The following is a 288,358-nucleotide window of genomic DNA, read 5'->3' on the forward strand; positions in this document are numbered from 1 at the left end:
CGTTGAGTTCTATCAATGCCCGCAATCTCTTTCTTCCTTTCTTCTTCTGTTCTTTAAGAAAAAAACCAAAACTACAGAATTTTGTAGTAATCACTTATACATTCTGGCAATTTGAATAAGAAGGCTTAGTATTAGAATGTCAAAATACATGCCTGACTTAACCAGGCTTAACTCTGGCCTGGACTTAACTGAGCTTCTAAGCAGTTGCTGTCTGAGGCATTGGCAGGCTTTGGCTTGTCAGACTCTTGGAGTTCTTCAGTGAAAAATCTCACAGATAAGGTAATTCTCTCCATTTAACTGCAAATGGGGGCAAGGCCATGTAACGGTCTTTCCAGACTCTCTGAATAAAAGATTTTTTAAAATAGGGGCGTCAAACCTTTGGTTGGGTTGGATGAACTTTAAACTCTTAATTTGGGCTCAGCTCAGTATCCCAGGATCATGGAATTGAGCCCCACATTGGGCTCTGCACTGAGCGTGGAGGCTGCTTAAGATTCTCTCTCTATCTCTCTCCCTCTGCCCCTCTCCACCACCCCCCTCTTAAAAAAAAAGATTTTTTTAAACACACTAGCTATTTTTTACATTGGATTTGCAAAGCTTATTATTTTTAAGAGTTCCGGAAAGCAACATGTCACAGGAAAAACAAGATAGACTATAAACATGGCTGTGTCACATTCTCTGGTCTGCTTTAAGGTGTTGGTAAAAAATCATCAAAATGAATCCAGGGGTGCAACATTGCCTTCTTTATGTTGCCTTCATTTTGTTCATTCTCTAGGCCAAGTGGGTGCAAACTGGAAAGCCAAACAGTAAATAGGCATTTTTCTCCTCAGTTTCAACCAGCAGCTTGTGCCTCCCTTTGGAAAGGAAAAACAAAATGATATTTTAACACATCTGAATAAAGAGACCAGGTTTTCTGCATGCAGGGCGCACTCAGCAAGAACCCGGCAAAGAAGAGGGTTCTAGAGGCTATACCTTTCATGTCTGGTGCAATTATTTTAACTGCTTCCAGGATTGCCCTAGCTAATGGTTTCATGGCCTCTGAACAGCTAAGAATGTTTGGGAGACAGATACACACACAAAAAAAGAAGACAGGAAAGTTTCACAAAAGGCCACGGAGTGTGACGGAAGCAAAACAGATTTCAGAATCAAAACGCTGTGTTCAAATCCATAACCCAACACTTCCTGGCTATATGGCCTGGACACATGTCACATGCTCTTTGAATGTCCAGTTCCGATGTAAAAAACAAAATGTAGATAACAGTACCTAGAAGGTAGGACAGAATTTTTCAAAATGCAAGTTGTTATACATTAGCAGGTCATAACATCATTTTGAGGTACACTTAACATTTTAACAAAATGAAAGAGTATAGAACAGAAAATATCAAGGGTCCATTACAAGATTCATAAGATAAGCATTGTTTCATGAATTTTTCTTCCATTTTATATATGCGTATAATTATGTTATCTATGTATATTACATACAAGTATATACACAGACATAATTAAAATGTATTTCTTGTTAAAGATCACAGGCAAGGCTTAAAAAATTATTGTATGGATTTCATATAGATTAGAAGGTATGTATATGAAAATACGTAGCATGTAGTAGATGTTCTGTTATTGGTGGTTTCCTTTCCAAGGAGAAATGACTATATCTGGACAAGTTTGTTACGAAATCACCACTTGTTATGGACTGAATGTTTGTGTTTTCCGCCCCCTGCCAAATTCACATGTTGAAATCCTAACCCCCAATGTGATGGTACCAGGAGGTAGAACCTTTGGGAAGTAACGTGGCCACGATGGCAGAACCTTCATGAATAGGATTAGTGCGTATAAAAGGTGCCCCAGAGAGTTCTTCTGCTCTCTTTCCGCCATGTAAAGATAGAAGTAGAAAATGAAAGTCTGCAACTGGGAAAAGGGGTCTCACAGTGACCCAACAATGTTGGCACACTGATTGCAGATTCCTAGCTTCCAAAACTGTGAGAATAAATTTCTACCATTTATAAGCCACCCAGTCTATGGTATCTTGTTATAGCAGCCTGAACTAAGACACCATGTTTATGTATAGGCCAGTGCTTCTCATTGCCTTCCTTTTTAAAAAAAAAAATTAATGTTTATTCATTTTTTGAGAGAGAAAGAGACCGAGCACATGCGGGGAAGGGGCAGAGACAGACAGACAGAATCTGAAGCAGGCTCCTGGCTCTGGCCGTCAGCACAGAGCCTGATGTGGGGCTCAAACCCACGAACTGCAAGATCATGACCTGAACCAAAGTCCGAAGCTTAACCGACTGGGCCACCCAGATGCCCCGCATTTTCTTCCTTTTTAATACAAGCTGTAACTTTTGGCATTTTGCTAAAACTAGCTTCTATGAGATATGAAGTGTCCCACCAAATGTTTGGACAGACCACTTTAAGATTATTTAGAAGGGGAGTTCATAAAACAAACTTCCTTACTTTGCGAAAATAGTCACCTGCCATTTGCTGTGGGTGATTAGTAAGAGAAAAATCAGCTCTTGTGAGTTTGTCTTTACTAATTTCCTGGATGTAAAAGCAACATCTACAGGAGAAAGGGAGCTCACTGAACGCCTTATACGTACTAGGCTCTGTAACTACCCCCCCCCCTTTATTTTACAACTCTGCGAGGTACGTATTATTTTTGCCTTTGTGCTCATGAAGAAACTGAAGCTCGGAGGAGGTGAGTTATTTGCCCCAAATCATGCAGCTAGCATGGAACGGAGCCTGGATTGAGATCCAGGTCTGACCACAAAGACTACGCCTTTTTCCTCTGACAAGAAATAGCCATGACCCCACATTTTTCAAAGCAATTCATCATTCCCTTTTCCTCCCAGAGAAAGATGGCTTTTACCCACTGGTAAGACAAGGGCTTTTTCCACCAGTAGTGGTGTTCTCAATCAGAAAAAAACAACCCACCGCTAAGTGCACGAAGAGCTGCCAGAACTTCATTTGTTCCCACGCACACGAAGACTGCTTTTCCAGCCTCCTCGCCCTTCCTACGGATGACCAGGTAAGTCCCACACTCATTCCCCAACCACAGTATTACTATGAGATTTAAAGAATGCAGAAACCAAAGGCCTCACATGTGTGACCACGTGTATGTGGGCACGCACACACACACACACACACACACACACACACACACACACACACCCCATGCCTCCCCCAGGAGTTCTTCTCAAAGTGCAAGCCCCCAGGAGCATAAAGAAGGTCATCCATCGTTATCTTACATTTGGCAAGGGCTGGAGTGGACTGTCTTTTCTTGACAAAAGCCAGACCAGGCGATGCACAGCATGGAAATGCCTGTGAAAACCAGTATCAGGAAAACAAAATGTTCTTATCAATGACATGTTAGGAGATGAATAAAATCTCCTGACTTAGCTCCAAATACCAGGATGGAGCACAGTCATAAGTCAATAAATGAAGAAGGTTGGTCCCACATTGTGTCTGAATCTCAAGGTGAAAAGAATAAGTTTACCAGTCAATCAGGCCCATTCAGTATCTTCATGGGAAGTGGGTGATGTTTATCTCCCTACCGTTTTGCTTGTACCTTTCTTGGTCAGAGATACTTTTTGACTTCAACGACCCACAAAAAAAGGAATTTTTTGTTCATTTGCTCCTGCTAAGGTGAAAATTAATGATGTGACTTGATATGCTACCTATTGTAGGGGCTTCTGCCTCATAAGCAGGGACAAATATAGCAAATACTTTTAATTGTCTAATTTTGTTCCTTAATGGAGAAGCTAGTTTTTCTTCCTGATCGCTTTTTATCATAAAAGGTAAATAAACCATGAGGCTGGGAAGGAGGAGAAAATGACAGAGACAAAGTCCCAACCAGTCGGGGGGGGGGGGTAGGAGCATAGAAATATCTGTCCTTCCTAGATGAAGGGCTAGAACAGAAGGGAAAACTCAGGTAAAGCGAGAAGGTTAAGCTCCAGATACCTTTTCCTCTTCCACTAGCTACCTCGAAGATGAGGTGACTTTGGAAACATCCAAAACATTGGACCTGGTGACCCATCTTAGTTTAGCATTGTATTGGTGAAGTCGTGGTCCAGAGATGAGCCTTAACCTTCAGCTATACATAATCTTGACCGCAGTGTAGGAAAAAAGGGGCATGGGGTAGGGTGTCAGTGAGAGGTTATAAATAGACCCAGGCATAAAGAGACTGTTGAATTATACCTGGATGAATTTACCACTGCTTTGGCAGTATAAGCAGGAAATAGATTGATTTCTTTCAGTAGATGCCTCCAATTCTGTTGAGCCCCCTTGACACTGAGTGGTACATCCCTTAGTGACATCCAGGACAGATTCCATACCTTCCCAGTCACTTTCAGGGATTAGAACAACCCCTTTTCAGTATTAAAGGCTGAATTCTATTCCCTATACTCCTGCTACTGATCTCAAACTTACACCAGTTTCGACTGAATTTAAAAAATGTTATACGTGGTTCCCACTTGTGACAAATGCAAGGACCAAGAGATGGCTAAGTCATGAATATTACCCTCATGATAACTCAGGATAACTCAAAAGCAGCAGACAAGGAAAGAGTACAAAATTCAGCTGCGGAAGCTAGGTTCGAGACGCAGAGCTTGGGCAGGGGAGACAGAATGGTTAGCTCCTTAGAAGGGGGACAGGAATGAAGGGGGCCAGGAAGTAGCGACATCTGAACTCAATGCACAGAGGGTCAACGGGGCATTCCCAGAGAGAAAGACATTCCAGGCAGAGTTGGTCAGGAGAACAAAACCACTCAAACATTAGGTGTAAATAACTCTCAGAACAGCTTAGGAGAGTAGGAACAGTGATGCTAAAGCCATGTGGAGAGGATGCAGAAATAATCCTCACATGATTGGTTCTTTCATCGACTCCCTCAAAAGCCTCCAGAGGTGAATCCCAAAGGAGGTACTTCTACGGGGAACTAAGTGAAGGAAATTTAAGTGCATTGTTTTCAAGCATTATTTTCAAGTAACCTCACTGGATTTGAGGGAAGACATGGGGGTTCTAGAAACTTCGGTCTCTCTCTTTTTTCACACTAGTCACTCATTTTAATTCTGCTCCCAGGAGGGGCCAGAACCACCATCGAAGTAAAATAAATAAATAAATGCGCTCTCTGGTGAATGTCAGAAAGACATTTGTTTCAAAATATACTGAGCAGTAGGCCTGTGTAGCCCCATCACCTAAGCCAAGAGTGGAGACAATGACTTCTGTTCTCTTCCGAATCCATTGTATGTATCTGGAGGCTGAGATGCTCAGGGTGATAGGTGAAGAATGTTTGCTTAATGTGTCTCATGGTTAAGTGCTTAAAAAGCTTCAAAATTCTTTCCCATCTGACCCGTTGTTCACAGCCAAGACTATTTATGAGATAGAATTGAATTTCCAGAGGACGTATTTCCTTGTTACAATCCTTAGTAATTAATATTTTATGGACAATTCTCACATTCTGCTAGATAGAACTGAGGACGTTGTTAGCCCTTAAGACTAATAATGTCTGAATTTCATTTTATGTAACAATAAAGATTGTAAGAATGTCATTTTTCTGGTTTAGAATCTTCATTTATTGCATTTGCTTTAATATGGGTACTGCTGTTTGAGCTGTTATTGTCTACATTTTCCCTTTCAGATGTGATCTGGGGAAATATTTTTCATCCCCTTTCACTCAGAACAGTGTCTGCCCTATAGTAGAAGCTCAACAAACACCTGTAATTCAGCAAAAGAACAACCATGGGAGAAAGGTTAGAGGTTGGGTTACGGAGTCAGAAACCTGATCCAAATCCTAGTTTCACCATTAACCAGTTGTATAAACTTGGGTGGTCAAGTCACTTAATATCTGGGAATCTCAATTCCTTCATCTTTACTCATGGGATAAAATACTCACCTCACCACACAACTTACGACTGTCATGTGAAAGGATGTACATGAAGAAGCCTGGCACAAATATAAGGAATCAATAAATCCTAGTGGAACCGAAACTTTAAGCCAGTGCTAAAATTATTATCACCTAAATATAGCTCCAAGATGTCGTCGCCTAACAATTCAACATGGCTAAACCTTTAGTTAATGCTGAGTGGTCACAAAGACTTCAAACTTCACTGCGCTTACAAATTTTGCCAAAGTGCAGATCCCTCAGCTGTACCCATGAAGATATGGATTCATAAAGGCTCTGTATTTCTAATAAGCACCTTGGGTCATGCCTGTGCAGGTGGTCTATGGCCCAAACTTGGACAAAAATGAAACTAAGGGCAGTGGCATAATTTAATTGGCAAAAAAAAAAAAAAAAAAAAAAAATTTAGATTAAGAGGGTGATAGCCCATAGCTAACTTGCATCCCAAACTATGGAGGGCCGGAGAGTGGGAAGGAGATGGAAAGCAAACAGGAAAGTTTTCACCAGCCTCTCGCCGCCTCCCCCACCAACTCACAAGAGTTACAGGATTCCAGATGAATGGCAGGATTGTTCAAAGAAGGAGGATATCTGTACTGCTGGGGGCGGGGGTGGGGGGGGGGTGGGGGGGGGTGAGGTTGGGTAGGAGTGTGTGACTAACCCAGAAATATTTCTAAGTGTTTGGATATTAGAGAAGGCCAAAATGCCTTTTTCTCTCCCTCTCCCTATGCTACCACTACCGCAGACAAGCCTTAAAGCCATGTTTATTTCAGAACAAATCTAATCCATACATTTGTCTTGTTTAGACTTGTGTCAAAAATGTTTTTAGTGTTAATATAGAAGCAAGAAAAACCTTTTTTACTGTAAAAACAGCAAAGAGAAACAAATCTACCTTTGGTAAATATATTTTAACAATAGATATTCAGAATTGAAGACAGGGGGCTAAACAGAAAAACAATGTTGCAATTCAAAAGCAGTCAAGACAGATCTTTCTATAGCTGCAGAATGTTTAATTCCATCCAAAGCAAACATTCTCAACCGCTTTGAACTCTTAATTTACTGCTCTTGTGCACACATCCTTTCACTATGGCAGGTAAAAAGGACACATTGTAATTAAGAGTAAATTAGTTTTGATACTTCATCATGATACTTAGATTACTTCAAGCCACTTTTTAAGAGATAAATTTTTTCATGCAAGAGACTTGCCTTTAATCACAAAGCAGCCACAATGCTATTTATGTTTATTTCCTGAGGGTGAGCCAAGCACATTAGGGAAGTAGGACAGCTGTACTGTCTTGTAGTTCTGAATTTAGTGAATGCTTGTATATGGTTCTTTTCACAATCAAAGCTGACATCATAAGAGCTTTATACACCAAAGACAACCAAAGTATTTTGTCATCAGGGACACTGCCCAAAGTGGTACACTACCCTCCATGAGGGGAGAAGCTGAAATGAGAGCAGAGGTAATCCGCCAAATCCTAGAACAGAAAAAAACTTGCATCCTGATGTATTTTCCAGGCTGCCTTGAGGAGACAGGACAATGTAGTGGGGACAGCACAGGTTTGCATGCCTAATATGCTGAAATACTGACTCTCTGCTCTTGTCCATCAATGTCTTTGAGTGAGCCTTGAGTGTCCTTCAAGGCTCATCTATAATATGTGGGTGATAACACCTTGTAGGATCCTTCTAAGTGGTGAAACAGATAATATATAAGGGCACCTGGGTAGTTCAGTCAGTTGAGCACCCAACTCTTGATTTCTGTTCAGGTCATGATCACAGAGTCATGGGAATGAGCCCTGGGTCGGGCTCTGTGCTGAATGTGGAGCCTGCTTGGGAATCATTCTCTCTCTCTCTCTCTCCCCACCCCCCCCCCCCCCGCCTCTGCCAGTCTCCGCAACTTGTGCCCTCTCTCTGTGTCTAAAATAAAAAAAAGAAAATAATAAAAAAAAGAAGTAGGGGCGCCTGGGTGGCTCAGTCGGTTGAGCATCTGACTTCAGCTCAGGTCATAATCTCACAGTTTGTGAGTTCAAGCCCCACATCAGATTCACTGCTGTCAGCACAGAGCTCACTTTGGATCTTCTGTCCTCCTCTCTCTCTGCTTCTCCCCTGCTCAAGCGCACTCTCTCTCTCTCTCTCTCAAAAAATAAAATAAACATTTTTTTAAAAAAAGAAGTAAAATAGATAATATATGAAAAGTTCAAAGCAGTGGCATACCAGGGTGGGTACTGAAAGGAGATGTTCACCCAGGTATAGGTAAAAAGTTGATACACTACCGGAGAGATTTAGAAACAATAATAAAACTGACTAAAAGTCAACTTGTCTTTTGTTAGTATAATCCACAGACGATTCTAAATGAACCCACTTACCCAATACTTCTCCCACCAGGGTAGGGAACTCCCACTGAGCCACTCCCCCACCACGGTATGTACTTGGCTTAGTGACTGGAGCACAGTAGGTCCTTAGGAAATGCTAGTCCTCCCTTAATGGAAATAAACTAAATATATGTGAAAATAGATCTAACATAAGAAAAGAGCCTTCGGGCATGAATCTTTTTCAGCTCCAACTGAGCTCCAGTTAAGGACAGTAAAAAATAACATTTATAAGATTTTGCAAAACTGATTTCTATCATCCAAGTGTTGACTGTCTTTACATGCTGTCTCCCTGTTCACCCTATACTTCACCTCCTCCATGAAGAAGAGATTATCTACCCCATAGACATCAGGAAGCAATATGGATTTTGTGATGTCTTGGGGGAGATGGAGATGGTTTCTATCACACACAAAGTATTTCTCTCCAAAAATCCCCATTACACATCTCCATTTCTCCAAAATTCATCCTGAGCTCCCATCCAAAGGTCACCTCTCTATCCTTCCTGACATAGACTTCCAGTCTCAGACTGCAGTACCTGGCCGTGGATCTTTCCTTTGGGCCTCCCTGTATCATTTAACCAGACCCATTTAGATCCATCCAGATCCTTCCTGCTGTCTTCCAGTCTGGGAAAGACCAGCAAATATCAGATCCTTCTGCCACCGTGTGTGAACTGAGTCAATAGTATATAACAACAAAACAGCAACAAAATCTTCCTTTTTTTTTTGTTCACATATGGAAATTTTTACATTCCGCCTTTGTGCTCATTAACACCCAGAACTAACTGACCCACAGGAAGGGACAGAAAGAAAGGCACTCCAGTAGCTTTATCATAAATCACCCAGTTGAGTTTTAGTTCATACAATTAATTCAAAACACCCATAAAATAGCCCCATGGCCGTTAAGCATCAAATCCTAGAACAGTATCATACTGATACTTAATGGTTCTCTGCCTTTACACTCATCTTTCCAAAAGACAACCCCAAGAAAAACGAAAAATTTAAGCTGAATATCACATTGCTTTTATTTATTAAGAAGAATAAAAACTTCACAACAGTACACACATTGATGAAACAGAAGTGACGTAATAATAGAGTGGAAAAGAAGGCAATCATGTAGAGGTCATTTTTAGCACAACTCTCTCATTTCACAAAGTTAGAGTTCATGGTTGCAAACAGTAGAAACTATTTAAGCAGAAAAGTTGTTTTCTGGAAAGCTATTGGATAGCTCACAGAATTAAGATGAAGAGTAAAAAGCAAAACTGAAAATACGGGCAGGAACCAAGGGAGTAACCAGTTGAGAGACGATCAAAATCATTCCGTGGGAACGGTTTTGGACTCTGCCACTGGGGGCACCAACACTGGACACTCATCGTTAACACCACTGGACCCTTACATCCACCATCACATAAACAATCACTGGCTGTCCTGGCATCTCTCTACCATGCCTTCAAGAGTCAAAGTCCTACGGTCAATTAATCTCTGACAAAGGAGACAAGAATATGCAACAGGAAAAAGATAGTTTCTTCAATAAATGCTGCCGGGAAAACTGGGCAGCTACATGCAACAAAGAGTGAAACTGTACCCCCCTCTTTCGTCATACACAATAATAAACTCAAAACAGATTAAAGACCTAAAGGTAAGACACAAAACCATAAAACTCCTAGAAGAAAACATAGGATATGGAGAGAAAGAAACCCTAATGGTGTAACCACTATGAAAAACAGTATGAGAGTTCCTCAAGAAACTAAAAATAGAAATATTATATGATCCAGTAATTTAACTACTGGGCATTTACCCGAAAAAGATGAAAACACTAATTTGAAAAGATATATAACCCCTACATTTATTGCAGCATTATTTACAATAGCCAATCTATAGAAGTAACACAAGTATACATTCATAAAGGATTGGATGAAGAAAATATGAGATATAGATATAGATGATATAGATATAAATAGATAGTGATAGATTGATCGATACATAGATAGATAATGGAATATTACTCAGCCATAAAAAAGAATGAGATCTTGCCATATGCTATAATGTGGATGGACCTAGAGTGTATAATGCTAAGTGAAATAAGCCAAAGAAAGACAAATACCAAATGATTTCAGTTATATGAGGAATCAAAAAAATAAATAAATAAACAAAAGCTGAAACAGACCTATAAATACAGAGAACAAACTAATGATTATCAGAGGGGAGGGGGGTGAGACGGATTGGCAAAACGAGTGAAGGAGAGTGGGAGACACAGTGTTGCAGTTGTGTAATGAGTAAGTCATGATGATAAAAGGTACAGCAGACGACATACGGTCAATGCAATGGTAATATCACTGTGTGGTAACAGAGGGTAGTACACTTGTGATGAGCACAGCATAACGTAGAGACTTGTTGAATCATTATGCTGTATATGTGAAAATAATGTAATATTGTAGGTCAACTATACCTCAATAAAATAAATTAAATAAATAATGAGATCTACTTACTTGGGGAAAAAGAAAGAGTCAAAGTCCTAGGCTGCCATGCCCAACTGGATCAACCTTGGGTCACATTTCTAGGGGTAACAGCTCCCTCACCCAGATACCATACATATACATGAATGCCCAGCGGGCTTCTGCTAGGTGTTTCAGCCTGCAGTCTCAGAGAATCTCTGGGGTAGGGAGTGAGAGGCATGTGGCACAGGGCCCGGGTGAGGTGCAGTCAGACTGTACCTGCAGGAAGCTGGTCAAAGTCCACACACATCTGGTCATCTGATTCTATGGTCATGGCCATGGAGGCCAAGAAGATTTAAAGTATAAACAAGAATGTGGTTTTTTCACATACTCCAATATTAACATCAGTGACACTGGGTTTTTTCAAAATATGGCAAGATCACAGGAAGCCTTATCGGATTGTATTGACCCTTTCAACAATTAAAAACTGTAACTCTAGGGACACCTGGGTGGCTCCGTTGGTTAAGCATCAGACTTTGGCTCAGGTCATGATCTGACAGTTCATGGGTTTGAGTCCGCATCGGGCTCTGTGCTGACAGCTCAGAGCCTGGAATCTGCTTCAGATTCTGTGTCTCTCTCTCTGCCTCCCCCCAACTCATGCTCTGTCTCTGTCTCTCTCTTTCTTGAAAATGAATAAACATTAAAATTTTTTTTTAAAAAACCCATAACTCTAAGCAATAGATTCCACATCAGTTTCATAGGCATTAACAATAAAACAATTAGAAAATGAATATGAGCCAGAGGAAGAAAATGAAAATCATCACTGGTAAATATCTTTTCATAGAAATAAAAGCCATTCTACAACATCATTTTTCTGACTCCATTTAAGCTATTAAAGTTCGGCTAAATATGATTTGCAGGCAAAATACAATGCTTTAATGGTCAGTAGATTGCTAGCTATAACTCTTAAAACTGTTGATTACAGTAACAGCCAAAGTAACGTTTCTAAGAGCAGAAATAAAATTCATAGAAAAAAAAAAAAAAACTTCCCGACTAAGTAGCTAATTGAGCAGAGTTTTAATGATCTTCTCTCAAGATAGTCTCAAAGGCCATGCTTGCATAATTATTCATGTTAACTCCACACTAACCCAAGAAATCCTATACCACAGAAAGGTCACTAAGGAATGAAAGGGAAAAAATAAAGAATTGATGGCAAACAGCGACACGATCAGTTACCATACTCAGTCAGATGATTAAATCTCAGCTGCCTGCGCAAGCTAAGTCTCAAATAAACATTTGTTGACTGATGAGTGAATGACTGAGAAAGTCAAAAGGAAAACCATGACCTGTTTTTGGCTGCACAGCTTGAAAAATTCAAGGGAAAAGGAGAGAAAAGAATTTGGTTTCAGTATTTCTCTATCAGACTATGGTGGAAAGTTAATACATGGGACCCTATACATATGTGCTCCGTTTTGAACTTTATTTTTTAATATATTTTTAAATGTTTGTTTGTTTATTTATTTAGAGAATTCACATGAGCAGGGTAGGGGGAGAGAAACAGAGAGAGAGAGAGAGAGAGAGAGAGAGAGAGAGAGAGAATCCCAAGCAGGCTCCACGCTGACAGTGCGTGGGGCTCGATGTAGGGCTCGATCTCATGAAGCATGAGATCATCATGACCTGAGCCAAAACCGAGAGTGGGACGCTTAACTGACTAAGCCACACAGGAGCTCCTTTTTGACCTTTAAAATAAAAACTGATTTTTCTTAACTGCAACAATATCAATCGTAATGAGTTTACCAGAAACTGAAGCACAAGACAAGGCATATCTATAAGGGAAGCTTGTAGAAATGGCGGGGTCTCCTGTTCAAGTGCATCTTTGGAAGCACTTTGTCTTTTAGACAAACCATGGCAAATTAGTCATGCCAATTGGTCATGGCAAATTGGTCATAGAGGATGATGATACTCTACAGAAGTGTACACGCACTGGGGATATAGGATCCCCAAATAATATAAATTCAAAAACCTTACGTTGGAAGTAGTCTTAGAACTTAATCATCTCAATGACCCCACTGAAGAATCAGCTTAATATACAACCCCTAGAAAATGGTACTCACAGAAGTCTCTGGCAGAACGAAAATGTATGTAAGGGTTAAGCAAGATCAAAAGATCTTGAGCACATACAAGTAAAGCTCTTTTCCCATTTTCCCTGAGGAACCCAGCAGAAAATAGTTACAGGAATGAGATTCACAGTGAAAGATTTTTAAAGAAAATTGGAACACCATTCAGCCTTGAGAAAAGACAATGACAGTGAACTTCAAGATTTTTTTTTCTCTCTCAGGGTATGATCCGTTTCTAAATACCCACAGAAGGCCACAAAAGGAAAATTTTTAAATGATAAGCCATTTCATTCTTTTTATTCTATTTAAATTATAAAGCAGAAAAATGTCCTAAGAGGGAAAAAATCCTGAAGGTATGTGGCTAAACTCACTCATTCTGTGGAGATATTGGAAAAACAGCCAGATTTCAGTATAGCCTAAAGGCAAGAATAGCTGGACCACCTCCAAGACCCCATCAGTCTAGTATCAAAAACATCAGTGCTCTCATCAAGTCTTTCATGTGCCTCAGAAGAATTCAGGAAGTTCAGTGACTTTGGAGGTCAAAGTTAAGGAGTCCAAGAATTCTATCTATAGCATTGCCAAGAACCTCAGAGTTTATGAATGTTTTTTAAAGATGGTTGAACAACTTCATGAGGGACAGAGAAAAAGAGAATACATTAGTGAAGACTCAAGTTCTTTCAAAACTTTTCTGGAGGGGCACCTGGGTGGCTCAGTTGGTTAAGCATCCAACTTCGGCTCAGATCATGTTCTCACAGGCCGTGAGTTCGAGCCCCATATTGGGCTCTGTGCTGACAGCTCAGAGCCTGGAGCCTCCTTTGGATTCTGTGTCTCCCTCTCTCTCTGACCCTCTCCTATTCACACTCTGCTTCTCTCTCTCTCATATAAATAAACATTAAAAAGAATTAAAAAACCTTTCTGTAAACATTTGTATTCCTTTCCATTAGGTCTGAGGCTTGATTTCAACATATCTACAAAATAATAAATAAGCTCATTACTGTTTCTAGGATGCTGGAAGAAGACACGAGATCTCTGGGTTAGAAACAAAGGACTTTACTCATGGCAAAGCAGGCAGTATGAGCATTAGTATTTGGCACGTCACTTGTCTTTCAAATCCTACAGAGGGACAGAGGGACAGAGGGCCCAGAGGGACTTCTGCACACATTGGTGGCACTAAAGGCAAGGAACACAGAACTTGTGGAACTCATCATTCCATTGGAAGCAAGCCTCCACTCTGTCCCAGAGACAGACGTTACTTATCTCTCAAGGCTGCTGAGTGAAAACACAGTCCTGAGAAATGGCCTGGGTATAAAGTGATGTTGGCCTTGCGTTCTTGGGCTACTCAGCAAGATGTTTAGGAGTACAGGATAACTACGGACACTATGTCTCCCATTATTTCCTCTCACTATCCCATTCTCTTACCTAACCCTCCTTTCTCTCCTAAAACTGTGAGGCAAAGGAAATACCAGTGAATGGACTCAGACCCTTCCTCCAGCCTAGCTCATCACATCTTTAAGGTCTATGGCCTGAAGACAGCCCCTCAAACTCAGTTTCTTATACCATTTCGGATTCTGAGGACCAGTATCATCCTCTCTTGGTTTCCTTAAAGACTAGCTTTCTACGGCTTTAATATGCCCCCCTTTGGTGTCTAACTTCTATCTCCTTGTTGTCTTGACAGCACTAGAATGATCTTGTACTACACCATATACAGATCCCTCAAAAGATCCATTTTCTCACTCTGTCACTCATCGAGACCCTACATCCATAAGCATTTCTGAGAAAGATGAATTTCAGCAAACAGAACATCGATTTATGAAAGCATTATGGCTCTACTTTGGAATCAACAGTGGCCCAATGCATTCCATTTTCTGCAGTTTTATCTTCGTAGAAACTGTTCACGATAGCTGCGACCAATAACGTTCACATCTTGGGTCAGGGGAAATTCCCAGCCACCAGTCATAATACAACTCTCCTTCCTTTACCCAGGAAAGCATAATAAAAGCAAGTAAAAGTGATGTCATTATAGAGAAATTTTTGAATTCATTCCCGTTTATTTGGTTAGAAAGTAAATCGCTTTCGGGGCCCCTGGGTGGCTCAGTTGATTAAGCGCTTGACTTTGCCTCAGGTCATGTTCTCACAGTTCATGGGTTCCAGTACCGCACCGGGCTCTCTGTTGTCAGTAAAGAGCCTGCTTTGGATCCTATGTCTCCCCCTCCCTCCACCTCTCCCCCTGTTTGCACGCACACGCACTCTCTCTCTCAAAAATAAATATTAAAAAAAAAAAAAAAAAAGACCTACTGAAACCTTCAGAGTTTAGCCAACATAAATTTCCATAAAAACATTTCCTGACTGCATTGGTTTTGGTCTATTTTAAGGTTAATTTAATGAAAGTACCAAGAAATTGTAATTGAGATTTTTTAACTCTTAGAAGCATTTCAAGTATTGCTAAGAGAAGAATTTGATTCTATGAGCTTTATGACACACACCCACGTGCACACCACACAAACACACAGAACATTGTCTTGTGTAACTCTTACACTTGAAAGAGAGTCGGGTTTTTTTTCTTTTCTTCTTTCTGTTATTTTTTAAATGTTAATTCATTTTTTTTCCATTTTTTTAACATTTACTCATTTTTGAGAGACAGATCGTGAGTGGGGGAGGGGCAGAGAGAGAGGGAGACACAGAATCTGAAGCAGGCTCCAGGCTCTGAGCTGTCAGCACAGAGTCCGACGCGGGGCTCGAACTCACAAACCGTGAGATCACGACCTGAGCTGAAGTCGGATGCTTAATCAACTGAGCCACCCAGGCACCCCTAACATTTATTCATTTTTGAGAGAGAGAGAGAGAGAGAGAGAGAGAGAGAGAGAGAGAGACAGCACGGGCAGGCAGAGAGAGAGGGAGACACAGAATCCAAAGCAGGCTCTAGACTCTGAGCTGTCAGCACAGAATCTGACACAGGCCGAAACCACAAACTGCAAGAGTCAGTTTATCCATTTGCTGGGCTTCTTCACCAACCAGATACTTGTGCCATGCCTCGGGGCAGGGCAGAGGAGGGGCAACCCCAGGGGCAGGCCTTCTTCCATAGCCCTTTTGAAAAAAGTTAATTCGGCAAATGACAGGTCCACCATTTCTCCTACATCCATATTGGGAAGCTCCCAAGTGTAGTCACACATCTACCAAAGAGGGGGTTGGTCCCTATGCACAGAGGCACGAGGTATGGAGGCCAATTGGCTATCTCTGCTTCTCCCTTCCTCTCAATATCTAATGCTCTTTGATCTCTCTGATTTTAATATTCTCAGATCACACTCACTGTTTATGGGTCATGTAGAGGTAGGAGGGACAATCAGGAGCATTCCCATGGGAAGAGCCTCCTACTGTGGGGGTTCCAGAGGTGTCTGCCCCCATTTCTCAGTATCTCACCACATGTGGGCGCCATGCTAAGTGTTCCGACAGTTTACATACCTTTCGTTATCACAACAGTCCCCTGAATGTTCTCTAATAGTTGAGGAATCGGATGCAGAGAGGGTGTAAATGCCTCGCCCAGGGACCCAAGTGTCAGGCTCCAGAGCCCATGCTCTGTCCATGGACTGTGCTATAAAAGATCCAAAGGTGATCTTGAAGCCATTTTCTAGAACTTGAACTGTTACCTCTGGGAGGTCATTGTCCCTTTGCTCTTTCTGCTAAGGCTCAAACAAAAGAACGTGAGCGCAAACTACACGGCAAGAAAATTCGGGTAGACATGATAATAACGACACACTGAAACAGGGAGCTGGGAAACCAGCGACACTCCATCTTTAAGAGCACCTATAGAGGCAACAGCAACTGCCCATCTTTAGTTGTTTAGAGAAGACACAGGAGATCTTTCTTCTTTCAAGGTCAACTGATCCAAAGGGGAAAACTGAATCAAGGGAATACTAATTGCTAAGATTTAAGGTACTGGTTCTTCAGTGCCAGATTTTATTCCAGTGCTTTTCATTAGGGAATAAAACGAAGATCAGAAAAAAGCGAAGCACAATTTTTTCCTTGGAAAAGTAAACACTCTCCTCAAACTATTTTTTTAAGTTACAAACCATAAACCTCTATTTCACTAATTCTTTAGCTCTATGGGCAGTTAAAAAACTGTGTGGAGGGGTGGGTGAAGAAAGTGAAAATAATAAAAGCAATGCAAGGGTACAGCAGTGGAGAGGAGGGAGTAAGGAGAATATAGGAATAAAGGAGAAACACATTTAAAGGGGAGAAAGGAAGACAGAAAGACTCAGAAGGAGAGAACGGGAGAAAAAATGGAGACGCAAACTAATGAAGAGAGAAGACGAAGGAAAGGAAACCATGGTAAGATGATTTTTTTTTAAGTTTATTTTTTTATTGTAGGAGAGAGAGAGAGTGAGCAGGTGAGGGGCAGAGAGAGAAGGAGACAGAAAGAATCGCAAGCATGTTCCGCGCCATCAGCACACAGCCAGACGCGGGGCTCCAACTCACGAACCATGAGATCATAACCTGAGCCGAAACCAAGAGTCGGACACATAACTGATTGAGCCACCCAAGTGCACCAGAACACCATAGTAAGATTTTTACTTCACACTCTGCTGTTCAGTTAGGTTGTGAGTGCAACTTTAGGCCAAAATGTCAATGGCTTATTTCCTTCTACAATGCCTCGTTAACTGCTTAACCATTGTTCACAGGTCTCTAATGTCTCTTATTCAGTTTTCAGAGTCTTGGCACCAACTGATCTAACTACAGCAGCTATTTGGAAAAAAATATTGTTCGGACCACTCGCAGGGAGCCAGGGACTATCATTTTCATACTGAACAAAATCAAAATGAAAGACAAACTGACCAAGTCTGAAGCAACTTCAATACTACGTGAGGAAGCGAACTGGATTACACGGTTTACGCTTCTGTTCAATGCCAAAAAATAAAATTAAGTTAAAGCCATCAAGAAGCATAATATACTTGTGACGCATTCTCACATAAAAGCATACTCTTGGCTGGATTCTAGACTTCCTCCCTTTGCTACGTCTGTTCCTCAAGCTAGTCAGAGTCTATTTATCGTCCTTCTCTGCTCGATAAGTTCTTTTGGCCAGTCTCATCGCCTCCTTAACATCTCCAAGGTGTTAACTACATCATAACTACAGCATAACAGCGACGTGGCTCTCCTAGCCTCATTGATCTTGGCTTCCCATTCATTACTATATTCCACCCTAAGTCAAGGTACTGAGGAATAGTAGCACACTTTTTTTTTTTAACTTTTTTTAACGTTTATTTATTTTTGAGACAGAGAGAGACAGAGCATGAATAGGGGAGGGGCAGAGAGAGAGGGAGACACAGAATCTGAAACAGGCTCCAGGCTCTGAGCTGTCAGCACAGAGCCCGACGCGGGGCTCGAACCCACGGACCGTGAGATCATGACCTGAGCCGAAGTCGGACGCTTAACCGACTGAGCCACCCAGGTGCCCCAGTAGCACACTTTTTAAGTTCAGTGGAAAATTCAGTCCAAGTACATCTCTGCAGGCAAGTTTACAGATTTGTATGACACAAAATGGAATTTTGGAAGCGGAGTCGAGATGTTGTGGAACAGTCAGGAAGTCACCAGATGTTACTGTTACAGAGACTATAAAATGCTTTCTTCTAAATGTGCATGTGATTAGATCTTGGGGGAGCTACTCTATCATTATAGTAATGGGTTTGTTTTTTTTTTTCTTACAAAGTTGCATTTTTCCTACTCAAAGTCTCTTTTGACTAAATGAATTTCATATGTGTAATCAAAGCATTATGCATGTCATTGTACTTGGAGCTAATTTGAGCAATTTTTGTTAAAATTTGCCCACATGGTAAAGCACTCTTTGAAAACAATCTCATGAAAGAGACTTTTTAAAGTTATTATTTTAAACATAACCATGCATCTTTACTTCAGCTTCAGTATTTTTGCTCTTCAACCAAATGGGCATCCTTAGACACAGCATGTTTTTACATCACTGTGGGAATGACATTTTGGTTCTTAAGCAGTAACCAGAAGGTTGTATATTACACTACAAGAAAATGTTAAAACTTCAAAACCTCCTAGAAGTAAATAAATTTTTAAAATATTATTAATAGGGAAAAATTGAAAATAACTTCAAGAGTATTCATTCATTCACTCAGTGAGTGCCTACCTTGTGCTAGCTCTGTTCTAGGCACAGGAAAACCACAGGACAGGGCTTAGAACAGTCCCCATCTCATGAAGCTCTCATCCTAGAGGAATAGGAAATTGGTTACATAAATTTTGGTGTATTCAAAGAGTAGAATACTGTATGATCCTATTAATGATGTGGTACAAATATATTTATTGATTAAAGCGACATTCATAGCGTAGTAAATACATAGATAACAGATGATTACGATGTGATGACTTTTATTTCATATATATAGTAACATACGAGGTAACAATTATTTGTGAGAATTCTTGGTATCAAAGTTGTGGTTACAGAAAAATTATTCGAATTTTACTATAGGTTCTAAATACTTCACATAAATGATTTTCTCTTATCCTCAGTCCAACTTTGTGCGGAGCTTGGGGTTAATACCATATTAAGTCCATTTTTAAAACAAGAGAATGAGGATTGAGGCACAGAGAGATTAATTAGCTTGCCTAAAACCACACAGCTCGTTGGGATTTAAACCCAGGAAGTTTGGCTCTGGAGATGTGCGGTTTGAACAACGTGCTATCTTGACTCACGTGTGCTTAGGCTCATACTGTGTGAGTTCAAGTCCAGGCTAAGCTATTTGTCAGTCATAGGATCTTGAGCATGTTATTTAACCTCCTTAAGCCTTCACATCTTCCATTCTGAAATGCAGAAAACAGTAGCCACCCTATCACATACTGTTAACATGTGGATTCGGTGAGAAAATCTGTGTAATCCCCGGCACACAGGAAGTACTCAAAAAAATTACCTTCATCATCTTCATGATCATCATCTTCAAATTCTGGGGGAATAGATGCCCAAATATTAACAGCGGTACTCTCTAGAAGGTATAATCACAGAAGAGCTTCCTTTTCTTCTTTTCATTTAACAGCACTTCCTACTTTCTCCATAATATATATGTATTGTGTGGTTCACAAACTATGGGATATAAAGTAAAATTCACATTTCTCAATTGCTGCACGCAACAAACATAATCATTTCTATAGAGATAGACACAATGCTAACAATGCTAAACTTTCACGGAACACATTCCATTTATCAGGCAGCACTTGGGTTGAGGAAAACATAAACATGAATAAGACATACAGCAAGCTCTGACAGATCTTACATTTTAATAGGCAGGGAAAATAGTATAAAGGGAGAAGTGTCAAGACATCAAGGGAGTATTTTAAGAGAGACACGCATACAATGTTATACGAGGCCACCAGAGACTGGAACCTGCCCAGGAAGCAAGAGAAGAATTCACACTGAAGTGGATGGAAGTGTGAGGCACAGGGATCAGGAAACATGTCCCCCCACTTCTCACAGGAAAAAACAGATTATAACTATAATATGAGAGAAGTGTCAAAAGTAACAAAAATCAGCTGCATAAACTATGGGCTGTATGTAAGTCACAGTTCTATTTATAAGGGACTTAAAATCTACCAGTGCCATATCTAAGCACTCTGTGCACCCCCCTGGCAATCACATCACCTCTCAGCATGACTACAGTTGAGCCTTTAGCCTAAGTCCTAAAAATGAGTAGGAACTTTCTAAGTGGATAAGTTGGGCTGGGAGCATGGGAGACTTTTCTGGACAAATTAACTGAAGGTGGCGGGGGTTGGGGGGGGGGTGGAAATGACACAGAGTTCTTAGAGAAAAGATGCAGGGACAAAAAGGAGCCTGACCCCTGGGAGGTGTCCATATATGAGGAGGACTGATAGGAAGAAAGATGATAGGTCTTATTTGAATTCCCAGAAAGCCATGGGTGAGAGAAAAGGGGGGCTGGCAAGACAGAAGAGTCCTCATGGGGACATGAGCAGGTAGATCATAGATGGGCATGTTTCATTCTCATGCCCTACCACTCCCTGAGAGAGCAGTATTGACCAGAAACTCTCCCTCTGATCAAAAAAAGTGAAAATCTAAAGATAAAGCGTGATTACCAGTGGAGCAAACTGATTTTGGATGTTACTTGGATCCTGTGGCTCATATATTGTTATTCTTTCAATTCCTGAAGAGATGTTTATTTTTTTTTTAAAGACAAATAAAACTCTCACACTATCTTAACAAATTAAACATAAAATCTCCAAGGTAGTCAACTGGGAGAGTTTCTCAACATAAGGGCAAACGTTGGAACTACATCAATGACTTAATACAAATCACTACGATAAATGGGAACACTTCCAGAAGTAAAACATGTAGAAGTCCTGAACAGGTAATTTACACACACACACACACACACACACACACACACACACACACACACACACAAAGTATAATGTGTAATAAACATAAAAAGATTAGGATTTTCCTCAGTAATAGAAGAAATGTAAATTAAAACAATAATAGAGGTGTCTGGGTGGCCATCAGTTAAGTGTTTAGCTCTTTGATTTTGGTTCAGGTCATGATCTCACAGTTTGTAAGTTCAAGTCCTGCACCAGGCTCTATGCTGACAGGATGGAGCCTGCTTGGGATTCTCTCTCTCTCTCTCTCTCTCTCTCTCCCTCTCCCTCTCCCTCTCTCCCTCTCTCTCCAAATAAATAAATAAACAAACAAAAACAGTGAAGTACCACTGTTTTTTCTATGAAATTGAAAAATACTTTAAAAATTATAAGAGCCAATGGTAGTATTAAGGGAAATTTACAGAATAGTTTGATAATAGGTGTAAAAAATGCATACACTTTGACCCAACAATTTCACTTCTAGGAATGTATTATAAGGAAATTAATAAGGATATACATAAAAATTTATGGCAAAGGTATTCACTACAAAATTATTTTTTTCAAAAAAGAAAATTTATAGGGCTCCCAGGTGGCTCAGTTGGTTAAGCATCCAACTCTTGATTTCGGCTCAAGTCATGATCTCACAGTTCATGAGATCAAGCCCCACATCATGCTTGGTACTGACAGCACGACGCCTGCTTGGGATTCTCTCTCCCTCTCTCTCTGCCCCTCCCCTGCTTATTCTCTCTCTCCCTCAAAGTAAATAAATTTTAAAAGAAAATAATATTTAGAAACAATTTAAATGTCCAATAATCAGTGACGAATGAACTGAATAAATTATATTATCTTTAACTTTTTCCTTTCAAATAATTTTAGACTTACCAAAAAATTGTTTAACAGAACAAAGAGGTCTTTATAATAACTTTGAAACAAATTCTGGGGGTGTCTGGGTGGTTCATTCGGTTAAGCACTCAACTCTTGATTTTGGCTCAGGTCACACAATCTTATGGTTCTGGTTCACGAGTTTGTGCTCTGTGCTAACAATACAGAGCACACTTGGGATTCTCAGTCTCCTCCCTCTCTGCCCTTCTCTCTCTCTCTCTCTCTCTTTCTCTTTCTCAAAAATAAACTTAAAAAAAAAAAGCAAATTCAGACTAAATTTCTAGTGCCTAGAAAGGCGTTTTGGTTAGAGATTTCTAAATGGCCAAGGGGAATCTACCTACCAATTCTGGGTCATTTTTGTGGGAAGAGTGTGGATGAAGTGCACTTCTGACATGCTCAGAAACCCAATGGTCATATTGACTTTGTCCACGCTAGTGTAAGGCCGTGAACTCCCGTACTGCTGATGGCTTCGTTATAAAATAGTCATACTGTAGGTGTTGCTGCCTGTAGAGGAAAGTTGGGGAAACATAAATGATCAAACAATGTTCAGATAAAGATTTGGAAAAGTACAAACCAGTGAAATTGACAACCGATGCCCAGGAAAATTCTAGAATTGACTATCACTGAGAATTTGGACAATTTTATTTAAAAAGATAGCACCACTGTAAGTCAACATGGACTAACAAAAATGAATCAGTCCAGATAAACCTCTTTGACTTTTGACAGAGGGCCTCAAGAGTCATAGAACAAGAAACTATCAGTTACACTAAATCTAGATCTCATCGAAGAATTTTGTCTTTCTTTATATCTGTGACCAGCAGCAAATATGCTCATTGACTTATTAAAGCATTTATAATTTATTAAATGTATTTGTGTCAACATAGCCCACTCTCATCTTTTTATTCCTTACACAATGTGCAGATACAGTAGGTACTCCATAAATGCTTGCTAAGTTAATGAGTAAATGATGCTACATATTAATTTTTGTTGGCAATTTTAGTGAATGCTTCAATGGAAGGTTAGTTTTAGAGAAAAGGTCCTAAAAGATAATTGTGAACAAAGGGCTCTGATTTCCTTTAGTAGTGGAAGGGGAAATTGAGTTTTCCTCTCTAGTCCCTAGATGAGAAAAAAATATATTTCAGACTGGGTCAGATGAGGGGAGGGATCTGTTAGTGCTTATAAAACAAACACTTGGGGTTCCAGTATAGTCAATCAGTCCACAATTACTTGCACCCCTTTTCCAAATCCCAAACCCTGGGAGGTGTTAACCCAGCTCACTGTCCCTAACGTCCTTGGAAGTCAATTTTTCAGGATAATAAGATTTAGTATGATCTGAACTATAACAAGATAGTAAGGGACATGAATAAGGGAGAAGAGAGGCACGTGATGTGATCAGCTTGGGTCTCAGAAACCTAAAAAAATGTCCTCCTCTCATTTAGATAGCCAGTATGGTTAGCTTTGCCTCATTTGCTTATACTTTTCTAGATTGAAACTAAGTACTAAGTATATGTTTACCTTCTGAAATGCTGCCATTTTAATAATTCCAACTCTGTGCCAGAGAACCAAAGTCCTGATTTTCTAACCACCTTGCTGGTGGTTAAATATTTGTAGGAGTGTTGAGCTTAAAAAAGAAAGGGAAGGGAAGGGAAGGGAAGGGAAGGGAAGGGAAGGGAAGGGAAGGGAAGGGAAGGGAAGAACAGATTTCAGGTCTTTAAATGAAAGGAAACAGCTAATCTTCTTAAATGTTTCAGTTAGAACATAAATTACAGGTAACTCCCACCATAAACACAGCTGCACTATCTCGTCTTGTGACATTAAAGACAAACACTCTTCTGTCAGGATCTCAGGAAAAGCAGAAGTCTGCCTTTGTGGGGAGCAAATTAAAACAGTTCTGTTGGCATCCCCAAAATGCAGTGTGTTTGAAGATGTGGGCAAACAACTCCTCCCTCCCATCCACTCTCTCTCTGGCTTTGAGATAAGTAGAAACATTTCCTTTAAACAGCTTCTACATGAAAGGCAAGGCTTTCCAGCTGGAATGAGAGCCTATGTGTCAATGACAAACACATGCACTGAATGTCAACAACACAACAGTTTGAAACATTACAGGAAGCGCCTTGAATGACTCTGTTCACTGTAGGCCTGACTGGCCATGCTGTTGAGATGTAATTATAAAGGGCCCATAGGCACAGCTCCAGAGCTGGGCCCCATACGAGCAGAGGCTGGGCTGAGCTAGTATAAAGGGGCAGCTGACAAAGTAACTCATTCTTGAATACCTCAGATAATCTCAGTGTCACTGAGACAGTTTCAAAGCACCTAAGGTAAATTAAAATTAAAATGAGGCCATTTTGTATTGATTTTTTAAAATAGAACTATGGCTTTGACCTCTCTAAATGCAATGGCCAGAAATAGAAAGAGGAAGGGAGAAAAGAAGAAAGCAGAAGAGCTAATCCTACCAAATATTGGGCTAGAATCACAGAACGTTAGATCTAAATAGAACATTAATGGTATAATTCAGTGGTTCTCAAGCCTCGTTGCATCTCAAAATTACCTGAAGAGATTAGGAAGAGTGAGATAGATACATAGACACATAGACACACAGACAGAAAGACATTCCTCCCATTCCCCACCCCCATGAATCTGATGGACTTGAACTAGGGTAGGGTTAGGGCATAGGTATAGTTTAAGCTCTTGGGCAGAGAATTTGCTAGTAAATTCAAGGCGGATAAACAGTGATTACACAAAAAAAGTGTGTTCAGGGCTAGGATACCGAGGTTTCGGATGCTACAGAATCACAGACAAGGTATCACAGGCTAGAAGGAAGTTGTGATAGGCTGCTTAAATTGACCTTTAGGAAAGATGTCAAGGAAAAGAGAGGCAGAAATAAAACCGTACAGGTAGACAAGGCTATATGGCATGCTAAGGAGTTTGGTGATTATCCAAAGACATTTGGAAGCCGGTGCGAGACTTTAAACACGGAATGTCATGGACATCTGTTGTGTTTGCCTGCCAAGGCTCCCTTTTCCTCTCTGGCTAACAAGGGAACCCATTCACGGGGTTTGGGTGGGGCTGACTCCATCCTCCACATCACAGGGATGGATGGGTAATCCAGGTCAGCCCAACGAAAGGCCCCATCAGTGATTGAGTCATCAATAGGCGTGTGGTCTTCCTTGGGACCATTTTGCCAAAACCGTGTGAGAAGATGTTCTGTTTCTGCCTGGTCATGCCGCTGGTAGAATCTGAGTCCTGGCCTGCCAGTGACCAACACACCCAGCAGTGGGTGTATCTGAAACTCTAGGTCCAGCCTGGGCTCCCATCAAACTCCTATCTTTGGATTTCCCAGTGAGATGCGCCAACAAATTTCCTGATTTGCTTAATGTAGTTTAAGTTTCACTCGCCCGCAAACAAACAAAAAACCTGACTAACGTAGGAGCATTATTGGGAGTTAGAAAAACCAAGCCAACTGCCGGGTGGAGAATGACATACCATTTCAGAGGCCATCTCAGTAATGCAGGTGAGAGATAATGAAGGCCGGACCTAGGCCATGAAGATGGTGAGGAGGTGATGAAAGACAGAGAGACAGAAGGAGAGAAGGGCCTCACCATGATGTTTGGGAGGTGACTGATGGCAAAAGAAAAAAAGAATCACCAGATTTATGCAAATATTCATGGAATGGTTACTGTGCATAAAATGGGACAAATACCTCAGGAGGAAGTTGTGAGAATCCAACGAGTTGATACATATAAAGAACAGGCCTCCATTGCTTCCAGTAACCAGGGTCAGTGTAAGAGCTAACTTGAGTTATGATAGCTACATTTTGATGTCTTTGGTTCTGCAGGCAGTTTCCCAGTCACTTTCTATTCCAGTATTGCTTGATGCATTTTGAGGTATCCTGCAAAAAAAAGTTACAAAAATAGGAATTGATCTAATGAATATTTCAGGAAGAAACTCTTTTCCAAATCTGTCAGCAAGCCCATCTCCTTATATATGATGATGTGATATTCATAATGACTTCATAATTTAGAAGAAACACATTCTATTGAGAACTACTTGCTTTTAAAGACAATTTCAGGGTGCCTGGGTGGCTCAGTCGGTTAAGCATTCAACTTCGGCTCAGGTCGTGGGCTCACGGTTCGTGGGTTCAAGTCCCGCGTCAGGTCCTGTGCTGACAGCTCAGGGCCTGGAACCTGCTTCAGATTCTGTGTCTCTCCCCTCTCTCTGTTCCTCCCCTGCTCATGCTCTGTCTCTCTCTCTCTCTCAAAAATAAATAAACATTAAAAAAAAATTTAAAGACAGTTTCATTAACTTAAGCTACTATAAAGTAATACCCAGGGCTAAAAGAATCAGGTTCAGTAAAAATAAATGATGTGCTTCTAGAGATTCTTGTAGACCTCATTTCAAAAATATGAAAAGGGGGGTGCCTGGATGGCTCAGTCGGCTGGGCATCTAACTCTTGATCTTGGCTCAGGTCATGATCTCATGATTTGTAAATTCAACCCCCACTGACAGCATGGAGCCTGCTTGGGATTCAGTCTCTCTCCCTCTCTCTGCCCCTTCCCCCCTTGCGCACTCTCTTTCTCTCTCTCTGAAAATAAATAAATAAACTTTAAAAAAAGAAAAGGAAAACCATTCGTGCCTGCTCTTAGATGAATTTGCTAACAGAAGATTAATGGACAGAAGTATTGGAAATTCATAAAAAATAAAGACAGTTTAATTTCAGTGAAATACCAGCAATTAGGTATAATTGACACAAGTAGAAAGCCTAATACAATGCCTCAGAGAGACCCCAAGAGATCTAAGACCATGTACCAAGGGAATCAATGTACCAAGGTATCAATACTGGGCCCCTAAAATCAAACGACCAGTTTTATTTTTTTAAATATCTTTCTATGTTTATTTATTTTTTAGAGAGAGACAGAGTATGAGTGAGGGAGGGACAGAGAGAAAGGGAGATGCAGAATCTGAAGCAGCCTCAGGCTCTGGGCTGTCAGCACAGAGCCTGATGCAGGGCTCGAACCCACGAACCACGAGATCATAACCTGTGCCAAAGTCGGACGCTTAACCAACTGGGCCACCCAGGCACCCCACACCTCCAGTTGGAGAAACGAGTTCCTACAAGCTCAGTAGGCTCACTGTATTGTTCAAGGTAAGTGAAGAAGTCACTGGGAGACTGGCAGAGATCACGAACACTGCAACATGGTACACATTGGCAAGAAATGTTTCTTTAACATAAAGCAAGACAGCTTCATCTCCGTGCTTGCTCATCGGCGTAGAGCGCTCAGTGTTATCTATGCAGGAAAATCCAAAAAAAAAAAAGTTATTCTCCTATCTATTTTGCCCCATGCCTCCTGTTATTCAGTAAGATATGTCAGCCACCTCTGGGTGTGCACCAAAACATTTCTTCACAAGGTATCGATGTATACCAAAAACAACAACAACAAAACACAAATGAACAGAAAAACTCTATTTCAGCTGGATCCGTCAGGTTTGTGTCATACAGACACAGACAGATGTTTCCACATGGGGGCATTGGATATTATTTCTTGACTAGTTTCATTATCTCTTTTTCATCGTTGCATGGCATTTAAATGTTGTCGCCCTTCTATTGATTTTAGCTTCCGCATGCAACGATCATGGACCAGAATCCTTCACCAGGTTCAGAAAAACCCAGACCCAGACAACCGTAAGATAGCCTAGTCCCACCATGGGTTAGGGCAGGAATCCCTCCCACATCCTCGTCGAGTGATTCCTCTGCCTCTGGTTACCACTTCCAAGGGTGGGAAACAATCCTAACCCATGCTACATTCTGAGGCATCCTTTCACATTTTCCCTTTTGTAGAAGTCCTATCCCTTTCAATACTACTTTCTGAGGAATATTTCTTCTCTCTATAAGCTACCAAGTAAAGAGGTACTCTTCAAATCCCCTAGGCTGGAGGCCAGCTTGCTGTCGTTACAGGTATGATTTTTGAGATGCAGGCAGATAACGCTCAGATTGCTAAAGCAGAGCTTCGCAATCCCCCCCTCCCGAGAATCAAATGAAAGAGTTCTCTGAAGCTTTCTCTACAAATGCCCTCCGTGAAGTACAAAAATACTGCCTATTTCTGTAGCTGCTCCCACTCTCCCTACCCTGAAATTTCTTGTCTACATCTACTTAGTCCTGCTATCTCAGAGCCAAAGTCAGTAAAGGTTCCTCTTCACTACAGATTCTACAGAGAAACACTGATGCTGAATAATTTTCATCTTGACTCACATACTATGCATAGAGGCATCAGTTTTTAGCTAGAGTCAGGGATGATTCAATAATCACCTAAGGCTTTTGTTCTTAAATGTCTGTGGAGCCCTTTGAGAAATGCACGAAAGCTATGGCTCCTCTCGCCAGAAAAAAAAAAAAAAGTATAGATCTTACATGTAAAATTTCAGAGTCAAAGGACACCCACTGGGGGAAGTCCTATGGGTAAGAATGTTAATCCAGGCCAAGCTTTACCCCTGAGAGGTAAGAAAAATAAGAAACATAAAGACAAATTACTGGGGTGCCTGGGTGGCTTAGTTGGTTAAGTGTCCGGCTTTTGATTTCAGCTTAGGTCATGATCTCACACTTCATGAGATCAAGCCCCCCACTGGGTTCTATGCTGACAACACAGAGCCTGCTTGAGATTCTCTCTCTCCCTCCCTCTCTCTCTGCCCCTGCCCTGCACACTCTCTCTCTTTCTCACTCTGTCTCAAAATAAATAAACATTTAAAAAAAGACAAATTACTTGTCCAAGATCTTAACACTTAATAGTGGCAAGGCTTGCATTACACTCAGGGTCTCCTGATTGATTCCTGGTCTGGTGCCCTTTCTACCACCTCATGTTCTTGCTTATGTTGGAGGATAAAATGTTATTAAAAATTGGGCAGAAAGTGGAACTGTGATTCAGTTGCAACAAAGGCCTCGGCCAAACCCTGCAAGGAACTCTGGAACCAGGGTCACCATTCATAGTTGTCCTCACTTGAGGCAGGGGTGGAGGGTGAGATAGGTAGCCTAGACCCCTATCTTCCATATCAATAGATATGAGCTGCCTAGAAGACACGTGACCTTGGACTAGGAAGAACTCTTCAGGGCCTCGGTTGAGAATTGCCAGCCATCAATACTCCCAGCAGGACAGTGGAATGAGAACCTCTGTTCTAGGGAGGGGGGATTCTGGGCAGGACACCATCACTTCTGCTGCAGTGGGCTTGGAAACATTTGCAACTAGCCTCCTATTTCTTTTCAAACAACCCTCAAAATTTTAGGGTAACATTTCCTCTCTCCCTTTTCTTCTCATAGAACTATAATCAGCCCATGGACCATCAAGATCAGGAAAAAAAAAAAAAAAAGCAACTACAATATCCCAAATATATCTGAACTATGGTTAGGACTCCTCTAAACACTATAATGACAATTGACCTTGACAAAATCAGGGAAGTCCATTTCCAAAAATAGTCTCTGGAGGATCCCAAAAGTAATGGAATGAAATTCATTGAGCAATGCACTGTTTCGCTTTATAGCCTTTCCATTTGTCATACAAATTATAATGAATACTTATTTCTTGATTTACATTTCGGCCTCCACACAATTTGCAGCTCCTGCCATGTTTACATGCACCATCTGGAAGAACTAATGAGCCCAGGAGCACCAGAAATTATAACTTGCTTTGACTAAACCTAGAAGATTTTTACTGGCAATAAAATGATTTTGCTTTTTTTTTCTTTCTGGATTTGAAAGGAGATTAAAACAGGAGTTTCACTGAGTATAGGGCAGAAATATGCAAAGCTAATTTTAATAGAATGAACCTGAAGGCATCTGGCATTACTAATCAATTCAGAATAATTTAGTCATAATAGCAATAGTCTCATGATAGAAAGTCTCTTCTGACACTGAAATTCTTAAAAACGATTACCTAGCCTATATGCAAATGTTGCCGTGGGTCTCAGTGGGCATAAGAGGGCCCACACACAGGAATGCTAAACAGCAGGGTCCAAGAACTTGGACTCTAGCCTCCCTTGGGCCTGGGCCTCGCTCTGGAACCTGCTGTTCATAGGACTCTGGATAAGTTACTTAGTTTCTTTAGATATTAGATGCCTTGTATATGAAACAGGGATAGTAGTAGGAACTATGTAATGGGGTGCCGTGAGAATTAAATGAAGTAATACAAGTGAATTTAGTTGAACTATTAGGGTATTGACCTTTAAGAAGTGCTTAATCACTGTTAGAAGTTGTCATTTTCTGTCTTTAGAGAGTTTGCCAAAAATATATAACATATATTACATATGTCCTATATCTAGATAGATAGACAGATATCATGTATATATTGTATATATGTAATCTTCTTTCAAAGGCAATTTAGTCTTTCTTGGGTCAAAGTTGCCCTGGGTGGAGAGTAATTAAATAATCTATACACGTGCTTGGTCCCAGTGCTTGTTTTTGTCCCATGACATGTGAAGGTCTCCTGGTTAGTCCTGGTCTAGCCATCCAAGTCCAATGGATTCCAAGAAATGTAAGTAGGTATACAGATGGGGCCAACTGCTTAGCAGACATTTCACATTCTATTCTTCTTAAAAGCTAAATTTAGAAAAGGAAACAAGTGACTGTCCTAACCATTTCTCTTGCCATGGCAAACATCTCCCCCAATGGCAAAGTGAAGGAAGGAGGCGAATATTAGGACTACCCACGAAATCCAAAAAGATGTATTGTAGTCCTTGGAAGGCTCTTCTAAAATTAATATACTTGACTTAGCATGTTAGCATTGATGTAATTTTGTAGTTTTTTGTAAAATACTATTTATTTATGATTATAAAATGAAAAATTGTATACTGCATAAAATGTCTTAAACTTTGAAGGAAGATAACAGAAATCACCCAAACCCTACAATTTGTGGAGGCTGAACACCTAACACATTGATGGGCTTTCTGGTGTTTTTCCTGTGCACAAATAGAGTTGTTTTTTATTTGGTTTTCAGAATTGTGATCATACTGCCTGTTTAGTATTTGACCCTACTTTTGCCATTTATATTACATGTAAACACCAGTATCTTTACACACTTTTTGAAAATATGACTTTAGCAATACATAGTATCTCTTAACTTAAATTCCCTTTATGAATCATTGGTTGTTTTTAATTTTTTTACTGTAAAAAACAGCTTCAATAAATATATTTACATATTAATTTTTATCCAAATATCTGATTTTTTTTAACAGAAAACTAGAAATGGAATTACTACAAGGACTGTATTTTTAAGCCAATTACTGTCCATTAATTGCTCTCCAAAAGGACAATACCAGCTTATATCCCATCAGCAATGCATAAGTACCTACTGTACCAAACCTCTGCCCATGCCAAATTTCAAACCTTTTCAAATTGAAAGAGTATCTGATAAAAATAATTGATATCTTGGCAATAAGAATATTTTAATTACCTAAATTAAAATTTTAATTGAATTGAATTTTTAATTCTAAACTAAAATGTGAAAGTGAAGTCATGACAATTAGATCAACGTTTAATTATATTTTCTACTTGGGTGAGTCTTGTGGTTGAATTCTTTGTTGCCACCATCACTAGTTTCTGAGTCTCTGGAGGGAAGCAAAGGGTTTTAGGCACCTCCCTTATCACCAAGCACCGTGTCTGCATGCAATTCATCCTCAACAATTATTTGTGGCATGCAGCTGGTTGTGTTACCCAGCCTTTATGGTGACATCAGCCCATCTTGTGAAAAGAGGCAGCTATAGATGACAAAACTCAGAAATGCCTACCTCCCCATCATCAGAGTCTTATATGGATCAGAGAAAAATTAAACCACAGAAAAATGGCTCTGCAGTGATAACATGGTACATCGTAGGCTGGAGTGAGAGCTTTCCTACTTCTTTTGACCATGACCCATGATAAGAAAAACATTTCCCTTGTGACTCAGCACACACAAACATATAGAGATATATAATAAAAATAAATACCACACATTTCTCTTACTATCTATGATGCACTCTGGTGTTTTCTATTCTATTTCCATTTTTAAGGAATGTTCATTACAAGTCACCAAATTATTTCACCATATAAGATGCGGGAAACAACTCAGCCGGGCAGGATCAGAACTGGTTCCAAGCTGCATGGCAGCCTCAGAGGCCGTCAGTTCCCATACCTTTCAGGGGTTAGAGAGACCTTCCTTGACCCTCCGCTGCCCCTCCCCATGTGGGCACGTCTGTGGAGGATGCTTTCATTCTGTGTGGTCTCACTGCTGTGCCCGTGTTTCCTTAGGCCACAGATCCAGGCAGTAGTTGGCACCCTGGACCAGTGTTGCAGTCTGGCTTGTGGTTCTAGGCCATGCAATGACAATAAACCTTTAATTATTAAAGACGAAACTTACACAGTGAGAATGGATGGCAACTGTAATCAACCAGAATAATGAAAACCGTCAGGAAAGAGGCATAGATTTCACATCAAGGTCTCAGATGCAACAAAATTAGTTTGTTCTAAAAATCAGAGCAACTCAGAAGTAGAAGACTTCTAGCTTTATCACATACCAAACGTCAGTGTCCCTCACTGATTGCTGAAGGCCACAACACCCTCAAAGGATGCCGGGAGCCCCTTTCTTCTTAGACGTTCTAGCATCCACCTCCTGACTCTGCGATTCACAACCACTCAACCCTCCCTACTGTCTGGGACGCAGATTTGGCAGTGGGAGCTGGAGCAACGTCTTGGACCAGAAAATAGAAGCTGATAGAACAACAAGAAAGGAGATGCCATAAAGTTGTCTCATCAACCCTGAAGCACGTCCTCTGTTATGCAGAAGGGACACAAGCTTCTATCCTGTTGAAGCCACCTTACTGTGTCCTTTGCTACAACAGCTGAATCTGTATCACAACTAATTCGTGATCCGGTCACATCATGAAATAACAGAGTCCATTACGTGAACCCCAATCTGTATGGATCTAAAGCCCAGGTTCTTATGGACTACACAGTGCCACCCGCAAAAACCAAAAGGAGAAGGTGTATCAGAAGGAGGTCAGGCTGGTGTCCAGAGAGTGCTAAACGCAAACGAATGTTCACTCTTCAATGCCTAGAACAAACCTGTGCCACGTCATGCTGAAAGCTCAGGCCTCCTGGTCTTGAATTAAAAGCCAATAAACAGCTAGAAGGACAGAGAGGCATTCCACAAACCCCCATTATGCAAGCACAATTCTGACAGTTGCAGATCAGAGCTGGACTCAGGTTTGCCGTGGGAAGCAACCACTCACTGTCAACGGCCCATGGAGATAACACTGTGTCTCTGACACTTCCCAGCTGAAGTCCCAAGAGGCGGCACCGGGACTGTGGGTACCTCCCATCCCACTCACCAAAGGCATTGCTTCCACCCGGTTCCCAGTAGCACCCTGGAGCCTGACCTTGGAAGGAAGCCTGTCTAAAATCTACACTTTGAAAGAACCAAATCTGGCTTGCTTCAAGGACCTGAGTCCTTGCAAGCAGCACTCGTCAGCAGGAAAGCCTCACTTTCCATCATGAGTGGAATTGGGGGGCGTTAGTTTGCTTTAGCGGAAACAAACAAACAAATGCCGGAAGTCCTGCTTTTCGCCCTGAAAGATTTTCAAATCCAGCCAAGTAAGCACTCTTCCCCTGTTTTAACTGATGCCCTGCCTGCACCCTCACCCCCTTCCCTGCCACCTTGCCACCCTGGAACACTGTGCAGAAACATAAACAGGGGGATCTGGAAGAAATTACAGAAATTTCTCTTGTTCCTGTGGACCTGAAGGAATCACTGAAATCAAGTCTGACCCCAATGTCAGAACTAAGGACCACATGTCACAGCCAAGCAGCAAGGCTTCCCAACGCCATCAGCCCAGCTGTTTGTCCCTGTGGAAGAATGTAAGGCCGAGAACAGTTTCCAGCCAGCCCGTGGGCAGAAACAGAAACCCAACACCCCAGAGAAAGTCCCGATTCCCTGTAAACAAAGAAGGGAAGAACTGTTCATTACAGCCACTGAAGTCTTTTAATATCAGGCTCCAAGTATGTCAGGCACACCACACAAATTTAGCTTCACCACCTGTTCCGGAAAAGAAACACCCTTGCCAAAATCCCCCTAAAAGCGCATAGATATTCTCAGTGTGGATTAGCTGGGAGCCTTTTCAAATATGTTCTATATTAGAGTTTGTAAACTGGGCACTGGATGTACACCACATGGCTGCCGTGTAAGACATGTGAAGTTTTTGTTCTATGTCTTAAAAAAAAAATCACACTCCTTTGCTTTACAGTTTTTAGACAAAATTTGACAAAGTGGTAAGAAGTCCTAAAAAAAAAAAAATACCTACTTTGGATGTGACTCTAATTGGGGTCACAAAGGAAGGAAGCTATGGTCTTACTGCAGGGAAGAGACATATACACTTGACAAATTCCACCATCCAAGAGAGGTGCCAAGAGAGAGTGTGGTTAATTGCCAACGGAGTGGGCTAGACAGTAATGGATAAAACACAGATGTGTAAGTATGTTGGTAAGAAAACGAATAAAATGCAATGCTACAGGCAGGTAACAGAAAAAGTAACGGCTTGGTTAAGCCATTTAAAGGGTTCAAAAGCAAAGTTAGAGGGGCACCTGGATGGCTCAGTCAGTCAAGTGTCTGACTTCGGGTCACGTCATGATCTCGCGGTTCACGAGTTCTACCCCAGTGTCGGGCTCTGTGCTGACAGTTCAGAGCCTGGAGCTTGTTTTGGATTCTGTGTCTCCCTCTCTCTCTGCCCCTCTCGCACTCGCACTCTGTCTCTCTCTTTCTCTCTCAAAAATAAATAAAACATTTTTTAAAAAGTTAGAGAAAATATCTATCATCTCAGTCAACATTTACTTGCAAAGTACCTTCCAGTCTATGAATTCTGATAGAGTAAATGAAATAATGTCTGTACAGGGTCTAGGAAAATGCCAGGCACCTACTAAATTTTCAATGCATGCTTGTTACTATGGTTGCTATGGAGATGAACCTGTGCTCCTGGGTACAATGTACCGCACCCATTAACTTGTTGAGCTCCTATCCTTCCTTTAAGAGCTAACTCAAAACTCCCCTAAAATCCTTTAGCCATTATTTCCTGCCCCAGGCAGTGTTTGGAGCTACTCTGCCAACAATTTCCAAGCACAGACTTACATTCCCAGATCCCTGCCCGTGAATTCAAGAATAATTTAAAAGCAAGACATACAGACTATTCATCTGTGCATCTAACATGTAATTTGAAGCATGTTCAATGAATGAATGAGCCCCAAGTGCTAGAAGGAAAGAAGTCAAGAAAGCAGGCCAGTAGAAATGGGCCCGGAGTGTGCCCCCAACCTCCCCAGCCAATGGCTACAGATGAGATCTCACCAACATTAACACCTCAGTGTCAAGAGGTGATAGGCTTGTTAGCCTATCCATACCACTTGGGCAGGAATCCAATCCCTCACAAAGTTCCTCTGAATTCTTTCTGCACTTCTCCAGAGGGGCTCTCACATGCTCTCAAGTCCGTTCTGACCACCGCCTCTCCTCCTCCTTGCTAAATCTAAGCCCACTCCTTCCCCTGTGATACTTTTGCCTCGGCAGCCACATCATGGCACTGGGAACAGCCCCTCCGCCCGGGCCCAGATCCCTGAGGATTTGCCCAGCACAGACTCTCGATTCTGGCTGCAGGAATACAGGAATACAGAAGTGAGGAGGGAGAAGCAAGCTCTGTGTCCACCATGTGCAACTCTAGGAAGTGGGTTGGGGCTGAGGGTGGGGGGGCGGGCTGAAGGGTCAGGGAGCTGAAACGGGTTTCTCAGGGAACACACACAGAAGCCACTTCTCCTCTTTCTCCCTGGGTGCCCATGGGAACTCAGGGAGGTGGTGCTGGGAGGGGAGGGGTACAAGTGCCAGCCCCAGGGTCCTCATGCCCACTATTAGCGTCTGCGTTGGGATGGCAGCCGTCTCCTCCTCCTCCACAGAAAACTCTCTCAAAGGGCCCTCCCTGCAGGGTTTTTTAGCCACTGGGCATTAGAGACACGGTGCCCATGGCCTTCCAGCTATCTGGCCAATAGCCTCTGCAAATATTGAGACCTAGCACAGACAAAAAAAAAAGTATTTGTTCTGGGGGTGCCTGGGTGGCTCAGTCGGTTAAGCGGCCAGCCTACTTCGGCTCACATCATGATCTCGCGGCTTTACAAGTTCAAGCCCCGTGTCGGGCTGTGTCTTGACAGCTCAGGGCCTGGAGCCTGATTCACATTCTGTGTTTCCGTCCCTCTCTGCCCCTCCCCTGCTCACGCTCTCTCTCTCTCTCTCCCCCCAAAATAAATGAAAAACAAAAAAAATTTTTTAAGGTATTTGTTCCAAAATTTTTTCAAACCTGCAAAATTAAAATCTATAAACTGAAATAAAATGTTTACCAAATGTAACATTACATCAGCTCAAATAGTATTTCCACATTAAGGAAATGTATCGTAGGACACGGGTGCATTTTCACGTGTCAGAATGACTTGGGATGGGTTCTTAAAAAGTAAGAGCTCTGAGAGCCTCTGAAGGTCAAAACTGGCCTTTCATCCCTGCAGCCAGGTTCCTCAGACCATCTCCAGCCTCCTCAGTCTGCCAGACTTTTCTGAAAAGACTGAAATGCAATTGTGAGTACACTTCAGTCCTTCAAAAAAACAAAACAAGATAAGCCTTTTGTTAAAGAACTATTAGAATATACACAAAGAATAGAGCGAACAGGAGAAACTTCCTCACTCTGAGTGACTAATTGCTGCTGGTCTCCGATGGCATGAGCACCTCCCTGGAGACTTCATCAGCATCGCAGAATAAGCCTCACGAGCCCGCTCCTCTTGAAGAGAAAATAAGTTTTTAAATGGATTTCATTGCAAGGTGGACTGACAACTCAACAGACACAGGCAGGCACAGTTGGCACACAGTCAACAGCAATTTTTTATTTTAATCCACATCATTATGCAAAACAAATTAAGTTCTTAAAAAAATGTTTTCCTTTCACATCCTTCTTGCTGAGAAAGGAAAAGTTCCTTCTCCCTCCTTCTGCTGAGGAAGACCTGTAAGCATTGTGGAATCAAACAGAGTTGCGCAACACTGGGAAATGTATCTATAGAGTTAATTTCATCATTGCTTGTTCTTCCTGTATAGTCCGATCCTGGCGGCTTCTTCCTCTCTGTGTGACAATGCCGTCTCTTTGCCCTAAAACCCGGTCAATGCTCCCCTGACCTAGCTGACCTCAACCATTAGTGTTCCCCAAGAAATACTCCTCCACCACAGATCTCATCTTCTTAACTGTTCCTCACCCTCTTTCAACCATCCCCCAAACCTAGCTCTGTACAAACCCTGTCCTCTCCTGATACGCCCATCACCTCTCACTGGGGCACAGCTGAAGCCCCACTTCCCTCCCACAGGCTTTCAGTTTGAGGAAACCATAACAACCCTTCTCCAAAGTCCCATAACATAGAGCTTTACCCCCACGATTTCACCGTGAAGTTTATGCTCTTGCATATTATCTAAAATTAGTTCTGCTTATGTCTTACTCCACTAGTAAGATTCTGAAATTCCCTGAAGGAGAGAACTGGGACTCATACATCTTTTCTATCCAGCACAGTGCTAAGCACCTAGTAAACATTCATTGCCTGTTATATTAATTGGCTTTGGAATTTGAGATCTAATGTGGGAACTGTTACTTCAGCTACTTGCAGGCTTACCCAGGGGGATTTTAGAACTCCATAAATACATATGCAGAGGTTTACATGTGTGGTATAGTGAGAGTCAAGTATTGCAGCATCTTTTCATTATATTTCCATTAAAAACAAAAACAAAAAACTACCATTGTTATTTTGACCAGTTCACTGATTGGAACCACAGAGGACTGTACCAATACAGGCTGACAGACAAGTATATCTACCTTAGTGTTCTCCAAAGAGCACACGTTGACCTTTCTTTTTTGTTCTCCATGTCAATATTGACTAATACACTCCTGGCATTCTGTTCAATGAACTCCAGAAAGAAAGAAGGGAGAGTAATTTATCACTAGTTAACTTTAATGTAACAGGGTAGGAAAAAAGTATCATTGTAGCAGCTTTTATCATACCCTCCTAGAAATGGAATAGTCTCTGAGAAACACTTTGATGAGCACTCAGACTATAAATTCAAACAGTAAGGATATGGCTGTCCAAGAAGAGCTTGAAATTGCTGTAAGAGAAACAAGGAAAGGAGTTTCTTTGTTGTTTTAGAATGAGTGGAGGAGGGGCACCTGGGTGGCTCAGTTGGTTAAGCATCCAACTTTGGCTCAGGTCACGACCTCATGGTTCATCTCAAGGTTCAGGGGTTCAAGCCCCAAATCGGGCTCTCTGCTGTCAGCTCAGAACCAGCTTTGGATCCTCTGTTCCCTCTCTCTGTGTCCCTCCCCCCTCCATCTCTCTCTGAAAAAGAAAAAGAAAAAGAAAAAGAAAAAGAAAAAGAAAAAGAAAAAGAAAAAGAAAAAGGAAAAGGAAAAGGAAAAAGAAAAAGAAAAAGAAAAAAGAATGAGTGGAGGGGGCAGAGGAGAAAAAGAAAGGGAAAAGAAAGAGAGCAAGGAGAATACTTGTGATAAAGCCCTTCCCCCCTTTTCCCTTTAGAAAGACACAGAAAGCCCCCTGCCAGCCAAAAAAGGAGGGGTCCAAAAGGATTCTGGAGAATTTATTGTGGACTTTTGTTTGTTTACTCTACTATGTGAAATATGACCCTTAATCCAACCATATGTTACTCAAATCCACTACTATGTTATTCAATTAGTTCTCTGCAGAACTCAATCTTAATGAAACTTAATCTCTGTACAATTCAAACTTTTCTCCACTCAACCTCTCCCCAAATCAAATTATTCTCAAGTCACTCTCTACTCAGTGAAAACCCTTTTCAATTCAATACTTACAGATGCTTTGAGTGAGGGTGGTGCTTTGGAATTTGGAGAGGTCTCAATTCACATCTAGGCTGTAGCAACGTAGCCAGAAGAAAAACACAGATGCAGTTGTCAGAGACCTTCCAAATGCGAGCTCCTTGTGAATTTTCAGAAATCTTGCTGGTGATAGATTTCTACAGACCATGGTTTCAAGGCACTCAAGTAAACTTACTAGATATGAAAGGAACAAGGGCTCTAGTTGATGTGAGTTACACACATTGTTTAAAACAGGGAATATGCATACGCAGACTCCGTGAAAGTAGGAAAAATCCTGCAGACCTGCTCAAGTCTAAGGTGATGTTTAATGTTGTCTATGCTTCTGGGAAAATCATTTCTAGCTAAGAAGTTATTCTTTATACCAAAAGGCATAGAAATCACCCAAGCGACATCTGTCACCACCATGCAATACCACTGGTGCAACATCAGAAGAACAAAGAACTCAGAACCCAGAAGCAGGGCCCAAAGGTACCCAGCCCAGAATTTGCAGGTTGGAGAGCAGGACAATGACAATGAGCAAGTAGAAAAATAAGTCATTATCAGGTAGTCAGCGACAGGCATTTTACAAAGCATCCTTTAAAGGATAACAAACCAGGGCGCCTGGGTTTGTCAGTCAGTTAAGCATCTTGATTTCGGCTCAGGTCATGATCTCACAGTTCGTTTGAGCCCTGCGACAGGCTCTGTGCTGACAGTGTGGAGCCTGCCTGGGATTCTCTCTCTCCCTCTCTCTCTGTCCCTCCTCAGCTTGCACACACATGTGCATATGCATGCACTCTCTCGCTCTCACTCTCTCTCTCTCTGTCAAAATAAATAAACTGTAAAAACAATTCAATTCAATTAAAAAAATAAAGAGCTTTACCTTAAAGGTACATCTGACATAGCAGGGTGAAATGAAGAATGGCCATTATCTACCACCTTTTGAAGTGCCACTAAAATAAATTACAGGAACTAAAAATGCACAAAGACAAAGAAAAAAATGGGGAAGAGATGACTGCCAGTAAGTGAGAAAATCCAGTATCTAAGAGAAAAATTATTTTAAAAACAGAGCCAAATCACCCACAGTACCTCGGAAAGGCTAAGGAGTGGACGCACCAGGAACCAGGAAGTGGAATGAAACCTAAGAAGGAAAATCTGTACACAAAGAAACGAGTGATCAGACACTAAGGGCCCTTCTCGTTTCCTTACTTCTCTGCAAACAGGCCCTGGCTGTCCTCCCATTGCTTAGGAGACTGGAAGTTTAGTCTCTGAAGAAAATAGAGCAGAGAGACTTACAAGTAGCAGCTAGTGGAGGACTGGGCTGAAACACGGAGCTTCAGGGATGAAGGAAGGCCTTCCTAGTAAACGTTGGGTGTACATCCCCTTACCCTGCTGCTGGGAGACATATACTCTGTAGGAAAGATGGTAACATGTACCTATCTAAAGAAACTGAACAGCATGAAAGGGGAGAGAACTCAACCGATATTGATATAGTCATTCTCTCGATGAAAACGTTAGATCATAGCCCTAAGCCCATGTACTCTATCTCCGCTTCTAATGTGCTTTTAAGTGATTATCATTTTAATGAGAAGATAGACAAGGGTCCTCAGACACTTGAGTAAAGTTCGTAGCCTTACACTACCCAATTTCAAGACCTAGGATAAGCTGAATTAATGTTCACATAGGATAAACATATAGAACAATGAAACAGCAATAGACCCCTAGACATATGGTCAGTTGATTTTTGACAAACATGATAAGGCTATTCTCTGAGAAAAGAATCACAGAAGGATATCTATATAAACAAAAATTAACCTCATTGTATGCACAGAATTTACTCATAATAGCAAAAACCATAAAAGTTCAAGCGAAAACATACAAAAACATTTTTACCACCATAGATAGGCAAAGATTTTTCATACACAAAACATAAAAGACAAAAACAAAAGAACCTTAAAAAAATAAGTTGATAATATGTTTTAAGTTAAAATTAAAAAAAATTTTTTTTGAAAGACACATTAAAAAATGCAAAGGTCAACCACAATTTGGGTGAAAATATACAAAGGATTTGTACCCAGAAAAGAACTCTTACTTCTCAATAAGAAGACAAACAACCAGGGGTGCCTGAGTGGCTCAGTTGGTTGAATGTCTGGCTCTTGATTTTGGCTCAGGTCATGATCCCAGGGTTGTGGGATCGAGCCCCACAACAGGCTGAGCATGGAGCCTGCTTCAGATTCTCTCTCCCTCTAAACGATGCAGCCACTCTGGAAAACAGTATGGAGGTTCCTCAAAAAACTAAAAATAGAACCACCCTACTACCCAGCTATTGCACTACTAGGTATTTATCCAAGGGATACAGGTGTGCTGTTTAGAAAGGGCACATACACCCCAATATTTATAGCAGCACTATCAACAATAGCCAAAGTTTGGAAAGAGCCCAAATGTCCAATGATGGATGAATGGATAAAGAAGATGTGGTGTATGTGTGTGTGTGTGTGTGTGTGTGTGTGTGTGTGTGGGTGTATACCTCAGAGAAAGACAAAAATCATATGACTTCACTCATATGAGGACTTCTAACACACAAAACAGATTAACATAAGGGAAAGGAAACAAAAATAATATAAAAACAGGGAGGGGGACAAAAACATAAGAGACTCTTAAATATGGAGAACAAACAGAGGGTTACTGGAGGGCTCATGGGAGGGGGGATGGGCTAAACAGGTAAGGGGCATTAAGGAATCTACTCCTGAAATCATTGTTGCACCATGTGCTAATTAATTTGGATGTAAATTTAAAAATAAATTAAATTAAAATTAAAAAAAAAATATTCTCTCTCCCTCTGCCCCTCCCCTGCTTGTGCTATTTCTAAAATATAAAAATGAAAATTAAAAAAAAAAGAAGACACATAACCCATTTTTTTTAACCAGCAAAATACTTCAATAGGTAATTCACAAAGGAAGATAAACAAATAACAAATAGACACATGAAAATATTTTGAACATCATTAATCATTAGGGAATTTCAAATTAAATCTCAATGAGGGGTGCTTGGGTGGCTCAGTCTGTTAAGCATCCGACTCTTGATTTCGGCTCAGGTCATGATCTCACAGTTTATAGGATCGAGCCCCCAGTTGGGCTCCATGCTGACAGGGCAGAGCCTGCTTGGGATTCTCTTTCTCTCTCTCTCTCTCAGCACCCCCCTGCTCGCTCATTCTCTCTCTCTCTCTCTCTCTCTCTCGAAGTAAATAATAAGTAAACTATAAATAAATAAATAAATAAATAAATAAATAAATAAATATCAATTATATACCACTATACACTCACTAGAATGGCTACGATTTTAAAAAGTAACAATATCAGTGTTGACAAAGATGTAGAACTCTCATCCATTGCTAGTGGGATTGTAAAATGGTACAACCTCTTGCCAATTGACCATATACTTTTTAAAATCAACATAAAATACCATAGAACCCAGTAACTGCTCTCCTAAATATTTCCTCCAGATAAACGACAACCTACCTCTATACAAACACTTGTGTATGAGTTTTATTACAGTTCCGTTCATAATAGCTCCAAGACAGAATGTCCCAATAACTCAAATGTCCATGGATAAATGGATGATCAAAGGTGATATATCTGTATACCTCTCAGCAATAAAAAGCAGTAGAGGTAGACACAAGAGGATGGGTCTCAAAAACATTATGATGAACAAAAGAAACTGACTACATAGTGCATGAGTCCACTTATACGAAACTCTAGAACAGGCAAAACTTATCCACTATGACAAAGAAAATCAGCGGTTACCTGGCATGGGGGCAGACTGACTGCAAAAGAGTATACAGAAGTTTTGGAGATGATGGAAATGTTATAAATCTGGATTGCAGTGGTGGTTACCCAGGTGTAAAAAACTCATCAAACTGTAAATTTATAATAGGTACATTTTATTACATGGAAATTATACCTTAATAAAGTTGATTTAAAAAAAAAATCTCGACACCGACTTTTCCTCCTGCTACTCTGCTCTGTGCCTCATGCTCCCTTACACCACACTCTCAGAAGGGCTATCTATTATTGCTATATTATTTTCTCTGCTCCCATTCTTAACAGCCCATTTCAAATCAGGCAATGACCAGACCACCAAAACTGCAATTAGATCACTAAGGACATCAAGTTTCCTGATTCTATTATCAATTTCATACAGTTTCTCACTTACTTTCTTCTTGATATTCTCAGAATCACCCTTCTTTCTTTTTTGGTTCTCCTCTTACCTCACTAGCTTTTACTCACTAGTCTACTTTATTAGTTTCTCCTCGCTTTCCAACATCTATGTGGAATTACCCATGCTTAATAATCCTCAATTCCTTCTCTGTATTTATTTGCTAAGTGATCTCATTCAGCCTGTGGCTTTAAAATTTTTTTAAAAAAATGTTTTTATTTATTTTTGAGACATAGAGAGACAGAGCATGAGCAGGGGAGGGGCAGAGAGAGAGGAGACACAGAATCTGAAGCAGGCTCTAGGCTCCGAGCTATCAGCCCAGAGCCCGATGCGGGGCTCGAACTCACGGACTGTGAGATCATGACCTGAGCTGAAGTCAGATGCTTAACTGACTGAGCCACCCAGGTGCCCCAACCTGTAACTTTGAATATTACCTATAAACTGATTATTATCCCTGACCTTTTCCTTCATTCCAAATTAACATACCAGCTGCCACTTGACATTCTACTTGAATGTCTAAGAAGTGTCTCAAATTCAAAGTGCCTATAGAGGCTAAATGATGGACTGTATAGATTTTGAAGTCCTAATTTCCGGCACCAGTAAATGTTACCTTGTATGTTAAGGATCTTGAGATGGGGAGATTATCCTGGATTATCCTAAATGGCCCTAAATGTAATCACAAATGTCCTTATAAGAGAAGAAGGCATTGACATATGGACTAATGATGCCTAAAGTAAAACTCAAGGCTGTTGGTTTTGAAGATGGTGGAAAGGGCCAGCCAAAGGATGGAAGGAGTGAAATTCTAGAATCTGGAAAAGTTAAGGCAAAAAGACTCCCCATTAGAACCTCCCTAGGGAGCACATGTAGCCTTGCCTATTCCTTGATGCAGGCTTGGTAAAACAAATTTTGGACTTGTGACCTCCAGAACCATTAGAGAACAAATTTCTGTTGTTTTAAGCCACTGAGTTAATGGTAATGTGTTACAGCAGCAACAGCAAACTAATACATTTCCTAAAGTTAACTCTTCATCTCTCTCCTCTAAGTACCCACGCCATCTCATTCTCAATAAATGTCTCAGGCTAAAAAAATTCTTGGATAAACATTCCATGAAAGCAGGGACCATGTTGCATGCAGTACTGTATCTCTAAGCATGAAATAATGTCAGACACATAGCAGGTATTCAAGAAGAATTTGCTGAACAAATGGTTGAGTGAATACAGAACACAGAAGATCAATATCAAACCACACTTAATATGCTAAAGGTTAAAGACAGATACTGCATCCATGAAAACAAGAAAGAAAAAATATAATATTAGAAACCAGGGCACCTGGCTGTCTCAGTCAGTGGAGCATGGGTTGTGAATTCAAGCCCCACAATGGGTATAGAAATTACTTAAAAATTAAATCTTTTTTAAAAAATCTAAAATCAAAATAAAGAACTCTTGAAATTGAAAAACAGTGCAGCTAAATTTTTAAAATCTCATTATGAGGGTTGGAAAGGTACAATGAAAAAGCCAAGAATAGTATAGAAGATTAGAAAATTAGGATGCTGGCAGGCCAGAAAGGAGTGGTAGGATATATTCAATGTGCTGAATCAGAAAAAATATGCAGCCAAGAATTAAGGCTGTCATTCAGAATAGAAAAAGAGATAAAGAGTTTCCCAGACAAAACTAAAAGAGTTTGCGACCACTAAACCAGCCCTGCAAGAAAATTAGGGGGGACTCTCTGAAGGGAGAAAAGGCAAAACAAAACAAAAATACCAAAAGCAACAGAGACTAGAAAGGACTAGAGAACACTACCAGAAACCCCAACACTACAAGCAACGTAATGGCAATAAATTCATATCTTTCAGTACTCACTCTAAATGTCAATGGACTCAATGCCTCAAAAAAAAAGATATAGGATAACAGAAAGGATAAAAAAACAAGATCCGCCATCTATATGCTGTTTACAAGAGATCCATTTTAGGCCTAAAAGCACCTTCATATTGAAAGTAAGGGGATGGAGAACCATCTATGATCTAACGGCCACCAAAAGAAAGCCAGAGTAGCCATACTTACATCAGACAATCTAGATTTTAAAATAAGGATGTAACAAGAGATGAAGAAGGGCATTATATCATAATTAAGAGTTCTATCCACCAAGAAGATCTAACAATTGTAAACATTTATGCCCCCAACATGAACACTCAAATATATAAATCAATTAATCACAAACATAAAGAAACACATTGATAATAATACCATAATAGTAGGAGAATTCAACACCCCACTTATAGCAATGGACAGATCATCTAAGCAGAAAATCAACAAGGAAACAATGGCTTTGAATGACACACTGGACCAGATGGACTTAACAGATATATGCCCAACATTTCACCCTAAAGCAGCAGAACACACATTCTTCTCAAGCGCACATGGAACGTTCTCCAGAATAGATCACATACTGGGATACAAATCAGCCCTCAGCAAGTACAAAAAGATCAAGATCATACCGTGCACATTTTCAGACCACAATGCTATGAAACTCAAAATCAACCACAGGAAAAAATTTAGAAAGACAACAAATACTTGGAGATTAAAAAAACAATCTACCAAAGAACGAATGCGTTAACCAAGAAGTTAAAGAAGAAATTAAAAAGTACATAGAAGCAAATGAAAATGATAGCACCACAGCCCAAAACTTTTGGGATGCAGTAAAGGTGGTCATAACAGGGAAGTATATAACAATCCAGGCTTTTCTAGAGAAGGAAGAAAGGTCTCAGATGCACAACCTAACCTTTCACCTTAAAGAGCTGGAAAAAGAACAGCAAATAAAACCCCAAACCAGCTGAAGATGGGAAATAAAAAGATTAGAGCAGAAATCAATGCTATCAAAATAAAAAAAGAAAAACAGTAGAACAGTAGAACAGAACAATGAAACCAGGAACTGGTTCTTTGAAAGAATTAACAAAATTGATAAGCCCTTAGCCAGTTTGATCAAGAAGAAAAAGGAAAGGACCCAAGTAAATAAAATCAAGAATGAAAGAGGAGAGATCACAACCAACACTGTAGAAATACAACCAATAATAAGAGAATGCTATGAGCAATTACATGCCAATAAAATGGGCAATCCAGAAGAAATGGACAAATCCCTAGAAACATATAAACTACCAAGACTGAAACATGAAGAAACAGAAAATTTGAACAAACCCATAACCAGGAAAGAAATCAAATTAGTAATCAAAACTCTCCCCAAAAATCAAGAGTCCAAGGCCAGATAGCTTTCCAGGGAAATTCTACCAACATTTAAAGAAGAGTTAATACCTATTCTTTTGAAGCTGTTCCAAAAAATAGAAATAGAAGGAAAACTACCAAACTCATTCTATGAGGCCAGCATTACCTTGATTCCAAAACCAGACAAAGAACCCACTATAAAGAAGAACTATAGACCAATTTCTCTGATGAACATGGATGCAAAAATTCTAAACAAGATACTAGCCAACCAGATCCAACAATATATTAAAAGAATTATTAACCTATCTATTAAAAGATCAAGTGGGATTTATACCTGGGATGCAGGGCTGGTTCAATATCCACAAATCAATCAATGTGATACATCACATCAATAAAAGAAAGGAAAAGAACCACATGACCCTCTCAATAGATGCAGAGAAAGCATTTGATAAAATATAGCATCCTTTCTTGATAAAAACCCTCAAGAAAGTAGGGATAGCAGGATCATACCTCAAGATCATAAAAGCCATATACAAAAGACTCACTGCTAATATCATCCTCAATGGGGAAAAACTGAGAGCTTTCCCCCTAAGGTCAGGAACAAGACAGGGAAGTCCACTCTTGCCACTGTTATTCAACGTAGTTTTGGAAGTCTTAGCCTGAGCAATCAGACAACACAAACATGTAAAAGGCATCCAAATTGGCAAGGAGAAGGTCAAACTTTCATTCTTCGCAGACAACATGATATTCTATATGGAAAACCGAAAAGACTCCACCAAAAAACTGCTAGAACTGATCCATAAATTCAGTAAAATCGCAGGATACTAAAATCAATGCACAGAAATCAGTTGCATTTCTATACACCAATAATGAAGCAGCAGAAAGAGAAATCAAGAAATCAACCCCACTTACAATTGCACCAAAACCCAGAAAATACCTAGGAATAAATCTAAGAAGTGAGAGAAGTGAAAAATCTATACACTGCAAACTATAGAAAGCTTATGAAAGAAACTGAAGAAGACAGCAAAAAATGGAAAAATATTCCATGTTCCTGGATTGGAAGAACAAATCTTGTCAAAATGTCAATAGTACCCAAAGCAATCTACATATGCAATACAATCTCTATCAAAATAACACTAGCATTCTTCACAGAAATAGAACAAACAATCGTAAAATTTGTATGGAACTAGAAAAGACCCAAATAGCCAAAGCAATCCTGAAAAAGAAAACCAAAGCTGGAGGCATCACAATCCTGGACTTCAAGATATATTGCAAAGCTTTAATCATCAAGACAGTATGTTTCTGGCACAAAAAATAGACATAGATCAATGGAACGGAATAGAGAACCCAGAAATGCACCCCACAAACATATGACCAACTAATATTTGACAAAGCAGGAAAGAGTATCCAATGGAATAAAGATAGTCTCTTTGGCAAATGGTACTAGGAAAACCAGACAGTGACATGCGAAAGAAAGAACCTGGGTCACTTTCTTACACTATACACAAAAATACACTCAAAATGGATGAAAGACCTAAACGTAAGATAGGAATCCATCAAAATCATCGAGGAGAAAGCAGGCAAAAACCTCTTTGACCTTGCCAACAGGAACTTCTTACTCAACATATCTCTGGAAACAAAGGAAGCAAAAGGAAAAATGAACTATTGGGACCTCATGAAAATAAAAAGCTTATGCACAGTGAAGGAAACAATCAGTAAAACTAAAAGGCAACCGACGGAATGGGAGAAGATATTTGCAAACAACATATCAGATAAAGGGCTAGTATCTACAGTCTATAAAGAACTTCTCAAACTCAACACCCAAAAAACAATAATCCAGGGAAGAAATGGACAAAAGACATGAATAGACACTTCTCCAAAGAAGACATCCAGATGGCTAACATGAAAAAATGCTCAACATCACTCATCATCAGGCAAATACAAATCAAAAAGACAATGAGATACCATCTCGCACCAGTCAGAATGGCTAACATTAACAACTCAGGTAATGACAGATGTTGATGAGGATGCAGAGAAAGAGGATTCCTTTAGCATTGCTGGTGGGAATGCAAACTGGTGCAGCCACTCTGGAAAAGAATATGGAGGTTCCTCAAAAAATTAAAAATAGAACTATCCTACGACCCAGCAATTTTACTGCTAAGTATTCATCCAAAGGATACAGGTATGCTGTTTTGAAGGGGCACATGCCCCCCCATGTTTATAGCAGCACTATCAACAATAGCCAAAGTATGGAAAGAGCCCAAATGTCCATCGATGGATGAATGGATAAAGAAGATGTGGTGTATATATACAATGGAATATTGGCTGGCAATCAAAAAGAATGAAATCTTGCCATTTGCAACAACATGGATGGAACTGGAGGGTATTATGCTAAGTAAAATTAGTCAGAGAAAGACAAATATCATATGACTTCACTCATATGTGGAATTTAAGGTACAAAATATGAACATAAGGGAAGGGAAGCAAAATAATATAAAAATAGGGAGGGAGATAAAATATAGGGGACTGTTAAATATAGGGAACAAACTGAGGGTTGCTTGAGGGTTTGTGGGTGGGAATGTGGGCTAAATGGGCAGGGGAATTAAGGAGGACACTTGCTGGGATGAGCACTGGGTGTTATATGTAGGGGATCATCACTGGATCCTACTCCTAAAATCATTATTGCACTATATAACACTATATATATGTATATGTATATACATATATATGTATACGCATATACATGTATATACATACGTATACACACACACACACACACACACACACACACACACACACATATATATATACACACACACTATATAACTTGGATGTAAATTTAAAAATAAATAATTTTTTTAAAAAGAAAAAAGAAAGAAAATTAGGATGCCTAATTCTAATTTAAAATTAGAATGGCTATCCATGATCCAATTAACAGAAGATCCAGACAGAGAAAACAGAAAAGAAGAACAGGAAAGGAAATTGCTAAGGAAACAAAACAATTTTCCAAAACTGAAGGATGTGGATCTTTTTTTTTAGGTTTATTTTTATTTATTTCGAGAGAGAGAGATAGAGCAAGTAGGGGAAGGGCAGAGAGAGAGGGAGACAGAATCCCAAGAAGCTCCCCACTGCCAGCGCAGCGCCTAATGTGGGGCTCAAACGGGCAAACCGTGAGATCATGACCCAAGCTGAAGTCAAGAATCAGACATTTAACCGACTGAGCCACCCAAGCACGCCAGGACAAGGGTCTTCTTGATGAAAAACCTATCGCTTTAAGTATCTTGCAATTTTGTCAATTATACCTCAATAAAGCTGGAGGGAAAAAAAAGCTACATTATAAAAGACAGTAAACAAGGACTCGAAATCCTGACAGATGTGAACAGAATGCTATACCCTGCAACACTATTAATTAATCAAGGTGGCATACAATAAAGACATTTTCAGACTGCCCAAGAATTCAAAAACATGCTTCTCATGCAAGGCTGTGCTTCAGAAAACCAAGATATAGACAGGAAAGACAAGGAATCTGCAAAATAATTGGCCCAAGACCTGAGAAGTCCCACACTGATTCCTGTGCTACAGGCCCAGAGGGCAAAGTCTCCAGGGTGGGCGAGGGGCCAGAGGAAGATGAAGGAAGATGGGGGTGAAGGAATGGAACCCACAGATTTTTTTCAACTGTTTTACATGCTTAAAAAATTATTGAAAGATGTTTGACAAATCTATTGAAGCATCTGGAAAACAAATCGTTAATGCACATATAGTAAACGAAGCAAACGAAAAGATAAGGCAATTGCCAACATCAAGATTAAAAAGTTACACAAGAGAGGAAATGCAATCGTCGCACATTACTTGCATCTGCAGTGAACAACTTATATGGTCATGATGCTGCAAATGCTAAGCAATGATTTCACCAAAACTGTGGGCACAACTAGAGTATGAGGGTGGAGACAGGAGCAGAATAAGCAGTGAGGGCAGAGACGGGGTGAGGAAGAAAGACAGCGAAAGCCTCATCCACAATGAATGAAAAATGTCTACAATTGGGAACAAGTACAGACAATCAGCATAAGCATATTAGTTAGAAATACTATAATACACCAAAAACTATAAAATACCTAGAATAAACCTAACCAAAGAGGTGAAAAATCTATACACTGAAAACTAAAGAAAGCTGATGAAAGAAATTGAAGAAGACACAAAGAAATGGAAAAAAAATTCCATGCTCCTGGATAGGAAGAACAAATACAGTTAAAATGTCGATACTACCCAAAGCAATCTACATATTCAATGTGATCCCTATCAAAGTAACACCAGCATTCTCCACAGAGCTAGAACAAATAATCCTAAAATTTGTATGGAACCAGAAAAGACCACGAATAGTCAAAGCAATCTTGAAAAAGAAAACCAAAGCAGGAGGCATCACAATCCCAGACTTCAAGCTGTACTCATCAAGACAAATCATCAAGACAAAGCTGTAATCATCAAGACAGTATGGTACTGGCACAAGAACAGACACTCAGATCAATGGTACAGAATAGAGAATCCAAAAATGGACCCACAAACGTATGGGGAACTAATCTTTGACAAAGCAGGAAACAACATCCAATGGAATAGACAGTCTCTTCAGCAAGTGGTACTGGGAAAACTGGACAGCGACATGCAAAAGAATGAACCTGGACCACTTTCTTACACCATACACAAAAACAAACTCAAAGTGGATGAAAGACCTCAATGTAAGACAGGAAGCCATCAAAATCCTCAAGGAGAAAGCAGGCAAAAACCTCTTTGATCTTGGCCACAGCAATTTCTTACTCAGCACGTCTCCGGAGGCAAAGGAAACAAAAGCAAAGATGAACTACTGGGACCTCATCAAAATAAAAAGCTCTGCACAGTGAAGGAAACAATCAGCAAAACTAATAGGCAACCAATGGAATGGGACAAGATATTTGCAAATGATATATCAGATAAAGGGTTAGCGTCCAAAATCTATAGATAGCTTATAAAACTCAACACCCAAAAAACAAATAATCCAGTGAAGAAATGGGCAAAAGACATGAATAGACCCTTCTCCAAAGAAGACATCCAGATGGCCAACCGACACATGAAAAATGCTCCACATCACTCATCATCAGGGAAATACAAATTGAAACCACAATGAGATACCACCTCACACCTGTCAGAATGGCTAACATTAACAACTCAGGCAACAACAGATGTTGGTGAGGATGCGGAGAAAGAGGATCTCTTTTGCATTGTCGGTGGGAATGCAAGCTGGTGCAGCCACTCTGGAAAACAGTATGGAGGTTCCTCAAAAAACTAAAAATAGAACTACCCTACAACCCAGCAATTGCACTACTAGGCATTTATCCACGGGATACAGGTGTGCTGTTTCGAAGGGACACATGCACCCCCGTGTTTATAGCAGCACTATCAACAATAGCCAAAGTATGGAAAGAGCTCAAATGTCCATCAATGGATGAATGGATAAAGAAAATGTGGTATATATATACAATGGAGTTTTACTCAGCAATCAAAAAGAATGAAATCTTGCTATATGCAACTACGTGGATGGAACTGGATGGCATTATGCTAAGTGAAATTAGTCAGAGAAAGACAAAAATCATATGACTTCACTCATATGAGGACTTTAAGAGACAAAACACATGAACATAAGGGAAGGGAAGCAAAAATAACATAAAAACAGGGAGGGGGACAAAACAAAAGAGACTCATAAATATGGAGAACAAACTGAGGGTTGCTGGAGGGGTTGTGGGAGGAAGGAAGGGCTAAATGGGTAAGGGGCATTAAGGAATCTACTGAAATCATTGCTCACTATATACTAACTAATTTGGATGTAAATTTTAAAAAATAAAAAATAAAGTTAAATAAAAAAAAAAGAAATGCTATAATAAATAATGGGGCACCTGGGTGTTAGTGATTTGAGCTCAGGTTGTGATCTCACGGTTTAGGAGTTTTGAACCCCGCGTCTGGCTCTGTGCTGACAGCATGGATCCTACTTGGGATTCTCTCTCTCTTTCTCTCAAAATAAATAAATAAATAAACTTAAAAAAAAAGAAACACTATAATAAATAGTACAAGCAGCAACTAAAAGAGCTTAACAGGATCACTTTCAGGGAGGGCTGGAACAAAGGGTGGGAGGAACGAGAAGTGACTTTTCCTTATTACTTCCTAGTCCTATTGTATTACGTTTACATGTGTATAAGTATTATAGTACTTTGATACAAGACTTAATGATAAAGTCAAAACTAATAAAACTAAACAAAGGGCTCAGAGCCAGTATAGACGTAAAGAAAGAGAATTTCCCAACAAATAGCAATATGGCCTGTGACACAAGAAAGTGACGTCCCTCAATCACCTGGAGCCAAGCAGGACCAGCAGAGTAAGAACAACCAGAAAAAAGGGAACACAGGCGTGACAGAACAAAGCGCTTTCTAGACACGGCTGGCTCAGAGTTTTTACCAACCCCTTTGTGAGAAGGAAACTGGAGAGCACTACAACAATATATTGTTTTTGTTTTCCGCACACCATTTCTTCCCACGGAGAGACGAGTCTTTGGTTCTCTTCCCCAGCGTAGACGCAACCACTCTCAACAAATGTGCTCCTCGCCCTCAGCAAGTCCTGGGGTCAAGAGCCCTTCAGGCATGTCACAGAGAGACATCTGCACTGGCCCGAACCAAGGGACAAGTTCGAGGAAAGTTCCTCTGACAGAAGGCTAATGTATGAACTGTTTTAACCACGCAAACACACGTACAAACACATGCATGTACACACACGCGCGCGCACACACACACAGTGTCTTATTGGGAGGGATCTCTTCTTTTTAACTGTTGTCCTCTGGCTTTTTAACTCAGTAGTTGCACAACATTTTAATTGAACGTCCACTTTCATCTTAACTAGGACGGGGAAGTGTAAATTGCATCGTGCGAGCTAAGCAAAAGGCCCAGAAGGTTCTCGTCCATGGCATGACTTCGAGCAACAGATTATGTTCCTGCCAAAACTGACTCCAAAAGCAATTTACCTATACTACAAGACTGCTCAGATATAAAAGGATCTTGCTGTATGAGAGACTTCTTACAGCTAAGGCTGTCTATGCCATGGCTGTCCAGCTACATCTTCATAAACATATATTCATTGTTGAAATAGCCCCCCCAGGCTTGAAGGTCTGCCATTTGTAGTCCATAAAATAAGCTGTGATATTTTTTTTTTTAAAAAAGTCTGTTTAAAAATAATGCAGTTACTTTAAAAAAAAATCAAATTACGTTCAAAGAGTCGCGTGTGTAACCCAAAGGCAGTGGGGATTAAAGAATCAACTGGCAAGCCCAGCATGTGGGCCCATGCCGAGTCTCCAGCAAACCCGAGCTAGAAGGAAAATAGGTGGGAAGCTGGTACACACAGATGGAGGTACTTCTAAATAAACTGGGAGACGCCGAAGCATTTTTGTAACCCAAAGCCAAGCAGGCTTCTAAAATCCTTCCTTCCATATTTACAAAAAAGACCACGTTGCCATAGGCATTATCAAGGCAAGTTCACTGTAAAGAAGAGACCTGGTGACTCTGATATTGCCGTGCCCCTGAGAAGCCATGTCAGTCACTTGTTGCCGGTGGCCGGTGCGAGGTCCAAGTGGAAAGCTCCAGGGCGACCCTGCCAAAGCCCGTACCTCATGTGCAGCAGCTCCAGGAGGACCCACGTGCACGTGGACACAGGGACAGGAACCGCTCAGCCGTATCCGGTCAAGTGTTGTGGGATGAGGGAGCTATGCCGCCGGTTACATAGTGGGGGTTCAACTGGTCAGTGACAGCATGGTGTTGTCATCCACGCCACAGACCCTGACACTCGGTCTGGGCTCAAATCCCAACTCAGCCACCTTCTTGCTGTCTCTGCTTCTGTTTCCTAATCTATAAAATAAGGATGATACCTCTTTCATAGGATTTTCTGAAGGTTTCTCTTTTCTCTTTCTTTTTTTCTTTTTTTTTTTTTTTAGAGAGAGAGAGAGCGAGTGTGAATGGGGAGAGGGACACAGGGGGAGAGAGAGTCTTAGGCAAGCTCTGTGCTCAGGACAGAGCCTGATGTGAGGTTCGATCCCACAACCCTGGGATTATGAACTGTGCCAAAATCAAGAGTTGGACACTGAACCAACCGAGCCACCCAGGCGCCCCGATTTTGTGAAGGTTAAATGAGTGTGTGTGTGAGTGTGTGTGTGTGTGTGTGTGTGTGTGTGTGTATATATATATATATATATATATATATATATATATATATATAAAATCACTTAGAAGAGTGGCACAGAGTAAATACTACGTGAGGACTGGCTATTAATATTATTCTCAGTTTCTATCTTTTTAATAATTTTTTAAAGTTTATTTTATTTATTTTGAGAGAGTGAGCACATGTGTATAAGAGTGGGAGAGAGGCAGAGAGAGAGAGAGAGAGAGAGAGAGAGAGAGAGAGGATCCCAAGCAGGCTCTGTATGCTGTTAGCACAGAGCCCCATGTGAGACTCAATCTCACCAACCAAGAAATCAAGAGTCAGCTACTCAACCGACCGAGCAACCCAGGCGCCCCCTCAGTTTCTATTTTTGTTACCGTAAAGTCTGAGCTGAAATATGGCAGGATGATTAACAAAAGGGAACTGAATACGATGGAGGCAGCCAATCTTTGAAGCCAAGATAGTCATGTCCACATTGGTGTGGCCCGATCAGCTGAACCTCTGGGTTCAAATCCCACCTCCCCCCATGTTTGCCACTGGAATAAAATAGAAATTACTCTAATTACGCCCAACCTGAAAAAGCAGTGTGAGGATTAAATGAAATTCCATCAGTGAAAGTAGCTGAAAGTGAAAGTAACACAGCAGGAACTTCCTGAACCGTATTTTACTTTCCATTCCCTTACAAAGTGGCAACATACCAGGCAGCAAGCTCCCTGGGGACTGAATTAGATCTAGTGTCTTCCTGCTGTTGTCACCAGTGCAGTAATAAATGGCTGCAGTGAATATGTGCTCAGTCAATGGCAGTTGAGTGAATGAAGAAATGAATGAAGGAACCTGTTAACCAATTATCAATTAATAAGCGAGCGAATACATTTGCAAAGGATGTGTTTCTACGATCATCCCAAAGCAATAGATACAGACGAAATTAATATAAGAGGTGTTGAGAGCGACTACAATAACAAATAGTTTTGGGGGTGCCTAGGTGGCTCAGTTGGTTAAGTGTCTGTCTCTTGGTTTCAGCTCAGGTCATGATCTCACAGGTTCATGGTCTTGAGCCCCATGTTGGGCTCCATGCTGACAGTGTGGAGCCTTCTTGGGATTCTCTTTCTCCTCTCTCTCTCTGCCCCTCCCCGCTTGCATGCATGCACTTTCTCTCTTCCTCTCTAAATAAATAAATAAACACTTAAAAATAAATAAATGAAATACAATAGTTTGCGGATGTAGGAAATTATGAAAAGATTGGGAATAACCTAAATTCTCTATGATAATTGACACTTAGTCCAAACACTCTGTAATAAAACATGGCAAGCCTTCATAAAGAATGAAAAAATTGAAAATGGAGGGAGATTACAGAGATGACAAGACACTATATTTTTATGTAAATTAGAGAATACGTTTCTAGTCCTGAACATGTTTGACGTCAGAGATGAGGGACTCCAACAGAAATGGAAGAGGCCACCACTGAACACACTGGCAGTGTAGAGACCACTGAAGTTACTTATCTTTCAGGTCAGACACTGACCTGAAGACACTCTATGGAGTAGAGTCTTCTATACAGAACTTGCAAGTGAGAGAATATTAGAAACCTGTCCTGAGAGAGGAGAGGAGATATTAGTGCGTTTGTTTCCCCTAGGGTGATACAAAGCTCATGGGATAAATACCATCTGGACAGCACAGGAATGCAAAGGTGCACAAAGAATTAAGAACTCAGGATCCATGGAATGACCTCAGGACGGAGCTGATCTTGGGGCGCCGGGGTGTCTCAATTGATTAAGCGTCCACCTCTTGATTTCAGCTCAAGTCATGCTCTCACGGTTCATGAGTTCAAGCCCCACGTTGGGCTCTGCACTAACAGTGGGGGAGCCTGCTTCGGATTCTCTGTCTCCCTCTCTCTCTGCCCCTCCCCCACTCTCTCTCTCTCTCAAAATAAATAAATAAATATTTAAAAAAAAGAACAGCGCTTATCCCATTACAAAAGGCTCTGAAATAAAACCCAAAGAGAAGTGTTAAAATGTTTTCAGACACTGAATCATCACTAAAATAAATAGACCCTTCCACAGTTTCTCTGAAGAGCACAATGTATATTCAGAGGTACACATTTCAATGTGCTTGCTACATTTTAATCTCAACTCCTTATACTGTACTTGGTTTGTACAAATAAAGGGAGATAGTTGGAGGGCAAAGTGATCTTAGGGGTTGGATGATCCAAGGAAAATCCCATGGGAAATAAAATTTATAGTGGTGATTCAAAGTTCTGGAAGGTTACTACAAGAAAAGGCAGTGCATCTATTTTCCAAGTGAGATACCTTAGTGAGTAGCAACAAATGTCAAGGCGCGACCTCAGAGAGAGTGGTCTTAAGTAAGTGCAATGCTTGCATCATGTTTCCAGAAAAGTCCAGGTACCAAATGTGCCTGTGTATGTTCCAAATTTCCCCATTTCATAAAGCAACCAATTTTCAAATATTTTTGTTAAAGAGAACAAATTCTAAATGATAATGCTCAGTTTTTGATGTTTTTCTTTCCAATTAGCAGTCTATCGTTGTGTTTTCAAAAACATTCTCCCCTTCTAATTGTTTTTCATGATAAAGATCCCCCTACAAAATTTTAATATTGTCATCATCTTATGAGAAGAAAAATTCCATACGAAAATTGGAAGAAGAATCATGATTTCTCCCTTATTCTCTGAAAGCAAAAAATAATCAAGAAGGGCTTTGTTTTGGTATCTTCTGGTCTTCTAAGCACAGGAGGGCTGGAAAATGGAATCGCTTAAATAACAACCCACATTGTTTCCCCTCACAAAACAGAATAATAGTGGGAACATTTTTGTGACTCCAAGGAAGCAAATGTTTCTAATTAGTGAACAAGATCAGCTGAGGTAGCTGCTCCGGGGCATCTGTGCCTCTCATTAGGGACACTCTCCTGTAGAGCAAAACAACAAAACCGCCGGAATTCTGTTTGTGAAGGGTGCCACCTACCGAAGAACAAGCAGTACTACAGCCAGCGTCAAGGGGGTGGGGGTGGGGAACGATGGGGGAGTCAGGAAAAAGCAGACAGTCCCGCCGTCTGGCGAGATTTCTTTGCCAAAAGGAGGCAAGAAGAGGGCATGGCACCGACTTAGCAGATACAGATACGGGTACGGGAGGGTCGGACTGGAAAGGCTTTGTGTGGAGAAGGTAGTTACAGGGCCTTGCGGGGTCACTAGGGTTTAGCAAAGGGAGCGAGCACGGGAAGTGGAACTGGTTTGGAGGCAGGCAGGGGGGGTAAGGAAAGCTCTGAGGAGGACAGCGTCCCGTGAGGAGATGAGACCGGCTGTAGAAGAGTGTTTGCACTGGGAACTTGCAGGAATGAGACTTAATACCGAGGGCAATACCCCTGGAGGTATTATCAAGGCCTTGGCAAATGACTCTCAATTAAGAACACGGGGTGGGGGGAGGGGGAGAGTTGGCACCTGGGTGGTTTAGGCTTAGGTCATGACCTCAAGGTTTATGAGTTCAAGTTCAAGCCCACACGGGGCTCACTGCTGTCAGCACGGAGCCAACTTCAGATCCTCTGTCCCTTCTCTCTCTGCCCCTCCCCACTTCCCTTCTCTCTCTCTCTCTCAAAAATAAATCAAACGTTAAAAAAAAAAAAAAAACACTGAGGTAATCATTTCACAGTATATACATGTATCAAATCAACATGCTGTATAACTTAAATTCACATATTGGTATTTGTCAATTACACCTCAATAAGGCTGGACAAATGCAAAATAAATAAATAAATAAAAAGTAAAGAACCAATGGATTATGGAAACAGAACTCTGTGAGAAACTACCGTACAGATGGCAAACCTCTTGACTCTTTGGAAATTCTCTCAAAGGCAATTATTGAGACTGAAGGTTGACATAATGTTCTGACAGGTAAAATAGTGATCCTAATAACATCCTGGGCCCCCCAGCATTAAGAGCTACAGCACCTGTGGCTACCCCCCTAGATCATCAATATTAGAGGCCCAACCCTGCCCCCAAGACACTGAAGCCTGGATTCTGCCCACACATGCACCTCCTTCTCTGCTCCCATAAAAGTAATGTTCTCACTTCTACTTCATTTTTTTGTTCTGAATATATTAATAGAGACCCGGCCATGTTCCGGGCGTGGGAACAAAGGTGAAGACAGATATGGTCCCTTTCCTCATGGCACTCACCATCTAGTGGAGCATGGAGACATTAATTACATAACTACACAAATGCTAGCATAAAAGTCACGAGTACTCTAAATTCAAGGCTGTGAGAGCCTAAACAGGGATAACTGAGCTAGTCCAAGGGTGGAGGAAGGTATGTAAGGGGATTCTTACCAAGGAAACAACATTTGGCCAATATGGCTGCAGAGGGTGTCCTTCCTGGGGGTAGGCAGGAGACGGTTTGGAGTCCTCAGGCCAGGTTCCACCTTTTAACAGCTCTTTTTCTCTGGACAAGTCACTTGAATTTCTTAGTCCCAGGCATGAAATGGGGAAACTAGTGGGAGTTAAATAATAAAATACACAGAATGTGCTCAGTGCAATGACTAGAACATAGTATGCCTACAATAAATGCTAGCTGATATTATTTTTGATATTATTAATCCTCTCTGCTTTTATGCTGGAGTGTGGACAGTGAGGCAGAAGAGGAAAAGGAAAGATTTGCATTTAAAGACTAGAATTGGCATATGCTATTTATATGTGATGTGTCACTGAACTTTTGGATTCCAGGTAGAACACAGGATTCATCATAACACAGAAGCAAATAAAAACTCATAATACTATTAGAACTCTTTCTTAGTCATCTGGCTGGAAATTGAACCATTATGTTTAACATCATTTACATGGGAAAATGTGTTCCAATCCAAACTGTATTAACCAAAAAATATTTTTGAATACAATGCATTTGTTATTGGCGACTGTCAGTTCTTCCACACAGAATTCTATAGGTGAGAGCAGTATTTTACATAGGATGGAAAGCCCCTGAAACATGGAGTAATGCCTTTCCATGGCTGTTGGCTATTCCACTTAGAGATGACAATAGTGATACCATAGCCACAACCTCATCACACCTGGGAAATTGTCATGGAAATTACATGACTTACCAAGGGACAGGGAAATGCACCTGAGAGATAACGTCTCTTAATCAGGTTCCTTTTGTACATTTCATTAAAGTGTTACCCCTAACTAAAGGGAATGCTGTCTCTCTTCTAAGCCCTCTATTATGTTCACAGAACCAGTGTATATCAGGCGGAAACAAAACAAGCAATTTGGTGAGTTTCTGATGACTCTGTCCATTTGAATAATTGGGCGATTCATAGAGATATCTGGCTTAAATTTTTCAAGTTTTATTTGTGCTTATTATGGGGGGGGGGAGGTGCAAGGGGGTAGGGGTGGAAAAAGAGAAGGACAGAGAATCCCAAGCAGGCTCCACACTGCCAGCACAGAGCCTGATGTGGGGCTCAGTCCCACAAACTGTGAGATCATGACTTGAGCCAAGATCAAGAGTCAGACACTTAACCAGCTGAGGCACCCAGGTGCCCCTATCAGGCTTAATTTTTTTAAATAAACTTAAGTGAGCATTTGACCTAAATGGAATAGTAAAATGTTTTTAACTATGTTCAGAATGATTTACAAACATGTGAGAAAAACCTATGCACATATAGAAAAGATGGAGAAAATGTATTAAAAGGTATTAAAACTGGTTGGTTTTCTGTGAAGATGACACAGGGAAATGGAAAAACAGTCCAGGCTCATGGATCTCAAGAACAAATATTGTTAAAATGTCTACACTATCAAAAGCAATCTACACATTCAGTGCAATCCCTATCAAAACACCATCAGCCTTTTTCACAGAACTAGAACAATCCTAAAATTTGTATGGATCCACAAAAGACCCCCCGAATAGCCCAAGTAATCTTGAAAAAGAAAAGTGAAGCTGAAAGCATCACAATTCCAGACTTCAAAATGTATTACAAAGCTGTAGTCATCAAAACAGTAAGGTACTGGCACAAAAAGAAACAGATCAATGGAACAGAATTAAAAAACCCAGAAATCAACCCATATTTGTATGGTCAATCTTCAACAAAGGAGGAATGAATATCCAATGGGAAAGGACAGTCTCTTTAACAAATGGTGTAGGAACAACTGGACAGGTACATGCAAAAGAATGAAACTGGACCACTTTCTTACAGCACACACAAAAATAAATTCAAAATGTATTAAAGACCTAACTGTGAGACCTGAAACCATAAAAATCCTAGAAGACAACACAGGCAATAATTTCTCTGACACTGGCTGGAGCAACTTTCTAGATATGTCTCCTTAGGCAAGGGCACTGAAACCAGAAATAAACTGCTGGGACTTCATCAAAATAAAAAGATCCTACACAGCAAAGGAAATAATCAACAAAACTAAAAGGCAACCTACTGAATGGAAGAAGAGATTTGCAAATGACTATCTGATAAAGGGTTAGTATCCAAAATACAGAAAAAAACTGATACAATTCAACACCCAAAAAACAAGTACTGCAATTAAAAATGGGCAGAAGACATGAACAGACATATCTCCAAAGAAGACATCCAGAGGGCCAACAGACACATGAGAAGATGCTCAACATCACTCATCATCAGAGAAATACAAACCAAAACTACGATGTGGACCCTGCCCCTGCCTCAGTCGTGGAACTGTCTTCAACAGTCTCTGCAAATGGTTTCTGTGGCCTAGCGTCCCCTCCCCCATTCATGATTGTGCACTGAGGGCTGTGAGGGGTCACTGCCAGGGTTTCCACCAGCCCAAAAACAGCCATCCCCTCCAGCGGCTTGTTCATGGCCACCCATGACTGTTACCAGTACTGCCTGAGTTCCATGTCCAGTAACGGTTCTTGGGGAGTACAGAGTGTACTGCCCCTCACCACCCCAGTCTCCTCATGGGTCACTGGTGGGCAAGCTTCTTTTTTGGGAAGTCTACTCTCCTATTCATGGCTACAGTGTTTGAGTCCCTAGAACCCTTGGAATCTCCTCAGGCCTTCAGCAACACAATCACCTGTGACTTGGTCCTAGAAGCCATGAAGAAGCAGCCTCGTGGCCAGCCTGGCAAAGCCAACACCGGGCCCAATCCTGAATGGCCACCACCAGGATTCAAGAGGTGCTAAGCTCATCAGAGCCCCTCCTATAAACTCAGTAGGCTGCCACAAACAGAGACAATATCAAAACAGCAAAACACCAAAAAGGAAGTTGAGAGAATCGCACTCTACCATCCAAGTGGCACACAAGCCTTCCTGACACCCTGTAACTGTGTGCCTTGCACCCAGTAGAAAATAAACTCCAAGCAGCCAGTAAAAAAAAGAGGGAGGGCACCTGGGTGGGTCAGTCAGTTAAGCACCTGACTCTTGGGCTCAGATCGTGATCTCACGGTTTGTGAATTCGAGCCCCACATTGGGCTCTGGGCTAATAGTGCAGAGCCTGCTTGGGATTCTCTCTTTCCTCTTCTTGCCCCACTCTCTCAATGTCAAAATAAATAAACAAAAGCCACCACCAACAACAACAACAACAAAAACTACATGCAATATCACCTCACAGTCAGAATGGCTAAAATCAACAACACAAGAAACCCATGTTGGTGAGGATGTGGAGAAAAACCCTCTGGCACTGTTGGTGGGAATGCAAACTGGTGCAGTCACTGTGGAAAACAGGATGGAGGTTCCTCACAAAATTAAAAATAGAACTACCCCACGACCCAGCAATGGCACTACTAGGTATTTACCTAAAGAATACAAAAACACTAATTCAAAGTGATAGCAGCATTATTTACAATAGCCAAGATATGGAAGCAGCCCAAGTGTCCACTGACTGATGAATGAATAAAGAAGGGGTGGTGTGTGTATACGTGTGTGTGTATTTATATTTATATTTTTATATACGTTTACATATATATTTATATATATATGTTTATATATATATTCTCACACACACACACACACACACACACACACACACACACACAATGGAATATTACTGAGCCACAAAAAAAGAATGAAATCTTGCCATTGGCAACAACGTAGATGGAGCTAGAGAGTATTATGCTAAGCGAAATAAGTCAGTCAGAGAAAGACAAATACCATATGATTTCACTCATAAGTGGAATTTAAGAAAGAAAACAAATGAGCATGGGGGGAAAAAGAGAGAGAGGCAAGCCCCAAAACAGACTCTCTTGATTATACAGAACAAACCAATGGTTACTAGAAGGGAGGTGGGTGGGGGGATGGGTTAAACAGGTGATGGGGATTAAGAAGTGCACCTGTCGAGATGGACACCTACCAAGTGATGTGTGGAAGGGTTGAATCACTACATCGTACTCCGGAAACCAATATTACACCGTGTTAACTAACTGGAATTACAATTAAAACTTTAAATATATGTTTTCTCGAGGCACCTGGGTGGCTCAGTCAGTTGAGCATTAGACTTCAGTTCTGGTCATGATCTCATGGCTTGAGAGTTCAAGCCCTGCATCAGCACAGAACCCACTTTGGATCCTGTGTCCCTCCCTCTCTGCCTCTCCCTCATTCACGCTCTCTCTCAAAAATGAGATAGATATAGATAGATAGATAGATAGATAGATAGATATAGATAGATAGATATCCACACACATCTATCTATCTATCTATCTATCTATCTATCTATATGTTTTCTCTATTTTTTCATATTTTCTCCAATGGGTGTATAAGTTTAACACATAAAGTAAAATCTTTCATTATGTGGGGTCAAAAAAAAAAGGCACATAACAGATCAAAAACATGAAATTTCTCATAATTGGGGAAAAGGGTATTCACTTCCCACAACTCTCAATAATTTCTCTTTATACTCAGGCACCATGGAAATGCCAGAGGAACGGGCATAAATATTTTTATTTTTTAATCATATCGCCTGGAAGCCGTCCAATTCACTAAAAATCAATTCCCAGAAAACTATTTCAGTGAACTGCCAAATTAGAGCAAACTGGTTTTCGGGGTGGGGGGGGGGGGGTAAGGACCTGAAGCTGCATTGCCCAATTGTTTGATAAAATACACCTAATTTATGTTATAAATAGCAGTGCTGGTGGTGAGTGGACACTCCCTGATTCTTCTGAATTTAACTGATTATTTACCTGGAAAGAGTTCAGTGATTTCTAAGACCATTTCAGTAAAGGGTTGAAACTCACAAGGGATCCTAAGAAAGACGCTGTTTTTCTTATTTTGCCTCTGAAATAACACAAAGGATTGGATACTCAGATCAGACTCACCAGAATCAGAGACGTTACCCTTTCTGAGGCTTTACGGAACATCAAGGAGGGATTCGGGACCTGTGATTCAGCTTGCTAAGTCCTCTCTTGTGTCATTTGCCAATATTTAACATATGCAATCATTGCTTTCACACACAGAAAGCTATCTCTATAATAAAACGTCTTCTTTATTCCTATAGTTACATAGCTGTGGCTCTCAAGCTGGCCCTAGTATATGGAGGGTGAGGAGAGACTGAAGAAAGAGGCTGACCACCCTAGATGGATAGAAGGCAGGTTTAATAAGCAAGGGGAACTTAACTTACAAGGCTTGTCTTGAGTGATGACAAGAAGAGTAAGTCTCCACACTCGGCTGCCAGTCTTTAAAGTTTTTACAGAGGTCTTCATTGGGTTCAGTCACATATTCAGGCCAGATGATCTCTCTTGAGGCTGTGTCCTTAAAATGGCTCCAGCTCTGGGAACGGTGAGCAGAACCAACACTCCAAGGACAGGGGAGGGAGCAATGAGCCTCTGATTGCCCCGGGGCCAGCTGGAGGGTCAACCAGCAGTCATGCCTTCTCCATGACCTCCCCCAACAAGAGCTTATGTGACTTCTTCCAGGAAGCCATACCCCATAAAACCAGATTCCTGGTCTGTTTGCCATGATCAATTTTTGGCCAGGTATATTCTGCAATGCTAAAAATATTCCACAATTAAGGACTCTCCCATCAGAGAATGCCATTAGTGTGTCTGCCAAGAAATCTGTCATTAACGTGTTTATAAAGAGATTTGACCAAGTCTTCTTTCCGTACAGAGAGTCTCTCAGTAAAAGGGAGAACCGGCTGCATGCCTGTGGTACCTCTTTCCTTCCCAGCCATCAAGAGAAAAATAATTTGTATTTACTTGCTTCTTTCATTAAAAGCTTTTCTTTCTTATTTCAAAAAAAATGTTTGAGGCAAAATATATACATGAGCAAAATAATTTTAAAATATTTGGAGGACTTAAATCAACATAATTCCTCATCCAGAGATGACCATTAATAGATGGATTATATATTTTACCATCCTTTTAATAAATGCATACTATTAGTGAAATGACATAGGGCTAATGGTCCTTGAGACACATGTAAATTATAAACAAGAAGGGGGAATAGATTTCTTTTTTTTTTTCAATATATGAAATTTATTGCCAAATTGGTTTCCATACAACACCCAGTGCTCATCCCAAAAGGTGCCTTCCTCAATACCCATCACCCACCCTCCCCTCCCTCCCACCCCCCATCAACCCACAGTTTGTTCTCAGTTTTTAAGAGTCTCTTATGCTTTGGCTCTCTCCCACTCTAACCTCTTTTTTTTTCTTCCCCAAGGGGGAATAGATTTCTAGGAGAACAGTGTGAGGAGCTTTGCAAACCTTCTACCCAGCAAAACAACCATAACTAGTAAAGATTTACTTTTATTTTAAGTCTCTAGAAATTCTCCTAAAAGCATACAGCACTTAGTGAGTTACTCAAGGGGTACCTGGGTGGCTCAGTCAGTTAAGTATCCAACGCTTGATGTCGGCTCAGGTCATGATCTCATGGTTCATGAGTTTGAGCCCCATGTCGGGCTCTGAGCTCTGTCAGCACAGAGACTGCTTGGGAGTCTCTCTCCCTCTCTCTCTGTCCCTACCCTGCATGTGCTCTCTCCTTCTCAAAATAAATAAATGAACTTAAACAATTTTTTAAAAGAAATATTTACTCAACGAAAATCTACTAAATCTCAGTAAGAATAACAAGAATTGGTGGCATCTCCCCTTAGCCCAGATCAGCACGATGGAAGCAGTAATCCAGCTGGTGCAGCCTAGGACACAGGGTTTCCATTTCCCCCAGCTCTTAACTCGGGGCCACAGCATCTCTCCAGGAGAACCAGACCATCAGCATGTCTCATACCCGCACAACGTTCATGTTGCAGAGGTTCTACCCCAGGCAAGAATAGCTAAGAGCTTCCAGGCTACCTTCTATCACCCTCAAATCATGGGGCAGAAGCCCTATCCCAGGCATGACAGGCTGACAACACTAGGACCCAAATCCCCTTGATCTCAGCTCATTCATGGTCAGATTCCATGTCAGGAGAGGCAAGCTGAGAAGACCACAGGCTACTTGCCCATGCAACACACTGCTCATCCATCAGGGATGTCATTCTGAGAGAAGTGGACCATGTCCCTGCCCCAAGACATCAACAGTTGAACATAGATTTTGCCCACTGTGAGAGACAACCATAAACACAGACAGCTTTGAATCTCTCCTTAAAGGAATGATTTTATTTGGAACAGGGTACAGGGAAGTTTAAGCCAAAGGGCACTATTGAAACAGTGGAGATTTTGGAGATAAGCAATTAAGATGAGACTGGTGACTTCAGAAGAATAATAAGCTAAATTGTAGACCGGTGGAAGTTTAACAGAGAACTAAGGAAAAAGACAGCTAAAAATAAGCCTCCTGGGATCAAAACAAAGCTCAAAGACTGGCCTCGAAGAGTTTTCCTCCTGAAAAAGGACCCAAATTTAATTAGATAAAATTGTCAAGCAATTTATGTCCCAGGGCATAGTTCAAAGCAATAGAGCCACCCAGCTAGAAATCAGAGAAGCCTAATAGCTGGGTGGGATACCAACAGAGGTGGCCAGACTTTTAGAGAGATGAGGGAAAGAGACAGTCAAAGTAAGCCCTGCTAATGCTACTGTCATCCCACCATATCTTTGGTTATCCCCACAGCTGTACCCTGTGAGATGCAACATCAGAGGCTTTACCCCGGAGCACAGAAACTTCCAGCCAAGTCACTGAACAAATAAAAGACAAAGACACATGAAAGTAACTGCAATCCAAAGGGACAAAAGACCCAGAAAGTAAATGAAAAGGGTTAATATAACAAATACTATAGGCAAAGGGTTAATAGTCCTTATCTATGAAAATTGGCCCTTCAGTTAACATTCTAGCTCTACCTTCTGGAGACCTGATAAAGGTAAGGAGTCTCCCTCCATGAGGGAGGTACAACACTGGGAGGCAGGTGCCTCTTTTGGTGTCTTGCTTGCACTGAGTAAATAAAGGTTGAGGTTGGACTGTCACCCTCAGTTTGGCTCACTGTCTTAAACTGACCACCTAAACACCTGAATCCTCAACAGGTGGAAGGTTAACTGTGACACTAAGTGTCAGTCCATTCAGGCTTCTATAACAAAGATAGCCTGGACTGAGTTGCTTATAAACAATAGAAACTCGTTTCTGACAGTTCTGGAGGCTGGAAAGTCCAAGATCAAGGTACTAGCAGAGTCTGATGAGGGCTCACTTCCTAAACCACCTTGCTGTAACCTCACGTCGGGGAGGGAACAAGGGAGCTTTCTCAGTCTTCTTTTACAAGGGAATTACTTCCATGCATGAGGGCTCTGCCTGCATAACCTAATCTCCTCTCCCCAAGGCATCATCTCGGGGACAGGATTTCAATATATGATTTGGGGGGAGGGGATGACACAGATATTTAGTCTATAGCATTAAGCCATGTTGCTTAATGATTAAGATGACCCTTGGCTGGTAAAATTCATCTGGATCAGGGAAGACTGGAAATGAGCTTTAAATACTTGATCAGAAAAGGGAGCTGTAGGTACCCCTGAGTGTGGTGATTCTTGTAACTGGAACATCCCTTAGAGGCCATAGAAGCCTATCAAGCTGTTATTAAAAAAAAAAAAAAAAAAAAAAATTGGCAGGGCACCTGGTTGGCTCAGTGGGTTAAGTGTCCAACTCTTGATTTCGGCTCAGGTCATTATCTCAGTGCCCATGAGATCTAGCCCTGCGTTGGGCGCTGCTTGGGATTCTCTCTTTCCTTCTCTCTCAGCCCCCACTTCCCCGCCCCCCCCCCCCAACTTGCTCACACTCTTGCATGTGCTCTCTCTCTCTCAAAATAAACTTTAAAAAAAATTAACTGCTGTGAGACATGAGGCTTCCAAGAAGCAAATGGGAGCCCTTGCCTTGCCTGTTGCGTCTCTCCTGCTCTCGCACCGGAGCCGAACCGCTTGACCACAAAGACTGCTTTGGCCCATGGTTCCCACTTAAAATATGATGGCCATCTTTCTGGTATGAAATATTCTAAATCATTTGCAATAACTGCATAGTATCCATTGAATGAAGGTCCCATAATTTCCTAAGCCTGGTGTTGGGCATAAAGGTCTTTTATGGCTTTTCTGCTATTTCAAACTATGCCTTAAGAAGTAAGTATGATATTAGTTTAATAGAGACATGATTATTCTAAGGATATATTCCTAAAAATGAGAAAGTCATATTTATTCTGCCTGAAATTTCTACAAAAAACCTTCTATGACCATTTCTCTGAAATGAGTGCTTTTATTCAGCTCATCAATTCACTAGGTAAAGGCCTTATCCATACCTATTTTTCAATTATCTGGTACTGTATTTGTAATATTAACTAAATAGTAAACATTATTTTCCAGAAAACTTCCATAGAATAAATCCACTTGATCCAGGCAAATGTACTGCTTAATAGCTTTATAAATCTAACAGTCATAGCTTTTTACTTAGAGTTAAGGAATAAAATTAAGTTTATAGCCCGTGCATTTCTTTTTTCTTGCCAGCAAAACTAAAACAAGGAGAAGTTTCTTTGGTTCCTGGAGCATGTTTATAAACCTCTTCTAAAACTGGAAGTAATTTATGACTGAATGTTCTGTACAATACAGCTGTGTATCCATCTGGCCCTGGTGCTTTATTACCTGATATGTCTTATAGGGCACTTTTAAAAAATATCTTTTCATCCACAGAGCTTATTTAATTTCCCTTTGCGTCTGGCCTCAATAATTCCAAAACTCTATTTCATCCTCATGGCAAACACACAAAATAAATCCCCAAATCCTACGTGCTATCTTCCCACAGTCATATTTATAAGGTCCATAAATCAAGGAGAAGGTTTGAAAAGAATTTTTCTTAAATTATATTTAGAATTTGTTCAACCTGTGCATAAGCTAAACTTCAACTGATACTGGAAGTTGGCTTTTGTCCCAAGTGGGAATATGCCTTTTTGGAATCATACATCTATCTACAAAGAAGTTGCCAACGTCTTACAAATGTTTCTTCTCAAAGAAGAGACCATTTCTAAGAAGTTACATTATTTCAAGGGGCAACATAAAGAGGGCAATTATCCAATAAGCATTCATCGGCTTTCTCTGACTTTCAACCAAAAAGCAGCAAGAAAACAATGATCGCCTTTGGTTCCAACAAGACTGATATGGAGGGCTATCTCCTGGAAAGACCAGGAATCCTGAGCCATAGCTTCCAGGTGTATGCTGTGGTTAAATATCAGAGTGCACCAGGGTGGGAGGCTTGGTACGGGCCCGTAAGCACAGTCTTCGAGGACCCTCACTTACTCTTATCCTGCTTCTAGACTTGAGGGCACAACGATGAGAAAGGCAAGGGGATGAAGTCATTGTTTATGTCTTGTATAAGCCCAGATGAGGGGAACCCCATATCCACCGTCAATGCAAAAGGACAGTATACTTGTGAAATGGCATAACCTGGATCTTGAACTCAAGCAAAACCTGAGAAAACAGCACTGATTACCTTGGAGAGGTGGTGAGCCCAAGTGACAGAGTGAGGGAAAGTCTGATCTGCTTGGGTCACTCCACTGACCCATCCCCAACAATAAAACCAAACTTCCACTTGGTTTCGATGCCAATGGAACTATGGCAAATGAGGTGATTGTAGAGATCCCCCCCACCCCCCCCCGCAAAAGCAGGCGCATTGTCTGAGTTTAGGGAAGACGGAGGTAGGGGTGTGAAGGGGTGCTTTGTACAGTTCTAGGGCACAATGTTACACATTCTAAAGAGAACCTGGACCACAAGATCAAAAGCCACCTATCTGTGTTTTGTGTTTAGTGTTCCTAAGCAACAAGGAGAAGAAATTTGAAATTAGAAATTATCCGTAACGTTCTCTTCAACTCAAAGCATTTAACTAAACAGCTAATAACGCCTACCATAATTTACTTAAAGCTTACCCTATTCTAGGCACCACGGTAAGCACACCATGAGTGACATCTCATTGAAGAAGTGTCAAAAACAGCAGAGTATAAGAGTTAAGTAATAGAAGATTACCATAAGATCCTCCCTAGGTTTCCTTTGGAGCAAGAACTGCACCTTGTCTTTGCATCCGTCAGACAGCACTGGGCATTCATTCAGTGAGCACTCGATAAATATTAAACTAAATGATCTAAAGCTGTAATGAATTCAAGCAGTGAAAATTCCTCCAAAGAGAAGAAAGTCTTACAATTTTGGCAGTGATTCAGTGTTTATTTTTAGGAATGCAAATGACATCATAGAAAAGTTATATCGCCTATAGTATATTATTCTATTTGCTTTAAATATGCCATCTCGGAATACGAAAATCAAATCAAAGCCGGAGCCTATTCCAGGAGCAGCATTCAATTTTAACTTCCTTGCTAAGAGAGGACTTGCAGAACTTTCCCACAGCGGGAATAGTCCCCGAAGTACACCCCGCAGGGGACCACGTGCAGGTGGTGCGCACGATCAGCGACACCAGCAAATGGGTTCTGGGTCAAATTAGAGAGGGCTGAGAACAGTTAAACTAGCTTCCTTGCTGGAATGCATATTGGCATCTTTATACTGCCCCATGGATGTTGTAAACCTCCCCAAAAGAGGATTGGGGCTGCGGCATTGCTCAGATTCCTGGTGGGAGGAACTGCTTTTTCGGGGCCACAGCTTGAGGAGCGGTGTTCCACGGAACCCACTTTGAGAAGCACTGGCCTGGGTCAGCCATGCCTCTTTGCCTATGTGTCCATCCAATGGTACTCTTAGATTCTACTTTCCTCATCGGCCAACCGTTTTCACTAGCTGGGACTTCTCTGCCTGTGGTCTAGCATATTAGAAGAGACAAGAAACAGCTCCAGAACTACCCCTTCTGGAGTACCAATCTCTTTTCTTTTCTTTTTTCTTTTTTTTTTTTGAGAGAGAGAGAGAGGATACAAGTGAGCAGGGGGCAGAAAGAAAGGGGGGGGGTGGGGAGAGGGAGAGAGAGAAAGAGAGAGAGTGAGAAGTGGGGCTCGAACCCATGGATCGTGAGATCATGACCTGAGCCAAAGTCAGATGCTTAACGACCCCGAGCACCAGTTTCTCCGGAAGCTGCTAAGACATGCCTTCAGAGGCACCGAGAAAGATGGGCAAAGATGAAAGAACAATTGAGTGGGGCAAGGGAAACTGAGGAGAACACAGGACAAGAAAGAAGAAAAGAGAAAAAGACAACGTACGAAGGAGTACCTGGTGAGAAGGGATGTGACCCCACAAACACTTAATGCCCACCTTCCACACTAACGTGACCATCCCAGAGTTGAGTTAAACTGAAGCCGGCAGAGAGGTGGCCGCGCTGAGCAGCTGAAGCCCTCAGCCCCTTAGCCTCAGCCCCCTGAGCCAAGCAAGGGAAGTCATCTGCATACACAGCAAACCTTTACCATCCCTTGAGGGTTTCTTAACATTTCTATTCGGGATTCTGCTATTTTGAAGGATAATACACCATTCACGAAAACGATTCGATCTTGACAAAAGCAAAAGCACACAAAGGGTGAGTGGCAGGCAGAGACCACGGCCATTTGGCTTCAGAATCTCAGATTCATAGATGTTCCACGGGTAAGGACCTCAGAGGCAAGCTCGTTTTGGTGACTGTCTTTGCAAGTGGCCATCAGAAATGGGTGTTCTAGAAACGTTCTTTCTCTGAAAATAATTAAAGGTAAACTGCCAACTCACCCGTTCACTGCGGCTTCCTGGCAGGAGGGACAGTCTATGGGATTCCTCGGAGCATGTCCCCTGTTACTAAAATATTTGCACCGGCAGGATCAGATGCAACCTGGGGAATTTGAAATGTTACCTGCAACACTGACACCTGGTGGCTTCTACGTCCTACTGCACCTAAGTCAGGCAGGAAATAAGGCCTGGATTGTAAGCAATAAATATTTGGTGACAACATAAAAGTATTACATGAGTTCTGGAAAAGGAATCCAGAAATGTTAAGAATGAACAACCTCCACTCAGAGCTTATTCTGCTCACTATATAAAAAATTATGACAAAAGCACTATTGTGATATAAGTCCTTCTTTCTACAGGGGAAGTAGCTAGGGAAATATCCAATTATTGGGATTGCAAGGATCACAGCATGTCTCCAGGTGATGTTTTAAGTGAGATTTGTTTTCTGCACTATGCCTCACCCGCACACCTGCCAGTGACCCTGCCCACGCACTGCGACTTTAAAAAATGAAACAGACAATGGCATTCTCTCCTAAGAAGTGTGGGACCGGGAGGGGCACCTGGGTGGCTCAGTCGGTTAAGCGCCCAACTTCGCTCGCGTCATGATCTCACAGTCTGTGGGTTCGAGCCCCGGGTCGGGCTCTGTGCTGATAGCTCAGAGCCTGGAGCCTCCTTCAGATTCTGTGTCTCCCTCTCTCTGCCCCTCACCAGCTCACGTTCTCTCTCTCATTCTCTCTCTCTCTCAAATAAATAAACATTAAAAAAGAAAAGAATTGTGGGACCGGGAGAACAAAAAATAACACTGTTTATCCAGAGAGATGAAGGCTGAGTATCCCATGAGGTAGAAAGAAAGCCAAAGAGGGCCCTGTACATGACGAAGTTTTGAGGAGTCAGGGTCTAAGAAGATACAGACACCGCTGGCCAAGAGAGAGAGGAACGTAGAGTATGCAAAGAGAGGCCATAAAGCATGAAGAAAGGGAAAACAATGGAGAGAGAAGTGGACAGAGGTGAAAACCCTTGGTTTCCTGGCCCTCTTGTGAACCTAATTTTTCTTTAATTAAGAAAAAAAAAATCAAAGATTAGTTGGCCATACGTTTGTGGATCCCTTTCTGGGTTCTCTATTCTGTTCCATTGATCTGAGTGTCTGTTCTTGAGCCAGTACCATACTGTCTTGATGATTACAGCTTTGGAGTATAGCTTGAAGTCCGGGATTGTGATGCCTCCTGCTTTGGTTTTCTTTTTCAAGATTGCTTTGGCTATTCGGGGTCTTTTCTGGCTCCGTACAAATTTTAGGATTGTTTGTTCTAGCTCTGTGAAAAACGCTGGTGTTATTTTGATAGCGATTGCATTTAATATGTAGATTGCTTTGGCTAGTACTGATAGTTTAACAATATTTGTTCTTCCTACCCAGGAGCATGGAATATTTTTCCATTTTTTGGTGTCTTCTTCAATTTCTTTCATAAGCTTTCTGTAGTTTTCAGCATATAGGTTTTTCACCTCTTTGGTTAGAATTATTCCTAGGTATTTTATGGGTTTTGGTGCAATTGTAAACGGGATCGATTCCTCGATTTCTCTTTCTGTTGCTCCATTGTTGGTGTATAGGAACGCAACTGATTTGTGTGCAATTGATTTTATATCCTGCAACTTTGCTGAATTCATGGATCAGTTCTAGCAGTTTTTTGGTGGAGTCTTTTGGGTTTTCCATATAGAATATCATGTCATCTGCGAAGAGTGAAAGTTTGACCTCCTCCTGGCCAATTTGGATACCCTTTACATGTTTGTGTCGTCTGATTGCTGAGGGTAAGACTTCAAATACTACATTGAATAACGGTGGCAAGAGTGGACATCCCTGTCTTTCCTAAACTTAGGGGGAAAGCTCTCAGTTTCCCCATTGAGGATGATATTAGCATTGGGTCTTTCATATGCGGCTTTTATGATCTCAAGGTATGATCCTTCTACCCCTACTTTCTTGAGGGTTTTTATCAAGAAAGGATGCTGTATTTTGTCAAATGCTTTCTCTGCATCTATTGGGAGGATCATATGGTTCTTGTCCTTTCTTTTATTGATGTGATGAGTCACATTGATTGTTTTGAGGATATTGAACCAGCCCTTCATCCCAGGTATAACTCCCACTTGGTCGTGGTGAATAATTTTTTTAATGTTTGTTGGATCTGGCTGGCAGGAAAGAATAGCCAATGGAATAAATACAGTCTCTTCAGCAAGTGGTGCTGGGAAAACTGGCCAGCAACATGCAGAAAAATGAACCTGGATCACTTTCTTACACCATACACAAAAATACACTCAAAATGGACGAAAGACCTAAACGTAAGAGGGGAAGCCATCAAAATCCTAGAGGAGAAAGCAGGCAAAAACCTCTTTGACCTAGGCTGCAGCAACTTCTTTCTTATTCAACACATCTCTTGAGCCAAGGGAAACAAAAGCAAAAATGAACTATTGGGACCTCATCAAAATAAAAAGCTTCTGCACAGTGAAGGAAACAATCAGCAAAACTAAAAGGCAACCGACAGAATGGGAGAAGATATTTGCAAATGACATATCAGATAAAGGGTTAGTATCCAAAATCTATAAAGAAATTATCAAACTCAACACCCAAAAAATAAATAATCCAGTGAAGAAGTGGGCAAACGACATGAATAGACACTTCTCCAAAGAAGACATCCAGATGGCCAACCGACACATAAGAAAATACTCAACATCACTCATCATCAGAGAAATACAAATCAAAACCACAATGAGATACCACCTCACACCTGTCAGAATGGCTATTACCAATAGATGTTGGCAAGGATGCAGAGAGAGAGAATCTCTTTTGCACTGTTGGTGGGAATGCAAACTGGTGCAGCCACTCTGGAAAACAGTGTGGAGGTTCCTCAAAAATTAAAACTACCTGATGACCCAGCAATTACACTACTAGGCATTTATCCATGGGACACAGGTGTGCTGTTTCAAAGGGAAACATGCACCCCAATGTTTATAGCAGCACTATCAGCAATAGCCAAAGTATGGAAAGAGCCCAAATGTCCATCGATGGATGAATGGATAAAGAAGATGTGGTATATATATACAATGGAGTATTACTTGCAATTGAAAAGAATGAAATATTGCCATTTGCAACTACGTGGATGGAACTAGAAGGTATTGTACTAAGCGAAATTAGTTAGGCAGAGAAAGACAAATATCATATGACTTCATTCATATGAGGACTTTAAGACACAGAACAGATGAACATAAGGGAAGGGAAGCAAAAATAATATAAAAACAGGAGGGGGACAAAACCTAAGAAACTCTTAAATATGGAGAACAGAGTGTTACTGGAGGGGTTGTGGGAGAGGGGATGGGCTGAATGGGCAAGGGGTAGTAAGGAATTTACTCCTGAAATCATTATTGCACTATATGCTAACTAACTTGGATGTAAATTAAAAAATAAATAAAATAAATAAAATAAAATAAAATAAAATAAAATAAAATAAAATAAAATAAAATAAAATAAAATAATTTACCTAAGCTACTGGAAAAAAAAAGTCACAGAGGTAACTTGGGTGATTTCCAAGGCGCAAAAGGAGTCCTGGTTTCTCATAATTAACGTATCAAATCTTTCTTACAAATCTGAATTGCTTTTCAAACTGCACTAATTCCTTAGTACTCTTGTTGCCTATTTTCCTTATTTATCTCTGATGCTCAATAGTGCTGATAGAGCTGGCTTTTCAGCTGGAACGAGATTGGACACTTTGCTTCCATGTAGTTGCATTAAAGACTCAGCCATCTGAGACAAATATAACTTAAGGGTTTCTTTGTAACTCGGAAAGGCCCAATTCAGTTCTGTACCGATGTTTGTTTGGAGTCAGACTGAATGCATTCAAGTTTGCTCACCCATCTTCCCTGTCTCACCCTACAGACTGTTCTCTCCAGTATTGCCAACTTCCTCCCCAACACCTAAGCTGGAAAGTTAGGCTCATTCTAGACCCTCTTTCCTGCTTTACATCCATGCTGGTGTCACCAAGTCTGTTTAACTTAGAATTGCAGAAGCATAAATCTTACCCACTGCTATAGACTGAACATGTCCCCCTAAAATTCTTATGTTGAAATCTAATCCCCAGTGTGATGGTATTTGGAGATAGTACCATTGAGGGGTTCTTAGGTCATGAGAGTGGAACCCTCATGAATGGGATCAGTGCCCTTATAAAAGAGACCCCAAAGGGCTCCCTTGTCTCTCCCTCCTGGTGAGGACACAACAAAAAGATGGCTGTCTATGAATCAGGAAGCAGGCACTCACTAAGTCCGCTGCCATCTTGATCTTGAACTTCCCAACCTCCAGAACTATGAGAAATGAATTTCTGTTGTTTATAAGCCACCCTGCCTATAATATTCTGTTACAGCAGTCCAAATAGACTATGATAAACACCAACGTGTTTTGTGCTGTTTTCTTACACAACGCTTCACTCCTCTGACCAAAATCAGAAATGTGGGGTGCCTGGGTGGCTCAGTCAGGTACACATCTGCTCTTGATTTCAGCGCAGGTCATGATCTTACTGTTAGTGAGACTGAGCCTTGCATTTGGCTCTGTGAGGACAGCATGGAGTCTGCTTGGGATTCTCTCTCCCTCGCTCTCTGCTCCTCCCCCCACCTCAAAATAAATAAATAAACTTAAAAAAAACACACAAATGTTTCTAAGACAGGTAACACAAAAATCAGATCCGTTCTACCACCATTGTTGACAATCAAGACCAATGGGCATTTTTTTCCTATTGTAAACTGATATGGCTATAAATCAAAACTGTTTTGACCTTAAGTCAACATTTATTTAACATATGATGGGACTAAATGATATGTGTCAGCCACTCTGCTGGGCATACAGATAAGGAATGTGATCCAAATAACTTGTTTGAAAGAGACATACTTTCAAATGAACTATAATTAAATGGTATGCATGTTATAATGGCTCCATGAAAAATACCAGGTAACACAGGAAGAAACAACGAATTCTACCTAAAGAACAGAGATAAGAAGATTAACATTTAGAATCAAGAAGGTCGCACAAAAAAGCATTGGGAATATAATTTGTATCTGTTGTTATGAAATAAGAAGGGAAAAATTATCCTTATATATGATTTATGTGCAATAAATCCTAATACATGATTGATCTGATATATGACCACATGTGCAATGTATATAAACATTATTTCCCAGCTATTCAGTACCACCTCCATAAAAACAGTAGCAAACTATAGAGAAAAATGAGATTTGGCTTTCCCAAGAGAAAGATGGTAAGGCCAATAATTATTATTTTTTTTTTTTTAATGTTTATTCATTTCCTGAGAGACAGAGACAGAGGGCGAGCAGGGGAGGGGCAGAGAGAGAGGGAGACACAGAATCCACAGCAGTCTCCAAACTCTGACCTGTCAGCCCAGAGCCCACGGTGGGGCTCAAACTCATGAACCGTGAGATCGTGACCTCAGCCAAAGTGGGACACTTAACTGCCTGAGCCACCCAGGTGCCCCAGTGAGGCCAATAATTCTTAAAATTCTCCCATTGAGAGGACCTGGGAGCAGAGTGGGTGGTCCACGTGCTGACCTGTCCTCAGATGCTGTCCCCCCACTCACCTGGGCCCCCCACACAGCCAAAACGTCCTTGATGCTCATGTGCTCATAATAATAATGGGTGGAGAATGTGGAAAGCTTGCACAGAGATGAAGGTGTGCAGGAAGAATCTTGCCCGCTGATCAAGGTAGAACAGAACAAATCAGTTGAGAATTACTCTGTGGATCAGAGCTGCAGGAAACAAATAACCACTGTCACACTGCTTTTACCTTGTTGGTCAGAGTTGTCAAATGGACGACACGGCAAAAGGACACAAACCACAGCTTTTTGCAGCAGGACCATTTTCTGAGGGGAACGGACAATATACTTACTATGCTCCATATTCTCTCGCCAGTTCAAGGCCATCCTAGGAGGATGCTGGCCATACTGTTACCTAAACCATCCTCGACTCTTTCTGGAAGGTTCCAGCAGGCCACATTCTTTACTCTTTCAAACATCACAGTTCCCAGTCCACCACAAACAGTGACTTAGAATCTTAAGACAAGATCCCAGGAGAAGAGACGGTGTGGGAGAGGCAAAGTGTCAAAAGCCTTCTTTATTTGGGATGCTACATTGTGCCTGAGGTGCACTAAACCAAGTGGCTTTCAACCTCACCTGTGGGGACACCACGTGCCCCACGTAGGAGAGCCATCTTCTTCCTCTGGGTGGGAATATGACAATTAACCAAGTGATATGGAATCTGAATAGAAAATAAGTTGTGCTGAATCTCACATATGGTGTCCTAAAAATGTCCAAAATGATGTCATCCAAAGTGGGGGGCGGGAGGGGGTGCTGCAATTAGATGGATGAGGAAGAGGCAGTTGAGAAAACAGATTAATGATGCCTTTGACACAATCAGCCTGAGAGGAATACTGGTTTCCATGACAACCAAACCACTTAACCTAAATTAACAAAGCTGTTAAAAAAGAAAAACTTAAAAGATGGGGAGGGGAAAACCCAGTGCATCCTCTTTGGGGAAATTAAGCAGCCTGTCCCCTCAGCGCCTGTGAGAGGTGTGTGTGTTAACTACATATCCGCGGGGTGTATATTCTCTTACACTCCCTGGTTCCCAGTAATTAGTGTTCAGAAGCAGTCCAAAGATGTTGAGAAATTGCAGCTAATTAGTGCAGTTTTCTGATAGAATGGCCTTATTATCCCGTTGCAGCCTTAGCTAGACAGCAAGAATAAGGAACAGACAAAAGACTGCTCCTTGCTTTGCCCAAACTTGGTGCTGAGGTTCACAGCATCTTCCCAGAACCGCTTTCTCAGAATCGGGCAGGTCAGGACGAACTCTGGAATTTCGGCCGTGGCACCGAAGAGCTGCTTTTACGGTGACACACACAGGCCGTTCAGGATGAGACAGTGTTCAAATCAGATAATACAATCTTTCTGCATAACTTAATGTCTCCCACGTAAAGGAAAAGCATTTTCTGAATTGCTGTTAAGACAGTGTAGAACTATCCCCAAATTTTTCTGGGTCTGAGGTGAACTTGAGTCTCAGCGGGCATGACTGGGGGTGAATCTCACAGAGGGAGGAGAGCAGAGAGAAAGCAGTGTGGTACATCTCAATTAGCTTGAAATTCTGCATTAGTAAATCCAACACTACTCCTCCATGCCCACTGAGCCTGAAGATGGCTGGAAAATGGGGACTTTGCCTCTTTGTTGTCTCTGTTAAAAATATGTCATGTATGGGATACCTGGGTGGCTCAGTTGGTTAAGCGTCCGACTCTTGGTTTCTGCTCAGGTCATGATCTCACGGTTCGTGGGTCTGAGCCCCGCATTGAGCTCTGTGCTGACAGCACGGAGCCTATTTGGGACTCTGTCTCCCTCTCTCTCTGCCCCTCCCCTGCTTATTCTCTCCCTCTCTCTCTGTCTCTCAAAATAAATAAAAATAAACTTTAGAAAAAAAAAATTTTTAAACGTCTCATATGGATACTTGACTGCCAACATAAGAAAGAAAAAAAATAAGAACCCTAAAAATATTGAGAGTACTGTCAAGCTTTAGCATTTCTTCTAGGTAATAGTCTCTGATTTTATGAGAAAAAAATATATAAGTATTATAATCAATCCAGTTACGTTATACCCTTGCTAACATATACGATAGTCCTCCCGGTGGATGACTGAAACCATGAAGAGTACCACACCCTATATACATGATGTTTTTTCCTATATGTGCATGCTGATAAAATTTTATTCACAAAATGAGGCACAGTAAGAGACTAACAACAATAACTAATAGAAGAATCATAACAATATACCGTAATAAAAGCTATGGGAATGTGGTCTCTCTCTCAAAATATCGTATCGCAGGGGCACGTGGGTGGCTCAGTTGGTTAAGTCCGACTTCAGCTCAAGTCATGATCTTACAGCTCATGGGTTTGAGCCCCGCGTTGGGCTCTGTGCTGACGGCTCAGAGCCAGGAGCCTGCTCTGGATTCTGTGTCTCCCTCTCTCTCTGCTCCTCTCCCACTCGTGTGCTCTCTTTCTCTCAAAAATAAATAAATGTTAAAAAAAAATGTTTTTAAACATCATATAGCCGAGTACTCAGGCTTCTTGTGGTGATCTGAGATGCTGAGTGCCCACGTCATGAGATGAAGTGAGGTGAGTGACAGGCACTATGACACAGCATCGGGCTACCAATGACCTTCTCCTGACATGTCAGAAGGAGGATCATGTACATCCGGATGGTGGTTGGGGGTGAGTAACTGAAAAGGTGAGAAAGTGTGGGAGACAGAGAGAGGACGACTGCATTAAATTTGATGAGAAGCGAATACTCTGTCAGGATTTTTAAAAAGAAAATTCTAGTTTCTGTCCAGTTAATTTTTAATAATTAAATCTAAGAGGTAGAAAAAATGCACATTGGGCTTTTTTTTCTTTTTAAACAAATAGCATATGGTGCACACCCACACAGCATCCACACAGGTGTATCTCCTGTTTCACAACTTGGTTGTAAATTTGACTCACGTTTTGTTTCCGATGCTGGGGATAAGAAAAACATCACTTTATCTGAGAAACGGAGGCACTGTTAATGTGGCAGAGGAAAAGAGTACCTCACCATTTAAATGTTGCCTTGCACTTGTCACATGTTATTGGTGAAACCAAAAGAAGTTATTTCTTCTTTTGTGTATTGCCTGTGTCCATTTATTCTTCTGCTGGCGTCTTAGAATTTTTCTTGTAACCATTATTGAGATTTTAAAACCTTAAGGCTATTAATCTTATGTTTGCCACATTTATGAAAAACATTTCAGATTATTACTTTTTGATTTTAGGATGTGTGCTGGCATACAAAAGCTTTTCATTTTTACGTGGTGAAACCTAGTGATGTTTGCCTTCCAGTTTCCGCCTTTTATGTGTACGAGTTGGGTAATACTTCAAGCAGTTTGGTATTCGTGTACATTCGGTGTATCTATTTAGTTTATTTATGATTTATTTTGATGTATGGCTCTAACTTGGTGTATGGATCTGCATAATCAATTTCCCCAATACTTTTTGAGATATAATTCACATAACACAAAATTTACCTTTTTAAAGTGTACAATTCAGTGGTTTTTTAGTATATCCCCAAAGTTATGCAACTATAACCACTATAATTTCAAAACATTTTCATCCCCCAAAAGACACCCTGTATGTACCCTTTTGGAGACACCGCCCACCCGCCCCCATCCACCCTTTCTCTAGCCTCTAGCAACTAAGCTACTTTCTGTCTGGACATTTCATAATAGAATCATGCCCTATGTGGTTTGTGTCAGGCTTCTTGCACTTACTAGAATATTTTCGAAATTTGTCTATGTATTAGTACTTCATTCCTTTTTTGAGTAATAAATCACTGTATCCACATTTTATCCAATCATCACTTGATGGACATTTGAATTGTTCCTACTTTTTGACTAAGTAATGCTTTTTGACTAGATAATGTTTATAATTCATGCACAGGTTTCTGCATGGGCATATGCTTTTAATTCTCTTGGACATATACTTAGGAGTGAAACTGCAATATTTTTGTTTCATAACGTCTTTCCCACTGATTTTTTTTAATTAAAAAAAATTTATGTTTATTCTTGAGAGAGAGAGAGAGAGAGAGAGAGAGCATGAGCAGGAGGGGTGGGGCAGAAACAGAGGGAGACACAGATTCTGAAGCAGGCTCCAGGCTCTGAGCTGTCAGCACAGAGCCCGACATGGGGCTTGAACTCACAAACCATGAGATCATGACCTGAGCCATTGTTGGATGCCTGAGTGACTCAGCCACCCAGGCGCCCCAATTTTTTTTAATGTTTATTTATATTTGAGGGCAGGAAGGGGTAGAGAGAGAGGGAGATACAGAATCTGAAGCAGGCTCTAGGCTCTAAGCTGTCAACACAGAGCCCAGTGTGGGGCTCGAACTCACAAACCAAGATCACGACCTGAGCCAAAGTCGGACGCCCAACCCACTGAGCCACCCAGGCACCCTGCACTTTTTGACTTTTGCTCTTACGTTTAAATTTCTATATATACAAAGATTGGTTTTAGCACTAGTGTTCTCTACTGTCCTGTCACTTGTTTTGCAAATACCAACCATTCTCCATTTTAGTAGCCTTACATCTGTCTTATCAGTTCATAGAGCAAGTCACTTTTAATTCTTCCTTTCTTAATTTCTCAACTATTATTGTCTGCTTACTCTTCCCTATCAACGTTACAATCACTTTGCCTCGCTGCCGGTATTTTGATTGGAAGTGGGAAATTAACTCGGGAAAACTGACTGATGTCCTTTGCAATATCTCATCTCTCAACCCACAAACATGATATCTCTCTTATTTAAATCTTCTGCCACATATGTCCCCCACTAAGATGTTGTGACTTCCCTCACATAGGACTCATCCATTTCTTGTGAAGGGAGTAACTATAGAACTCTAACCTCTGAGAAGGTGAAGAGGACTCAGTTGAAGAGGAAGTTAACCAAGCAAACACCTAAAGGAGGACCACTCCAAGCACAGCAAATGGTGAAGGCAAAAGCTCTCGGATAAACATAAGTTAGCACATGGAAGGAACAAGAAGGCGAGTACAGCTGGGACAAAGTGAGCAAGGGAGAATGGAAGAAGATGAAATCGAACTTAGAAGAGTCCAGATCAAATAAGGCCTTGATAATCACAGAAGGAACCTGGACTTGTGTCTCACACAAATAGGAAGACCCAGGAGATTTTAAAGCAGGCAGGCATTGCCATGATCTTGAATAAAGGTGGCTGCCCCTAGTCCAGCCAGGAAGGGACCCTCTTGATGAGACCAGGGCAGAGACTTAACTGCCACAGGGAATATCGGGGTGCTGGGAGAAGCCGATCCATAAACACTCACCTTCTCTGAGTGGGCTCTTCAGGACCACTAAGCCCCCTCACCACCCACAGGCCACCCACCACTGCTCATACATTTATTTTGCTGGAGGCTGGTCCTGAAGCCACCAGTATCGCCAGAGGGAAATGCAGGTCCCAGGAGTACCCATTCCCCAGCTCCCTACTCTAGCACCTATGACAAAGCCCACACAATGACAGTAGCCACCAACACTTCTGGAAAAGAAGTTAGTCAGCAAATACCCTCCGCCTCAACTATGTGTCCATGCTTCTCCCTCAAAGCGGCTACCAGAAAGAGCACTGGAGGATGGGGCCCTCCAACGTAGAGAAATAAGCCGGAAGTCACTGAAATCACCCACAAGCCCTAAGGGGTTTCTCATGGCCTCTTAGCCAGCCATCTTCATAGCAGCTATTGCCTTGACCTCCATCCCTCCCGTCTCCCCAGCTGTAAACCACAGCAGGCACACGCACGCAGAACATTCCACTGAGCTCACATCGTTTCACCTGGAAAGGAAGCTGAAGCTGCTGCCAGGTTGAGCAGGCCTATCCACAGTTCGATATGTTTCAAGTTCTAGAGAACTGTTAGTCAGATCCATCCTGACCTCCTTCTAGTGGGCCTTCCGGAGCTAGGACACCTGACAGCCAAAACTACATTTCCCAGATACCCTTGCTGCTACCGGCATAAATTCAGTTCGATGTCCCAACAGGAGGCTTGAAGGCAGAAGTGAGGGAGACCCGCCTGCCCGCAATTTGGGTTGTAGAGGTTGTAGAGACAAGGGATTTTTCTGTGGCAGCATTCTGTATACCAAAGCTAAAGAGCAGGTGACCTCCTGGTACCAGGATTAAGCTACACAGCATGATTTTTAACTCAAGGTAGCCTTTTAATGCTCCACCTTGCTGATTCTGCCCCCCGGTGAGTCACTTCTTTTCATGTTCTGGAGTCATTCCTGGATGCCCAGCCTCAAACCTGCTTGTCCAACCATTCTAATGATTTTGTAAGCACCTGGTTTCCTGTAGTCTGTATCTTTTTTTTTTTCTTAAAGCACCAAGAATACTGGAAAAAGGGAGAGAGGAAGAGATGGGGAGAGAGAGAGGCAAACCAAGAAACAGACTCTTAACTATAGAAAACAAACTTATAGGTATGGGGGGGGGGGGCGGAATGGATGAAATAGGTGATGGGGATTAAGGAGCTCCAGGTGTGGTATGGTATTGTTGAATCACTGTATTGTATACCTGCAACTGATAAACACCATATGTTAACTCACAGGAATTGAAAAAATTTTTACATAATAAGTAAATAAAATAAAAACACGTATACGTTTAAAAAAATACCTAGAATGCTATTAACCCCAACTGATATTCAATTAGCAACAAACAGCCATGAGCGAACCAGTAAGGGGTTTGTCTCCTCAGCAATTCCCATAACAGCCCACACAGCCTCTTCACTGCACCTGAGAAACCTATTGTGCGAGGACTACTGTCCTAGAGAGGAGACTGCCTTCCCACGCCACCCCTCCTTCTCTACTCGGACTCAGTCATCTATCAAGCTTGAAGGAGCCTTCTAAGCATCTCTTTCTGGCCATTCTACGTATTCTACACACTGGATGTCCCTGCTTTACCCAGGCTGCTTGCAGAAGAGTACAGAAGTCCTCAAAGTCCCCAAAGCCAATTCTTGGTAGAATAGTAATCATGCCAGGGACCAGGAGGTAGCCATCAAATCTATGTCAGATCAAATCTATGTCAATGTTGAAGTAGGAAATGAGTGCTTAAGTGTTTTGCTCCAACTGGAGCACAGCAGAAACGGACTGAGGTGCCTGCCTGAGCCTGCTGCCTCTGCAGGAGATTTTCAGGCTCCTCCCAAGAGATGAGCTTCATGAAGCCTTAAGACAGGCAGAAAAGTGAGAAGTGGGAAAGCCACAGGGCAGCCCACTCAATCGCCATGAAATAATTGCCATATTTCTGCATAAGGCAGACCCCACGTCAGTGTGTGTGTGTGTATACAGGCAGACACAAGAACACATGCATGTATACATATTGTCGATTGTAGGGAGCTTAACGGGGGGGAAAAAGTCTCCTGTGGAGCCTTGGAACTCCAAGAAAATGCTACTTGGCAATGGAGATTTTTTTCCCTTTGGCCAACAGGCTGTCTTCTGAATTGCTTTACGTCTATAGGCTTTAATATACAAAAAGAAAAAAAAAGGTATTAGAGATAACTCAAGTTTGTTAAAGTGCAGTGAGTTTAATTTTGTTCACTTAGCAGTGAAACTGGGTTTTGAGAGGACTGGTCGAGTATTCGTGTCCTTGGTGGTCTGCCCTATGAAAACTCAGCCACTCTACATAAGTGCCATGAGGACCCCTCACCTGTCCCGCTCTGAAGGAGCCCCCCAGCCTTCCCCTGGGGCACCCTGAAATAACCGACTCACACTCTGGTCCTTGCCGCTGGGCAACCTGCCCGAAGTCTCACTGGCAGGAGTCCTCAAGGAGTCCAGGAGTAGAGGCCAATGATGGCACAATTTGTTTCATTTAACTTATATCTGCTGATCTGCGTTCTCTGAGTAAGGCCTATTCAGAAAAGAAGCCTTGGAACTAAGATACAAACAGCTATGTCCAAAGGCAACTGCCAGAAATGTTACATGATGGCCCTTCCCCAAATCAAGAATGAAATGTCCTAGCTGTAGACTTTCTATTCTTTTCTTAACATTTCACTTTTGGCACCTGTGTTTTCTTTTGTAAATAGCTATTTTCATTCTTTTGATGCTGCATAACTGTCTACAGTTTAAAATCCTTCTTGTCTCAAGGTGCCTGGGTGGCTCAGTCAATTAAGCGTCCAACTTTGGCTCAGGTCATGATCTTGCGGTTTGTAGATTCAAGCCCCACATCGGGCTCTGTGCTGACAGCTGGGAGCCTGGAGCCTGCTTCAGACTCTATGTCTCTCTCTCTCTCTCTCTCTCTCTCTGCCCCTCCCCTACTCATGCTATGTCTCTCTCTCTCAAAAATAAATAAACATTTAAAAACACAAAATAAAACAAAACAAAATAAAACCCTTCTTGTCTCAGTAGGTGTCCGGTCATCCAATATTCAGCATTATTTGAATGATTCAGTACCACAAAACAAAATACATTGTAGAGAAGAAAAGCATACATTTCCTTAATAACACAACAATAACAGCCATTGCAATCATCAACCATCAACATTAGACATGAGTTAGAGTCTAAACCCAGAGACTTGAGGAAGGGATGAAAGGCCCTAGAAAGCTCCTAGCTTCCCTTCTATCATTCACACCCCGTAACGACCGGAAGCATGACTTCCTTCATAAACAATCTCTGTCCTATGAAATCCTGTTCTTAGGGCTCTTATTAAATAAATGTCTGAGCCACAACCCAGGACAAGGAAGCCCAGGAGACAACTTGGAAGCCTACCCTGAGTGCCATCACCAACTCTAACCATAAACTATCTATTCTGTAGCTACATGTCTAATAAAGACAGGAAAGGAAGCAGCCTTAGCTTCACCTCCAGGTCCTCCCCCAGGAAGGGCTACTGCCAGAAGAGCTAAGAGCAGCTGGAGAGTTGGAGATTGCTCACAACATTCACGGGAGAGCCAACAAAAGGCAGTAATGAGAAGACAGTTGGTAGCTAGCTGGCTGTCTGCGAGAGGCCACCTGGAGAAAGAAATTGCTGTTCTTGGAAGAGAAGACTTTTCCCTTTGAACTAAGCTCTACGAACCACCCTCCCTTCAGAGGGCAGAAGATTGCTCAAATAAATCAAGAAACCAACTTTATGGTGAAACAGGTGAGAAAGGAAAAGGTGAAATCAAAGATCTGATGCTTCCTAAGATTCTGGAAGACTTCCAGGGATCACTTGAAGGAGAAATGGAAACTGAACGTAACTATTAATGGAAAGCCACTGTAAGGACCATGGAACAAGAGAGTTTATCTAGAAGGAAAGACGAGACAGTCATTGAACTTGTACTTCCTTGTGGCTTGATGTTTATTAAGAGCCACAAAAATGGCCTCTAAGTCAATGAGATTCTGGGACCGGCAATGACTTGTTGCTTGATAGCCAACAGCAGACACAGGGTTCTAACATCAATTACTGGGATTTGTGTTCCCTTGGTCCTCAAATTCTACACAACAATATCACCCAACGGTGACACGGATTCTGTTAATCAAAATCTCAGACACTTAGACACTTTACTCAAACACTTTGATGTGTTTGAGTAAAGGAAGTATAGGGACACAGAACCCATCTAAAAAGATGAGGGAGGCATCCTGGAGGCACACAGTAAGTCCCCTCTTGGGGTCACACTTTGCCTAACTTGGCCTTCGGAGGATCACCGGATTGAGAAACGGCGGAGGAGGAATGTGTCCTGTTCTTCCAGGCTAAAAGTTGCACATAAATCCCTGACAAAGATTAGGAAAAAAAGATTCTCCCAAGGCACTGGAATGTCAGAATATCAGAATATACACATTGCCTGCTAGAGTAATGAGCAGTATAAACATTTACAAGCACTATCAATATTTCTATTTACATTTACTGCTGATGGATCTAACTTGTACGGGGGAGTATAGAGACAGTGGGAGAAGTGGACGGATACTAAGTAAAGGTAGATTCCTTAGCATTTGCAAGAAGTGCTAAGGATGTTATTATAAATTTAGTAAGTATATGCTTATAGTATTTAATATGCTTATATGTTAGTATACCTATTATAATATGTTTTATATAGTTACATATGCATTATTATACTGTTGTTGAAATAATTATGCTGCAATCATTTCTTTAAAAACTGCTTTCTGTTTTAAAAAACTGTAATAAAGGATTCCCTTCTCTTTTCAGAGAAGCCATTTTGTGGACAAAAGACGGAAGATTTAGCTCTACCCCCTACATCAGCTCCATTTTTGCTACTCTTATCTCCATGCTCACTGACGGTTCACCAAATCAATGCTTTGCCAAATTAATATTTATTTGATACGGGAGGGAAAAAAGAAAATACGCACTGCCTTGGGACTTCAAAAGATCACTTTAAATCTGAATTTTAAGAAGCCTTAATGTTATAAATAACTTCAGACACAAATACAAAAGAAAAAGCATTTCCTCTTTCAATGAAGAGGAAATACAAAGTCGGCAAAATATCATTAAAATGACTCTACTTTTAGTCGCAACACAGAAGTGTTTTGTTTAAACCTATTAATAGTTTACTAACATGAAGCATTAAGTGAAGAAAAGGAGAAAAATAAAATGGAAACTTTCAGGGCTAGAACGAGCTCTTCTTAATTTCCATTTAATATTTGGGTAGGAACAATTCTTAGAAATGATCACAAACACAATAATTACTGGCTTAATCCTAAATAGATTTGCAGTCATTTCTCTTCATGTTATTTTTGGCATGCTGGCTGTGGCGGTAGCATGCCATAATGTTGATATAACTGGTTTCTCAGAAAACAAGATTTGTGACAATTTGCTCCATTCTGCTCCAGAGACAATCTGAGGCTTTCAAAAGGGGCTAAAAATGCACACAAATCTTCCCCCTCACAGCTGCTTCTTGTTTAACATTGTCAAATTTTCTTAATTAGACTTTCAGATTTTATGTGTGGCTTTTCTTTCCTCCCCCTTTAAAGCTCAAATGCCACTCTGCCCCTTTAAGATAAACGAGAGGCTGCACAAAAGATAAAGGTCCTGTTTTACTGGAAGAGCTCACTTTTAAGTTTGTCCTTAATATTACTGATCTGTATTAAATTGTATTCGATCCGGACCCCAACAGGCTCGATTTAGCTTTGAGGGTGAGCAGAGCGTGTAATTCACCCCAAGTGATAATTACTGATGAAATACCACGGGCACTCCCTGAACCCTCCTTATAAAAGTCTCTGGTCACGTGGCTCCCAATTTGTTTTCTCAGCCCAAACCTCTCTCCCAAATTCCAGAGTCACCTATCCAACTGCCCGTCGATATCAAGATGTCTAATAGGCATCTCGAATTCATTCTGTCCCCAACTGATTTCTGAGTATCCCCCCAAATCTGCTTCGTCTGTCACCTTCCCACATCCCAGCTGATGCAACTATCCTTCCAGTCAACGCGGGGCAAACCCAACCCATCACACTCTGGACTGAGCCACCATCACCTCTTGTCTGGATCACAGCAGTGGCCTCTTGTCTCTCTGCTGTGGCCCTTATGCCCCTCACCCTTTTCTCAAAGCAGCAGCCAGGGTAGTCTTTTCAAATCATAAGTCAGCTCACATCCCTCCTTTGCCAAAAACTCTGCAGTGGCCCCTCATTTCCATCAGGGTAAGAGCCAGAGTTCTTAAAATGGCTCCTTTACCTCATGAAGGCCCCTTATAAACCCACCACTGGCAATTCCCCACGGGTCTCCGGCTTTTCTGCTCATCTTGCGAGAAGAAACCCTTTGCTCCAGACAATCTTTTCAAGAGTGTTTGGATAGCAAGCAGCTTTGGAAAGTACAGCATCTCCTTCCAGAGCAGAGCACAGGCTTACTCACTATCCCTCCATGTAACGGGGAGGCAGGTTCGCCTGCAGTCCAATAGGAGACACAGGGCACCCCAGCCGTGACGCAAACTCACCAGGCATGTTATGTCCACCCGGGGGCCTCACATGGCCTCCCTGGGACTTGGAGGGCAAGGGGAACCGAAGCAAATCTGCTGCTGGCAGGCAGCCTGCCATGCCATGAGTAACAAGGAAGTCTCACACCTTCTGCCAGAATCTGCAAAACTGTGCAGGCTCAACTTGTCAGCTTGCAAATAGAGTAAAATCTTGGCCCTGCACAGGCCTGGACATCCATCTGACCCATCTCCTACTATCATCCTTGACTCACTCCGGCTCAGCCACACTGTCTGCTCCTCGTTCTGTGATTGCATTTGGCAGGCTCCTTTCTTAATGGTGCTGCCTTTTGTTTTCTGCCTGAAATGCTCCTCCCTCAGATATCTAGTTGGCCCCTTCCCCTTTGCCAAGTCTTTGCTCTAATGTCACCTTCTCAATGGGGCCGACTCTGACCCTCTCATTTAAAATTGCAACTGAGGGGCGTCTGGGTGGCTCAGTCAGTTAAGCGTCTGACTCTCGGTTTGGGCTCAGGTCATGATCTCGCAGTTTCGTGGGTTCAAGCCCCACATCAGGCGCTGTGCTGACAGCGTGGGGCCTGCTTGGGATTCTCGCTCTGTCTCCCTCTTTCTCTCTGCCCCTCCCTTGCTCCTGTTGTCTCTGTCTCTCTCATGATAAGTAAATAATAATTTAAAACATTTTTAAAATAAATAAATAAATAAATAAATAAATAAAATTGCAACTGACCCTCTCCCTTCCTCAACATTCCCAGTTCCCTTTACTTGGCTCTATTTTTTTTTTTTTTTTTTTTTTTTTTTTTTTGCATTGTGCAGATCGCCTTCTACCTTCCATACAGAGGGTCAGTGAATGTTTTCTTAAAGGCCAGATAATAAATACTTTAAGTCTGTGGGCCTAGAGGTCTCTTGTGCAACTACAGACAGTCCCCCACTTCGAATAGTTGGATTTGCAAGTTTTTGAGTTTACAATGGTACAAAAGCAATGAGCATTCAGTTGAAACTGTACTTGGAATTTTGAATTCTGAGCTCTTCGCAGGCTAGCCCTACGCAGTAGGATACTCTCTTGTGATGCTGGGCGGTGACAGAGGGCCACAGATCCCAGTCAGCTGCCCAACCACGAGGGTAAGCGACCAGTAACTTACAACCACTCGGCACCCATGAGCCGCTGTGTTTTCCACTTTCAGTACACAATTCATTACATAAGATGTTCAACACGTGATTAGAAAGTAGTGTTTTGTGTTAGATGATTTTTGCTCAACTCTAGGCTGACGCAAGGGTTCCTGCCATGTTTAAGGCGGGCTAGGCTAAGCTATGATGTTCAGCAGGTTAGGTGGGTTAAATGCATTTCTGACCTAGGCTGTTTTCAACTTACAATGGGTTCACTGGGTGCAACCCCACTGTAAGCCAAGGAAGATCTGTACCCAAATCTGCCATTGTAGTGGCAAAGCGGCCATAGGTAATACGCACACGAATGGGCATGGCCATTTCTAGTGACACTTTATTTACAAAAATTGACAGCTGGCCTGCTGCCTTTAAGTTGCCAACCCCCATATTATATAACTTAGTTATCACATTTATTGTTTGCCTCATCGCACTAGAATAGAAGATCCATGAAGGCAGAAATCTGTTTTATTCACTAATATTTACCAAGTGTCTGGAACAGTGACTAGAGGAAATAGCAGGAACTCGATAAATTATTTGCTAAACAGAAATACAATCAGGGAACACATACTTGTAGATCAATTTTCAAATAACCTAACTCAGAATTAGATTCAAACTTACAGACAATATTCGAGTTAGACAAAGTCAAGTAGGTCTGGCTTCATAATGATCCCTTCCCCTTAACTATCCCACTCACCAGTCAATGGGGATAAGCTTCTGGTCCAAATGAGCCCGTTCCCTCCTCGGTCACAGCTGTGTGAGGTGGGGGGGGGGGGTCAGAACCTCTCCCAAGCGAGGCCAGTAACCCACCTTCCCCCCACAAGGACTTGGAACCTGTATGGAGAGAGCCAGTCATCTCTGTGTGGCTGGAAATGTAACATATAAACTAGGAACTGTGGACACATGTGGTAGACATGTACTTACCTGTCCCCTAGAAGCCAGGCATAACCACGTGCTTAGAACAACACAACCTGAATGGAAATGATGCATGTGAAAAATCGGGGTAAACGCTTTTATAAAAGCCAGTGTACTTTTTACCAAATGGTGATGGGATGGGACAACTGCACACTCACAGGCGAAAGAATGGAGCCCCTGCTTCACACAATATACAAGAACCAACTCAAAACGGATCAAAGATCCAAATGTAAGCGCTGAAATTCTAAAACTCTTAGAAGAGGGGCGCCTGGGTGGCTCAGTCAGTTGAGCGTCTGACTCTTGATTGCAGCTCAGGTCATGATCCCGGGATCATGGGACTGAGCCCCGTGTCAGGCTCCGCACTGGGTGTGGAGCCTGCTTAAGATTCTCTCTTTCCCTCTGCCCCTCCCCGCCTCACGCTCTCACTCACTCTCTCTCTCTCGAGTAAATAAATAGATAGATAAATAGATAAGTAAATAAAATAAAACTCTTAGAAGAAAACCTAGAAGTCTATGTGACCCTGAATTAGGCAATGGTTTCTCAGATAGGACACCAAAATCACAAACAAAAAAAAAAAAAAAAAAAAAAAAGGAAAAGGAGATAAACTGTACCTCATCTGGGTGTCAAAAGGGCACGATCAAACAAATGAAAAGACAATTCATAGAATGGGAGAAAATACTTGCAAACCACATACACCCCCACCGTAGATCTCGCAGATTCAGTTCCAGACCACTGCAATAAGTCAACTCAATTCTTTGGTTCCCAGGGCACATAGAAGATACGTTTTACACTACACTGCAGTCTCTTAAGCGGGCAATAGCATTATGTCTAAAAAAGCAATGTGTATACCTTCATTAAAAATATCTGGTTGACGAGGCGCCTGGGTGGCTCAGTCAGTTAAGGGTCCGACTTCGAGTCAGGTCATGGTGTCGCGGTTCATGAGTTCGAGCCCCACATCGGGCTTGCTGCTGTCAGAGCACAGCCCACTTCGGGTCCTCTGTCCCCCACGCTCTCTCTGCCCCTCCCTTGCTCACGCTCTCTCAAAAGATATGCTTTTTGTTTTTTTAATTCAAAAACATATTTGCTGAAAAATGCTAACCATCATGAGCTTTCAGACTCATAATTGCTGGTGGAGGGTCTGGCCTCGATGGCTGCTGGTCAGGGTGGGGGCTGCTGAAGGATGAAGCGGCTGTGGCGGTTTCTTGAAATAAAACAACAGTGACGTCTGCCTCCTCCGTGGGCTCTTCCTTGCATGGACAATTTCTCTGAGGCATGCAATGCTGTTTGATAGCATTTTACTCACAGAACTTTCAAAATTGAAGACCGCCCTCTCCAACCCTGCGGCTGCCTGACCAAGTTTACACGATGTCCTAAATCCTTTGTTGTCATTTCAACAGTCTTCACAGCGTCGCCACCAGGAGTAGGTTCCAGCTCAAGGAACCGCTTTCTTGGCTCCTCCGTAGGAAGCAACTCCTCAGCCTGTAAAGTTTTACTGTGAAACTGCATCAATTCGGAACATCTCTAGGCCTCACTTGTAATTATTCAAGTTCCCTTGCTATTTCTACCGTACCTGCAGTTACATCCTCCACGGAAATCTTGAACACCCCAGTCATCCCTGCGAGTTGCAATCCACTTCTTCTAAACTCCTGTGCATGTTGGTATTTTGATCTCTTTCCACGAATCCTGAACGCTCTCAGTGGCATCTAGAATGGTGGTTCCTCTCTGGGTTCTCAATTTGCTTTGCCTAGATCCATCAGAGGAATCACCTCCCAGGACACCTATCACCTTACGAAATAGATTTCTTAAAAGTCAAAGTGACGCCTTGATCCATAGGCTGCAAAGTGGATGTTGTATGAACATGAGAGCAACATACGTACATCTCATTGTACGTCTCCATCAGAGCTCTCGGGTGACCGGGTGGACTGTCAGTGAGGGGTAATATTTTGAGAGGACTTTTTTTTTTTTCTGAGCAGTAGGTCTCAACAATGTGCATGCAATATTCAGTAAACCATGTTATAAACAGACGTGCTGTCATCCAGACTCCGTTGTTCCATTTATAGAGTATAGGAAGGGTAGCTTTTGCATAATTGTTAAGGGCCCCTGGATTTTCAAAATGGAAAAGGAGCACTGGTTTTCACTTAAAGTCACCAGCTACATTAGCCCTAGCAAGAGAATCAGCCGCTCCTTTGAAACTTTGAAGCCAGGCATCGATTTCTCTGTAGCTGCAAAAGTCCTAGATGGCACCTTCTTCTAACAGGCGGCTTTGTCTACACTGAAAATCTATTCGGTGTGGTCACTTTCAGTAATTATTTAGCTAGATCTTCTGGATAACTTGCTGCAGCAACTCCTGCCCTTTCACCTTGCACTTGTATGTTATGGAGACGGCTTCTTTCCTTAAACCTTAGGCACCAGCCTCTGCTAGCTTCAAGCTTTTCTTCTGTGGCCTCCCCACCTCTCTCAGCCTTCACAGAATTGAAGAGAGCTAAGCCCTTGCTCTGGATTAGGCTTTGGTGTAAGGGAATGTTGTGGCGGGTCTGCTCTTCTCTCCAGACCACTAAAATTTCCCCCCACATCCGTAGCGGGACCATGTCATTTTCTTATCACCCGTGTGTTCACAGGAGTAGCATTCTTCACTTCCTTCACGAACTTCTCCTTTGCATTCACAACTTAGCTACCTGTTTGGCACAAGAGGCCTAGCTTCCAGTCTGTCTTGGCTTTTGACATGCCTTCCTAAGCTTAATCATTTTTAGCTATTGATTTAAAGTGAGAGACGTGTGACGCTCCTTTCCACTTGAACACTTAGAGGTCACCGTAGGGTTATTAATTGGCCCTGTTTCAACGTTATCGCGTATCAGGTAACAGGGAGGCCTGAGGAGAGGGAGAGAGACAGAGAACGACTGGTAGGTGGAGCAGTCAGAGCACACACAACATTTATTAAGTTTGTTGTCTTATATGGGTGGGTTTGCAGCACCCGAAAACAATCACCACAGTAACATTAAAGCAAGCATAGTTACAGAGCACCATGAAAAACGTAATAATGATGAAAATGTTTGAAATATTGAGAGGATTACCAAAATGTGACACAGAAACACCACGTGAACAAACAGTGGCGGGAAAATGGCGCAGACAGACCCTCGACGTAGGGTTGCCACAATTCAACTTGTAAAAGACGCGGTATCTATGAAGCGCAATATATCAATGTATCTATTCGTAGTGTCTACGAAGGGACGCGGTATAAAACAAGGCACACCTGTATCTGATAAAGGTCTAGTATCCAGGATAAACAAAGATCTCTTACAACTAAATAATAGAGACCAATGATGAAATTTTCAAATGACTACAGAAATCAGGTGGATGCTTCTCTCCAAAGATGTCTAACTAGTTAATAAACATATGAAAAGATGCCCAACATCAGTAGACAATAGCGATGTGCAAATCCAAGTTGTGACAAGATACCGCTTCACCCCCACTGGGATGGCTATACTCAAAAATCAGTCAAGGCGTCAGTGAGGATGTGAAGAAACTGGAACTCTCAGAGGTTGGTTACGGTAACTTTAAAAGGTATGGCTACTTTGGGAACAGTTTGGCAGTTCCTCAAAACAGTTAAATGTACAATTACTATATGACCCAGCAGTTCCACTTCTAGGTATGTGCCTAAGAAAACTGAAACCACATGTTTGCGTAAAACCTCATACATGAATGTTCACAAGAGCATGATTCTTGATAACCTAAAAGTGGAAATACCCTAAATGTCCCTCGGCTAGTAAACAATGTGGATACAATGGAATGTTATTCAGCCATAAAAAGAAATAACGTATAGTTACATGCTACATCGTGGATAAAACTTGAAAACATTATGCTTGGGTGCCGGGGTGGCTTGGTGGGTTAAGCGGTTGACTCTTGATTTCGGCTCCGGTCATGATCTCACAGTTCGTGAGTCTGAGCTCCACATCGGGTCGTGTGCTGACAGCGCAGAGCCTGCTTGGGAGTCTCTCTCGGCCCTTCCCCTGCTCTCCCTCTCGCTCTCTCTCCTTCTCTCCCTCTCTCAAAATAAATAAATAAACATTTAAAAAAACCATTATGCTAAATAAAAGAAGCCAAAACCAAAAGGCCATATATTACATGGTTCCATTCCTGTGAAATGTCAGGAAAAGGCAAATCCACGCGGACCAAAGTTAGATTACTGACTGCCAGGAGGTGGGAGCAGGAAGGAATGAGAACTGACCACTAATGGGGTACAGGGCTTCTTTCAGAGCGATGAAAATGTTCTGGACTTGATGGTGGTGATGGCTGTATGACACAGTGGCTACACTAAAAAATATACTGAATTGTATACACTGAATTTTGTACTTTAAAATAGCCAACTTTATGTGAATTCTATCTCAGCTTTAAAAAACAAGATGCATCAAAACCCCAATGAGACACCACCTACTGGACAGTTATAGACCGATGACGTCAAGTATAGAGGATGTGGAATGGGAATTCTCATACACTGAGGGTGGGAAGGCAAAATGGTACAGACCATCTGGAAGAAAGGATGTTTTCTAAAAAGTTAAACATATTCTTACTTGTGACCCAGGAATTCCACTCCTGGTATCTACCCAATAGATATGAAAACATGTCCACACAAAGCCTTGTATATACAGGTTCACAGTGGTGTTATTCATGAAAGCCCAAACCTAGAAAACTCCAATGTCCATCAACTAGTGAGTGGATAACCAACATAGAGTATCTCCGTACCATGGAAAACAATCCTACAACAAAAAAGAACTACAAATATATCCAACAACATGGATGAACGTCAAAACATCATGTTAAGTGCAAGAAGCCAGAAACCACACACCCTATATTGTGCAGTTCCGCTTATATAAATTGTGTGTTAAAGGTAAGACTATGGAGACAAAAGGTCAGTGTTTGCCTGGGGTCAGGGGATGCAGTGTGGGGACTGATAGCAAACAGGCAAGAGGAAACTTTTCAAGGTGAAGGCGGTGTTCAAAGCTTGACTGTGACAGTGCTTGCACAAAAGTATACGCTAAATGTAGCCTTGTATATTTAAAAGGAGTACACTTGACCGTATCTGAATTATACTTCAATAAAGGCATTTGACATATTTTTGTTTGTTTGTTTGTTTGAGACAGAGAGAGACAGAGCATGAACAGGGGAGGGGCAGAGACAGAGGGAGACACAGAATCGGAAGCAGGCTCCAGGCTCTGAGCCATCAGCCCAGAGCCCGACACGGGGCTCGAACTCATGGACCGCGAGATAGTGACCTGAGCTGAAGTCGGACGCTCAACCAACTGAGCCACCCAGGCGCCCCTAAAGTACTGTTATTTTAAACTGTTGAGACACGGGGTTGCTACCATAGCATACCCTGGCCCTAAATGTAGAAATTTACCCCAGAGATGGTATTGACTCAAGTCAATATTATTAAGTTTATCAATTAAGTCAAGGGAGGTTGGACATGGGAATGAAAACGATCTCTTGGATATACTGTGGTGTGATCATCTGGTACATGCTGCAGCATCAAATCGACCAAAACAAAACAAAAAAAAACAAAACACAACAAATAAACAAAAACAGGAAAAAACAACCAACCACCAAAAAAACAGACTTAATTCTTTAGAGAATTATACCTTCCCTGAAAGGGATGGGAACTTCTGCAACTTAAAATGATCCTTTGGCCACAGGACACCTGGCTGGCTCCGCGGGGGTAAGCATCTGACTCGGTTTGGGCTCAGGTCATGATCTCATGGCTCCTGAGTTCAAGCCCCGCATTGGGTTCTGTGCTGCCAGTGCAGAGCCTGCTTGGGATTCTCTCTCTCCCCTCCTCTCTCTCTGCCCCTCCCCATGCTTGCCCTCTCTCTCCTCTCCCTCCCTCTCAAAATAAATAAACTTAAAAAAAGAAAAAAGATCCTTTGGCCTCATCACGAGGCAAGAAAAGGACTGAGAAAGTTGCTCAGTTCCTAAGGAGGGCAATTTCCCTGATAACCACTTGAGATGTGGACAAGGAAATCACGGAAAATAAAGAACCTCTCAGAAAGCGAAACCAGATGTCACAGAAAACAACAGACAAGGGCGATACTCCCAGGAAATGAGATGAAGGCCTAATCAAAAAGCATTCTCCACTCCCCAGATAGGGAGACTCAAAATGCGGGATTTTGTAACAGACCAATGTTTGTTATGTGTTCCCCATGCTTCACTTTTCACAGTCAGAGTGGGAGTCTCTATTGGGGTTATCCTGCCTCTGCTCAACCGGTATGTAAGTTGTGTGTAGAGGGCAAAAAACATTTTAGTTCATGGTATCCCGATGAATTGGAACTACATTTGGACTTGAAACAGACGGCAGGGCATGTCATGAGATGCCACGATTGGATGGGATGTGGGGATTATCTCCCTTCAGGCAGCAATGAGTGTATTTTCTGTGAAGGAAGGAGAACAGACCAAGTATCTGGACTATGGCGGTCATTAGTGCTGTTCACCAACTATTTCTGGCACTTCTTCCAGGCACATGAGAGCATTGTGCTTTCCTGCCCAGCTGAAGTTAAGTAAAGTTCTAAGATATGCTTTGAACATGAACTATGTGTCACTTTCAGGTGGATGCTTTAAGAGCCAACTCATAGAAACATAAACATACAGGTTACACTGTATGTTAACCAACTGGAATTTAAACAAAAACTAGAAGCAAAAAAAAGAGCCAATTCCCATATACCCTGCTCTCTTCCCACTCTCATGGCGGAGGGTGGAGACTGCGGCAGCCCAGGGCCCCGCGTGAGGACGGTGTGGAGTGGATCCCTCGCTGGCCTGAAGCAGAGATGGCACATGACAGAAACACAAGCCTTTGCCATAGTCATGTTCCTCTCATCGTGCAGCCCATGGACCACTAGCAGAGGTTCATCTGCTGAGAAGGAAGTAGATGCATAGGAGACAGAACAAAAATGATCTCTAAAGCTTTTTATTCTGAATTCAAATACTTCCTGAAGATCTCTCACATTCCTGCCCCCTGAGATACCCTTTACCCATGTATTATATGCTTCCTAGAATTGTTGGTTTTAAACTAGCTCAAGCTGATTTTATTCCCATCCAGAGTTGTAACGAATGCATTCCCGACTTTGTAAAATCCCATACGTCAAAGGACAAAAAAAGACAAATGTGAAAGCATGGGCCACGCTAGGAGAACCACAGTGGATCCAGCCCAAATGGGAATGTGGCAGAGACATGCCAACTGCTGGCGATACCCATTTTCTCTTTTACCCTGAGACCGCAGACTACATTTTTCTGCCTCTTTTGTCACTAGGTGAAGCAAGGTGACTGAGCTCGAGCCAATGGAATGTGAACAGATCATGTGCGCCACCCCCCTCTCACAACCCTCCAGCTTCAGCAGCTTGATGCAAAAGGACAGAGTGACCTTACCAGCCATGGATTGAAGACAACAGAGCCCCAAGACAATGAACTTGGGTTACTGAATCACAAGAAAAGCCACCCACTGGCAGGAACACCTATGTTGTTACAGATATTAACTTACCCTATGTTGTGACAGATATTAACTTACCCTAACTCATCTAAAGGAGAAGAAAGCATTTTACACTAGATCAGCCCTTTGTGGTTCTTTCACACCTTCTCGCCAAAGGAGGTAGTGAAATTGTCCCCATTTAATGGTGGGGTTAGGCAAAGCTCAGAGAAGTTAAGTTGCTGGAGAGGAGAATCACTTGCCATTACCCAGCCGAATTCAGCCTCAAATACAGACCTCCTGATTCTCAGAGACCAATTCTTCTCCACTGTGTTACACTGAATGCTAACGATTCCTCCTTAAACTAACGTATCAGCAGCCAATCTGAATCTCCCAACTATGAAACAGATGATAAAAAAAGATGAAAGACAAGGTAATCCTCCCTCAAGACAACCGTACCATCCCATTTCTCCCTTCATGTCTCGTGCTCAGCCAAGAACATGGCAGAAAGAGAGACCTTCCCATTTGCCTGAAACGGTTCTAAAAAGTCTTATCAAGAAAGAAAACTCTAAGTGTACCTCACGCTACAATTAAAGACCAGCAACAGGTGTTGTGTACAGCTTTTACCCGTAGACCAACCATAATGAGACTGTAACTTCATCAAGTGAAGGTACGTAAAAGACGGTATCACAATTCAATTGCATGTTGTAGGTAGGCCAGTTGCAGCAATGAGAATATAGAATTCCGAGAGTACCTGGTAATTCAAACATGCATCTAGTAACGCAGAGTGTTCTGTAATACTGAGGAACGAGAAATAGAGCGTGTTGACTTTCAAGTTGGGAGGATTTATTTGCACTTAAAAATACAACTTCGAAGATGACATCTGTTTTCAAAAATGTCTTAATGTTAAAAATATGCTACAGGAACTGTTGTCTTCATGTTGAAAATGTAGATGCCATATCAGCATTAGCTTACAAGCCACGGGTGATAACATTAACAGAATCGGCAAGCAAATACTCATTGGGAACACAGTGTTTACATGAAAAATACCAGGGGTTCACAGTTTTCTTCTTTCTGCCTGACTTATATTGATAAAATGCTTTTATAGCCACAATCTATTTCATTTTCTGGTACCAGATCCAATGTCTATTTGACCAGCAGATGGATGCTACTCACACATTCATCTTACATAGAACTCACACATCTTCAATTTCTAAAAATGTTTTGCTCTGTAAAACTGTGACCACTGGGAATGGAAAAGATAGGAAACTAAGTTCAAGTGTAACGAGAAGAGAAAGAGGGAGATAAAATGTTGGCAATTTTTACTAATAAAACATTGAATTATAAAGTACGTACAGGTAGTTTAGATGATTCAACAAGAAACCATAGCATTACGCTGATTTACAAAGTCTATGACCTCTAACTATTTTTGTTTAATCCAAATAAAAGTGAAAAATACACATTTTCCAAGAATTTAAAAATCGATCTACATATCAAGGTAACATTAAGGGTTCTTAGGTAAAGCAGAGCACAAGACAGGTTGATTTTGTTTGTGTTTTAAGGCAAAGTAAAATTTCCTCAGTGAAATACCTACAAAATAAATTTGCTTTAGAAATAAATTTCAGTAATAAAATAATACTTCTCACTTATTAAATATATATTTTACCTTTACATCTGATTTAGCAACTTACACCAAAAAATTCAAGAGTTCTATGAATATCTGCAAACAAATATTTAAAACGTTAGCATATGATTGCCTCAGCTGTAATTCACTCAGGTGTTTGGATGTCAACAGTTAGCAAAGGGAAAAAATAATAAGGAATGAGCTACTTCCTTATAAAATTTTCCCCTTTAGACAAGCTGAGAATGCGACGTGCTGGTAAGAATGAAGTAATTTTTCCGGACAGCACATATCAGTGGAACACGTGTTCTCCTTTTGCAAATCAAAGACCCAACGCTATGAGCACTGGGTGTTGTATGGAAACCAATTTGACAATAAGTTTCATATTTAAAAAAAAAGAAAAAAAGAAAAAAACCGTACCCAACGCTACTGTTTTCTTCAACCATTAAATCAATACCCTAAGATTTATACTGTTTACCATAATGTCTTTTTTCATGTAAATTCTTTTCTTAAAAAAATAAATCACTGTATAGAAAGCAACTGTCTACTATGAAGAATAAAATCATTTCAGGTAAAAAAAAAAAAAAAAAGAAGTAATTAATGAAAATTGTTTAAACTCGTTTACTAACCCGGACACTTGGTTCCAATAAATATAAGAAGGAATTAATATGTCTCTATGATTTCCCAAGCAGGGAATGTCATCCCTTCACATTGAGGAAGAACTTCCAGCATTTCAAAATAACCTAACTGCTTTAAAACTAAAACGATAAGCAATATTCTTTAACATGTCCGTTGTATCCAATTTCTCTGGCTATCAGTTCTGTTACACTGAGACGAACTTTTTTTTTTTTTTTCCTAAGTGATGGCAAACAGACTACCAATAATTAAAACAAATTTACTAGAAAATACTAAGCAGCAATAAAACAAAAGCTCCCACTGGGATATGCCAGCATCCCTTACATTCATCATTTAAATTGTATGTTTCTAAGAACTACTGGATTAACCTACAAGGTGTATTGTATATTAATATGCAACAAGTTTTACTTCATGAAGTTTGGTATTATAAAGTACCTTGAGATTTCCTATTAAATATCTGATCTGTAGGCATTAAATACAGTGAGGTGGATACTGTAAGGTCCAGGCAGGGTCGTACTACATACAGTACTGCTGTGCTGATACATTTGTAAACTGGACAAAATGGGGCTTGGACTTCCTCCGAAGTTAGATCCACACACCCCTCTGGGATAGATCAGGCCAAGAACCTGCTCAGCCTTCTGAACCCACAAAAATAGTCCCCGCGTCATTTCTTTCTATAGTTTTAAAGTTATAAACAGACTGGAATGGACTTCAATGCCATCAAAATCAGATAGCAACTGCTCGACAGAGAGGGTATTTGCTCTCACGATGAATTCTAACAGCAGAGGGAAAAAGATAAAACTACCAACAATGGGGAAGCAGGAATGAGGTTTCACAATAAGCAATATAATACAAAAGGAACAATATGTGAATAACTGGTCTGGAGGAGGGGAGACAATCTGGAGGAAATCCTTCACCCTTTCTGAAAGAGCAGGATAAAATATTGTCTATTTAGTATTTATAAGCTATTTTCTATTGATCTACCCATCTGATCTAGACATGTCTAAAGAGATTAAAAATATGTCAGGTATGTGAATATGTAACACTTAAATAAACATACACATTAAAAATATTAATAATAGGCAGTAAAAGGCTTAAAATATAGAACTTAAAATTCTTTTTTTAATGTTTATTATTTTGGGGAGAGAGACAGAGAGACAGAGAGACAGAGAGCAATCAGGGGAGGGGCAGAGAGAGAGGGAGACACAGAATCCGAAGCAGGCTCCAGGCTCTGAGCTGTCGGCACAGAGCCTGACACGGGGCTTGAACCCACAGCTTGCGAGATAATGACCTGAGCTGAAGTCGGCTGCTTAACCGACTGAGCCACCCAGGTGCCCCATAAAATATATAACTTTAAATAAACTATCTGCCAAATTATTCTCTAAGTAAGTAACTAGTGCCTAATATTCCTTAAATGGTCATATTAGCATAGCTGAGTCAATGTTGAAACACTAATAATATACAGGGATTGAAAAGGCCACCACATTTTTCAGAATAATGTTAACCTTAGAAAATGTTATTTTAATCATAAAATCTACTAACATCGCAAAGGTGAGCACAACTCGAATGGCTTGTGCTACTGCATCTGAAAAAAGAAGGAATGTCTCTAAAATCGGATTAAAAGAATAATGTTAAAAATATGGTCTCGATGTAGTATTTATGGAGCTCTGAGAGCGTGGAGAAGGATCAAAGATGACCCTGATCTATGATGAGATGAAAGTTTATGGGCACTTGAACAGAAAAAGCAAACCCCACAGATATATATATACATATATTTGAGCCAGAACTGAAAATGTAACTGTAGTGATTGGGTGATCACAGTAGACAGCAAGGGAAAGCCAGAACTCCAGGAAGCATGCCCTTGGGAGGCCTTTACTTTAAACAGAACCACAGCATGTATAGAGGAGCACTCCCCAACACTCAGCATCATTCCAACACAAGCCACTAGCCACGTTTTGAGTGCTCAATAGTCCCACGTGGCCAGTGGTTACTATGCCAGACAGAGCAGCACTGAAGGAGAAACACCACTATCCAGAAGTTGAGTGAGGGGAGGAGATCATTTCCCAAGATTCATCCCAGGCCCTATGAATTATAATATCTTAGGGCATCTAAACGATCGCTGGCATCCTCCTTAACTCATTTTAACTAAATGCATTTGAATTTATGATTTGTAAATATGGAGAGAATAACTAAGAGAAAAAACACATATGTAAAAATGGAAATCAATAAAGAATTAATCAGAGTAACTCCAGAAATTTTTCAAGTTAGTCACAAAGACCTTTTTGTAATTATTATTTTCAGTGTGTCCAAAGGAAGAAAAACCATTATTGCAAAACATTAGGAGACCTACTTTAAAAGGAAGGATGAGAAGTAGAATCATGATGACTGTAGGGACCATTAGTCCCTACCACAATGTAACTACATCTACAAGTAGCTTCAAGAGAAGAAAGACCCATTAGCCTTCAAAAGGGGGGAAGCCGCCTTCTTTATATACACATCGCACTGATTTGAAGCTCTCATCAAAGACTCATTAGAGTGACCTCTAAGTTCAACCATAAGTTTCCAGGCCAAGTAGGAATGACACATAGCTCTGCTAAACTTCCTCCTTTGCAAAAGAGATAGTTATAGTGACAGATTGCTTCAATGATTAAAAATCTTCCTTGGTGCTGATTATTTGGAAATTCATCTCCCTACAGTTTCTACCCCACGTGTAGAAGAAACAGAATCGACGACCTTCCTTTTCCTATGTACCTTGAGACCCTGTATCCACAAGAAGCACAGACACATTAAAATACATGTCCATGTAAGAGTTGATGAAGTTAATCTTCCATTAATTATCAAGCGGAAATCACGCCTTCCTTGTCACCAATCCTACAAAGCATAACCTCTACTTGAGTCTTAAATGTATACAGCACTAATCAGAACCCTGGCTCTCCATTTAGAGAAAAGGAAGAAAGAAAATTATACCAAAAACTACACAAATTGCACAAACTGTCAGACACATTGGCAGCCCAAACCCATCACATATGCCCCTCAAAACATTAGATAAAATATTGTCACTTCAGCACTCATTCTTCACAAAGCACCCTGAATCCAAAATAACTCCAAAAATGCAGTATTAGCTGATGTAACATGAAACTGATGCCACCATGGCATCTTAAACAGGACGGGAAACAGGTAAATATTTGTAGCATTAATGATAGTACAACACTTAATCATTCATTGGATACACTATCCACATTACCAGGTAACCATAAAAAGAATAGGAAGGAAAAATATAAACAAAATAAGAAACAAAAATAACAAGGGAAAAAATTTTAACGGGAGCTAGGAATTTCTTTTACAGTTGTTTGGCAGTGAAGAATTAAAATAAAATAAAAATAACCAATATTAACTTATATATTTTTTTATATTACACCAGAAAGAGAAGTCTTCACTGACATTGGCTGTGACCTGCAGCTTCTCACAAAAACAATATAATATGGGAGTTTATACTTTAAAAAAATAATTCTACCAAAGCTCTTCAAAAGGATTTATAAACTACTTCTCAAGTATATACAAAATAATTATTAAACATATTTTCCACTGCTGACATTATAATAGCAGTTCATTCCATTTCCTCTTGCCTGGACCCCAAGTAAAGCTATGTAATTCGTATTAATAACACAGGACAGCTACCAACATGCTCCTGAAGGGCTAGTACTCTGACTCAAGTTATATTAATCATTTTCCATCGGAAAGACAGCCTCAGCATTGGTCAAGAATTAGTACCTTATAAGAAAACAAGACCAAATACCTGCTAGGTACAGAATTACGTAGCAGGAAACAAACAGTAACGAGCAAGTTCATAATCTGGGTTATGCCAGACACATGAATAAATTTAAAGGTGTCTGAATTTCACACATTTCTTTCATTTTACATCAGAGACCACAAACTCGGCCAATACTTTTGTGTTGATATTGTAATCAGTGCATAAAAATCAGAATTATTACAGCAACCCATAGCCTCTCACAGTTTACAAAAAGCCATCATATGCATTATCTAATCGAGCCGTCGCAAGCACCAAGCACTGCGCTGCTATCCCCACTGGGGAGACTGAGTCCCAGAAAGGATGAGACTTGCTCCATGTCAAGGAACAACGGACTAACAGAGACGGGCTCCTGACTCCCAATCTGGGGCTGTTTCTGTTAAACTGCAGAGGCTTCCAGCTTCCATGTAAGTTATTCTTCAACACAGAATAGAAATAGGACAAAACCCTGATCTATGGATCCATGAATTGTCTTTCCTCGCCCTGGATGCCACCTTGTCATTAGCCCCAGTACACACAAATGGCGGAAGTGGGGGCAGACAGTGATGACTGCAAAATAGGACACATACTTTGTGGAAATAGTTTGGGCTGAACAGTTTGACATTGTTTGCTGAAAATACCTAATACACAGACTGACCGTTATAAAACTGAGAGAGACCTAGAAAGACATCTGTGCTTTTGCCATTTCACAGATGAGGAAAATACACTGATTCAGAGAGCAGGGGGCTCCCTAAAGGTCACCCCAATGACTGCTAATCAGTAGCAGAGCCAGGCTCTCCGCTGCATCCTGTCCTGATTGTGTTTCCTAGTTCAAGGACGAAGCACCGTCCGGATATTTACAAGGAACCATCACAGTGCTAGAGAGATTAGAAAATTAGATCTCACTCACCAACATCACGAGTATAAAAATTATTGATATTTTACATATCGTTTAAAGCAGCAGGAAATTTACTTCCTATAGACAAAAATAACCAACATATGTATTGTAGACTCTCATTGCTAAGGTTGAGGATAATTTCTAAAATATGACTTATCTTCCCTTTAGTTTTTTGAATTTTGTTATTATAACAGACTTAAGTACATTCAAAAAAAAAGGGTAGTCTCTCAAAAATGTCACTACCTTTAACATACATGAAGAATAAAAAACAAAACAAAACAAAACCTAATATGTCACCATCTTTTCTAGATATAGTTCCCTTCATCCTATTAAGGACATTATCCTGTCCCTATTCACACCCATTGCTTGTCTTATTCAGGACACTTCAGGTTATTGTTAATCTTTTTTGAATGTAGGTGATTTTTATTTCCCCTCTTACATTTAAATACTAAGCAACAAAATATCTCTGACCAACAAACCTAAAAATGGCTCAACTTATAAGCCATCTGCTACTTAAACATTAATTACCACATTAAAAAAATAAATAATCTAATTAGACTTCATTATTTTGTGAGTCCTTTAAAAGACTTCTTCACTCTCCAATTCAAATCTAATATGAAATTCTTTTCGGAGAGGCAAAATATAAGAATTTTCTAGACAGTACTCGATATTGAACATCGTTGCATAGGAAAAAAAAAAAAACACACAGACACAGATCAACAGTAAACCACAGAGATGATAGAAAATATTGACAATAAAATTAGTTTTTTGTCTCTCATTCGCAAGATCACTTTTCCACTTTAATGAAAGGCCTGATCTACAGCAGATGCCGGTGCTGAGGGAAAATTCCATCCTTCATGTTCTGATCAATCTGAGGAAGTTTTTTTCCACAGGTGAAGAGCTGCCTGAATTCGAAAGTGTAGTCTGGACTCCATGGAGTAATCTTTGTAGTTGTTTCTAAAGACAATAACAAAATTGTAATGTCAAAATTCCTTCATATCCAAGGGCAATACCACCATCTCCCCTTCTTCTCATCTTCATTACTTATTTGCTTCCAAACTTGAATAGGCATTAAAAGCAGATCTTGGGGAAATGTAGATTCTGATCCTGTGGGGGAAGGAGGATGGCAATAGTCTATATTTCTAGAAGTCTCCTGGCAGTGATTTGAAAGTCATACTTTGAGTAGCAAGGTTCTATTTAATGAGCAAGCCATTGACAAACGAGGCAAGAAGCTTATGAAGAGGGTTTCGTAAATTCTGTGAACTATTATTCCTAAATAGTTGAGCTCCTTTTCTAAACCAGGAATTTTTAAGGCAGCCTCGGGTGAACATCATCAATCACCACTTCCCCACCCCCTCAAAAAAAAAAAAAAATCATTCTGAAACGCTCATGCAACAACTACAACAAAGACAGCCACATGATGTGGTGACACCACAATTACTCCTATTCTCCACAGGCAAGTAACAATGGTTTGGCCAATAATTATTGTGTGACAAGGTCAGAAGGGGCCATAAGAATCCACTGATTCGCTGACAACTCTGTTTATTAGATGATTCATGGTCACTTCTGTCTGCTAGGATTGCTAAGAATCAGCACAACAGAATGGCTTCGACTTTGGGCTCCTGCTTTCACACACCGCCCTGGTCCATGGGCAAGCTGTAACTCCTTCCTTTCAGTGGCAGTCATTTCTTTCTATAGCTCTTCATTGTACACAGGTCTAAGAACTACTTAATGGTAACCATGATTAGAGTTATTATTTATTCACAATATGGGTTATTATTCATAAACTGAATCAACATCTTACTAGAGTTTACCAAAGGATGTGACTGGATAGTTTCCTAAAGGTCTGGCCACTAACTTTGGCAACTCTGCGAAGCTCCAACTACCTAAGGGAAAGTGCAGACAGCTGACAGTCCCAAAATGTCCAGGAAGTCCGTTTACAGACGCATCATCAGCACTGGCTTGAGCTGGTGGTGACTTTTGATTGCTGATGGTCTTCCCGTTTAGTGGTGACTTACCAGTCTTATTTTCATCATTATAAATTTGTCTTACTGTGCATTCCTTAGGTAACACCAAGTGTGTCCAAATAACGGATACTTCGAACGACAGTAATTATAGTCTCTAATTTTCCAATAGCTAGATTTGAAGATACATACATGTCAGCTGAAATATGAGTCATTCTCACTCTCAACAAATTAGCTTTAAAAGTGACTCACTCAGATATCACCCTTTAAAAAAAAAAAAAAAAAGGCAGCAGCAGTAGCAGCCTCTCTCAGCTCCATGATGTCCCCAAAGCTTCTTCCTCATTACTATGCTTTATTCACAGCAAAACATCCTGAAAATGGCCTGAAGCAGCTGACTCCATTTTCTCCCCTCACTGGTCAAAGTCACTTGATCTTCATGCTGCCAAGTTCTCTGGACTCAGCTTGCCTGGCCTCTCAGCAGCCCTGATCACAACTGACCACTGTCTTCTCTTTGGAACACTTTGCTCGCTTGGCTTTCCTGGATGTCTTCCTTACTCACTGGCCACTTCTTCTGAATCTTATTGTTTAATCTCTAAAATGATGGCGTATCCCAAGGCGCTGTGCTGGACCTCTTTCTCTAGCTTTATAATTTTCCCAAAATGGTTTCATCAAGTATCATGGCTTCAAATATCACTGTCTCTTGTGCTGGTGACTTTGAAATCTCTACACTTGGCCTTGACGTTTGCACTGAACTCCATGCTTGTACTGCCAACTCACCATCTCCACACAGACACCTAACAAGCACTTCAAAATACCATGGTCCAAACAGAAGTATGTTTTCTCCTCTCCCAGAACCTGCTCTTCTAAGTATATCTCATTTCAGTAAAAAGTATCGTTTACTACCTAGTGGCTCAACCCCCCAGTTTAGAGGTTTCCTAGCTGTGGCTTCGGCCAGGAATGCTCCCCACCCAGTCTTCTGGTGACCGATCTTCTCAAGACTGGCTTTAATTATGCGAATCTCAACTACAACATCACCTCCTCGAGGAAACCTCCCAGACTCGACCCAATCTAGAGTAATACCCAGGGACTCTGTACCATATTGTAAATCTCAGCAAAGCATGTACCATTGCTATTTTTCTTATTTATTTGTTTATTCAACATCTCCCTCTAAGTAAGTTGCCTGCTTATGTATAGTTGTCTGTCTAGAGCCTTTACTAGTGTCTGGCACAAAATAAGTGCTCAGTGAATACCTGCTGAACTTGAGTAAATGAACAAACCAATGAATCACTAAGCTGTTTATAGCCTAAAGCTATTATGTCATTCTTTCTCCACTGTAAGAAGCATTCAAGAGGTTTGTGGTCAAACAGACCACAGGGGTTTTGTCTCTGCTAAGTGAGCCATGATCACAAGTCTGAGAGCCATTGTCTAGCAGAAATGAAAGTGCTTTGAAATTACCACAGTAGACAAAAGGAAAAGAGAGCCAGGGAGAGCTTCCGAGGGCTTCTTCAAATCACTGGCTCTTCAAGGAAATGAGAGATATGGCTGAATATACCAAGGGTCAGCAAATCATGACCAAAATAATGGCCAAATCCAGACACACCCATTTATTTACATATTATGTTCTATGACTGCTTTCATATACAGTTGAGTAGTTGCAATGAGACCTTAATTTTTTGTAAAACCAAAAATACTTATTATCTGGCCCTTTATAGAGTTTGCCAACCCCAATACAAAAGAGAATAAGTTAGAATCGGTCATATAGGGGTGCCTCAGTGGCTCAGTAGGTTAGGCATCCAATTCTTGATTTCAGCTCAGGTCATGATCTCATAGTTTGTGAGTCTGAAACCCCACATCAGGCTCCACACTGAAGCCTGCTTGGATTCCCTCTCTCCCTCTCGTTCTGCCCCTCCCATACTCGCACATGCATATACACTCACTGTCTCTCTCTCAAAATAAATAAAACTTAAAAAAAAAAAAAAAAACAAAGAAAACTGTCATACAGATTCCCACAATCACAATATTTGTAAATAGTCACAGAGTCAAAAAGGTTAGAAATAGCACAACTACAGCAAAACACATGAGCGTAACATCATTACTAAGTTTTCATTAAGGTTTTAACCTCTAAGTATATAACATTACTGCTGCTGTTATACTGGTATTGACATTCCAGACTCTACAGCAAGCAGGAAAAGCTGCCATCACCACTTACCTTGCAGTTTCTAGGGTCTTTATGGCCTTGTCAATTTCCCCTTGGCTTTTGTACAAAAAGGCCAACTCAAACAGAGTAAATGGCACTAGGTAGTGGTCATACTTCAGTAGCTTTTCACTAAAAGAATGAATGAAAAGTGATTAAGTCTTAACAGAAGAGACGACTTGTTCCCTTTCAATGCATGTACTTTCTCCATTCCTCAGAAAACAGGTGCAGCACTAAGCCTATTACCAGACAGAACTGTCATTATAAAGTCTAAGAACTTAACAAACTATACCAATAAGTAATATGCTTTGAATATATTAAACTTTTATTTTAATCCTTAATCTAAATCCAGCACTAAGCGTTGTTTACACCCCTGAGGAATATGAATGTATGCAGATCTTCAAAGATTAACCCTGGAAAACACAAGGTCATCCTCCTAAAAAAGATGAACAGGTTCAGGAAATGATTCCATTTAGATATAAGAACATTGTATTATTTTATACAGTGAAGTTTTATAAGGCTAAAAAAAGTCAATAAAGAAGTTGTCAACACTTCTGTTTTCAGCAATATTATGAAATCTGACCATAAAACATCTGGAAGCAATAAAAAATATATATAAGTAACGCCCTTCCAAATGCATAGCTAGGCTCACAAGAACATAGAAAAGACTCTCAAACTAACAACAACAAAAAAAGTCAGAACTCTAAGTGTGTGGATGATGTCAAAGCAGTATTGGGATATGCTTCAGCCTTAATCAACCAGGGCTTTGTATCTCAATGTCCATGAGGGAGATGAGGCCTTATGCCCACATAAGAGCAGAGACTGAGTCCTCTGTATAAATCAGGGGCCATACTGCATCAGAGAAAGGGCAGATTGGAAAAACCCACTCCCCGGCATAGTAGGAAGACAAGGGAAGTTGGCTCCTTGGCCTGCACTCCAGGTTGGAAGGAAAAAAACACATTCCTTGGGAAATTAATAACCAATAGGCCTGCCCCCACATGAATTTGCAATTCAAATTTACATGGCCCTGGGGTGCCTGGGTGGCTCAGTAGGTTGAGCATCTGCGGCTCAGGTCATGATCTCATGGCTCATGAGTTCCAGCCCCACGTCAAGCTCTGTGCTGACAGCTCAGAGTCTGGAGCCTGCTTCGGATTCTGTGTCTCCCTCTCTCTCTCTCTCTCTCTCTCTGCCCCTCCCTCGCACATTCTCTTTCTCTCTCTCTCTCTCAAAAATAAACATTAAAAAAAAACAAAAAACAAATTTACATGGCCCAAATGATCCAAGGACCTCTAAGCAATGATATTAACATGAAAGTGGGCCTGGGCTGAAACTGCTTTGAGGGCATCTGGCAGAAATAAAAGCAAAATCACTTTAGAGAAACTCTTCTTCAATCCTAGCCTCAGAGACGTCTCAAGACAAAACCCCAAAGAGGGGAGCTCACGATCCAAAATTACAAAACACGTGAGCCAACAATTCACTATAGATTCGATAAACGTTAACACATAGCACAAATGGGTCATCCTTTTGATCCTTCCAGGAACATGAGTAAAATAGAACTCAAGGAATACTTCTTTAACATGTTTCCTTAAAGCAGTATATTACTTATTTGGGAAAGACATGGTCGCTCCCCTCTTATCAGAACACCTGTCCTGACCAGTCCTCCTACATTCTCGTATAAAACAGCGTTTAGTTTTCACAGAACTTAGGGTTCTGCTTAAACTACCCAGTGGAAATGCATACAGCCATGTTCTTCTTGGTCTATAGCTTTGCTCTCCAAGGACAAAGAGAACACTACTGGATTCTCTCCCTGGGAACACTGAGGGAAATGTTAGCAGGAGATAACCCATCACTGTCTCACAGCAACTTCCTGGAAACCACGGTGCACACGCCGCTTGGCTTCCTTGTCTGTCGGTACCTTTGGATGACGTGGTTGAAGCACAGCTCCGCCTGCAAGGGCCGCTGCAAGTTCTTCAGGCAGCACCCTTTCAGCAGCTTCACCAGGCACTCGTCGTCCACAGAGTAGTCGCTCAAACCTTAAAGCAAAACAAGCAGAAATCACACACAAAAGGAGAAACACTTAAAAATCGTAATTAAGAGGCAGAACTAATAGCTATTTGGTTCCAGAGGGATCTTTCTTTCAAATTTATTTATTTTGAGAGAGAGTAAGCACCAGTGGGGGAGGGGTGGAGAGAGGGAGAGGGAGAGAATCGCAAGCAGGATCCCTGCTGTCAGCATGGAGCCCAGCGTGGGGTTCAAACTCACAAACCGAGAGATCACGACCTGAGTCGATACCAAGAGTTGGAAGTTTAGCCGAATGAGCCACCCAGGCAGGTATTCCTCAGAGGTATCATTTAAACACAAGGGAAGTATTTTTAGCACTTGTTATGTTTCACTTAATAAAATACAATGAAAATAATTTTAAATTAAAAGAATAGAGAGTTTACTACATTAATACACCAATTTACTAAGGGGTTCACTCTATCCACTTAAAAATCTTTTCTCAGGGGTGCCTGGGTGGCTGGTTCCAACTCTTAGTTTAGGTTCAGGTCATGATCGCACAGTTCCTGGATTCGAGCTCCACGTCGGGCTCTGCACTGTTAGCAACGGGCCTGCTTGGATTTCTCTCTCCCTCTCCCCGCCCCTCCCCAACATACATACACACATATGCTTGCTTACTCTCTCTCTCTCAAAATAAATCAACTTTAAAAAAATATTTGAGATCCTAAAAAAATACATATTATAAAAAAAAATCTTTTTTTAGGTGCTCATTCTTGGAGTTATGTAACCTTAGATGTAACAATAGGAAACCTGAACTCTAAATGAAGCAAGAGCTTTATTAATCCTATAAAAGGTAAAGCAGTGAGGAGCAAGGAGCCTGCCTCGTCCTGTGGTTCTGGCGTCTAACTGTGCTGGCTTCACGCATAAGCGGATAACACTTCCATATGGAGAAGCAGATGGCTTCCCACCCATTAAAAATTCAGGAAGTAGAATGCCCTCTCCAGATCATTCTGTTTACAACTTATCAATTCTCCCAGGTTATGTTCTTTTGGGGGGAAATTATGTCATAAAATTAGACAAAATGGTTCTGAAGTGCATGTAAGTTACCTAAAACCCTCACAAAACTTGCAACTGCTTGAGGCTAATGTGAAGGTTTTTCTTTCACCACGTTTTCCCTTTTGAAAACGACCCTTTGCCTTCCTACAGTGCAAGGCTACAGAATGTTAAACAAAAGGAATCATATTATGCATGCCATCAATCTGACAAAGGTAGCCATTTCACATTTACCACTTCGGAATTCGGGGGTTTTGCAAGTTACTGCAACTAAGTCATTCCAAAGACACACTGCTAATTTACACGCTCAGCTGTGACAACAAACACAGGGGACTGGAGGGGCAGTCAACCAAACCAGTGAGGCCTGGGAGTCCTCATATGGAGATCCTCCTGCTTCCAGTACAAACCTCAGAAATCACCATTAACACACGCTGGTGTGGCTTGGGGATTTGTTTGTGTGGTTTGTTTTTTTTTAAGTTTTATTTATTTAAGTAATCTTTATACCCCATATGGGGCTCGAACTCATGACCCCAAAATTAAGAATCGCACATGCCTCCAACTGAGCCAGGCAGGTGCACCAACACACGCTGGTGTTTTAGTTAGTAAACTGCTTGTTTATGGGAGGTTAATGATGCTGCTCAACTAACTGGAAGGGGATCACTTTACCTCTAGGTGCTAAAAACAGCTGACACTCACCTCTCGCTTCTAAGCTCTGATAGTTCATTCACCAAGAAAAATCACAGGTATCAATATCACATTACCTTTCCTATTAAAATTAAGGACTATTTTTCAACCCCTACCCACCCTCCCCCCACACACAAACATATCCGTGCTTCTAAGCATGGATGCTCACTGAAATATACATACAAGAAGCAATATCTTCCCAGGCCTAGAACCGAACCCTTAGGGACCATACTGGATGCTAGTTTTTAGTATCATTTTTATGCATTCTATTGAGTTCTGTATTAGCATTTTTGAAAGTTTGTCTTATAAAATTCTAGTGCTCAGTGAGTGATGGTTTTGCTGAGGAACAGCAAATCTTGCTGGAAAATTGAAGTACCAGTAAAGCCACACTTAGCTTTTATTTAGATCATGAATTAAGGATACGGAAAATGGGCTCAAAAACACCACATTCCTCCAAAAACCTTAGCAAAACCACTATTTCCTCACCACAGAACACTGTCAGATGATTATTTTCCCTTAAAATAGGAATGCTTTATCATGATTCTCAACCTCATGGGCAAGTTCACAGATGAACATTTCAACACACAATTTCCATTTTATATTCCAAGAAAAATATCCAATAATGCTGCCAAAGCACATTTTCATCACAAAAGATCTGCTTAACTTAACAAAGCAGAGGGAAGACTGAGGAAAAAGAAAGCTTGAAGCCGAAACTACAAAAATATTCACACTGAACTTTTTAGAAACCAGCTGAAATGCACCAAAGGAAAAATTTAAGAATAGATTTAGAAAGTGAAAAGCCATCGAGTAGCATTTTCCCTTTTATGTAACCCTGATCATGTTTGCTATATAATTCCACAAAGCAAGTAGTCAAAGCAGAACTACTCTACCAACTTCTGGCTACATGATGAGTTCAGTTAGATTTCCAATGGAACACTAACGGAATTAATAGCAGACACTGACTCCACGCGTGTTAACAAGTGTTTTTCTCTTATTAAACCTTATCCTTCCCTTTGCATCCATAACCAGCCTTTCGTAACTGCATTGTCAGATGAGAACACCAACTGTACCCTCTGTCATCTTTTACTTCAGAGACACTTGCCAAGAGGAAGAGAAGCAGAAACACATTCAATTCCCAACACCTCAGTTTTACAACTCCATTTTTTTTTTTTTTTTCAATTTTGGATCTTTTTCCCCTAGCTCTGAAAGATAAGAGCTTAATTACTGAAAGGTCACTACTGGGGAGGAAGAGGGAGCAGAGATGGAACTCTGGTCATTTTCCTGCATAAAACAATGGACCTGGAAGAAATTATCATAAATTTCATGTCTAAAATCTGGCAAAGATAATCTTCAGGAAGGAAAACTTTTTTTTTTTTTTTTAACCCAGAGGGAACACATACAAAAACAGAATTGTACAAAGTACGGTGCATCTGTCTGAGCTTCCCCTAGCCCTGCTTAAATATCTCTAAGCCCATCATCTCAATGGATCATAAAAAGAGTAAGGAACGAATGGAGAGAACAGTCTGGTTTTCTAAACCTCTATTGTACTGCACATGCATAGTCTGATACATAATATTAACTCCTTTAAATCTGTCCCCCAACTAGTAAGAGACCAAATAAGCTTTGAGGTAAAGGCTGAAGAGACTGCTCAAATAGAGAAAAACTCAGTAGTCCCTCAGGACTTCTTACTATATAAAGGTCCCAGGCTCTCGTGGTACTACAAAGGATAGACATTCAAGTATCAGAATTCATTGTACTGAACCAAAACCCTTTTGTTTATGGGAAAACACAAGAAACGAGCTGGTCTACTTTTCTGGGGACGGTGTGGGGGGATAGTCTACCAATGTCTCCATTTAATAAAAAGAGGTTTTCCTTCGCCTCCTGGTTTTTACATATGCACTTATTAAAAACATACCCATTTTCCCAATTGGTTTGTAGGTATGTGGGCTTTAATCCTAGATAACTCCCCTACTGGCAGGAACAATGTTTTCTTAGCCTATCATAATTCTATAATGAATATGGAAAATCTAAGAGTATTCAAATGAGCAAGTTAAAGTAGACAAATTAGTTGAACAAAAATGAATACTAAAATTTGTTTAAAAGCCCAAATGGATGTTACAAAGGTGCATTTTGTGAAATCTCATTTTTTAAGGTGAACTTTCATGTGGTTTCATTTCATCTAAATTTCAAAATGATGTAACTTTATGTTGACATAACACTCAAATCAAAATGAAGTATTTTTCAGGACTCCTGGGTGGCATCCAACTTCAGCTCAGGTCACGATCTCACAGTTCATGGGTTTGAGCCCCGCATCGGGCTCTGTGCTGACAGCTTGGAGCCTGAAGCCTGCTTTAGATTCTGTGTCTCCCTCTCTCTCTGCCCTCCACTGCTCATGCTCGTGCTCTCTCTCTCAAATATAAAATAAACATTTAAAAAACATTTTAATAAAAAAAAGAAATATTTTTCCTTTTTGATTCTTTCACGTTGAAGAGGTAAAGATCATCTCACACTCATTAGTATGGCTACTGCCAAAAAAAAAAAAAAAAAAAAAAAAGAAAGAAAGAAAAGAAAAAAGAAAAAAACAAGGAAACAGCCACCAAAAAAAATCCCATAAATTACAAGTATTGGGAAGATATAAAGAAATTGGAACCTTGCAGACTGCTGGAGGGGATACAAAATGGTGCAGCCACTAGAGAAAACAATGTGGCAATTCCTCAAAAAATTTAAAATAGAAATGCCATATGATCCAGCAATTCTACTTCTAGGCATATATCTACAAGAACTGAAAGCAATCTCAAAAAAATATTTGCAAACCCATGCTCATAGAAGTATTATTTGTAACATCCAAAAAGTGGAAGCAATCCAAACGTAAAAATGTGACGTGTGCGGTCAATGGAATATTACACAGCCTTGAAAAGGGGAAATTCTCACACATGCTACAACATGGATGTATGCTGAGGCCTATTATGCTAAGTGAAATAGGCCAGTCCCAAAAGGACAAATAATGTAGGATTCCATCATACAAGCAACCTAGAGTAGTCAAATTCATCATAACAAAAAGTAGAAGTGTGGTTGCCACAGGCTATGGGGAGAGGGAAACGGAGTTATTTTTAATGGGTATTGAGAAGTTCTGGAGGCTGGTTGCACAACTATGTGAATATACTTAACGTTACTGAACTGTACAGTTAAAAATGGGTCACATGCAGGGGCGCCTGGGTGGCTCAGTTGGTTAAGTGTCCAACTTCGGCTCAGGTCATGATCTCACAGTCCTCGAGTTCGAGCCCTGTATCGGGCTCTGTGCTGACAGCTCAGAGCCTGGAGCCTGCTTCAGATTCTGTGTCTGCCTCTCTCTCTGCCTCTCCCCTGCTTGCACTCTCTCTCTCTCTCTCTCTCTCTCTAAAAAATAAATAAACATTAAAAAATTTAGTAACAAAATTAAAAGGATGTAAACATGTAATTGTGAAAACAATAGTAAACAAGTTTAATACAACTCTATATATAGAAACTAAGTAGAAAATATATTCGTGACGGAACATCTAGAACATACAGAGGAAGTCTAAAACATCCACATAGTGAGTCTGTAAGTCTGTACTTCTACATATGCTCCTTTGGTTCTCTGTTAAATAGTACAAACTTTGGATTTCTCTTTTTGATCCCAGTTTCTTGAGTCTTTTCATCCACTTGTTTCCATGGGGCCCAGAAATCACAAAGAATCATCAGTCCATGAAGATAAATACCTCAGTATTTCAGCCACTCTATCTAACCTCCAGCTCATAAGGGGCTTTTGTGTTAAAACTTTTCCGTAAGGGGGAGGAAAAAAGAAGAGAAAAGGAACCATGGTTCTTTATAAAAACTCTTCCTTTAATATGGGAAACGGTATCACTCACCCTCCATCAGCAAATGACCTTTGTGTGGACAGTGGAGTAGATCATTCCATTTATCTCATCTCCCGTGATTACCAGTTTATATTTGCAGAATAGCTCTTTGTGGTAAGTGGATGGGGTATTGTCTGTGACCTCAGAACATCACTGCTTTTTATTCTATGGGCTTCTTCAACTATCCTGCCTGAAACCTTGACCTTGTTAGCAAATCAGGCCACTGATTCAGCTTTCACTCTTTTATATTTCTTCTCCTTATGATGTCAATCTAAAGTTAGAATTAATTTAAAAAAAATTTTTTAATGTTTATTTTTGAGAGAGAGAGAGAGAGAGAGAGAGAGAGAGAGAGAGAGAGAGAGAGAGAGAGAGAGAGAGGGGCAGAGTGCGAACAGGGGAGGGACAGAGAGAGAGGGAGACACAGAATCCGAAGCAGGCTCCAGGCTGAGCTGTCAGCACCGAGCTCGATGAGGGGCTCAAACTCATGAACCGCGAAATCATGACCTGAGCTGAAGTCAGAGGCTTAACCAAATGAGCCACCCAGGCACTCCTAGAATTAATTTAAATATGGAAAAATCAGCCGAAATGCCCAACAATACCAAAGAGCTGATTAAATTATGCTATGTTAGCTCCATGCAGGGCTATGAAGCTTTTGAAATTATTCTAAGAGCCATTTAACAACAACTTAAAAGTCTAAGAGAAAACAATCTTCTGTGTCTGCAAAAACATAACAGTCATCACAGAGCAAAAGGAAGCATGGAAAGTCACAAACTAAAACCAGAAGTATACTTGTACCTTGCGCTGCTCTACAGCTCGACTGATTGTTCATCTTTCTCAGGTACGGACGTATTCAGATACAATTCACATACGGTCCAATTCACCCGTTTGAAACACACAGTTCCCTGGTTTTGAGTATATTATAGAGTTGTGCAACCCATACCACAATCTTTGAACATTCCACTTCTGGGTATTTATTCAAAGAAAGTGAAAACACTAACTTGAAAAGGTATTTGCACCCTCATATTTATTGCAGCATTATTTACAACAGCCAAAATATAGAAGCCATCGATGGAAGAATGGATAAAGAAAATGTTGTAGACACCTACAGTGGAATATTATTTAGCCATAAAAAATAAAATCTCAGGGCACCAGGTGGCTCAGTCAGTTAAGCTTCCAACTCTTGATTTCGGCTCAGATCATGAGATTGAGCCCCATGTCAGGCTCCATGCTGGGAATGGAGCCTGCTTGGGATTCATTCTCTCTCTCTCTCTCTCTCTCTGCCTTCATCCCTCCCTCTCTCTCCCTTCATCCCTCCCTCTCTCTCTCTCCCTTTGTCCCTCCCTCACTTGTGCGCATGCTCATGGCATGCGCACTCTCTCTCTCATCTCAATATTCTCTCAATAAATAAATACAATCTTGCTGTTTTGCAACAACACGGATTGACCTTGAGGGCATTTTGCTAAATAGTGTGATAAGTCAGTCAGAGAAATACAAATACCATACAACTCACTTATATGTGGACTCTAAAACAAACAAGGGCCCCTGGGTGGCTCAGTCAGTTAAGTGTCTGACTTCGGCTCAGGTCACGATGTCATGGTTCATGAGTTCAAGCTCTGCATCAGGCTCTGTGCTGACAGGCTAGGAGCCTGGAGCCTGCTTTGGATTCTGTCTCCCTCTCTTTCTGCCTCTCCCCTACTCGAGCTCTGCCTCTCTCTCTCTCTCTCTCTCTCAAAAATAAATAAACATTAAAAAAATTTTTTCTTGGGGCACCTGAGTGGCTCAGTCGGTTGAGCGTCCAACTTTAGCTCAGGTTAAGATCTCGCAGTGTGTGAGTTTGGGCCCCGCATCGGGCTCTGTGCTGACAGCTCGGAGCCTGGAGCCTGCTTCGGATTCTGTGTCTCCCTCTCTCTCTGCCTCTCCCCAACTCATGCTCTGTCTCTATCTCAAAAATAAATAAAACATTAAAAAAAATTTTTTAACTTTTTTTTCTTAAATAAATAAAACAAACAACAAACAAAATAAAAACAAGCTCATAAATTGGCGGTTGCCAGGGGTGGGGCATGGGAGGTGGGAGAAATGGGTTAAGAGGGTCAAAGGTATTAACTTCCCATTATAAAATACATAAATCATGGGACTATAATGTACATGGTAACTATAGTTAATAATACTTGCATATTTGAAAGTTGCTAAGAGAACAGACCTTAAAAGTTCTCAACACAGGGGTGCCTGGGTGGCTCAGTAGGTTGAGCGCCCGACTTCGGCTCAGGTCATGATCTCACAGCTCGTGAGTTCGAGCCCTGCGTCGGGCTCTGTGCTGACAGCTCGGAGCCTGGAGCCGGCTTCTGCTTCTGTGTCTCCCTCCCTCTCTGCCCCTAAGCCACTCGCATTCTGTCTCTGTCTCTCTCAAAAATAAATAAACATTAAAAAAAAAGTTCTCAACACACACAAAAAAATTTTTTTGTAGCTGTGTATGGTAACAAATGTTAACTAGACTTATAGTGTTGCATTACAGTCCACAGTACTGAATCATTATGGGACACATCTGACATTCACACAACGTAATATGCCAATTATACCTCAATTTTTAAAAGTTTATGATATATTAAGTGCAAAAAAAAAGTAAATTAGTACACATCCAGGCACACTACGGTTCCAACTATAAAACTAAGGCTAGGATGGGACAAACTAAAATCCTAAATTAATTGTGTTATAGTAGCAAAAGTATGGGTGACTTTTTTCACCTACGTCTATCAATCAAAATTATGTGCTTAATTTTTTAACCATAAAGAAAATCTCATTTAACATTTCAACCTCATTCTGTTGCTCCAAATACAAAAATGATCCAAATGAGGTCCTCATCCCTGGAGCTATGTTCAATATTTAATTCCCCATGTGGAGAATATATTCAGTATGGGGCTAACCACTCCATCAGTGCCCATCTTTTTCCAGTTATGAAATGGGAGTTAACTGTTATAATTTTCTCTGACTTTTCTTGAACTTCTATGCCCTTTGCCATGTTTATCACCATGGAAGTTTTCACGTTACTTCTGTGGTCAGAACACTCCGAAGGAGAGGCACCTGGGTGGCTCAGTCCATTAAGCAGCCGACTTCAACTGAGGTCATGATCTCACGGTTCTTGAGTTCAAGCTCCTATCAGGCCCTGCGCTGACAGTGCAGAGCCTGCTTGGGATTCTCTCTCTCTCCCTCTCCTTCTCTGCCCTTCTCCCACTCGTGCTTCCACTCTCTCTCTCAAAATAAATAAATAAACTTAAAAAAAAAAAAAAAAAGAAAAAAAGAACATTCCAAAGGATAAGACCGTTATCTTGGGATAATACCTGAACGATTAGGAGGTTCAGGAGCAACACTTACAAAGGCTGCCATTTAATAGAATCATTCATCAAAAGATAAAGCCTCTATTTAAGATAACAAATCAGGCAATGTCAGAACAAGAAAACTTTGGATATCATCTGGGTATCTTGGAATATCATCATCCCATTTTAAAAGAAGCCAGAGGCCTAGAATGATGAGGTATGCCTTCCAGAGTCTCACAGCCGCAGAGCTGGGACTGTAAACCCAGATGGCCTGATTCCCCTTCTACTATGCCAGCTGCTTCCAGGAAATGGAGCTTTCAGCAAACTGGAGAGGGGCCTCCGGTACAACCAACAGCTATCACTAGAAAAATTAACTTGTGATAAAAGTTCAACTTGAAAACAATCTCTGTGTCTGCAAAAACATAACAGTCATCACAGAGCAAAAGGAGGCATGGAACGTCACAAACTAAAACCAGAAGTACACTTGTGCCTTGTGCTGCTCTAAAGCTCAAAATAATTGTTCATCTTTTTCAGGTACGGACGTATTCAGATACAATTCACATACGGTCCAATTCACCTGTTTGAAGCACACAGTTCACTGGTTTTGAGTATATCATAGAGTTGTGCAAGCAATACCACAATCTTCGAACATTTTCAACACTCCAAAAAGAAATGCCATACCCTTCAACTATCTCTCTCTCTCACACACACACACACACACACACACACCCACACACCCACCAGTTCTCCCATCCCTAGGCAACCACTAGTCCACTTTCTGTCTTTATAGATTTACCTGTTCTCAATATTTCATATAAATGGAGTCATGCAATATGCTGTCTTCTGCAACTGGCATCTTTCCTTTAGCCCCCGTACCCCCAAGGCTCGTCCACATTGCAATGTGTGTCATTCTTCCCCTCTTCTGACTGCAATCACCCAGACCCTTGCAGCCCAAGTGCTATGTCCTTGTGATGCATACAAATTAACATGGGCAGATGTGCACAGGGAAAGGACAGGAAAGTGGTTATAAAAAAAGAAAGAAAGAAAGAAAGAAAGAAAGAAAGAAAGAAAGAAAGAAAGAAGAAAAGAGAAAAGAAAAGAAAAGAAAAGAAAAGAAAAGAAAAGAAAAGAAAAGAAAAGAAAAGAAAAGAAAAGAAAAGAAAAGAAAAGAAAAGAAAAAAAAGATTTCCGGCTTTGCTTTTCATACTTACTTTCATTTTGTAAAGCAGCCTCAGCCTTTTCAACAGTTACCAACAGATTTTCAGAAAGGTCTTTTCTCTTGCTCACTATTGGAAAACCATTCCAGACATACATCATTTCCTAATGAGGAAGAATGAAAAACCATTCGCAATTATGTGAGGTTATTCAATGTCCTTTACAACAAAGAAACTACTTCCTTGGTTGCTAGAGATCTCAAGACAGCATTCTGAGATCATTCTCCTTAGCTTTCCTCATATGGAGTATAGTGCATATAATTTCCCCTTTTCTTATTTTATGATATGCCTTTTTCCCTTTTATACCGTGAAGTAATTCAATATATATAGTATATTAGGTTTTTACTGAAAAAATGTACTCATTCATTTAAGCATCTCCTGGTATTCAGTTCTTTTGGCAGATAATAGGTTACAAATACAGAAATAAATAGAATACTTTTAACTGATACTATAAACAATTGTTATTTGCTATAAATTTTTGTTGTTATATTTAAGTAAAGGGAAACATTTTAAAATATCTGCCAATTGTTTACATAAAATGTTTCCAAGGACTTCACTGGGAATGAACACAGAAAATATTTTAATGGCTCTTTTATATCATTAAAAACATGTGACAGTCCAGCAATGCAATCCAATATGCAGAAAATGCATTCATTTAAAGGCCATATGGCTGAATGACAGCACCGAAAATGTAAACTAATGATTTCTCATTGCAAATTACGTTTCATAGGCTAACAGATGAGAATGTTTTTGGACCAAAAGCAAATATGCTTTTGCTTGAAAATATTTTTCTAACTTTCCTGGTAGTACAGTTCATATTTTTAAGGGTCTGAAATAAGCAAGATAATTAGTATCTTTTTAGAGATAAATGAATTTTAAAATATGATAAAGATATTGTTTGAACAGCTTCTCACAGGGAAGTAGTGGAAATGAGGAAAACACATTTGAGTGACAACAAAGTTATCTCTACTCTATGGCACTGAAAACTAAGATCATAACACTCTATTTTTTTTTTTTCTAACAGTTTCTTGTTGCTAACAATGTTAAGACCTCAACTTAATACTTAACGGAATAGTTATGTGATGATTTTTTTAATTTTGTTTTTATCAATAGGCTCTTTTATCAGAAAGGGGCACCTGGGTGGCTCAGTCCATTAAGCATCCGACTTTTGGTTTCGGCTCAGGCCATGATCTCATGGTTTGTGAGTTTGAGTACCATGTCAGGCTCTGAGCTGAGGGCGCAGAGCCTGCTTGAGATTCTCTCTCTCTCTCTCTCTCTCTCTCTCTCTCTCTCTCTGTGTGTGTGTGTGTGTGTGTGTGTGTGTGTCTGTCCCCTGCTCACACACTCTCTCAAAATAAATAAACTTAAAAGAAGAAGAAGAAGAAGAAGAAGAGGAGGGGGAGGAGGAGGAAGAAGGCAAGCTCATATTTGAGATTTTATGAAAAATGGCAATTTGGTGAGATTCCTAGTTACCACAAATTCAAACCAATTCTACCCCCTTAAACCTGCAGAAAGAAGTGCAGTGAGTTACCCTTCCTTAAAACCCTTAATGATCAAAGCAGGCTATAGTTATGTACACACCAGCATCTAGGCTGTAGGGCACAGAAAGGACTATTATGCTTTAGAAAGTTCTTGCAAAAGTTCTATGACACAAAGAAAAAAATTCCCAATGCAAATCACTTGATAGAAATCAATCAGGAACAGATCTAAAAGCTGTATATGGTCAACCAGCAGCAGGCTCCCGTGTTAGCTGGAAAGGGGGATGTTTGGTCATTTTTGTGATTTGCATGGTGTTCCTGTTTTTATCTATGCTCAGATAGGATTGTAAAGTGATATTTTTGTCTCACTCCATCACAGGCACAGAATAACCTGGTTGTCATGACAGTGGTGATCTCAGAGATATCTTAAGCGGAGAATACGTGGACCTGGGAACTAGGTACAGGCTAGCTCCTATCTGACACCTGCTGGGGGCTGCAGTGCTCTTTTTCACAGACTATAGAAAGAGCTCCTATGAGTCGATGGCAAAAAAACTAATGAAAACTTACATTAGTATATGAACAAGTCACAAAAGAAGAAATAAAAATGAATCAGCACATGAAAAGATGCTCAACCACACCAACAGGCAAATGCAAATTAAAAGAGCAAAACACTGTTGGTAGAAATTTAAACCAGTACAGCCTTTCTGGAGGGCAATGTGGCAATGTTAAATAGTAAATGCATACACCCTTCAACCAGGAATTCCATTTCTAGAAATATTTCCAGAGAATTATATGACCATGCACACACACACACACACACACACACACACACAAAGTAAGTCAGGAAACCCCAAAGGAGGACTACAGATGTCAGCTTGCACGTAACGGCTTTTCTATGGTATGTGACACCTACGTAAAACCAAAGCCCCAAAGAGCCAGAATAATTTGAAATATTCAGGACTTTTTAAAGAAATCTCCATTAAGAAAATTTAAGTTGAAATTATGCTTTCATGAAGCCTAGCCTAAACAGCGTAACAATTAACAATGTGAGCTCCAACTTGTACCCCAATGTTTATAGCAGCACTCTCAACGATAGCCAAATTATGGAAAGTGCTTAAATGTCCATCAACTGATGAATGGATAAAGAAATTGTGGTTTATATACACAATGGAGTACTACGTGGCAATGAGAAAGAATGAAATATGGCCGTTTGTAGCAACGTGGACGGAAATGGAGAGTGTGATGCTAAGTGAAATAAGCCTACAGAGAAAGACAGATACCATATGTTTTCACTCTTATGTGGATCCTGAGAAACTTAACAGAAGTCCATGGGGGAGGGGAAGGGGGAAAAAAAAAGAGGTTAGAGTGGGAGAGAGCCAAAGCATAAGAGACTGTTAAAAACTGAGAACAAACAAACTGAGGGTTGATGGGGGGTGGGAGGGAGGGGAGGGTGGGTGATGGGTATTGAGGAGGGCACCTGTTGGGATGAGCACTGGGTGTTGTATGGAAACCAATTTGACAATAAACTTCATATATTGAAAAAAAAAATACAAAAGGGAGTATATGTCATACAAAAGATGGTACAAAACAAGATCTGTTTAACTTCAGTTGTCTGATGAATTAAAATAAAGCAAAGACCCAGCAAAAAAAAAAAAAAAAAAAAAGAATGTGAGCTCCAAAACTTCACTGCTGAATACAACAGCCTCCAACCAATTAGGGCACTTGAGCACGGAAGTGTGGCTATTCCAACCTGACATATGCCTTAAGAGTAAAATACACACTAGATTTCAAATAATTAGAACAACAGAAAAGAATACGAAATATCTCATTAAGTTTTTATTGGTTACGTGCTCAAACAGCAACATTTTATATATACTGGGTTAAACAAAATATATTCTTAAAATTATTTTAATTTTTAAATTTTTACCTTTTAATTTTTAATGTGGCTGCTAGAAAAGGCAGAAGCATATACGTGGCTTGCATTAGAATTCAACTCAACTTCAATTAAGCTGACTCACGTCTCTGCCTCAATTTCCTTATCTATAAAATGGGGCTATAAAGAGAAAGTACCCTTATGGTTACTATAAGAATTAAAGGATACATTTTTTAAAATAGGCTTTCAAAAAATATTAAATGATATATATTTTTTTAATTTTTTTAATGTTTATTTTTGAGCGACAGAGACAGAGTGCGAGCAGGGGAGGGGCAGAAAGAGAGGGAGACACAGAATCCGAAGCAGGTTCCAAACTCTGAGCTGTCAGCACAGAGCCCGACGCAGGGCTCAAACTCATGACCTGAGCCGAAGTCGGATGCTTTACAAACTGAGCCACCCAGATGCCTCTAAAGTGATATATTTTTAAAATACCATAATGCCTAGAACATACCAACTGGTCAAAAAACATTAGCTATAATTTTTATGATTATTCCACTTTTAATAATTTATAAATCTTCGCCTTAGAAACACCCTTACAGTGGCTTTTAATTGAGTTAAACTTCACAGCAAAAGTTAGGTATGCTCCTTGCTGCTATGACAGACAATTTATTTCTAAAACACAAACAGGAAATAAAATAAAGGCAGATACCAGGGCGGGCAAGACGAGCTTCACAGGTGCAGGCAATGAAGAGGAGTAACGTCGAGACTTCCTCACAGCAAACTTCTCGGTGGGGATGGATTTCCCCGCAATTCTCTGCTTCAGGCTCTCCACCTGTCTGCAAAGAGCCCAACCCCAACCCCAGCAACAGGTCATTAGAACACATACGTTACTGACACCCGCAGTTTCCACGCTGTGCTCCCCAGAACGGCAGCATCGGCAGTATCTGGAAATTTGTTCCAGATGCAAATTTTCAGACTCCACCACAGACCTAAGATCGATGACCCCAGAGCTGCACCCAGCAACCCAGAGGCCGGTGAGTCCTCCGGGTGATTTGGATGCGTGCTCAAACGCGAGAACCACTGGGGGCCCCTTGGTGGCGCGGTCAGTTGAGCGTCCATCTCTTGGTTCGGGCTTAGGTCATGAGCTCATGGTCGTGAGACTGAGCCCCCCACCCCCACCCCCCACCTTGGACTCCATGCTGACAGGGCAGAGCCAGCTTGGGATTCTCTCTCTCCCTCTCTCCCTGCCCCTCCCCCACTCACTCATATGCATATGAGCTCTTGCGTGCTCTCGCTCCCTCTCAAAATAAATAAATGAAGTTAAAAAAAAATGTGAGAACCACTGATTGACACACACTTCCCTCTAGTTAACTTAGCTCATGTCTTAATCTATCAAACACAATCAAAGAAATCTAGATATAAAATTGGCAATCTTCATAAGTAAGCAGGAAAGAGTCCCAAGTATTTACTTACACTGTGGATGCCCAGGGAAAGGAAAAGTGTGCATGGTACATTTCCTATTCCTATCTATTCTTACCTATTCCTACCTATTTGCTATGGCACAGATCTGTAAGATAATATGCCTCAAACACAGCCGTCGACTAATGTACTCTGAGCAAAAGTTTACCAAACACTGGTTATTTTGAAAATAATCAGCTAAGGTCGTGCACCACGTTTACAAACTTCCTCTTAAAAGTCTAAGGAATCCCAATTGCGAAATTCTCAAGCCCATAAAAATGAGCATAGGATAGAGAGACCCCATGTTCCCAGAGCACTTTCTTACACACAAATTTATAAGTGCATCCAACACGCTGCTGCTCAGCGAAATATCCAATTACATCACTGAAAGAAAAGATGAAACAAGAGACAAAACACTACAATAAGAGGACAAGATTGTGTTCGGTTATTTCTGGGCACAATTTGGGGATAGGAATTTTAAGGCAGAATGCTCATGATTGGATTGATGTTCGGTCACATCAGTGGAAGAAGCGGTGGAAATGTGAGGCGGGGGCCGAGGGCGGAGGACAGGAGCGTGTACTGCACAGGAGACCGCAAGGTTTGAACACTGCACAGGCTGTATGAAGAAAACGCTCATTTGGGCAACTCTCCTCTCATTGTCCTGACAAATTAGATGCTGTCATACAGCAGACCTCGAGCTTTCTCCTGAAAATGAGACTGATTACATGTAGCACAGAAATTACTTTGATATGAAGAAAATTCACTCTGAGGTGGAAGAAATAAGAGAGACTTAAAAGACTTCATTGTATCTTAATATTCCATTCCATTCCTTTTGTTGTTTGTGGGAAACAAGGACACGCATTGTACCAGTAAGAGATGGCGGTTTTCATACCACGCCTTCCACTGAGGTTGATTCTACAGTTAGCATACATGGTCCTATGTTCAAAAAGAGCTTTCAAAAAGAAGATAAAAAAGCGGTCCTAGTCGTATCTTCAAATCTGCTCTGACAAGTCTGACAGTTCGGCTAAGATGCTATTTCTCATAACGTGGGCACAGAACGCAGTACTCCATGTAAAAGGTTTTGTCGTTAATTATGTCTGAAGATGTAGCAGGGCTTCTCTGTTCCTTAACTTTCTCATCTCCAGGGCTCATCTCCTCCCCTCTAACAGAGCCAGCGGGCCCCGCAGTTGTATCTTACACCACTTCGTCACCTGCAACTTTTCTACTCAAAGCACAAACCCAAGCACACCACTCTGAATACCCTTCTCTTCACTCTAACTCGGCTGCTCTAGTAAGACTTTCAGTCTACTTGCCCTTCAACTTTCTCCCTATCCGCAATCTCCCTCTCTCTCCCTGTTCCTCCATATGCCTGCTTAGATCACCCTGTCCTTTACGGCCGCACTCAATGGCCTCAGACCTAAACTCCCTTGTCCTCTGCCTAGTCGCTACACTCACCCGGCAAAAACCCAGCTCTGGATGATGTTCAGTGTGCCTCTTCCCTGCACCTGCAGTGAGAGCTGACGGGTATCTCCGTAAATTCATCAGCACCGACTTCAGATGGGCCCTTGTGCTACCTGCCATTCCGGCTACAGTGTTTCTCTCACCACCTCACTGTCCCGCTCTCTGCAACAATGGATTCCGAACACTCTCCATCCCCCTCGCACCTCCAGCCCACTCCTCCCTCTTTCAATAGATGACCCTGACTCCTCCTTTGTAAAGAAAGACACAAGTTAGGAGATGGAGAACCCTTCCTTGCATATTACACAAGCTTGCCTGCCTTGTGTAGGCTTGCCTGCCTCTGCACCTATCCTGGGCTTCCTCCCTTCTGATCCAGTAGCGGACCTGGTCCTCCTCCTAAATAAAACCAACCATGCCATCAGTGCTTTGGATTCGAACTCCTCCTGCCTTTTCAGCAAACTTACAAATATCAAGTATCCCATTTCTTGCTTGTATGTGTAACTTCTCTTCTTCACTTGGATCTTTCCCAGTGGTTTCTAAGAATGCTCACAACTCTCCCATTAAAACATTCTCTGTCATGTTATCTCCCTCCAACTACCAACGCTCTCTCTCCCCTCCCCTTCATAGTCAGAATTATCCAGGGATGCATTTATACTCAACTCTACATTTCCCTATGTCCCATTCACTCTTCAGCCACCTCCAGTCCGACTTCCACCTCTACTCGAGTACGTTATCAGCCCCTGCTAGGGTTACCGAGGATCCTGTCCCTCTGTCTTGTGTTTAAATGGAATATTGTGTGTTGTGAGATGTATTTTGAGTCACGCTTGACCTTTCTTTTCTTTTGACCTATATACAGCTGACCCTTGAACAACATGGGGGGTGGTTAAAGGCACCGACCCCCACAGAGTCAAAAATCCACATATAATTGGGGCTCCTGGGTGGCTCAGTTGGTTAAGCGTCCAACTTCGACTCAGTTTATGATCTCATGGTTTGTGGGATCGAGCCCCATGTCGGGCTCTGGGCTGACAGCTCAGAGCCTGGAGCCTGCTTCGGATTCTGTGTCACCCCCTCTCTCTGCCCCTCCCCTGCTTGCGCACACATGCTCTCTCTCTCTCAAGAATAAACAATAAAAAAATTTTTTTAACTCCCTAACTTTTTGACTCCCCCAAAGTTTAACTACTAATAGCCTTCTGTTGACCAGAAGCCTTATTGATAACAAACAACTGGTTAACTCATATTTTCTATGTTGTATGTATTAATACCATATTCTAACAATAAAGTAGGCTAAAGAAAATCTGAGCGAATCATAAGAGAAAATACAGTATCAGTATTATACTGTATTTATAAAAAAAAAAAAAAAAGAAAGAAAAAAAGAAAAAACCTGCGTGTAGGTGGACCCACACAGTTCAAATTCATGTTGTTCGAGGGTCAAGTGCACATAAAATGTAGCATAATGTCCTATCAAATATCACCTTTTGGCTCTTCATTTGTTTTAATATGAAATTTATCGTCACATTGGTTTCCATACAACACCCAGCGGTTAGCTCCTTAATGTGCAGTGCTCCTTCCTGTAGCAGGGTCATCTCTGGGTTCTGTTCCCCTCGTCTGAAACTGTATCACTGCAAGTCCCTGCTGCCCCAGCAGCTCCTCCTCCACCTTCAGACACCACCTCACTCGTCGCGCCTCTACCCTCTTATATACACTTCTCCTCCCATTGGGGGATGGGCCGGGGACAGCGGGTCCTGGTGGCGATGCAAGTTATTATCAGCTTCTGGCTTGCTAACTGTGGTCTCAGTCACCCCGAGCGGAAAGAACACCAGGTTTGCTCAGGAAGACAGAACATGGTGAGTTGAAAATGCTTTCACATGTCCAGGTGAAGGGGGCAAATGGAAACTGGATATACAGGTCTGGAGCTCAGTCAGGAAATCTGAACTAGGGATGTAAACTTGGCCTGGCTGAGATTTCCTAAGGTTGAGGCTCCAAGACATCAACATGTAACAGCTGGATAAAACAGGATGAGTCTACAGAGCTACTAAGATGGGATGGCAAGAAGAGTAGGAAGAAAAAAATTACTCAGGTATTGTAAGTTTGCAGTTATTTGCGTGACTATTTCATCGATGTCTGGTTCCACTAGCAGATCATAACCCAAGGACAGGAGCCACGCCTGTTTATTCAGCACCTCACACGGTATCCTTCATACAGAAGGTGCTCAAAAGTAAGATTACAGATGATTTATGGATACTTAGCTAAACAAAGTTAAACAGATTAGCTCACAAAAGACCTTCTATGAATATGGTTTTAAGGGTCCCTGCATCGAATGAGTAGAAATTAAAGAAAACATGAAGGTAACGCATGGGAGGGCACTTAGGGGAAAAGAAAGAGGTGTTCGGGATCCCCGTTACAGCAACGGTGCCCTGCTTACCTGAATAAGATTACTATATCCTCTTTAGTTGCTACGACATCCTCCTCTGGAAGCATACTCAAAATTGCAGCTTTCAAGAATACGTATGTTGCCTTCAGGAAAAGAAGAAAAGCAGCTGGTTATAGGGCATCTCTAGGTACGTGACATTTCTATCTTGCAAGTCAGGAACGACCTGCACACTGTCTAGATGTAATACTTAAAAAGCCATCAAAGAAATAAAAGGAAATGAAGTCTTATACTGCTGTTCCTATTGACAGTAACACCTTTCAGTTAATTTTGACCATTTTCCTATTATACAACTGTCATGTTCATGGGCGAGAAAGATCACAGAACGAACAAGAAATATGCACCTCGTTTCTCCCAACTTCCCACAAATAGATCAGAATTAATTTTAATTATGAAAAGCTTTGGGGTGCCTGAGCGGCTCAGTCAGTTAAACATCCGACTTCAGCTCAGGTCACGATCTCCCAGTTTGTGAGTTCGAACCCCGCATTGGGCTCTGTGCTGACAGCTCAGAGCCTGGAGCCTGCTTTGGATTCTGTGTCTCCCTCTCTCTCTGCCCCTCCCCTGCTTGCGCTCTGTCTCTTTCTCTCTCTCTCTCAGAAATAAATGAACATTTAAAAAAAGAAGAAAAGAAGAGCTTTGTCATAAGGGCATCATAAAATTTACAGAAAAATTATCAAAGGTTATTGATATGTAATAACTTTTCAATGTAAGTGCACTTCATCCTCAGAGGTAAAGCTTCTTCGTTGAAAAGGACTGTTTGGATGGCTTTTAGAGCATGTAGTGCCGAGGGATAGTGCTCATAAACAGTAGGTACTTAATGCCTATTTCCTCCAACAAACCTCTAAGTTGAGAAAATAATGTTAATGTCATACTACTGAACAAACAGTCCTAAATAAAAATTATCCTGGACACTTATTAGCAAACAGGTAACATCAATGAAAGCATAGCACTTTACCTTGGACCATTTACTTTCTTTGCAAAGCAGATCAGAATAGTAATATGCCTCCATCCAGTTTTGTTGAAACACATAAATCCACATCAGCTCCCAGTAACAGAGATGGTGAAACTGTTTCCATTCTTCTTGAACTGAAATGCATTTTCGAAGTATCTCTTGTGCCTATAAGTCAATTGCATAAAGCTGATCATCCAGATATTACACAAGGAGGTAATAACCTAATGGAAAAATACCTAAATCACTTTGTACAAAAAGAACAAAAGCATAACTCATTAAGCCACTCAATGTGATGATATATGTTCCTTTCCCTACATGCCATGATACAATTAAGTTCTGCCTCTTTCTTGATTTAGCTTCCTGAGGCGGCTGTGGAACTTTATAATGTGGGAGTAGTGACATTCCTTCCCAAGTAAGCTATAAAATGCAGAAGTCCTTTACAAAAAAGCTGAAAATAAAAGTCAGAACTTCCAGAAGTTAAAATATACCTTAAACAAAGTTAAAGGCAGACTGGGAGAAGATATCACTATATCCACAACTGGCCAAGAATTAACCCTTAGCATACAACAATTTTATAAAATCCTGAAGAAAAAGACCACTCAATGGGAAAACAGTCAAAGATATGAATGGGTAAATCAGAGAAAAAGATATACAAGTGACAAGCATACATATGAAAAAAATTGTAAACTGAAAAATACAAACTTAAAAATTAAACTGTCATATTTTGGCCATGACATGGGCAAAAGCAAAACAGATAATGTCCAGAGTTGCCAAAGTGCACAAGAAACAAGTTTTTTCATATCTTTATAGGAGTTTAAATGGAATAACCTTAAGTTAGAAGGGCAATTTGGCTAAATTTATTAAAATGCAAACATCTTTGACTTTGGAATCCTGATTATCAGAATCTATCTTATATAAATACACCTGTGCACGGAAACATACACATGATGATGGTTACAAGAGCATTATTTATAGTAGCCAAATGTCTATTAGTAGTGGACTGCTTTACTAAGTATCATATTTCCATCTCATGGAATAAAATCCAGCCATCAAAAAGAATGAAGAAGATTGAGATATACTGACCTGGAAAGAAATCCAAGACGCATTGTAAGTAGAAAAAAAAACAAATCAAAGAAAAATGCGTACGTTTGACCTCATTGGCGTGGAAGAAAATTATTTGTGAGTATATTTATATGAAAAGCTCCACACTCTTCTTCTTCAAGAGAGTCAGTAACTACTTTCCTTTGATGAGGAGTATGTACCATACAGTGAAGGAGAAGTTGTACGTTATGCAGGGGCTAGCTTCCAAAGTCAATATGTAATGCAGAAACTGATGACATTGTTTGAAAACCTCTTAAATGTGCCCACCTGTACTTCGCATAGTCTACCCTGAACTGCCTCATGTACTTAAAGTGTAAATATAGACTATATTGAGTAATTTATATACAGTAGATGCATATACCAAATTAAAATCGGGCATAAAAAATAACATATTTTTTCTCTATTTCTGCCTAGTGCATACAGCTGAATCTACTTATATAGAATGAGTCTAATGCAACTCCACCTTACAGACAACTCCCCAAGTTATTCTCCCAAAATAAATTACCTCTTCCACATTTCCCTTCAGCAGCTCTATCCGGGCATGATAAAACAACATGAGGGAGCCCTGCGGAGAAAGGAAGAAGACAGACCAATCAGTGGTCAGCCCTGCTTGACTGGTCATGGTTGAAACATGCACTTGAAATTCTAAGCATACATTTGGAAACTGCTGGAGGAAGGGTGCAAGGAGACTCTCTGCTTCCAGAACATTCACTTCTCCTGTACCTAGAAATTCAACAGGAAAAGCCTCAGTCTTCATGAAACAGGGTAGATACTTATAAGTAATTCTCCAAATTTCATTAAGATCTAGCAAACACCTATTCGTGGAAAAGATAAAAACTGCTAATTTGGCAATTTTGCATTTGGGAAATAAAATAAGACAAGTCCCATCTCTGACTTCACTTTAAGAAAGCTCTGGCACAGGCTAATTCTTAAGAATGGAAGGAGCTGTCTTTGAGTCCTAGTTGGGCTTTCTGGTTTTAATAGCAATATTAACTTATCTTAGCCAAACATTTAATCTTCTATGCAAAAAGAAATCTAATACGAATATGTTAAAATAGATCACCTTAAGCAAACTTTATAGAACTTTTTAAGGAAAACAGATAAAAAAATTCAGTGAAAGAAACCCTCCATCCACCTCCTCTGCCAAATGTTATATAACAAATGTCACTATTTTCCAGTTTCACTGAAAAAAGAGAAAAAAAGTAAGCAGATATAAACTACTAGCGTTTAGTGATATTTTTTCTAATTTTTTTAACTGAAGTATAATCAACTATTATGCTGGTTGGACCAAGGGTACAACCTCAATGTTTTACTTACTCAGACGAGAGGTAATCAGCTTTCAATGACATAAAATGTGGCACAGTCCTTACCAAGTATCAGGGAGATATAAGTGTGGAAAGCTAGAATAGTTAAGCAGCACAGTGGGGACCGCATGCTTCTTCCTGACGCGCCTTCCTGTAACTGCAGGAGCCCCAACTCCTGTGGGAAGTAAAAGCGTTTCAGAAGGACAGTGCATGACTGAAAAATCATATTCAGACACGACCGAGTGTTCACCTATCTCCCCACTCCGTGAAAGCAGGCTTTATTTTTTAAGAGCTTAGAAAGGGGTAATGCCTAACTAGAAGTAAACTTCACATTTTAAACTGGCGTTAAGATAATCTCACAAATTCTTTCTACTATGTGATTCTAGGGAGAGGATAAAGGCAGTGCTCATTTCATAGAAATGTTGTATTTCTCCTATAAAAATATTGATTTATTAAAACATATTGAGGATCTAAGTGCAAGGCATTATGGTTGGCATGAACAAATACAGTTTTGTCGTCAAAGATCTTTCCATCAAAATGCTACGTGAACACACAACTGTATTAACATATTGTGAGTGCCATAAAAAAGGTGGGTAAGTAAATGATTCTGGGTTAGGAATACTTGAGCCTCACTGGGAGAGAATAAGGGAAAGTTTGAGAACAGCTGACATTTCTCTCAAACCTAACGGATGGAGAGGATCTCAAGAGAACATTATTTGGAAGGATGGTGGCTAGGGAGGACATCCAAAATAGAGACCAGCAGAAGCACAGAAACAAAAAAGTACAAGGCCTGTTTGGGGGAAAAAAAACAGTAGTTTCTTATACTGGTTCCCATATAGTTCTCAAAACCTGCCCTCTTTACTAACAGGGACAGCTTTTGCAATAAGACAACCCTGGTAATATCATATTGAGTATTACATTTAATAAATGTCATACACTACGAAGCAAGCACATGGAAATATAATGAACGAGGGAGGGGCGCCTGGGTGGCTCAGTCAGCTGAGCATCCAATTCTTGGTTTCAGCTCAGGTCATGGGTTCGTGAGGGGTCAGGTCATGGGGGTCATGGAGCCCCACATCAGGCTCCACGCTAGCAGTGAGGAGCCTGCCTGGGATTCTCTCTTTCTCCGTCCCTCCCCTCTTTCTTTGTCTTTCAAAATAATTAAGGAAGAAGAAGAAGAAGAAGAAGAAGAAGAAGAAGAAGAAGGAGGAGGAGGAGGAGGAGGAGGAGGAGGAGGAGGAGGAGGAGGAGGAGGAGGAGAAGAAGAAACAACAACATAATGAATTAAACTCATGGAAAACAAATTTCCTTAGTTTTGTCATGAAACTTGTAAAAGTACAAAGAAACCCAAAATACTACAACTATACTTGATCCGTGTGAATCATAAAATGTGAGACATGGAAATCTAGCCTAATTTCCTGGTTTTACAGAACACTCTAGGGTTGCTGAAATGTGAAAGAAGCATATTCTAACCACACAAGACTACTAAAGTCCAGCAAGCAGCAACCTTAGTAAAACATAACTTTGAATTCCAGAATTTAGGTAACAAAGATAAAAAATTTTAACTTTCAATAGAAAAACCATCTCGACTTCTGAAAAGTATGATCAAGACCCCAGTGGCTCTTTACTATCCTGCAAACAAATTGCCAATAATTGTCACGCTAGTTATGAGGATGTATTGCATTCCTTCATATCCAACAAATAATGTTTGCATCTTCCCTGTCAAAATTAAGATAAAATTAAATTTGTACCCTGTTTCCAGAAAATCCTATAAATTCTAGTAGTCTGATAATCCGTGCTGGTAAAAGGGAGAGCATCTGCAAGAAAAAAAAAAAATACAAGCATACTTATTTGTTAGTGTATCTAACTATAGAGAAATGTTCACCTCCAAACAACTTTAAGTTTTAATAATTCAGTTATATGAAAAACTAGATCCAACTTTAAACCACTGCACATATCTCAATCATCACATATTGCACATACAGTAATCACTACCTGTGAATTAATTTCATTTAGCGAAGAAAATGAACCTAAAAAATTTAAAAACAACACAAAATGAACAAACAAAACCCTGGCCTTTTCCAGACGCTCTAAAGAATACATGCTCTTTTTATGTCGAATGATGAAGCGGTGAGAAGGCACTCCCTCAGGGCCCACTTCCAAATAAGGTTTCTCTTAACCTCCTTTCCCAGAAAGCAAGTTTGCTGAACTCCATATAACATGCGCGCATCACCCAAAAGTGAATAGCACGGTCCTGCGGTCCCTTTCTAGAACCACCCTGAGGAGCAGTGGGGAGGCACAAGCCAGCCAGTGCAGGACTTCGAGCGGTGCACCTGTTAGTTCCCTTTGCTTGGAAGGAGAGATGGCCACATGTGCAATTCTGTACAGACTCACAGGCTGAAGCCAAAGAGTTAGCTGGACGTTCAAGGATTTGGAAGCAGTATCACTGGGAAATTAATGACAAAAAGGTCTAGGGAGGAGTACAGTCCTCTCTGAATGAGCAAAAAAAAAAAAAAGGGAAGATGTTTGTGTCCCATGTAAATGTTCACCAAAGCCTGACCTGAGCAGAGGAGGATTTTCATAACCAGATGAATAAGATGACCTGTTCTACAGAGACCAGTCAGCCTCTTTCTCCAGGCACCCCCATCATCGACCAGTGGGCTCATGAACAAAGAGGCCATGGTGACATACATACTCATGTGTACTATTTCCTTTACCCCTTGACTTTCTCATCAATTCTAGTCAAACCTTGACAAATATCAAAATCCCTAAATACTATATTACAATTTGACGATATCTACTCAAACTCTTCGTCTCCCTCACAGCATCATAATCGCTCCTCAAGCTATATCACTGCTGCCTCACCTATTTCCAATTCCAGAGCCACCATTGCTAAAGCAACAGTATTTCTGATGTGAAAATGGAACCAGATTCCAAGCTCCTTCTTACCAAAACTTTTACTAACCCATTCAAGTGCTGCACGCTTCCCCTATTGTACAATCCAAAACGACTCTGAGCATGTGCAGAACGTTACCACACATACTGGCCAAAGTCGCCACTGGGTCACAACACAGAAAAATGGATCGCACTCTAGCTACTTGTCAACCAAACCCAGGTAGAGGTTCATGCGCAGTAGAGAAGGCGCTGAACATCTTAGGTTCTTTTACAAAGGCTTCTGGTGGCTTTATAATTATTTACTTACCAAATTAAAGGCACCTATTCCAAGCTTGACACCCCCTTCAAACTCATAGAAGAACTGCTGCTCAACTTTGTTCTTCTGAATTACATGCAGGATAGAAAGACATTCTCTAGATTGAAGAAAAAATGTTATTGCATAAGTTTACTAGGACTCTGCAAATTCACGTTAAGTCAACTTTCCCACTTATGCACGATAAAGTAATTGTCATTAACCGAAATACTAGACAACTTTTAAATGGAGGCAGCTGTGCTGAGTTTAACCTGAAGGCCACTTGGGGAATAGTCATTAAGGAAAAACGGACACACCCATTTCTACATGTTTATCAGGACCCATCTTTCTGGGCTGAAAGCAAGACAGAGTTGGAACGTGAGCGAGCATGACTCCAGAGCCACAGGACCACAGGGCTATGACCTCACAGCTCTCCAGCAATATTGTACGGAAGCCTTCCTAGATGTGCTCCATCCCTCGGCTGCTGTGCGCACTTCAGCAACCCTACTTTCCACCGAAGGACTGAGATGCTACCGCCAAAAAGATGTGAATTTCAGTGTGATCACCATGATCTCAGACCAAATAAATTCTAGAGTTTGCCAGTAGGAAAACTGAGGAAGGACAGCAAGTTCCATCAAAATTGCACATCTGTCTTTCTTTTTTTCCTATTCCGTCCAAGCAAATCTTTTAGGTTTCTCATATTAATTTCTTTTCTATGCACTTCCCCCCTCCCTTTCACATGTTCAAAAGGCAAATACTTAATCCGAGAAGTGCAAATTAAAACAATGATAGGGGCGCCTGGGTGGCTCAGTCGGTTAAGCGTCCGACTTCGGCTCGGGTCATGATCTCACAGTCCGTGAGTTCGAGCCCCGCGTCGGGCTCTGTGCTGACAGCTCAGAGCCTGGAGCCTGCTTCCGATTCTGTGTCTCCCCCTCTCTCTGACCCTCCCCTGTTCATGCTCTGTCTCTCTCTGTCTCAAAAAAAATAAATAAACATTAAAAAAAAATTTGTTTTAAATGAAACAATGATAAAGATGTAAAAGTTGGTAATGAACAGGAATTGCTTACCAAATTGACAAATAAATTTTTAAAAGGTAGTAAGAAATAACCAGATATTATGTATCACCTTGTGTGATGTAACTATGAAGCATACAACTTCATTTATTATATATTCTAGCCAAATTTATTTAACTGGAATCCAGTAAGCCTACAGATCTCATTTCCAGTTTACAGGAAATAAAAGGAGCTAGAAGGCTGTGGAGTGAATTAGTTATGTACCCCTCCCCCCACCTCACCTCCAAATTCCTATGTTGAAGCTCTATGCCCCAGTGTGAGGATATCTGAAGACAGGAATTTTTAGGAGGTCTAAAAATCCTTAATTAAAGGATGGGGTCCTAGTCTGGTAAGACTGGTGGTCATAGAAGAAAAAGAAGAGAGAGGTTATCTCTCTCTTGGCCATGTGAGGGCCAAGAGAGAAGATGGCCTGGCTGTCTGCCTGCAAGCCAGAAAGAGAGCTCTCTCCAGAATCGGATCATGCTGGCACCCTGATCTTGGACTTCCAACCTCCAGAACTTCAAGAAAATAAAATTCTATTGTTTAAGCCACCCAGTCTGTGGCATTTTGTTCTGGCAGCCTGAGCTGACTAAGACAAAGAACAACCTGAATGGAAACTCGAAAAAGCCATCAAACAAATCCATGGGACATTCTGCAGGACAACTGGCTTGGGCTTTTCAACAACCATCATGAATAGAAAGACTGTTCCAGAATAAAAGAGACGTAATGGACATAAACACAGGATGCAGTAGACAGTCGTGGGTTGCATCCTGATACAGACACACCAGCAGTAAAAGAAATTTGGGGCCAACTAGTAAAATGTGAAGGTAGATTATTACACGAAATGAAGATTTATTGACATCGAAAAGTAAAAGAGAAGGTTATGGGGCACCTCGCTGGCTCAGTCATAAGACTGTGCAACTCTTGATCTCAAGGTCATGAGTTCAAGCCACACACTGGGTATAGAGATTACTTAAATATATAAAGCTTTTTAAAAAAAGGAAAAAGCAGGTTACAAAAGAGTACGCACATTAAAAAATACATTTAAAAGATAAAAAAATAAAAAGTACATATATCTTTACACTTGTATAGGAAAAATTCTGAAAGAATACATACTAACATACTAGCAGCCATTATTACTGGTGAAAAGAATATGGGGTGTGTGTGTTAATATTTGTTCATCTACATTCTCCCATTTTCCTCAATATGTATTCTGCTTTTGTGATAATAAAGCACTATTTTAATTTTTTTTTAATGGAAAACCAGTGTTGGCAAAGACAAAAACAAATAGACATATTCATCTGCTTTGGTAAAAGGTGGTTATAGTACAGAGATTGGCAAGCTATTGGAACCTAAGCATGCCCATTCATGCATTTTTTGTCTATGGCTGCTTATACTCTACAGTCTTAGAATTGAGTAGTTACAACAGAGATCTTAGGACTCTCAAGCCTAACATATTTATCATCTAGCCCTTTTAGAAAAAGTTTGTCGACCTAATTATTTTTCAGAATGATTTTGCAATATAAATCAAAAATCTTAAACACATGCATACCTTTGACCCAATAAATCCAATTTTATTCTAAGGAAATAGCATGGATACACACAAAACTTTACCTATAAGGAGAGATACTGTATTACTATTTATAATGAAAATGTATAAACAAACTAAATAGGCAAAAACAGAAAATGAATTAAGAAGACAGTCACGAGTGTATATCTTTATACATACACACATATGGTATACCCACATAATGGTATGCTATATAGCCATTAAAATCCATGATGAACTAAAAATATTTAATGACCTAATATTTTGTGACATGAAGTAAAAGAGGAAATTTCAAAATGACAGGAAGCATATAATTTCATTATATAAGAATATAATTATAAGCTCAGGCACATGCGTTAAAAACTCAAACATCAAAATATAGGTAGGATGGCAAGAGGCAGAAACAATGGTCAGAGTTCTTTTCTTCTTTGATAATAATATAAATGTTGTATTTTCTGATAATAGATGCTTGTTACAAAATTTCCAAATACGTGGAGAAGGTGTGAGTGCCTCCACATGACTATCCCGCAGAGAGATGGTCACTGTTAACAGCCTGGTACATAACTTTCTAGGAAGTTTTATGTGTTAGTGAGAATGCAATATTTAAAAACCACAAATGGGATCATATAGCATATACGTTATATAGGTTATATTGCTGATTTTCCATGAAAATGCATGAGAGCTACCTTATTTTTTAACAAGAGCATATTATTCTATTCTATGGAATAACTTATTTAACCAGATTCTTATTGTTAAACATTTGTTTCCAAATTTTCCATATTATAAACAGTGCTGCTAAAAGTGTGCTTATACATTCATTAAGTACTTTTCCTACATCAAGCACCATAACTATAGTTAATCTATCACAACTGTCCTTAGGATAAATCCTTAGAAAAGGGACTTCTGAGATCAAAGGCAATACACTTCCTTAATTTTGATACATACTATCAAACATCCTCCAAAAAAATTGTATCAACTTAGACTCCCACCAACTTATGAGCTCCTCACACTGTCATCTGCCCTGAGTCTTTAGATCACATTTCCATTGGCATATTTTATTGTGGTATAGTTTGCCCTGACGGAAATTTAAACATCTATTTGGTCAAGTCAGTCTTTTATGGTTCCTGATTTTATGTCACACTCAGAAAAGCTTCTGAAATTGACATCATGTATCTACTGATATGATATACTACAAAGGACACAATATCACTTACATGGTATTCTTGCCATAAATGCAAAATCTGCATTTAATCATAAGAAATATTAGATAAGTCCCCACTGAAAGATGTTCTACAAAATAACTGCCCAGTATCCTTCAAAAATATCAAGGTCATAAAAATAAAGACAGACTAAGGGACTCTTTCAGATTAAAAAAGACTAAAGAAACATAACAACTACATGCAACATCTCTGATCTCGGATTCAGTTCTAGACCAGAAAAAGGACACTGATAGGACAATTAGAGGAATCTGGGTAAATGTTAGTACCCATGTTAGTTTCTTGAATTTAATAATTATACTGCAGTTCTAAAAGATGTTAACATTTGTGGGGCGTCCAACTTCGGTTCAGGTCATGATTTCAAGGTTTGTGGGTTCAAGCCACGTTTAGGGCTCTGTGCTGACAGCTCAGAGCCTGGAGCCTGCTTCAGATTCTGTGTCTCCCTCTCTCTCTGCCCCTCCCCTGCTTGTGTTCTCTCTCTCTCTCTCTCTCTCAAAATTAAATACACATTAAAAAATGTTTTTCTTTAAAAAATATATTAACATTTGTGAATCTGAATGAAGAACACATAAAAATTCTTTGTAAAAATTCTGAAGTTATTTCAAAGTGAAAAAATTTTTAATAAAAGTTTAAAGGCTTTAGTGCTTTAGGACTACAAAAAATACTTTCCTATTTTCACTAGTACTCTTTTAAAAATATTTTAGGGGCACCTGGGTGGCTCAGTTGGTTAAACATCCGACTTCAGCTCAGGCCATGATCTCACAGTCTGTGAGTTCGAACCCCGCATCGGGCTCTGTGCTGACAGCTCAGGGCCTGGAGCCTGCTTCTGGTTCTGTCTCTCCCTCTCTCTCTCTGCCCCTCCCCCACTCATGCTCTCTCACTCCCTCAAAAATAAATAAACATCAACAAAAATTTAAATATCCTTAAAAAAATAATAAATAAATAAAAATATTTTAATATTGGGGATCCTGGGTGGCTCAGTTAAGTGTCTAACTTCAACTCAGGTCTTGATCTCACAGCTCATGAATTTGAGCCCCACATTGGGCTCTATGCTGACAGCTCAGAGCCTGGAGCCTGCTTTAGATTCTGTGTCTCCCTCTCTCTCTGCCCCTCGCTGCTCACACTCTCTCTTTCTCTCAAAAATAAACATTTAAAAAAATTTTAATATATCTTAATATTAAATTCACATGGAATTTATTTTTATATTTTTTTTCCAAAATGAAGAACCAATTTTCCCCAAACCATTTGTTAAAGTATCCATCTTTTCCCACTGTTTTGAAAGACATACATACATACATTCATATATATATGAATGTGTGTGTATATATATATATATATATGAATGTCACATATTTTCAATTCCCAGGTTAATGTCTGTGTATGCAAAAATACATGCATGCACACACACACATACACACACAGCGTCTGTTTCAAAATTCTATCTGTTCCATTCCATTGATATATATGTTTGTGCCATTTTAAGACTACTTGAATTGGGACACCTGGGTGACTCAGTCTGTTAAGCGTCCAACTTCAGCTCAGGTCATGATTTCGCTGTTTGTGGGTTCACGCCCCACATCAACCTCTGCTGACAGCTCAGAGCCTGGAACCTGCTTCAGATTCTCTGTCTCCCTCTCTCTCTGCCCTCCCCTGCTCATGTTCCGGCTCTGTCTCTCTCTCTGTCTCTCTCTCTCTCTCTCTCCCTCAAAACTAAACATTAAAAAACTATTTTTTTAAAAAGACTACTTGAATTCATTCAGTTTTTTTTAAGTTTTTATGACTAGAAAAGCAATTAGCTCTTTAACATTCTTTTGTATCATCTAAAAAGTATTTCAGGGGCGCCTGGGTGGCTCAGTCGGTTAAGTGTCCAACTTGGGCTCAGGTCATGATCTCACAGTTCACAAGTTCGAGCCCCGCATCAGGCTCTGTGCTGACAGCTCGGAGCCTGGAGCCTGCTCCCTCTCCCTCTCTCTCTGACCCTCCCCCCCACATTCATGCTCTGTCTCTCTCTGTCTCAAAAATAAATAAACGTTAAAAAAAAGAATTAAAAAAAATAAAATTAAAAAAATAAAAAATAAAAAGTATTTCAAGAGGAAAACTAAAAACAAAATGTCAATTCCCAAAATTTCTGCCCCACCTATACGATTTTGAATGGAATATAATTTTATTAAATCACTTTGTGTGAAAGTATCTCTTAAAACACTAAATCTTGGTTCTGCACTAATGGGGATCTGCTCCTAGTAATGACACACACACTAGCTTGTATTAGATTAACTGTCTCACAGATAACAATGATAAACTTTAGAATTTAAATATTCTTTAAGTTTATTTATTTTTGAAAGAAAGACAAAGAAAGTGAGCGGGGGAGGGGCAGAGATAGTGAGGGAGAGAGAATCCCAAACAGAGCCAGATACAGGGCTCAAACCCACAAATCGTGAGATCATAACCTGAGCCGAAACCAAGAGTCGGATGCTTAACCGACTGAGCCCCCAGGCGCCCCTTAAATATATATTTAAAATGTATTTTCAGGCACTGGAAAATGAAAACAAAAAGTAGGAGAAAACTGGAGAAGAATTAGCCTTTGAAAGATGAGAACAACTCTCATATGGACTTCACATTTACATGGCTAGTCAGCTGAAAGTACTCTCCAGTCCACTCAATATGGGGTGCCTACAACTGATACAGAAAGCCACACAGTCCTATTGCCTTAAAAAGTCAGAGTACAGAGTTCAAGACTGCCAGAGTGGCTGTGAGGCAATGGAAAAATTTTCAGATAGGGGAGAACCACACAGGAGGAAAAAACCAAGATCAAATTCTTATTGGACCCATGAACTATTGGAATACTGGAGAGACTCCAAAGAAAAGCGAAAGCAAGAGCAAGACAGAAGAAATAAAGGAGCCATGACTTCAGGTGCTACCTTCTTGCAGAGAGTCAAGAGTTTGGAGTCTAAGTCTAGTCAAATTCATGATTCCTAGAACAAGTATCAGCACTCTTCCAAGAAGATAATAGAATCCAGAGTCTCTATAATGAATCAATACCTAGTGCACAATTTAAATACTGTTGTCAAGAGAAGACACAAAATGATATGACATATGGTCAAGAGAAAAAGCAAGCAATAAAAACTGACTCCAGGATGACCCAGAGAGCCAATCCAAAAAAAAAAAAAAAAAAAAAAAAAAAAAACCCATACTTTTCAATAAACAGTACCACAGTGACTTGTTGAACAAAATCAGACTGACTAATATGTGTAATTGGACCTTAAAAGAAGAGGAAAACAGTGAAAATGGAGCATAAAAAAATATTTGTAGAAATAATGGCCACAATTTCTCAAAGCACACTTAAACACGTTGCAAACTACTGAGAACCAAAGGCACAAGAGTCTTCAAAGCAGTCAGAAGAAATGATACATTACAGACAGGGACTGGTAATACATACAACAGCTGACTTCTGATCAGAAACAACAGAGGCCATAATACAATGGACTGACAGTTTAAAAGTGGTGAAAGAAGAAAAAAGAAAACCTTGTAACCCAGAATACTGTACTAAGCAAAAATAGCCTTCAAAAATGAAGACGTTTTCAGATAAATGAAAATGGAGAGAATTATTGAAAGCAGACATGTACTACAAGAAATATTAAAAGGAATTCTTCAGTCCAAAAGTATACAGAAACGAATGAAGAATACCAAAAATGGTAACTATATATATGAGTAAATAGAAAAATCTGTAAGATATCATAGTTTAAAGAAAAAGTGTGACACTGCATCGTGAGGTTTATAATATATGTAAGTGTACTATCATAAGAATAGTATAAAAGACAAGTGGCAAATGAAATTATACTTCCACAAAGTTCTTATGTTTTATGGGCAACAGTGCGATATTAACTCTAAGTTGACCGTTGTAACGTAAGAAGGATTTTATAATCACTAGAGCAACCTTTAAAAAATTAAAGAGGGCTATAGCTAAGAAAACAATAGAGGGGTTGATTACACTGGAATATATATTTTTAAATTTTTATGAAAGCAAAGAAAGGCAAAAAAGAACTGGGAAAACCAAATAAGGCAAGAGAAAAAAAAAAATGGTAGCCACAAGTACAAACATATCATTTGTTACATTGAGTAAAAAAGCAAGATCCAGCTACAAGCCTCTATAAGAAATACAATTTAAATATTAAAACAAAGATAGGCTTAAAATAAAAGAATATATGACATGTAAACACTAATTATTAAAAAAAGCATGAATAAATACATTAATAGCAGATGAAACAGACTTCAAGACAAGAAACAATCATAAGGAGTTAAGTAGAGACATTTCATAACAATTAAGAGTTTAAGGGGTGCCTGGGTGGCTCATCGGTTAAGCATCTGACTTCAGCTCAGCTCATGATCTCACAGCTCATGGGTTCAAGCGCCGCATCAGGCTCTGTGCTGACAGCTCGGAGCCTAGAGCCTGCTTCGGATTCTGTGTCTCCATCACTCTCTCTACCCGCCCCCCTCTCAAAAACAAATAGACATTGGGGCGCCTGGGTGGCTCAGTCGGTTGAGCGTCCGACTTCGGCTCAGGTCACGATCTCGCGGTCCGTGAGTTCGAGCCCCGCGTCAGGCTCTGTGCTGAGTGCTCAGAGCCTGGAGCCTGTTTCAGATTCTGTGTCTCCCTCTCTCTCTGACCCTCCCCCGTTCATGCTCTGTCTCTCTCTGTCTCAAAAATAAATAAACGTTAAAAAAAAAAATTTTTTTAAAAAAAAAAACAAATAGACATTAAAAAAAAAATTTGAAGTTTAATTCATTAGAAAGACAAAACAATTAAAACACACATCAATCTAATAACCAAGGTTCTAAACACTGACAGAACTAACAAGAGAAATGGGTGACTCCAGAATCAAAGTTGGAGATTTTTACTCCATGAACAAATGATAGAACAACTAGATAAAAGTCAGTAAGGATACAGAACATATGAACAACACTATGGCCCACCTCCATTGACTATTTAAATCACTGCAGAAAACTTTATCAAGCAGGGCACTGCTCTAGTCTGGACCAAAGACATACCTGTAATTTTAAATCTATAAATTGATTTTAGGAGAGAGAAACTAAGATTATGTAATTAGAAATTGTGTTAGTAGCACTTTTTTTTTCAGCTATTTTTCTCAAAATTGTACTTAAACTTAAACTCTGTTGTCCTATAGCACTGAATACATACTCAGTAAGCCAAAAAATCAAGTGCATTTTCACCAACACCAAATAAAAAAAAAACCTAGTCGTACTTAATGAGAATTTTTTAAAGTACAAAGGGGACATAGTATAAGAACCATTTAAAAATGAGATCTTAAAAAATAAATAAATAAATAAATAAATAAATAAATAAATAAATAATGAGATCTTAATTTTTAACTTACTTATATATTTGGTAACTTGTCCTAATTTTCAGTCCACCTTTGATGAAGTTGATCATATTTTCATCCTGAAAACAATTCAATGAAGTAATTAGATCACTTAGCAAAAGATTCTTACACTGTCCTCACATCTGGGTATTTGTTTGATTAGAACAAAACCCTCCCTATCTTTTGAGGACATAATCTTTAAATTGAAACATTCCTCTTGCGGGGCGCCTGGGTGGCTCAGTCGGTGAGCGGCCGACTTCGGCTCAGGTCATGATCTCACGGTCCGTGAGTTCAAGCCCCGCGTCGGGCTCTGTGCTGACAGCTCGGAGCCTGGAGCCTGGAGCCTGGAGCCTGTTTCGGATTCTGTGTCTCCCTCTCTCTGACCCTCCCCCGTTCATGCTCTGTCTCTGTCTCAAAAATAAATAAACGTTAAAAAAAAAAATTTTTTTAAAAGAAACATTCCTCTTGCTTTACATTTGAAATGCTTTTCTGTAATTGGTCTTCCACGTTAGATGGCAATAAAAAGAAAACATGTCAAAAATCTTTGCAACACTTCAAATAAGTAATTAAGGAAGTAATCCTTAGCAATTAGGGGCAAAATAAGTTAGTTCAAATCTACTGTAATAAACATCATCTACTGTGCAATTTTCTTCTGGGCTCAACAGAATCCAAACGGCTGATTTAAGGGGTATGCCTTAAGGGCAAACTTTCCAATCCATCATACTCCAGTAAATGGAATGATGGTTCTTCTTTGGCAGGGTACTTTAGCATTCAATCTGTTTAACATTGTAAATTTCACTAATACATATTTCCAAAACAAAAATTATTGATCTGGATTCTAAACTGATTGGCACTAATATGCAATTTTGTTTGGTGGGAAAAAAAATCACTTTACTTCTCCTTGCCTCATGGTCATCAACCATAAAATTGAGGCAGGGGGCCTAAATGAATGTCATCTTCAGGGTCAACATTCCAGGATTCTAAGAGAATCTCTTAACAAATTATATCCAAAACTGCTTAAAGGAAGTTAGTCAACAGATGGAGCTACTGGAGACAGTTCCCATGTTTCCCATTTCCGTGGACGATGTTTTCCTAGCCTATTGATAATGGAAAGCTGCTCTGGTATTGATTCACTGTGCACTTCAGCATCCTTCCGAAGCAAGAGAAAAACTTATTTTAGTATATAAGTTTCATTAATTATTAAACCTTTGACATTCAAATTATTATAAGCACTGATAAGTACAAAATTCACCATGCAACATAAATGTTCATCTTCTCATTTTAAGGAGCCTTATGCTTACACAAGTTCCAATACTGGCCAGGAAAGAATTTCTCAAACCACTTTAAAATCTGCCTCCAATAATAATATTTCATTTCATGATTCACCAAAAACATTGACTGAATGCCTGTTTTACACCTGCCATCTGAATGCAAAACCAGTCAAGAGCAATAAAAGGCGCTAAGGGCTAGAGTCAGGCACCTGGGCAGAGATATGCACAGGAGGTCATGAGAGCACAAAGTAGGGGAGGGGGGCATGGAGAGGCCCATAAAATTTCCTGAAAGCAACAGGCGCTTAAGGCACAAAAAATGATTAGGATGGGGCCAGAGGAAGGAAGGCAAACCAGATGTGAGCTTCGCAAGCAAAGGGAAACTGAAGTAGAAAGGCAAGGAGGCGTTAAAGATCATGGCGTGTACTTGGCCATCTGTGTTTACGTCACCCAGCGCTGCTGCAGAAGCTACTGCAAAGACCGCAAAACCAAGGAGTAACAAAGCTACCTCTACCCATGCCACTCAGGTATGCGTCATACATACCTGCCAATAGCATCTGAGCACATGGTAAGGGGGGGGGGCATAGGGAATTTGCGAGAAGACACCAGTTTAGTTTGAAACCTCCCCCACTTCTGATATTCTGATACGGAACCACTGCCACAGTCGGTGAGAGCTACGAGATGCTAAAGCAGAGAGATGACAAGGTGAGATTCTCGTCTCTGAGAGGGGACGCGGCTGCACAATGGACAATGAGCTGAGGATAAGAGAAATTAGAGCCAGAGGGTCGCTAGGTTGCCATGCAGTCTAGAGGAGAGCTGACGAACACGCCCACTAGAACAATCAGAGAAGGAAAAGGAAGCATGGTAAGAGAAGCATGACCATTAAACTGGATATGGAGGCATGAGGAGGAGGGAAGAGGCCTGCATATCTGCCGGATGTTTAGTTATAAGTCCCCACAAATAAAATAAGCCTGCAACTCCCAGATTTGATTGGCAAATCCCCATTTGGAAACAATCAGAAAAACTGGGGACCTCCGTGACCAGCATTATGTTCACTGAAGCAGTAAGAATGCAGTTTTCAACCAGCCTTCAGAAAACAGGGTCATAGACCAGACTGATTCAATTTTACTAAACCAGAACCCAACTTAAGGGGTAAGCCTCCAGGAAGAGAAAGGAGAGAGAGGAAAGGGGAGGGGAGGGGAGGAGAGGAGAGGAAAGAGAAAGAGAAAGGGAAGGGAAGAGAAAGGGAAGGGAAGAGAAAGGGAAGAGGGAGGGGAGGAAAGGGAAGAGGGAGGGGAGGAAAGGGAAGAGAAAGGGAAGAGAAGAGAAAGGGAAGGGGTGGGGAGGGGTGGGGAAGGGAGGGGAGGGAAGGGAAGGGAAGGGAAAGGGAAGGGAAAGGGAAGGGAAGGGAAAGGGAAGAGGGAGGGGAGGGGAGGGGAGGGGTGGGGAGGGGAGGGAAGGGAAGGGAAGGGAAGAGAAAGGGAAAAGGGAGGGGAGGGGAGGGGAGGGGAGGGGAGGGAAGGGAGGGAAGGGAAGGGAAGGGAAGGGAAGGGAAGGGAAGGGAAGGGAAGGGAAATGGAAGGGAAGGGAAAGGGAAGAGAAAGGGAAGGGAAGGGAAGAGAAAGGGAAGAGAGAGGGGAGGGGAGGGGAGGGGAGGGGAGGGAAGGGAAGGGAAGGGAAGGGGAAAGGGAAAGGGAAGAGAAAGGGGAGGGGAGGGGAGGGGAGGGGAGGGGAGGGGAGGGGAGGGGAGGGAAGGGGAGGGAAAGGGAAAGGGAAAGGGAAAGGGAAAGGGAAAGGGAAAGGGAAAGGGAAGAGAAAGGGAAGGGGAGGGGAGGGGAGGGGAGGGGAGGGGAGGGGAGGGGAGGGGAGGGGAGGGGAGGGAAAAAAAAGAAAAGCAACTCTTAATACAATGTAAAACATTGTAATTGAGTAAGATTTTCAATTTTACAATTGCATTTCTTCCCCCTTACAATGTTGACCCCACCTCTACCCCACTGTATCCATCACTGCCACCCATGGTGCCATGAGGTTAAATCCAAGCGGTGGAAAATAAAATGTTAGGCAAGGTACTGGCTGTAACAGTTCTTAGAGATAAAATTAAAATGTCGCAAAAGAAAGGTATTCATTGTTTGGTTTAGAACTTTTTAAATCTACTCTTCCATAGGAAGAAATAAAAGTAAGAAAGGGGAATGAGAATAGAAAGGGGAAAAATAAAATCCAAAGTTATATATGAAAAGCCTAGCGCTCAGTGCATGCATACCTGAGCTTTGCTGAAGCAGCTGGTGTAAAGAAGGGAATGGCCAAGGATGAAGATGTGTCTTCTGCCCAGGCCATCCCGCGTGTAGCCCTCACCATTAGGAAAAGCAAAGACGGATAATCTCACGCTTCTCATCTAGAGAAGCAACCAGAAAGTAGGTGTGGTGGTTGCAAAACAGTTTCTTTACAAGGCAGTGGTTCCCAACAGACTGAAATTCAAAACAGACTCTAAGGGCATTTGTGTAGGAACAAAGCTCCCTGGGGTCTTTTTTCAGCCCAAGTTTATCAGAACGGCAAGTATCTTCTGTTACAACTCTGAGTCAAAAGAACTGAAGCACTGACATAGAATGAGCCACATTTTTTCTATGTAGTGCTGGCAGGCTTCCCCAGAAATACTGATTCTAAGCCAAACATTCATTACCTGCACAAACGTGAGTGCTGCTTTCTGTAGGAGACACTCGGCATAACAGATTTCGGCATGCATTTCCTCTATTAAAAACAAATAAAATTATATTAAGGAAAATCCTATGTCCACAGTCATTGCTCTGAGATTTTAGAAAAGACTGATAGATCAATGAACCCAAGGGAGACACAAAAATCTAGCTTGTTCTGGTACTTCCACAAAAGGAGGATGATGACCTCAGTTCTCAGACCCTCAGCAAGATTTTTCTAGAATGTGTAAAATGATTTAAGGAAGTCATCTTTGGCCCCATTCAAATAGAACTCCAACGAGTCAGGCACTTGGTGCCAGAGCCCCAAACTCAGCTCACAACAGGAAACCAAAGTTTAAAAGCACTTAAAAAGAAAATTATTTAACACTAACACGTAAATTTAACACAGTTATAAAGATTGAAAAAACAATCTTCTGTTTGTGAATCCTAGCTTCCAAAATACGAAGGTATGATAGTCATGGTGATGATCAGACACATTATTACCTTAAAGAGAGAGCACAATTCTCTGGAGTTCTGCAAAAAAGTACGGCCCTGAGTGCCAAGTCATGATGTGATATAAAAAGAGTCAGCATCAGCACCACGTCAGGCTATTTTGATCATGGAGAGATCTAGCACAGGAACAAGGCACTCACAAAAAGGACTGTGTAAAGCTATGCATATCCCAGGGACAGATGGAGTGCCCCAAAACACATGGCCCATCTTCCTAAACAATACCTTGTACTTGCAGAGATTAGGGTAGGAGAGAAACCTTTGCGTTTTTGGGTAAACAAAATCAGCAGCTTCCTGTTTTATCCATGGGATGCAAACTGGCATTTTACTTAAGGAAACAAGCTTGGCGTATTTAACAGCCTGGGCTAGGGGAAAGATTCTGCCGTGTACTAGGTATCCCTCCTCTTCCTGGTGGTCATCCCTCCTCTCCCTGCCGGTCATCCCTCCTCTCCCTGCCGGTCATCCCTCCTCTCCCTGCGGGTCATCCCTCCTCTCCCTGCCGGTCATCCCTCCTCTCCCTCGGGTCATCCCTCCTCATCTCCGGTCAGCTCACCTCTCCCTCGGGTCATCCCTCCTCTCTCTGCTGGTCATCCCGCCCACCCCCCGTCCATTACCTCATTTATAAAGTCCAGCTCATAATGTCTCTACTTCACAGCTGAAGAATCAAGTGAGGTGCTGCAAGCAGAGCTCACTATTCAGAGTAAGCGCTCCATTTTTGTTTGCTACTTTCGCTACGATTACTACCCTTGGCCCTCTGGATTTACTCAGCGTTCAGAGGAATAAAAGCAGTCTTCGATTTTTACAGTCACCTGAATTTCCTCTTCTTTCTATGTACATTTGTAACAAAGTGGGAACAGTTTGGAATTTCCCACTTTGAAAGCCTACTCAGTACCCCAGATTGCTGGCTTGGGCATGTGCGGGGAAGGCCCAGTGAGAGCACAAGGTGTGTAAAGGCAGGAGTGTGAAATGAGTCCGGAAAGGTAAGTCGGGGCTGAATTATGGACAACCTTAAGCATCAGAGGCTGGGCTTGATTCAGTAGGCAACGCTGAGTCCGTGCAGAGGTATGAGCATCCAAAGGATTAGACGTATCAGGGTGAAGTTAAAAATGGACAAATCTAAGAGCAGCTCAAGGACATAATGAGAAGACAGAGCTGAAAGGTCAAGAAAATTTGAACTCTGTAGACTATACGTAAGTATCCTTCATGTTAAATCCCTTTCCCATCCTAAGTACTGCATGTACATATCTATTTTCAAAGGAAATCTGAAAAACATTCAGGGCAATACGCCAGGCACGAGAGAAGAATGGGTGTGTTCCATGTTAAACCCACGAAAAGTTTAATTAAATATACTGACTCCTGCAGACAACCAGCCACTGAAGGATGTAAATGAAAATTACCAAGAGGAAAAACAAATCACATACTAAAGCTACAATGTTTTGACATGCCTCCTTGAACACAAAGTCTGTTTGGGTTGCAGTGACAGCCAAACTCATTAGGAATAAAATGCAACTTAATTTATAAAAGTCTTGTTCCTTCACTCTGTTTGATTTATATTCCTCAGTTCTCAAAATTAGCCATTTGGCATTTATGAATAGGTACCTTACCAGAACATCTCTGAATCATAAATTCCTTAGTCTACTGAAGGAAATATCTTCAGCCTGCATTAAAATGTTAATTAAACATGGCTTTGGATGTACAAGTCTAAATTAACCTGTTTTTCAGAATATGCTATAGTCACAAGCTCATTTATTTTTATTATTTTCTAATTAAGACTTTATTCTTTAAAGCAGTGTTTGATTCACAGAAAAACTGAAGGGAAGGTACAGAAATTTCCCATGTATCCCTTGCCCCATGCATGCATTACCTCCCCCGTTATCAACATCCCCCACCAGAGTGGTACAATTGATGAACCTCCATTCACACATCATAATTACCCAAAGTCCACAGTTTACATTAGAGCTCATTCTTGGTGTTGTACATTCTATGGGTTTGGACAAATGTATAAAGGCATGTACGCATCATCATGATATCATACAAAGTTTTTTCACTGCCCTAAAAATCCTCTGTGCTCCATCTACCTATTCATCCCTACACCCCATCCCCAGGCAATCACTGATCTTTTCACTGTCTCTACAGTTTTGCCTTTTCTAGAATGTTATATGCTTGCAATCATCCAGCACGTAGCCCTTTCAGATTGGCGTCTTTCACTTAGTAATATGTATTTAAAGTTGCTCTATGTCTTTCTGTGCCTTGATAGTTCATTTCTTTTTAGCACTAATTAATCGTCCATTTGTCTACATGCACCACAGTTTATTTAGCCATTCACCTACTGAAAGACATCTTGGTTGCTTACAAGTCTTGGCAATTACAAATAAAGATGCTGTAAACATCTACGTGCAGATTTTTGTGCTGGTCCTAAGTCTTCAGCTCCGTTGTGTAAATATTGAGGAGACTGATTACTGGTTTGTAAGGCCAAACAAAGCATGTACAGTTTTGTAAGAAATTGCCAAACTGTCTCCCCTAAAGTAGCTATACAATTTTGCATTCTCATCAACCATGGTGTTTTTTTGATGTTTCAGATTATGGACATTCTAATAGGTGTATAGTAGCATCTTCTCATTTGTTTTATTTTTTTAATAATCAGGAAGAAGTAACCTACCTTATTCCAGATTTTCTGAAGTGTCATGTCAAAGACATTATAAAAAGGTAAGAACGCAGCACCATCTATTTTCAAGATGTCTCTCTCAGCCATACATGAACACTCTGTTCCCTTTACTACAAGCCTACAAGAAAATGTGTGAGGTACAACGGAAAGAGCTGTGGCTTACAAAAAGGCAGGTGGAACCTCGCTCCGCTAGGTGGGTAATCTTGAGCCATTAACCCAACTATTAACAGTGGTCACTCCTGCAGGGTGAGTTATGGTGGGAAAGAGAAAAAGATACTCCATTTACTTTACATTATATGCTTAAGTATTGAATTTTAGGAGTATGATCACGTTTTAACCTTCCCAAGACAGGGAAACATTAATCTTTTAAATGAGTCTCACCTTCAGTCAGCTGTTCCAATGAGCCCCTAGAAAGAAGACTTGAGAACGATTCCACAACTGTGCATTTTTTCCTGTATCTGTGGAGAAAAAGTAGAAGGGCGGTGGGAAATAGAAAAAATAATAATAAATCAGGCCGAGTTCACTTTCATCGGACATTCATTTCAGTCTCAGTCATACCAAAGAGTTACCAAGGAGGAACTGCAAACCTCAAACTCTAAACCCTAAAGGGCAGAGAGCACCCTTTTCAACACTGTGTACCCGGCACCCAGCCCTGAGCTGATCTCCTGTGGGCACTCCATCCACACTTACTGGACACGTGAGTGGACAAACTCGCACAACACAATGAACACTAGCCCTGCCAAGCACCTGCACGATGCTGAAATCAGTATTTCTCTGGTAAGAGGCACCCACAGGTTAAGAATCGACTTAGAGTGTGATATTGGGAAACTCTTCATTTGCAGGGTTGCAACATAATTACATGAGGATATAGTTTCACATTAAGTGTCACCAGTGCTGGTTAACAGCTGTTGCTGGGGTCTTGCTATACACACAGAGCAAAGATTAAAATAAAACTGAAAGTCCATCTCATTTTCACCAACCAGAAGTGTCCAGGTATGTCCTTTTACACAAATAAAACTCTCCCTTCCGAACAGGCAGCATCCGCCCGTAGAAAAAAAGAGAGTTCCTTGCTTGGCCTGGCTTGGCAGGCAGGAGCTGAATTCATCTGCGCCACGGAGACCCTTGGGAGATGCTTGCTGTGACTGAAGTTACCAATGGAAAAAAAAAAAAAAAAGGCGGGGGGGGGGAGGGGGGGACCCGTGGAGGCACAGATGCCAACTGCTTGGCCAAACAAGAATCTTCTATAATTCCCAACAGGAACTTTCAACTCTATTAGATACAACTACGTGAGGCCAGGAGGCTTGGAAGTACAAGTCCCTTACTACAATTGTGGCCACCTCCAAACAGAGCTTTCCATCAGAGTGTGACACTCACTCTGTCACACAGACATAAAGGTTTGTAGTTGCATCTCAAGTATTTAATTACTCGGTTCATACTTTTGGCAGGTCTGTAATGCATCCTTCATGGCAGAAATGCCATTTTGGATGTCCTGTTGCTCGAAGGTCAGGACGGCCTGCAACACCACAATAGTACTGTAGCCCAAGGCATGGTACATACTCTCCTTAGCCCTGGGGGGCAAAAAAAAAAAAAAAGGAATTAATATGTTTCAATGCAGTTTAAGAGCATTCAGGTCTTGTCTGATACTGACCAGAAGAAATCCTAGTAAAAACATATCATGACTTGTATAGCGATAAATTTCACTGAAATAATATAGACTGTGAAAGACACGTCCCAAAAAAAAAAAAAAAAAACTCAAGTATCAAGGACTTTGCAAATTACGCCCATGCAGGCAACACTGAATGTTCCAGGTTGAAGCAGAAGCTGACAATTGTTTTTCCCCATTTCAGCACAAGGGGGCAGCCTGCGGACTCTTTTAGTAGAAAACATTTCAAAGCAAATCAATTTTTCCCAAACACCGGGAATCTACTTCCTATCTTTAGTGCTGACAGAAGTACTAAAATACAAGCCACTGGAAATGTATTTTGGGACAGAGAGATTCTGATACATTTTTTGAAAGATAAAGACCCATTTTTAAAACCGGTTCATCTCCACTCCCAGCTGGAGGCCAAAGGGAAGCAAGACTTTTGCAATAAATTAGGTTGGCCACAAAGGGCCCAGACAAAAGTACATTCTAGACTTCGTATGTAATCTAATCCCATTATCCACAGTTCCTGAATAAAGTTCTTAATAATTCAAATTACTAAATTATCAGGAAGAACTGCTTAGACTCTTACGGGCATTAATTAGTCTTAAGGTATGACACATCCCAGACTCTCAGACTGTGAAAACCTTACCATCTCTTTTCTCAAAACTTCTCATCGTGTTATTTACAAGACTCAATTAGTTATTTACAAGACTTGAAATATTAATGCGCAGTTTTGTTTTTAATTCAAATATAATCCACCACAGCCCGCTACTATGCAAAATAAACACAAGCCACATTCTTCTTTTCCCTCATGGAAATACTCTAAACATCCTTTGGTAATTTGCAGTTTGTCCTGAATAGCAAGGTCACTGGCTGTTCAAAAGACCACAAAGGGTAACAGCAGCCCAAAGTTAATCATTTATTGTGGTCTTAAACCTCGCATTTTATTTATTTTTTTTTAATTTTTTTTTAATGTTTATTTTATTTTTGAGACAGGGAGAGACAGCATGAACAGGGGAGGGTCAGAGAGAGAGAGACACAGAATCTGAAACAGGCTCCAGGCTCTGAGCTGTCAGCACACAGCCTGACGCGGGGCTCGAACTCGTGGACCACGAGATCATGACCTGAGCCGAAGTCGGATGCTTAACCGACTGAGCCATCCAGGCGTCCCAAACCTCGCATTTTAAACCAAAAGCTCCAAGAGGGAAAAAAAAAAGTATGCAAGTGGGAAAACCTATGTTTAACAGTGAAACATGCATCAAGATGAGAGAATCTTGACTAAATAAAATACTCAATCACTTCTTGTCATTCCATGTTACCACCAGCTGGGGTGTCTGAGGCAGAGGAGAGTGGGGTCTTGTGTGAATAAAAAGTGAAGGAGACAGGCAGGCAGGCAGGCTGAGAGAGGAGAGACAAACAGAAAAAGGTAGGCAGGCAAAGAGGAGGAAGACCAGGAAGCAGAGACAGAAGATGGACAGAGAAAGAAGTCTGAGGGTCTGGGAAGGACAGAGGGAAACGAGGCAGGAGACAGGCAGGGTGGACAGTGTTGGAGACAACACTGGGCCATTTTCTCGGGCTGTAGCATCTCTTTTATCCTCTGGTCCTAACCCCTGAAATACTATGTGATCACAGCTCTTCTACATCTTAATAGAACTACCACACCAGCTTCTAGGGAGGTAATTTCATTTTCTTTATTGAAGTAGGTAGTGACACACAATGTCATTTTAGTTTTAGGTGTGCAATATAGCGATTCGGCAATTCTATACATTATGCAACACTCACCACAATGAGTGTAGGAGGACTGAAGGTCCATGATCAGAATCACATTACTCTACCGACCAAAGAAAGATTTCCGCTGTTGTACCCGAGCAACCTTCTAGAAAACTGTTATTAGAAGGTCTAAGTTTCATCCAAGTTAAGTGTTGCGTTTGAAGGCACAAGGTATGATTACTCCTGTCCAGCTACAGTCACACTGTGGAGTTGGGGACAGTGCTCAAGGTGACACCTAGTAAACGGGCTAAGCACAGGTTTTGCTGCCACATTTGAACAATTAACAGGTATTATCAACTGAAATTAAACTGCTTAACTTATTTATCACATAAATAGGGAGTCCCAATAACATTTTTTATTATCTTAAATTTCTTTTAAAGAAAAGTTCTTTTTAACATTTGAGATTAGTATATTCTAATTCTTCCCATCCCCATTTCAAAGGGAACTTCTGTCAAAGGTATTTAAGCTTTAGAGGCATATCCATTAAAGTATCTCACTGGAAAGAGCAAAATGAAACTCCACAAAACTATATGAGACGACAATATTTGAACACATATAGAAATTAAAATATGAGAATCAGAAACTTTCTACTGATTAAATTTGGAAAAAAACAAGATTTTTTTTTTTTTAACTGGATATTAAAACTGACCAAAAGTAAGGCGTCTCAACCAAATTTGCTTAGAAATATTCAGGTGGCAATGCAGATATGCTGACTGACAAGCAACATATCAAAGACTCATCAGAAACGTCTGTAAAAATGTATTTTATCTAAAAGAAATTAAGTTAATTACCATGGTCGAAGCAACTCTAAGGCATCCGTGAATTTGTTACTCAGAAATAAGTTCAATGCCACTGAACATTCTTCTAGGCCACACTTGAGATCCACCTTCACTGATGTTGACCTAAGGATCAAGAAAAAAATACATAGCATTTCAATAGCTTTTACTATTAGAAGTTGTTGCGGGTGGGTGTGTGTGTGTGTGTGTGTGTGTGTGTGTGTGTGTGTGTGTACCCTTTGGAGAAAGAAAGACTGGGATTCTAACCCTTCTGAAACCTTCTAAAGCCTTCCTTATCTGTAAAATGGGAATACCACCACCTTCGTGAAAATGTCATGAGGATGGAATAAATCAACAAATAAGGCTGATAGCCCTCACAAAGACCACAAGGGTGGGAACTACCTTGATTCATAGGACAGGGAAAGTTATTATGTTTTAGTTTGATTATGCAGGGGGAAAAATGTGCTTCAGTGGAAAACTGATTATCATCTAGACCGTAGAAGAGACTCCTTCAGATTGCTTTTGATTCTATAGGAACTGTCTTGCAACTCTGCACATTGTATTTTCTTTTTTAGTTTTTTTTTTTTCAATGTTTATTTTATTTCTGAGAGAGAGAGAGAGAGAGAGAGAGAGAGAGAGAGAGAGAGAGAGAGAGAGAGAGAGAGGACGAGTGCATGCACGCAAGCAGGGGAGGGGCAGAGAGAGAGGGAAACACAATCCGAAGCAGGCTCCAAGCTCCAAGCTGTCACCAAAGAGCCGGATGTGGGGCTCAAACCCACAAACCACGAGATCATGACCTAAGACTAAGTCGGATGCTTAACCGACTGAACCACCCAGGCCCTTTGTGTTTTCTTTTTTAATTTGAGTATAGTCAACACACAATGTTACATTAGTTTCAGGTATACAACACTGTGATTCAACTTCTCTATAGTTATGCTAACTGCTCACAAGTGTAGCTACCAGCTGTCACCATACAATGCTATTATAATATCATAAACTATATTCCCTATGCTGTGCCTTTTATGCCCATGACTTATTTGTTCTCTAAGTGGAAGCCTGTACCTCCCACTCTCTTTCACCCATTTTGCCCATTCACCCATGCCCCTTCCCTCTAGCCAACCATTAATTTGTTTTCTTTATTTATGAGTCTGAATCTGCATTTTTTTTGTTTATTCACTTGTTTTTTAGACTCCACATGTAAGTGAACTCATGATATTTGTCTTTCTCAATCTGATTTATTGCACTTAACATTATACCCTCCAGGTCTATCTGTGTTGTTGGAAATGGCAAGATCTCAACCTTTTTATGGCTGAGTAATATTCCATAGTACATATATACACCATCTTCTTTATCCATTAATCTGTGGACACTTAGGCTGCTTCCATATGTTGGCTGTTGTAAATAATGCTGCAATAAACATAGGGGTGCATATACCTTTTTGAATTAGTGTTTTCGTTTTCTTTAGGAAAATACCCAGTAGTGAATCATATGGTATTTCTACTTTCACTTTTTTGAGGAACTTCCATACTGTTTTCCACAGTGGCTATACCGTTTTACATTCCCAGCAACAATGCACAAGGGTTCCCGTTTCTCCACATCCTGGCCAACACTTACTATTTCTTCTCCCTCCCCCCCCGCCCCCCGCCACCCCCACCTTTTTTTAGGCATTCTGACAAGTATAACTGATACCTCACTGTGGTTTTGATTTGCATTTCCCTGATGATTAGTGATGTTTAGCATCTTTTCATGTGTCTTGGTCATCTGTATATCTTTTTGCAAAAATATCTATTCGGGTCCTCCAACCATTTTTTAATCAGTGTTTTTTTAGTGTTGCATCGCAACTCTGTAAATCATAACTAACTGATAGCAATGCAAAGTAACTGTTGTCTACAGACATGTAAACTCAGTAGGCAGGTTCAATGACCTTTTCTCCTTCCTGTAAGGAGTTAGTTTTGCTGACTTCGGACATTAATTTCAACGTTCCTTAAGTCCATATAAATTTGTGCTGTTTTGATTTCTCCTTTGAATCTATTATAACATCTGCCTAGCTCCCTCACTGATTAATGAGTTAAGCAAAATCTTTAACATGCGTTCGTTTTTATGTTTGTATAATCATTATGATTTTACCCTTTATTAAAAATTACCTGTTAGTTATTTATGACTGACAGAAGTTTTGCTCTTTAAAATCAGAGCCCTCTCCAAAATGTTTTGTGTAACAACTTTTAACAGGAAAATATTTCGGCAAGTAAATGAGCAGTATGATGATTTATTTAAAAGTACTTAAAGTCGAATTTCCATGCCACCAACCTCTCCAAATTCATGCCTTCAAACATGAAAACAAAATCCCACCTCAGTTACGTTTCTAGCAGCAGGCTGGCTAATGTAGGTGTTCTGAGCACATTTAAGGTAGGCGAGACTAAGCTATGATGTTCGACAGGATAGGCGTATTAAATGGATTTTTGAGGGGCGCCTGGGTGGCGCAGTCGGTTAAGCGTCCGACTTCAGCCAGGTCACGATCTTGCGGTCCGTGAGTTCGAGCCCCGCGTCAGGCTCTGGGCTGATGGCTCAGAGCCTGGAGCCTGTTTCTGATTCTGTGTCTCCCTCTCTCTCTGCCCCTCCCCCATTCATGCTCTGTCTCTCTCTGTCCCAAAAATAAATAAAACACGTTGAAAAAAAAAAATTTAAAAAAAAAAAATAAAATAAAATAAATGGATTTTTGATTTACAGTGGGTTTATTGGAACATAAGCCCATCATAAGTCAAGGAAGACCTATAAATGTTGATGCAGTAGTTACCTAGGAAACTATCAGATGACTTAGAGGTTAACTCTGAGGGAGAAAACTCCTACTTCTAAAGAAAGCTCAGATTTCCATAAGTAGGGACATATGGAATGAAAGAGTAATGTGAAAAATAAATGCCTAAAGATCCTCGGAAGTTATTTTCAACCTCATTTCCATTCATCAATCTTCAAATTATTGCACCCCGTCTCTGTACGGTGAGAGCCGAGTCTTGCGACAGGCTGCCAACTTCAGGAGTGTTACGAACACACTCACAAATAGCTGAGATTTCAAAGGCAGACTCTGAAATGCTAAAGATCTACTGTACAACTTAAAGTTCAATAAACCTGTAAGGACAGATAAAAAGCACTTTCTCGTGGTACTAAAGCATAGCTTTAACAGGGTTGCCTCAATAAATGATCATAAATGATAAAGGAACAACATACATTTTGAAAAAGAAACAATTAGTTACATTAATTGGAGAATAGGCAGGAAAAGAAAACATTACTTAGCAATTCAATGTGAAATTATTACAAAAAATATTAATGGACAGGAAAAATGTCATGATATATTAACTTTCAAAAAGCAGGTCACCAGGTTGGTTCAGTCAGTGAAGCGTGTGACGCTAGATCTCAGGGTTATGAGTTCAAACCCCACATTGGGTATAGAGATTAGGGAAAAATAAAATTAAAAAAAAAAAAAGGCAGACTACAAAAAAAAGGTGGAGGGGCAGGGCAAAAAATAATAATAAAATAAAAACGAGGTTACTAAATAGGATATTTAATATGATCCCAATTAATAAAAAATCAGTATCTCTATACATGAAGAAAAAAAGAAATAGTACCAAAACACAAAAAAGTTACAGTGATGGTAATACACATTTTATTTTCTCCTTTGTGCTTTTCTATATTTCCTGAATTTTCTATATTCAACATTTCTTAAAATGCTCCTTAAGCCAAGGTTATAAGAATATTAAGTAGAAAAATAATCATACTACAATATTCAATGAAAACCCTATGGTTGCATCCATATCAAAAAGTATATGCCCAGGGGGTGCCTGGGTGGCTCAGTAGGCTAAGCTTCCAACTCCTGATTTCAGCTCAGGTCATGATCTCACAGTTGGTGAGTTCAACCCCCGCGTTGGGCTCTGTGCTGACAGCAAGGAACATGCTTGGGATTCTCTCTCTCTCCCTCTCCCTCTGCCCCTCCCCTACTTGTGTGCACTCAAGCTCTCTTACTCTCTCTCTCAAAATAAGTAAACATTACACAGAAAAGAAAAGAGAGGAGAGGGGGGAAGGGGGAGGGGGAGGGGAAGAGGAAGGGAGGGAAAGGAAAAGGAAGGGGAGGGGGAGGGGAAGAGGAAGGGAGGAAAAGGAAAAGGAAGGGGAGGGGGAGGGGGAGGGGGAGGGGGAGGGGGAGGGGGAGGGAAGGGAAGGAAAAGAGAAAAGAGAAAAGAGAAAAGAGAAGAAAAGAAAAGAAAAGAAAAGAAAAGAAAAGAAAAGAAAAGAAAAAAAAAAAAAGATACATGCTGAGGAAAAAGACTAGAATGAAATACACCAAAATAACAGTCTGTGTTTAAGAGGTCATATTTACGGTGGCTGTTTCTCCTTTCTTCCATTTTCTTCAATGCCTGGCAATGTGGTTATATTATTTTATATGTGAAATTAATGATCTAAAACTTGTTTAAATAAAAGAGACTCAAAAGAGAGCTATGCCCCAAATGTTGTCATTTAGTTGTGCTCCTTTTGCTTTGACAGGGCCACCTCTTCAGAGTCCCTTGGCAGCTCCGTCTGCCCCTCCTAATTTGTCAAATGGACATCAGTCAGCAAAACACAAAGCCCTGTTCTAACATCAACATTACAATTCACCAACGGCTTGGACCGCTCTCCCAACATCCCTAAAACACCTGCACCTCTTCCTGACCTGTTCACGTTAGATGATCCGTGCCGTCCAGTGGACTGTTTTGTGTCAAGTGATGCAAAGGGTTGGCTGCTTGCTGCCATATCTGTGCGAGAAAACCTATTAATAAAAAAAGCAGAATGAGGTTTTTATTTCTTTGTCTTACAGGAAAAGACCACATAAATTCAAGTATACAACATAAGCCCTCCAATTATTTAGTACATCTCACCTCCATTTCTAATCAATTCGGAAAATCAAGTAACAAAAATCTATCTACTGTTACATGGTGAACATTCCTGAAACACAGCACCAATAAAATAACCTTTTTTTTCCTAGTACACACACACAAAAAAATCAACCAAAATCGGCTCCCCCAAAGCTCTCCACCCAAAGACAACAAGACAACATTGTATCTTGTATATAAATATCCTTCCAGAACTTTTCCCAAGTAAATCTATACAGATATTTTTATATTTTATTAAAATGGAATATTATTGAGGGGCACCTGGGTGGCTCAGTTGGTTAAGTGTCCAACTTTGGCTCATGATCTCACGGTCATGATCTCATGGTCCCTGAGTCCAAGCCCCATGTCGGGCTCTGTGCTGTCAGTTCAGAGCCTGGAGCCTCCTTCAGATTCTGTGTTCTCTCTCTCTCTCTCTCTCTCTCTCTCTCTCTCTCTGCCCCTCCCCCGGTCAGGCTCTGTCTCTCTGTCTCTCAAAAAATGAATAAATGTTTAAAAAAAATTTTTTTTCCATAAAAATAAATGGAATATTATTGAAAGGAAGGAAAAACTTTTCTCTGACCCTCTTAGAGTCCCCGGCTGGGTCTGAAGATAAAACGGACAAAGACTGATTATCAGGAGAAAAGCATATAAATTTTGTTGAACTGGTATAAGTATGTGAGGGCCTTCACAAGAGAATGAAGACCAGCAGGAAGTTTTCAAATCTGTGAAAAATTGGCAAGACAAAGGGCCTGGGGTAGGGGTAGAAAACGATGAAGTAACTAGGAAGATAAGGGTCACTTTCAAAGGCTTGCAGATACAAATGTCTTTCTCCAGTAAAAGGATAATTTATTTCCAGCCTTTAGGCAGAAAAGGGAGAGCTATTACAGTGTTTGCTCCTTCTAGATTGCCTTCAGCTCAAAATGATTTACAGGTCAAACAGGCATATTTTGGGGTGATATATTCTAGTTTCCTTCATTGTATGTTTAATTTATCCTGAATCTTTTCTTATAGTTACTGTAACATAATTTGTTACCTGCCCCTTATTTTGGGGGCATGTAAATTGCTCCCGATGTTTTGCGATTACAAACAATATTGTAATAAGCTCTTTACTGACTTGCCTGATCGTTTCCTGAGGATAAATTCTTGAGTTAAAGAGCGTGTGTTTTGTTAGGGATCCTCTTTTTAAAAACAGCTTCATTTCTCATTATATATACACCACAGAGTTCTACAGTAACATTCAGGAGGTGGAGACTGATCTGGTTGGCAGACGCTTAGGCCATTTCATCAACCCAGGGCTCCCACCACAGACACATGGAGGCGGGGCCGTGCTAGAAAAGGAAATTTTCATGGAGTAAGAATAAGCTCCCCCGCCCCCAACGCCCGTATTGTAATAGAATCACCAGCCTCCTGCTTCCGTTCTTAACTGTACCCAAGCCTAGAGAGAAAAGGGCTATTGACTGCCCTTTTAGGAAAGCTTTATTTTTTTTTTAAATTCTAAGATGTGCAATGCCCTCAGTTAAGTGGAGTTTGATTATAGCCCACCTTTCAGACCTCCCAATGCCTTGTAATATTTTATATTCAACATTCATCTTGTCTTGAATATATCAAGTTCCCAAAATTTTATACATCAGGTTAGGGGAAAATCAAGGTTCTTCTTACAAAGGTGGTTGGATGTGGGTGGTAGGAGAAAAGAAAACCCCACAGCTAGGAAGAAATGTACTTTAGGCTGGTTATTTTCCATCACAAGACTATTTCACCAGAATAGAGGAAGCACTGAGCACTTACATAAACCAGACTCTAGGGCAGTGACAGCTACCTCTGCTTAGGAGCACAAAGGAAAAAGATCTATTCAAAAGGTCATCTATCCATTTGGACCACTCTTGCCCATCTGTTCTATTACAGATTTATTTATAAGGGCCAGCAAAACATGGTCTCTGAAATTACTGTACCATTTACCTTCAGTTTTAATTACAAAATTCTCCTCAATTTCAAATTTTGAAATTTTTATTTAATGAAAACTAATTATTTTCCTTTAACATTTCTGATTTTGAGGGCATACTTAGAAACAACCTCCCTCCATAAACATTATATACCATAATTTTACCAGTGCTATTACCTTTTAATATTCAATTTTTTGATCTATTTATATAATTTGAATATATAGTACAAGAGAGTGCTGTGTATTTTTTAATCTTTGGCATTTTTCCCAAGACAATTTTTAAAAGACCATATCTTTTGCCCCAGTGATTTGACAATATATGACATACCATATATATAAAACACTAAAATTTATTAAGTTCTGCTAAATTCAAGCCTGCTATGCCAGGTAAATGCTGCATGTTTGAGAGTTACAATTACAGTGTCTTCACCAGACACGATAGACTTGAATTTAGCAGAACTTAATTATTAATAATGTTAGATTTTATTCACATATTCAGAGGTATAAAAGTTTAGATTAGATCCTTCTAGTCCTTTATGTTTTTGTATACATGTCCATGAAGTCCCAGAAACTCTACAGTATTTTAAAATTTGTACTAATATCCCTGTAAGTATATCACGCTACAAACTGATTTTTTTTATTCAATGCTATTTTTTGATGTAGACCTAATTCACTCACCTACACTACATCATATTTCATCAAGAACCTATTTTCTTCTTTTTTTATGATAAATGCTTCCAATACAGAGAGAAAATGACAGGAGTATATCTGGAATCTTTTGCATACAGTGAGAGCTAAATTCAATTGTTTCCCACATGGATAGGCAATTATCCCAACACCAATGAATAACTCATCCTTCAGCTACTCTTGGCTTGGAAATAACACAAAAGGAAGAGCACACATCCTCTCAACGCTCTTGGAGCAGTAACAGGTGCACCAAGGAATATTTCTTTTTTTTTTTTTTAATTTATTTTTAAATGTTTATTTATTTTGAAAGGAGGGGGTAGTAAAGAGAGAGGGAGAGAGAATCCCAAGCAGGCTCCACACTGTCAGCACAGAACCTCATGCGGGGCTCATTCTCACAGACCATGAGATCATGACCTAAGCAGAAATCAAGAGTCAGAGGCTTAGCCATAACTGCCTGAGAGACCCAGGCATCCCAGGAATTCTGTAAGGCATATATACCTTTGCTTGATTTGTTATTTACTACCAATTAAGGTTCACATTATGTAACAGAAGAGATTAACTTGTAGATTTTTTGGTCTGGTAATTCTGCAGATAATTTGGTAAGGTTATAGTTTTACTGCCTTGCAGGAGATTAGTAAATTTTGCGTATAATAAAAAACCTTATTCCAACATTCTTCAGTTACCCAAATGCTCTTGGAACCAGTTTTAACATCTTGCTGATTTCCTCATTGATAAATAAATCTCTGACATTGTTAAAAGGAAAATCACAGGCCCAAAATGGCGTCACTTAGGCTGAGTCCCAAACTGGGGTTTAATAACTAATCCTACTCTAGATTCAACCTCCCCCAGAAAGGCAGTCTTAACCAGTTGGTCAGGAAATTTCCCCATCTGGGGCCAATGAGTCTGCCTCACTGAGTGGCCAGAAGGGCATTCCCCATCCCCCAGAGGAAGATGAGGTCATCTGCATGATAAGACCTGTCGCTATTCCTCCTAAGGGAGAGAAATCTCATCTGGAACAATCCTTTTCTTTGGTAATAACTTTCTGGCCCCCACCTTCTCCCTATAAAAACCTTCCCTTTTCTTACAACTCCTCTACTTGCTAGATGGGATGCTGCCCAATTCATCAATCTCTTAATGAAGCCAATTAGATCTTCAAATTTACTGGGTTGAATTTTGGGGGTTTTTGTGTTTTTATTTTTTTAATGTTTATTTATTTCTGAGAGAGAGCGCGCGCAAGCATGAGTGGGGGAGGTGCGGAGAGAGGGAGACACAAAATCCCAAACAGGCTCCAGGCTCTGAGCTGCCAGCACAGAGCCCGATGTGGGGCTGGAACTCATGAACTAAGAGATCGTGACCTGAGCAGAAAATGGACGCTGAACCAACTGAGTCACCCAGGCGCCCCTGAATTTTGGGTTGTTTTTTTTTTTTTAACACTATCTCTACAATACTACATTTCCACATCTATACACATTTATTCAGGTCTGATCTTATTTCCTTTACTAAAGGTTTCTATTATATGGAACACTGCTCTGATGTTCAGATATCCTCCATGCAAAACGATCCTTAGATCACTTCAGTTTTATAATCTGTACCACCAAAGTGAGCACAATTGTTAAAAATTTAGGGGTGCCTGGGTGGCTCAGGCGGTTAAGCGTCCGACTTCTTCTACTCAGGTAGAAGATCTTGCGGTTTGAGAGTTGGAGCCCCGCCGTCGGGCTCTGTGCTGACAGCTCTGAGCCTGGAGCCTGCTTCAGATTCTGTCTCCTCCTCTCTCTGCCCTCCCCTGCTCATACTCTGGCTCTGTCTCTCAATAATAAATAAACGTTAAAAAAAATTTAAAAAAAAAATTTAACCAAGGGGCACCTGGCTGGCTCAGTCAGTAGAGCATGCAACTCTTGATATCAAGGTCATGAGGACAAGCCCCACGTTGCATTACTTAAAAAATAAGAAAGATTAAAAAAACAATTTAACCAAATAGAATGACTTGTCTGTTCTACTCCTATGCAAGGTATTATATTCAGAAGTTAAAAGAAATGTATTTTCAGCTGGTGAAAAATACTGTGATTAGGTTGACAGAGCCTAGGAAAAACAATACATTATATCTCAATTACAGGGATGAGTATGTTGGAACATTTGTCCTTCTCTTGCCCTGATTTTACTGCTTTATTTTTTTTTAAGTTTTTAAACAGCTTCACTGAGATATAAATTCACAGACCATACAATTCTCCCATTTAAAGTATACAATCAATGGCTTTTAGTATGTTCTTAGAGGTGTGCAACTATCACCACAATCTGTATTTTGTCACTCGAAAGAAACTCTGTCCATCCATTAGCTGTCACTCCACATTTCCCCCTCCATCTCTTGTTTTAGGCAGTCACCCATCTGCTTTCAATATGAACAGATTTTTCTTGGTCTGGACATTTCATATTAATGGAATTATACAATATGTGGTCTCTCATGACTGGCTTTTCCATTCAGCATAATGTCTTCAAGATACATGTTGATATATCTGTACATCATTCTTTTTTATTGCCAAATAACATTGCATTGTATGGATATAACACATTTTGTTTACTGTTTCATTAGTTTATGGATATATGTGTTATTTCTGCTTTGGGGATATTTTGAATAATGTTATTAAAATTCATGAACAAGTTCTAATGTAGACATATATTTCATTTCTCTTGAGTATACGCCTATGAAGACAACTGCTGAGTCATATTGTAAGTTAATGTTTGACATTCTGAAGAACTGTCAGACCATTTTTCCAAGTGACTATGTGATTTTACATTCTTACCAGCAATGTAGGGAAGTTCCAATTTCTCCACATCTTGTCCAACACTTATTAAAATTGTCTATCTTAGTGGGTGTGACAGTATCTCATTGTGGTTTTGACTTGCATTTACCTAATGACTAAGGACGTTGAGCATCTTTTAGCTACTTAATGGCCATTTGTATATCTTTGGAGAAATGTCTATTCAGGTTCTTTGGCCATTTTTTAAATGGGCTATTTGTCTTTTTATTATTGAGTTTCATACTGCTGTAATTTTTAATCACTAGGTAAAACTATTTTCAAATGAAAAGCTTACAGCTACTTCTTTATAATTTTTTCCTCTCATTCAAATCATAATTAGCAGAATCGATTCAAATTTAATTTCTCCAGTAAAGCCAACGCAATGTGCTATGTTCCGGAACAGTGAAATAAAAGATATGCCATTTTCAAAGGAAGGATAAAAAAGAAATAAAATTTTCAAAAACTAATAAAAAGACACTTCATATCCTTCATGTTTTTTCCTCTCTTTGGGGGAGAAAAGGAAGGAAAGCAAACAGGCCAAATGTTACTCTCTTGGAGGCACCATTTATATAATTTACAGTCTGGACCATGTCCACTGGAGCCATAAACACAAAACTCCAGTGGACGTCACCACCAGGTTTCCAGGAAATCTACTGCTTACTATTTTGGACCATATGATCAGCTTGTGTTTCTTACTAAAGAAAACTGCTCACCAGACCAAATTCTGCCTAGTGGAGGATTCCTTTCAAACAGCCACTCTCATTGCCGGATATCAAAGAAGAAGGGAGGTACGGCAGCTGCAGCTAGTATAGCAACTACAGCCCAGAAATCAACGGGTGCTCCAAATATGCCGTACTGGCAACCTCAATCCCAGACCCGTTGCCAGTGTTACAGAATCAAGGCAAAGGGATGTCAACATTCACTCTGCACTAGAGCCCTGTTCCTGTAGAGGGAAGATCTAAAAAGCTGGAAGAGGCCAAAGGGCAAGCACCAACAAAGAATACAATGATTCTAATAAATCAGGTATTAATGAATTGATAAGCTAAATAATCTGCCCCTAAATAATCCTCGCTGAGACTTAGCACAAAGGCTCCCTCAATCAGAACTGTTCACGTTCTTTCATATTATGTGTAGGGCTTGGGTGATTTTTTTATATTCTTCATGCTTTTCTTACTTTTTTCAAGTTTTCAAAAATGATCATGAGCTATTTTTAGTAATTGGGAAAAAAGTATGTATTTTGGGCAATTTAAGTTCAAATTCATGAAGGGGACATTTAAATATTAATTTAAGGAAACACCTTCTGATCACCCCTTTTATATCACACATAGCTTACAACAGTTCTCCGGAAAAATATATAAGAAGAGTGTATTATTTTTAGCCCTTTCCAAGTGAGGAAGTTAGCATGCATCACTACCCAATGTGTTTCTAATGTAATTTTACATCTCTTAGAACCCTTCCAAATTTTCACTACTTTGAAAAAGTCAGGACTTAAATGTTGCAGTTTTTCTAATTTTACCTTTTCTATTCCCTACATTGATAACACACTCCAGTGCTATTTTAAAGTTCTGAACTTAAAATACCTGTAATACAATATTCCCAAATTGTTTTCAAACTTATTATTTTATATATACATTTATGATTTCCACCTGATTTTTAATGTATCTACCTATTGGCTGAAAATGGGTTTATTCCTTTATTGAAGGGAACTGGCTCTCACGGATGGAAATCAGCAGATGCTATCAGGGGTTCTCGATATCAGCCCCATTTCCATCTTTGGCGGCTCTGAAAAATGCAGTCCACAGGGCCTGTGTGGGTGTCAGCAAGGTATATGCCAAGTGTCCCCTTAGCCTAATATGAAATATGGAAGTGGTAGTTCCGTTAAAATAGATTCACTGGAAAGGTACTTCCTTTCACCCTAATTTTACATTTTTATCAGAAACCGGGATTAAGATAAAAAACAAGGTAACCAACTCAGCAAAAATCAATTAATTAATAAAGCAAGCAAGCAAGCTGGAAAAGGAAGCAGGGAATGGACCACAATCTGAAACAGTAATCCACCGGGTCCCTGGGTGGCTCGGGCGGTTAAGAGTCCAACTCTTGATTTCAACTCAGGTCGTGATCTCATGGTTCGTGAGTTCGAGCCCCGTATCAGGCTCCGTGCTGACAGTGCAGAGCCTGCTTGAGATTCTCATTCTCTTTCTCTCTCTGCCTCCCCCCTTCAAATAAATAAACATTAAAAAAAAAATAAAAATAAAAACTAAAAAAGTAATGAGCTAAATGAAAGGGTTCCATTCAGTAAACTAAAATTTAATTTTCACACATAAACATCTGGGAGCACCACGCTGCAAGCATTCTATCAGGTGTTAGACACATAAAAGTCATACAGTTCATGATCTCAAAGATGATATCTGAAAATATAGACTTTAAATAACTTACAACGTTTTGCTACCATGTTGCTAAGTCACGTTGTTTTTATCCTGCTTAAGAGTGCCTAAATTTGGGTCAACAGTCCAACTAAAAAGCCTGTGTTCATGTCAGCAAGCTGTCTGCTGTGTCCCCCAGGCCAACCTGCCATGCCAGTGGGGACTCTGCCTACCTGAATAAAGAGACAAGCGCGTGGAGGTCGGCAGTACTCGCATCTGCTCCCAACAACCACACCTGGCCTGAGAACCACACTGTTCTAAAAGGACCAACAACTGGAAATGCAACCAGGAGCCGACAGCCAGGGAAAGAAAGGACTCAAAGCCAGTTCTGAAAGCAGAGCAGCTTAACTCAGGAACAAGCAGAGCTGGAGGAAAGCAGAGAAAAGGAAAGAACAAACATTCCCTCCCTCGCTCACGTGGCGAAGGTTCCGATTCCCCCTTCTAGACCACCCTCTCGGGACCGCATCCTACTCCCAAATGACTCAGAACAACATATAGTAATGTGCATACAGAAAAAGAATAATCAAACAAATGTGGCAAACTGTGAAGAATGGGGGAGGGGTATATAAAAGTTCTCTGTGTCATTCTCATACTCTTTTGAGAAGTTTGAATGTACTGCAAAATAATGTTTTTAAAAGACAGCAGAGCATGACTCTGGAGCAAAGGACAAAGACAGGGTCAAATGAGGGCGGCCATAGACCTTGGGCACCTGGGGACCAGCCAATGCCAGTGAGGAATGCCAAGCCCTCGGGGTCACGGGTACACCAACAGATCCGGCCATCACAGGTGCTTGGGCAAAGGGAGCAAAAGGCCAGAGGTTAATGCAAAAACATCCACTTAGATGAGACTATTAACCGAAGGGCAATAGCCAGAGTAGGGCTCTGTCCCCACAGATCGTGTTCCTGCACTCAGGTGCTGCTGGGAAGGAGAGGCAAGGGGAACCTTTGAGGAGGAAGATACAGGCCTGATGCAGAGTTTAAATTCTTACTGGACTGGGCACTTACCTCTCCCACTACCCCCCCCCCAAAAAAAAAAATCAGAGTCACTCCAAAAGAGACTATTTGAAATGTGAACAGATGATGTGCTCTTTCACTGACAACTTAATGTTTTGTTTTTTTTCTGTCCTCACTGGGGATGTGAATTCCAGAGCAAAATGAGAACAGTTGAAAAGAACAAAAGTTCATTTTCATGTAAAATATAAAGCATGCCTCAGACCCTGCTCACTAAGAAAGAAGACAGCAGCACTTAGGGTTTCTTGGGGGGGGGGGGGGGGGACAAACTGCTCCCAACAAATGCCGTTTTTCCTGCTCACAGACTCGGCAAATGGGACAGAGCTGGAAACTAAAACCAGAGCCTGTATCTTTGCAGATTCTTTCCTTAAGCAAAGCAAATGGTACTCCTTTGCATTATTTAAAACAAACAGCAATGGAATGTCAGATTGGCAAGAGATCTAGGCAGCTACAATGTCATTTTGCTGGTTTTTAATTAAAAAAAAACCAAAACCCTTATTGGAGGGTTTTCTTCTTTCTAACAGAAAGCTAGTACCTAATCTATTATTAGTCACCCTTTCTCACCGCCCCGTCATGTGACTCAAGAGAAGCATGCTGGGGCACAAGGCTGAACGCTGGGTTTCTGCCCCAGATGTGCAAGTCACCTGCAAGCCGTGACACCCTGGACCATTCCCCACCTCTATGGATTCCAGTGTCCTCATGTGCAAAAGACAGCGAAGGGATACCAATCACAGAAAGCAGAAAGGTGGTTGCCAGGGGCTGGGGAGGGCAGTGGGGAGCTGCTGTTCAAGGGGTACCGAGTTCCCACTTTACAGGATGAAAGACTTCTGGCGAAGGATGGCGGCGATGGCGGCACGACCGCGTGAACGTACTTCGCGCCACTGAACAAGGGGTGGAGACGGGAAGGTCTATGTTAGGTGTATTTTGTCACAGGGAAGAAGAAACCGGGAGCAACAAACAAAACAGAACAAAAAGAGCATTCGCACCGACAAAAAGCCAGGGGAGGGATGATAGTACCCTTTCTGCCTCACGCAGGCGTTATGAGGAAACACAGTCCATTTTGTGAAACCACTTTTTAAGCTGAAAAACCACATAAGTGTGGTGCTGATGTTGGTTAAAGAGTTAAGTGACTTAAGTGACTGGGGCCAGGAACTTCCCATTAGACAGACCACTGCACTCCTGCTACTCGGCAGCTGGGTGTTTCCTGCAGCCGTGTTACTTAAGCAACGGTCTGCCAGTTTCATTTTCTCAAAGCAGGCATGCAGGTATTTTCAAGATGCAGAGTAAACGCAGGTCTTCCGTGTGACGCTGCAGGGGGCAGGGGAGGGCTGTTCATCATTTCTTCTAAAACATTACAAACTACAACAAATTTTTAATTTTTTTTTTTTTAACGTTTATTTATTTTTGAGACAGACAGAGACAGAGCATGAATGGGGGAGGGTCAGAGAGAGGGAGACACAGAATCTGAAACAGGCTCCGGGCTCTGAGCGGTCAGCACAGGGGCCCGATGCGGGGCTCGAACTCACGGACCGCGAGATCGTGACCTGAGCCGAAGTCGGCCGCTCAACCGACTGAGCCACCCAGGTGCCCCTACAACAAATTTTTAAAAAGCAATGCTAAAGGGGCGCCCGGATGGTTCAGTCGGTTGAAGGTCCGACTCTGGATTTCCGCTCAGGTCGTGGCATCGAGCCACGCATCAGGCTCTGCACTGACAGCACAGAGCCTGCTTGGGATTCCCTCTCTCTCTCAAAACAAATAAATAAACATTTAAAAAAACAAAAAAGCAACACTAAGAAAGTTTTACTTTCATTTGGCTCACAATCCATGAGGAACGGGAAAAAAAAGGCTACCTAAAAGCCTTTTTTTTTGTTTTTCCAGGCTACATAATGTGTCTCTCCTCTTGGTTCCTGGCTCAGAATTTAAAACTCATCACAGTAGGATTATTACTTCACTGTCAGCTGTGGTAGGTAGATATGAGCTTTTTAAGGACAGAAATTCTGTGTCTTAGCAAAGAGATATTCACTGAGGTTTTGATGAATACATGACATTTGTACTGATTGTATATTAACACCCTTGTGCCAAATATAGTCTCAATACCTTATATTTTACATCACACATGTAGGTCATGGAAAATACCCTTGAATATGTTATCCTGGGAGTCCTTCATTCACAAACAAGTAGTTTTCGGTAAACATTAGGTAAGACAAACAAACCAGAAGGGGAAGCATGTAGATAGTCAAGTAATTAAAGGTTAATTTTCTGGGGTATCTGGGTGGCGGCTCGGTAGGTTAAGTGTCTGACTCGTGGTTTCAGCTCGGGTCACAATCTCAAAATTTGTGAGATCGAGCCCTGCGTCAGCTCTCCTCTAACAGCACAGAGCCTGCTTGGATTCTTTCTCTCCCTCTCTCTCTGCCCCTCCCCTGCTCGCATGCGTGCGTGCTCTCTAACAAGCATTTTAAAAAATAAAGTTTAATTTTCTTTAACTTTTCAATGTGTGGCTCTTTTCATAGTGTGCTGTATACATCCAGCCTGTGATATCAAGCAGGTACACAAATAGGTTTTGGTATACAGGGATGCTATTCCTTTAAAAGCAAACAAACAAAAACATCTAACTTAATATTAAGGAGGGGTGATGACACATAAATGCTATATATTAGGGCCCGATTTGCTGGATCACAGAAATGCTCAAATTCTGCCCCACCCGGTACTCAAAAAGAAACTGACTATAATCCCAAAGTATGAGAGAAATTTGAGTCTTGTTCCCATACTTCCCAGCCTTCTAAAATACAAGCACTTGAAATAAGATATTTTATAACCCAACACAAATACAAAACAATCACCAAAGAGATCCATTCATACTACTTGAATGGTCACTAAACACTTTCCACACCTGTGGACTGACGAAACATCAAAAGAAAAGTAAACCATGCCTGAAAGTCAGATCAAACTCATGTTCACAGAATCTGCCCATATATGCAGTTTGTCCTTCCCAATCTGAACCAAAGACAGAAGTGTAAATGTGGTGTTAAAAAGTGGAAAGCACATGCAAAATGTTAGGCAAACCTCTGGGCATAAGGCACACACACACAAAATCAACTAATCAATCAATTTTGATGACACACGTCTCCAGGAATGTACTGTGGCTTTATTTTAAGGAAGAGAGAGAGAGAGAGAGAGAGAGAGAGAAGAGAAGAGAAGAGAAGAGAAGAGAAGAGAAGAGAAGAGAAGAGAAGAGACGAGACGAGACGAGACGAGACGAGACGAGACGAGACGAGACGAGACGAGACAGACAAGGAGAGGGCTGCCTACCCCCCAAATCAACCTATGGCTAAGGGTATCCCTTAGGTACAAGGGCTTCAAGGGGCACCTCATCTTCCTTGTCTATAAAAGGAGACTGCAATTAGCACAGTTGTCTGTCATCAGAGACACAAAGACAGACTTACCATGGGTACTGGGACTGAAACAGGACACTTTTTTTTTTTTTTTAAGTTTCTTTATTTAGAAAGAGAGACAGAGCACAAACAGGGAAGGGACAGAGAGACAGAGAGACAGAGAATCCCAAGGCAGGCTTCGCACTGTCAACGTGGAGCCCAATGCGGAGCTCCAACTCACAAACACTGAGATCGTGACCTGAGCCGAAACCAAGAGGCAGACACTTAACCGACTGAGCCACCCAGGTGCCCCTGAAACAGGACGTTTTTAGAAGAGTCTAGTTCATCTCTTCTCCACTAAGATATCTTAGTGGATGACGGAGCAAAAAGGTTCAAGAAACCACTTGGTTCTCAAAATGCTCTACCTCATGACAGGCCTCAAGCTTTCTGCTAATCAAATGAGAAGTCTGATGCAAAAAAAAAAGGGGGGGGGGGCGGGAATTAAACACCATACGAGCTGTAAGTGCGTTGTTAAGTGGGGATTTCCAGTAAGTTTGTTTATACATCACTGGGTTGGAAATCATATCTTCTATACAATAACTGATGTGTATCTATCTGTGTGTATATATGTACATGCATGAATATGTATACACACACACACACACACACACTTCAAATTCTCAGCCTAAGCCATAAAAGCCTATTAAGCCCTAAATTATTAACTTTGGCCAGAGTGTTGGAACCAGGAGAGAGAGGTCTCATATCATGGGATTGAGGCCCGCTCTCCCAACCCCACCCCTGCCTCATACTGTGTCGGGGCCATCCACTCCAAACACGATCCATGCAGTCCTCACAATGAAGACACCTCGGTGGTTTGTCACTGCCCTTGCCACAGCTCCTCGGCAAGATACCTTTGGCATCGGTCTTCCTCTGACCAGCCTATCATCACCAGAATTGCAGGACTCCCAAGCTTCTCGATAAATCCGAAGAGATCATCGTGAAAGGGATGAGACTACATCACCCCAAAATATGTCACTTTGACATAAAGATTGTTTTGAGCTGAAGTCAATTAGCTCTCGCCCTCCCCATTTTGGTCTAAAAGCAGGGCAGAAATTCCCTTTGGTAAAGATGTTTGCCTCTCTCATATCAGGAAGAGAATTACTTCGGAGATGAATCTTATCACCTGAGAGGACTCTTATCTGCACAAGAGACCTTACTAAACAATCCTTATTTACCATAGATTTCCTAGTCACCTTCCTACAATTTAACCCTCATCCTGAAGCCTAAAACCCCTCCTTCTTTTGTCTAGCTTCTTCTCCACACTTTATCATCCTTTGTTAAGATAATATAGAAGTCCCAAATCCTAACCACCCCCTAAGGCACGTTTTGTGTGTACACAAAGTAAACTTTTTTCTCTCTTCCTCATCTGTCTTTTGTCCATTTAATTTGCAGGGCCCAGGCAATAAAACTAAGAGGGTAGAGGAGAAAGTTTTGCCTCTCCTTTAACGGTCTCTCATATCTCAGGGCCTTCGTACTTAATAAACCCTCCTGCTATACCCAGTCGATCATGCCCAGAATCTACCAATACCTGCCTCAATTCAGACATGGCCTCTTTCAGAAAGCCCTATCGGGCCAGCCTCTGTCCAGACTCCTGCCCATCATCCCAGGTTGGGTTAGTCACTCCTTATCTTTGCTCCCACAGAACCCTGATCTTCTCCGCACCACAGCATTTATTTATCCTACTTCGTCTCAATGACAGTTTCGTTTTCCTTTTTCTCTCTTTTTTTTTTTTTTGAACGACAGTTTCTTATCTGTATCCCCCAATAAACTCTAAGTGCCCAAATGAACATTCATAAGCCAAGATATTTTTTCTGTTAAAAAAAAAAAAAAGTCCCAACTAGTTCACTCACAAGTAACCATCAGGCCATCAGGTAGCACAGGGAGCCCAGGGCTGTCAGGGAAGGCAGGTCCGGGTCTGGCAGGGACTCTTCTTCAAAGCCAAGGCCAGCCAAACATCTTTATAGGTTCAGGCCTTTGCTGTTATTTTTGTTTTGTTCTTACTTGAACAATTCATTGTTTTACTCGTTTTGGTCTGTTCATTGCTTTTAATTCTGCTTTCGGTTTCTTAGTATCTTCTGATACAATAATGAAATAAAGGCCGGCTAGGAAATCTGGTTACTGGCCCTCTTCATGTGATCTCGTTCTCACTCCCTACCCATCTGTAAATTGAGGCAGCAGTATCAGAATGGTTCATAAACCTAGTTGCCCACGATCACCAGGGAAACCTGGTGAGCAGTTTGGAGACCCTCAGAAGGGGCAGAGATTTTACATCAAGTTCTAATTCCTCCACTTCCTTCCTGTGTGGCCTCAAGCAAATTATTTAAGCTCTCTGTACCTGGGATTTCATGTTTCTTACAGCAGAAACAGTTGCGTAGTTTATAGGATGGGAGGGAAGATTAATGTACACGGAGCACCAACTTGTGGCTGGCCCCCTGCAGATGCTCAGTAAAGGAGAAGGAAGCCCTGGCCCCCATCCTGTGTATGCTCACAGCACCCTATCATTTCTCCACCACGGCCCTTAAGAGTTTCCAGAGGGCAGAGGGCATATCTTCCATACCCTCCACTCCATCCCTGTGTCCAGCACGGTTCCTGTGACAGCACCCAACATCACAGCAGACATCCAATAAATATTTATGGAATTAATGAATCAATAACATTCTAAGATATACTCACGTAACCAATTCCCCCTCCCCTCACTCTAGACCTAGACTGCCTGACTACCTGACTGCCTCCAAAGCAGGGACCATTTCTTATTTACTGATCTGAAACCAGCACTTACACAGCACCTGTCACATGCTTGTTGAACTAATTAAATTATTTTCAAAATCTCTTTCCAGCTCATGTCCACCAAGGATCTGTGGCTTCAGAAGATCTGGGGCAGAGTTAGTTGCAAGTATTTGTATGTCCTACACACATCTGGCCACAAACCACCTAGAAGTTGAATAATACCACAGTTGAAATGAAATAATAAGGTAGTTTTTGAATGACCCCCTCCCCTGCTAAAAATATCTGCTCCATGAGGGCAGATATAATACCTTGTTCACCATCATATCCCCAGAGCCTGGCAAGGACTTTGCAATAAACATAAATGTTTGTTGAATGAGTGAATAAACAAACAAATGCATGCATGTATGCAAGCAAGCAAGTTCTTTACAAGTCTAGAAAAGGCAGAATTTCCTATTTTTAGGAATCCTTCCTAATTAAATTCAAAGTTGCTACATTTAGGTATAACAAAATGTTTAAAAATAAAAACAGCAGATGTTTGATCTCTGGGTGGTACAGTTTCTTTTTCAAAATCCTTGATTTATTTTATACTGCAGGAAATCAACCAAAATACCAATACCCACAAAGCTCATACAATATGTCACCCTAAGTCAAATGTGTTCTACATCTACAAATCTCACTATTATCAGTTAGTGTTTAAAACTATTTTGACTACTGATCTGTGAACAAATCAACTTTTAGGTATTGCTTCAGCTAATGTGATTTTATGGTAAAGGAATGAGATCAGTAACCAAATGATATGAATCCCTGAAATAATAAGACTTTTCATTTAACAAAGACAAATCGAGAACCTATGGGGTCTGGATGGCAACCACAACTTAAGCTCTACCTTTACAAAACGTTCAAAATTCATCCAGTAATAATTCTCCAAGGGTACAGTTCTAGCCTCCAGTAAATTCCAAAGGGGGAAAGTGGGACACAATGACTAAGGACAGATGTTTAGGCTAAAGAATCTACGTCATCAGAAAAAAAATGGCACCAATTCAAACGCACAATTAGAAAAGGGGTAGTCATGCAAAGGTCACTTTTTGGTAACTCCCATTCCCCGTAATCTACTACCAGAGAGACAGGGGGAAGCTAAGGCAGTGCTTCACGGTGAGAGGTAAAGTCTCGATCAACCCACGCTACCCTGAGAGCATGCCAGCGTGTTTAATCACCCTAACGAAACAAAACCCTATCATGAAGCCAGCAACGGCCATAAGACAAGCACAGTGAATCCAAAGTGAGCCGTCGTCATCCTTCCATTGTTCTGCAGCCCCGTGCACACCTTGCAGCAGCACTAAAACCAGCCACAGCACCCCGGGAAGACCACATCCTCTGCAGCAGCAAGATTCACTATTTTCTCCCATTTCAGCACTCACCCTCAGGAAGCCCGAAAAAAGGAGGGTAGGGGGGTGCGTCCTGGCAGGCTTGACACGAAGCCTTCAATAAAGACAGGGTCAACTAACAAAAATTGCAGGTCTCCGATGAGATTTAACTGTTTTTTTAATTTTCATGGCTTTCCTTAAATGGAATCCTCGCAGATCTAAACAGAACATTGCAATCATACCCCCAGGAACAGCTTTAAAAATGCAACATACTCACAGATTCAGAGCAGCTGTAACTTTGGAGGAATGAATCTAGCCCCACTGTGGAGATGCCTTTCCCTCTCTTCTACCAGATTTTTTAAGGCAAACAAAAAGAAGAGACACTCCTCAATTTAAAGGCCAAAAAAAATCCTCAGTTTCTCTTTTATTTCTTGGTCTCCAGTGAGACTCTCAATTAACGGTCATAAGAAAAGGAGTTGCGGAGGGGGCAGACAGCATCCCGAGCTTCCCAGAGCAGAATTTAAGACATGTCAGTTAAAGTGGTAGCTACACTCGCAGCCGTGGCTGACGCTTCTGCGGGAAGGAATGCCGGGAGATTTTTCCCCCAGTCCCCGCTGCAGCCTAATTCTGATCCATCACCGTGCAATTATCCTAGAGCAACAGCAAGACAAACACAAATGGCATGGATTTATCAATCCTCCTGGGTCTCTTAATGATTTTTCACCTAATCCAAGCAAGGATTCATCTCCATCCAGGGCCAGTTGAGGAATAAAATGAATTCTGTTTTTCATCTTAAAGAAAATGTTAAGAGCAGGCAGATATTCCCAGGTTAGAGTTAACTTCTGTATCCCGTGAACTCTTTTAAAACACTAAAATAAGGAAAAATCAAATTCTCTGAGGTTTTTAATCTTAACAGGTTAAATGTACAAAAGTTAAATTAGCACAGTGAAATACACATATGACATAACAGTCACGCCAGTGTAGCTCTAAATGGCATTTTAAAATTAATATTAAACAATATTTGACCTGGTTCTGATGAAACTAAGAAAAAAAAAATGTAGGCTTAGAGATGGCCAGTGACTTTGCAACTTTCTTGTCTTGCTTTAGGTGCCCTTTCACATATTAGAATTGAACCATTTTTCATGATGGGCTCCCCATTTCCACTGATTACAAAAGTATCAGGTATTTCCTGATTATAAAATAATAAACTCCTTTTAGAGAAATGGAAAACAAAGAAGAAATAATCACAGCCATAATCTCATAACCCAGAGATGACCATTGTTCATATTTTGTAATATTTATTTCTAGTCTTTTTCCGCCCTATATATACATATACGGTTTTAATACTATTGTTTTACATGTATTTACATACTACCTTTTCCACATGGCTTTATGTTATGATTATTTACCCATACATGTGACCCGCTCCTAAAAGTGCTCAAGAGTTAACGTATGCACTGACAGTCAGTGAACATATACTGTGTGCCTGCTATGTGCCGGGCACAGGGGACCCAGTAGTGAGAACACACATGGTCCCTGCTCCTTGGAGCTCTCAGTCCAGCAGGGAAGCCACATATGCAGCAAATGATAACATGTGTGTCAGGTACTGTGTTCACAGGACAACTACAAGACACCTTAGAAAAACATTCAAGAGACTTGGTCTTGCGGAGGTCAGGGTTTCTCCAGGAGTGGCAAGCCCAACTATAGAATTATTAGTAAGTACAGTGTATTTCACACCTACATTTTCCCATCAACATGAATATCTTTTTACCTAATATTCTGTTTTCCTATACCAGAAGATTTAAGTCCAGCTATATTTTTGTGAATAATGTGCAACAGCTAAGAAAATAATGGATCTAGCGTGAATTTGAACATCATCTTTGAGAAATCACAAAAAGCAAACCACCCAGGTAATTTCAGACATCCCTAAAATTGTGAGTTACCACGTTTCTAAGAAATTTTCAGTGTAGCAGAATCTGGGTGGCTCAGTCAGTTGAGCATCCGACTCTTGGTTTCAGCTCAGGTCATGATCTCATGGTTTGTGGGTTTGAGCTCTGTGCTGGTGGTGTGGAGTCTGCTTGTGGTTCTTTCTCTCCACCCTTCCCCTGCTCGTGTCCTCTCTCTAAATAATAAACTTTTTTTTAAATCTTCAATGTAAAATTAATGTAGCTATGCTCAAAATCTCATAAAAGCTAAAAGACTCCTTTGAGAAGAAATAACAATTTGACGTGAATCTGACGTGACCGTAATGATGCATTCTAAGGAAAAAAAACAAAACACCACCCATCCAAACAAATTATGTCATTCTCTAGGTGATCAAGGTCAACATCAATACTGATAAGTCATGTTGATCGCATGTACCCTTGAAATGATATGATAAAAATGACACTTTATCTCTGTAGTCCTCCTCCCAAAAATCCATAACCCCAGTTTCACCATGAGAAAACCACCAAACAAATTCCAATGCGGGCCATCCTGCAAATACTCCTCAAAAATGCCAAAGGTCATCAAAAAGAAAGAAAAGTCTGAAAAATCATCACAACCAATTTTGTAAAAACTACGTAAATCTGGGGCGCCTGGGTGGCTCAGTCGGTTAAGCGTCTGACTTCAGCTCAGGTCACGATCTCGCGGTCCGTGAGTTCGAGCCCCGCATCGGGCTCTGGGCTGATGGCTCAGAGCCTGGAGCCTGCTTCAGATTCTGTGTCTCCCTCTCTCTCTGCCCCTCCCCCGTCCATGCTCTGTCTCTCTGTCTCAAAAATAAACGTTAAAAAAAAAAATTAAAAAAAAAAAAAAACTACGTAAATCTGACTAAAGTATGGACTTTAGTTAGTGATACTGTATTAACACTGGTTCACTCATTAAAATAAGTTATGATACCAATGTTGAGATGTCGCTAATGGGAGAAAACTGGGTGTAGGGTATATGGAAATTCTCTGTACTATCCTCTTGACTTTTCTGTAAACCTAAACTTTTTTTTCATTATCTCTTTTTTTTCTTTTTGTTAAATTTTTTTTTTTAACGTTTATTTATTTTTGAGACAGAGAGAGACAGAGCATGAACAGGGGAGGGTCAGAGAGAGGGAGACACAGAATTCGAAACAGGCTCCAGGCTCTGAGCTGTCAGCACAGAGCCCGACGCGGGGCTTGAACTCATGGACTGCAAGATCATGACCTGAGCTGAAGTCGGACGTTTAACCGACTGAGCCACCCAGGCGCCCCTCATTGTTTATTTCTGAGAGAGAGCGAGCGAGCACACAAGTTGGGGAGGGACAGAGAGAGGAGAACAGAGGCTCTGAAGCGGGCTCTGCACTGACAGCAGAGAACCTGATGCGGGGCTCAAACCCATGAACCATGAGATCATGACCTGAGCCAAAGTCGGACGCTCAGCTGACTGTGCCACCCAGGTGCCCCTAAGGGATTTTTTTGGAAATTATAAATACCCTATAATCCCAGCATGTTCAGATATCCAAACCCAAACAAAATAATTGGGTGTGTGTATTGTTCAACCAGATGTGCTATTTTTAGCTGTGTTAAACCCAATAATGGTCCCCAAAGATGTCCAGGTCCTAATCCCCAGAACCTGTGAATGTTACCTTACATGAGAAAAGAGATTTTGCAGGTGTAATGAAATTAAAGATCTTCAGATGGGGAGATTATCCTGGATTAACCGAGAGTGCTCCAAAAGCAATCACACATATCTTTGTAACAGGGAGGCAGAGATCTATCTGACATAGAAGGCAGATGTTGTGACTGTTGGAAGCAGAGCAATTTGAAACTAGCTGACTTTCAAGTTGGAGGAAAGGACCGTGAGCCAAGTGACACAAGAAATGCACCCATAGAGGCTGGACGTAGGCGATAAAATGGATTCTCTCCTGCAGTCTCTCAGGGAGCAGAGTCATGGCCATACCATGGGTTTGATTCAGTGAGAAGCCATTTCAGACTTCTGACCTGCAGAACTCTAAGAAAATAAACATCTATTGTTTAAACCACTGTTTGTGGTTACAGTACCTACAGTGTTACAGTAGCCACAGAAAACAAACACAGTAGCCTTGAAGACCTGTATTTCTTCTGTTTCAGTAACATCCCTCTGCAATGTGTGCCATCAAAATGTTTTCTTTCTTGTTTTGTTTTTTGGGATTAACCCTCTTCCATATGCGCTCAAAATATTTTCCCAGTTAATTCTCTTTAACTGAGTTTATGAGGGTTTTGTCATATTGGTCAAAACTATCCCTCTTTTCCTATTGGTGTCAGGCTTAAAACATACTTTCCAACCTAGAGAATACAGAATCACTTGCCCTCACTTGCTTTGAATAGTTAAAGGATAAAACCCCCAATGCTTTTCTTTATTACGAAGAACGATGTGAGGCTATATGTATGTCCCCACACCATGTCCCTCCGTACTTCAGCCTCTGTACTAGCATCAACACCAAAACTCGGACAGAGAACAGATGATGTGAAGGAGGGAGACTGGAAACTTCCTGGACGCCCCCACCTATACCCACGTTCCCTACATCGAGTCTGACCGCACAAACTAACCAACCGCCTAATGTAGAGAATGTGCTTGGCAAACATTTGTTAAGTTATCCAAACCAGGCATGTTCCCCTTATCCTTGGTCTGATAAGGTACATCTTGGAAATGGGAAAATGGGGAAACAGTCAAGGGTAGCAGCTGCTCTTTATTTCTCAAATATCTGTGAGAGTTAACTAAATGTCTTCTTTACTTTTTCGAAAAATGCTTTTATGTCTTGAAGTAGCCATTGTGAGGCAGCATGAAAATAGTTCTATCAAAATTTCTAACTGTCAGCAACACTGGTTTTACAAAAACAGCCGTGCTCCCAATGTGACATTGTACATTAATTAACTGACATGTAGGTCACACTATATCCACTTTACACGTTGCTGTTTTATAAAATGCATTCAAGTAAATGCCTTTATAGGTTAAAGACATACATTACAGAATATTTTTTTTACTTACACTGACTTGTCTGAAAATGCATCCTTATACTATATTAGTGACTAAGTTCTGAAAATATAAGAATCCATCTATGTATTTAAACAATAAAATTGCACTGGGACATTGAAAATGCTCTTTCAAAATATACATGCTTTAAAGAGTTGATCTTGGAATTAATTTTCTTGTAGTAACTACACGGAATTATTTTAATCAAAGCAAATAATATGTTATTAGTGTAATTTCTTTTAAATTGCAGGCAAACTTTAAATGACAAAGAATCTCTTAAATAAATAGGGGATCTGACACATAGAACTTAACACACACACACAGTTTTGTTTTTTTTAACTGCATAAAGATAAAGTCAAGCTACCCTTATAGAAAACATTCTTACTACCAAAATAGAAACTAAAAGCTCATAACTGTATTGCCTACAGGGGAGATAAAACTATACGTATACCTCTAAAAAATGTTAATTCACCAGAGTTACATGGAGCTTTAACACATTTTGAGTTCTAGCTGTAACATTCTGCTTACAGGTAAAAAGACACTCCCTGCTGATCTGAATACTTTCACTCTGGACAATAAAAATAAAATAAATAACACAAAAGTCACTTTACATGACAATAAAAATCATACACAAATCCCCAGAACCTTTTCAGTTTTAAGCAGTTTCAGAGACCTTTAGATTTGTTAGTGGCTAAGTCTTTAGACTGTATATTAAATGTGTATCATACATTATACTCAATTGCACATGATACATAAATGTACCCAATGCAAATATCACTCCCCCTTTGAAGGAGTTCTACCCATGATGCTCTACAAACATGACGACACAAAAAGATGACAGTGGGAAGAAGGGGAGAGAGGGAAAACCAGAGAGACTGATTAATTTTCAGCACGTAAGCAGTGGAGACGTCTGACACATTTCAAAAGGCAAAGTTCTCGGGGAGCCTGGGTGCCTAAGCATCCAACTTCTGCTCAGGTCATGATCTCACAGTCCGTGAGTTTGAGTCCCACATCAGGCTCTGTGCTGACAGCTCTGAGCCTGGAGCCTGCTTTGGATTCTGTGTCTCCCTCTCTCTCTGTTCTTCCCCTGTTCATGCTCGCGCTCTCTCTCTCTCTCTCTCTCTCTCTCTCTCTCTCTCAAAAATAAACGCTTAAAAATTTTTTTTCAAAGGCAAAGTTCTCAAGTATCTGCATTCTGAGTGTTTTATTAGTCATTTTAGGAGGCTATTTTTATCGAGATGGATGAAGGTATCAGAAAACAAGGCAAATAAAAGATGGTAGAAAGTTAACAAAAGGCAGTCCAGCTCCCTATACCCCTAAGCATTTTGAGCTCATTTACATACACTTCAGAAGAGAAGTGAGTCAGCCCCTAGTTGAGAAATGGCAGAGACACCAACCATCCTGGATAATGCTCACTATGCCCAAACAATTGGACATTACCTAATTATGTACTTATTTGGGTTGAGCAACCAACCAGCTGTAATTAATCATCATTAAAAAAGAAACATACACATCCCCAAAACTCCTTTAACTCACTCTCCCTCTGAACAATTACAGCAATTATCGTTGTGCTCAGTAGCTGGTAAGTTCTCAGTAAATGATGATGGGATTTTTTTAATGCACTAAAACTCTTTGCACTCTACTTTGAATACTCATCTACATTTTCCAATTAATACATTAATTCAAGAAATTCATTAAATCAACAAATACAAATTGAGCATTTACTACACGCCAAGCATGGTGTTAGGTACAGGGCACACCATGAGGAGCAGAACAGACCAGTCCCATCCTCATGGAACTTAGGTCAAAAAGGAAACAGATGGTCGAAAGCAGGCAACAATGAACTACAACATGACAAATGAAATGAGACAGACAAACAGGATGACAAAACAGGGAAGTGGGGGAGGAGTAACCTATTTAGTTGGAGTCATTAAGAAAGGTAGTAAGACATTCAAGCTGACAACTAAGGATGGCCAGGAGGAAGCCCAGGGAGGATTAGGAGGAAGTCACTCCAATCTGAGACACCAGCTCAAATCTAGGGCAGTGGAGGGCTTGCTCAGTCTAAAACTGGAAAGGGGCTTGTGGCTAGAAGGCAGTGAATGAGGGCAAGGGTTGCCCTGGACCAGGTTTCCATCTGTGTGTGGCGGCCTGACCACGTCAAGCCTTGTGGACTGAGGCAGACTGGGCGCTTCATCCTCAGAGACATGTACACTCATGGACGGACGCTTAGCAAGGGAGGGACATCATACAATTTCATGTCTAAAAGGATCACTCTGTCCCAATTCAAACAAACATGCTGTTAGGGAAATCTGAACACTGACAGTATCTTTGATGAATAGTCAGTTTTTTTAGGTGAGGCAATAGTCTCATGATGCTTTTAGAAAGAGACCTAACTTTTACCTTATGTACTAAAATGTCGATTAAAGGATACCATATAGGGCATACAGATTAGATAACAGTTCTGCATCAATGTTAATTTCCTGGCTTAAAATCCTAACAATAATTATGTAAGAGAACATCTTTGTTTTTAGGAAGTACATACTGGGATACTTAAAAGTAGAAATAAGTGATAATTTCTAGAATGTGATTCCAAATAACCCAGGGGTGGATTAGAGATGAAATAAATTGGCCTTGGGTTCACAACTGTTAAAGGTACGTGATGAGCACAGGTGAGTTCAGTTTACTATCCTCTCCACTTTGTTTGAAATTCATTTCTTTTAAAAACCAGGTAACTTTGGCCTCTGTGTGGAGAATGAGCGGAGTGTAGTTGGGAAGGCGGAAGGACAGAGAATAAGGGAAGCAAGAAAACACAGCAGGAGGCTCTTAAAGTAATTCAGGCAAACCTGAGACTACCTCGAGCTAATGAAACAGAAAGGAGAGGGAGCAAGGGGTGAACAGACGGGAAATAAATTTGGACGTAGACATCATCAGACCTGGAATCACGGAAGTTATGGGAAAGAGAAGGAACCAAAGATGTCTCCCAAGTATCTGGCTTGACCAAGTGAAAGAAGATAGGAGACAAGGAGAGGAGAAGGTTTCGGATGGAGAAGGCAGGTGACCATCACGAGTTCAGTCTGCAACATGTAAACTAAGGTGTCTGTGAAACATCCGAGGGATCACATAAGCAATGACTGGACCTATTTCCCATTACAACTATCAAAATAGTCCCAGACAGAGCATCACAGAGCAGTTGCCATGTCGAGAAGGGCAATGATGAAGGAGGTGAGGAACGCAGCACTGGGAGCAGTGTGCCTCTGGCTTTCAAACACAACCTGGGCATTGCTAGCTGGTTTGAGTGACAGAAAGGCTCCTGAGTCTGCGGAAGGGGCAACCACAGTGGCAACCACAGGGGTTCATCATTCAGTCATTCTGCCATAAGAACACCAAGTCTTCCCCTGGCCCCCGGGCCTCCTTGGTAAGATGAAGACAAATGGACCAAAGGGATGCTTAAGAAGCTTTCCTTTAAGCTATGTCATCTGTCAATCCTCCTCAGAGTGAAAGGGAGCTTTTACAGAATATATGTACCTTGGGGGCACCTGGGTGGCTCAGTCGGTTAAGCATCCAACTTCAGCTCAGGTCATGATCTCACGGTTCGTGGGTTCGAGCCCCACATCGGGCTCTGTGCTGACAGCTCAGAGCCTGGAGCCTGCTTCGGATTCTGTGTCTCCCTCTCTCTCTGCCCCTCCCCCCCACTCATGCTCTGTCTCTCTCTCTCAAAAATAAATAAACATTAAAAAAAAAAAAAAAGAAGAATGTATGTACCTTAACTGAAAATGTACATATACACTCATCTTGGAAGTTCCCAATATAATAACAGGCCATTAAAGGACACCTAACAGTACAAAAGAAAATGCAAAGAAGGGCAATTCAAGTAGTAACAACACAGGGGAAAGACACTAAGGATACTGTTCAGTCTGGGCTTCTGGGGGGAATTTTATTTCCATTTATTGTATTTCATTAACTCTGACACATAAATTTTCATCACATAATATGCCTGAAACCAGGATGCATCTTAAAATTGACAGCAACTATTTCAAAAAAATTTTCTGTAAGTTTATTTATTTATTGAGAGAGAGAGTGAGAGAGAGAATGAGTGGGGGAGCAACAGAGAAAGAGGGAGAGAGAATCCCAAGTGGGCTCCACACTCAGCACACAGCCGGACACGGGGCTCAAACCCACAAACCATGAGATCATGACCTGAGTCGAAACCCAGAGTCAGGTGCTTAACCGACTGAGCCACCCTGCTGACCCAACAGCAGCTCTGACTGGCCTAGATCAAAGTTCTCAGAGAGAGGATGTACATTTGCTTCGGCCAATCACTTGAGGGCACCACCAAGCTGATCCACTTAAAATGAAATTACCTGCTTGAAGTCGTTTGGGCCACACTGATAACTAATATTCAGACCACAAACTAGATTGCTATTCAAATTAAGAGCGTTAAAAAGGTAAACACGGGCATACCACAGAACCCATCAATTCCACTCCTAGATAGTCATGCCAGAGAACTGCAAAAATACGTCCGCAAGAGACTTGTACACAGTTATTCATGGCATTATTTACTGTAGCCAACAACTAGAAACAATCTGAATGTCCATCAACTTGTGAATGGATAAATAATACAGGGAATATCCATACATCTGAATATTATTCGGCCATAAAAAAGAATGAAATACTGACATGGTACAACATGAAGGAGTTTCAAAATCCAAACACCAAAGAACATGTATTGTGTGATTCTGTTTATATGAAGCATCTATAGAGACAAATCTAGAGACAGAAATTAGATTAGTGATTGCCTAGGTGTGGGGGCAGGAATGGGCCGTGACTGTAAAGGGGGCACAGGTGTCTATTCAGGTTATATAAAGTGCTTTACAATTAGATTACAATGATGGTGGTATACTTCTATAATTATACGACACTTAATTGAGTTATATACTTAAAACAGGAATTTTATGGGATATAAATTAGCATTGTAATGGGGCTGTTTAAAAAAGAAATGATCCGGGCAGAGAATCTCATGAGAGGTTTTTCTTTTCCCTCCCTACCTAGCACCAAAACTGAAATACACAATCTTCCTTACCATGCCCTCCTGCATTACAGGTTTATTTTTTCCTTCCTTTATGCAAGGTCTCCTGTAAAATTCTTGTGTTTTCTTCCTCAGTGGCATATAAGATAATGACATAAATGCCATCTTAGATCTAATAAGGTAATAGTCAACCTGGTTGAAAAAAACCAGGTGTGGGGGTATGGAAAGAGTCCCTCTCCCAACCTGAGCAATAATTAGATCACCCAGACGGGAGAGTTGGGCCAAACAAAATCAGAGAAAAACGAAAGGAAATCCGACTCTGCCTGGAGTTACTATTTATAATTTAACCACTATGAAGAAAAACATTAACTAGATGTTCTGCGGCTAGCATTTGCTGACTTTCACCCAAAATGACCTTAAAACAGAGCAAACTATTGTATAATAATTAGTGGATCCAACCTCATAAAAAAAAAAAAAATGGGCTTAAAAACTTTATCTCATTATAATCTACAATTTACAGTTCAAAAGAAAAGGTGTAAAGAAGGAAGAAGGAAAAAGTCCCTTAAAATGCTATGCTACAGAATATTTTTATTTCCACCATAAGCTTCTTACCACTTGGTTAAAAATGTCTGCCTACTTCAATGTCTGGAGGTAAGGATAAAAATTCACAGTTCTTGCACATAAACACATCCATCGCCACTGCATTCACACGGTCTCAGGACTCGATTCAACACATACAGATTTCTCGGTAAGGATAAATTCAAAAAGGTAATACGAGGCTATGGAATATAAGAGATCACTGCTGAGAACATATTAAACCTGCACCTGTTCTCACCGTCTTTGAATAAAAAAGAAAGTCTTAATTAACTAGTACCTGACCTGGGCCCTCCAGTTAATCAGACGGTTGTTTCATTGCCCACTAGTGGTTTTTATGAGAAGAAGGTTCATCAAAAGCACTACCAAGTCGCAGTGATCCCATGTGGTTCATCCACGGTCTCCACTTGACAGAGGCCAGGGATCCTCGGTGACCCGACCTCGTTGTGTCCACAGGTGTGTCAGGTAACCCTGGCATCCCTCGAAACTCAACGCCAGTGCCAGGCTTCCGCCTCCCAACCAGAAGAGAGCTAGCTCTCGCTCTCTTCTGGAACCTGAAACATTCTATTTATTCTTCACGTGCCACATTGCAGTCAATTTACACACAGACCCTTCTTGCACCCACCACTGTATTGTCAGAGACGACAGCTGTGTACCAACACTGGGAGAGAAGAATGCTGGTCATCAGAGAACCACGAGGCACATGCCAGCAGGGAACTGCTCAATCAGGAGGCGAGAGACTGCAGCACGGCTAAACCCCTGGCATATTCCTATGGATCAGAACATGGGTCTAACTGACAGTCGCTCCCTGAGAGGTCAGCTCCTTATGCCCAGCAGGTCGGAAAGTTCATACACAATTCTAATTTTTATTTTATTTATTTATTTTTTTTAATTTTTTTTTTTTAACGTTTATTTATTTCTGAGACAGAGAGAGACAGAGCATGAACAGGGAAGGGGCAGAGAGAGAGGGAGACACAGAATCTGAAACAGGCTCCAGGCTCTGAGTGGTCAGCACAGAGCCCGACGCGGGGCTCGAACTCATGGACTGTGAGATCATGACGTGAGCCGAAGTCGGACACTTAACCGACCGAGCCACCCAGGCGCCCCCACAATTCTAATTTTTAAAAAGGACCTCTTTGATGTGTCACTAACAGTTAAAGGGGAAAAAAAGCCTCTCATTTTCCCTTCAGTTCTAAACGGTGGAGATGTTTGTATGATCTAACAGTTTGCAAACCTAGTAACTTCCCAACAGAGTCAGTTAAAATAACGCAGTTGTTACCACAAAGATTCGGAAGCAGGAAAATCTAAGTCTGTGGTGGTAAATCCATTAAGCAGAAAAGGACAGCAGAAAATAGTTTTCTTTTGTGGAAATAATTGAAGGCCTCTCTCATCTCTTAGCCTGCATCTGTTCACTGGAAATTCGGGCAAAAATATTCACAGGAATAAATTAATCATCAGGTTGGCATGGGGACCATCTCTTGCTACAGAGAAGTTGAAGCATCACTGTTGGCACTAGAAACATAAAACAAAACATGTGGTTCACTCAGCAGGCGGGAAAAGAGCTCTACTGAGCTTAACGGCTAGAAGGTCGCAGAAGGAATGTCATGGCATCACAAATTCAAGAAAAACTGAAATAACTAAAAGTTCGCATACAAAAAAAACTGAAGAATTGTTTACAATTAACTCATATTTGTAATCACAGGGAAAATAATCTGCTAAAAGAAAAGGATCAAATAGTGGACTACTTCTGCAATATTTTTTTTTATTTCAAAAAAGATCAGTAACGCAGGAGACCTGGGTACAGAAACACACACTCTATGTTGAGGAAATAAAAGGATCCATCCAAGTGAGGTTTCCCTGCGAATGAAGTATATCCTACTAACTTTCAAAATGTCATTTTAAAACATTTCTACTCATTCTAAAATTTCCTCAACATATGTGACCCAATATGTGACACTCCACCTTTTTAAATGGAACGTACTAGATTAAATTTAACCTTTTCCCAATGTCTCAGAGACAGAATTATGAACATGATTTTCTCACTGGAGACCGAACAGCAAATCAGGGTTGAGGTTGGGGGAAATAGTAAGGTACCAATATTTGCTGAGCACCTACTATGTGCTTTACTCCCATTACCGCATTTAAATGAATTTTATTTTATCTTCCCAATAAATGTAGGCAAGGATGAAAGAAACTGACACTCAGAGAAGCTAGTCCCAGGCCTCTCAGGCAGTAAGTGGCAGGCTGGGAATGAAACTCAGATTAGCCTACCAAATCTGAGGGCCTGTCTCTCCAGAAAGGGACATCTCGTTTTGAATACCTAAGAAAAGTAAAACCAGGTGGCTGTGCTCTGGAGTTCCATGACCATATGCCATATTTTCTTTCTTCTTTCACTGCCATTTTTTGTCACTATCAACAAACTGACTTCTAAACTACCCCCCTCACAACACCTTCCAGAGCTCTGGCAAAATTATGCCAAAAAGCAAAATTTATTAGAATCAGGTAAAAATTAATTATAAACAGACTCTGGATGGAGGCCACTACTACAAGCAAAAGGCAAGATTATTAGAACGTGAACTCTAATATCTACTTTGGCTACGCATTCTGGCTTTGGACTCTATGTCAAGGAGGTGAGGCTCTCTATGAGATAATGTACTGTATTAGTATAATGTATTTGGTGATACATTACTATAATATGTTGCTACTTACAAGAACATGTACCAGGGAGGGACATTTTGGCAACATTGAAAAGGAAACACAAAACTGTTAAAGAGACAGTCTTAAGGGACACAAGAAACAATGCAGACCAGCAATCTAAAAGAACAAGATAAATTCTAAAATGGTTAAACCTGCAAGTTTGCTAACGTGAGCAGGACAGGGAAGTAAAAATTAAAAGAAAAAAGGGTGCACGAGTGGCTAAGTTAAGTGTCTGACTCTTGATTTCAGGTCATGATCTCACAGTTGCGAGATTAAGCCCTATGTCGGGCTCTGTGCTGGGCGAAGCGCTTCCTTGAGATATATTCTCTCTCTCTCTCTCGCTCTCTCTCTCTCTCTCTCTCTAAGAAAAAAAAGAAACAGGAAATGATGGCAGATGTATATAGCTGAAAAGAGCCTGAAAGAGGCAATGAATGGAAAATAAAATGTGAGAAACTTAGGAAGTGAGGTAGTATTTAAAAAAAAAAAAAAAAAAAAACTATTGTTTTCAGGATGTGAAAAATTATAACACAGTTGACAGTAGGAGCAGCCACACACACACACACACACACACACACACACACACACACACACGTTTTAAAAGTACACAAAACGTTTCTGATAGTGACGAATCAAAAACATCTCCATCACAGGGTCATTGTTGGGATACTGCTGTTCTAAGAACCAGTCATACTAACAATGAAACACCTGAAACAGTTGAATGAATGAGTAATTTTTATGCAAACACGGACATACAGATCAAAGGAACAAAACAGAAAGCCCAGAAACAGAGCACCATTATTCTAATGAATTTACTATTTCACAAAGGAAGCATCATACATAAATTTTCTTTCTTTCACAGACAGCAAATGGTGTTGGAAGGGTAGGTTAGCAATTTTAGGGTTGGCACGACGCAGGGGTCTAAATTAAATACAGTTGGGTTAAGTTCAGGGGTTTTTGTTTGCTTTTTGTTTTTAGTTCAACTATTTCCTTACTCATTTTCAGCCAGCTGGATCTGTCCATTTCTGAGAAGTATGTTGAAGTCATCAATTACGATAACAGCCACATCTGTTAGTTTTTGCTCATGTACTTTGATGCTCTGTTGTTAGATGCATACACACACATTAAGAACTGTTATGTTGGGGCGCCGGGGTGGCTCAGTCGGTTGAGCATCTGACTTCGGCTCAGGTCATGATCTCACAGTTTGAGTTCGAGCCCCACATCAGGCTCTGTGCTGACAGCTCAGAGCCTGGAGCCTGCTTCCAATTCTGTGTCTCCCTCTCTTTCTGTCCCTGACCCACTCACATTCTGTCTCTGTCTCTCTCAAAAATAAATAAACATTTTTTAAAAATTTAAAAAAAAAAAAAGAACTGTTATGTCTTCCTGGAGAATGGATCCTTCTATCATTATGTAATGTCCTTTATCTGTAATAACTTTCCTTACTTTGAAGCCTGTTCTGTCTGAAATTAATAGAGCTACTCCTGCTTTCTTTTGATTAGAGTCAGCATGGTATATTTTTCTCCATCCATTTACTTTGCTTTAATGTTTATTTTTGGGGGAGAGAGAGAGAGAGAGAGAGAGAGAGAACGAACAAGTGGGGGGGGAGAGAGAGAGAGAGAGAGGCAGACAGACACAGAATCTAAAGCAGGCTCCAGGCTCCGAGCTGTCAGCTCAGAGCCCAACACCAAGCTTGAACCCACGAAACGTGAGATCATGACCTGAGCCGAAGTCAGATGCTAAACCAGCTGAGCCGCCCAGGTGCCCCTCCATCCATTTACTTTTAATCTAGATGTGTCTTTATGTTTAAAGTCATTGATACATACTTTTCGATCCATGCTGGCAATCTTGGTCTTTTAATTGGCATATATACACCACTGATACTCAAAGTGATTATTGATATAGTTGGATTAATACCTACGGTATTCTTTGGTTTCCTATTTGTTGCCCTTGTTCTTTGTTCATATTTTTGTTTTTTACTCTTTTTCTGCCTTCTGTGATTTTAATTATTTTATATAATTTCATTTTATCTCCTTTCTTACATATATCTCTTTTTTTTTTTAGTGGTTGCTCTAGAATTTGCAATATACATTAACAATTCAAGTCATTTTCAAATATTCTCTGTACCGTCTTCACAGTAATTGTTCCAAAATAAAGAGGTTATTTTTTTTCAGTCCTAATCACAAGTCAGTCTTTTTCTTTTTAAACCACATAAACAAACATTCAATAGTATAAACATTAAAACATTTGGACAACATAAAAAATGTTTAACTAACATAAAGAAAAAACAACTGGGGAGATATCTGAAGCAAATATAACAGAAAATTAAAGAGTATATATGTTTTACAGGTCATAAGTTACATACGAGAAACAGTGAGAAAAAAAAGTTAAGCATGTGAAAGAAAACTAGAATTCATATAAAAGGAACTGCAACGTGAACAATGGTAATAAAGTTTAGTATATGTGCTGCCGAAGCGAGCACTAAAGAAAAAGTTTAAAAACATAAGCTGTTAGATACTATCTGACTAACAAAACCATTTCAAACAGTACCCAGTGGTGGTGATGCTCTATGGAAAGTCTAGTCAAAAGAAACCGCTTCACTTACACAGTATTGGTGGCCACATAAACTGATAAAACCCTTTTGAAAGTGCTACGGACTAAACTGCGTCCCCCAAATACAGCTGTTGAAGCCCTTACCTCCAACGTGATGGTGTTTGCAGATGAGGCCTATGGGAGATAATTAGGTGTATACAGGGTCCTGAGAGCAGTACTCTCGTGATGGGATTAGTACCTATATAGGAGATGTCTGTCTGTCTGTCTGTCTGTCTGTTGTGTGAAGACATCAAGAGAAAGCAGCCACCTACGAGCCAGGAGGAGTGTTCTCACTGGAACCTGACTGTGTCGGCACCCTGAGCTCAGACTTCCAGCCTCCAGAGCTATGAGAAAATACATTTCTATTGTGTAAGCCACCCAGTCTGTGTCGCTTTGTTACGGTGGCCTGAGCTGGTTAATGCAGAAAGGCAATTTGAAATATATTGTATAAAGAGCAATAAAAATCTCCATCCCTTGTAATCCAGTAATCCTAGATCTGTGAAGTTCATCTTCACAGATTCTTTGGAGGTAATTCAACAATATGACAAAGCGAAATACATGAAAATATTCATTACCTAGTTTTAAGTTTTTAAATTGGTTAATAATCTAAATGTCTAACAGTGGAGAAATGAGTAATTGTGGTGTTCCACTTGATCTAATAGGATAGCATATAAAATCATTACAAAAACTATGTAAACTCACAGGAAATGCTTGCAATAAAATTAAGTGCAAACCAAAAGCAAAATTCTGCAATATGAGGTTACTCGTGTAAAAAAAATATGGGCAAGATATAAAAGGTTAGGTATAAACAAAATTAAATTTTTTGGAAAACAATTTTTTATTTTAGTTTAATTAAGGTTATAAGAAATAATACTCAAAAATATACTTGCTAGTAACTTTAGACAGATCCTTTTTTGTTTTTTTTAATGTTTATTTATTTTTGAGAGAGAGAGAGACAGACAGTGTGAGCTGGGGCGGGTCAGAGAGACAGAGAGGGAGACACAGACTCCAAAGCAGGCTCCAGGCTCTGAGCTGTCAGTACAGAGCCCGATGTGGGGCTTGAAATCACGAACTGTGAGATCATGACCTGAGCCGAAGTCAGGCACTTAACTGACTGAGCCACCCAGGCGCCCCTAGACAGATCCTTTCTTACGTATTAATAAATACATCCTAACTCTTGAATTACAGAGAAGTATTTCTTTCTGGCAGTAGTCACAACTCCCCCAAAAAAGTCAGGATGAAATATTTACATTTTATATAAGAAAACCGTCCAGTTTTATTTACTACATACTTCTTATTGTGTTACTACTTACATAGAGATGGTTTCCAATGCATCTTCAAAGATGTCCTGGAGGGGAACAAAAAATACAGTGAGTTTCTCAAGAATCAAGACTATGTGTGTATATGCAGGGGCGGCGGGTGGCTGGGATGGGATGCAGTAGAGTCACTCAACTCCCACTAAGGGACTGTCTTCTAGAGAAATCAAGCAACTGAATTTAGGTGAGGGTTAATCTTTTTTTTAAATAATTAAGACTAGTAAAACTAGCAATCAAATGGGACCAGTTTGAAGAGTGTGATTTCTTTAACAGCGTTGTGTCTCCTTCCTCAGTCTCATTCATACCACATGCAGAATAAAACAAACTGGACTTGCCCAATTTCGTCTTTTCTTGCTCCGTGGCTGTTAGCATCCCCCGGACCTTCCTTTCACATCTAGCTTCATGAACCTTCTAGCTGGTCTTCCTGCCATCACCTTTTCTCCCCCAGTTAATGTGTCCACAAAAGACAGCCCTTTCCTTCATGCCACTGGTCTGCCCGTTCAAAAGCTACAACAGGAGAAAAACCCAAGTGCAGGTGTGTACACACACACACACACACCTCACACTCATACACACTAACACACTCATAAACTCAGTCATACACACACACTCACAAATACACATCCACTCACAAATGTACATACATATAAAGCTTACAAAAATCAAACCAGGCTCCTCATCCAAATACGTGGGACCCAACATAACCCAGTCCAATTTTCTTTTTTAAGTTTACTTATTTATTCTGAGAGAGAGAGCAAGCCATGGAGGGGCAGAGAGAGAGAGGAAGAGAGAGAATCCCAAGCAGGCTCCACACTGTCAGCACAGAGCCTGACTTGGGGCTCAATCTCATGAACCGTGAGATCATGACCTGAGCCAAAATCAAGGGTCGCATGTTTAACGGACTGAGCCACCCAGGGGCCCATCTAGTCCAATTGTCAAAGCATCTTTCTCCCTGCATCCACGCCACCATCACCATAATCCGAGCACAAGGACTTCACTGGTCTCCCCACTCCTACACTTGATACCCTCCAATCGAGCCTCCACACAACTATATTCTTTTCTTTCTCTTCCTTTAATAAGCTCTTGCCATCCCACTGTCGTAGACCTTTTTACAAGCTTTATTGTACTTAGAATCAACCAAACTCCTTCCCATGATCAACAGAGCCTTGAGCAACTCTACCTCCCTCTGGCCACCTCTCTACCCACCTGCACCCTGGCTCCCTCCATTTCATGTGCAGGCCTGTCTTTGTGGTCCTTGAACAAGCCAAACCCCTCCTACATCTCTCTTCATTGCTCTCTCCTTCCCAGAAGGCTCTTTGCTCGACTCTTCCCGTGGCTGACGCATTCCCATCCTTCAGTTTTCAGCTCACAAAGAGACTGTCTCTAATGACCCTGATTAAAATTACTAAGAATAGCAGCTCATAGTTTCTCATCATCTGATTTATTTCACTCATTACATTTATCATAATCTGCGATCATTTTGTTTACTTACTTGGTTACAGGCTGCCTCCATCAGGGCAGGTTCTTATTTATCACGTCTACAGAAAAATCACCAGGGCTGGGCACAGTAGCTGCTCAACAAATACATGTTGCCTAACGAGTGCGTAAACGGAGTTCGGACTGTCAAGGCACTGATCACATCACCTCATTTAGAGCTCTGATGCAGAAATGAGGAAAGAGGGCTACCTGAGCTCTACATTTAGGCAGGAAAGGGGGGGGAAAAAACGTGTAAATACTAAGAAGATGCAACGTTGCAAGTAGTGGCAGAAGGTCAGACTCTGGATTCCCCAACCCGCTAATCCACACTGGGAGGGAGGTAGAGTCAACGGCAAGTCAAACTTAACCACACTCTCCTGGAGCAAAAGCGGAAGCTCATCAATTAACTACCAGAAGAGAAATGAACTAGTCCTGAAGCAAAGGCACCTAAGCCAAAAGTAAAAAGATGCTTCTCTGGCCTCCATTAAAAAATCCCCATTTAGAAGCAGACTCCTTTCTCCAAATCAAAAGTCTGTGGAGGCTGTTGGTATCACAGATGTTGTCATTTTGAATCACAGCACAACGTCTCACCTGTCAGCACACCGTTTATCATCAAGAGACCGTGAAGAAGGGAGAAACTCTGCTCTCCAGGAACACCAATCCGGCTGTGATGGTCCACTGCCTGTACCAGATACCAGCTCACAGTCCGTCTGGTGTGGTCAACCCCACCCGGGCCGATTTTGACCAAGGAAGGGGGAATGCAGAGATCACACGCCTGGAAGGCTACCGCGTACTGTCCCCTGCTCGTGAACCTCAACCCAAAGCAGGGCACGCAGCACACACTGAAAGACTTCCCGAGTTCCCTTAAGGAAGGACAACTCAGGGAGCCAGCTCTCAATTTAAAAGGAGACGAGGCTTTTAGTCTTATGCAAGAAATACTCCCTCAGAAGAAGAAAAAATAAGAATCTCACACAAGAAATCATCTTCACTTAAGTAACATCTCTCCATTTTGTCATAAGCAGAGCGTTCTCTAAATGACGCTGTACAACATGGGGCCATAGTTAACGATACTGCCTTGTGTATCTGGAAGTTGCTAGGAGAATAGATCTTAAAAGTTCTCACCAGCACAGAGAAAAGCATAACTCGGTGAGGTGGTGGATGCGTTATTATTATGGTAATCATTTCACAAATGTACATATATCACATCACTGCATTGTACACTTTAAACTGACAAAATGCTAAATGTTAACTACATCTCAACACAGAAGCTGTGGAAATTTACGTTTATTTGAGACAGAGAGGGAGAGAGAGAAAACATGTGTGTGAGAGAGCACAAGCAGGGGAGGGGCAGAGAGAAGGAGAGACAGAATCCCAAGGAGGATCTGCACCATCAGTGCAGAGGCCGATGTGGGGCTCGAACTCACAAACTGAGATCGTGACCTGACCTGAAATCAAGAGTCGGACACTTAGCCAACTGCCCCACCCAGGCACCCCAGAAGCTGTGGAAATTTTTTTAATTAAAAAAAAAGAAAAAAAGAACGTAAATTTCTATTTTTTTTCCATTTAGATGAATAATGAAAATTGAATAGACTATCTCTATTAGGAATGGAGAAAATGCACCAGAGTTCTAGAGTATTATTCTAATAAACTAGAGGAAAGACAGGGAGAGAGGGAGAGGGAGAGAGGGAGAGGGAGAGAGGGAGAGAGGGAGAGGGAGAGAGAGCGAGGTCTATGAAGGCCGGACAAAAGGTGAAATGTTTTCATTTGGAAAAGAGGAAGGGTAAAGAGAACCAAGATTGAGCACATATCATGTGCCAGGCATTTTACAAAAGTTATCTCACTTGCTCCTCCCAATTTACATCAAGTAAATCGGGGTAAATCATAGGTAATTACCTGACCCATATGACACAGCTGGTAAGTAAAGGAATTGGGATTCAAGCTCAGATCTTTAACTCCAAAGTATTTCTTTACTGTTAAAACCATCCACAACTTGATATTAAGGCACCCGGGCAGAAGTTGCAAGGGGGTGGGAGAGGAGGGGACAGCATATCTTCTCAAGGTCATACAGCAGCATGGTTGAGCAGGCCCTCCCAGGGATTAGCTCATTCTCTAGAAGAATATACTTGCGTTTGACTTTGCTATTTACTATCTGATTAGAACTCAAATACCATGAAGTTACATGTTAACTTCTAGATTTCTGAGTGGTAGTAAAACCTTAAAGACTATAGTTTTACTACCCTGTAGGATACTACCCAGTTTTATGTATAACCTAGTAATCTTAATCTAACATTGCTTTATAAATACCCAGTTCCACAAATATTCTTTTAATCAGTTTACCATCCCAGTGGTTTCCTCCACGGATGGGTCAAATAAAACTTTTGACATGTTCATTTTATATCATTCTGGGAATTATACTTGTAATTTGTGGAAATTATACTTTGACGTGAACACTGACAACACACTCTCTCCCTAGGTACCTGCAAATATGGTCTCCCAGATCCTTGGGGGAACTGATGTGGATTCCATGGGGGAGAAGATAGAAGTCAGAGAAGTCTCCCGTACCTCCCGCAGCACATACCCAGGGGCCAATGGCTTCTTTTTCCTTCTTTCTCTCTAGGTCCCGACATCCGGTTCAAATTCTGTCCCTCTGCTGCCTCTGCTGCCACGGAGCTCCTTTCCTCCGTGGACTCCCATCTAGATCCCAGGTCCGGCACTAGGTCTGCACAGACTGCTTATCATCAACGGCCTCCCACCCAGCACTAAGTACGCTCGCGTATATTCTCCACCGAGTGCAATGAGACCGCTCTACCTGTAGTCTCTTTGATTCTCCACTCACCAACTTCCCAGTGCTTCTCCAGAGCTGGTTCTTATTCCCCCAGTGATCACCACAAGCTGTTTCCCTTAAACTTCCCAGGCCTGGGTAGGCTCAGGAGGTGGACCCCAGCTGAAACACATACAGTCAGGGAAGCATCCAGAGTCCTTCAAGTTTAATGACAGTTAAGAGAGGAAAGATCACCCCGCTGACAAACATGATGTGCTCACAGAAAGCGCCTGTGTTTAGTTTCTTCCTTGAAGGCTACCTCATTTGCCTCCCCCATGGCCACGCTGGGCGAACCTTAAGGAGCAATTACCCTTGGGTGTAGTGTAACAAACACTTAACGTGAGCCACACCTGGCTCCTGATCACACATTGCCTCAGCACGGTACCTGGCTCTTCCCAGAGCCTATCTTGCCTCCCTGGCTGGAGTCAAGGGCCATCATACTGCTTTTAAATCCACTTTAGAACCTAGCACGGTACTTTGCACTTCACTGACTCTTAGCAAATAACCGTTGGCTGACTGGCTGGCTGAGTACCCTTGTCTGGAGAGGAAAGGTCCTTACCTTGAGCGGTTTCATTTTGCAATTCAGCAAATGGACTGACTCTGTACATGAAGGATTCCCTGGAGGGCCTTCTGGAGGCAAGGCTAGCACTCCCGGGCCTGCTCCTGCTAGGTGGGGAGCCTGAAACTTTCCCCCTGTCCTCAGATGGAGAACCCTGGTCATGGGAACAGAGGGTTTGGGGGGCGGAGGGTGTGGAGGGGGTTGCTGGGGGTGCTACATCAACTACTAAGGCTTTTTAAGCAATTTTCATCTTAATTTGTTATATTTGTCATATTCTGGGTAGCAAAAATGCATCCAAGTGCATGTAAGTAGCAGCAAGTTCTTAACAAATGTCCATTTAAGAATCTTAAATAATGAAGATACTAATGAAAACGTTTACATTCTGTTTATCCCTAGTGGGGCACGGCCAAATAAGCTATTAAAAGTAGTAATGTAAATACTCTATACTAACTTCCAAAGAGACCAAACGGATTTACAACCTTTCAAGACTCTCCATCTGAATTTTACTTCATTTTGCAGTGTGAAAAGGAGTGCGTGGCAACTATTACTGCAAGAAGTAGGAAGAAACATGATGGAAATGAAAACTAGATACCACAAATCCAAAAGGCTGAGTCACTTCTCTAGGTCTCTCCCTCTCTCCCTTACCTCTTCCTCCTCCTCTGCCTCTTCCACCATTTTTCCGTCTCTCATACGGATGACTTCACCGGTCTGTGAGCTGATGTTACCATGTTCTCATCGAGCTGCTGTTCTTCAGAGAGGGATGACAAGGTTTGATGGGGCTCTGTAGACACCTTCCTCCTCAGTGGGAGCCCCTCACCCCCCACCCCATAACACCAGACCCTCCTCACTGGAGCTTTCACCCAATGTTCCCTTCTATTGACCAATGAAGCTGTGTGTTTGGTACCATGGACTCAAAGAACCCCAGAGCTGCCAACAACTCTGACAGGTCACAGATTCTGCCCCTGGCTCTAAGGCACATCTGGACCATTCCCAGGGAGATGAGACATGAAAAGGATGCCCCAACCTCCCCCGGGACTAGGGCGGGGATTTATAGCCACAGATATTGGGATCCCAAGGACCGCAAACATTCCTGGGCCTGACATGCACCCCTGAATGATATTCAAAATGAGTATGAAGATAATTAAGATATTCAAAATGGTTGTTGAATCACTATATTGTACACCTAAAACTAATATAATACTGTATGTAAACTATACTCTGATTAAAATAGAATTTAATTTAACTTAATTAAAAAACAAGATGTTCAAAATGGGACACAGGACTGACATCAGATGTTAGAATTTATCATTATCGTAGTGGTGTACCAGGATTTCTCAGGTACTAGATGTACATCTTTTCACACATGAAAGGAGAAGGGGCACATTGCTACAGGAATCATATGAGAAATACATAAACTTAAGTGACATCATTGCCCACTATAACATCAACAAAGCATTGATTTTTCTAAATTAGGGTTAATTCACTAAAAAAAACATCTTTTTGGTGTGTTAATGAGGTGACTTTTAGAAGAAAGGCTGGGCAAAGACCTTTTTTAAAAAACATATAAACCCTGGGCTCATCTCCCAGCAATAATTTTTCATTCTGCTCACACTTGCTATCCATTTCTCTCCTTACCTTTGTCAGGCTCAAAGAGGAGCCCATAGCCTGCCAGAGCATTTAAACTCCCCCATTGGATTCTGAGGGTTACCGCCAGCTGTGTTTTATATGCAAGGCTACATTTTTTAAAATTTCATATTGTGTGAGGGAGCGGCGATGCCCTGAAACCCTCTGAAGCCAAATGTAAAGCCCAGCTTCAGCATCCCATTTACTGGGTACGAAGGGCGCAAACACCACTCACACTCGCATTAGAGGATTAACATCAAAGCAAGTTCTCTGTGAAACCTCATCTGACCCACAGGGCTCTTCATCAAAGAGAAGGAAAGCAATTGGGGCCCATACACACACTCATATTCCAAGTTCCCACCTGGCCTTTGCAGCGAACAAAATGTGACCTACCCATGGTTTCAGAAGACCAGACTATGAACATAATTCTCCAATAGAACAGATTAAAAAACAACAACAACAACAACAACACGAGAGAGTTCACCTTCTGAACCTGCCCAGAAGGTTTGTAAAACTTGATTTGGGGGGATACACAAAGTAAAAATTGTAGGTTTTCAAAGATTATTCAAAAATAGAGTTTTTAAAATTTTTAATAATACAAACAATAAATCAGCTGCCAGAAGAAAAAAAGTTGGGCCTTAAAAGTTTTTTTTTTTACACATTTGTCACCTGACATTGAAAATAATCTCACACTGAGTACAGTAAATATGGTCAATTAATATGGCTCTCCATTCCTCTCATGCCAAAAAAGTACTCTGATACTACCCCACAAGTTCTGTCCTTTTTTTTTTAAGTTTCACATTTACCAAAAATCACAGATCTGATGGTGAAAACTGGGATATAGAGTAACAATTCCATAGGAAGAATTACTTGGAACACAAAAATAAATTAAGCACATTTTCACTTAACAACTCTTACATGCCGATGAGTAAGGTTTTATTCAATCATTCACTCAAGCATCACAGGGGCAATGTAGTACATTTCCACCACAGTAAGGTGGAAAACACACATTTAGGCCTGGAAGTTACATTTGGGCCTGTTCTCACCCTGTCAATCCTTTCACTTCCCCACCTGTAGAATGGGGATTCCAATCACCTGCCCGGAACTGTTTCAAGGATGCTAGCGAGATAATGCACGTACAGGTCCGACTCAACACAGAATCAATAAATACAATGCCACAGGATACTAAATTCTCAGATATGGAATCAATCAGCAGACTCATAGAGACAGACTGGGATCCCTCCCTGGATTTCCTCGATAACCCTGTCACGCTAAAGATTCTGTACCCTCTTTTGGAAGAGAGACAAAAAAAATGTATCTGGGAATATCTATAGCAAATAGGTGCTCAAAAACGTTAACTGCCTTTACTTCTCCCATCTTAAAATGCCTTCACCTCATCTCCTTTGATGCCCAGATCCTTCTTAATTCAGTAATTCAGTGTGTTACCCAACATGATTAACATAACTTAAGGGCACAGAGCTCAGGACCTCAGCTCACTGGGGAGCAGAGTGACCTTGGCCAACACAGTGTGACTTCGGCCAATACACCCAACCTCTCAGGGTTCAAGCTTCCTCATGAGTAAGGCAGAGATGATGGCACAGATATCATCCCTTACTCAAAATCTTAGCTTCTGTGAATTAAACAGAAACCTTCCCCAATAAGGCAGCTGTTCATCCATTATACATGCTAAAATAAAATCCCTCAGGGAAGGCTGGCAGTCAGAGAGACTGCATCTAAAAGGAATGCCGGGCTTTTCAAAGTTTGAGCCGAATCAGTGGCACTAACTCAATAGCTAGTTAGTGTGTTAAGTATCAAGCAAAGCGGCTCACACAATGATTCTCTGGAATTTCTAAGGACTTCTAGCCAAGCACACAGAAACCATGATGAGAATTAAAAAGAAACCACCAGATGTCACTCTCACAAACAACTACTGAACTGGACAGCATGGCTCTAGTTTTCCAACACATGGAGGAGGGTGTTACCAAAAAAACAAAACAAAACAAAACAGAAAGAGCTAACCTTATGAAGGGGGAAAAGAAGTTCCTTTTCTGCATTTTGTTAGAACTATGGAGCTGAGTTACAGCTAAGACAGGGGTTAAACTCTAAGGTGAGCATTCAAGGGGAAAACTGTGTATATAGTCAAAATTTACACTGAACAAATCCTGTAAATTACCAGTATATGACAGAGTACACATGACTTTGGATAGACTCTCATAGAGGAGTGGTGTACGTGTGCAATTAAGAGGACATAAGCAAAATATGTTTTTCACAACTGTGTATTATTAAATTTATTTAACATAAATGAGGAAATTATTTTACTCGCCTGTACACCGTCTACTCAGCTACTATTTTTATGGCTGTAAAAGGAACCTTGCCAACCACTTAACATGTCAAGCGCTCCAGTCCTCTGGTGCAAACCCCACCGGATCTACTGTCAACAGGATAATATTTAGGACATGCGATTTGTGCAAAGGAATAATTTTACACAAAACAAACAGCAGCAAACAGAACCAAAAGGCTGAGTTTTGACATTTTCAACTGTCTCATTTTGAGACCATCACTAGCAGAGGTACTTTAAAATTAAAAGGGACACAGAAACCACAGCTTCTTCCTATGAAGAAATAACCGTCAATTCCATTTACCAACAACATCCAGGCACCACACTGGGCTCTTGGATGCTTATTTCTAATTTACAGACAATCATAAAAAGTGAGCAGTTCACCTCTACTGTGTTCTCGTAACAACACCGAGTGCCAAGCACTGATCTAAATCCTTGATGTGCATTAGCTCATTTAATCTTCATAACAACCCTGTGAAATAAGACTATTACTACATCCAAATGAGGAAACTAAGACCAAGAGATTTAATTAATGTACCCAATATCCCATAGCTAAGCCTCAGTTTTTCCATCTGTACAATCGTTATAATACCACTTCACTTATAGCACTGTTGTGAGATTTAACCGAGATCACAGACCATAATAAACAATGTTTTTTCTTATCATTAAAGTGTTTCTACAGCTGAAAAGTCTCAAGGGCAGCCTACGGATGAGCCAAATGAAACCACTTACATCATCTTGCTGGACCCCCAAATTTCCCAGCTATGGCAGAGTTAGCATCTCCTGTGTAGCTCTGCTCCAAAGTAGATGCCTTAAGGGGCACCCGGGGGGCTCAGTCAGTTAAATGTACAACTTCAGCTCAGGTCATGATCTCACACCTCCTGAGTTCGAGCCCCACACAGGGCCCTGTGCTGACATGACAGCTCAGAGCCTGGAGCCTCCTTCAGATTCTGTGTCTCCCTCTCTCTCTGCCCCTCTCCCACTCATGCTCTGTCTCGCTCTCAAAAATAAATATTTTAAAAAAGATTAAAAATTTTTTTTACGTAAAATGCCTTAAAGTAGGCCACAGAATCTTGTCACTTAAGATAAGTACTCAGAAGAGGCAGCTCCTGAAGAGTAAGGCTTCAAAGGAGCCCTCAAACTAAGAAAACCCAAAATTCATGAGAGAGGAGGAAGGAGTACTTGAGCTCAAGAGGTTCAAATCCCGCTTTCTCCACACACTAGCTTTGAGGCCTTGGGCAAGCTATCGTCCTTCTTTGTGCCTCAGTTTCCCACCTCACTGGATTGTCCGTGGATTAAATGACACAGCGAAAGCATGTACAACAATGACTGCATACAAAATATTAGTCATAACCGCTATTATCGTTGGGACTTGTATCTCCTAAAGGCACTGGTGAGTGGCACGGTTTGCTGCAGCCAGGGCAGTTGGGTAGCACAACCCTTGGCACGAAGAAACCTGGTTCTACCTCCCTCTGGCTGACATGTCCTGGTGTCCCCAAACAGATCAGGCCACCACAGCAAACCCATGCACCAAATCCAGCCTGCCGCCTATTTTTGTAAATAAAGTTTTATTTGAACGCTACCACACTCAATCATTTACATATTGTGTATGGCTGCTTTCCTGTTACAACTTCACAGCTGAATAGTTGCAAGTGAAACCAAATGATCTACAAAGCTGAAAATACTATCTGGCCTTTCACCAAAAAAAGTTTGCCTATATTTACACAACTGGATGAAACATCAAATTTCCTTACCTGTCCCATTGGATATTTTGAAGGTAGAGTAAGACACCGATGTGAAAAATCTATAAAATGGTAGGGGTAATTTACCAAAACCCAAAGCCTTAAGCTTCAAATTGAAGAGGGAAGTAATGCTAAGAATATGAGCTGTACAGAGTCCATCACTTATTAACTATGTGTGGCCATAAGGGAGCGACTTAGATTCACTAAGATTCATATTCATCATTGTAAAATGGGAATAGCAATAATACCAAACATGTGGGGTTGAAAGAATTACATAAGCTGTATGTAAAGTTTAGCTTGGTGTCTTGTCCATAAGTACTTGGTAATGCCAGCTCTCGTTAAATTATTACTTTTGTTGTTATTACTGCAGGGAAAAGTTATACGTGACCAAATACTGGACCACTCAGACAGCACCTTCCCTCTGCGGGTATCTACCCTCATGAGAATTATAGGGGCTAGCAAAGCAGAGATGCTGAAAACTGTTAATCTGTTCTCTTGGGACATTCTAAGGGAGACGAGGCTAAAACTCCAATATATTCACTTCTCTAAATTGGAGAACTGGACTAAATTGGACTAAATTCTCCTTCACTCCCACCAACATTTCCCTCTCAACAGCAAGAAATTTTCAGCAAGAAGCTAAATGCCTACCTGCACATTTGTGTAATGTCGAGAAATAAACTTCACATTCTAAGACAATAACTGAATCGATCCCATCATAAGTGAAATGCTGACATTTTGGCTTCTAACAAGAAACAATTAAATATGCAAACTTACTCAAAACTAGCAGAAAGGAGAGGCTGCCAGAATGAATTAGTACAGATCATTTAAATAGCATCTTGAATGTAATATACATTACACATCAAAAAAAATTTTTTTTAATTTAAAATCCTAAACATGTAAAAGGAAAATACTAAAAATCTGGTAAAACTAATGCATTAAAAAGAATCTGAAATAACTGCAAAGGAGTACCAGGGAGCAGAGGCATTTGGGGCTGATGCAAATGTTCAAGACCTCAATTATAGTGGTGGTTAAATGGGTGTACACAATTATGAAATTTACCCTGTACATTTAGTATGGATGCATCTTAGTGCATGCAAATTATACCTCCATAAAGTTGGTTCTTTAAAGATTTGGAGAACGACCTAATATAAAAAATTTCCATACGAAGTGTTGAAATGTGGATGCTGATATCATAAAGCTATCATAATAATGGTGTCAGTTCTGCAGCACTCTTCATTGTACCAGGCGCTGCTCTAAATGCTTTTACATGTATTAACTCATTTGTTCTTCTTAGCAGCCCTCTGAAGTGGCTTAGTGTGATCTCCACTTTACAGATGATGAAACTGGGACACAGAGAGGTTAAATAACTTGCTCAGGGTCACAAAGCATGGACCTGACAGAACTGGGATCTGAACCCACAAAGTTCAACTTCAGAATCTGTGATTTTATGCACTGTCATTAAAACCTTTAAAACTCCTTGAGAAACAAATTTTGCAAATTCCACAAACTGAGCTATTTGACAAAATGACCCTCATCAAACCGAAACAAAGCTATGGAGATACAACTTCTTTCCACACCATAGATCTCACTTGCAAACTTAGGTACATGGTCGTTTGTTTTGTGTCTGAGTTCCCTCCAGGCCACAGGTTCTGTGAGGCATATCCATAATACCAACCAGGCACAAGGCATACACATGGCAACTGTGTCGAAACTACTACTTGAAAGAATAAAGAAACAAATGAGTGGTCCAGGAATGCACAAACGCATGTGTTTACACTTCAAGCATCACTGTAGATAGAAATTTTGCTCACCTGTGAGTGTGTGTGTGTGTGTGTGTGTGTGCGCGCGCACGCACTAGTTTCTTAAGTCAAAGTAAAGGTTATTCTGATTAATAAGCTATCTTACAGTTACTGAACACATCAAATGTCACTATGAGAATATATAAAATATTTCGCATGTTTATACACCAAGTGTTACGCTTTGCATCTTAATATATTGTCTCATATAAACCAGACAGTGTTTCTCTAAAAGAGGTGTAATTATCATCCCAGAGCTAATAAATGGTTTACACACAGGCCTACCTGACTCCATAGCCTGAGCTCCTATCCATCATGCCCAGTAATCTTACAAGTGGTTTCAAATTTATCTGAAAGGAAAACAGAATTTTCCTTGCCAAATTAAAGCTGTGGAGTTGGCACAGGAAGATATATGTATATGTACATATACATATACATACATATATATATGTATATATGTATATATACACACACATATATATACATATTTATTTTATGATTCAGTTAAATCTTTCAATTGAAGAAAGAAGAATTATATATAAGTGATGAATTATAATAAGCGATGCTAAGGAAATTGGTTATCTCTTAGGACAAAAATAAAATTAAACCCATATACAAATTTCTATATAGATTAAGTACACACACACACACACACACACACACACACACACACAAGATAAATGAAGAATATTTTTTTTTAATCTTGAAACAAGGACAATCTTTCTAAGACAAAAACCCAGAAATCATAAAGAAAAAAGTAAAAGGGCTATATAAAGTTTCTAAGTTTCCAAGACAAGCATATGGCTAGGAAAAAATATTTAAGGCACCTTTACCAGACAAAAAAGTATTATTCATAATACGTAAAGAACTCTCTTACAAGTCAATGAGAGACAAACAACCAAAACACTCAATAAAGGGTGTGAAAAGTACTGTTCAGTGAAGAAGAAATCCAATAGCCAATAAACTTGGAAATGTGCACCTAAAAAGTAGTAGCAGTATGCCCATATGATTGACAAGAATATACAAGACTCATAATATCCACACTTGACAGAGAGATGCTGGAAAGCAAACACATACCTTTGCTACAGTCTATATAGAAGTCAGTCTTACAGTATCTATTTTAAAACTTAAATGCATATACATGGATAGCAATACTACTTGTAGGAATCTATGCTATTAGAACATTCATACACACACACAAGAATCCATCTGTTATGGAACATATTATATTGGGAAAAAGTTAGACACTACCTAAATGATCTTCTACACAGAAATAGTAAAATAAATTACAGCACCATTACATTACCCAATTATCTTCAGTCATTATATAAAGAATAAAACAAACCATGGAAATATCTCTAAGAAATATTAAATGAAGGGGTGCCTGGGTGGCTCAGTCGGGAAAGGGTCCGACTTCGGCTCAGGTCATGCTCTCGCAGTTGATGAGTTCAAGCCCTGCATCGGGCTCTGTGCTGACAGCTCAGAGCCTGGAGCCTGCTTCGGATTCTGTCTCCCTCTTTCTCTGCCCCTCCCCCACTCGTGTTCGCTTGCATGCGCTCTCTCACTCTCTCAAAAATAAATAAAACATTTAAAAAACGAAATATTAAATGAAAAGCCTAGTCCTTGGAAAGACATAGGGAATATATTCATAAAAACTCAATGCTGATTTCCTCTGAGAAGGAGAAAGCAGGGAATGGTCAATGGAAAGATCACGCTTTGACTTTTGCATCACTTAGATCTTTTACAACAAGAATGCTTTTATGTATTATCTATATAATGTAAAAAATGAACAATCAGAACAATTTTAAAAAGCTTAAAGTATTACTTTGAGATAAGCAGATTCAACATTCCTAGAAAAAAACTCCTGCAAGGTAAAGTAACATGACATTTCAACTAATTTGTTTTATAACCTACATGCTTCCATGCCCAGGATAAGTAAGCAGCACTTTCAGTCCCTAAACAACATTTTTTTTTTAATTCTTTATTCAGAAATAATTTTAAACTTAAAGAAGTTACCAGAATAAGAACGGTAAAAAGAACACCTGTGTGCCCTTTATTCAGATTCATCTATTATTAACATTTTGCCCCATTTCCTTTATAATCTGCTCTCCCCTCTCCCTTCTACCTCCCTTGTCCATCTTTTCTACCTAGGTACCTAGCCACTGATTTTTTTCTGAACCATTTGAGACTAAATTACATATATTGTGGCCCCTTTGCTGTAAATACTTTAGTGTGTATTTCTTAAAAATAAGGATAGTCTCTTATGAAACCACGGTACAGTCATGCACTTCAATAAATTTAACTACCTAAAACTACTGTCCATATTCCAATTGTGTCAGTTGACCCAACAATTCTCCTTTTTGACATTTTTTCCCTTGCAGTGCAGATCTATCTAGCTGCCATGTCTCCTTCACCTCCTTTAATCTAGAACATTTTCACAACCTTTCTTTGTCTTTTATGACATTGACATTTTTAGAGAGCACAGCACTCCCCTCCTTTTTTTGTAAATAGAACCTTCCTTATTTAAAGTTTCTCTGATGTTTCCTCATGATTAGATAGATACAGGTTAGGCTACTACACAAGGGACACTGTGTCCTTGTCAGGTCATTTGTGTCTGGAGGCACACATATTCATCTGCCCCCACTAGTGACAGTAATTTGGATCACCTGGCCAAGGTGTTGTCTGATTTCTCCACTACATGCTTATTATTTTTGTCTTGCAATTAATAAGGAGTTTGTGGTAAGACAGTGTAAGATCATGTAAATATGCCCCCCATCCAAATTTGCCCCTAGATTTAGCACACTGGTGATAGCTGCCTGACTCCATGTTTACTAATGATAGCTAAAGACTGATTTTCCAACTCCAGCACTCCCTCCTTTTACTGACAGTGAAAGTCCTCCCATATCCCCATTTATCTATCTAGTTATCATCAATATAGGCTCAAGGAGTCCCGTTATTTAAAATGCCTATACACAGGGGCGCCTGGGTAGCTTAGTCGGTCAAGCGTCCGATTCTTGGTTTTGGCTCAGGGCATGATGGCACAGTGCATAAGTTCAAGCCCTGCATCAGGCTCCACACTGACAATGCAAAGTCTGCTTGGGATTCTCTCTCTCTCTCTCTCTCTCTCTCTGCCCTTCCCCTACTCACTCTCCCTCGTTCAAGAACAAACACATTTTTTAAAAATAAAAATAAAATGCCTACACACACTACTGGCTTAAATCGTCCCCAATTTGGCCTGGGCAACTTTTAAATTTCTCACTCTTTATCCCCTATACCTATCTAATACCTAGAACTTGCTTATTATGAGAATTCTGTTTTGCCAAGGAATTTTACAAGATTAAGGCACATCAAAATTTTAGCAGTAAGATGCAATCATTGTTCTGATTCTCCTAACAAAAATGAGGTATGTAGCCAGTGACTTACACACCAATGTACGTTACAAAATTGGCTTTATTACAATGAGAATATTAAAGGTCTGCTTCATTTGCTGCCACCTGAAGCCGTTTCATTACCAATTCTTAGCCATTTACTCATTGCTCTAAATACTCGGAGGGGAACTGAAAAGACCATCAGCATTTATATCACAGTAACAGACGTCTAAACTCTAAGACTAAGTCTCTTTATTTCTTTTTAAAAAAATTTTTTAACGTTTATTCATTTTTGAGAGACAGAGTCAGAGTGCAGTGGGGGAAGAGCAGAGACAGAGGGAAGACACAGAATCTCAAGCAGGTTCCAGGCTCCGAGCTGTCAGCACAGAGCCTGAGAGGGGCTCGAACTCAGTGACCGCAAGATCATGACCTGAGCCGAAGTTGGACGCTCAACCGACTGAGCTACCCTAACGCCCCTAACGCCTTCTTCTTTTTTTTTTAATCACTTTTTTTTAATTGAGAGAGCTATCTGTACTGAAAACTTGCAAAACATATGCAGCCAACCTGAAAACAAAGAACTGCCAAAATTAAGAAGCTGAAAAGCACCTAGAAATAACAGAAGAAATCAATCGTAATAGAGTTTTGCTCGAGTCATAACTGACATTTGAAGAACTTCAGTATAATTCAGAGACAGGAGTTCCTGCAAGCCTTGAAGATTTACTGCAGAGGAAGTGGACCGACTCTGGGTGAAAATGAAGCTACACCCACTAAGATTCCCCTGTACAAGATCCAAAAGGCTAAGGCCATTTTCCTGCCCCTTTCTGGCCTTTTCTGCTGTCAAACAGGAGTGACGAAGCCGAGGTAGTTTCAAAAGCAGTGCTCCAGCATCCGGTTTCCAGTTCCCTGTATAAAAAAGCAGGGACAACGGAAGCTTCTCTATTCTGGCTTCCTGATCCCTGAATGACAGCTACTGCAAAGTGCCTTGAACACCTGGCTCTAGAATCAGCCAGGGAATAGGAGCACCTCCCCTAAGCAGTCAGGTCAGCTCTGAATGGGAGGGAGGTCATTCCCTGGAGGCTCAGCCTAGAGCTGCTCCTTCAGCCTCTCTGTGCATTTTGTAAACACCTATTTCCCTTCCTAAACTCATCTTACTTAAATGACCTACGGCAATTTCTGCTTCCTGCCCTGAAACCCGATGGAGTCAGACAGGTGACAGAGAAAAAAATAAACAAGATAATACCCACTGTGATCATATCAAAGAGGAAATAAAAAGGATGCATGATAGAGAAAAGAGAAAGGCTGCTTTGAAGACAGAGCCTCAGGAAAGCCACACTTGGAACCTGATCTTTAAAGTGAGGACGGAAAGTTAAGAAGGAGCTGGTCATGTGAAGACCTGGCTGAAGTCTGCCAGGCTGAGGAAACATGCAAGAGCACCATAGTGGGAAAGTACAGGGTACGTTCAGCAGATCTGCTGGAAGCCAGGATGGCTACAACACAGGGACGGACGACGGGGAGAACAGCAGATGAGCCAGAGGAGGAAAGCAAAAGGCAGACCACATAGACCACGGGAAGGAGCAAGCATTTTATTCCAAATGCTACAGAAAGCTTAAAGTTTTAAGGAAGGGAGTAACATGTATTCGTGTCTGTGAATGAGCATGTGGGCTGCAGACTGGAACAGACAGCAGAAGGCACAGGAAGCCAGGAGACCAGTTAGGATGCTCTCCAAGAAGTGAGGGCATGAGAAACCCATAGTGGTAGTGTGGATGGAGAGAACGGGCAGGCTACAGTAAGGAGTCATGTTCTGGAGTGAGTTTCAACAGGACTAGATTATGAAAGAAATGTGGGAGTAAAAGAAGGGGAAACTTGGGGAGGGGAACAGAGATGGAGAATCAGATGAGGCACAGGGAGGGCTGTTTTGGTTAAGCAATACTGTTTTGTTTCCCCCAAAGCCTTGTCTTTGCTCTTGAAATAATTACAGAAAGGACGATTTTCTCCAAATTGCCACAACTGAAATGGAATGCTCCGTGGTCTCCAATAAAGAGACAGGAGTTCATTCGAACATGTCACACATCCCTGAGGGGAGCCTAATCTACTGTCCTGTGAAACCTGCTTCCCCAGATATACAGACCTGAAGTTCTGACTCTTAGCCAAATTCAAATATAACCTCCTCCTCCACAAACTACAAAGGGGGGTAAAAACAAGTAAGCCTTAAGAAGAAGAAATGATTCCTTGGGAATGCAAGCTGGTGCGGCCACTCTGGAAAATAGTATAGAGGTTCCTCAAAAAATTAAAAATAGAACTACCCAATGACCCAGCAATTGCACAACTAGGTATTTATCCAAGGGATACAATTATGCTGTTTGGAAGGGGCACATGCACCCCAATGTTTATAGCAGCACTATCAACAATAGCCAAAGTATGGAAAGAGCCCAAATGTCCATCGATGGGTGAATGGATAAAGAAGAGGTGGTTTATATATACAATGGAGTATTACTCGGCAATCAAAAAGAATGAAATCTTGCCATTTCCAAGTACATGGATGGAATCAGAAGGTATTATGCTAAGCGAGATCAGTCAGTCAGAGAACGACATATGAAGACTTTAAGATACAAAACAGATGAACACAAGGGAAGGGAAGCAAAAAGAATATAAAAACAGGGAGGGGGACAAAACAGAAGAGACTCTTAAATATGGAGAACAAACTGAGGGTTCCTGGAGAGGTTGTGGGAGGGGGGATGGGCTAAATGGGTCAGGGGCACTAAGGAATCTACTCCTGAAATCATTGTTGCACTATATGCTAACTAATTTGGATGTAAAAAATAAATTTTAAAAAATAAAGTGTAGAAAAAAAAAGAAGAAAATGATTCTTTGATTCTTTCTAAGCTAGTAGCTCTACTTTTTTAAATGTCAACTATAATTGGATACATTTTTTAAAATTTTTTTTTTTTTTCAGAGAGAGCACAAGTGGGGGAAGGGCAGAGATAGAGGGACAGAAGATCCAAAGGGGGCTCCACACAGAGGGCAGGGAGTTGGATGCAGGGCTTGAACTCACGAACTGTGAGATCAATGACCTGAGCCAAAGTCACTCAACCGACTGAGCCACCCAGGCGCCCCAATAATTAGATACATTTTGATTTGTGGAGCCTCACATCTTAGTAAAGTCATCTCATCTATTTATGAAAAAAAAATTTATTCTTTGATGAAAATGAATTCCATGAATCTCAATGGTTTCTATTTGGAAAAGCCGGGAGAAATACCACATACACACATATGCTATTATCACTAAACAAGCAAACTGTTAGAAATGTGAACACCTCAAGCTTCTAAAAGCATCAAGTGTGTGAATAAACTCCAGTCATCCTCATTTTGTGAATGCTCCCTATCTACCCCAGCCAGACCGCATGCTATTTCACTCAGCCCCGCTGCAGGAGTGAGGAAACTATGGTTCCACCTGCCTTGTCCTTGGTTACCTGGCTTAGGCAAGTTCTCCATAAGGACATTTACCACTGTTTGAATTTTAAAATAAAAACCAAACAAAACTGGGGCACCTGGGTGGCTCGGTCGGTTGAGCGTTTGACTTCGGCTCAGGTCACGATCTCGTGGTCCGTGAGTTCGAGCCCCACGTCGGGCTCTGTGCTGACCGCTCAGAGCCTGGAGCCTGTTTCGGATTCTGGGTCTCCCTCTCTCTCTGACCCTCCCCCAATCATGCTTTGTCTCTCTCTGTCTCAAAAATAAATAAATGTTAAAAAAAAAATTTTTTTTAATTAAAAAAAAAATGAAATCTATACACAGATGCTATTCAAATTAATGGCTGCAACTAAGTATTTATAGTATGACAGGCCCTGGGTGAGGTGCCAGGGTTGCACCTGGTACCTCTAAGATGGGCAGTAGAATCCCATTTGACTAATGAGAGACTGAAGCTCACAGAGAATCAGATTAAGTAATGTGCCCCTGGTCACACTGCCAGCAAGTGGCAGAACTCAACCCGTGTCTGCTAACCTGTAAGCCCACCCACGTTCCTTCTACTTTCTCTCTCACGTGCCTTCCTGAGAAGACACACAACAAATCGAAATTTCAGGGATGCTTAAAAAGAGGCTGATTTCATTTGATTCTTCGTCCCACTTGAGACTTCAGCTGTGGTGACAGCCCCTTTCATTCTACTGCGAATGGCTTAGAAATGCAATTGCTGGTTTATTCCTCTAGCAAGAACTAAACATATTGGATAAAAAGCTAAGCATACTGGGTAGAAATCTGCCTTGGGAAATGAACTAGAAAATCAGGAAAAACCTTTACCCATGTACACTACACATCTGCTTTCTTGCAAATGGGACAAATTATTCATTTGGACACGAATTACATGTAGCCCTCGAACCTCTCTTCTGATGATATCGATAGTGTAAAACCCAAATCAAGCACTGACCCAAACGCACCTTGCTCTCCAGTCCTGTTTTTGGATGCCTAACACTTGTGCATTATCCCTCTGATATATAATGGCATCTCATTTTTATTTCTGCCTGGGAAATTTTGTTTCTCCTAGCAATTTTAAGTTTTTCAATTATTTTAATTAAAAGTGTATTGAGGTGAGAGCAAATGGGTACAAGAATCTTTATGGGGTGTGGAAATGTTCTTAAATTGGATTGCGTTGGGGGGGGTGGGCAAAATGGATGATGGGGGGTCAAAAGTACAAACTTCCAGTTAAAAAATAAGTAAGTCCTGGGGATGTGAGGTACAGCATGGTGACTATGTCTAATAATAACATGTTGCATATCAGAAAGTTGCTAAGAGAATAGATCTTAAAAGTTTTTATTACAAGAAAAATAATGTAATTATGTATGGTGACAGATGTTAACTAGGCTCACTACGATGATCATTTTGCAATATATACAAATATCAAATCATTATGTTGTACACCTAAAACAAATATAATGTTTTACACCAATTATGCCTCAATTTAAAAAAAAAAAAACTGGACTGTAGTGATCTATGAACAATTCTGTAAACTTCCTAACAATCACTGAATTGTACACTTAAAAAGGAGTCAATTTTATGGTATGTATTTACACCCCTCAATAAAGCTGTTTTGATTTTCAAGTGTACTGAAATAAGGCTAATAGATATGGAGGCGAATTCTCCTTCCTGGTTGAGAAGATAAAAACATCTCATTGCTAGAAACCCCTGAAGGGAATTCCTTTTCTGCTCTAGAGAAGAAGGACCACCCTTTCCTTTTGGAACAAGGGAGCGTCTACATCCCATCCCTGCCAGATGTCGTGGCACATATGCCAAATAAGGATTATCTCGTCTTCGAGGCAGCCAGGAATGCTGCATAGTTATTAAGCACCTCCACAGGACGGAAGGAGGGAATATCTAAGAAGGCTGGAGGAGGAGAGGTGTCCCCAAGTCTTCAATGATGAAGCAGAACTGGCCAGGTGATGAAATGGCATATTCAAAGCTGGGAAGTGAGAAAGGACTGACCTGGGAGCTGGGGCATGGAAGGGGAACTACAAGCACTTCAGCAGGGCTGATATTAGTCCGGTTAAGAATGCAAACATCTGGGAGCCACCCCCGCCCCAACCTGCTGAATAGGAATGGCTCATGCGGGGGAGCGTAGGAATGTGCATCTTAACAAATCACCCACTCCCCTAACCTGGTGATGTACACACACTAAAGTGTGAGAACCAATTAGCTAGATTCTAGGGAAGGCCTTATATGTCATGCTAAGGTGTTTGCATGATACCTTAAAGGCAGGGGTGCCTGGGTGGCTCAGTTGGTTAAGCCTCCGACTTCGGCTCGGGTCATGATCACACAGCTTGTGAGTTCAAGCCTTGCATCAGGCTCTGTGCTGACAGTGCAGAGCCTGGAGCTTGCTTCAGATTCTGTGTCTCCCGCTCTCTCTGCCCCTCCCCTGCTCACGCTCAGTCTCTCCCTCTCTGTCTCAAAAATAAATAAAGATTAAAAAAAAAAAATACTTCGAAGGCAATGAGAAGCTGTGAACAGATTTTAAGTAGGACTTGAACTTTAGGAAGAACAGTCTGACATGGCACATTGCTTTGGGGTTGAGCAAGAACCCTAGAGCCCCTCCACACCAGGAGTGCACACACACTGTCCCCTCCTTTACCTTTTAATTTAACCTCATACACCAAGTAACTGAACACAAGCATACCTTTTACAGGTCACGGTCTCCTGTTAACATCTAGGTGCTACCTGAAAAGACTGTAACAATGCCACGATATTCACCAGTGTTAAAGAGGGGATGGTCCTGCACAGCATAATGTCTAGAAAAACCAAAGGTTACCATATATACCACTGTGTGTCAATAGGGAAAAGCCATTTTCAAAATATGAGTGAGAGTACCAATGCCTTCCTGACAAATATCCACACTTTTCTGCTTTGAGCCTCTGTTTCCCATTCTCTTTTGTGGTTAAGTGACTTTCCCCCACCACCTCAGGGAAGGAAAGGGTGAGGACTATAAACGCAGAACTGACCGGCCTGGAGTCCTGGGAGTAGCCTGAGAGGTACCTGCATCTATCCTAAAGGAATCCAACTGCTGGACAGGGGTTGTGCCAGAGCCTGGATGGGCCGACCCTCACAAAGCCAGTTTCTTACACAGTTGGGAAAATAATGTCAAGCATCCACACGTGCAGCCTCAATAACAAAAGAGCCAAGAGCCAACGTTTGTGCCCCATACGCTAAGCCCTTTACAGGACTTTAATCTCCACAATAACCCACTGAAGTAAGTTTTATTATCTTCATTTCACAGATGAAACCGAAGCTTAATTTATCCAAGGCAGTACATGGAGGAGGAGTTCAAACTCGTGTCCGTCTAACTGCAGAACGTGTACCGTACCACTTCATGGGATGTGTCAAATAAATTCCTATCTTTTCCTAGTTTTTGATGCTTATAGGAATATTAAGAAAACAAGCAAATTGAATTCAAAAGGCTTACAACACATTATAAACAACTTACGTATAGGCCCTGAAATCACCTAGTACAAAGGTCAGCAAAATTTTTCCGTAAAGAATTGACAAATATTCAGGCCACGTGGGTCATACAGTCTGTGCCCCAACTATTCAACTCTGCAGTTTAGTGAAAGCAGTCACGGGCAACCCCTACACAACCAGACAGGGCTGTGTCCCAATATAACTTTATTGACAAAGACAGGAAGGAAGGGGGCAGAGTACATTTGTCCTTCTAAGTCCGCCACCCTCTGACCTAGTGGGAAGGGCACTGAATGTAGAGTTAGAGCACTTGACTTCTAATGCCAATTCCATGCCTAAGTGAGTTGAGGGACCCTGGGCCAGTCACTTCCTGTTTCTTGAATGCATGCTTAGAGAGTTTCCCTCTCAGTTGGCTGCAAAAATAAGGTAAAAATATATCTGAACACACAGATTCTTCACCAAACCCCTAAGTAGTAGGCAGTGGCAGCAACATCTTAAGGTAAGCAAAAGGAAAAGAGAACTACCGCTTTCAGAGTAATTCTGAAAATGCTATATGCCAAGCGCTTTGTGAAGTAGACCCTTACTTCAGCCTCATCAGCACCCTTACGGGTAGGTACCATTATTCTCGTTTTATAAATGAAGAGCATCAGACAGGTTAAATACATGCCCGAGGTCACACAGCAAATGGGAAGCCAGGATCTGAACCAGAGCTGGCCCTCTTCAGAAGCTCGATACTGCCGTGCACAGGGAGTGCTCCTGGGCAGTATCCTGGGCCCTCAGCCAGTGATTCTGCACAATGAGTGCTCCTGGGAGAGGCTTTGCAGTTAGACCTCATTCCCCTCTCTTGAGGAATCTCTCACCCTGTCATCTGTCTTGCCCTCCGCCTTCCAGAAAGATCATACCCTCTTTGGCCTGAGAAATGATGTGAGAATCTGAGGTTTGTTTCCTTTAGTTCTGAATGGAAGGACTGCGCTCGTGAGTTGAAAAAAGACCAGGAACCCCAGAACTCTGGGACGGAGCAGTCCAAGGAAGCGGGGAGAGAGAGCAGTGGTGCGCCATGTGGTTCTGCATCTCCGAACTCAGCCAAGAGTAAGAGTCTATGTGATGAAACGTAAGTCTATGGAATTACTGGCATGTCTGGCTTGTCTGCCTCCTTAACCACTGCATTGCAGTGGACAGTCATTTGTTTAAAACTTCCAAAACAAGTTGAGAAAGGACAAAGCAAAACCAAGAAATAGAATCCTCACTGCTTCCTTTATAAAAAGGCGGGGGGGTGGGGGGGAGCCGAGGGGAGCAGAGGGGAGGGGAGAAGAGAAGGAAACACATTCCCCGAATACAGGAGGATACATGTGTCTCCCCACTGTCAAAGAAGAAAATAGAAAAAGACAGACCCCAGCTCCCTAGCTGAGCACTGCAGCAACACACACAGCACTGCCCTCCTGCCTCGGCCACACAGCCCCTGCAGGCCCCCCACTTGCACGCAATGGCCTCCGTCATGCTTCATCCATGCCCAAGCCTGTTTCCTCTACGGCTCCCTCCGCTTCAAGGAATGAAGGTGTGAGCTGTCCCGCTGCTGCCTGCTGAAATCCACCCCTCAATATCCAGATCAAAACCACCATCTAGATCATCGATGTCAAAGCTCAAAAGCACTTCAGAAATAGATGGTCAGTGTCAACTCTTTCACGTTACCTGTGAGGAAACCAAAGCCCAAAAGGGTTAAAGGGACTTGCTCTTCCATCACACAGCTGGGTAGTAAAGACTAGGTCAGGAAACCAAGTCAGCTGCTTGCGGGTGGGGGCATGACATCCTGATGACTGCCCTGTGAGTGTCCTCTCCTCTTCCTAGGAGCGCCAGGGTACTTACACTCTGTCTGGCCTCTCCCCTACTCCAAGTTCGAGTTGTGCGTTTGGGCCCACATTCTCAAGTGTCTGCTCCTTATCTTACCCACCATGTTATCCCAGTGCTTAGCTACACCTGCATACGGTGGGCCTTCAGAGGGCTATAACGGTCACTGACAAACAAAACACCAGAAAAGCACCTGCCTCTCCACCTGGGGTCCTGTCTCCCTCCAATCAGCCTCCACGCACTGCCAGACAAAGCCACCTACAGCACTGGTCTCTCCACACCTCTCCTTAGCTTAAACCCTTAAATGCACATGGTAAGACCCACAATTTGGCATGAAAGAATCGGACGGCCCATCCTACCCTTCCAGACTCATTCTCTGCCACCCGGAGCACCACCGACTCTCCCCCCACCTCTATACCTTATGCCTGCTGTTCCCTCTCTCTGGGACACACTTCAAGAATTCCCCTCGTTACCCACTCTCTCCTCATGGTTAACCCCTATTCATCCTGTAAGATCCAGATTTTCCAAGAGATGGCCTCCTCAAGGAGACCATCCCTGACTACCCATCCTCCCTTTAGGATGAGGTGCCCTCCTTCTGTGTTCCCAAAGCACCCTGGCAATCCTCCTTTATGGTCTCAGCACGGAGTATTACATCTATTTGTCTGTACACCAGCTCCCATTCCCTACTAGACCCCAACTTAGAGCTGGAGCTGTGTTTGCCTCTACAGCACCTAGTGCAATATTCAACACATCAAATTAGACTGAATAATTCTTACTTACTAGTTGCAATCAGACCCAACAAATACATATATGTCACGTTATTTCATTAAAATATTTTAAAATATGTAGGCCCTATGTATATGTCAGCATAATATCAGCAATACTAAGGGGACATGTCCAAGGATCTCAGCAGGGAAGCACTTTACTACACAGCCACAGTCTTTACATAAAGAGCATAAGTAGCATAATGGCATTTGAACCTTCAGGCATTCGACACTTGAGGAGTCCCTTTAGAGAGGTGTGGTGACCCAACCAATATGGCCAACTGGCCAGGGTGGAGGACCAATATCCACTAAGCAAGGAGTGGGAAGAAAGTTCTGACACAGTCGGGGACCAACAGAAAGCTCTCCCCAGAAAGCCTCACAAGCACTGGGCAGTCTCCAGATACTCATCTTCTGGAAAGTGAGCACACAGTGACTTCGGGAGACCCACCTGAGATGGCCACCGCGTCCCCCAACACTCGGGCCTGAGAAGATGTCAACAAATGGTTAGGTGGAAACCATGAGCCTCACAGAATTCACACTATCAGATTCACACCGTCGATAATTAGTAACAGCACCCGTGGGCAGGGAACTAAGCTAAGAAGGCAAACAGCTAACCCCAGGAAGACCGGAGACCTGCCTAGAAAGAGCATACCTGTGCTACTGGACTTGAGAGGAAGGAAGCAGGTATCCAGGTACGAAGGGACAGGGAAGAGAAAGTGAAGGCAAGTTTCACTGAGAAGGTGGCATTCCAAGAAGAGACAGGATTTCAAGAGACTCAAGGTTGAACAAATCAGGAAAACTGCTGGTTGGTTAACCTGAGGAGGAAGTGGAGGCCGATGGCATAAGCTGATGCTATTTTTACCTCCCACTAATCTGCAGAACCAATTTGTAAACACCTTTTCTCAGCCCTGCCCAAATTCACGCACTCATAAACAGTCCCTCAGTAATGAAAAGTCACAGTGAGGGGTGCCGGGGTGGCTCAGTCGGTTAAGTGTCTGACTCTTGATTTCGGCTCAGGTCATGATCTCACTGTTTGTGAGATCAAGCCCCGGGTGAGGTTCTGTGCTGACAGCACGGAGACTGCGTGGGATCCTCTCTCTTCTCTCTCTCTCTCTCTCTCTCTCTCTCCCTCTCTCTATCTCTTTGCCCCTCCCTGACTCGTGCTGTCTCTCAAATTAAGTAACTAAACATTAAAAAAAAAGAAAGTCATAGCAAGCCACAAAGGTGAGCATAATCTACGTGAGGTACTCCCCATCCCTGTCCTCTATACCCACCCCTCGTGTGTTAACAGCACCACAGCCCAGCCACACAAGGAACCCAGAATTATCACTGAACAGCTCCCCACCCCTCCCCATCCGCTGACCCTCAAACTGGGGAAAAGGCCCCCAAGACAATTCCTCCTCCATGTTCTCCCTCACATCTGGCCTCTTCTTTCAAAGACCGTGGCCTCTGCTCCACTTTTGTCCTTACCTCCTCCCACATTAACTCTTGCAACAAGCCTCTCGCCCTTCCTGCCGCCACTTCCACAATCTGGCTGCATTAACTTCACCAGATTCTTCTTCCTAAAATAAATAACCTTATCACACTTACCTGGCTAAAAAACCTTCCAGATTCCCATTTTTCAGGAGATTTCACCCACACTTAGCATGATGCTCCAGATGTGGTACCACATGATCCAAGCTGGCCTCTGTGGTCTCAGCCCTCACTGGCTCTCCCTCCCGCTGGCTGGGGGCCCTGCTGAACCCAGGTGTGCTCTCATTCCTGCCCATCTCAACTTCCACAAAGCCTGCGCCATATCTCACTTGCTCTGCCGGGCACAAGCCTGCTCACCATTCATGACCCAGTTCAAATGCTATCTATCTCTTTATCTTAAAGTCTCTGTCAGCCTCTAAACTAGGGTGGCATCCCTGTGTTGCACCTGTTGTCCTAGGGTAATTACTAAAAGCATCCCATTTACTCTCATACTGCCCTGCTACGGACAATAAATTACATGACCCTTCTACCTAAAACCTACCTTGATCCAAAGACAGAACTAGTTACTCGCACAACTGTGTCTTTTGCTAAGAGTGTATGTTCCTCAAAGGCAATAATGCTGTCTTATCTTAGTGGGCACCTCCAGCACGTACAGACTGTTAGCACCTGAGACGTACTCAGTGAACACTGGGGGAATAAAAGAATGAATCTGATTCTTGGGCACCTGGGTGGCTTATTGGGTTAAGCGTCCGACTGGATTTCGGATCATGTCATGATCTCACAGGTCGTGGGTTTGAGCCCTGCATTGGGCTCCACATTAACAGTGTGGGGCCTGCTTGGGATTCACTCTCTCTCTCTCTTTCTCGCTCTCTCTCTCTCTGTCCCTCCCCAGCTGGCATGCATGCACTCTCTCTCTTGCTCTCAAAATAATAAACTTAAAAAAAGAAATGAATCTGATTCTTTAAAAAACTGTAGCAATCAATCTTATCTAAACTTCATCTAAAATTCCAAAGATAAATTTTCTAAGTTAGAATTAGATCTCAGAAACCCTGAGCCAAAAAGGCAGGCCACAAAAGCACCTGCCACATTAGCCGTTTCTTTCTTCAACCGGTGTTTCTCACTTTTTTCCATATAGCCCTCTTAAGGAGCCCTTTTAGACAATTTTTCCTAACCATACCCACCAAAAGTTTAATAACACTGAGATGTATATGTGCTTCATACATTAAAAAAGCCAGTATAAAGTTTCTTCTTTTTTACTCAACAATGGATTTGGAATACCTAAATAAATATTTTAAGTTAAAATAAATATTTTAAGTTAAATTGAAAATTTTAAAGCTATTAACATTTAACTTTATAACTGTATTTGCTGAGTGGCTTTTAATGTATCAGATTACACATGCAAATTTCCAATTTCTACATAACAATATCAATGCAACCAAATTTTTTAACAGACATTCAAAACTGCTATTTTTCAAAGGTAAAACAATTGAAAATTTGTCTTCTTAAAAATCACTTTTTTTGGGGGCGCCTGGGTGGCTCAGTCGGTTAAGCGTCCGACTTCGGCTCAGGTCACGATCTCGCGGTATGCGAGTTCGAGCCCCGCCTCGGGCTCTGTGCTGACCGCTCAGAGCCTGGAGCCTGTTTCAGATTCTGTGTCTCCCTCTCTCTCTGCCCCTCCCCCGTTCATGCTCTGTCTCTCTCTGTCTCAAAAATAAATAAATGTTAAAAAAAAAAATTTTTTTTTTAAAAATCACTTTTTAAAGAAGTTTTTTTGGGGAGTGCCTGGCTGGCTCAGTTAGAAGAGTATGTGACTCTTGATCTCGGGGTTGTGAGTTCGAGCTCCACACTGGGTGTAGAAATTACTTAAATAAAAAATAAAAATGGAAACTTAAAAAAAAGTTATTTTTAGTGAACTTTTGTTTCACAGAAGAAAAGAATTTTTAACTTAAGTAGCTGCAGATATTCATTCAGATACTACTGATATGTTCTTTTTTTAGTACCTGACAACTACTGATGGACTGAATAACTTTAATGGGATTAAATAATAAAATATAACCTGTTCCTATTTAATTTTCAGATACCAAGTCATTCATGAAAGCACTCAGGGCCAAACATAAGCAACATCCACAAGGCAGCCAATGGGTGGCCTGTACATAGCAGGAGGTCACCAGGAGAGACAGAACTTAAAGATCAAGTAACTGATACAAAGTTCTCCAGTCCTTCCCATCTATTTGTCGTAGGTTTATAGTACTGACCTTGCATACATACTGTATACCTGTCATGAACTTGATGTGGACGTTGCTTACGTAATACCCAAGAAAACTCAAGGAAAGAAATTTTAATGCTAATTAATAAGATATTGTTGATCAAGCTCTGAAGGGCCATAAAACCATTGTAATATCTAAGATGTTTTTGCCTCCCTCCAGAACCCATTTCTGCCACCCTTGAGGTTGCAAGCCCTAACTTCTGTGTTCCCACATTTATCCTCCTAGCAACTAAACGGAAAAACAACAAGAAATACCAGTTTACCTAAGAAAACACTCCATCCCCCAGCCACCATGACAGTTTCTCTACCACCATCATCTCCTGAGAAACTCTGAAAGAAAAGGGAGTCCCATTTTATTAGCTCTCCTCCCAAAAAGGAGCATCCCCCCCCACAAAAGTATAGACTTCTAGAAATGGAAGAACACTTAGGGTTCATCCAGCCCCACCTTCTTCAGATGTTAAAAGAACCCTAAGAAAATGAGACTTACTCAATGAAATCACTAAGTTGTAGATAGAAACCTTATCAGTCTGGTGCCCCGTTGTATCTGCGGGCAGATGTCTGCACACATACTGAATACATGGCTAGCGGGCAAATTACTGACAGAGAGCCCAGTTCGTCTAATTCCTAGCTACTTTTCCAACTACACCGCACGGCCCCCGTCTACTTCCCTAGGATATAAGATAATAGCCACAAAGCCTATCAAAATGTATATTAAAGTGTTTAAAAAGCTCCCCCGGCTGAAATAAGCCATTTTAGTTTCACACACCCAGTAAAACTGAAGAGCCAGGTCTTGTTCACTCCGTGTAGACATGGTAGAGTGCTCAGGCCAATGAAATGTTAGGCACTTTCTACAAGGAAGTCAAGGGTACCCAGTCCACAATGCACTACTTCCTACTTGCTTACACTGCCTTGAGCTCTATTCTGGAGTTCTTATACACATGTCCTATCTCCCTACCTAGACAGAGAACCCTAGAGAGCTAAAACGGTGTCTTCTCTTTCTAAGGCACCTACCAAGTTTCAGCACAGAGCAAATGTTCAATAAATGTTTGCAAAATTTGGGGGCCTGGGTGGCTCAGTCGGTCGAGCCTCCAACTTCGGCTCAGGTCATGATCTTACCATACGTGAGTTCAAGCCCCACAGCCGGCTCTGTGCTGACAGCTCTACCTGCTTCGGATTGTGTGTCTCCCTCTCTCTCTGCCCCTCCCCCCCAAAACTAAAAAAACATTTTTTTTTAATGTGTAGTTATTTTTGAGAGAGAGACAAAGCACGAACAGGAGAGGGGCAGAGAGAGAGGGAGACACACAATCCGAAGCAGGCTCCAGGCTCTGATCCGTCATCACAGAGCCCGACACGGGGCTCGAACCCATGAACTATGAGATCATGACCTGAGCCGAAGTCGGACACTCAACTGACTGAGCCACCCAGGCACCGCCAAAAATAAATAAGCATTTTTTTTAATGTTTGCAAAATTTATACCAATAGAAATGGGGTACTGTGAGGGATAAATGTGAATATGGCAGGAACAAAAAAATTTGTTTATACTTTGTTCAACTCCTAGGACCAACATAGTATGTTACATGTTAACAGGAGCCTAATAGTCACTGAATTTAAAAAAAGAAAAATAAAGCAAATAATGAGAAATTATTAAGAAACATCATTTCTGCTTTTATTCATTCATTTAACAAATGTGTATTTACCAAGAAGCTGTGTGCCAAGCTCTCTGCTGTTCTGAGACCTAACTTCCCCCACAGAACTAGAGTCCTCCTCCCTAGCTAGAGTATCTTAACACTTCGGTCCGTCTTGTAGGCAGTGGGCATAGCTAGGATGGCTGTGTATTTCTATAAGCCCAGGACAGTCCCAATTCACACCTACTGTCCAAGTGTTAATTATTAATAGCATCCCCTTTCTTTCTCAACAATGCTCTGGTCTAGACAATTCTATAGCCCTAAGACTACCAAATCTTTTCAGACTAGCAGACTAGGGATTCAAAAATTCACTCCATATTTACTATCTCCTTCCAGTCTTGCTTCCTCATCTATAATATGGGCATAACACTGATCAAATTAACTGGTTATACAAAGGGAAGCAGTTGGGAACAGGCTGGAACATCACATTTAGATCATTTTGCCAGGGACTTGCATGCCAGATACATAAATACTTAATATATAACAGACAGCCATAAAAACTTTTGAGGAAGGGAGTGTATGTATGGCCAAAGCGCCATGAAAGTGTTACTACCTTGATTAAAGAAAAGAACTAAGGAGGAAAGAAAAACAGGAGGCTCTAGGTCATACCAAAAAGACAGCCTAAAGCTATAAATAAAGAAAGGTTGTCATGGATGAAAATAGCAACAAATATGCTATTTCATCACTTGCCTTTATGTGTAGTTTAAAAGTTTCAACAATAAATACATGCAACTTAGCAAATTGTGGCTCATTGTTTTGTGGTCTTGGGGGTCCTCATTGCAAGGGACTGGCTGTAAGGAAGGTTCTCAATGACCCGGCTTGTCCTCTTGCCGGTCAGTCGTGTAAAGGAGCTGTAGTTTGGTTTTTGTTTCGTTTTTATATTAAGGGCTACACTGAGAACACAATTCGTTGTCAGGAGTTTTCCAACATTAAAGAGATGGGACTGGAATCTTAACCCGCCTCCTCCAGATCTTCCACTATTGCATCATTTGAAACTAAACCTCCTCCAGCAGCCACTTGTAAAATTCAAGTCAGGTAAAATGGCAGCAGCAGCAGCAAATGTGGGTGCTGCTGCCGGCCTCAACTTCCAGCTCAAGAGGGAGCGTCTCTCCGGAACTGCCAAGTGCGGCTGAAAGGAACAATCAATAAATCAACAGGTCCAGCGCGCGCGCCAAAGGGTGCTCAGACCCCCGCGCGCCCGCCACCGGAGGAAATGGCTATTTAAATACGGTGGAGAAGTGAAGAGGCCGGAGTCGGTTCTCTCCCGTCCACCACCGCCACGGCGGACCTGCGTGGGAAAGGCCCGTGCCCTGTAGACTGCGGAGAAAGCACCAGTTCCTGGGCTGCTGCTCCGGTCCTGCAGCCCTCCGGCCCCTCGGCAGCCCGTGCCCTGTCCGCTAGTGCAAACACCCCTGGGGCTCCTTCCCCCGCCTGTCCTCCTCCTGTCACTGACTGAAGCCTTTCGGTTCTGCCACCTGGAAACTTCCACAGAAGTGAGATTCCACAAACCCCGAGGGCCAGTATCGGGACTTCAGGGTCAGACCTCAAAAAGCCCAGGCGCTCCTGAACAGTCTCAGAACCGCCCAGGGCTGCGAGTCCCGCGCTCCCGCGCACTCGCACCCAACCACCCGCCGACCCGGCGTGGTGTCCTCTATCCCACGACCCCGCGGTGCCGGCGCCCCAAACTCCGCAGCGCCTCCGCTCCGAGCGCCCTCCTCGCGGCCGCAGGGAAAGACCTCCCAGGCCGGGTGCCCTCCACCCCCCCCCCCCCCCACCCCGCAGCCCCTGCTCCTTCCTCTGAACCGGAGGCTGCCTGTCCCAGACTGGGGACCAAGGGGGCGGACCCTGGCCGTCCCTGCCGGGCTCGCTCATCCCTCCCGGACTCCAGGGACAGTACCCGCACCCCCACCAGCAAGTACCTCGTCCGCCTCCAGCTCTGCTCCATTGCCTACGAGCGCCATGTTCCTCCTCAGGCTGCAGCCACCCAAAACCCAGACAGGGAGCTCAGAGCCTGCGAGGTTTCTCGACTCGGGACTCAGCCCAGCGCCAGTGAGGGAGGAAGGGGGCGGCCCCGGGCTCCCGCCGGGTCGCGGGCGGGGCCAGCGCCGAGCAGAGCGAGTGCTTTCCCCGCCCCCGGCGCCCACAGACCAGCAGAGCATCCATTGCCCTAGCCCGCGCCATGCGGCCCGCCTCGCCGCGAGCTCCGCCCCCCGCAGGCCTCGCCCCGCCCCCCCACGCGACTCAAACTGAAGAGTTAACCAGGTTCCCGCAACGAGTCTCCGCCCCCCGAGTGGGCGGGGTCACCCGTGGGTAGGGTCACTTGGTGGGCGGAGTCATCCCGCAGGCTGAGACTTCGGTGGTTTGGCCCACGTTCTGGGCGGGTGCTTGCCGGGGCCCAGCATGGCGAGCTCTGCCGAGGCGTGGGGGCGGGAGAAGATGGGGCTCTTGGTAGCCTGGAGGCAAGAGAGCGCCTAGTTGACGAGGTCGAGGGCGCGCTACTCTGCAGGCCGGTGGAAGCGTCCACCTGGTCCGTGGGCCGATGCCAGTCCGCTTGCGTCGCCACGTGAAACTCACAGATAATGGGGACCAGGGGGCAGCCCTGGGTCACTCAAGATCACCTGTCGCCCAGAGGCCTCTGTCACGCCACGTGCCCAAACACTACGTCAGATAGAGGCACGCTGTGTTTACTTCTGTGTATGTTTGAAAATAAAGGAAAATCCACGGAACAGATAATTTATATAATTTGGAGCTCCTCTACCCCTCCTCCTACTCCCCTGTCTCGATTATGTCCGCATAACATCCCACACTGACTTTTGTGGCCCCAAACACATGTATCTAATTCATGCTTGAACTGTAAGCTGTATGAGGGTTGAGATGCTGTCCACTTCAAGGCTGTATCCTCAGCACTAGAATAGTGCCTTGCACATAATAGGTACCCAACAAATACTTGCTGGCTGAGTTTACAAATTCATTCTTGCTTCTAACATGTAGTAATTAAACTATCCAACTAGAAAATTAAAAGCTACATTTTTTAGGGTTGGGGTATTTTTTGTCTGCTTTGTTTTACACACAATCAAATTCGCCAAGTTTAATTCCATGACAAATGTTTACAAAACACCATCCCAAAAGTTCCCTGTGCTCCTTTGCTGTCATTCATGCCCCCTCCCCCCTCCATGGCCTCTGGCAACCACTGCTCTACTTTCTATCGCCATCGTTTTGACTTTGCTAGAATTTCATATAAATTGAATCATAGAGTATGTGGTCTTTTGTGTCTGGTTCATGAAAGGCCATGGTCATCCAGTGATAATCATAAAAATAGCTAACATTTGTTGAGTACTTACTATAGGTCAGGACTATGCCGAGCACCTCATACATATTATCTCATTTATCCTTCATAACCCCATGAAGTAGGTACTAGTATACTACAGATAAATAAATTGAGGCTCAGAGAGTTAAGTAACTTGTTTGAGGTCAAACAGCTTTAAAGCAAATAAGGATGCCTGCATCTGAGCTCCAGCAGTCTGACTTCAAGGGGTAGCTGTTAACCATTGTTCTGTACTGCCTCCAGCCACTCTCCCTCTCTCCTTATTTGTTTCAGTAAACCAACTGCCCACACATGTCTATTACACATGTTTTCAATAAATCCCCTTTGCATCCTTGAAACTTGCTCTACAATGGTTTCTATCCCATGAACAATGAAAAAAATAGGTTAGATTGTCCTGATGGTTGCACAACTCTGAATTTTCTACAAATCATTGAATTGTATGCTTATGGGTAAATTTTATGGTTATCTGTATTCTCAATAAGGTCATTTTTTTAACTGGTCATCTTCTCTCTTTTTTTTTTAATGTTTATTTATTTTTGATAGAGAGGGAGATACAGAATCTGAAGCAGGTTCCAAGCTGTCATCACAGAGCTAGAGGCAGGACTCAAACTCCCATGATCTGAGCCAAAGTTGGACACTTAACTGACTGAACCACCCGGGAGCCCCAACACCTTCTTTAAGAAAAAAAAAATTAGTTATTTATTTTTTAGAGAGAGCGAGCCAGCAGGGGAGGAGCAGAGGGAGAAGAAGAAAGAATCTTAAGCAGACTCTGAACAAGACGACCCAGGGCCCAATCCCTTGGCCCTGAGATTATGACCTGAGCCAAAATCAAGAATAGGACGCCTGACTGAGCCACCCAGCTGCCCCTGGTTAACACATTCTTTGGGTGCTCTTAGAATCAAATATATGGGCTAGCAGGGAACTAAAAGTCTTTTAATTCCAATACGCCTGAAAATTTCCATTCCTCCTCCCCTCCACCCTCTTTTCTGTTTATGCTTCACTTTCTGAGGCTAGATTTCCCGTCTGGGTCCAGATTCTACTCTATTACTCACACATGATTCCACTTTTTAAAGTTCATTGGTTCCTAAATTAATATCACATCTTTTTGACGTGAAACCATCTCACTAGTGGCTTCTCCCTCTCCCATATGCTTTGTTATTGTCTTACAAATTTCATCTCAAATTTTGAAGAGATACAAAAAACTTGGCTCTAGATTTGTAGTATGTTGATGTTATAATGAGAATCAAGTCCAATTTTTTAGGAAATCTATTCTTATAAAGTTTGGTGGGTTTTCTTAAAAAATCAGGGATCAGGGGCGCCTGAGTGGCTTGGTCGGTTAAGCGTCTGACTTCGGCTCAGGTCATGATCTCACGGCCCGTGAGTTTGAGCCCCGCGTCGGGCTCTGTGCTGACAGCTCAGAGCCTGGAGCCTGTTTCAGATTCTGTGTTTCCCTCTCTCTCTGCCCCTCCCCTGCTCATGCTCTGTCTCTCTCTGTCTCAAAGATAAATAAACGTTAAAAAAAAAAAAAAAAAAATCAGGGATCAAATCTGTATGTTTTTTTTTTTTAAACAGTTAACATTTTAATGTATATTCTTAGAGGTTTTCTATGCTTAACATACATTGTTCCAATGGAATCATTTTGGGGTTTTTTTGTTTTTTATTTTTATTTTTTAATTTTATTTGAAACCAGGTTAGTTAACATGTAATGTAATTGTTTCAGGAGTAGAATTTGGTGATTCATCACTTACATATAACACCCAGCGCTCAAGGCTCTGTATGTTTTAAATTCACGTCACTAGATAAGCAACACTCATATTTCTAAGGAAGCCAGTTGTAAACACTAAATGAATATGTTCTAGCCACTGGAACATCTAATCAAATTTGCTTTGCTCCTGGCAGATGCCAACTTTCTCTGCACATGTAGGATTCTACAAGATCATGAGTCACAAATATAAAACAGATTCTTTCAAAAACCAGAATGGATTCATTTTTGCCACAGAATTCATTGCCAGTTTGCTGATAACATTGTACTCTTAACAGTCAAGTGAGATACTCAAATATTTCATTTCCTAAAAGTAACTAATATAGAGATTAAGCAAGAGCAAGTGCTTGATTTTTTTTTTTTTTTGAAGGCACACCTACTGACAGCTGTTTGGATTTCAAAATAATTCTAATATTGCTCACAATCTTATCTTTGGCATTAACAGATGGAGCATTTTTTTGTTGATACTTGATTTAAAAAGAAGTTGTATCTTCATCATTTGTGTAGTGGGAATTTTGTTTAGAAACAAAAATTTTTAGATGACCGTAATCACGAAATAGGTGCTCATTGTAAATTGCACATTTGTTAACGGCTTTGTCTCACATTCATATCTTAGCTCCTCGAGGAGAACTTTCCCTTCTAACATAGCCTCTCCCTCTCAATTACACGCTCCCATGTCCTCCTAACTATAGCACTTTTTCCTATCTGAACTATCTTGCTCATTTGTTTATGTGTTCTTGGTCTATCTCCCTCAAGAGCAACACCTCCACACAGACACTGTAATGTAAACTCCCATCAGGAAAGGAACCCTGTGTTTTGTGTTTATAATAAAACCCCAGTGCCCAAAACTTAAAACAGATACTTAATGTATGGTTATTGAGTGAATAAATGAAAGTATAAAAAAGCTCATAGTACACAGAGCATTTTGTTTAGGCCTCATAAAGCCAATGCTATAGCATAGTAAGTTTTTGTAAAGAGGACAGAACCAGTAATAATGAGGGACATGAAAGATGGCAAATTACATGAAATACAAAAAGTAAATACTATTTTTCTTAGGATAATGTGCAAAGCATGATAACTGTCTCTGATGTCAACTCATTTTTTCAAAATTATATAAGCATTTAGAGTTCCCTCCATGACCTAAAAGGGATTAATTCATGTCTCTGGGAGAGGCTTAAATGCTAGGGGAAGAAAACTCATCATTTAGTGGAGGCTGAAATATCCCTTAAGAATATCCCTATTCTAGGCATTTTGGAGCTGGGTCAACATTCAGTTTACCAGTTTATCAGTTCTTTGTTTTAAATATATATATGTAAATATAAATATATATTTATACATTATATATTTTTTATGTTTCTAAAATCTTTCCAATCATCTTCCTATTTATTTTCCCTATGTCTCTTTAAATTATATTAATCTCATTTTTAAATTTTTTTAAATATTTATTTATTTTTGAGAGACAGAGAGACAGAACGTGAATGGGGGAGGGGCAGAGAGAGAGGGAGACACAGAATCCGAAGCAGGCTCCAGGTTCCCAGCTGTCAGCACAGAGCCCAATGCGGGGCTCGAACCCACAAACTGCAAGATCATGACCTGAACCAAAGTTGGACGCTTAACCGACTGAGCTACCCAGGCACCCCTAATCACATTTTTTTCAGATGAGGAAAGGTATTTAAAGGGAAATGACTCTGGGCGCCTGGGTGGCTCAATCAGTTAAGTGTCTGACTCTTAGTTTCAGCTCAGGTCATGATCTCATGGCTTTGTGGGTTTGAGCCCCACATTGAGCTCCAACTGGCAGGACAAAGCCTGCTTGGGATTTTCTCTCTCTCTCACGCTCTCTCTGTCCCTCCCCCGCCTGTGCTGTCTCTGTCTCTCTCCAAAAAAATAAATAAGCTTTAAGAAATTAAATTAAATTATTAAACTAAATTGAGGGAAATGACTCAACAAAGGCATGTGCCCTTTCCCCCTTCTGCCTCTCCTCCTTCCCACAGCCCAGAAGAGAGATGTGAGGGTTGGAGCTCCTGCTGTCCTATTGAACCATACCTTGAGAATGGAAGCCAAAAATTAGCATGGTGGAATAAAAAGACAAAAGGAGTCTGGATTCCTGATAACAGTGGAGCTGCCCCAAAAGTACCAATCCCACATTTACATTACGTGAACGATAAATCCGTTATTATCTTGTTTAAGCTACCATTGTACTGAGTTTTCTGTGATATGCAAACAAACCTAAATCGAAACGTACATGTGTCTAATTCAAAGTGTTATTAGATGCTGCACATACCTTCGCACTCATCTAGCTAAAGCATTTGTAACTTCCAGTTGGTGTGGGCTTGGACAGGTGGGCTTGGAGCAGTTTTGCAGCCCAGGTACGCCTTCCCTCCTGAGGATACCTCCCCCAAGTCCTCTTTCTCTGGGCAATGTTGGGCCTTCTTTTCTGGCGTATCTCCCTTCACATTGCTGGAGTCTTTGTCCTGGAAGTCCAAAAATTTTCCACGTTCTGAAGGATACTGGCATCTTTGTTTAGTGACCTTCTCTTTGTATTTCACGCATAGCTTTAGTAAACCAGCCATTATCTTTGACCATCTTCAATTCTGCCCTCACAGCCTCTTTTAGGCCCAGCATTTGCAACACTTCTCATTGGGCCCTTTGGGTTTATACCAGGCGGTTCCTACACTCACCTAGAGGAGGAGTCACAGACACAAACCTTCTCCATAAGGCTTACATGCAGTGGGGAGCCTGTGCTGACAGCTCAGAGCCCGGAGCCTGCTTCGGATTCTGGGTCTCCCTCTCTCTCTGCCCCTCCCCCACTTGTGCTCATGCTCTCTCTCTCTCTCCCTCACTCTCTCTTTCATTCTCTGTCTCTCAAAAAAATACGCCTTGGAAAATTTTTTTAAGACTTACATGTAGCAACATCTATATTCTGAAATCAGTTTTGACTCAGCACTATAGTAATTAGCTCTAAGTGTCTCAAAAGCAGTGATTCTTAAACTTGAGCATGCAACAGAATTGTCTGGAGGGCTTGTTAAAACACAGATTGCTGGCCCAACCGCCAGTCTCTGAAAATCTAGGCACAGGGTGAGGCCCATTTGCTGCTGCTGCTGCTGCTGCTGCTGCTGCTGCTAATTCAAGAACCATGCCTTGAGAACCACTGTTCTAAATTGTGGTAAGCAACTTGAGTCCTTTGGGCACAAGCAGCCTAACTGCCAGATAGAGCCCCCCCCGCCCCCCCCCCCCCGCCCGCCCGCCCAAGAGTTCAGGATGAGAAACTAGGAAAGTGCTTTTTGCTGCTACTTAGGACACAAGGTCTAACATTAATATGCCATCTAAATGAAAGGCTGTGACAGTTTTCTCCTTGATAATCTTCCCACAACTACAAAGTCTAGGTGGTAAGAATATCCCTTTATTTTCCACGGGATTCAATAAAACCACTTTCATATCATTTTTCACACATTTTATTTTTATTTTTGTTTTTTGTTTATATTATTTACTTATTTATTTAATCCTAGTTGACAGGTGCAAAAAAAAGGTAGATGCTCGGGGGCATGGGTGGCTCAGTCGTTAAGCGTCGAACTTCGCTTCCGGTCATGATCTCACAGATCGTGGGTTCGAGCCCCGTGTCAGGTTCGGTGCTGACAGTTCGGATCCTGGAGCCTGCTTCCGATTCTGTGCCTCCTTCTCTCTCTGCCTCTCCCCCACTTGCTCTCTCTCTCTCTCTCTCTCTCTCAAAAATAAATAAACATTTTAAAAAATTAGGGAAAAAAAAGCCAGTCACTGTTCCAAGTGAGCCTGACTCCCACCCAGATGTCAGACCACCTGCGGTAAAGCCTCATCTCCTAGCTCCTTGAGACCTGGATTTGTAACCTTTGAACAATGCACTTCAATTCCTGCACGTTTTTTGGGCATGTCAAATACAGAATAGGGTGTTAAAGTACATAAATGCTGGAATTCTAGTAGCTGGACTGAAAGAAGCCATCCTTGACCTTCAGTTATGATGGAGTGTGGGTGGTGAGTGGAAGGAGCCAAGTAGGTCATTTTCCATGTTCCCAAAGTCCCAGCTATCGCAAGTAATTTCCCTCACCGTGCCATACCAGCTAATGTGCTTCTGGGAAGAAAAAGACTTTGCAGGTGAAATCATTTATGCTATTCGATATACTTGGTACTGCCTGTATACTGTCTCTTTGATGTTTCCAGCTGACTTGGAATTTCCCGTTGGTTTCCCAACAGACAGCTTTATCTGGAAACACATTTAAACATTGAAAAGCAGGCTCCCGTAGTCAGTAACACGACTTTGTATGGTGACAGATGGTAACTAGACTTACAGTGGGGATCACTCCGTAATGTATAAAAAATATCAAGTCATGGGGCGCCTGGGTGGCTCAGTTGGTGAAGCATCCGTTATTGATTTCAGCTCAGTCATGTTCTCATGGTTCGTGAGATCAAGCCCCACATAAGGCTGTATGCCGACAGTGTGGAGCCAGCTTGGGATTTCTCTCTCTCTCCCTCTCGCTGCACCTTCCCACCCCAGCTCACATTCTCTCTCTCCCTCTCTCTCTCAAAATAAATAAATATTAAAAAAATATATATCAAGTCACTACAATGTATACCTGAAAGTAATAGGATAACATATGTCAATTATCCTTCAAATAAATGAATAAATAAATGGAAGGAAGGAAGGGAGGGAGGGAGGAAGGGAAGGAGAAAGAAAGATAGAAAGGGTGGGCTTCAGGGTGATGGCTCTCAGGTGTAGCCTGGGATCCTCTGAGCACCTCAGCTGTGCATCTAAGGTCAGAGGCAGCACAGTATTATTTCTGCAGGTCTCAACTGCTCTCTCATCTCCTAAGCACTTTGATGACAGTCCTGTGAGGTAGGCAGGGCTTATGTTACACATGAGAAAACTGAGGCTCTCGATGACTGGTCCCAAGTCACTACTGAGTGGGATATACCATGTGAAGGCCCTTTGCTGAAAGGTATTTTTCAGGGATATAACCATTGCCTGGAGGCAATTAGGAAAGGCTTAAATACCCCAAATCTGCCTCAGTACCACGAACATGTCCCAGAAATCTGTGAGCTCCCCTGCCACCCGCCTCCCACCATATGGGCTGTTTTGTCATCATCAGGCAATTCCAGGCCTTTGGGGACATAGACCCTTGGCGGACTCAAAATGTACTTTAATGGCACTGTCCATGCACAAAGAATCAATAAAAATCATAGATGTCACACTGCAAAGAAGGCTGAAATAAGCCCAGAGAACTACTTCCTGAGGCTAACAACTCTTGACCCAAAAAAACCTACCTAAATGCACTGAAGAGAGACCCAAAGAAGGTAAATTCGGAAGCTGTTGGGGTCTCATACTTACTCTGTGACTTTCTTGTTTTTTTATGGTTTTAGCCAGAGGACAGTCTGTACAGTCGAACCGATTCACAGAAGCTGAGGACAGAGTGCAGAGCCACGACCGCAGCTGGAAGTCGAGAAGAGCTACCCAGGAAAGGGAAGGGGTAGAGGGGAAAGCTCCGACTTCTGGGGGCATGAACTCTTGCCCCGATCTCTGACTGTCCCCCAAGGCCATGCACATGTGAGGCCAATGCCAAGCAGCCTGGCTGATCTTAAAAGAGCAGAAATGAAATTTCAGCAGCCACTGGCTGCAGGGGAAAGAGTGTTTATGTTCATGTCTAGCCAAGTCAACCGATTAAAACATAAGTGACCTTGGAGATTACTTCATGATGTATGTAAATGTTGAATCACTGTGTTGTACATCTGAAATGAATGTAATACCATGTATAAACTATGCTTCATTAAATAACAATAATAATAATTCAATACTCTTCAGGGGATCTAAAAGAATCCAACTCAAACTCTGGCATATTTGATTCTAAAAACCATCTTCCTCACGGGGCCCCTGGGTGACTCAACTGGTTGAGCAACCTACTTGATTTCTGCTCAGGTCACGATTCCACCTGTGATGGGCTCCACGCTTAGCAAGGAGCCTGAAGAAAGAAAGAGAGAGAGAGAGAGAGGGAGAGAAAGAAAGAAAGAAAGAGAAAGAAAGAAAGAAAGAAAGAAAGAAAGAAAGAAAGAAGTGAGGGAGGGAGGGAGGGAGAGAGAGAGAGAGAGAGAGAAAGAAAGAAAGAAAGAAAGAAAGAAAGAAAGAAAGAAGGAAAGAAAGGAAGGAAGGGAGGGAGGGAGGAAGGGAGGAAGGAAGGAAGGAAAAAATACTTTTAAAAACTATCTTCCTCACTGCTGCACTTTATCTCTTTATACTCTATTTAAGGGATCTCTTTTCAAGCATTGTAGGTGGTGAATGGGAAAATTAGCACATCTTCCTTAAAAAAAATTGACAAGGATCGATAGTTTAAAATTTTAGGGGTGCCTGGGTGGCTGAGTCGGTTGGGCATCCAACTTCCACTCAGGTTATGATCTCAGCTGGTGGGTTCAAACCCCAAGTTAGGCTCTGTGTTGACAGCTCAGAGCCCGGAGCCTGCTTTGGATTCTGCCTCTCCCTCGCTCTCTACCTCTCCCTCACTCACACTCTGCCTCTCTTTCTCTCTCTCAAAAATAAATAAACATTTTTTTAAAAGAGTTTAAAATTTTGCATAATTTGGCATTCAGTAATTCTTCTCTATGGTCTTACCTTGTAGAAACAGACAAGAGTGCAAAGATATATGGAAAAAATTTTTAATTGTAACACTGCTTTTAAATTTTAAAATTGCCGGACCGGGGCGCCTGGGTGGCTCAGTCGGTTAAGGGTCCGACTTCGGCTCAGGTCATGATCTCGCCGTCTGTGGGTTCGAGCCCTGCGTCGGGCTCTGTACTGACAGCTCAGAGCCTGGAGCCTGTTTCAGATTCTATGTCTCCCTCTTCCTCTGATCCTCCCCTGTTCATGCTCTGTGTCTCTCTCTGTCTCAAAGATAAAATGAACATTAAAAAAAAATTTTTAGTTGCCTATTAACTATCAGATAGACGAAGATAGAAAATTTGATAAAACGTGTCATAAAGGGTTATTATTGATAACGGGGCTGTCACTGTTACAGTTCTAGGAAGGACAGTTTGGCAATAATCTACTAAAATTACAGAATGTCAACAAGCCCACATCTGGGAATTTATCTTATGGATATACTCACCTATATGTAAAACTACCTGTGCACAAGGTTACTCACTGCAGCAATATTTGTGATAATGCAAGCTTGACAGCTAACTAACCAACAACAGGAGATTAGCAAAATACTTTGCGATGCTTCCAAACAATGAGGTAAAATAAAATACATAAGAATAAGGAAGCTCTTTAAGCAATGATCCAGAATCATCTCCAAGATACATTATTTAAGTGAAATAAGCAAGGCACAAAACTGTGTTAATTGTTCCCCAATATTCTTTCACTCTTCTTCCACAATCCTCAGCCAGATATTTGGTCATCTGGAACCACTGCCTTTTCCGGAGTCCCCTACAGTTGGGCATGGCCATGTGATTGGGGACACTCCTCAATGAAGCGGGAGCGAAACAGCTACATGGCAGTTTCCAGGACCCTTCCTTAGACACAGGGGTTCTGTGACCCTTCCCTTTTTTCTCCATTGGATACACTCCATCCTGCTGCCTGGACGATGGATCGTCTCATGCTGGTTCATGATTATACTAGAAAGAATCTGCATTCTCCTTGAAACTTGGGCAAGTGCCACTCCACATTCTCTCGGAATTTTACACACGGGAGAAATAAACTCCCATCTTAATGCTTAAGTTACAGCTACTGTGGGTTTTGGTGTTACTTGAAGTCGAACCTAACCCTAACTCTTACGCAGGTAAGAGTTATTGCAATATTGCAAGGCTTCTGCGACCTATGACTAAATTGCCCTCCAGAAAGTCTGTGCCAAGTCGTTCCGCAGTGAGTACTATGTGAATGGGGAGAGGGCTCTCTTTGCTACACTGGGCCATGTCCCAGATGCCAGATGCCAGCTGTCTTCTGAATCCAGAGACAGAGAGAAAGGATCCACAAATGTGACGTGGATGCCAGGACAGGCAGAGGCACTAAGATGTTGCGACCGGCGCAACAAACACCGAAATCAGGGTCCTGAGGGTAGGGGAATGTAAGAAAGAAAAGAGAAGAGAAGCCGGTTTGGGAACAGGAGGGTCCCCTGGGCTGATGGCCCAAGTGACGGCTTTATTGTTGCTGTACACAATCTTTTATAATATAAGACTCTTATGGATCAGGTCATTCTAAGAATAAACAGGTTTCACATGATCGCTGCCAGCCAAAACATTTAGTTCTGTGTACCTTGTGAACTTTCTAAACGGGTCACAACAAGACCTTGTTGATAGGTTGCTAGCAAAACACAGTTCCCATGTTTGTTTCTCTTTGACCCGGGGTAGAAAAAGGGGGTGACATTACTGCCAACACCCACAGACCACAGGCTTCAGGAATTAGCCTTCTCAGCCTTGACAAGGCTTTCGTATGCCTTTGCAAGTGGGGGAATGGGAGCGGGAACCACCGGGTTGGCTGAGTCAACAGGGAGCCGTTGCTCGACCCGGTCTCAGCCTGGCACCGGGGTCCGGCCTCCCACACTAAGACCAGCAAGAAGGAACTTCAAAAATCCAGGCTTTTCTTCCTGACACTGGTTTCACCTAACCAGCCTCCCTTCCTCTTTTCACTTTCGGCAGTTGCTGGAGCCCTTTGTTCTCTTCTATTCTGAGTCCCCTGCCCTACCTGACCCAGACCTAGTCTCCAGTGGGAAACTAAGGATTTGGATGCCGGCCCCCCTCAAACAGAGCAGGAAACAGCAGCAACCGCTCCCCCCAGTATCTGCTTCAGCCTGGTGAGTAGGGCACTGGCCAGCAGAGGTGGGGCTCACTGACCCACAGTCGTGACTGGTATATCAAGCAGGAAACGATAAGATACGTACAAGCAGGAAGCAACTTAATTCTCTCTCTCCCATTGCCCTTCCTTGCTGATTGTGTTATCTTATGCTCCTTCGGGGCAGGCACCGTAGCTTGTAACATCACTCAGAGATGTTCTATAATCCAACCTCATAATCCTAAAACTCCAAATGTCATTCAACTTAAAACTTCTTCCCACCCCGTTTCAGGCTTTTGCAACGCAGGAAAACAGCCCATTCTTACTTTTTCTCACTCTTCCTTCCCGCCTCTGTCACTAGCTACACTTTTGGGCCCCTCATAGGACAGATGTTGGGGGATACAAACTTGCAGTGACTGCTAAATAAATCCTGGGGATCTAATGCGCAGTATAGTGAATACAAATAACAATATTGTATTACAATTGTCAAACTTGAGAATAGACGCGAAGTTAATTATTCAGACCACTAACAAAAAATGATAATTATATAATGTGATTGAGGCACTATCAACTGCTACAATGGCAATTACATTATAATACATAAATGTATCTGGGGCACCTGGGTGACTGTTGGTTAAGTGCCTGACTTCGGCTCAGGTCATGATCTCACGGTTCATGGGTTCGAGCCTCATGTCAGATTCTGTGCTGACAGCTCAGAGCCTGGAGCCTGCTTTGGATTCTATGTCTCCCTCTCTCTTTGCCCCTCCCCTGCTCACGTTCTGTCTCTCTCTCTCTCAAAAATAAACAAACATTAAAAAAAATTTTTAAATGTATCAAATTAACATGTTGTACACCTTAAATGTATACAATATTATATTTTTTAAAAATTTTTTAACATTTATTTATTTTTGAGAGACAGAGAGAGACAGTGCATGAGCAGAGGAGGGACAGAGAGAGAGGGAGACACAGAATCCGAAGCAGTTTCCAGGCTCTGAGCTGTCAGCACAAAGCCTGATGTGGGGCTCCAACTCACAAACCATGAAATCATGACCTGAGCCGAAGTTGGACGCTTAACTGACTGAGCCACCCAGGCACCCTTATACAACATTATATTTTAAATGCACTTCAATTAAAAATAAAAACAAGTAAAAACTTAAAATTGGGGGACCCTCCAGGTCCAGAAAATAAAGAAGACAAAGCTCTAACTTGACTAATACAGGGGCCCTCTTTGTGTGCAGATCACAAATGTTGATCCTTCTTCTCCCAGGGGGCTTTTGCAGATTCTTAGAAAACTTCTGAAAGTATGGATTATAACCTCCCTCATCCCCAGTGCTTCCCACAAAAGCTGCTTCTTTTGGTGGGGTGACAGGGGACCCTTCATCTCTCCAGATGTTCTTGGAAAATACCTGAGGATCCCATTAACGACAACCTACAATCAGCCTCATCTAATGATGTCTGAGAAATACACACTTGTCCCTAGGTCAGAGGATGCCCAGCTCGTCCCCAGTGAAGCCCTTCCTTCCTGATCAGTCCTCAGCCAAGCTTCACATAGACCTCCATAGACAGACACCAGACCCTAAGCCCCCCAAGCTCCAGTGCATGCCTACCACACGTTCTGAGTGGTTTTATTGAAAACTCCCTCGCTAGAGTGGAAGAGAAGGACAGTCCCCAGCTGCCTCTTCTCTTCTGCCAGAGTGGGGTAGAGAGAGGGCTGCACAGGACGCAACAACCCTCTCCTCCAATCAGTTTTACTCTTACTACTTCACTGACCGCTAAGGAATTCTTAGCTTTCTCTTGTATCACCTTGAAGTGGGTAATAATTCAAGGTCACAGAGCAGATGTAGGAACTTGCTCCCTTTGCATGAGCCACAGAGTTGATCTAGTCTCTGTCTTGCCTGTAAGTGTGCCTTTGGCACACACTGTTTTATAGGCCTCTGGGACCTCCCAAACCAAAAGGCAACAAGAGCTATCACATTCAGCATCCTTTAGATACATATTACTTCTATATGCAGAGAATAATCTGGAAGGATACAGAAGGTAACACTGTTTGCCCCTGGGGAGAGAAATTGTCTACTGGAGAATTCGGGGTGGACACAAGAATTTTCAGAATACACTAAAGAGATACCATGCCAACATGTCTCCACTGCTTTTCTGGTAGACTATCTCTTAGTTTTAAATAACCAAACCTATGAGAACACACATATTTCTCAACACATTTTCATGTTCATTCAACGTCTACATAAGAAAAAATTATATTGGCATTCCGCAAGTATCTTTCAGAAAAAGTCTTGAGTTAAATTCCAAAAACAATGGCTAAAATACCGGAATCTCATTTAAAAGCTTTTGAAAAGTCTACTGAGTGTCAACAACAGGGGCCTCCCTCAAAGACGTTGCTGATGCAGAGACATTACCTCCTGCTAGACAGCTGTTGTTTACAACTATATTGTTTAGTGACATGGAACATTTTTCACCCTAACAAAATTGTTTGGTTAACTGTCTTGATTATATTTTAAGAATTTAAGGCAGGGGCACCTGGGTGGCTCAGTCGGTTAAGCGTCGGACTTCGGCTCAAGTCAAGATCTCACGGTCCGTGAGCTCGAGCCCCGCGTCGGGCTCTGGGCTGACAGCTCAGAGCCTGGAGCCTGCTTCCGATTCTGTGTCTCCCTCTCTCTCTGACCCTCCCCCGTTCATGATCTGTCTCTCTGTCTCAAAAATAAATAAACATTAAAAAATAAAAATAAAAATAAAGAATTTAAGGCAATTGGGGTCAATATTTAATGCATTATAATTTTTTCACTTAACATAAGAAAACCTTGCGAGCATAATTCACTCTGGAAACACGTTTACAATCCAAAGCACTCGTATATCAAAGCAAATTTCAAGAACCATTGGCTCAGTTGTGATCATGTGACATTCAACATCACTTACTACTCATATTGCAAGACATTGCTCATTTATCAAGTTAAAATTTACTTATTAGAAATGTTTGCTCGTCTTGCGGGACACTTGCAGAATAAGTTACTCACAATCCAAGGTTTACTGCATTTACTAGTGCATGATGTCATAATACTGTCAAAGAAGCATTAGACTTTCTGTGACTTTATTTGACTTACTGGACTTATTTTATTTGACTTTATTTGACTTCTTTGACTGATGATTTGTCCCCAGGCTCTGTAAAGTTAGATGTCAGCTTATAAACAATTGATAAGTTGCAAGCAATTTCTATCCAGCAAAAAAGGTTTCCCCAAAGGTTAAAGTGTTACTGTTCAATAGTACCTTAACCAGTTTTGCATTCCACTTATCAACCTCATTTTATATTCTTTCTTTCAACGTTTCTTTTATGCTCTTCTGAACCTGTGTTACTCTCCTACTCATTCTCTTATTAATGAATTAGATACATTTTTTAGCATATGCTCTCCATGTGTTTATGAGTCATATTTTTAATAACTTTCTGAAAATCCTAAAATTATAATTTACATTTGAATGAAGAAATTATAGAATCACAATCCTACTTATACTTAGGATGTGTGTATATGCAAAAAGAAGTAGTTGAAATAATTGTTATCAAAATAGTAACATTGATGTTTTTTTCTGAGTGGTAGGATTTGGTGTTTTTTTACTTTCTTTTTCACACATCCCTCTATTGTTTACATTATTTTACAATGTCCTTGTATGACTTAAAATTAGAATAAATAATAATACAATTTATTCTCATTATTTGCGGTAGTTTGACCAACACCAAATTAGCAAATACTGAACCGTTGCTCCTAGGGGAAATACAAGGTTAGTCCTGCAAGTTTCTCGCCACACGTTTTTGTCAACTGATGAAAACATAACTTTGTTTTATATGTATTTCTCTCCAAAGACATATATTTATTTAATATATATTGGTGACTCATTGTTGACTCCACAACCAATAACAGTATAACTTATGCTTAAGCAAAGTTTAGCCACACATATACCTTCTCTGGGTACGAAGTTAGACCCTCAACCGACTGAACCGCACAAGCGTCCCAGGGCCACATACACTGACTTCCAAATTCACGCAAGGGCAAACCAGTTGGTAATTAATTTCCCAAGGGATGTGTTATTTCCTTCCAACGTGGAGTGGGGCATAGAACGTTAATGTTTACATAGTATTAGATATATCTTAATTTTAACATTGTCACTGGTGGAGAAATTGTGTTTGAGAAATGTAAATCTCTATTTCCGGTACTTATGCCCAGCTGAAAACTGGACATTTCTATTGCTGAGGAGAAAGGGGAGAATGGATATGGGGGTGGTAACACATTCTCTGCCACACGTCTTCACGCTTCGGTTTCCTTATCTGTCAGGTGGAAATCAGAACACAATCTAGCACATGGAGTAAATCAGATAATGTAAGTGAAGTGCCTGCTCACAGTGCACAGTGTGCATGCTCAGCGAATGTTAGCGGGTGCTTGTGGAATATAAATGTCTGATCAAAAATGGTAAGTGTCTGGGAATGCAAGCTGGTGCAGCCACTCTGGAAAACAGTATGGAGGTTCCTCAAACAACTAAAAATAGAACTACCCTACGACCCAGCAATTGCACTACTAGGCATTTATCCAAGGGATACAGGTGTGCTGTTTTGAAGGCACATATGCACCCCAATGTTTATAGCAGCACCATCAACAATGTCCAAAGTATGGAAAGAGTCCAAAGAGTCCAAAGATGGGTGAATGGATAAAGAAGAGGTGGTTTATATATACAATGGAGTATTACTCGGCAATCGAAAAGAATGAAATCTTGCCATTTGCAACTACGTGGGTGGAACTGGAGGGTATTATGCTAAGTGAAATTAGTCAGTCAGAGAAAGACACAAATCATATGACTTCACTCATATGAGGGCTTTAAGAGACAAAACAGATGAACGTAAGGGAAGGGAAACAAAAATAGTATAAAAACAGGGAGAGAGACAAAACAGAAGAGACTCATAAATATAGAGAACAAACAGAGGGTTACTGGAGGGGTTGTGGGAGGGCGGATGGGCTAAATGGGTAAGGGGCACTAAGGAATCTACTCCTGAAATGATTGTTGCACTATATGCTAACTAATTCGGATGTAAATTTAAAAAAATTTAAAAGAAACTTAAAAAAAGAAAAAAAATAAATAGAAAAAAAAAGGAAAGTGTCCCCCAGGCACCCCTCACTCCTTTTTTTTTTAATCTGAGATAAAAGTAACATCATCATACTCATTTTGAGTAAACAGACTGCAGATTAATAGACTACTTTTCACTCCAAAGCCAACAAGGATTCACTTAGAGACATTTGTTTATCAACCCTTTGAATATGGACAGTGAGGGGCACCTGGGTGGCTCAGTTGGTTAAGCATCCTACTTTGGCTCAGGTCATGATCTCACAGCTCGTGAGTTCCAGCCCCGAGTCAGAATGTGTGCTGACAGCTCAGAGCCTGGAGCCTGCTTCGGATTCCGAGTCTCCCTCTCTGTCTGCCCCTCCCCCGCTCACACTCTGTCTCTCAAAAATGAATAAACATTAAATTTTTTTTTTAATTTAGAAAACTTGATCTAAGCTCTTATCCCATAAAATTCTTAAAGCAAAGATCTCTGACCTGATCTTGAATGAAGAATGCAAAATTTTATGCTAAAGAGCCTAGCTCTGCTATAGACTCCTTTTTATGAGTTTTTAGCGCAGCCAGTCAAGGGAAGGTACGCGTGAATTATTTTTGAAGCTTCTGCTATATCACAGTTGAGATTTAAAAAAGAAAAGAAAGCTACCATATCCGCTAGACCTAACTTCCCCAGACAAAATTGAAAGTCCTGAGAATTTTTCTTCTTCTGATCCCCATTTCACCACCACAGAGCTGTTCGTGTGCCTCAACACCTGTCACGTTTCTTAGGAGTCCTGATCACACTCTCTCTCCCAAACTCTGGGATTTTCTTAACTCATGATTTATTCTGCCACCTGTATTCATTCAGCAAACGTCTATTGTAGCCTACGTTGAGCAAAGCACCCTGCTGAACCTGTAGGTGTAATAAGGGGCTTGAATCAGGACGATTTACTCACTAGGGACTAGTAGTCACCAGGTACGTGCAGGGCAGATCCGTGTTTTGTGGGCCTAAAATGTATAAAGATTTAGCAAAAGAGGAATTGGGGGCACAAAATCAGAAATATAAAATTAGATATGAGTATTTAGAATGGGAAGTAAATAATTTTCAATGCTAGAGGCATGGAGATTCAGATCCCTGTCTTCTGATATCTCTTTGGGCAATTTATCAGAAATGCTTTCACAGAAATGCTTCTGGGTTGCAATGCGGCTTTCCCTGCACACTTGGAAACACACTACAACTGTCAGCAGCTCCCAGCCGAGAGCAGCGTGAGCATGTGAGGGGCCCAGAAGTTGAAATCTCATTAGCTTTGTGGTGTAAACATTAATCTGCCTCCGGGCGCACACACCTTGCAAATTCTCCAAAAGTAAGTTCCAAGTAGCAAGAGAGCTTCAAGAGGATTGACTTCGGTGTCGTCGGGGAAGGCATCCTAGGGCAGTTAATGCTTAAGAAAACCCAGCAAAGAGAAGGGTAAAAAATGGAAGAGGAACTAGGATTTCAGACCAGTTGAGAAATTTGGAGTTTACAAAGCACCACCCCAATTCCATTCTGAAATACTGTCTTAATTGTTGTCTTTCTCCTGGTTTTGTCTCTCCTTGTGATGTTAAAGATAGCATAGTCTCTTTCTTTCATGCTTTAGATTCACTGTTTCCAACTGCTTTTTTTATCTTTTCAGTTGAATGTCCACTCTTAAAGGCCAAAAGATCAAAACTGAACACCAGAGCTCATTAATACCCAGTTTGAAGAAAAAAAAATTGTATGTCTAGGGGGACCTTGGTGTCTCAGTCAGTTAAGCGTCCGACCGGCTCAGCTCATGATCTCACGGTTCGTGAGTTCAAGCCCCGCGTCGGGCTCTGTGCTGACAGCTCGGAGCCTGGAGCCTGCTTTGGATTCTGTCTCCCTCTCTCTCTGCCCCTCCCCCACTAGTGCTATGTCTCTCTCTCTCTCTCTCAAAAATAAATAAACATTAAAAAACTAAAAAAAAATTGTGTGTCTAATGGTAAAATTCTAGATAGGGACATGCTCTAACCAACAAAGATGAACACTCTCTCATAAAACGGAATTTTTATGGATGAAGTCCATACTGTCATGGAGACAGAGGTTCCGGTAGACGTGCTCTGCTCCTTGTGATAACTTACTCTTCATTCTCTTCCTTCCCTGGGAACTGTAGGATCCCATACCTCTCCTGACCCCACCCCAAAAGTTGTCTTGACACTTTTCTCATCCCATGCTGACTGCCCTCTGGAGGATCTTATCCACTGCACACGTAAACTGTCATCTAAGAGTAGAATTCCCAAGCCTGCCTCTCCAGGCGGACCTCCTCCCCAGCTCCAAACCTGTGCTCTGTCAGCCATCTTGACACCTCCTCCCACGCTTCATATAGCATGTTAAACCCTTCCCATTCGGATTGTCAGGACACTCAAGAGTCATCGTTGACTCACTGCTGCCCCACAATCCCACATTTAATCAATCCCAGAGTCCTGTCACTTCACCTTTGTCATGCTTCTTCTCTCCACCCACCTAGAATCTGGATAGTAGCATCTCATCATTTCTAACTTGAATTTTCAGCTGATCTCACTCGATCCAATTCTTTGGCTCATCAATGGACCCTTCACATCAGGTTGGTAGATTGGCATAGGGTGGACAGCCAGGGTCCAACATGGGTTCAGACAGAATCTCGGCTTCCCTGCTTTGTGACTCCTAGCAAGTCACTTAATACAACTAAACTGCAATTTCTTCATATAGAAAGGCAATTATTAAGTCATACAGATGTTATAAGGAACATAAGAGTAATCTACATAAAATATCTATTACACAGATATGCTTATTACATTTTACCTGGTACTATAATAACTCTTATCAAAGTTATGATCTAGGGGCGCCTGGGTGGCTCAGTTGGTTGGCCATCCAAGTTTGGCTCAGGTCATGATCTCGTAGTTTCCGGGTTCGAGCCCTACGTGGGGATCTGTGCTGACAGCTCAGGGCCTGCAGCCGCTTCAGATTCTGTGTCTCCCTCTCTCTCTCTGCCCCTCCCCCGCTTGTGTAGTCTCTCTTTCTCAAAAATAGAGAAAAACATTCAAAAAAATTTTTTAAGCTGTGATCTAAAAATACAAGGTCGGTCACATGCTAGAATTACTAGTATGAATAATATCTAGGCCTTGTCTACTTTGGGGTACGTGGGAGACTGCTTCCTGGCCACCTTCCAGTTAATGGGACCATGTGACTAGCTCTAGCAAATGGGCCAAAATATAGACATTTAAATATGAGATTTTGATGTGTCTCTCAAAGTGACTACAGAAAAGAGCCCCCACACCACTTTGCAAAGGGCACATAGTATGAGCAATTCAGATTCAGTAGGCTTCTTAACTTAATCAAAGCTTTGTGTCTTGATCACATTTATATTATTCATGTTAGTAAATGCAAAATCTAAAGGGAAAAAGAAAGTGCAACACTTTACATGGTTTGCTTTCCTGTCCTTGGGGTGTGTGTGTGTGTGTGTGTGTGTGTGTGTGTGTGTATTACATTTTCTTTTGATGTTGTTTTTGTTTCGTGTGCCAAAGCCCTGGAGACTTGCTAACTTCGAAGATGGGATGAAACTTGGCCCATCAGCCATTTTACCTTCCACATCTCTTCCCCCAAGTGAGCTATTCCTCTGGAGAGTTCCTGGCTTCAGCGACTTAGCAACTTGAGTGAAACAGTAACAAACACAAAGTAATGTGTGGAGAGAATAAATCTTTGCAGATATGAATCTGCCTCTTACTGTGACTGGGGCCTCAGGAGAAATTGAAACAGGACACTGATCTTTGGCTTCTCCACAGCTTGTGGAAGGAAGATAAGGAGATTTACTGGCAAAGCCATCTCCCTCACCAGGTTGTGAGCACCTCAAGCAAGGACTTAGCAGGCATTTTATTGATGTCTGTCTCAACAGCACCCAGCAGTGTGAAGGATTAAAGGATGATGAACTCTGCCCCCAAATTGTTTGTGATCTAGTGGAAACATTAAACTGGTAAATGAATAGCCAAAATACAGCCCAGAGAGTATAAACTACCTACAAAAAAGTGCTGGGATTTCAAAGAAGGAAGCAATTCCATCCAGCTGAATGGGCAAGAAATCTTTACTAAGGAAGTAGCTTTAAGAGAAGTAGAAGAGAGGGGCACCTGGGTGGCTCAGTTGGTTGAGCATCCAACTTCGGCTCAGGTCATGATCTCAATGGTTCTTGAGTTCGAGCCCCATGTTGGGTTCTGTGTTGACAGCTTAGGGCCTGGAGCCTGCTTCGGATTCTGTGTCTCCCCATCTCTTTACTTCTCCCCCACTCACGCTCTGTCTGTCTCTTTCAAAAATAAATAAATGTCAAAAAATTTTTTAAAAAAAAGAGAGAAGTAGAAGAGGAAGGGCAGAAGTGGGGGCAGGAAATGCCAGGCAGGAGAACAACTAGTAAAAAATTAAAAAAGGTGACATTCTTTATCTTAATCACTAGCACCAGAATAGAAGACAACATTCTTTGTTTAGACAAATACTTGAATAAGCTGCTAGAATTATAGTTCCTAGGTGACTACATGGCCAGAGCAAATATCCTGATCCCTACACCGTGCTGGGTAAGATTCTGACACATAGCCAGGTTGGGGAATCAATGCCCTGAGCCATACACCTTCCTTTATTATTCTGGAATACACTAAGCATTTTAGGAAATGGCAAGGAGTTCAGAGGGGCTAAGATGCTGGGATTGCCTAAGTATGTCATGGAAGATAGCCTAAAAATAGAAGTTGGGGGTCATATCATAAAGTGCAAAATGCTGTCTTATCAAATATGAAGTTTATTCTGATATACTCGGACCATTCTGATAGCCCAGACCATGACTCTTTTCAGTAATGCTCCCACTATCCTCTTGGGGTTTTTTTACATTTTTTTTTTTAAGAGAAAGTGATTGAGAACAGGGGAGAGGAGCAAAGGGAGAGTGGGGTGGGGGGAAGAGGGAAAGAGAGAGAATCCCGAGCAGGCTCCACGCTTAGCACAGAGCCCGTCCCAGGGCTCAGTCCCACGACCATGGGATCACAACCTGAGCCAAATCAAGAATCGGATGCTCAAAAAGAAAAAAAAAAAAAAAAAAAAAAGGAACTGGATGCTCACCCAACTGAGCCACCCACTTTTTTTTTTTATTTATTTTGAGAGAGAGAGAGAGCAGGGGAGGGGCAGAGAGAGGATCACAAGAAGGCACCGCGTTGTCAGCACGGAGCCTGATGCAGGGCTCGAACCCATGAACCGTGAGATCATGACCTGAGCCAAAATCAAGAGTTAGATGCTTAACAGACTGAGCCACTGAGTCGCCCCTTTTCAGACAGATTCTATGTGCACTTTACTCAGTTCCCCTCAGTGGTAACATTTTATAAAACTAGAGTATAAAACCATATCCAGGATGGTTGGCATTGGTAGAATTCACCGATCTTATTCAGCTGGTCCTCGTTTCATTTGTACTCGCAGATGTTGGTTTATTTTGTTACATACAGTGCTGTCACACGTGTAGGTTTGTGGGTACACCACCACACTCAGTTGAGCAGTTAGCCCCAACACCACAGAGATACCTTGTGTTGTCCCTTGATAACTACACCCACCTCCCTCCGATGGCCCATTACCCCCAACCCTCATCCCTAACCCCAGACAACCAATAATCTGTCCTCCATTTCCAAAATGTTGTCATTCCAAAAATGTTATATGAGTGGGATTATATAGGATCCATTTTGGAGGGTTGGCTTTTTTCACTGAGCATCATTTCCTCATGATTCATCCAACTTCTTGCACGTACCCATCGATTGTTCTGTTATTGCTAAGTAGTATTCCAGGGAATATATGTTCTACAGCTGGTCTAACCATTCATCTGTTGCAGAACAACCAGTTTGGGCTATTACAAATAAAGCTGCGATGACCATTCATGCACAGGTCTTTGTGTGAACATGAGTTATCATTTCTCTGGGGTAAAGGCCAAAGAGTGCAATTGTTGGGTCATGCCGATATTGGACATTTAGTTTTATAAGAAACAGCAGCTGTGGGGCACTTGGGTGGCTCAGTCGGTTGAGCGTCCAACTTCGGCTCAGGTCATGATCTTGCAGTCTGTGAGCTCGAGCCCTGCGTCGGGCTCTGTGCTGACAGCTTAGAGCCTGGAGCCTGCTTCAGATTCTGTGTCTCCCTCTCTCTGCCCTTTCCCCGCTCATGCTCTGTCTCCGTCTCTCAAAAATGAATAAACATTAAAAACATTTTTAAAAGAAACAGCAGCTGTGCCATTTTACATTACCATGAGACATGTATGAGTGATCTAGTTTCTTCACACCCTCACCAGCATTTTAGTTGTCTCCATTTTTTATGTCAGTCATTCTGATAGGTATTTACCATTAAAAACAAAACCACAGGTCCAAAATGTTGTCATTTAGGTTAAGGCCGCACCTAAGTTGATAAACCAAGACTTAATATCTACCCTAACTAGAGTTCAAACCCCCCAGGAATGTAGCCTTTAACCAGTCAACGTGGGAACTTCCTGGTCACCACTATTTACTGACAGACCCCTTAGAGGGGAGACCTTGCTAAAACAATGAATTCTTTTCTCCGCTCGGTCTCTACCTTTAAAAACCTTTCCTTGGGGTGCCTGGGTGGCTCAGTCAGTTAAGGGGCCGACTTCAGCTCAGGTCATGATCTTGTGGTCCGTGAGTTCAAGCCCCACGTCGGGCTCTGTGCTGACAGCTCAGAGCCTGGAGCCTGTTTCAGATTCTGTGTCTCCCTCTCTCTGCCCCTCCCCTGTTCATGCTCTGTCTCTCCCTGTCTCAAAAATAAATAAAACGTTAAAAAAATAAAATAAAAACCTTTCCTTTTCTGTAGCCCTTTGGACTAGCTTTTATCTGCTAGATGAGATGTTGCCTGATTCGTATATCGATTAATATAGCTAATCACATCCTTGAATTTTATTTGGTTGAATTTTTGCTACTTAATCATAAATCATTGTAGTTTTTACTTGTATTCTCCTAATGGTAGTGATGTTGAACATGTTTTCATGGGTCTATTTGCCCTCTATATATCCTATTTGGTGAAATATCTGTTCATGCCTTTGCCCATTTCCTAGCTGGGTTGTTTGTATCTTTACTCTTGGGTTCTGAGAGTATCTTAAATACTGTCTTTTGTTGGATATGTGGTTTGCAAATAGTTTTTCCCATTCTATAGCCTGTCTTTTCACCCTCTTCACATGGGCATTCACAGAACAGAATTTTTCATTTTGATGAGTTCTTATTGTGCAGTTTTTCCTTTCATGAATCATCTAAGAAAACTTTAGTTTTCTAAACTCTAGTCCTAGATCCTGAACTTTTTTCTTGTTTTTTTTTTTAATGTTTATTTATTTTTGAGAGAGACAGAGACAGAATGCGAGTGGGTTAGAGGCAGAGAGGGAGGAAGACACAGAATCTGAAGCAGGCTCCAGGCTCTGAGCTGTTAGCACAGAGCCCTATGTGGGGCTCAAACCCATGAGCTGTGAGATCATGACCTGAGCCAAAGTCAGATGCTCAACCGACTGAGCCACCCAGGTGCCCCTAGAAATATTTACTTTAAAAGCACTTTATAAAAAAAACCGAAACCAAAAAACAGAAGTGATTTAGATGAAAAGCTCCAAGGTGTATGGTTTCAGATAGGTGTTATTGCTATCTATACCTTCACCCCCATTTATTAAGCCATTTTAAGTAATTTCAAGTTCATTAATTTACAATGACGTATTGAGCCCAAAGAGTTCCATTTTTTGACCACGGATGTTCCATAGTTCCAACCTGCTTGTTGAAAATGCTATCCTTCCTCCATTGAATTGCTATTGTACCTTTTCACTTGTCAGTTGAATATATTTGTGTGGGTCTGTTTCTGGGTTCTCTCTCTTGTTGCCTCTGTACCAATCACTATCACATTGTCTTGATTACTGCGGATATATAGTAAGCCTTAAGAAGGGTAATTCCTCCCCCGTGATCTTTCTTGTCAAGAATGTTTTAGCTATTTGGGGGCCTATGCCTTTCCACAAATTTTGGGATAACCTCATCTCTATCTCCAAAAAGCTTGATAGGATTTTGATAGGAATTACATTAAATTTATAGATAATCTGAGGAGAATTAACATCTTTACCATGGTGACACCGCCAACCCATAACACAGTACGTCTCCATTTTTGGGGAATGTTCTTTGACTTTTTTTTTAATTTTTTTTTTTAACATTTAGTTATTTTTGAGACAGAGAGAGACAGAGCATGAACGGGGGAGGGTCAGAGAGAGAGGGAGATGCAGAATCAGAAGCAGACTCCAGGCTCCGAGCCATCAGCCCAGAGCCCGACGCGGGGCTCATACTCACGGACCGCGAGATGGTGACCTGAGCCGAAGTCGGACGCTTAACCGACTGAGCTGCCCAGGCGCCCCTCTTTTATTTTTTTAATCAATCAAAATTTTGTAATTTTCAGCATACAGATCTTGTACACATTTTGATAAGTGTATTCCTAAATAATCTGTTTTCTCTGGAGCAATTGTAAATGGTTTTGCATTTTCAATTTTGGTGTCTGCCTTTTCATTGTTAGCATGTACAAATACTTCTGAGAGATCTGTGTTGATCTTGTATCCTATGACCTTGCGGAACTCACTCATTAGTTCTAGGAATTTTTTTGTAGAATCCTTGGAATTTTCTGCATAGATGACCGTGTCATCTGCAAATAGAAATAGGTTTATTTCTTCTTTTCTATCCTGTATGTCTTTTATTTGTTTGTCTTGCTTACTGTAGTGACCAGAACTTCCAGTACTGTGCAGAATACGAGTGGTGAGAGCTGACATACTGCTTTGTTCCCAATCTTAGAAGGAAAGCATTCAGCCTTTCACCATGAAATATGATCTTAGCTGTGGGCTTTTGTAGATGCTCTTTATCATTTGGAGGTAATTCCCCTTTGGGGCGCCTGGGTGGCTCAGTTGGTTAAGCACCTAACTCTTGATTTCTGCTCAGGTCATGATCCTGGGGTCGTGGGATCCAGTCCCACATCAAGCTCTGCACTGAGCATGGAACCTGCTTAAGATTCTCTCTCTGTCTCTCTCGTTCCCTCTGCACCTCTCCCCACTTGCACTCTCCCCCACCCCCCTCTCTCAAATAAAAAAAGTTTTTCTTTAAAGATGGGACTGAATGATAAAGTTATGAGTCACTCAAGAGACTTCACTTTCACATTATATTATCTGTGATATATTTATATTATTTACGTAGGCATATATTATTTTCATATCTTGAGAAAACACTTCTCAGGGGCCCTTGGGTGGCTCAGTCGGTTGAGCATCCAACTTTGATTCAGGTCATGATCTCACAATTCATGAGTTCACGGCCCTAGTTGGGCTAGCAGAGGCTACTTCAGATCCTCTGTCCCCATCTCTCTCTCTGTCCCTCCCCCGCTCATGGTACCTTTCTCAAAAATAAATAACAGGGCCCCCGGCTGGCTCAGTCCATTAAGCGTCTGACTTCAGCTCAGGTCAGGAGCTCATGCTTTGTGAGTTCAAGCCCCACATTGGGCTCTTCACTTGCAGCACAGAGCCCACTTTGGATCCGCTGTCTGCCTGTCTTTCTGCTCCTCCCCAGTTTGCATTTTATCTCTGTCAAAAATAAATAAACAACAACAACAAAAATTAATCAAAATATAAAACATTAAAAAATGCTTTTCAAACATACATTTGAAGATTAATTTTTAAAAGAAATGACCTTGATCCCTGTGACCTTCCCCATCACTTGCCCTTGTCATACACACTCATCAACAAACACAAAAATACACAGACATTGCAGCTTCAACGGAGCAGTTCCGTTATTTATGCCAATCTCAGAGATAAAAGAAAGCAACTTCTGCTTCTCAGCAAGATGGAGTAACAAGGCTCAGATTTATCTATCTGCCTGAAATGACAACAAAACAGTGTGCATAGTAATTGTGGGTGGAAGCAATCTCTTTCAGACATTGTACATCAGGCAGTGCAGGATAACAGTGACTGAGAGATAGGACACAAACCCAATAAGCCTGGTCACTACCCATATTTATTGCCCGGAAAGAGTTTCCATGCTGTAGCTTAGGTGGGCAGAGATTAGATAAAGCCCAATAGTCCCCCTGAATGGAGGAAGCAAATGAAATCCCAGGGAGACAGAGGGAGCTCACAGGGCAGTCTTAGAGAAGGGAGAGTGGCAGAGAGAAATCTGGAAATCTGCAGGAGATTCCCCCTTGAGTCTCGGCTAATGAATCATCAGCACATCAGTGATTAGAAGTAACGATCCTAGGAGATCATGCAGCGCCAGTAAGAGTTAATAGTCCACCAGAAGAAGTGGGAAATAGCATAATTTATAGGACATCAAGTAGAACACTCAGAAAGGAATTGCCTTAGTAGTGAGCCAAAATTAGCCCTTGACCAAATGCTGCTCTGATCCTCCTTAACCAAGCTTAAAAGCAAGACCCAGAAGTAAACCAATGTTTCCAAGTAACTTAACGGTTGTCCCAGAATAAAGCTCAACAGTATTTATAAAAATCCGAAAATATATAGCACTCAACAAGATTAAAGATACAAGGTCTGACATTCAACTGAAGATTATCAGGCATGCAGAGAAGTAGGAAAAAATGACCTGTATGAGAAGAAAAAAAAAACCAACCAATAGAAACAGATTCAGAACTGACATATATGAAAGAATGAATAAATAAGAACACTAAAACAATAATTATGATATTCCATATGTCCAAGAAAGTAAAGACCAAGCATATTAAACAGACACATTAGGAACCCCTGGCTCGTTCAGTTGGTTAAGCGTCTGACTTCGGTTCGGCTCAGGTCCTGATCTCACGGTTCCTGGGTTCGAGTCCCATGTCGGGCTCTGTGCTGACAGCTCAGAGCCTGGAGCCTGCTTTGGATTTTCTGTCTCCCTCCCTCTCTCTCTGTCCTCCCCCACTCACACACACACACACACACACTCTCTCTCTCTCTCTCTCTCTCTCTTAAAAAATAAGTAAACATTAAAAAATTTTAAAACCAAAAGAAACAAACAAACAAAAGCACATTAAAGAGGCACCTGGGTGGCTCAGTCGGTTAAGCATCTGACTTTGGCTCAGGTCATGATCTCATGGATCATTAGTTCAAGCCCCACATCAAGCTCTCTGCTGTCAGTGTAGAGCCCACTTTGGATCCTCTGTCCCTCTCTCTCCCTGCCCCTTCCCTGTTTGCACGCACTCTGTCTCTCAAAAATGAACATTAAAAAAAAAAATTAAAGACATAACAAAAGACACAACATGAACTTCTAAAGGTGAAAAATGCAATGTTTGAGATGAAAACTACTCTAAATAGTAGTAATAGTAGATTAGATACTGCAGAATATATTCATGAATTTGAAGATACAGCAACAGAAATAATCCAGAATAAACACAAAAATAAAAAGACAAAAAGTAAATAAATAGAGCATTAGTGAGCTGTGGGATAACTTCAAGCACCCTAAAATATGTATAAGGGAGTCACTCAAAGAGAGGAAATGGAGGGGAGAATAGAAAAAAATACTTGAAGAAATTACCAAAATTTTTCCAAAGTTAGTGAAAAGTATAAACCCACAGATCCAAGAAGTTTAACCATCGCCCATCACAAAAATAACAAACCTTTTGCGGTTTAACTGAATAAGACAGATATCCTCTACTTCCAGAAGCTTAATGTATTAATTATTTATCACTAATTACCAAATCATCCCAGAATTTAGTGGCATAAAACAATAATAATTTATTTTCTCTCACAATTCTATGAGTCAGGAACTCAGAAGGAGCTCACGAGGCAGCTGTGGTTCGGTGTCCCATGAGGTTATAATCAGATGAGAGCTGGGCGGAATTATCTGAAACCTTGACAGGGTTCACTCACATGACTGGCAAGTCAATGTTGACTATTGTTCGGGAGCCTCAGTTCCTCAGTTCCTCAGTTCCTGCCCTGTCCTCAAGGCTATTTGAGTGTCCTTGTCACGTGGGGGCTGGCTTTCTGCTAAGCCAGTGGTCCAAGAGATTCAGGCAGAAGACACAATGCCTGCTACTACCCAGCCTCAGAAGTCACATACATCGCTTTTGCATTTAGTCTGTTAGTCAAATAGGGCCAACGCTGATTCAGTGTGAGAGGGACAAAGTAAGATTGAACCAAAAGGCAAAGATCACTGGGAGCCATTGTGGAGTTGGCTACTGGACTCAACATTTAAGAAAATTAAAATAACCAGAAGAGAAATGATGAGAAAAGAATGCAAGCATTCACTAAAACTTACTTTAAATAATAAATGTTTAATACTTTAAAGACATGATTCCATTTAAAAAATTGACTAACTTGGAAAACATCTGTTGCATAAAGCAAAGCACGCCTGTAACTGACCACGGTGACACTATATCCTTCCATGAATGACCTCAAATCCTAGGATACACTTACCTTTGGGTTGCTATTTTCTGAATTGTTTCACCATGCAACTTCATCCAGGGATCTATAGAAGCAAAATGTCACAAATTACGGATTATATTTCAGTTTACTTGTGTGTTTCTTTACATGTAGCAAGATTGATGTTTAATTATGGGAGGGAACTCTACTACAGGCAGCTGCTATGGTCTCAATGTTTATGTTTCCTCAAAATTCATATGTTGAAATCCTAATACCCAGTGGGATGGTGTTAGGAAGGGGTTGCCTTTGAGAGGAGGAACTTTCACAAATGAGCTTAGTGTATTTATAAAAGAGGCTCTACGGAGGTCACTTGCCCTGTCCACCATGTGAGTATATAACGAAAGTCAACAGTCCAAAGGCGACCCTCACCCAACCATGCTGTCATCTTGATCTCAGACTTCCAGCTTCCAGAACTGTGAGGAATGAATTTCTGCTGTTTATAGCCACCAGTCTGTGGTATTTTGTTGTAGCAGCCCCGACAGACCAAGACAGAAGCCTTCGACTGTCTTCAATTTCAATACACTCACACTGCTAAAGCATATGCTTGGATTTAGTCTTCCTACTTCAGCTGGCCAATGATAATTTCAAGTTCTCACATGATGATGTCATCTGTAAGCCCCTGTCCCTGTGGGGCATCAGTCTTTGGCAAGGTGTAGGGGAAAGTTGTTTGTTTCAGCCGTGGCGTCACCATTCAGGTCAGCAGAGACATCACTCCTCCAGGTCTTAACATGGCCACACTGGTGTCCCTATCTTACCTAGAGGGACAACATACCTCACAGTGCCTGGCATCTGGAGACCTGGAGCTTTCTCCTCTCCTTACCCCCCACCCCACCACGCTGTGGGGAGTCCATCTAGCATTCTTCGACTGAGCCCAGCACCCCCTTTCACTTTCCTGCTTCCCTTAACCTCACCCCAAAGTAAGGTGCCTTTGAAACCTCTCTCTCATGACAAGTCACCTGCTTGCAAGGAAAGAAGGCCCTGCATAAACCTGATATATTCTAGGTCTCTAGGAATGAAATGCTCTTTGTCACATGTGAGACTGTTACCGGACTTTCAGGTACTCAAACTACAAACACATTTCCAAAAGTATGTTATGTACAAAAGTAGAGACTGCCTGTACTAGAAATAACAAAAACTGACCAAGGGTAACATAATAGAGGACACATTGTGTTTTCTCCTCAAGAAAAACTCTTCCTAAAGATATGAGAAACAAATTGAACTGGTTTTAGAAAAAAAAAAAAATCCTTGGCACAAAAACAGACACTCAGATCAATGAAACAGAATAGAGAACCCAGAAATGGACCCACAAACGTATGGCCAACTAATCTTTGACAAAGCAGAAAAGAATATCCAATGGAATAAAGACAGTCTCTTCAGCAATTGGTGCTGGGAAAACTGGACAGCGACATGCAGAAGAATGAACCTGGACCACTTTCTTACACCATACACAAAAATAAACTCAAAATGGATGAAAGACCTGAACGTAAGACGGGAAGCCATCAAAAGCCTCGAGGAGAAAGCAGGCAAAAACCTCTTTGATCTTGGCCACAGCAACTTCTTACTCAACACATCTCCAGAGGCAAGGGAAACAAAAGCAAAAATGAACTCCTGGGACCTCATCAAAATAAAAAGCTTCCGTACAGCAAGGAAACAATCAGCAAAACTAAAAGGCAACCAATGGAATGGGAGAAGATATTTGCAAATGACATATCAGATAAAGGGTTAGCGTCCAAAATCTATAGATAGCTTATCAAACTCAACACCCAAAAAACAAATAATCCAGTGAAGAAATGGGCAAAAGACATGAATAGACACTTCTCCAAAGAAGACATCCAGTTGGCCAACTGACACATGAAAAAATGTTCAGCATCACTCATCAGGGAAATACAAATCAAAACCACTGTGAGATACCACCTCACACCTGTCAGAATGGCTAACATTAACAACTCAGGCAACAACAGATATTGGCAAGGATGCGGAGAAAGAGGATCTCTTTTGCATTGTTGGTGGGAATGCAAACTGGTGCAGCCACTCTGGAAAACAGTATGGAGGTTCCTCAAAAAACTAAAAATAGAACTACCCTACGACCCAGCAATTGCACTACTAGGCATTTATCCACGGGATACAGGTGTGCAGTTTCGAAGGGACACATGAACCCCCATGTTTATAGCAGCACTATCAACAACAGCCAAAGTGTGGAAAGAGCCTAAATATCCATCGATGGGTGAATGGATAAAGAAGATGTGGTTTATATATACAATGGAGTATTACTTGGCTGTCAAAAAGAATGAAATCTTGCCATTTGCAACTATGTGGATGGAACTGGAGGGTATTATGCTAAGTGAAAGTAGTCAGAGAAAGACAAAAATCATATGACTTCACTCATATGAGGACTTTAAGAGACAAAAGAGATGAACATAAGGGAAGGGAAACAAAAATAATATAAAAAGAGGGAGGGGGACAAAACAGAAGAGACTCATAAATATGGAGAACAAACTGAGGGTCACTGGAGAGATTGTGGGAAGGGGGATGGACTAAACGGGTAAGAGGCACGAAGGAATCTACTCCTGAAATCATTGTTGCACTACATGCTAACTAATTTGGATGTAAATTTTAAAAAATAATAAATAAAATTTTTTAAAAAAAGAAAAAAAATCCCTGAATATTATTTAAAATGTTTAGTGCCACTTCAATTTATGTCTGTAATTAAGGCTTAGAATGACCGTGGTATGACTAGACGAGTCTTTTCAGTTAAGTGTTTTGATCTTCCCTCTGACCCACACACTCACAAAATTCCAGCAAAACTGCAAACTCTTAACTAGGAAACATGGAATGCTATACACCCATACATATGACTCACTCATACTTACACACTCATTCATTTTGCAGTTCTTAGATTTTTACACAGATTTGTTGAATGGAATTTGGAATAGTTGGAGAAAAGCATCGTTCTGAGCCATCTCTTAAAAAGAAGAAAAAGCACAACCATCACCCTGCAGGACAAGCATTTGGCTGATAACTTGGATTGACTCTCCCTCTCTAAACAGAGTTCAGGGCTCATTACAAAAGGCAAGGCAGTATGTTTTGTCTGTTTTGCATGAAATCGAGCCTGCTTTGACATCCCAAGGGAGGCAGTGATTGGCTTTATATACACAGTCAGGGCCAAGTGTGGTGGCCAGCATGGTGGCAGGTGCAGTGGCAGACAAAGGAAAGTGAAGCTCAGTCCCTTGACCTCAAGGCTCTTGAACACTGATGGGAATCCAAGAGGCAAGACGGGGAGGAGAAAAGCCCAGGGGACCCTCTCCTAAATGTACATTTGGGTGTAGCTATAGACTACACGGATAATCTGAAAATAGCTGGAGTTAAAGCAATACAAATTATTACTAAAGGACGGCATTTTTTAAAAAGTTTTCTTCATTTTTGAGAAAGAGAGAGCATGAGAAGGGGAGGGGCAGATAGAGAGGGGCACAGAGGATCTGAAGTGGGCTCTACGCTGACAACTGAACTCCCAGACCATGACATCATGACCTGAGCTGAAGTTGGATGTTCAACCGATTGAGCCACCCAGGCACCCCTACAAGATGCCATTCTAAAGGTAAGGACAACCAAGCCAAGGTGGAAGTTTGTCACAAGTCCCAACAGGTTCCCTGATAGAGCAGTGAAATTCTTCCCAGTAGCTTGCTTGATGTAACTTACAATTACTCGGTTGTAAGTTACAGCTTGTAACTTGTAAGATATAACTTACAATTGTTTTTTGCAGGAGGACAGGCACCGGGATCTAGTGTCCATTAGAGAGCTAGATGGGCTCCCGGGATTCTGGGAAGACTTGGGGGTGGGCATTAGGGTTTGTCAACAATATGATTTCACAGAAGGAATGTATGACTAACAATTTTCATCACACCCTTTAGAGGCACACACTGTGTCAGAGGACAACACTGTCCTGAATACTTTACTGTCTTTTCCCAGAAGAAAACAAAGATGGGGCTACCTCCTGGTGTCTCCTCTTTCCCAGCTCCTGCACCTTATGTCCTTAAAATTGCTTTGCAAGTACAAGATGGTCTCATGAATATAGGAGAGTTGGCCATGGCCAGGAAGTCAGCAACTGAAGCTTCAACACTTCCCTTTCTAACACCAAATGTACAATTCTCTATTCAGCCTTCAAGAGCCTCTGTAATCTGACCTTACTACCTCCTCAGATGCATCTCCCACTACCTTGAACACTCCAAGTCCAACCCGGGAGTTCCCACCCAAATTGTCCCTTCTCCTGGAAACCCTTCCCCGCACTATTCCCTACTCCCTTCGGCTGCCTTTAATCAATAACACAGATACTTGTGTTCTAGAGAACACATCGGTCAGCTGTCCAGTGTTTCTCCAAACCCATTTTATGAACTGATGTTTGGGGAGAGCTATGGTTGATCCATTCATCCATTCATCCATTCAGCTGCGGTTCATAGAGCCTCACCTGGGCCAGGCACTGTGCGAAGCGCCACCCTGCCTGAGAGCGGTTCCCCATCACAATAACCCTTCATGGTGCCCTGATCCTCGTGTTTTCCCTTTTAGTGTTACATGTTATAAATGGACTCCGATGATTTGTAGAAAAAGGAGAATAAAACAATAATGTAAAATTAAACACAAGTCCTATTTTCTTCATGAAGCTAAAGATAATCAATTATTGGACCATGAGGGAATCTCATAGATCACCTAGTTCACGGCTCTCAATGCCCATGTTCTGATTTGTCATTTCTTTCTTTATTAAGCCCCGCAGATGATTGGGACACCCAGCCACAGTTGTGAAGCAGTAACTCGTTCCAATTATGTCATTTTCTGAGCAACTGGAAAGAAAGAGATGACATAACATTTGCTGAATGCCAACCATGCTGCTACTTGCCTGCCTACCTTATGTAATAATGGGTAAACTGAAAGCAAGGATGTCCAGGAATTTACTTAAAGTGACATAGCTAGGTCATGGCAGACCTAACATTAGAAACTGTATGCCCTTTTTTTTTTTTCTTTTTTGAGAGACAGAGAGAAAGAGAAAGAGAGCAAGTGGGGGAGGGGTAAAGGGAGAGGGAGAAAGAGAACCCCAAACAAGCTCCACACCCGGCATGGAGCCCAACACAGGGCTCAGTCCCATGTCTGTGAGATCATGAGCTGAGCCGAAATCAAGAGTTGGATGCTTAACTGACTGAGCCACCCAGGCGCCCCTAGAAACTGTGTGTCTTAAGTCCTAGCCCCAAATTCTTTCCTCTACCTAACTAAAAATAATTTAATTAGTATAAGCCTTTAATATAGATGGTCATATTTCATTTTTGCAAAAAAGAAACCATTAAATAGGTACTATTGTTATTACCATTTTATACAAGTGTAGACATTGAAATAAGCATACAGATATAATTAACCTAAAGTCAGTTTGCTAATACATGGCAAAGACAGGACTTGAATTCAGATTTTTTTATCCACTTTAGGGCTAAATTTTAATCGGATGTGACAGTTTGAACTCTTACATTTTATTTTTTTAATTTTTCTTAAGGTTCTTAAGAGAGAGGGCAAGAGTAAGAGAGGGAGAGGCAAAGAGAGAGAGGGAGAGAGAAAATCCCAAGGAGGCTCCATGCCGTCAACTCAGAGCCCAAAGTGGGGCTTGATCTCACAATCACAAGATCGTGACCTGAGCCAAGATCAAGATTTGGATGCTGAAGCGACTGAGCCACACAGGCATCCCTGAACTCTTACACTTTAAATAAGCAAAGCCTTAAAATTATCCACTGGTTCAAAATGGTTTTACAGAAAAACTAATCTGTAACAAAATCTAGGCGTGGAGTGTGAAGACATCGCTGGTTTTGAGCAAATTGTACAAAGGGATAAAGGGGGACAGGACAAAAAAAAAGAGAGAGTCTCGGACATTTACAACAGCAGGCATCTTCTCTTCCTCTTCTTGACAGGAGTTGGGAGAGAACCACTGAAGAAGAAGAGCTTTATCAAACACATCTAGAGGCTCACTGTGTGAGAGCCAAGTGCTGCGTGTACTTTAGAGCACAGATGTCTTTGGCCTTGGCTAAACCTCAAAGATAGGCATCAGCAATCAGCCTCTTTGCCTTCAGTTCCTCAGCCTTATCTTTACCACCCCTGAGATCACATTGAGTTCCAACTGAGATGATGGGAGCCTTGAGACAATGGTGGCACACTTCAGGATACCTCTGTACACAGACATTTTCCAAAGATGCAGGACTCACCAGAGAAAAGCCAACTGAGAATACATCCCTTTGAGTAGAGGATGGGGGCGTCATCTGTCATCTTCTTGCCCAGCTGTGTCCACAAGCCCCGATTCGCCAGTTTTGCATCCACCATAACATTGGCAGAACAGTTGTCAAAGACGGTGAGGCTGTGGTCTCCAGAAAATGCATTAGTTGTGTCACCGATCAGTAGGCAAGTTTTACCTATTGCTCCCGTCACCACATGCTTAATGGCCGGCATGTAGGCTGCAGCATTGGGGTGCAGGGTGCCAGGGTGCCGTCCAAGCTGCCTTGCCCTTCATGGGCCACCACCCAAACATAAAGACTTTTTATTCCTACATCCTGTGCCCCACACTCAATGGCTTCCTTCACTGAGTACAAGTGTGTAGAACTCATGATCTTTCCTCTACCTGCCTTTGATACTTAAGTGCTGTGTCTACTATAACTTTAGCCCGCAGTTTCATAGCATTATTCTTAAATCCCCACTTGGGCTGCAAGGCAGAGAGAAAAGCACCTGAGTTCTGAAATTAGACAGTCTTGGGGTTTAATCTCTCTTGCCACTTGCTATCTGGGGGAACTTAAGCAATAACAATAATTGCTCACATTTATTGAGTGCTTAGTATGTTCCAGAGACGCTGAGGGTTTAAAAGGTATTAATTCATTTAACCTTCAAGAAAGGAGGTAAATACAATTAACATTCCCATTTTGTGGATGAAAGAATTGAGAGGATCAGTTTTCATATATGTAAAGTGATGACAGCCTCCTCTAACTGGCCAGGTTGTCATGAGGCTTACAAGAGACGTCACATAGGAAGTGCCTACTATCATGCCTGGAACACGGGAGTACTTCTCCCGATTTGTTCTCTCCCCTTCACCTCTCTTCCTGGTGCACAAAGACCACATCTCTACTGCTTCTGCTCTCCCCGAGTCTGAGGCACTGGTGAGCAGGTAGCAGGGACATGTAAGTATTATCAATGGTCAATTTGGTAGATTGAAACTCTTCTCAAATTTGACCTTCACCTTGGCTCAGTCAGCTGAGCGTCCAACTCGTGATTTCAGCTCACACCATGATCTCACAGCTCCTGGGATGAAGCCCGGCATTGGGCTCCATGCTGAATGTGGAGCCTGCTTGGGATTCTTTCTCTCCGTCTCTGCCCTCCCCTGCTTGTGCATGCTCTCTCTTTCTCTCTCTCTCTCTCTCTCTCTCTCTCTCTCTCTTTCAAAATAAATAAATAATGGGTTTTTTTTTTGTTTTTTTTTTGTTTTTTACTCTGGGTAGATTATGGCATTTAATCCTCACAAAAGCCTTAAGGAATTGCATACTAATTTGTCCCCGTTTTCCCGATAAGGTTTTTGAGAAAGACGTCATTTAAGTACACTGGCCAAGGTCACTTGGCCAGCGAGTAAAGAGTGCAGCTTTAAAACTCGAGCCATCTGATTTCAGAGCCCTTGCTTGCAGTCATTTCCTTCAGGTATGCCCTCGTATTTGTGAGGGCTGGAAATACTGTGGCACAATGCTCGTTAGCGCAGTTTGCTTGCTCCAACACAGCTAGCAGAGTTGAAAATCCCCAGGTTCACAGTGGACCTCTGAGGCCGTAAAAAAAAAAAAAGAAAGATAGGAGAAGCGTTGGCAAAGATCCTCTTTTGCTTTCTCAGCAAAATGCACACATGTTTTCACAGTAACTACTCCAGAGGGTATAATAATTATCCTGTGGTCAGTAGATGGTTTGCTGTTGTTGTTGGAAATGTTTTAGATTTATAACAAAGACAATACCGATACGTGTCTCATTCACAAGGCATTAGGTGTCCCACAGTGATAGCATCTGGACAGGTGACTGTAATTTTTTCCATTACTTTTTCCATAGTCTTTTTTTTTTTTTTTTAAATATACATCCAAATTAGTTAGCACCTAGTGCAACAATGATTTCAGGAGTAGATTCCTTAGTGCCCCTGACCCATTTAGCCCATCCCCCCTCCCTCAACCCCTCCAGTAGCCCTCCATTTGTTCTCCATATTTGTGAGTCTCTTCCGTTTTGTCCCCTCCCTCTTTTTATATTATTTTTGTTTCCCTTCCCTTACATTCATCTGTTTTGTCTCTTAAAGTCCTCATATGAGTGAAGTCATATGATTTTTGTCTTTCTCTGACTAATTTCACTTAGCATAATACCCTCCAGTTCCACCCACGTAGTTGCAAATGGCAAGATTTCATTCTTTTCGATTGCCGAGTAATACTCCATTGTATATATAAACCACCTCTTCTTTATCCATTCACCCATTGATGGACAATTGGGTTCTTTCCACATTTTGGCTATTGTTGATAGTGCTGCTATAAACATGGAGGTGCATGTGTCCCTTCGAAACAGCACACCTGTATCCCTTGGATAAATGCCCAGTGGTGCAATTGCTGGGTCATAGGGTAGTTCTATTTTTAGTTTTTTGAGGAACCTCCATACTGTTTTCCAGAGTGGCTGCACCAGCTTGCATTCCCAATAAATAAACATTTTTTTAAATTTGATCTTAATTCCTCTTTCATCAAAGATACCAAACATACAGGGGCACCTGGGTGGCTCAGTCCATTGAGCATCTGACTCTTGATTTTGGCTCAGGTCATGATTCCAGGGTCATGAGATAGAGCCCACATCAGGCTCCATGCTGAAAAGTGGAGCCTGCTTAAGATTCTCTTTCTCTCTCTCTCTCTCTTTCTCTCTCCTTCTGGCCCCTCCCCCGCTTGCACTCTCTCTCTAAAATAAATTAAAAAAAAAAAAAAAAAAAAGGTACCAAACATATAGATGCTAACCTTTGCCATTTTCTCCAACTGCCACTACTCAGGCAAAAAATAGCCAGTGAAGCAGCTAACCTTTTCTGGGAATAAGAGCCAGTTGATATGTTCTACCATCGTGTTCTGGATGCAGTTAACTAAGAAAAGATCGTTTAGAGCTGGATAATGACAAGGTCTAAAAAGGATATAACTCAGTGCTTTGTCATCTTGGCAAAAGGAATCACCTGGGAACCTTTTTGAAAATATTGATGCCTGAAAAAGCATACATATATTTTTTTTAATTTTTTTTTAACGTTTATTTATTTTTCAGACAGAGAGAGACACAGCATGAACGGGGGAGGGGCAGAGAGAGAGGGAAACACAGAATCGGAAGCAGGCTCCAGGTTCTGAGCCATCAGCCCAGAGCCCGACGCTGGGCTCGAAGCCACAGACCGCGAGATCGTGACCTGAGCCGAAGTCGGACGCTTAACCGACTGAGCCACCCAGGCGCCCCATAAAGCATACGTATATTTATTCATGCCTGAATCCACTCCAGAGGTTCTGATTTATTTGGTCTGACATGGGCCCCAGGCACTAAAAATGCTCAAGTTCCTCATATGACTTATATATAGCCACGGTTTCAAATAACTGATTTACCTATATACATGAATGGGAAATCCATTTTAGCCAGTCAAATTATTAGGTGGGGGTGGGAAATCTGTCTCCCCGCATGTGATATCATTTAGACAGAACAAAATATTGCATCGTGAAATAACCATAGAAGGAAGTTGGGGGAAAAATAATACGGAATAGGACCAGCAAACACATGGCTACCCCTCCCTATATTTACTCAATAAATCAAGAGAGTGTCTGGGTTGTTACAGGAGATAAAGCTTAGTCTTGCACTAAGTATACACATGCTTAAAAAGCTATTGTAAGACAGTATTTACTCAATAAACCTTGATCAAGAACTTATTATGTGCCAGGAATTGGGTTCACTACAAGCAAGAGGAAGATGGGTGGTTCTTGACCTCATGAACTCAGTCTATCAAAGAAGAGAGAATGTAGAAGGTACTTTTGTAGAATATGTGCCTGGTGCTACTGGGACAAGGAGGACAAAGCAACTATCTTATGCCAAGGAGAAAGGAAAGACAAGGAGAGTTGTTAACTGTATTCCATTATAAAGGATTGAGAAGGAGGAATTCACCAGGCGCTCTTTGATGGAAATGGTATTCCACTGAGGGACTAGCATATGCAAATGCAGTGACATAGGAACAGCTGCTATAGGATAGGTCTATAAGCAGTACTATCGGTATGAGTTCTCTTACAATAAGCATGAAAGACTGATGGAAGATTTGAGCCTTTCCATGGCATTTTGGAGTTTAGATGACAATCAGCACTATCTAAGAGAACCTTGTGATGGTAGATATTAAGGGGATGGTCAACCAAGAGAGCGGATGAGAGTACTTGACTTCAGCTCAGGACATGATCTCACAGTGTGTGGGATCGAGCCCCACCTTGGGCTTTGCGCTGACAGCAAGGAGCCTGCTTGAGATTCTCTCCATCTCTCTGCTGTCTCTCTGCCCCTTCCCCCCAAATAAACAAACAAATAAATAAACATTTTTTTAAAATCTCACTTATGATCCACCCTTCTCAGCCTGCTGTTCACCCCTTAGACTATCTTGGTTGCAGACCTCCCAGACAACAACCCCAATCCTTGTTTGCAGTTTTCATCATTGTGTTGAGCCTCGGCCTCAGCGCTCAATCCTGTTTTGCCAGCTGCAAACTTCTCTTGACAGAATCTCTCTCTCCGCCTCGCTGTGTCACCATGGGAAAACAGGGGGAGATCCCCTCCCAAGGTGCCACCCTCACATGGTGACCCCGGCAGGCTGGCTCCAGTTCCTGAAGTAGGTCAGGGAGAAGGAAGAAAGGGAACCGAGTCTGGTGCCCTGGTTTCTGTCTTGGATGATTACGTGGGTGGAGGTGACAAGAGATGATGGCTCCCCAGTGGGGAAACACAGGAGGACAGATTTGGGGAGGAAGTTCATGAGTTCAGTTTGAGGTTTGTTAATTTTGAAGTACTTTATATCTCCTTCCTGAAATCTCTACAAAAATCAGATATAAGAACCTGATATATAGCAATCCAGTCTTCCTCTAGGAACTCTTCCCTGATGTCCCTTCTTCCCTATTGACTGTTCCTCCCAATTATTTCTGATTTACATTTGTCATCACACGTGCCAAACCTGTATGAGATACTGGGGTGGAGTTTGCTGCTGTCTTTGAACCCCACCCTCAGCCAAAGCATGAAACCCATAGCATGTATTATGTTAAGTGTGATGGATATAAATGAAAATTCATTGGACTGATTACTATTAAGAGATCAGAAGTGCAGGGATCCGGTGTGAATGAGGAGAAAAAAGGACACTTTTCTATAGAAGGAAGAAAGGAAAGGTAAATTATAGAGTTGTCCCCAAAAAGCTGACATTGTTTCACAGCCTTTAACAAATGAGGTTAAGGGTTCATGATTCACTTTGATTAGGAAAAGTCCTAAATTGTCTAGTCACACACTTGTGAAACTGAGTCAGAATCAGATTCCTTCTGACCTGCTTTAAATGTACGAGCATGATGAATACAGGGCTTACTCCATTATTAGTATTCAACAGGCATTTAATCTTGCATTTAGGAAGCTCCCGGTTAACAGTCACTGAGTGAATGAAGAAAAAAACTTCAGCTTGCCCTGGGCATATGGGCACCAAAGGCAGACAGTTAAAAGATAAACATATTCCAGTTAAGTAGATTTACTTTAACCAACTCCACATGCTTACTTCTCTCATGAACATCCCTAAAAGCTGAGTGTGAACCAGTGTTTTATAACTTACTAAAAGTGTTGAGGAGTAATTTAAATTTTAACAAGATAAAACTCACTAGATGTTAGTAGATCATCTCTTAGTTATATAAACAGATAAAAAACTAGATGCAATAGGACCATCTATTCTGGGAAATATCCATGATAACGTTTTGAATCTCTTTTTGCTTGACAAACTGGAGGCATAATGTATAATTATTTACAGAGGGATTTTTAAACAAACTTTTCCATATTTTGGCCTTGATTGTTTTGTTCTTAGGGTACTCTTTATTGGGTCCCAGCTCTCCCTGTCATTGGTGCCCTATAGCCAAATAGGGCAGGAATTTAATTTACAAGATAATGAGTGCATATTCAACAGAAAAGTCAACCTACCCACTCTTAGATGCCCTGGTTGCTATTATGGAAACAAGTAAACCCAGATAAAAAAAAAACTCAGTGGTAAGAGTTTCCTTTTCAGCTCCTTCACTGGACATGGGGCTCTTTTCATGCCTACAAATCACTATCAAGTGGATTAAACATTGCTCTTCTCTCATTCGGTTCTTAAAATTAAAATGACTCTTTTTCTTATGACAAAAGCAATGTTTTGCGTTATAGAAAAATCTGGGAAAACAGATCAGTAAAGCAAGAAGAGAAAAATACCCTTGATGTCATTGGACTTCTTGCTAATTGGTCGACTGCTGAGACAGGGATAGAGATATACTGCTGACCGACACAGACAAGAAATGTTTGTCAAAAAACACTGGGGACAAGATCCAGCAATGAATGTGCCAGGAACCTAGTCCTGGCTTACATGTCATGGCAGCTATGAGTCCCAAAACCAGTTTCACTGCATACTAGTGGCTAAGAGACATCCAAATGGGTGTCTCTTCTAAACTTTGCAATTTGTGGCATAGAGTAGACACCCAATAAGTGTTCAATGAATAGTAGCCAAAATGTTTGTTTTAGGAGACAATGCACCATTTCTCATAATGTTATCACTGGTCCACATGTACTTTTAGTAATAACTCTTCTTCATGGTAATTCTCTTCAGATTTTGTCTCTTATTTCATAACGTCAGGATTATTCATTTTGGAAATAGCCAAAAGTCACTTGTAGCTGACTTTAGAAAATCCTGGGAGGGTCCAAAAAGTTTCAGAGAGCCACACACCAAAAAAGCGGGTCAATTAGACAAGATGGACTGGTCTAATTAATTTCCTGTGCTTCCAGGATGAATTCTTTTTTTTTTTTTTTTAACTTTTTAGTGTTTGTTTCTTTTTGAGAGAGAGCGAGAGAGCACAAGTGGGGGAGGGGCAGAAAGAGAGGGAGACACAGAATCCAAAGCAGGCTCCAGGCTCTGAGCTGTCAGCACAGAGCCCAACATGGGGCTTGAACACACGAACCTTGAGATCATGACCTGAGCTGAAGCTGGATGCTTAACAGACTGAGCCACCCAGGCGCCCCTAGGATGAAGTCTTGCTCTTAAACATGGATTCTGCCTATGAGTTTGATACCTTGGGAGTTTGGAACAGTGTTCTGCCACAGACTTCAGTACTTTTTTTTCCAGGTCATGGCAGAAAACTCAAGCCTACTTACTGCCTACTGTTTAAAAAAGCAATTTAAGGGGCACCTGGGTGGTTTAGTCGGTTAAGCGGCCGACTTCGGCTCAGGTCATGATCTCGCGGTCCGTGAGTTCGAGCCCCGCGTCGGGCTCTGTGCTGACCGCTCAGAGCCTGGAGCCTGTTTCAGATTCTGTGTCTCCCTCTCTCTCTGACCCTTCCCCGTTCATGCTCTGTCTCTCCCTGTCTCAAAAATAAATAAACGTTAAAAAATAAAATAAATAAATAAATAAATAAATAAATAAGCAATTTTAAAAATCCCCTTTTTTTCCCAATTTCCTTTAAAATAAGAGAAGGATATTCTTGGCTGCTCTGTTTATCACTCAACTGAGAGTCAAAATCTTGACGAAAATATTTTCCCAAAGTTTTTTTTCTTTTTTCCAAAAAAAAAAAAGTTTCTTTGCATTTAGCTCTTACGGTTCATTTTAAACATATAATTATTTAGTGTTCACTCTTGCAGGAGAGGAAAAAAATACCTTTTCCCTCTACTGGGTTCAGTAAATCGGGCCCTGCAAATTAGACTGAAAAAAAAAAAAAAAAGATTGACAGGAGAAAAAGATTGATTATGTATGCATATGGGTAGGGGTCATGGAATGAAATGGAATGGAATGGAATGGAATGAAATGGAATGAAAACCCCAAAGAGGTGCTCAGCATTGGACACATATACCATTGTAACAAAGGGCAATACATTTTTGAAGAAGAGAGAAAGCAATGAAAAAAAAAAATTAGCTTCTAGGGGCAGTAAATTGTGGAAAGGTAAATATATGGGGAAACTAATGGAAGATAAGGGTATTTTCCTAAGATTTGTTTGTGCAAGCCCATCTTGGTGCCCACTTTCCAACCCCTGATGGCTGTAAAACTTCCCCAGGAGAGAGGATTTGGGGCAGTCCTCATTTCTCAGAAGTTTCTGCTTAGACACAGGAAGGCTTTTTTCTGCATCTATTGACTCTCAGCCGTCTTCGGCTCAGAATAAATATGCAAAGGTGACATATTTGGGGGTGACATACTTTGAACCCTTTCACTCTCATAATTAATCATCCGTTTGAACACACTGAACCTTAGAGAGCAGCTTTCTACAATGTCATAGACATCTTTCTATCCCCCTTTTAAAAGTTCCCTGTTTTCTTTCAATCATTTATGTTGGCTACAGACCTTTGCTTTTCATCTAAACTGTCTTTTTTCAAAGTGTCCAGTGTCTTGAGGTTAATTTCACACAGAATTGTATATTCCTTCATTCAAATATCAATTACTCATGGAACTCAATTCCTCCTATCAATTATGCATGTCCATTCACCACAGGAGCTAGAACAACCCTGAACAACCAGGATGTGTCACACTCCCACTGTGACCACACCTTGGTTTTTATAAACCATGTAGGACAGAGATATAACTTGAATTGGGAAACTCCATGCTATATCGACAATTCTCAATAGACTTTTTTTTTTTTCCTCTCAAAATACCTTCATTTAGTTTCATTTCTACTACAAAGTATTATGGCACAAAAATAGCTACGAAGGACAAAATAACAAGTCTAGCCTGGGTTGAATTTGCACGTAGCAAATCAGTTTGTAAGTAAATTTTAGTAGCAGCAGCAGCTCCAAATTACAACGATCGTTTGTCCATGGACATCGCTCAAAATAAGAAGTCTCTTTACAGCTTCTCTGTAAATTGGCAGCATTAAAGGTGTCCTTGGAGAGTGGCCAAAAGGAGAACAAGTCTCATAAACCAAAAGGCTTATAAAAATCTAAGTTAAAAAGAAATCTGGCTCGCCTGGGTGGTTCAGTCAGTTAAGCTTCCGACTTCGGCTCAGGTCATGATCTCAGAGTTCTTGAGTTCGAGCCCCACATTAGGCTCTCTGCTGTCAGCTCAGGGCCTGCTTTGGATCCTCTGTCCCACCCCCACCCCACTCAAACGTGTGCATGTGTGTGTGCATGCATGCATGCGCTCTCTCTCTCTCTCAAAAATAAACATTAAAAAGAAAATCAAGATAGTGGTTACCTTTATAGGAGTAGGAAGGCTATGTAAGGAGCTTCAGATACATCATTAATTTTTATTTCTTAAGCTCCATGAAAGGAAAGAAGAAGAGGAAGGGGGAGGTTTTTAGGGGACATGGGGAAAAAGGCCAATATTGATTCCATCTCAGACATTCTGGTTCAATTGACCTGGGTTAGAACTAGCTTTGGCTATTTTGGGTAACTATCAAAAAGCAGCCAGAGTTGAAACGCCTCACTTACAAAACAGAATAGCTGTTAACTTAAATAGGAAGGGAAAAAAATTGGTCAGTGGTACCCCCATTTAAAAGTCATTTTAACCATCTGTCATTCTTGCAAAAGCAAAACCAATCCATGTAATATTTGTTTCTCCAAGCGTTTTAAATAAAGGGGCCCTGGAGGTCTGCATGGGGGGTTGGGGACAGGTCTAAATTGGATGCTTTATAGATTCACCAATGTGATTTAATACAACCAGAGTCAACAGTGTATGCCGCCCGTTTGACAAACAAGACTTCAACTCGATACATCAATCAGTGGGAGTAACAGTTGTTCAAGCCGTTCTTATGCTGGGGAGGCTCCCAACCGGTAAAAGAGGAGGAATGATCATTTCTAGGGACAGTGGACTAGAAGGAAGATATTATACAAAGTTTTTAGAAATGCACTTACCTTTTATGAGGTTTCCAAACATACAGAATATAACCACCATCATAAATTTGAACTTCTTGGGAGGGTTCTTATACTTTTACTATTTGTTTGTTTATATTCACTATTGTTGATGTATCCATAAACAATGTTTGGTATTATTTTGTAACTTTTAAACTTTATGTAAATGGTATTGTGTGCCACATGTACATGATTTTCATAACACTTTTTTATTTATTTATTTATTTGTTTGTTTATTCTTATTTATTTTTTTAATTTACATTTCAGTTAGTTTGCATATAGTGCAACAGTGATTTCAGGGGTAGATTCCTTAATGCCCCTTACCCATTTAGCCCATCCTCCCTCCCACAACCCCTCCAGGAACCCTCTGTTTGTTCTCCATATTTAAGAGTCTATGTTTGGGGCGCCTGGGTGGCGCAGTCAGTTAAGCGTCCGACTTCAGCCAGGTCACGATCTTGCGGTCTGTGAGTTCGAGCCCCGCGTCGGGCTCTGGGCTGATGGCTCGGAGCCTGGAGCCTGTTTCCGATTCTGTGTCTCCCTCTCTCTCTGCCCCTCCCCCGTTCATGCTCTGTATCTCTCTGTCCCAAAAATAAATAAAAAACGTTGAAAAAAAAAAAATTAAAAAAAAAAAAAAAAAACAGCAACATGCAGAAGGCTGAAACTAGACCACTTTCTCACACCATTCACAAAAATAAACTCAAAATGGATAAAGGACCTGAATGTGAGACAGGAAACCATCAAAACCTTAGAGGAGAAAGCAGGAAAAGACCTCTCTGACCTCAGCCGTAGCAATCTCTTACTCGGCACATCCCCAAAAGCAAGGGAATTAAAAGCAAAAGTGAATTACTGGGACCTTATGAAGATAAAAAGCTTCTGCACAGCAAAGGAAACAACCAACAAAACTAAAAGGCAGCCAACGGAATGGGAAAAGATATTTGCAAATGACACATCGGACAAAGGGCTAGTATCCAAAATCTATAAAGAGCTCATCAAACTCCACACCCGAAAAACAAATAACCCAGTGAAGAAATGGGCAGAAAACATGAATAGACACTTCTCTAAAGAAGACATCCGGATGGCCAACAGGCACATGAAAAGATGCTCAACGTCGCTCCTTATCAGGGAAATACAAATCAAAACCACACTCAGATACCACCTCACGCCAGTCAGAGTGGCCAAAATGAGGAAATCAGGAGACTATAGATGCTGGAGAGGATGTGGAGAAACAGGAACCCTCTTGCACTGTTGGTGGGAATGCAAATTGGTGCAGCCGCTCTGGAAAGCAGTGTGGAGGTTCCTCAGAAAATTAAAAATAGACCTACCCTATGACCCAGCAATAGCACTGCTAGGAATTTATCCAAGGGATACAGGAGTACTGATGCATAGGGGCACCTGTACCCCAATGTTTATAGCGGCACTCTCAACAATAGCCAAATTATGGAAAGAGCCTAAATGTCCATCAACTGATGAATGGATAAAGAAATTGTGGTTTATATACACAATGGAATACTACGAGGCAATGAGAAAAAATGAAATATGGCCTTTTGTAGCAATATGGATGGAACTGGAGAGTGTGATGCTAAGTGAAATAAGCCATACAGAGAAAGACAGATACCATATGGTTTCACTCTTATGTGGATCCTGAGAAACATAACAGAAACCCATGGGGGAGGGGAAGGAAGGAAAGAAAAAAAAAAAAAAGAGGTTAGAGTGGGAGAGAGCCAAAGCATAAGAGACTGTTAAAAACTGAGAACAAACTGAGGGTTGATGGGGGGTGGGAGGGAGGGCAGGGTGGGAGGGAGGGCAGGGTGGGTGATGGGTATTGAGGAGGGCACCTTTTGGGATGAGCACTGGGTGTTGTATGGAAACCAATTTGACAGTAAATTTCATATATTAAAAAATAAAAAAAATAAAAAATAAAAATAAAAATAAAATAAAATAAAAAAATGTTTTCTTCACTCCAAAAAAAAAAAAAAGAGTCTATGTTTTGTCCCCCTCCCTGTTTTTATATTATTTTTGCTTCCCTTCCCTTGTGTTCATTTGTTCTGTGTCTTAACGTCCTCATATGAGTGAAGTCATATGATATTTGTCTTTCTCTGACTACTTTCGCTTAGCATAATACCTTCCAGTTCCATCCACGTAGTTGCAAATGGCAAGATTTCATTCTTTTTGATTCCCGAGTAACACTCCATTGTATATATAAACCACATCTTCTTTATCCATTCATCTATTGATAGACATTTGGGCTCTTTCCATACTTTGGCTGTTGTTGATAGTGCTGCTATAAACATGGAGGGGGGCATGTGTCCCTTCGAAACTGCACACCTGTATCCCTTGGATAAATGCCTAGTGGTGCAATTGCTGGGTTGTAGGGTAGTTCTATTTTTAGTTGTTTGAGGAACCTCCATACTGTTTTCCAGAGTGGCTGCACCAGTTTGCATTCCCACCAACAATGCAAAAGAGATCCTCTTTCTCCGCATCCTTGCCAACATCTGTTGTTGCCTGAGTTGTTAATGTTAGCCATTCTGACAGGTGTGAGGTGGTATCTCACGGTGGTTTTGATTTGTATTTCCCTGATGAGTGATGCTGAACATTTTTTCATGTGTCAGTTGGCCAACTGGATGTCTTCTTTGGAGAAGTGTCTATTCATGTCTTTTGCCCATTTCTTCACTGGATTATTTGTTTTTTGGGTGTTGAGTTTGATAAGCTATCTATAGATTTTGGACGCTAACCCTTTATCTGATATGTCATTTGCAAATATCTTCTCCCATTCCATTGGTTGCCTTTTAGTTTTGCTGATTGTTTCCTTGCTGTATGGAAGCTTTTTATTTTGATGAGATCCCAGGAGTTCATTTTTGCTTTTGTTTCCCTTGCCTCTGGAGATGTGTTGAGTAAGAAGTTGCTGTGGCCAAGATCAAAGAGGTTTTTGCCTGCTTTCTCCTCGAGGCTTTTGATGGCTTCCCGTCTTACGTTTAGGTCTTTCATCCATTTTGAGTTTATTTTTGTGTCTGGTGTAAGAAAGTGGTCCAGGTTCATTCTTCTGCATGTCGCTGTCCAGTTTTCCCAGCACCAATTGCTGAAGAGACTGTCTTTATTCCATTGGATATTCTTTCCTGCTTTGTCAAAGATTAGTTGGCCATACGTTTGTGGGTCCATTTCTGGGTTCTCTATTCTGTTTCATTGATCTGAGTGTCTGTTCTTGTGCCAGTACCATACTGGCTTGATGATTGCAGCTATGTAGTATAGCTTGAAGTCTGGGATTGTGATGCCTCCTGCTTTGGTTTTCTTTTTCAAGATTGCTTTTGCTATTCAGGGTTTTTTCTGGTTCCATACAAATTTTAGGATATTTGTTCTAGCTCTGTGAAAAATGCTGGTGTTATTTTGATAGGGATTGCATTGAATATGCAGATTGCTTTGGGTAGTATTGACATTTTAACAATATTTGTTCTTCCTACCCAGGAGCATGGAATATGTTTCCATTTTTTTGTGTGTCTTCTTCAGTTTCTTTCATAAGTTTCTATAGTTTTCGGTGTATAGATTTTTCACCTCTTTGGTTAGATTTATTCCTAGGTGTTTTATGGGTTTTGGTGCAACTGTAAATGGGATCGGTTCCTTGATTTCTGTTTCTGTTGCTTCATTGTTGGTGAATAGGAATTCAACCGATTTCTGTGCAATGATTTTATATCCTGCAACTCTGCTGAATTCATGAATCAGTCCTAGCAGTTTTTTGGTGGAATCTTTAGGGTTTTCCATATAGTGTATCATGTCATCTGCGAAGAGTGAAAGTTTGACCTCCTCCTGGCCAATTTGGATGCCTTTTATATGTTTGTGTTGTCTGATTGCAGAGGCTAAGACTTCCAATACTATGTTGAACAACAGTGGTGAGAGGTGACATCCTTGTCTTGTTCCTAACCTTAGGGGAAAAGCTCTCAGTTTTTCCCCATTGAAGATGATTGTTAGCATTGGGTCTTTTGTATATGGCTTTTATGATCTCGAGGTATAATCCTTCTATCCCTACTTTCATGAGGGTTTTTATCAAGAAAGGATGCTGTATTTTGTCAAATGCATCTATTGAGATTCTCTGCATCTATTGAGAGGATCATATTGTTCCTGTCCTTTCTTTTATTCATGTGATGAATCACATTGATTATTTTGTGGATATTGAACCAGCCCTGCGTTCCAGGTATAAATCCCACTTGGTTGTGGTGATTAATTTTTTTAATGTATTGTTGGAGCCGGTTGACTAATATCTGGTTGAAGATTTTTGCATCCATGTTCATCAGGAAAATTGGTCTATAGTTCTCCTTTTTAGTGGGGTCTTTGTCTGGTTTTGGAATCAAGGTAAAGCTGGCTTCATAGAATGAGTTTGGAAGTTTTCCTTCCATTTCTATTTTTTGGAACAGCTTCAAGAGAATAGGTGTTAACTCTTCCTTCAATGTTTGGTAGAATTCCTCTGGAAAGCTATTTGGCCCTGGACTCTTGTTTTTTGGCCAATTTTTGATTACTAATTCGATTTCTTTACTGTTTTTTTTTTTCAAATTTTCTATTTCTTCCTGTTTCAGTTTGGTAGTGTATATGTTTCTAGGAATTTGTCCATTTCTTCCAGATTGCCCATTTTATTGGTGTATAATTGCTCATAACATTCACTTATTATTGTTTTTATTTCTGCTGTGTTGGTTGTGATCTCTCCTCTTCCATTCCTATTTTTATTTATTTGGGTCCTTTCCTTTTTCTTTTTGATCAAACGGGCTAGTGGTTTATCAATTTTGTTAATTCTTTCAAAGAACCAGCTTCTGGTGTCATTGATCTGTTCTACTGGTTGTTTGGTTTTTTGTTGTTGTTTTGTTTTGTTTTGTTTTTTTGGTTTCAATAACATTGATTTCTGCTCTAATCTTTATTATTTCCTGTCTTCTCCTGATTTGGGGTTTTATTTGCTGTTCTTTTTCCAGCCTTTTAAGGTGAAAGTTTAGGTTGTGTATCTGAGACCTTTCTTTCTTCTTTAGGAGGCCTGGATTGCTATATACTTTCCTATTCTGACTGCCTTTGCTGCGTCCCTCATAACACTGTTTTGAGATTTATCCATGTTGATACATGAAGCTATAGGCCATTCATTTCATCACTGTTCAGTATTCTTTTATGTGACTGTATTATGATCTATCCATTTTCCTGTTAATGAAAATGTTTACAGATTGTTTCCAGGTTTTTGTGATTACAAGCAACCCGTTAATGCACGTTTATGCACATGTGTCCTTGAGCACAGAGAGTTTCTTTCTATGATTTGTGCCTAGAAATGGATTTTTTGTGTGTGTTGAAATATATAAACCCTTCAACTTCACTAGACTTTGCCAAATTACTCTCCAAAATGGTCATACAACTTTACATTTGCACAAGCACTGTGTGAGAATACTTAATGTTTCAATGCAAGTTACCAATCTTTAAAATTTTTGTCTAATTAGGCCTCTTTGAAAGTGTTGCCCATGAGGGGTACCTGGGTGGCTCAGTTGGTTAAGCATCTGACTCTTGGTTTCAGCTTAGGTCATGATCAGATTGAACCCCGTGTCAGCCTAGAGCCTACTTGGAGTTTCTCTCCCTCTCTCTCTCTCTCTCACAAAATAAATAAATAAACTTAAGGAGTGGCTGGGTGGCTCTGACTTCGATCAGGTCACAATCTCATGGTTTGTGAGTTCAAGCCCCATGTCGGGCTCTGTACTGACAGCTCAGAGCCTGGAGCCTGCTTTGGATTCTGTCTCCCTCCCTCTCTGCCCCTCCCCTGCTTGCACTCTGTCTCTGTCTCTCAAAAATAAATAAACATTTTTTTTTAATTTTTTTTTAACGTTTATTTATTTTTGAGACAGAGAGAGAGACAGAGCATGAACGGGGGAGGAGCAGAGAGAGAGGGAGACACAGAATCGGAAGCAGGCTCCAGGCTCCAAGCCATCAGCCCAGAGCCTGACGCGGGGCTCGAAGTCATGGACTGCGAGATCGCAAGATCGTGACCTGAGCTGAAGTCGGACACTTAACCGACTGAGCCACCCAGGCACCCCATTAAAAAAAATTATAAATAAATAAATAAACTTTGAAAAATGTTGTCTATGGAACAGTATCAGTTTTTTGGGTTTTGTCTTTTTTTTTTTTTTTTTTTTGCACTTCCTGTTTACAAGAGAAGCTTGTCCTCTTTTCATACATTGATTTGCTTCTCTTGCTTTCTCTTTCAGGAATCACCTATTTGCATGCTCATTTGTATATAGGATTTCTTTTCCTTTTTTTAATTGATTTGTAGAAGTTCAATACATATTCTGGATACTATCTATCACTTTCTCAATTGTGTGTGAGTTTTCAATATCTTTGTCCTATTTGTGACTTCTCTTTTCATTCATATTTGAGTCTTTTTTGTCCGGAAGTTGTAATTTTAATACTCATAATGCTCAAAACTGATGGTTACCAGAGGGGGGAGGTAGGGGGATGAGTGAAATAGGTGATGGGATGAAGGAGGGCACTTGTGATGAGCACCGGGTGTTGCATGGAATTGCTGAATCACTAAATAGAAACTTTAAAAAATATTCAAAATGTTCAGTCTTTTCCTGTATGTTTGATGCTTATTGTGTCTCATCTAAGAAATCCTTTACTACCCTGTGGGACATAAATATATTCTCCCATATTAACGTCTAAGTTTTGCACTTAACGATGAAATCTTCAATCCATCTACAATTTACCTGCTTGTGGTGTGAAGTGAAAGGATCTTATTTTCTACCACATACATAATGAATTATTCCAGCAATATTTCTGGGACAGCTCGATGATCTACGACACTAACTCTGTCACGTGCAAATGGATCTATTTCTAGCCTTGCGTTCCATTCTGTTGGTCAAACAGTCCATCTTGGTACCAATATCGCACTTTCTTACTATTATAGCTTCAAAATAAGACTGCATACAGGGGTGGCCTAGTCAGTTAAGCATCCGACTCTTGATCTCAGCTCAGGTCAGCATCTCACTGTTCATGAGTTCAAGCCCCACATTGGTCTGTATGCTGATGGCACAGAGTCTGCTTGGGATTCTCTGCCCCTCCCCCACTTGTGCTCTCTCTTCCTCTCTCTTTCTCTCAAAATAAGTTAAATAAATAAATAAATAAATAAATAAATAAAATTTCAGACATCACAGGGACAAATTCTCTCTTCTTCTTCAAAGAACATTAAAAGCATTGTTTTGATAAGGGAAGCAATTGCTATGGTCAGTTTACAGCCTGGAGTTTTATGTTACAGCAGGTATTACCAATTGTTTCTACAGAATGCCAGAAGATTGGCTATTTATTGTCATTGAAAGAAGTCTTTACAGATGGCTTGCTAATCTATCCTTTCCTTCCTCAAATTCAGTGGCAGGAAATTTATTTGTTCTATTTCTCTGAACTATAGGCATTTCTCAATTTCTGTTTTTGCATAGATGATACAGTCACATGGTTCAAAAACTAGAAAATTAAAAGAAAAAAATACACAGTTTCCCTCCCATATCCCCATCTTCCCAGGTTCCTCCCCTCCATAGGTTATTACTTTTCTCAATTTCTTAGGTATCTTTACAGAATCTCTTTCTGCATGTATAACAAATATAAATATGGGTCATATTTTTCACTTTTTTTTTTAACTCCAAAAGGTGTCCTCTGCCTTTTTTCTTCATGTACAGTATATTTTACAGCTCTATGCACATCAACACATAGCCAATGTCCTGATTGCTTTCACATTTCATTTTATTTGACATATGTGTATATGTATGTATGTATGCGCGTGTTTAGCCAGCCCGCCACCGATAGACCTTTGGTCCTTTTCAACCCTTTGCTTAAGCAAAGATTGCTGCATAATGATCCTTGTAGAGACGTCTTCTTCCCATGGGTCAGAACACTTGTAGCATACAGTTCCAGAAGTAGAAATGCTGGGTCAAAGGCTGTGTGTGTTAGCCATCTTGGTAAATGTTCCCAAATCCCCCCATAGGCATTGAACCAGATTATACTCCCACGAGCAGTATACCAGAATGCCATTTCCACACAGCTGCACCCACAGAACGCGGTATCAAACTTTGGGAGTTCTGCCAGTCTTCCAGATGTTGACATTCTTCACTCCTTCCTCTGTTGGATTCCTAGTCTTTGTCTTCTCGGTTTCTAGGAGCTCTTTATTTACCAGGAAGACCAGTCCCTTGTGTTTGATATGGGTTGCAAATGCTATGCCCCAGTTGTCTGTCTTTTCAGGTCACATAATTTTGCTTTTGCTTTTGTTTTAATTTTCATGCAAACTTTGCTTTTGTGTAATCAATTTATCCACCTTTTCTTTTATGGTTTCTGGATTTCAAGTCACAGGTCAAAGGGCCTTTCTCACTGCAAGGTTTTAAAGGATTCCCTTCTGTTTACTTCGAGGACATTTATGGTTTCATTTTTTGCATTTAAATATTATATCCATTAAATATTATATCCAGGAGTTTATCCTGAGATAAGGTGTGAGGTATGGTGCTAACTTCATATTTTTCAGATGCCAGTATTATGAGGCTTTATAATGTTTAATATCCCATATTACTATTTTTTTTATCATTGCTTTTATCTTCAGGTTTTTCTTACTTTTTTTTTTTTTTTTGAGAGAGAGAGAGAGTGCATGCACAACCAGGGGAGGGGCAGAGGGAGAGAGAGAGAGAGAGAGAGAGAGAGAGAGAGAGAGAAAGAGAATATCTTAAGCAGGCTGCACACCCAGCACAGGGCTCCATCCCATAACCACGAGATCATGACCTGAGCCAAAATGAAGAGCCGGACGCTCAACCGACTGAGCCACGCAGGCGTCCCTTACTATTTTTTAAATATACAATTTAGGATCAAATTTTCAAAACTGTGGGGCACCTGGGTGGCTTGGTCACTTAAGCATTGGACTTCAGCTCAGGTCATGATCTCACAGTGAGTGAGTTCGAGCCCCGTGTCAGGCTCTGTGCTGACAGCTCAGAGCCTGGAGCCTGCTTCAGATTCTGTGTCTCCCTCTCTCTCTGCTCCTCCCCACTCACGCTCTGTCTCTCTCCGTCTCTCAAAAATGAATAAGCACTAAAAAGAAATTTCTTTTTAATTTTCAAAACTAAAACATTTTCAACAAAATAAACTTGAGTCTCTCTCCTCCCTTTCTTCCAAAACAAATAAATAAACATTAAAAGAATAAAAAAAAAAAAAAATGAACAACAACAAAAAACCAGAGTACCTGGATAGCTCAGTTGGTTAAGCATCCAACTTCGGCTCAGGTCATGATCTCATGGTTCGTGAGTTCAAGCCCCACATGGGGCTGTCTGCTGTCCACACGGAGCCCGCTTTGGATCCTCTGTCCCCTCTGCCCCTCTGCAGTTCGCGCTCTTTCTCTCTCTCAAAAAGAAATAAACATTAAAAAAATAAATAAACTTATTGAAATGTTTGTTGGGACTGAATTAAATTTATAAACTACTTCAGGGAGAATTATATTTGTGGTTCCAAGCCTTCTTTTGCATCTTTAAGAATTTTTTCAAGTTTTCTGCCTATGGGTCTTGGACATTTTTTGTTTAGTTTATTCCTAGGTATTTTAACTTTGCTGCTGTTGCTATTATAAATGGGCTTTTTCTTCCTTTTGTCTGGTTGTGATGTATATATATGTATGTATACATGTATATATGTATGTATACATATATATATGTGTGTGTATATATATATATATATATATATATATAAAGCTACTAAGCTTGTGCCTACTTACTTATTGAGTAGTTTCTTGTTCATTTCTCTTGGGTTGCTCAAGTTTACAACCATAACCTCTGCAAACAGTGATAGCTTTACTTTCTCCTTTCCAATTTTTATACCTCTAATTTCTTTCTATTGTCTACGTGCCTTAGTTAAAATCATTGGCACTCTCTTACATAATAGTGGTGGCAACGGACAGCCTTATCTTGTTCCTGGCTTTATTGGAAATGTTTCTAAGTTCTGCCATTAAGCTCGAGGTTGGGTTTTGAACTGAGATCAATCTGTTTTGCCATGTTAAGGAAATATCTATCTATGTCTATTTTATTCAGTATTTTCCATCAAGCAGAGTTTTTTAATTTGGTCAAATGCATTTATTTTCAGCACCTACAGAGATAATTATATAATTTCCTCCTCAAATTAATATAATGAAACCTATTAAAATGTTAGCAATATCGAAATTTCTAGAATAAGCTCCAGCCCATATTTCATTTCCTCCTGCTTTCTGGCCATAGCCTCCTTTTCCTCACCATCTCCTTCTAAGTTCGTCTATTTCTGCTTTGGGTCTTCTTTTAGAGGAGCAATTTCTTTTTTTTTTTTTTTAATGTTTATTTTTTGAGAGAGACAGAGACAGAACGCAAGTGGGTTAGGGGCAGAGAGACGGAGACACAGAATTCCAAGCGGGCTCCATGCTCCGAGCTGTCAGCACAGAGCCCGACGCGGGGCTCGAACTCACTGACTGTGAGATCATAACCTGAGCCAAAGTCCGATGCTCAACCGACTGAGCCACCCAGGCACCCCAGGAGGAGCAATTTCTTATATTTAAAAAAAATTTATCGCAAAATGTTTGGTGACTATTTTCGTCATTATTTTTTGTTGTTATCGCATCTGGTCAGTTTTGCTGCTGTTTTTGTCACTCAGTATGGAACGAGTTGAGTTTCCCTGGCCCAGCGATTTGCAGTAATTGCTTTCAGAAAGTAGGTTGTGCTAGCACTTTCTGAGATGAGCTACCACTGAGCCATTGCATTATTTTCCACATATGTTTGTTGCATGGCATGAAAACTTGCACCTCTCTCCAATTTTTTCTTTCGCTGCTACACACTTCATATTTATAAAGGCTGAACTACCTGGATTCGCTATGTTAACATGAATGAAGCCATTTTCTTTTTCTTTTCTTTTTTTTTTTTTTGCATTACCAGGATACCCATATAATTATTATCAGGTTTTTAATGATTTGATGATGGGTGGGGGAATAGTAGACAAGTCTTGTTTTCTTTTACGAAGTGGAAATAAATTTTGTCTCTAATTATAAAGTTAAATACTTTAATTTTTAAAATGAGACAATACGGAAACTTGGCTCTGTAATTCTATAAATAATTTATGACTCTTCACATCTTGTTGTTCTAGGCTTTCAAGCTTTTTTCTAAATATACTCACAAAGTATACACACTCACATGCATTTTTTTTTTTAAAGAAATCCTAGCATGTATTCTGTTTTGTAATCTTTTGTCACAGTCTTTTTTCTAGGTTAATAAATATAGACCTATAGCTTTTCAGGGGATACAACATCATTGATATCACCAATCTTCTATTGACTTAGGCGATCTCCCGTTTTTCACGACTGTAAAAAATATTTCCACGAACGTTTCTTGCTCTTGTCTTGTTGCTTCCTCTTGTTTTTCTTGACGTATATTTGACATACAATATCCTGTTAGTTTCAGGTGTACAGCATAGATACTTGACCTTCTTATACATTGTAAAATGACCCCCACAATAAGACTGCTCACCATCTATCACCGTACAAAGTGATTACACTAGTATTGACTATAAATATTCCCTGTGCTGCACCCCATGACTCCACCCCTGTGACTTCTTTACGCTATAACTGGAAGTTTGTATCTCTTAATCCCCTTCATCTATTTCACCCCTAACTCTCTTCCCGCTGGTAATCAACAGTTTGTTTCCTGTATCTATGAATCTGTTTGGGGTTTTTTGTTTGTTTATTCATTTGTTTTATTTTTTACATTCCACACATAAGTGAAATAGCATGGTACGAGTCTTTGTCTGACTTGTTCACTTAGCATAATACCACCGAGGTCCATCTATGTTGTGGCAAAGGGCAAGATTTCATTCTTTCTATGGCTGAGTAATATTCCCTTGTAATATTTCACACCTTTTTTTTATATGATTTATTGTCAAATTGGCTAACATACAGCGTGGAAAGTGTGCTCTTGGTTTTTGGGGTAGATTCCCGTGGTTCATTGCTTACATACAACACCCAGTGCTCATCCCAACAAGTGCCCTCCTCGATGCCCATCACCCATTTTCCCCTCTCTTCACATGTCTTCTTTATTCATTCATCTGTTGATGGCACTGAGACTGCTTCCATATCTTGGCTATTGTAAATAATGCTGCAATGAACATAGCGGGGCATATATCTCTTCAAATTGTTTTTGTTTTTGTTTTCTTTGGATAAATACCCAGAAGTGGAATTGCTGAATTATTTGGTATTTCTATTTTTAGTTTTTTCAGAAACTTCCATACTTTTTTCCATGGCAACTGTATACATTCCCACCAACAGTGCATGAGGGTTCCCTTTTTTCTGCATCCTTGCCAACACTCGTTATTTTTTGTCCTTTTGAAAATAGCCAATCTAGTTATTTTCTTTTAAAATTTTTTTGTAATGTTTATTTATTTTTGAGAGAGAGAGAGTGAGTGGGGTAGGGGCAGAGAGAGAGGGAGACACAGAAACTGAAGCAGGAGGCTCCAGGCTCTGAGCTGTCAGCACAGAGCCCGACTCGGGGCTGGAACCCACGAACCGCGAGATCATGACCTGAGCCAACGTCTGGTGCTTAACTGAGCCACCCAAACATCCCAATCTAGTTATTTTCTTCAAATATATTAAGTATAAAATCACTAGGTATCACTAGGGTAAAGCTATTTTAAAAGCAAATCACTGTTTGTTAAACATAACTGCAATTAAGCTTGACTATAACCTAACATCCATATATTTTTTTTCCACTACATTAAATAGTTATAAAATGTTCCTACTCTAAAATAATTTATAAACAAATCTCAAATAAGTGAGAATCTCTAGTTCACAGAATGTTTTTGTCCACGCCCCCCCCCAAATTTTTGTTTTATGTTATAGCTCATCTAACACTTCGACCTTCCTAGAAAAAGCAGTGATGTATTAGAATTAATTTCTTTACCATGTCTTTCAACAAAATAAGAGATTATAAGAGTGACCACAAAAAGACTGTTTTTTCTAAAGTTTATTAATTTTGAGAGAGAAAGAGAGAGAGAAAGCATGAATGGGGGAGGGAGAGAGAGAATCGCAAGCAGTCTCCATGCTGTTAGTGCAGAGCCCAATGTGGGGCTCCATTTCACGACCTTGAGATCGTGGCCTGAGCCGAAATCAAGAATCAGATGTTTAATCAACTAAGCCACCCAGGTGCCCCAGACTGATTGTTCTTAAAGTCAGATTCATCGGGGCACCTGGGTGGCTCAGTTGTTTAAGTGTCTGACTTTGGCTCAGGTCATGATCTCACCGTTGTGGGTTCGAGCTCTGTGCTGATGCCTCAGAGCCTGGAGCCTGCTTCAGATTCTGTGTCTCCCTCTCTCTCTGCTCCTCCCTGCTCACACTCTGTCTGTCTCTCTCAAAAATAAATAAACATTAAAAAAATTAAAAAAAAAAGAATATATGTACTTCCTTCAGAGGTTGATACTTAGAGGAGGAAAATATTCCTTTGGATGTTTACAAATTCCTGAGGGTAGTTTTGATTTATTTTCTTTGCATCCCCACGGCTTGTGGCAAATAGTACGTATGTAATACATATTGAATAAATGAAGGTTTTTAAAAATCACTCACGTGAACACTCATGAATTGCTGGTAGGAATAGAAAAGGGTGCAGCCACTTTGGAAAACAGTTTGGTAGTTAAACGTACACTTACCATATGTGATAATTAATCTCACAGTCACCTTGGCTAGGTTATGGTGCCCAGTTGTTTGGTCAAACACCAGTCTAGATATTATTGCAAATATATATTTTTAGATTGATTAATAATCATTATATATATATTTAATGTTTATTTATTTTTGAGACAGGGGAGGGAAAAAGAGAGGGGGACAGAGGATCTAAAGCAGGCTTTGCGTTGACAGCAGCCAGCCTGATGCAGGGCCTGAACTCACAAACTGTGAGATTATGGCCTGAGCCGAAGTTGGATGCCCAACCAACTGAGCCACCCAGGTGCTGCTTTAAAATCAGATTTTGAGTGCGGTGGGCCTTGTCTGATCAGTTGAAGGTCTCAAGAATAAAGGCTGAGTTTCCTGAAGAAGTAATTCTGCTCTAAGACTGAA

General features: G+C 41.1%; 1 protein-coding gene, 2 long non-coding RNA genes and 1 pseudogene across 3 annotated transcripts; all 4 read right to left on the reverse strand.

Moving 5' to 3' along the window:
• Positions 1-747: 747 nt before the first annotated feature.
• On the reverse strand, positions 748-19,889 carry LOC122233127. Its single transcript, XR_006210601.1, has 3 exons — positions 19,729-19,889; positions 18,951-19,029; positions 748-851 (listed from the first exon to the last, which is right to left on the reverse strand). It is a non-coding gene; the product is annotated as an uncharacterized LOC122233127 (long non-coding RNA).
• A 2,521-nt stretch (positions 19,890-22,410) lies between these two features.
• Positions 22,411-64,346, reverse strand: LOC122233126. The gene is made up of 5 exons (XR_006210600.1): positions 64,182-64,346; positions 58,939-59,098; positions 25,764-25,952; positions 23,579-23,684; positions 22,411-22,567 (listed from the first exon to the last, which is right to left on the reverse strand). It is a non-coding gene; the product is annotated as an uncharacterized LOC122233126 (long non-coding RNA).
• Positions 64,347-105,788: 41,442 nt separating this feature from the next.
• On the reverse strand, positions 105,789-228,931 carry TTC39B (tetratricopeptide repeat domain 39B). Its single transcript, XM_042964232.1, is given in 21 exon segments — positions 105,789-106,532; positions 109,749-109,865; positions 111,649-111,766; positions 121,866-121,974; positions 125,929-126,055; positions 130,558-130,649; positions 131,519-131,680; positions 133,122-133,181; positions 133,272-133,339; positions 133,987-134,095; positions 135,672-135,737; positions 137,123-137,228; positions 146,319-146,383; positions 150,249-150,316; positions 153,815-153,891; positions 154,870-155,001; positions 157,640-157,750; positions 162,324-162,419; positions 196,074-196,108; positions 228,688-228,888; positions 228,890-228,931. Coding segments are annotated over 21 exon segments (2,052 nt in total). The 3' UTR covers positions 105,789-106,441.
• Positions 228,932-264,167: 35,236 nt separating this feature from the next.
• On the reverse strand, positions 264,168-264,645 carry LOC102967580 (annotated as a pseudogene).
• Between the last annotated feature and the right edge of the window lie 23,713 nt (positions 264,646-288,358).

The sequence above is a fragment of the Panthera tigris genome, chromosome D4 (genome assembly GCF_018350195.1).
Source record: "Panthera tigris isolate Pti1 chromosome D4, P.tigris_Pti1_mat1.1, whole genome shotgun sequence".
NCBI lineage: Eukaryota > Metazoa > Chordata > Mammalia > Carnivora > Felidae > Panthera > Panthera tigris.